This window comes from Bufo bufo, chromosome 3 (genome assembly GCF_905171765.1).
Source record: "Bufo bufo chromosome 3, aBufBuf1.1, whole genome shotgun sequence".
Lineage (NCBI taxonomy): Eukaryota > Metazoa > Chordata > Amphibia > Anura > Bufonidae > Bufo > Bufo bufo.
In genome coordinates, this window is record NC_053391.1 from 128220705 (window position 1) to 128509062 (window position 288358).

The 288358-nt window shown below is 42.7% G+C and overlaps 1 protein-coding gene across 1 annotated transcript; it reads right to left on the reverse strand.

The window, feature by feature from the left end:
• Positions 1-42406: 42406 nt before the first annotated feature.
• RTN4RL1 (reticulon 4 receptor like 1) lies at positions 42407-211765 on the reverse strand. Its single transcript, XM_040423563.1, has 2 exons — positions 211129-211765; positions 42407-45640 (listed from the first exon to the last, which is right to left on the reverse strand). Exons 1-2 carry the CDS (start codon positions 211157-211159, stop codon positions 44301-44303), a joined length of 1371 nt encoding a protein of 456 aa, XP_040279497.1. The 5' UTR covers positions 211160-211765; the 3' UTR covers positions 42407-44300.
• Between the last annotated feature and the right edge of the window lie 76593 nt (positions 211766-288358).

Here is a 288358-nt window from a genome sequence, read left to right on the forward strand (position 1 = left end):
GTATTGTCTGAACGTGTGTTTAGCATGACTGGAGGGGGTTATCACAGGTTATATTTCCCAATGTTTTGGGGTGTACCCTAATTTTAAAAATAAAATTTAAAACCAAAAAGCAGCGTAGGCTACCTCCTCCTCCACCGCCGCTTCCACCTACAACGCCACATCCACCGCCTCCTCAACCTCCTACTCCATATGGACCTCATCCTCCAAGATCAAGATTATTATTTTTTATTTTTACCTATTTTATGTTATTTAAAGTCATTTCCCTATCCACATTTGTTTGCAGAGCACTTGCAATGCTCTTAACCACATTTTGATGCCATTTGCAGCCCTCTAGCCCTTTCCATGACATGTTTACAGCCATTTTAGTGCTCAAAAGTTCGGGTCCCCATTGACTTCAATGGGGTTCGGGGTCAAATTCAGGTCAAGTTCGGGTCCCAAACTCGAACTTTTTTCTGAAGTTCGGCCGAACCCGTCGAACCCGAACAGCCAGGTGTCCGCTCAACTCTAATCTCATCAGTATAAAAATCTTGGAAAACCCTTTTAAAGATTTAGGTGTAACGGTCGCGTACACACACACACAGGGGAGAAGGGAAGTGACCGCTGCGCTCCACCCTTACCCCTGGCCCTGCCTACTTGCCTCGCGAGTCCTAATGACAGGGGACAACTGGACGGCAATCCCTAACTTGGAATAAGTGCAGGGATGACAGACAGACAAACAACAGGACGTGAACGGACCGAGTCAATACCAGGAAAGCTACAAAGTACAAAGGATTAAGCAAAGAATGGTCAGGAGAAGCCGGGGTCAAATACCAGGAGAGCAGAGAAGTACAAGAGGAGTCCTAAGAGAGTAGTCAGGTGGGAGCCGAGGTCACAATACCAGGACGGATGCGCAGTACAGGAGGATCAGGCAAATGGATGGTCAAGGAACAGGATCAGGTAAGTATTCAGCAGTCCAACAAATAGCCAGGAACCTAGAAATTAACAGGCAACCTGTAGCCAGCAGGCTGCCTGTATTTATAGTGGGGAGTGAGGGTCATGTGACGTGGCCAGCGTCACATGACCGACAGACCAACCAGTCGAGCACCGAGTGATCAGCTCGGCGCTCAAGGCAGACTTAGGAGCAGGGAGCCACCCAGCTAGTAAAGCCGCCCTGGGAATGAGGTCAAACACAGATCCTCATTCCCAAAGCTAAGCAACAGGTCTGCGGGCGATGGGGGACCGAGTGCACCTTCGGAACCCCATGACAGTACCCCCCCTTTTACGAGGGGCCACCGGACCCAAGACTTCAGGCGATGGCTTTTCAGGGTGTTCTAAATGAAATTTACGAACAAGTCTAGGAGCATGAACCTCCCTGGCAGGTACCCAAGATCTCTCTTCAGGTCCATACCCCTTCCAGTGAATCAGGTACTGCAAGGAATTACGCACCTTCCGGACATCCACTATTTTAGACACCACATACTCGACAGCATCATTAACAAGAACCGGCGGAGGCGAGGCTTTTGATGGTACTACCGGTTCAAAATATTTTTTAAGCAGAGATTTATGGAACACATTATGAATGTGGAATGACTCGGGCAGCTCCAACCTAAAAGATACCGGGTTAATCACTTCCGTGATCTTATATGGTCCAATAAAACGAGGAGCAAATTTTTTAGAAGTTACCTTGAGAGATAGATTCTTGGAAGACAACCATACTTTATCCCCAACCTGAAAGTTTACCCCCCTTGAACGTCTCCTATCGGCCTCGAGTTTCTGAGAACATTGAGCCTTTTCTAGGTTCGATTGAACCCGGGCCCAAACTGTGCACAGTTCGGAGGAGAGTTTATCCGCTTCAGGGTTAGAGGAGGAGACGGACGACCCAGAATGAAAACGGGGATGAAAACCATGGTTACAAAAGAAAGGGGAGACCCCAGCGGAAGAATTGACACGGTTATTCAAAGCAAATTCAGCCAATGGAAGAAATTTCACCCATAATTGCTGGTCATCAGCAACATACGACCTCAAGAATTGTTCGACAGACTGATTAAGGCGTTCAGTCTGCCCATTACTCTCAGGGTGGTAGGCAGAGGAAAAAGACAATGAAATTTTACATTTTTGACAGAAGGCCCTCCAGAATTTGGACACAAACTGCACACCCCTGTCAGAAACAATATTTTACGGGATACCATGCAATCGAACAATTTCTTTCACAAAAATAGACGCCAGGGTTTTGGCATTCGGGAGTTTAGACAGGGGAATGAAATGGACCATCTTGCTAAACCTATCCACCACTACCCACACTACAGTCTTACCCTCCGCCGGCGGTAGGTCAGTTATAAAGTCCATCGAGATATGGGACCAGGGTCTACTGGGAATGGGTAGGGGTTGTAGGTTACCAGCAGGGCGAGTCCTAGGTGTCTTGGACCTGGCACAAACCTCACAGGCTGACACATAGGACTTGACATCCCTAGTTAGAGTGGGCGACCAATAAGATCTAGAAACCAGATCCTTAGTGCCCTCAACACCCGGATGTCCACAAAAGGCAGAATCGTGACACTCACCCATCAGCTGGAGACGAAATTGTACGGGAACAAACAACTTATCTGTTGGGGTGGATACCGGTGCCAGATGTTGTTCCGACCTAATGCGAGCCGAGATATCCTGGGTAAGAGCTGCTAAGAAGATTTTTGCTGGTAGGATGGATTCAGGTGGTACCTCAGTAGGTTGAAAAGCCTGGAAGCTCCGAGATAATGCGTCCGCCTTCACATTTTTACTTCCCGGCCTGAACGTGATGGAAAAATCAAAACGAGTAAAAAACAGAGCCCATCTGGCTTGACGGGGATTCAACCTCTTAGCAGACTCGAGAAACATAAGGTTTTTATGGTCAGTGACAACAGTTACACAATGCCTTGCCCCCTCCAGAAAATGCCTCCACTCCTCAAATGCCCATTTAATGGCCAGCAGCTCCCTATTCCCTATGTCGTAGTTTCTCTCCGTGGGAGAGAATTTCCTGGAGAAGAAGGCACATGGTCTCAGATTAGTGAGGCTAGCAGGACCTTGTGAAAGGACTGCTCCTGCGCCGTCCTCGGACGCATCCACCTCCACAATAAAAGGTTTCTCCTGATCAGGCTGGATCAGAATGGGAGCGCTACTGAATGCCTTTTTTAATTTTTCAAATGAAGAAATGGCCTCAGTAGACCAATTCTCCAAATCCGCCCCTTTCTTAGTAAGGTCGGTCAACGGTTTAGCAATTACGGAAAAATTCATAATAAATTTACAATAGTAATTGGCGAAACCTAAGAACCGTTGTAAGGCCTTTAAGGATGAAGGCCTTACCCATTCCTTAATTGCTAGTACCTTACCAGGATCCATCTTGAAGGCGTGAGGAGTCAGAACATGCCCTAGAAACAGAATCTCCTGCACACCAAAGACACATTTCTCTTGTTTAGCGGATAGCTGATTCTCCCTCAACACCTCTAATACTTGTCTAACATGAGACACATGGGATTCGAAGTCAGGAGAGAATATCAAAATGTCGTCAAGATAGACAATAACAAATTTACCTAAGAACGCCCTAAGAATGTCATTCATGAAGTTTTGGAACACAGCTGGGGCATTGCTGAGTCCAAAAGGCATCACCTGATATTCAAAGTGTCCTACCGGAGTATTGAACGCTGTCTTCCATTCGTCTCCCTCCTTGATTCGGATTAGATTGTATGCCCCTTTCAGGTCAATTTTGGAAAACCAGGTTGCCCCTAGGACCTGGTTAAATAAATCCGGAATCAATGGGAGGGAGTATCTATTCTGGACAGTGATTTTATTTAATCTCCGGTAATCGATACATGGCCTAAGACCACCATCTTTTTTCTTAACGAAGAAAAACCCCGCCCCCATAGGAGAGACAGAAGGTCTAATATGCCCTTTACCAAGGCTCTCCTTAATATAATCTTCCATGGCCTTGCGTTCGGGCATAGAAAGATTGTAAATTCGTCTTTTAGGAAACTTGGCCCCCTCTACTTGCTCTATGGTACAATCATAAGGTCTATGGGGGGGTCGAACCTCCGGGGTTGGTGATGAGAATACATCAGAATTCTCTAACAACAGAGGGTAAAGTATCAGACTTTACTGAGACCCCAGCCTGTACCACGGACAGGCACGAGTCACACTTAGGCCCCTATCTCACCAACTCCCCATTGGACCAATCTATAGTGGGGTTATGTAGTCGGAGCCAAGGCAACCCTAGTACCACCTCCGCAGGTAGGTTCTCCAGGGCTAGAAGCGAACATCTCTCTGAGTGGCACACACCCACGGTTAGAGAAATCTCCGAGGTACATAAGCTCACCGTACCACCAATAAGAGGAGTAGCATCAATAGCCATGACATGGATAGGAGTTGGTAAGGCAAACATAGGAATACCCAATCTTACAGCATACTCAGAGTCAATAAAGCTAGCCGCTGAGCCAGAATCAATAAAGGCCTTACCCAGCCATTTATCTACTCCCAGAGAAATCGTAATGGGTACCGAAAGCTTACATTTAGAAAATTCAGGGTGTACCTGGTCTTTAGGTTGCCTTGCCTTAGGAGACTTGACAGAGAGGACCTTCTTAGGACACTGGTTGATCCAATGGTCAGAATCTCCACAGTAAAAGCATTCTCCACGTCTGCGGCGAAGATTCCCTCGGGTCATGCCAACCTGCATGGGTTCCTCGGTGGAGACCTCAGCATTGTCTCTGGGATAGGCCTCTGGCTGGACCACCATCTGGGAAGAGAACTGTTGTTCCTGTCGTCTCTCTTTAACCCGTCGGTCAAGTCGGACAACAAGGGTCATCATCTCCTCTAAGGTCTCTGGAAGTTGATAACTGACCAGAAGATCCTTTAATTTATCAGACAGACCTTACCTGAACTGACTCTTCAGGGCTGGTTCGTTCCATCCTGAGGGGACACACCACCTTCTGAATTGGGTGCAATAATCCTCCGCTGGTAAATTGCCCTGAACCAGTGCCTTTAGAGCCGTCTCGGCTACTAGAGCCCTGTCTGGTTCATCATAGAGGGTACCTAGGGCCTGAAAGAACCCCTCCACAGAATATAAACAACTGGCGCCAGCAGGTAAAGAGAACGCCCAGTCCTGGGGATCACCCTGTAATCGGGAAATGATAATGCCCACACGTTGACTCTCGGGCCCAGAGGACACGGGGCGCAAACGGAAGTAAAGTTTGCAACTCTCCTTAAAAGAGAGAAACTTCTTCCGGTCTCCAGAAAAGGTTTCTGGGAGCTTAATCTGGGGCTCAAAATGCGGACTGGAGGCCTGAGGAGTGGAAGAGCCTTGCCCTAACTCAACAGAGCTGAGTTTTTCCCCTAACTCCTGCACCATCTGCGTCAGATTAGAGACATAGTCAGTCAGGGTCACCAGAGGATTCATAATACAGTGGTTATTGGGCCTGTTAATCTGTAACGGTCGCGTACACACACACACAGGGGAGAAGGGAAGTGACCACTGCGCTCCACCCTTACCCCTGGCCCTGCCTACTTGCCTCGCGAGTCCTAATGACAGGGGACAACTGGATGGCAATCCCTAACTTGGAATAATTGCAGGGATGACAGACAGACAAACAACAGGACGTGAACGGACCGAGTCAATACCAGGAAAGCTACAAAGTACAAAGGATTAAGCAAAGAATGGTCAGGAGAAGCCGGGGTCAAATACCAGGAGAGCAGAGAAGTACAAGAGGAGTCCTAAGAGAGTAGTCAGGTGGGAGCTGAGGTCACAATACCAGGACGGATGCGCAGTACAGGAGGATCAGGCAAAAGGATGGTCAAGGAACAGGATCAGGTAAGTATTCAGCAGTCCAACAAATAGCCAGGAACCTAGAAATTAACAGGCAACCTGTAGCCAGCAGGCTGCCTGTATTTATAGTGGGGAGTGAGGGTCATGTGACGTGGCCAGCGTCACATGACCGACAGACCAACCAGTCGAGCACCGAGTGATCAGCTCGGCGCTCAAGGCAGACTTAGGAGCAGGGAGCCACCCAGCTAGTAAAGCCGCCCTGGGAATGAGGTCAAACACAGATCCTCATTCCCAAAGCTAAGCAACAGGTCTGCGGGCGATGGGGGACCGAGTGCACCTTCGGAACCCCATGACATTAGGTAGCTGTAAAAATAAGATAATTATCAGGTCTCAAGAATAAATTCAAAAGATTTCATGTGTCTTCCATAGGTTGTATGAAATTGTAACCTTCCATTAACATGAATAAATGTGTAGAATACTGTGACGGACTGAACTGTCACTGGGGCTGCTGGAGAAGCCTGAGGGCCAGCCTCCTTCCTGCAGACTATGGACCGAGAACTGTGGAGACCCCCTGAGACCTTTTGGGGTTACAAGGAACTATGAACCCTGATTTATGTGTGTAATTTATATGCCACATATTTCCTATGGCCCATTGGAGGGGCGTGGTGTGGATTCAGCGACACAAAAAGGGTTAACTCTGCACTGAGACTCCCACTGATTGTGTTGGTGATGGAATTAAGATGGTTGATTATAATGGCAGACAACTCGTAGATGAGTAGATCACCATATTCTAGAGGTGAAACATATTTTTTGAGTAACGACTTATGAAAAACATTATGAATTTTAAAAGTCTGAGGTAACTCCAGGCGAAAAGCCACGGGGTTGATGATGGCTACAATTTTGTAAGGGCCAATAAACCTAGGACCCAGTTTCCAAGAGGGAACCTTCAATTTAATATTCCTAGTAGACAACCACACATAGTCATTCACTCCTAGGTCCGGACCTGGCGACCGTCTCTTATCAGCCATGCATTTGTATTTACCTCCCATATTTTTCAAGTTAGCTTGCACCTTCTGCCATACCGATGAAAGAGATGATGAAAACCGTTCCTCTTCGGGAACCTCAGAAGCCCCCTCCTCTTTGAAAGTACAGAATTGGGGAGGAAAACCATATGCACCAAGAAATGGTGACTTGCCAGTGGATTCCTGACGACGATTATTTATGGCAAACTCAGCTAACGGTAAATATGATGACCACAACTCTTGGTTTTCAGACACAAAACATCTTAGATATGTCTCAAGGTTTTGTTTGGTACGCTCAGTCTGTCCATTCGACTGAGGATGGAAAGCTGAGGAAAAAGGACAAGTGTACCCCCAAACGGGAACAAAAAGCTTTCCAAAATTTAGAAATAAACTGGGTACCCCGATCCGAAACAACATCGGAGGGGACCCCATGAAGCTTCACGATTTCACTGACGAATACCTGAGCAAGAGTCTTAGCATTAGGTAGTGCGGGTAACGCAATGAAGTGTACCATTTTGCTAAACCTGTCCACTACTACCAAAATAACTGTTTTACCCGCAGACAAAGGTAAGTCAGTGATAAAATCCATTGACAGATGTGTCCACGGTCTATTGGGAATGACGAGTGGTAATAGAGACCCTGCAGGACGTGTATGTGAAACGCACAGGTAGAACAAGAAGACACAAAATCCAATACATCCTGACGCAACCTTGGCCACCAAAAACGACGAGACAATAGCTCCAAGGTTGCTTTACTACCCGGGTGCCCAGCAAGTGCCGAATTATGATGTTCCTTTAATAATTCGAAACGCAGGTTCAACGGTAAAAACAATTTCTCTGAGGGGCAAGAGACCGGGGCGTCCCCCTGGGCCTCTAACACCTTCCCCTCCAGAACAGAGTGTACCGCAGAAACAACCACTCCTCTTTGAAGAATGGGCACCGGATCACTCACATTACCTCACATTACCCCCTCCAGGGAAACAACGAGATAGTGCATCAGCCTTGGTATTCTTTGCCCCAGGACGATAGGTAATCACAAAGTTAAACCTGGTAAAAAAATAGCAACCACCTAGCCTGTCTAGGGGTGAGACGCTTAGCTGATTCGAGGTACAGAAGATTTTTGTGGTCCGTAATCACAGTGACGGGGTGGACTGCCCCCTCTAAAAAGTGACGCCACTCCTCAAACGCAAGTTTAATAGCTAATAGTTCCCTATTGCCAATATCGTAGTTCTTTTCTGCTGCAGATAGTTTTTTAGAAAAGAAAGCACAAGGACGCCATTTGCCAGGAGACGGACCCTGAGACAGCACCGCCCCCACTCCCACCTCTGACGCATCGACTTCAACAATAAAAGGCTGAGAGACATCAGGTTGGACTAGTACAGGTGCTGAGGTAAACCTCTCTTTTAGAGAGGAAAAAGCAACTTTAGCGGCGTCAGACCATTTAGAAAAATCAGTCCCCTTCCTAGTCATGTCAGTAAGGGGTTTTACAATAAGTGAATAATTTTTAATGAATTTCCTATAAAAATTCGCGAAGCCCAAGAACCGTTGTAGTGCTTTGAGGTTCTCAGGAAGATCCCAATCTAAAATTGCCTGGACCTTCCTAGGATCCATACGGAAACCTGACGCAGATAAAAAATAACCTAGGAATTGTATCTCCTGAACGGCGAAGACACATTTTTCAATTTTAGCATATCATTTATTCGTCCGTAGGACCTGCAGTACTTGTCTGACATGCACCTCATGTGTTCTCAGATCAGACGAATAAATTAAAATATCATCTAGGTATATTACCACAAACCTGCCGATTAGATGACTAAAAATGTCATTAACGAAATGTTGAAAGACGGCAGGAGCATTGGTCAGACCGAAAGGCATAACTAGATTTTCATAATGCCCCTCAGGGGTGTTAAAAGCTGTCTTCCACTCATCCCCCTCCTTAATATGAATCAGATTGTAGGCCTCCTAAGATCAAGTTTGGAGAACCACCTAGCACCCGCAATCTGGTTAAACAGGTCAGGAATGAGAGGAAGAGGGTATGGGTCTCGGATGGTTATCCGATTTAATTCGCGAAAATCTAGGCAAGGACGCAGGCCCCCATCTTTCTTTTTAACGAAGAAAAACCCTGCAGCCACGGGTGAAGAAGAGTGTCTGATGTGTCCTTTAGCCAAGCTCTCGGAGATATAATCTTTCATGGCTTGTCTCTCTGGACCCGAAAGATTATATAACCTGGTCTTGGGTAATTTTGCCCCAGGAATAAGGTTAACCGGGCAATCATAAGGACGATGAGGTGGTAACTTCTGACAACCCTTTTCAGAAAAAACATCCTCAAAATCCGAAATAAATGTAGGTAGGGTAGTTATGGAGGCGACTAAGCAATTGCTATTTAAGCAATTTTCTCTGCACTGCTCACTCCACTCCAATATCTCCCTGGCCTGCCAATCCACCACTGGATTGTGCGCTACCAACCAGGGAAGACCCAGCACTACCGGAGTGGGAAGCCCCTCCAGAACATAACATGAAAGCATCTCGTTATGGTGGTCCCCTACCCGAAGGTGTAAATTATGAACAATGTGGGTGAGGTTTCTCTGAGACAGAGGAGCAGAATCAATAGCGAATATGGGAATAGGTTTCTGTAGCGTACAGAGAGACAAACCCATAGTGCGGGCAAAATGGGCATCTATCAAATTTACCCCTGCTCCACTGTCTAGAAAGAAAGAAATAGTCTCCGTCTTATCACCAAAAACAATAACCGCTGGCAACACAAATTGCGATGTAGGTATGGAGGAAACGTATACCCCCCGGCTGACATCCTCCACACAGCCTGGGGTTAGTAGTTTTCCGACGGTCTTTTGTTTCTGAGGAAAGAAGGACAGACATTAATGAAATGACCCCTCTCCCCACAAAAAAAACAAACCCCACGCCTACGGCGAGCCTCAGGAGGACGGACCTGACAAGTAGTTCCTCCTAGCTGCATAGGCTCGTCTAAGTCCGTACAGACTAACTGCTGCTTGGGAGGGGTTACCAATTGCTCCGGTTTTTTCAACCTGTCCCTAAGGCGTCTATCTATAGACATAGAAAGGGACATAACCGCATCAAGGGAAAAGGGGGTCTCATAAAATGCAAGCGCATCCTTAACCCTTTCGGATAACCCAGAGCAGAACTGACTCCTGAGAGCCTGGTCGTTCCATTGGGTATCCGTAGCCCACCTACGGAATTTAGAGCAATACTCCTCTACCGGCCGCTCTCCTTGTAAGAGTCTCCGTAATCTTGATTCAGCCAGTGCGACTCGGTCAGGGTCGTCATATATGAGACCCAAGGCCCCGAAAAACTCATCCACTGACCGAAGAGCCTGGGAATCAGTAGGTAAAGAGAACGCCCAGGACTGCAGGTCCCCCTGCAGCAGGGAAATAACAACCCCCACCCACTGTTCTTCATTACCAGAGGAGTAAGGGCGCAGTTTAAAATATAATTTTTTTATTTTTTTTTTAACCTACACAAAATAAGGGCCAGATATAATGTAATGACCGGCGTCACGCACAGGGAGGAAAAAGGGAAAGCCCTGTCCAAGGGAGAGGGAAAGGTGGTGACCCCTAACTCACCTTGCAGCTGGCACCTGACTGCCCTGACGTCCCTAGACGGGTTCCTCACCCGTGCGGCGATCACGTGCTTAAACCCTGGCTTTCCCTAAAATGAGCCCTAGATAGTGAACGGGCCGGTGGGATCGCTAGTCCGCACCACTGTCACTAAGAGGGAAACACCAGGGAGAGGACAGATAAAACAGACAAACACATACACCCAGGTGGGCGACCACAATAGACCACAAAGGTCCAACAGGGATCCGGAGGGTAGCGTTCTGGACCAACTACCAGAGAACGCAGCAACACAGCTCCAGAAGGTCAGAATAGATGTCCAGGCAGGAAGCTCTATATCTGGCAACCAGAGAAGTGTGAGAGGGGAATATAAGGAGGTTTGGGAGTGCTGGACAAGGAACAGCTGAGGAGAAGGAGCTACGGATCCCTGAGTGAGCCAAAAGGGTTTGCAAAGCAAACCCAGAAAGCTACCATAAGGAAACAGCCCTATCTTACATAGAGCGTGCAGCCAACCGCTGCGACTTCCTGACCCCGGGTATAACGGAGTCAGGCGTGGTTCTTGACACCCTCGTGACACTTATATAACATTGGTACACATCACTACCACCCACAGGGTTTTGTAAAAACAACCAATAACCACGTACAATACAGTAAAACACTCTCACACAAAATCCTCCCCTCTGCCTGTGATATAATTATTATGCCTTGGTGGGTTGCTGAGTGGGCAGAGACCAGCGGTACTCTGCCCTGGTGCCAGCGCTACCACTGAAGTAGCCTGGTTGGAGCTTGGTTGTTGGAGGGGGAGACCGACTGTCTCCCCTTTAGATACACCGCTCTGCTGTTGTAGGGAGAGACCGACTGTCTCCCCTTTAGATAGAACACCATGCTGCTGTGGGGGAAGACCGACTGTCTCTCCTTTGGCTAAATAGCTCTGTTGCTGGGGGACAGGACTGACTGTCCCTACCCCCTGTGCTGTGAGTGCAGAGACCACGGTCCCATCTGCACGGTGTGGGGCTTACTGTCTCCCCCTGGTGCGTTAAACTGCCGCTGGGGGATTGAGACTGGGCTCCCAATTCCCTGTACATCACAGGGCCGCTGGGGAATGGAGACTGGGCTCCCAATTCCCTGCATATCACACTGCCGCTGGGGAATGGAGACTGGGCTCCGAATTCCCTGCATATCACATTGCTGCTGGGGAATGGAGACTGGGCTCCCAATTCCCTGTACATCACACGGCCGCTGGGGAATAGAGACTGGGCTCCCAATTCCCTGTAGATTACACTGCCGCTGGGGAATGGAGACTGGGCTCCCAATTCCCTGCATATCACACTGCCGCTGGGGAATGGAGACTGGGCTCCCAATTCCCTGTACATCACACGGGCGCTAGGGAATGGTGACTGGGCTCCCAATTCCCTGCATATCACACTGCCGCTGGGGAATGGAGACTGGGCTCCAAATTCCCTGTACATCACACGGCCGCTGGGGAATGGAGACTGGGCTCCCAATTCCCTGCATATCACATTGCCGCTGGTTGGACAGGACCAACTGTCTCTGCCCCCTGTAACTCAGCCTGCCACTGGGGAATGGAGACTGGGCTCCCAATTCCCTGCAGGACTGGTGGAGAGACCTCGGTCCCATCTCCACCAGCCACCTGGGGTTCTTCCCAGTAAGCCTCCACAATACCCTCCCAGCTGAAGGGCTCTGGACCTGGGTCTGTCATCTTGCTGTCCTGCTGAGCCTTCCCAATGGAGTGAAAGAGATCTCGGTAGTCCTGCTCCAGTTCCCACTCCAGGGTTGCTAGGTGAGCCAAGTCTTTCTCTACCTCATGGGGGTCATTCCAATCCTGCCTAGCCTCCCTCTCATAGAAAATGTCCTGAAGTCTGGACTGTGCAGGGCTCCCGAAGTCAGGCTCTGCAAAGGACTCCCATAACAAGCCAGGACCATCAAACTCCTCTCCCTCTGGCTTGTCATGCTCAGCTGTCCAGGGTATATACTGTGCCATATACTACCAGAGCGCCTGGTAGGCATCCTCCAGTCATAGCTCCTGCCATACCCGATGCTCTAGTTCCTTCACCCATTCCTCCAGGGACTGCTCTCCCAGGAAGGGCATCCGCAGGGCCACTTGCTTCTGCAATCGCTGCTCTTCACTAGGGAGACTCTCGCCTCGCTGGTATTGTACATTATCCAGGGCCTGGTACCAGATGCCTTTCCTTAATGCATCCCAGCCATCCAGGTCTTCCTCATCGTATGCCACTGCTGGTTCCATCCTGCTTCTGTCAGGGACGCTGTACTGGGATATGTGTTGCCCTCAAATTGTAATTCCAGGGAATGATGTTTCTTTGTAGCTGTCCTTCTGGGCTGTGAGAACGATCCCGCCGCTTGCCACCAATTGTAACGGCATACAAGGGAATGCTCCAAACTCCCGAACGGAACCTCACGAATAGCTGCTAGCAGACTAATAGGAAACGCACCCAAGCGGCTTACACTCCTAGCAATCAGTCTCTAACAGAATACAGTGAATCCCCCCAAGAACGAGACGAGACTCCGTGTTGAGGGTCAAGCAGTGGTCACCCAGAGCTGTGCGTTTTATTGATCTTATATAACATTGGTACACATCAGTACCACCCACAGGGTTTTGTAAAAACATCCAATAATCACGTACAATACAGTAAAACACTCACACACACAAAATCCTCCCCTCTGCCTGTGATATAATTATGGTACAATGGGTTGATGTAATTATCACAGGCAGGAGAATACACAATGTCCTCTGTCCTGGAGACAACCGAGGAGTAAGTCAATTATCTCTCAGGACAAAGGGAAATCGCCAATACACATGTGGAGACAATAGGACAGACATCACCACTCAAACATACAATGTCCCACCCTTTACAGTACACATAGACATTTAACATATCCCAAAATGGCACGAATTAGACAAGGGGTTCAAAAGTTAGTAAAAGTCCTTTGTGAACAAAGGAAGCATGGCTGATGAGAGGGCCCATAATCCTGGGGCAAGAGGCTGGCAACCAGGCCCCTCCAAAACCCAGTGGCGAGGTTAGTTTTGCCACAATTACCAATACTTCCTCAGCTCAATTCGGCCCCAATATACACTGCCAGAGGGCTGGGTGGCAGACCCAGGTCCAGGGCCTTTCAGCTGGGATGATATTGTGGAGGTTTACTGGGAAGAACCCCAGGTGGCCGGTGGAGGTGGGACCGAGGTCTCTCCACCAGTCCTGCAGGGAATTGGGAGCCCAGTCTCCATCCCCCCAGTGGCAGGCTGAGTTACAGGGGGCAGAGACAGTCGGTCCTGTCCCCCAACGGCAGAGTGTCCTACAGGGAATAGCGAGCCCAGTCTCCTTTCCCCAGAAACAGGACACTGTATTGGGAGCAGAGACAGTCGGTCTCCCTTCCCAGAGGCTGGAAGTATGTATGGGAGAGGAGCTTGCTACCCCCTCTACCCAGCGGCAATGTGATTTATTGGGAATTGGGAGCCCAGTCTCCATTCCCCAGCGGCAGGCTGAGTTACAGGGGGAAGAGACAGTCGTTCCTGTCCCCCAGCAGCAGAGGGTTTTATTGGGAGAGGAGAGCTTTGTCCTCCCACCCCAGCGGCAGAGTGTCCAGCAGGGAATAGAGAGCCCAGTCTCCTTTCCCCAGCAGCAGGACACTGTATTGGGAGCAGAGACAGTCGGTCGCCATCCCCAGCGGCTGGAAGTAGGTATGGGAGAGGAGCTTGTTACCCCCTCTCTCCAGCGGCAGCTTAACGTACCAGGGGGAGACAGTAAGCTCCACAACAGTGGAGATGGGACCGAGGTCTCTCCACCGGCCCTACAGGGATGCTGGGCAGTCGGCCCAGATCCCCAACGGCAGACGGATTTTCAGGGAGTAGGTCCACAGCGGCAGTATGTTTTGCAGGGAGAGAAGAGCATCGTCTTCATTCCCCAGCGGCAGTGTACCTTGAAGGGAGAGGAGACAACCGGTTTCTCTCCCCAACCACAGGGGGACAGCACCCCTAACTACGATGGTGCATGTGGGACCGCAGTCTCTGCACCAGGCCTACCGGGATGCTGGACGGCCGGTACAGATCCCCCACCAACCCCGCAGGAATGCCAGGAGGAGGAGGTAAGCGCTCCATCCTCTCCACAGCTGATCAGCAACAAGGTCCTGGGGGTAGCATTCCATGACCCCATCCCAGCGGAAGAGCTGACATCTGGGCAGAGCGCAGTTGGCCTCTGCCCTCCCCTATCCTCTTGTCCAGACGCTGACTCCCCACAGGCTACCCCAACGGAAGAGTTGGCATCTGGGCAGAGGGCAGTTGGCCTCTGCCCTCCCCTTTCCTCTTGTCCAGAGCCTGACTCCCCACTGGCTACCCTAGCGGAAGAGCTGGCATCTGGGCAGACCGCAGTCGGCCTCTGCCCACCAAGTACCCACAGCTCCAACAACAATGAAGCAAGGAGTAGCAGATGCCCACTCAACAGCTGGGGACATACAGGACAGAGACAGGCCCCAGAGTTCAACAGGACCAGTGTTTGTTTATGGGTGGGCTACTCGACTAACTCAGGCACCGACCGACAGGAGGTCAGGTACCTGGTTAGTCTACTGTTGGGAGGGGAGAAATGTGATGGACTGAACTATCACTGGGGCTGCTGGAGAAGCCCGAGGGCCAGCCTCCTTCCTGCCGACTATGGACCGAGAACTGTGGAGACCCCCTGAGACCTTTTAGGGTTACAAGGAACTATGAACCATGATTTATGTATGTAATTTATATGCCACATATTTCCTATGGCCCATTGGGGGGGCGTGGTGTGGTTTCAGCGACACAAAATGGGTTAACTCTGCACTGAGACTCCCACTGATTGTGTTGGTGATGGGATTAAGATGGTTGATTATAATGGCAGCCGACTCGTAGATGAGTAGATCACCATTTGATGCACTCAGGAGATAATCCCATCACATGTGTCTCCTCTTCCCATTCATTCATTATGGAGGGGGTAAAGATATCAGTTTGCATGCTGATTGTTGATTGCGTCAAAGACAATGCCAGTGTGTTTGTTAATTTCGTCACAGACAATGCCATTGTGTTTGCTGAATAGTGTTAGCTTTTGTGTTTAAACTGTACAGGATTGGCTGCTATGTCATGTCCTCAGTTCCCAACCAGGTCCACAGGGGTGGTACCCTTGTTGTAAAATGTGTATATAAGTCAATGCTGTGTGTTCAATAAAGAGTTCCTGTTTTACCCTTCATCATGTTGAGGCTGGTGTTTGGGTAACTGATCGACACTGGGGATTGCTATACGCTGAAGATTTGCCATACTCCCCTGGCTATAACTACTAGCTCTTGTAAGAGCTGTTCCTGCTCTCTTGATTTAGGAGAGGTGCACCCACTGGAGTCTGGAGCCTTGTCTTAGGTCCAGGGTGGGTAGGAAACAGCGAGACCTCAACCAAGCTTCGGCGGTTCGTGGGGTCTGTGGCGGTTATGGTGTCAAGTGGAGTGCTTGGAGTCCTCGGGAAGCGCTAGGAGCATCCATCGACGGAGGTACCCGGTTGGGGTGCCAGGAGATCCATTACAAATACATTAATAAAGTTTGCCATATTGTCAGTCAGCATAAGAATTTCCATATACAGTCAGGTCCATAAATATTTGGACATTAACACAATTCTAACAGTTTTGGCTCTATACACCACCACAATGGATTTGAAATGAAACAAACAAGATGTGCTTTAACTGCAGACTGTCAGCTTTAATTTGAAGGTATTTACATCCAAATCAGGTGAACGGTGTAGGAATTACAACAGTTTGCATATGTGCCTCCCACTTGTTAAGGGACCAAAAGTAATGGGACAATTGGCTTCTTAGCTGTTCCATGGCCAGGTGTGTGTTATTCCATCATTATCCCAATTACAATGAGCAGATAAAAGGTCCTGAGTTAATTTCAACTGTGCTATTTGCATTTGGAATCTGTTGCTATCAACTCTCAAGATGAGATCCAAAGAACTGTCACTATCAGTGAAGCAAGCCATTATTAGGCTGAAAAAACAAAACAAACCCATCAGAGTGATAGCAAAAACATTAGGCGTGTCCAAAACAACAGTTTGGAACATTATTAAAAAGAAGGAACGCACCGGTGAGCTCAGCAACACCAAAAGACCCGGAAGACCACGGAAAACAACTGTGGTTGATGACCGAATAATTATTTCCCTGGTGAATAAAGCACCCTTCACAACAGTTGGCCAGATCAAGAACACTCTCCAGGAGGTAGGTGTATGTGTGTCAAAGTCAACAATCAAGAGAAGACTTCACCAGAGTGAACACAGACGGTTCACCACAAGATGTAAACCATTGGTGAGCTTCAAAATCATGAAGGCCAGATTAGAGTTTGCCATCTAAAAAAGCCTTCACAGTTCTGGAACAACATCCTATGGACAGATGAGTCCAAGATCAACTTGTACCAGAGTGATGGGAAGAGAAGAGTATGGAGAAGGAAAGGAACTGCTCATAATCCTAAGCATACCACCTCATCAGTGAAGCATGGGTGGTAGTAGTGTCATGGCGTGGGCATGTATGGCTGCCAATGGAACTGGTTCTCTGTTCTCTTGTATTTATTGATGATGTGACTGCTGACAAAAGCAGCAAGATGAATTCTGAAGTGTTTTCGGGCAATATTATCTGCTCATATTCAGCCAAATGCTTCAGAACTCATTGGACGGCGCTTCACAGTGCAGATGGACAATGACCCAAAGCATACTGCAAAAGCAACCAAACAGTTTTTTAAGGGAAAGAAGTGGAATGTTATGCAATGGCCAAGTCAATCATCTGACCTGAATTCGATTGAGCATGCATTTTACTTGCTGAAGACAAAACTGAAGGGAAAATGCCCCAAGAACAAGCAGGAACTGAAGACAGTTGCAGTTGAGGCCTGGCAGAGCATCACCAGGGATGAAACCCAGCGTCTGGTGATGTCTATGCGTTCCAGACTTCAGGCTGTATTTGACTGCAAAGGATTTGCAACCAAGTATTTAAAAGTGAAAGTTTGATTTATGATTATTATTCTGTCCCATTACTTTTAGTCCCTTAACAAGTGGGAGGCAGATATGCAAACTGTTGCAATTCCTGCACCATTCACCTGATTTGGATGTAAATACCCTCAAATTAAAGCTGACAGTCTGCAGTTAAAGCACATCTTGTTCATTTCATTTCAAATCCATTGTGGTGGTGTATAGAGTCAAAAATTTTAGAATTGTGTCAATGTCCCAATATTTATGGACCTGACTGTATATAAAAATGTGACACTACCACTATATAATAATACTTCAAAAATCCTTTGCTCCCATGATTTGGCATTCTGGTAAGTATATGTGATGCAAAGCATTTAAGATATAGAACAACATGAGGAGAAAGCTCCTGGGACCATTCCACATATGTTGGAATCTGACGCTGGTCCTTATCATAAACAGGGCTAGATCCCTTCAGAGACCAGTAGCTCCAGGATATGTCTCACTGGGAAATGGCTGGCAACCTGAAAACAGCTACAAGCATTTTTATTTCTTTCACAGCCTGAGCCCTCCTTTCTCTGACAGGTAGAGGCCCTTCGCATCCCCTCCCTCCTGCCATTGGGGGTCTCTCTTCATGCAGTCACATTCTTTCTTGACGCCTCTGGCTGTTTTCAAGTTTTATTAAATTTGCAAGTGAAATGATGAAGATGGGAAGACTTTATCCTTCAGAAGTGACACCTCAACCCGTGAAATCAAACCTCGGCTGTGATTTATTTGGCTGGAATAAAACATGTAAGAAACAGAAAATAAACACAAGGAGGAAGGAGATGTAAATTGGCCTTAATTCAAAACCAACGTCAGCGTTCTTCCCCCACACATACACTAAGTCTTGTACGGAGAACAGCGATGCGTGTCAATTATTTATCTGCACAACCACTTAGCTTTTGCTTTGAATCATGGGAAAGGACAAGATTTTAAGAAATAAGCAAACGGATTGCCCTCGCAGAGAGTAGTATCAAGCCAATTCATACTCGTCTGAACCTTACTGACCCATACTTACAATTTCACTGCAAAGTATATAATTTGTATCTAGCTTATGGAAGATGACTAGACTTGTCTATAAACCGAAATACACATTTATTATACAGACTTGTCCACAGTTACTCTTCCCAAGAAATTGAATACTGATTATAATAGAAAGCTAATGTAGCATTGTGAGGTGTACCGATGAGATATGAGAAGTGCTGAGCGTACAAAAGGCTTTCCATGTTTCATTATAGATGTCAATTAATGTTAAATATGTGCAAGAACATGATCAATTTGTCTTAGGTCTATAGTACTCTATGTGCAACCTATGGAAAGATACTATATACCACTGTTTTGTTTTCATTTATTCTCCAATATGAAAATAGGCCTTATACACTTAAGAGTATAATGGCCATCAACCAAAACCTTTAAAGGGGTTGTCCCACAAAAAATATTCTACAGTTTTTAAACCAGCACCTGGATCTGAATACTTTTGTAATTGCATGTAATTAAAATTTTTGCATAGCCACTGAGTTATTCATAGTAACATAGTAACATAGTACATAAGGCCTGTTAACCTGCAAGTTGATCCAGAGGAAGGCAAAAAAAAAAAAAACTGTGAGGTAGAAGCCAATTTTCCCCACTTTAGGAGAATAAAAAATTCCTTCCCGACTGCAATCAGGCAATCAGAATAACTCCCTGGATCAATGACCCCCCTCTAGTAGCTATAGCCTGTAATATTATTACACTCCAGAAATACATCCAGGCCCCTCTTGAATTCCTTTATTGTACTCACCATCACCACCTCCTCAGGCAGAGAGTTCCATAGTCTCACTGCTCTTACCGTAAAGAATCCTTTTTTTATGTTTGTGTACAAAACCTTCTTTCCTCCAGACGCAGAGGATGTCCTCTCGTCACAGTCACAGTCCTGGGGATAAATAGATGATGGGATAGATCTCTGTACTGACCCCTGATATATTTATATATATTAATTAGATCTCCCCTCAGTCGTCTTTTTTCTAAAGTGAATAACCCTAATTTTGAAAATCTTTCAGGGTACTGTAGTTGCCCCATTCCAGTTATTACTTTAGTTGCCCTCCTCTGGACCTTCTCCAGCTCTGCTATGTCTGCCTTGTTTACAGGAGCCCAGAACTGTACACAGTACTCCATGTGTGGTCTGACCAGTGATTTGTAAAGTGGTAGGACTATGTTCATATCACGGGAATCTATGCCCCTTCTGATGCAACCCATTATCTTATTGGCCTTGGCAGCAGCTGCCTGACACTGGTTTTTGCAGCTTAGTTTGCTGTTTATTAAAATTCCTAGACCCTTTTCCATGTCAGTGTTACCGAGTGTTTTATTATTTAGTATGTACGGGTGACTTGCATTATTCCTTCCCATGTGCATAACTTTACATTTGTCAGTGTTAAACCTCATCTGCCACTTATCTGCCAAAGTCTCCAATCTATCCAGATCCCTCTGTAGTTAGTATACTGTCCTCTTCAGTGTAAATTACTTTACACAGTTTAGTGTCATCTGCGAAAAATTATACTTTACTATGCAAGCTTTCTACAAGATCATTAATAAATATATTGAAGATAATAGCGCCCAATACTGACCCCTGAGGTACCCCACTAGTGACAGTGACCCAATCTGAGTGTGTACCGTTAATAACCACCCTCTGTTTTCTATCATTGAGCCAGTTACTTACCCACATACAGACGTTTTCTCCCAGTCAGAGCATTCTCATTTTATATACTAACCTTTTATGTGGTACAGTGTCAAATGCTTTGGAGAAGTCCAGATATACGACATCCATTGATTCGCCGCTGTCAAGTCTAGAACTTACCTCCTCATAGAAACTGATTAAATTAGTTTGGCATTACTGATCCCTCACGAAGCCATGCTGATATGGTGTTATTTTCTTATTTCCGTTGAGATGCTCTAAGATAGAATCTCTCAGATAACCTTCAAACAGTTTACCCACAACAGATGTTAAACTTACCGGCCTATAGTTTCCAGACTCTGTTTTTGGACCCTTTTTGAATATTGGCACCACATTTGCCATGCGCCAATCCTGTGGGACATTCCCTGTCAGTATAGAGTCCGCAAATATCAGAAATAAGGGTCTGGCAATGACATTACTTCATTCCCTTAGGATACGGGGGTGTATGCCATCCGGTCCTGGCGATTTGTCTATTTTAATCGCTGATGTACTTCTTCCTGGGTCAGACAGGACACTTAATGGGGAATTTATTTTTACATTCTGCATGTCATCTGACAGTTTATTTTCCTCAGTGGATACATTGGAGAAAAAAATATTTAACAGCTTTGCTTTCTCCTCGTCGCTCTCTGCGACTCCCCCCTCATTACTCTTTAAAGGGCCGACACCTTCAGATTTATACTTTTTAACATTTATATAATTGAAGAACATTTTAGGGTTAGTTTTACTCTCTTTGGCAATTAATCTCTCGGTCTCTAGTTTGGCCGCTTTTATTTGTTTTTTACATGTTCTATTTTTTTCCTTAAAGTTTTTCAGTGCTTCCGTGCTACCCTCCTGTTTTAGTGATTTATATGCTTTCTTTTTGTCATTTATTGCTTTCTTTACAGTTCTATTTATCCACATTGGTTTCTTTTTGTTCCTTAACCGTTTATTCCCATACGGTATGTACCTCTCACTATGAGATTTTAGGATGTTTTTAAATATATCCCATTTTGTGGCTGTATTTTTATTTTTAAGGACTTTGTCCCAGTTAGTTAGGCCTATGGCCTCTCTTAGTTGGCTAAATTTAGCTTTTTTGAAGTTTGGTATTTTTGTTCCTCCCTGTAGAAACGCTCTTTTGAATGATAATTGGAAGGTTATTACTTTATGGTCACTATTTCCCAGGTGTCCACCAACCTGCAAGTCTGTTGTTCTGTCAGGCCTATTGGTTAATACTAAGTCCAGTATGGCCGTCCCTCTAGTCGGGTCCTGAACCAGTTGGGAGAGGTAATTGTCTTTGGTTATTGCCAAGAACCTGTTTCCCTTATGAGATATACAAGTTTCAGTTTCCCAGTCTATATCTGGGTAGTTGAAGTCCCCCATAATAACCACCTCATTATGATTTGCCGCCTCGTCTATCTCGTTTAGTAGTAGATTTTCTGTGGACTCTGGTATATTAGGTGGTTTATAGTAAACTCCTATTAGTAATTTATTATTGTTTTCAGCTCCATGTATCTCTACCCACAGTGACTCCACATGTTCATGGCCCTCACTTATATCTTCACGGAGTGTTGGATTTAGACAGGACTTTACATAAAGGCAAACCCCTCCCCCTCTCCGATTTTGACGATCCTTTCTAAACAGACTGTAACCTTGTACATTAACTGCCCAGTCATAGCTCTCATCCTGCCATGTCTCAGTTATTCCCACTATGTCATAGTTCTCCTCACACATCACTAATTCTAGCTCCCCAGTTTTATTAGCCAGGCTTCTGGCATTAGTATACATACATTTGAGAAGTTTATGTATATTTTTTACCCTACACCTTTCCTTCTGAACTGTTCTAGTCCCTCCTTCCATGCCTCCCCCAGTCCCACTACCTTGCCCCCGGTCTCTATCTGCACTATCTTACCCTCCTATAGTGTAATTTCCCTCCCCCCCAGTCCCTAGTTTAAACACTCCTCCAACCTTCTAGCCATCTTTTTCCCCAGCACAGCATTGACATCCCCCTCATCTGCTAAACGTGCAAACTTGTTGGGGTGTGTCAGATCAGGGCTAGCCTCCCTGGCACTCTTCCGTCTATCCCGCTTTCTAACTGTCACCTAGCTAGCTACCTCACTTTGCTCAGCCTCCTCTCTGTCACCCTCCACCTCATCTACCCCAAAGAGTGCTTGCTCGGTGAGAAGCAAACTCTTTTTCAAATTTTCAATGCCTCTCAGTGTCTCAACTTGCCCGTTTAGAGACTCGATTTGCAATTCCAAACGCTCACACCTGGAACAAAGATATACACCCTCGAACGGCTATTCCAGGACTGCATACATCATGCAAGATGTGCACTGGACTGCGTTGTCAATTATGCAACACATACTAAATGGGCATTACAACAGTAAAAAAGTAAAACAGTAAATATGATTTAGAATTAGACCCTGTCTGCTGTAGTTGAAGGACTACCTAGAATTAAGCCAACAACACACAAGGAAATTATATCCAACCTTAGTTTCCAACTCCTTTTCTTAAACTCCTTTTTTTTTTTTAACTCCACTTAATAATAAGCCCACTTAGTAGAGCAAGCCTCAGGAAGAGCAAGCTCTAGAGAGTCTAGTGGTTCAATTTATAGCACCTGGTTGCCCAGGCCACTCCCCTTAATCAAGCAGAGAAAAAAAATATGGCAACACCCAGCAGAGAAAAAAAAAAGTTTTAAATGGCAGTACTAAAATGCAAAAACTTAACTGAATACCGCAACCTGATGCTTTTTTTTTTCTTATTTCTTTGTCCTGCTCACTGAGAAGGCCGCACATGCTCAGTTTTACACCTCAACTGCTTCCTGGGTTGTGATAGGGAGAGCTGAGACACGCCCCCATAGCTGCAACAGAAAAGACACTCCCCTTGAGCTTTCAGCTTGATATAAATCTAGGAGAGCAATGAATGGGGAGATCTCTGGATCTATGTGAGGTACAGGACTGGTTCTGGCTTTGTTAGAAAGAGGTTATCGTGTACTATATGATGTCTGATTTTCATTTTTTACATTAGTCATGTGATAACCTCTTTATGTTTTTTACAGCTATAGCCCTACTGTACATCAGAGGCGTTTTCTGGCAGATTCTATATAAATTCAATACAAATAATATTGTGACACGCTTCAGCGGATGCCATACTACAGAGCAAATCTCCCCAAGAAGCATTGCTGTTCCGTAACAGGGCGCTGTACAGAGCATCATTTGGCACAAAGATTGTCTACAGCACCTTCAGTATAGAGCTGTAGTATTCCTATTGAGAAGCATTGCAGAAGTGTTTTGATGGGGAAATTGTGCATTACACTGGGCAAATAATTTAGGATAATGTTAGGGTGGTGTTACAATGTCCGATCTTTGGCAATGCAAGCACCAATGGATGATAACACATCCAGCGGCGCTCGTTTGCACCGGCCTGATAACACAGACCGAAGCAAGCTGCATGAAGGAGGAAAGATTCATTCCTCCCTCGTTCTGTTCTATTCATTATCAGCAGCACATCTCTATTACATAGAAGGATGTGCTGCAAATAATTGGGCATATTTCAACCTGATGAAAGATGCCCATCAGCCGATGAACGAGTGTTTGGTCCTCATCGGCTGATCAACTGCTCAATTATACGAGCCAATTATTAGGAATGAGCCTTCCAATGAACGCGTGTTTCCAATAATTTGCCCGATTATCATGTGGTCTAATAGGGCTTAACTCTATAGCATAACACTGACTGCTTACATTATGGCTGACATACAGTACAGACCAAAAGTTTGGACACACCTTCTCATTCAAAGAGTTTTCTTTATTTTCATGACTATGAAAATTGTAGATTCACACTGAAGGCATCAAAACTATGAATTAACACATGTGGAATTATATACATAACAAACAAGTGTGAAACAACAGAAAATATGTCATATTCTAGGTTCTTCAAAGTAGCCACCTTTTGCTTTGATTACTGCTTTGCACACTCTTGGCATTCTCTTGATGAACTTCAAGAGGTAGTCCCCTGAAATGGTTTTCACTTCACAGGTGTGCCCTGTCAGGTTTAATAAGTGGGATTTCTTGCCTTATAAATGGGGTTGGGATCATCAGTTGCGTTGAGGAGAAGTCAGGTGGATACACAGCTGATAGTGTGGAATTATATACATCAAGAGAATGCCAAGAGTGTGCAAAGCAGTAATCAAAGCAAAAGGTGGCTACTTTGAAGAACCTAGAATATGACATATTTTCAGTTGTTTCACACTTGTTTGTTATATAATTCCACATGTGTTAATTCATAGTTTTGATGCCTTCATAGTCATGAAAATAAAGAAAACTCTTTGAATGAGAAGGTGTGTCCAAACTTTTGGTCTGTACTGTACATTATGTTGTTCCTTTGTGTGATGGCATTATTTGGGCACAGCATGGCATGTAGGCTAAGCACACATTGGTGCAGGGAACCACTGGACAACCTCTCAGAAAACATAGCTAGGGAGGTCTGTGCTGTACATGTAGTCAACGAGAGGCAAATAAACTCTTACATTTTGTATAAACAGTACACATTAGATAGTTTAAGGGAATCAACAGGAACCTGTACAGACGCTGCTTCATATTTATGAATTCAGCAGAAAGTGAAGTAAAATTTAGGGCATGTTGGTGCTTTTTGGCATTATTCTAGTGAGTTGTTTCAGGTATAATGTCCAGATATTAAAAACAAACAAATTCCAAGCTTGGTATTGATCCATTTTCTGAGCATCATTTTTGAGAGAGCGTTATTTCATTATATAGATATATATATATATATATATATATATATATATATATATATATATAGTGGCTTGCAAAAGTTAGGGCACCCCTAGTCAAAATTACTGTTACTGTGAACAGTTAAGCAAGGTGAAGATGAAATGATCTCTGAAAAGGCATTAAGTTGACACATTCTCTTTGTATTTTAAGCAAAAATGTATTTCTATTTTTTATTTTTTCAAAATAACAAAAAAAGAAAAATGGCCTGAAGCAAACGTTTGGGCACCCTGCATGGTTTCTACCTAGCAGCAAGTATCATGGCTTGTAAACGCTTTTTGTAGCCAGACAAAAGTCTTTCAATTCTTGTTTGAGGGATTGTCATCCATTCTTCCTTGTAAAAGTCTTCCAGTTCTGTCAGATTCCTGGGCCATCTTTCATGCACTGCTCTTTTGAGGTTTATCCACAGATTTTCAATGAAGTTCAGATAAGTGTAATGTGAGGGCAATGGTAAAACCTTTAGGTAAAAGTGGGTGTTACTAGGTTCTGTAACGGAGTGCCGAAGGCGCACTCGGTCTCCTATCAGCCGCAGACCTGCTGCTTAGCATCGGGAGCGAGGATCTGTGTTTGACCTTGTTCCCAGGGCAGCTTTGCTAGCTGGGAGGCTCCCTGCTCCTAGGTCTGCCTTGAGCGCCAAGCTGATCACTTGGTGCTCGACTGGTCGGTCTGTCGGTCATGTGATGCTGGCCACGTCACATAACCCTCACTCCCCACTATAAATACAGGCAGCCTGCTGGCCACAGGTTGCCTGCTAATTTTAGGTATCTGGTGATTGTTTTGTTCCTGCATACTTACCTGATCCTGTGTTCCCTGACGATTCTCTGCCTGCTCCTCCTGTACTGCGCATCTCTCCTGGTATCCTGACCCCGGCTTCCACCTGACGATTCTTTGCGGACTCCTGCTGTACTTCGTTTCTCTCCTGGTATTTGACCTCGGCTTTTCCTGACTATTCTCTGCTCATTCCTTAGTACTGTGTAGCTCTCTAGGTATTGACCCGGTCCGTTCACGTTCCGTTATTTGTCTTGTCTGTCTTCCCAGCACGTATCCTAAGTTAGGGACTGCCGTCTAGTTGTCCCCTGTCATTAGGACTTGCGAGGCAAGTAGGCAGGGCCAGGGGTGAGGGTGGAGCCTAGTGGTCACTATCCTTTCCCCTGTGTGTAGTGTATGTTACCGTCACAGATTAACAGGCCGTAACCTAACCACTGTATCATGAATCCTCTGGTGACCCTGACTGACCATGTCTCTAACCTGACGCAGATGGTGCAGGAGCTAGGGGAGAAACTCTGTTCTTTTGAGCTAGGACAAGGTACTTCCATCCCTCAGGCCTCCAGTCCACATTTAGAGCCCCAGATTAAGCTTCCTGAGCCCTTTTCTGGAGATTGGAAGAAGTTTCTTTCCTTTAAAGAAAATTGTAAACTTTTTTTCCGTTTGCGCCCCGTATCCTCTGGCCCCGAGAGTCAACGCGTGGGCATTGTAATTTCCCGGTTACAGGGTGATCCCCATTTTCTTTACCTGCTGACGCCAGTTGTTTAACATCAGTGGAGGGGTTTTTTCAGGCCCTGGGTACCCTGTATGATGAACCAGACAGGACACTGGTAGCCGAGACTGCTCTAAAAGTTCTGGTTCAGGGCGATCTACCTGCGGAGGAGTATTGCACTCAATTCAGAAGGTGGTGTGTTCCCTCAGGATGGAATGAACCAGCACTTAAGAGTCAGTTCAGGTCAGGTCTGTCTGATAACTTAAAGGATCTTCTAGTGAGTTATCAGCTTCCAGAGACTCTAGAGGAGATGATGACCCTTGTAGTCCGACTTGACCGACGGGTTAGAGAGAGACGACAGGAACGACAGTTCTCGTCTCAGATGGTGGTCCAGCCTGAGGTCTATCCCAGAAACAACGCTGAGGTCTCTACCGAAGAACCCATGCAGGTCGGCATGACTCAAGGGAATCTGCGCCGCAGACGTGGAGTGTGTTTTTACAGCGGAGATCCTGACCATTGGATCAACCAGTGTCCAAAGAAGGCCTTCTCCGTTAAGTCTCCCAAGGCAAGGCAACCTAAAGACCAGGTACACCCTGATAATACAAAATGTAAGCTTTTGGTACCTATAACAATATCTCTGGGGGTTAATAAATGGCCGGGTAAGGCCTTTATTGACTCTGGTTCAGCGGCCAGCTTTATTGACTCTGAGTACGTCATTAGACTGGGTATTCAAATTTTTTCTCTTCCTACACCTATCCATTTCATGGCTATTGACGCCACTCCCCTGGTAGGTGGTATGGTGAGGTCATGTACCTCAGAGATTTCTTTAACCGTGGGGGTGTGCCACTCTGAGAAATGTTCCCTCTTAGTCCTGGAGAACTTACCGGTCGAGGTGGTACTAAGGTTGCCTTGGCTCCTATTACACAACCCCACTATTGATTGGTCCAGGGGGGAGTTGGTGAAATGGGGACCTAAGTATGACTTGTGCTTGTCTGTGGTACAAGCTGGGGTCTCAGTAGAATCTGATATATTACCCATGGTCATTAGGGAATATTCTGATGTGTTCTCATCACCTACCCCAGAGGTTCTACCACCCCATAGACCTTATGATTGCGCCATAGAGTTAGTAGAAGGTGCCAGGTTTCCTAAGGGGCGTATTTATAATCTCTCTCAGCCCGAACGCAAGGCCATGGAGGATTATATTAAGGAAAGCCTCGGTAAGGGGCATATTAGACCTTCTGTCTCTCCTATGGGAGCAGGGTTTTTCTTCGTTAAGAAGAAGGATGGTGGTCTTAGGCCTTGTATCGATTACCGGAAATTGAATAAGATCATTATCCAGAATAGATACTCTCTCCCATTGATTCCGGATTTATTTAACCAGGTTCTGGGGGCAACTTGGTTTTCTAAGATTGACCTGAAAGGGGCATACAATCTAATCCGAATCAAGGAGGGAGACGAATGGAAGACGGCATTCAATACTCCGGCAGGGCACTTTGAATATCAGGTTATGCCTTTTGGACTCAGCAATGCCCCAGCTGTGTTCCAAAACTTTATGAATGATATTCTTAGAGAGTTTTTAGGTAAATTTGTCATTGTTTATCTTGACGACATTTTGATATTTTCTCCTGATTTCAAATCTCATGTGTCTCATGTTAGACAAGTATTAGAGGTGTTGAGGGAGAATCAGTTGTCCACTAAACAAGAGAAATGTGTCTTTGGTGTACAGGAGATACTGTTTCTAGGGCATGTCCAGACCCCTCACGCCTTCAAGATGGATCCTGGTAAGGTACTAGCTATTAAGGAATGGGTAAGGCCTTCATCCTTAAAGGTCTTACAACGGTTCTTAGGTTTTGCCAATTACTACCGTAAATTTATTAAGAATTTTTCAGTAATTGCTAAACCGTTGACCGACCTTACTAAGAAAGGGGCGGATTTGGAGAACTGGTCTACTGAGGCCATTACTTCGTTTGAAACACTAAAAAAGGCATTCAGTAGCGCTCCCATTCTGATCCAGCCAGATCAGGAGAGACCTTTTATTGTGGAGGTGGATGCGTCTGAGAACGGCGCAGGAGCAGTCCTTTCACAAGGTCCTGCTAGTCTAACTAACCTAAGACCGTGTGCATTCTTTTCCAGAAAATTTTCTTCAACCGAGAGAAACTACGACATAGGAAAATCGGGAGTTGCTGGCCATTAAGTGGGCATTTGAGGAGTGGAGGCATTTTCTGGAGGGGGCAAGGCATTGTGTAACTGTTGTCACTGACCATAAGAACCTTATGTTTCTCGAATCTGCTAAGAGGTTGAATCCCCGTCAGGCTAGATGCGCACTGTTTTTTACTCGTTTTGAATTCTCCATTACTTTCAAGCCTGGAAGTAAAAACGTGAAGGCTGATGCATTATCTCGGAGCTTCCATGCTTTTCAGCCTACAGAGGCACCGCCTGAATCCATCCTACCAGCAAATATCTTCGTAGCAGCCTTAACCCAAGATATCTCGGCTCTCATTAAGGCTGAACAACATCTGGCACCGGCAACCACCCCAACAGATAAGTTGTTTGTTCCCATACAATTTCGTCTCCAGCTGTTGGGTGAGTGTCATGATTCTGCCTTTTGTGGACATCCTGGTTTTGAGGGCACTAGAGAGCTAGTTTCTAGATCCTATTGGTGGCCCACTCTATTTAGGAATGTCAAGTCCTACGTGTCAGCCTGTGAGGTTTGTGCTAGGTCTAAGACACCTAGGACTCGCCCTGCTGGTAACCTACGACCCCTACCCATTCCCAGTAGACCCTGGTCCCATATCTCGATGGACTTTATTACTGACCTGCCGCCGGCGGAGGGTAAGACTCTGGTTTGGGTAGTGGTCGATAGGTTTAGCAAGATGGTTCATTTCATTCCTCTGTCTAAACTCCCGAATGCCAAGACCCTGGCATCTATTTTTGGGAAAGAGATTGTACGGTCACATGGTATCCCGGAAAATATTGTATCTGACAGGGGTGTGCAGTTTGTGTCCAAATTTTGGAGGGCTTTTTGCCAAAGATGTCAGATTTCGTTGTCTTTTTTCTCCGCCTACCACCCTGAGATTGATGGGCAGACTGAACGCCTTAATCAGTCTGTGGAACAATTCCTGAGGTCGTATGTTGCTGATGACCAGCAATTATGGGTTAAATACCTTCCGTTGGCTGAATTTGCTTTGAATAACCGTGTCAATTCTTCTGCTGGGGTCTCCCCTTTCTTTTGTAACCATGGTTTTCATCCCCGTTTTCATTCTGGGTCATCCGTGTCCTCCTCTAACCCTGAGGCGGATAGGCTCTTTTCTGAACTGTGCACAGTTTGGGCCCGGGTTAAAATGAACCTAGAAAAGGCTCAAAGTTCTCAAAGACTCAAAGCCAATAGGAAACGTTCAAGGGGCGCAAATTTTCTGGTTGGGGATAAGGTGTGGTTATCCTCCAAGAATCTCTCTCTCAAGGTAGATTCTAAAAAATTTGCTCCTCCTTTTATTGGACCATATAAGATCATGGAGCTGATTAACCCGGTATCGTTTAGGTTGGAGCTGCCCGAGTCATTCCACATTCATAATGTGTTCCATAAATCTCTACTTAAAAGATATGTTAAACCAGTAGTACCATCAAAAGCCTCGCCTCTGCCGGTTCTTGTTAATGATGCTGTTGAGTATGTGGTGTCTAAAATAGTGGATGTCAGGAAGGTGCGTAATTCCTTGCAGTACCTGATTCACTGGAAGGGGTATGGACCTGAAGCGAGATCTTGGGTCCCTGCCAGGGAGGTTCATGCTCCTAGACTTGTTTGAAAATTTCATTTAGAACACCCTGAAAGGCCATCGCCTGAAGTCTTGGGTCCGGTGGCCCCTCGTAAAAGGGGGGGCACTGTAACGGGGTGCCGAAGGCGCACTCGGTCTCCCATCTGTGTTTGACCTTGTTCCCAGGGCAGCTTTGCTAGCTGGGAGGCTCCCTGCTCCTAGGTCTGCCTTGAGCGCCGAGCTGATCACTCGGTGCTCGACTGGTCGGTCATGTGATGCTGGCCACGTCACATTACCCTCACTCCCCACTATAAATACAGGCAGCCTGCTGGCCACAGGTTGCCTGTTAATTTTAGGTATCTGGTGATTGTTTTGTTCCTGCATACTTACCTGATCCTGTGTTCCCTGACGATTCTCTGCCTGCTCCTCCTGTACTGCGCATCTCTCCTGGTATCCTGACCCCGGCTTCCACCTGACGATTCTTTGCGGACTCCTGTTGCACTTCGTTTCTCTCCTGGTATTTGACCTCGGCTTTTCCTGACTATTCTCTGCTCATTCCTTAGTACTGCGTAGCTCTCTAGGTATTGACCCGGTCCGTTCACGTTCCGTTATTTGTCTTGTCTGTCTTCCCAGCACGTATCCTAAGTTAGGGACTGCCGTCTAGTTGTCCCCTGTCATTAGGACTTGCGAGGCAAGTAGGCAGGGCCAGGGGTGAGGGTGTGTAGTGTACGTTACTGTCACAGGTACTAACCATGCTGGGTGCCCAAACTTTTGCTTTAGACCATTATCCTTTTTTGTTATTTTGAAAATGTAAATGATGAAATAAAAAAACATATTTGTGCTTAAAATACAAAGGGAATGTGTCATCTTTAACAATATGCCTTTTGAAGATCATTTAATCTTCAACTTGCTTAACGATTCATAGTAACAGTAGTTTTCACCAGGGGTGCCCAAACTTTTGCATGCCACTGTATACTTATAGTATACAGATTTGGGCATTTATAATGTGAGGTGCATTAACTGGTTTAATCTATTAGGAACCCTATAGATACCTACATAATACCTAGATTATCACCTTAACACCACAGAGCTCCATATTCCCTGAGTTGGCTGTCTATGAACAAACCCCTTAAAAAAACTTCAAAAAAGAATTTGAATAAAGATATCCTGCTTTTTATTTTAAGCCAGTGTATGGTAATAGAGGGGGCATAATCCTAATGCTGTATTGACTGTTGTGCTACTGTAGGTAACCTTGAGAATTATCAACAGTATTACTCACCATTTAGTAGATGTGGAACTAGACTCCAAGCTAATAGGATGCACTTAAGCTAGGCGACTTTGCCAAAGGGCCTGATTCCCATTAAAATGTGCTTTGCATACCTTACCTTAAGGTTAATGGGAGGTTGGTTTCCATATTTTTAGAAGAGGGTAGAGACTAAAGAGCTTGTCATCCTAAGCTATCTATACAGTTATTAGGCATTGTCAAATAACTCCTCATGGTGTGTGTCTATAAAAAAGTACAGTCAGAGGTTTGGAGATTGCACCACCCGTACATCTGGTAGACCCTTAGTTATCTCTCTGTAGCAGACAACCAGGCAGATTTTCAAAAGTAGTGTAGCATTTCCAATTCACCAGTCTGGATCTTAGTCTAAAATCCTGATTGTAAAATAAGTAATCTGTGTATGTCAAGGTCCATCATTCAGGTCAGTGTACTGCTCTTACGCCCCAGCTGTTCTGTCATATGTCCCTGCTTTTTCTCCCTTTCTTCTCTCATGCCTGAAGCAGATGCTGCTCTGCTGGGACCTTTGGTGTTTCCTCTAGAGTGTATCAGCGCTGACCTGAGCTTTTTTAAGAGATAAAGCACACCAATAGTGTCCTGCTTCAACCTATGCTTTGCTATCCTTGGCTATTTTGAGACACCTCTTTTCACTCTGGGCCTGAGTAATAGGTTAATTTGTGTTTCAGTTCCATGATAGCTTGTTCACTCTCTGTTTGCTTCTGTTGTTTCTGACCCAGCTAGTACTACCTACTTTTCTTGCTTGAATGGATCTTCTGCCTGTCTACTGTATTGCCTGAACTTCTCCAACCCTAAACTCTGTCTGCCTTACTAAAATTTTACCTTCTAGTTTTGAACCACATCCTGGTATCACTAGCTAGTGGATCAACTTGCAGGATAACAGGCTGAACTGGATGGACAGATGTCTTTTTTTAGCCTTATAAACTATGTTACTATAAGCTGCTGCAGATGGAGACTACTCCTGTGGTAATGACTTTGGGGTTCCATGCAGCAAAGACCAGTTCCCTGTACAGGACTTAAAGGGCAAATTTAGAGGAATCCTTTAGACATTTCTCTGATATCTAGCACTAAGTCAAATTCATTGCAAATCAGTGAGTTTACATCCACTTGATACATATGACACAGCTTTTAGGTTTAAGACACAAGAAGTTAAAGACAATTCTTCTTTAGAATATACACCATTGTTTCTTTTAGGAAGTCAACACTTTTTTTTAAAGCCCACATTTTTTATTAATGAGTACCACTAAATGGATTTCTTTCCTCACTCAAAATGTGTGTATTCAGTTTTACCAAGTCTGATTTGAAACATTGGCTATTTTAGACTGTATATATTGACACTGGCAGTACAAGCTGGGGGTAATTTCACAGGATTTACAAGGTCCTTAATGTTCTGCCAGTTGAAGCAGGACTCTCTGTTCCAAGGATAACTCCTGCACTTCTTTCCAAACTATGGTTCAGATAACATTTAGCAATTGTACTTCTGGAAAACCTTATGGCATAATCCAAGTCAGCCTCTTTTCGCAGTACTTTATTTGTAAATGTATTTTCCAGTTTTCTCCATATTTTCTTCAGAAACAGAAATGTGCTATAAATATCTATTGGATTCTGTAAAGTTCTTATTGCATGCTCTGCTAAAAGAATCTGTCTGAGTAGATATGTACATGTTTAATCTTTTGATACAGAACAATATAGAGTCTGTAAGTGTCTTTCATAAGTTTAGTAGTTATTTTGGTAGCTGTGGTACAAAGATAAAGTGGCTTTTACAAGGACATAAAGTGTCATCAAAACAAAGTCTGCACTTCTATAAGCTAGCCTTCAAGCTTCTTTGACAGTTCAGTCTAGGCTCTGTATATACAAAAGTAAAATCATTATACTGGCATCACAAAGGCAGTTCCTATTGCAAAATGGACTATGGAAAGTTGGGGTCTTGTTTTCATATGGTCCAACCCCCTTATCCCATGTCTAGAATGGGGGGAGCTAATAATTACCAATAGGGCCATCGTGTACTGAAACATAAGCTGTTTAACCATCTTAGAAATAAATTTTTGCTATAAATCTTGCTACTCCTCCATACACAAAGGCTCAGATTTACAGAGGTCCTTGTGCCAGAATTGTGGGATGAGCTGCAACTTATTTTTAGACAAATTTATTATTGATTGCACCAATAAGAATAAATGGTTGCACCTTGCAGGCACTTTACAAAGGTGCCGAGAAAAGCAGACATAGCTTTGTAGAGCCGTTTGTTAATGACTTGTACCATTTGCAGGCTCAAAATAATGGTCTAAAATAAACAAAGCAAGACTTGGCGACTGAGATAAAACTGACACATCTTGTGCCTGTCTAATCTAACTTTGCAATATTAGATAGAATAAGTAAATGTGGACCAAGGGTCTTATAATAGAATAGACATATTTACAGGAGCAATCCATTGATGGGATACTGTCCCTACATAACCTTTGCTTTTTAAAAGATATGTTTCACATCCTATAGGGAATTTTGTAACACATATGAACCATCCTTTAATATCCATTTGGCTCCACATCAACTCTTGAACAAGGGCTACTGAACCATGATCCTCTTCATCAGCAAGTGACTTCAGCATATGTACGGTTAGGATTATTGTTGTCTTCTTTTTTTCCTTTACAACCATCTTTATTGCATTTTGTTATTGTCGCTTCCATTCTCTTATTCTATTATTAAAGCCGAGTGGAGGCAGCATAGCGAATATCAGATCGGTAGATTTGGTACTGTCAGTGGCCCAGGCAATATAATTCAAAGAAGGTTGGCTGTCACATAATGAGCAGTTAAGTGCACCAAGGGAGGGCCCAAGTTACTTTGAGCACTCTTGCTCTTCCTGATTCCTCAGCTAGTCGTTTCTTTTCCTTTTTGATTGACAGGACCAGGTTTCCGCATAGTCATCTCCCTTGGCCCTGTCGATGAAGAAGGAAATGAAGAGGCTGGCCGAGGAAGCAGGAGGAATAAGGGTGTAGAGGATGGAGTGGGCGAGCCCTCAGTGCACTTAACTGCTCATTTGCATATAGCTTAAAAGTACTTTTAATCCAGAATGAAACAACACATTGCTAAGTGAAAGCTATCATTGCATTCTGCTGAGCTAGCCCTACAAGACTCATTTATCCCCTTCTCCAGAGACTCTCCAAGTTCATGGAATGGTCCTGAAAAGGTACATAATGGTGTACAGGAGATGTGGGGAAGAGTTCAGTGGACCCTCACCACAAGACAATATGACCCAGACCCCTGAACTGTGAGTACACCAAACACTACACCTTAGCCCCAGATCACCCCCCTGCACCCCAATTAACCCTTTGATCACCCCTTTGATCGCCCCTGTCAATCACTAGTGAAAGGAAAAAAAGTGATCAGTGTAAACTGTCACTTTTTTTTTTCCACTAGTATTGGCTGTTAGGTTTTAGGGATAGTTTAGGCCCCTTGGTTAGGTAGTTAGCGTCAGTTAGCGCCCAGCCCACTGCACCGCAGTCACTTTTATTCGCTGATTAGCGTATCGCTAATCAGCATTTGTACTTTTATAGTATCTGTAAGTGATCAAAACTGATCACTGTCAGATCTATACTTGTATTAGTGTCACCTTAGCTCGCCCTCCACCCAAAACGCAGTGTTTGCCCGATCAGGCCTGATCGGTCGCCCACACGTGCGTTCACCCACGCCCGCCCCGCCGCAGTGACAAAAAATTTTTTGTTTTTTGATCACTGCACATTCACTGTACACGCACTGCGGCGATAAAAAAATCAGTTTTGATATTTTTTATCAACCGCAGCGGCCTCCGGTACTTCGCTAGCCTCCCCTTTGTAAGACAGGTTTGCTTTTTTTCTTGGGTAGTCTCAGGGAATACCCCTAAATTTAGTAGTCCAAAATGTCAAACAGGGGGTATTCTTCTGAAGAGGCCTACAGGATTCTGACCCAGTCGGATGAGGAGTGGGAACCCTCATCTGACGAATCTAGCGGGTCAGAATATGAACCTGTGGAAAGCAGTGGCTCTCTGACCCAAAGTTCGGACGAGGAGGCTGAGGTCCCTGATAGCACCAGGCGTACCCGGCCCCGTGTCGCTAGACCACAGGTTACGCAGGATCCGCTTCAAGAGCAGCAGAGTGGGGCTGTCGCTGCCGGATCACGTGGTGAGGCATACACCAGCAGCGCAGCCCTTCCTGGACCTAGTACCAGCACTGCCGTACAACATGGTGAAGTAGCGAGCACCAGAAGGGCAGTTGAAGCTGGTACGGTGGCACGTGCAGTAGTTACCCCGTCGCAGCCACCGCACAGACAGGCCCGTAGAGCCCCTAGAGTCCCTGAGGTGCTGGCAAACCCTGATTGGCAGTCACCAACTTCAGCCGCACCTGTAGTTCCCCCTTTCACCGCCCAGTCTGGAGTTCGGGTTGAGACGGCTCAAATCGGTTCGGCCCTGGGATTTTTTGAGCTGTTCTTGACTGCGGAGCTCTTGGACTTAGTCGTGGCAGAGACAAACCGGTATGCCACACAATTTATAACCGCAAACCCGGGAAGCTTTTATGCCCAGCCTTTCCGGTGGAAACCAGTCCAAGTTTCCGAAATTAAAATTTTTCTGGGCCTTCTCCTCAACATGGGTCTAACTAAAAAGCATGAATTGCGGTCATATTGGTCCACGAACCCAATTCATCACATGCCCATGTTCTCTGCTGCTATGTCCAGGACACGATTTGAGACCATCCTCCGTTTTCTGCATTTTAGCGACAACACCACCTCCCGTCCCAGAGGCCACCCAGCTTTTGACCGGCTCCACAAAATTCGGCCCCTCATAGACCATTTCAACCAGAAATTTGCAGATTTGTATACCCCCGAGCAAAACATCTGCATAGACGAGTCCCTAATACATTTTACCGGGCGCCTTGGCTTCAAACAATACATCCCAAGCAAGCGTGCCCGGTATGGGGTCAAATTGTATAAGCTCTGTGAAAGGGCCACAGGCTATACCCACAAATTTCGTGTCTATGAGGGAAAAGATCAGACCCTGGAGCCGGTCGGTTGCCCTGACTACCTGGGGAGCAGTGGGAAGACAGTCTGGGACTTGGTGTCACCCTTATTCGGCAAGGGGTACCATCTTTATGTGGACAATTTCTACACAAGTGTGGCCCTCTTTAGGCATTTGTTTCTAGAACGGATTTGCGCCTGTGGCACCGTGCGACCTAGTCGCCGGGGCTTCCCCCAACGGCTTGTTACCACCCGTCTTGCAAGGGGGGAGAGGGCTGCCTTGTGTAATGAAGAACTGCTCGCGGTGAAATGGAGAGACAAGCGTGACGTTTACATGCTCTCCTCCATTCACGCAGACACGACAATCCAAATTGAGCGAGCAACCCGTGTCATTGAAAAGCCCCTCTCAGTCCACGACTATAATTTGCTCATGGGAGGGGTGGACTTCAATGACCAGATGTTGTCTCCGTATTTAGTTTCCCGCAGAACCAGACGCTGGTATAAGAAGGTGTCTGTATATTTGATTCAATTGGCGCTGTATAATAGTTTTGTTCTCTACAGTAAGGCTGGGAGAACACGATCCTTCCTCAAATTCCAGGAAGAGATCATCGAGAACCTCCTGTATCCAGAAGGTTCCGTGGCCCCATCCACCAGTGTAGTTAGCCGTCTACACGAGCGACATTTCCCCAATGTCGTTGCTGGTACCTCAATCCAACCGTCACCCCGAAAAAGATGTCGTGTCTGTAGCAGGAGTGGAATAAGGCGTGACACCCGCTATTTCTGTCCTGACTGCCCTGACCACCCTGCCCTATGCTTAGGAGAGTGTTTCCGGAAGTACCACACACAGGTACACCTAGCATAGGGATCACATCTCACCAGGACAGGCACACAGGGCTATTAGGGCCCATTCACTCACAGCTGCTGCAAACGTCTCCTTTCACATGGGACAAAGTGCATAACGTACTTCGCCACATCTTTGGGCGATTTGCGCTTTGCACATTGACCCATGGGGAAGGAGAGGTTTGTTCTATAAAGGTAAAAAAAAAACAAAAAAAAAAAAAACACCAGTAAGCAAAAAGGTTAATGTTCAGTTCAAAAAGTTAAAGTTTCTATGTTCTCTTCCAAAGTTAATAAAATTATTGTGTTGCGGCCTGGTTTTTTCTCTTTTTTTTTTTTTTTTTTACCTTCCAGGTGGACCAACCGATCGACTAGCTGCAGCACTGATGTGCATTCGGACAGAAGCATTGCGCTGCTGTCAGATTACACGCAAGTCGGTGTATGCGGCGCTGCAAGACGAGATTTCTCCTCTGCAGTAAAAGATACGTTTGCCGAGGCATATGAGCTGAGGAGGTGGCGGTGTTCATATACTTTGGCAAACACTTTGTATATATAAAAAAAAAAATCCCGGCAATGATTTATTCATCCACATCGATTGATGTGAATGGAGAAATCGGGTTTGCCAGGGCATACGAGCTAAGTGGGCATGGATGTTGGGCGGAGCTCCTATGTCCTGGCAGACGCCTTTCCCCTCCTTTTTCTTTTTTTGGCAGAGATTTTTTCATCCACATTGATCGATGCGAATGAAGAAATCTGTGCTGTTCATTTTTTTCTTTCAGCCCAGCGGCTGAACGGAAAAAAAAAATCTCATTACCTGTATGCTCAATATAAGGAGAATAGCAGAAACTCCTAATGCTGGGCATACATGTAATGATTGCGGAGACCCTCAAATGCCAGGGCAGTACAAACACCCCACAAATAACACCATTTTGGAAAGAAGACACCCCAAGGTATTCGCTGAGGGGCATATTGAGTCCATGAAAGATTGAAATTTTTGTCCCAAGTTAGCGGAAAGGGAGACTTTGTGAGAACAAAATCCAAAAAATCAATTTCCGCTAACTTGTGCCAAAATTTTTTTTTTTCAATGAACTCGCCATGCCCCTCATTGAATACCTTGGGGTGTCTTCTTTCCAAAATGGGGTCACATGTGGGGTATTTATACTGCCCTGGCATTTTAGGGGCCCCAAAGCGTGAGAAGAAGTCTGGTATCCAAATGTCTAAAAATGCCCTCCTAAAAGGAATTTGGGCCCCTTTGCCCACCTAGGCTGCAAAAAAGTGTCACACATATGGTATCTCCGTATTCAGCAGAAGTTGGGGAATATGTTTTGGGGTGTCATTTTACATATACACATGCTGGGTGAGATAAATATCTTGGTCAAATGCCAACTTTGTATAAAAAAAATGGGAAAAGTTGTCTTTTGCCAAGATATTTCTCTCACCCAGCATGGGTATATGTAAAATGACACCCCAAAACACATTCCCCACCTTCTCCTGAGTACGGAGATACCAGATGTGTGACACTTTTTTGCAGCCTAGGTGGGCAAAGGGGCCCACATTCCAAAGAGCACCTTTCAGATTTCACAGGTCATTTACCTACTTACCAGACATTAGGGCCCCTGGAAAATGCCAGGGCAGTATAACTACCCCACAAGTGACCCCATTTTGGAAAGAAGACACCCCAAGGTATTCCGTGAGGGGCATGGCAAGTTCCTAGAATTTTTTATTTTTTGTCACAAGTTAGTGGAAAATGATGATTTTTTTTTTTTTTTTTTTTTTCATACAAAGTCTCCTATTCCACTAACTTGTGACAAAAAAAAAAAAATTCCATGAACTCACTATGCCCATCAGCGAATACCTTGGGGTCTCTTCTTTCCAAAATGGGGTCACTTGTGGGGTAGTTATACTGCCCTGGCATTCTAGGGGCCCAAATGTGTGGTAAGGAGTTTGAAATCAAATTCTGTAAAAAATGACGAGTGAAATCCGAAAGGTGCTCTTTGGAATATGGGCCCCTTTGCCCACCTAGGCTGCAAAAAAGTGTCACACATCTGGTATCTCCGTACTCAGGAGAAGGTGGGGAATGTGTTTTGGGGTGTCATTTTATATATACCCATGCTGGGTGAGAGAAATATCTTGGCAAAAGACAACTTTTCCCATTTTTTTATACAAAGTTGTCATTTGACCAAGATATTTATCTCACCCAGCATGGGTATATGTAAAATGACACCCCAAAACACATTCCTCAACTTCTCCTGAGTACGGGGATACCAGATGTGTGACACTTTTTTGCAGCCTAGGTGGGCAAAGGGGCCCATATTCCAAAGAGCACCTTTCGGATTTCACAGGTCATTTTTCACTGAATTTGATTTCAAACTCCTTACCACACATTTGGGCCCCTAGAATGCCAGGGCAGTATAACTACCCCACAAGTGACCCCATTTTGGAAAGAAGAGACCCCAAGGTATTCGCTGATGGGCATAGTGAGTTCATGGAAGTTTTTATTTTTTGTCACAAGTTAGTGGAATATGAGACTTTGTATGAAAAAAAAAAAAAAAAAAAAAATCATCATTTTCCACTAACTTGTGACAAAAAATAAAAAATTCTAGGAACTCGCCATGCCCCTCACGGAATACCTTGGGGTGTCTTCTTTCCAAAATGGGGTCACTTGTGGGGTAGTTATACTGCCCTGGCATTCTAGGGGCCCAAATGTGTGGTAAGGAGTTTGAAATCAAATTCAGTAAAAAATGACGAGTGAAATCCGAAAGGTGCTCTTTGGAATATGGGCCCCTTTGCCCACCTAGGCTGCAAAAAAGTGTCACACATCTGGTATCTCCGTACTCAGGAGAAGGTGGGGAATGTGTTTTGGGGTGTCATTTTATATATACCCATGCTGGGTGAGAGAAATATCTTGGCAAAAGACAACTTTTCCCATTTTTTTATACAAAGTTGTCATTTGACCAAGATATTTATCTCACCCAGCATGGGTATATGTAAAATGACACCCCAAAACACATTCCTCAACTTCTCCTGAGTACGGGGATACCAGATGTGTGACACTTTTTTGCAGCCTAGGTGGGCAAAGGGGCCCATATTCCAAAGAGCACCTTTCGGATTTCACAGGTCATTTTTCACTGAATTTGATTTCAAACTCCTTACCACACATTTGGGCCCCTAGAATGCCAGGGCAGTATAACTACCCCACAAGTGACCCCATTTTGGAAAGAAGAGACCCCAAGGTATTCGCTGATGGGCATAGTGAGTTCATGGAAGTTTTTATTTTTTGTCACAAGTTAGTGGAATATGAGACTTTGTATGAAAAAAAAAAAAAAAAAAAAAAAAATCATCATTTTCCACTAACTTGTGACAAAAAATAAAAAATTCTAGGAACTCGCCATGCCCCTCACGGAATACCTTGGGGTGTCTTCTTTCCAAAATGGGGTCACTTGTGGGGTAGTTATACTGCCCTGGCATTCTAGGGGCCCAAATGTGTGGTAAGGAGTTTGAAATCAAATTCAGTAAAAAATGACGAGTGAAATCCGAAAGGTGCTCTTTGGAATATGGGCCCCTTTGCCCACCTAGGCTGCAAAAAAGTGTCACACATCTGGTATCTCCGTACTCAGGAGAAGGTGGGGAATGTGTTTTGGGGTGTCATTTTATATATACCCATGCTGGGTGAGAGAAATATCTTGGCAAAAGACAACTTTTCCCATTTTTTTATACAAAGTTGTCATTTGACCAAGATATTTATCTCACCCAGCATGGGTATATGTAAAATGACACCCCAAAACACATTCCTCAACTTCTCCTGAGTACGGGGATACCAGATGTGTGACACTTTTTTGCAGCCTAGGTGGGCAAAGGGGCCCATATTCCAAAGAGCACCTTTCGGATTTCACAGGTCATTTTTCACTGAATTTGATTTCAAACTCCTTACCACACATTTGGGCCCCTAGAATGCCAGGGCAGTATAACTACCCCACAAGTGACCCCATTTTGGAAAGAAGAGACCCCAAGGTATTCGCTGATGGGCATAGTGAGTTCATAGAACTTTTTATTTTTTGTCACAAGTTAGTGGAATATGAGACTTTGTAAGAAAAAAAAAAAAAAAAAAAAAATCATCATTTTCCGCTAACTTGTGACAAAAAATAAAAAGTTCTATGAACTCACTATGCCCATCAGCGAATACCTTAGGGTGTGTACTTTCCGAAATGGGGTCATTTGTGGGGTGTTTGTACTGTCTGGCCATTGTAGAACCTCAGGAAACATGACAGGTGCTCAGAAAGTCAGAGCTGCTTCAAAAAGCGGAAATTCACATTTTTGTACCATAGTTTGTAAACGCTATAACTTTTACCCAAACCATTTTTTTTCTACCCAAACATTTTTTTTTTATCAAAGACATGTAGAACTATAAATTTAGAGCAAAATTTCTATATGGATGTCGTTTTTTTTGCAAAATTTTACAACTGAAAGTGAAAAATGTCATTTTTTTGCAAAAAAATCGTTAAATTTCGATTAATAACAAAAAAAGTAAAAATGTCAGCAGCAATGAAATACCACCAAATGAAAGCTCTATTAGTGAGAAGAAAAGGAGGTAAAATTCATTTGGGTGGTAAGTTGCATGACCGAGCAATAAACGGTGAAAGTAGTGTAGGTCAGAAGTGTAAAAAGTGGCCTGGTCTTTCAGGGTGTTTAAGCACTGGGGGCTGAGGTGGTTAAAGCTAATTCCTTGTGGTACCAATTTATAAAGGTAAAAGAAGTTATCAGACATCTTTTGGAGTGAATGCAATAGAATGTGCTGCACATTCTGCGAATTCCTGAACTCTACCATCTAAATACATTGCTAAGAGGGAACAAAAATCCAATTTGCTTGTCACTTGCCTCCTTGATTAGATAATAGACATTGACGTTCTATGCATGTAGTATACCACATCACAAATACAATGTTAGGGGCCATTACTACTGTAATAACCAGTGGTCAACACATTAAAATATGGTAATAAGACAGCATAACCAGCACATACAAATATGCTTTGCATTTGAAAACAATGACGCAAGGGAATGACTGGAAACAGCCTGAAAGCACTGTATTCTCAGCACATCAAACTCGGAAAGAAAAAAGCAAAAAAAGCAAGCAAAGAATTTTTTATTATAGTTTTATTTCCGTGTTCTCTTCTGGTCACACAAGTTCTCTTACAAGGAAATAACATTTTATTGTGTGTGCAATACTCACTAGATCTGTTATCTATATCTGGTTAACACTGCTACTTTTTACTGGCAGTGGGGTCATCTATCATGATGTGAACTCTTTGAGCTTTCCAGGGCAAAAAAAAAACACCTTTTTTTAGGAATAGGACTTTTTGAAGGTTAGGTATATATTTATTTTAAAATAGTGTGTATATATATATATATATATATATATATATTATACATATATATATATATATATATTTTTTTTTTTTTGCTCTTGGTAAAACTTGAGTGTAATCTTTTGATAGTCCCCAGAGTTCTGCACATACTGTAGAGCTTATCCCAAAACATGATTTGACTTTCAGTAAAGATTTTGAGGATATAGAGTTACGACACAGCACACTCTGCAAGTAGCCATAGGCACATGTTGACCTCCCCATAAGTATACCAATAATCTTCTTACAAATTGCAACCCCGTTGACTTCTGCTTCTACCTGTCTCTGAAGTTTGCTTATGGATCGCTTGCGGAGTCCCTGTGCCATAGGGACCCACAAGTTAATAGATGGCCCATGTCTGATGAAGATTTTTGATAAGGTTGTTTTCTTCATACACATTACACTGTACTCTTATCCCTATGTCTGACATTTTCCTGACAAAGTTGTCTTCACACAGATTACGTTGGACAATTATCCCTAGCCTGTGAATACCTCTAGACCAGCTATAAGGCTCATATCAACTAACACTGATGGGAGCGCCCTTTTCTTTCCAACTACATTTTCACCACCTTCTCCCAAATAAGACACTGACTTCTATGGCTGAATAGTTATGGTGAACCCGACCTGTATATATTTTTTGACACCTGTTTATTCTTCAGGTTAACTTTTGATACCCTTGCCTATGTTATTGTATTTGGGTTAAAATTTCACTCCATGGGCCATTGTTTCCAGTGAATTAATCTGCAGTTCTCCTCGTATGGCTCTTTGCCACCATTCACTACTTCTGGCAGCTGTGAATTATGAGGTATACTCCCCTCCCCAAAATAACTAATGCCAAAGCTGAAAGCCAATAATGCCTATTTGCTATAAAACAAACAGCACAGTTCTCCTTTTCTGATGTTCCTTTTTTTTTTTTTTTTTTCAGATATAGCCATAGAAACATTTATAGACACATTTATGGATATTTGGACAGAAGAGGGGTAGGTAAAGGGCTGTGTCATTAAATAACTATGTGGATACAGATACAAAATAAACAGGCTGCCTGCAGGAATCTCTTTTCTAGTTTTATTTTTTAACAAGTCTATTGTACGCTTGCAAACTTCCTTTGGTAGCATGGCAGCTAAGCCCTGCTAGAATAAGATAATATGCCTGAGTTTTTTTCAGGATTTGTAGATTGTCTTCTGAGCAGCATTGGCCCAAAGACCAATAACAAATGTATAGGCCAACAAAACCAGTTGGAGACATTACTCACACAGTGTCTTTTGCATGTGTAGGAGGCCTGGCTTGTAATGTTTGTGGGATTTTAACAATTATGTTCCCACTTTAAAGATCAAACAATATAGAAAAAAACAAACAGGAAGGATTAGTAAGAATTCCTCGTTTTGCATGTCAAGAATGAGTAATGATTTTTTTTCTGCAATGTCCATAAACGACGTTGCCCTTTGTACATGCAAAGTTGGGGCAGCATGTTGTAGGCTTGTGATAAAGCTTTGCCCCCAAACTGCTTTGCATCCAGTTAACATTTATAATCCATCAACACAAGCCAATTGATCATGAGAAGCCACTTTCATTCATCCTCCTTGTCAAATCCTCCATACACAAATAAAGAAGAATAACAGAAAGAAATGCGTCCATTAGAAAGTGGTGGCAGTGGCTAGAGTTCCTTCCAAAGTTGGTCAGCGTACAATGACAGCCAACACCAGGAGGAAGAGCAGCAGGGACACCCTGACCCCATCACACCTGTTGTTTTCTGTTGCCTGCTTCACTCCACTTGGCATTCTCATGGACGTCCTCCGTGTACATTTAGTCTTCCTCTTTGTTGAAGGAGTGGGCATACTGTCGAAATTGAATTTGTAATCCGGTACATAATCCTGTAAGTCATGTGAGCTCTTCCCAGATAGGGGTTTTGAGATTCGATTTCGATTTTTGTGACTGGTGCAGTTCTTACCATGTTTCCTTGTTCCTGGACGTGGGTCTGGATGGGCAGCTGGCTCATTTTGGTGCGAATCTTTCCCTTTTTCCTTGGAGGAATGGTGTGAGTGGTGGCCTTTATGTGATATTTGATGAGTGGTGCTGTAGGTATGAGTCTTAATTTGGTGAAGGGACTCTGAGCCAGAACAATGCGCATAATCTTCGACTTTTAGAGTTTTAAGGTCTCTGCCCTGTATTTTATCAGGTGACTCACAAATAACATTTGAACTAGTCCCTCTAAACTTTCGTAACCATTCCCACAGGGATCTGGCTTTACAGTCACAGTCCCATGGGTTATCATTAAGCCTCAAAAACTCCAGTGCAGAAAGATGTGCCAAACACTCCCCTTGCAGTTCTGATATACTGTTGTTAAACAGAAATAGTGTAGTCAGCCTCTTAAGATCATGAAACGCATTTCTGTGAATGAACTGAAGTTGGTTCTGGTGGAGGAGGAGACGATCCAGGTTAACTAAACCTCTAAAGGTATTTTCATGAAGGCTCCAAAGCTTGTTTCCATGCAAAAAAAGATGACTCAGGTTGACTAAATCTATAAAGATGTCATCTTGTAGAAACTCAATGTGGTTGTTTTGAAGGTAAAGAAATTGCAAACTGTGAAGTCCATTAAATATACCATTAGGCAGGGAACTGAGGCCACATTTGTACAGATTCAAGGTATGAAGTCTAGACAAACCTTGAAATGTCTCTCCTGCCAAAGCCCTCAAATACCGATTGTCCCCAAGATCCAGTTCTTCAAGGTTTTCAAACCCTTCAAATGTCTCTGGATCAATGAAGGTAATATTGTTGCTGTAAAGCCACAGAGTGACTAATGAAGGGCTAAAATGGCCTCTTAGGAGCATGGTTATCTGATTGTTCTGAAGAAATATCCTCTCGCTGATTTCTGGAATCCCTTCTGGTACACCTCCAAAGTTGTGAGCCTGGCAGCTGACAGTCATTGGTGAAGGGTAGCATATACAGTTTATAGGGCATAGTGATATAAAAGGCAACTGCAGTCCAAAAAGAACCAAAAATAGATCCAAGTGACATCCTGTAACAAGAGAAAAAAGAACAAGCATTCATTATTTTTAAAATGTATTTCTGAATATACATATACTTAATGCAAATACAGATGCTGCAGATATAATGTATTGAAAAAGAAAAAAACAGAAGGAGAGCGAATAGGAAACAAAGACTCAAGGGCACTGACTATAGCCTTATTCACACGTCCGTTGTTTCTTTCCTGAACTGTTCCGTTTTTTGCTGAACAGATCTGGACCAGATCTGGACCCATTCATTTTCAATGGGTCCTGAAAAAAAAAAGGACAGCTCAATGTCAGATTTTTTTTCAGGACCCATTGAAAATGAATGAGTCCAGATCTGGTCCAGATCTGTTCAGCAAAAAACGGAACAGATCAGGAAAGAAACAACGGACGTGTGAATGGACCCTTATTAATTGTTAAAGAGGACCTGTCACCTCTTCTGACGTGTCTGTACTTGTATTCCCCATGCAATAACAATTCTGGAACATGTGATCTAATGACTCTGATGTGCCATTCCTTTATTAATCCTTCTAGAAGTTATGAATTTCTGCCAGTTTGTAATAAAAGTCCAGATGGGTGTTACCAGTTGGAGGTGTCCCTGCACAGTCTAACACTTGCACAGTGATTGGATAATGTCAGATTGTGCAGGGACACGCCCTTCCCCAACAAGGAAGAAAAGACACTCCGGAATTCTTTGATTGGAAAAGTAGATATCCTCTTTAGGGTCCATTCACACGTCCGTTTTTTCTTTCCTGATCTGTTCCGTTTTTTGCCGAACAGATCTGGACCAGATCTGGACCCATTCATTTTCAATGGAAAAAAACGGACAGCACAATGTCTGATTTTTTTCAGGACCCATTGAAAATGAATGGGTCCAGATCTGGTCCAGATCTGTTCAGCAAAAAACGGAACAGATCAGGAAAGAAACAACGGACGTGTGAATGGACCCTTAAAGGGAATCTGCCAGCAGGGAAGAGCAGTATAAACATTCCTTTTATGGAGTTTTTCACAGTAAGGCCTCATGCACATGGACGTTTTTTCTGCGGTCCGCAAAAACGGTTTCCGTTGTTCCGTGATCCGTGTCCGTTTTTACATCCGTGGGTCTTCCTTGATTTTTGGAGGATCCACGGACATGAAAAGTGAAAAAAAAAACTAAGTCAAGTTTGCATTGAAAATGATAGGAAAAACAGACACAGATCACGGACACGAATCACGGACGCGGATGACTATCTTGTGTGCATCCGTGATTTTTCACGGACCCATTGACTTGAATGGGTCCGTGAACTGTTGTCCGTGAAAAAAATATGACAGGTCATATTTTTTTCACGGACTGGAAAAACGGATAACGGACGCGGAAGCCAAACGGTGCATTTTCCGATTTTTCCACGGACCCATTGAAAGTAAATGGGTCCGCGAAAAAAAACGGAAAACGGAACAACGGCCGCGGATGCACACAACGGTCGTGTGCATGAGGCCTAACGAGAATGGAAAGTGTTTTCTACCAGGTTCTGTGTTCCAGGTCTTCACTGTAAAGTGAAATCTGCTCTGTGCATTGATCTGCTTCATAGCTCCCCCCCCCCCTGCTGTAAGTGAAAGATGGACTGATCTCCTGGTTGGATGCTACAGCTGTCACTCAATGTGGGAGGGGCTGTGAATCAGCTCAATGCAGAGAATACTTCACCAGGCACTTGCAAGCACAGAACATGCAGAATAAATTGACATAGTCACACAACTTCTAATAAGAAAAGCTCTACAAAAGGTATGTTGGTTGTGCTCTCCCAAACCCTCTAACTAGTGCAGTCAGCAGTTTAGCCTGATCAAAACTGCCAACAGATTCCATTTAATTACATGCTCACAAGTACTGTTAGCAAGTTATTGTTCTTCCTAGACTTCTTGATGCATAAGCAAAACCTAAACTCTGTGGTGAAACATACAGTCTATCACTTTAAAAATATGCCAACTCCGTGTATATTTTGCTCTTGCAACATAGAGGTAAGGACATCTTAAATAATGAAGCTTCCATTAAAAATAGATTGTTTAAAATATCATGGACTTATATTCAAAGGTCATTTTCCCAAACGCTATCCTCTTACTCATTATCCTTCTGTAAAAAAAAAAAAATGTTAAATGTGAATCTGTCGTGAATACAACAGAGAATTCAAGAAAAGTGGGTGATCAGAAGCTGCAAAACTCATCAGTGTAATCTGATGAAGGTAACATTTGCCCTCATATATTTTCTTTTCCTAGGTCAGAAGACTTAATAAGGGAGATTACGCTAAATTAGAAAAAGCATGTTTTAAATGTTATTTGAATGCAAAGAGATTCATTGCCTTCAATATAATTAGCTACACATAGCTATGATGTCATTTATTAAGAAAAATACAATTTCACAATCAACTAGTCAAAGGGCTCACAGATACAGTCATATTGTGGTTCAGTTTTCTAAGGAGCCAAAATAGGGTTCCTGCTATTGTACATGAACCCTACAATGTACCTCCATATGCCTCTGATATTGTACAAAGGCATATAGAGCAGCAACACGTGTGGTGCGCTCCATTTAGCCTCTATGGAACTGCCGAAACATAGCCAAGCGCTGGACTTGGCTATCTGCAGCAGTTCCACCTCAGACTTCAACATTATTATCTATAGTACAGTATGAGCAATGTTTCTCTGTAACTTTTAAATGCACTCTGAAGAGGCATATTGTGGATCACTATAGTCTAGGACAAGTGTTTTGTCAACAATATTATGTCAATCAACCTCTTAATATATCTTTATAGTGGCCTGAGCCCTGTATTTTATAACGCAGAGTTCTATATCCACTTCAAAGCCATAAAATAACTGATTGAATTCTGAGTGACTTCAGCCACCACTAGAGGGAGCATAGGAGCTGTACTGTTTATACTTTATATGACTAATAAAACAGTGTGCAGTAGGGGCTCATGCTCTTCCTAGTGGTGACTGTAGACAGAATGAATTTCATATTTTCAGTCTTCTCTAGGCAGGCGGTTTGGAGTGCTATATCAGAAAAACAAAGCTCCAACTGATATGAAGATATATTACCAACATAAAATGATGGGACAAAAATGATTTGTTAAGAATGCACATACACTATATCTACACTTATCTGTTGGTGATGGGATTGAGCATTTTCTAAAATGCCTACACAAACCACTGCTTTGGCGATGGCATCTAGTTACAGAGCTAGGCCAGCAAACATAAAAGGTGTTTTGTTGTAGCCTCTAATCTATTGTTGATGTGACAGAAGTTTTGATTGATGGGGGTTCAGTACTAAGAACCCACCTATCACAGAAATGAATCCTTTGGGGCCATCTTTGAGTCTGGCTTCAGCTAATTGACTGAAAGCTTCCCCCCTTTTGTTTTTGCGATTGGTGGGGGTCTGAACACCTGGACCCGACTGATTAAGATTTCTGACATGTCTCTTTGATGTGCCAAATGTTTTGTGAAATAGCAGTCATACTTTTAAGGGGTTGGTGATTTTGTAAAAATGTTTTGCACTAGCCTCTAATCTATCGCTAATGTGACATACAGTACATCATAACTTACTTCTGCCATGCAGCAAAAGAACCCATGGTTTCCATCTGCGATTCTCCAGCACTGCGTCCATAGGACACAAGAGGGTGATGTGATTTACATATGTCAACTTTTTCTGTGCTGTCCCGGGATGGATCCTCTTCTCTGCTTGTGTTGTGCATGCTCACTTACTGTTCAGCACATGCACAGAGGAGTATTTGTCCAGGTACAGCAAAGAAAGCATAGGAGAATCATGTCACAGTCATCATCTTGCACCTTTTCGATGTAGTGCCAGAGGATTGCAGATATTTACACAGGCCACAGATGGAACCAGGAGGCTTTCTGCTATATGCCGGAGTAAATAATGATGTGACTTACAGATGTATGTCCCATCAACAATAGATTAGGGGCTAATCCAAAACAGTTTTCTTTACAAACTGGCCAACTCCTTTAAAATGTAACTGCCGTTTCACAAAATGTTTGACACATCAAAGACACATGTGAGAAGTTCTAATATGTAAGGCTACTTTCACACTAGCGGCAAGGACCGCCGGCAGGCTGTTCCGTCGGGTGAACAGCCTGTCGGATCCGTTCTGCCGCTAGTGAACGTGTGCCCTGCCCCCGGACTGCTGCTCCGTCCCCATTGACTATAATGGGGGCGGAGTTCCGGTGGAGGCACGGCAGTGCACGGCGAGAGGCTACCGGAATAAAACTACGACATGTCCGACATTTATTCCGGCAGCCTCTCGCCGTGTGCTGCCGTGCCTCCGCCAGGACTCCGCCCCGTTCCCATTATAGTCAATGGTGTCGGAGCCATAGTCTGGGGGCACACGTTCACTAGCGGCAGGACAGGCTATTCCGTCGGGTGAACAGCCTGTCGGATCCGTCCTGCCGCTAGTGTGAAAGTAGCCTAAGGGTGCAGGTACTGAAACCCAGACTAACTGCAAAAACAAAAGGGCAGAAGATTTCAGCCAATTAGCTGAAGCTGGACTCAAAGGATTCATTTTTGCGAATAGTAGGGGTCTTAGTACCTAAACTTCATCAATCAAAACTTCTTAAATGTCTCGGTCAGATGTGAAGTTTGTGAAGGTGCATTTACCCTTTACAGTTTGCCCTGGGTGAAGGAGAACCTACAGTAGCTATCAATCTGAAGCTGCTGCCTCTCTACTTCAGCACCTTCTTCTGGTTTACAGAAGGACTGTGGTATGGTGATGATCACTAAGTGCCTTGCATCTGAGGCTCCTTGAGGTACTAGGAGAGCTACTCAAATAGTTATTATAAATGACAACATACAGTAAGGTCTATAATCTGAAATTTTCCATAATAGGATTTTTACGTTTTCTAATTTTAGATACATTTAGATACATTTTAGATACAATTACTTACTGCATTATTTGGTTTTGGATGCTAAAAGATTTTCAGCCCTACAAATTCTCACTCCTGTGATAGATAAAACTTCCATCAAAAGTTGGAATATTTAGTGAAAATGATTCCTTTATAAGGATGTGTGCTAAATTTAGCTCTCTTATGCCTTTAATTTCCCTTCAATCCATTTCTTATTATAAGGTGGAAACATATTTTAGATATGAAATAGCGAATATCTGCAGAGGATAATGTGTGACTGTTACTCGGCTAAGCTCATTGATATTACAGCCATTTCATTAAGTGCTAGGGAGGCATACTAACAGAAATGTGACACAATTTAAACACGGATTGCTTCAGTATAATTTCTGTTTCCAATAGGGGAATATTTTCATCTAATGAATTTCTAGCTAGTCCAGGTGATGGCATCAGTAGGGTTCCTGTATTAGCAGAACTTGAGAACAGCTCGAGAATATATAATGAAGTGCATCTCTATGGTGCATGAATAAACAAGTGATGTAAATCTAAGATGGGTGGTCAGTTTATTCCTGTTTACTTTTCTGAAACTTAAGGGTTCCCATAAGAGTTTTATATCTTTCATCCGTTCTCAACAGGCTAAGGTTTCTAAAATGTCCACAGATGCTGAAGGCAGAGTTTAGAAAGGCAAGGAATTGTAATGAAATTTGGAAGGATGGATATGGAGATATGTAGATAGATAGATAGGCAGTCGTACAGATGGATAGAAAGAAAGATACTATGTAGACAGATATATATATATAGATGGATAGAAATAAAAATACTATGTAGACAGATAGAAATATAGATACTAGATTGATAAATATGGCGATAGATATATAGAGATATGTAGATACTATAGATAGACAGATACTATATAGACAGATATATAGATAATAGATATATAGATAGATAGATAGATAGATAGATAGATAGATAGATAGATACTATGTAGACAGATATATAGATACTGGATAGACAGACAGAAAGACAGTAGATAGATAGATAGATAGATAGATAGATAGATAGATAGATAGATAGATAGATAGATAGATAGATCAACTAACAATTACAATTTTAAGAAGTTGTCCACTATGGTCTTTGCTTTTTTGCTAGAAAGGATCCCCAATGATAAGGTGATCATGGTCTCAAAGCTGGGACCTCTTGTGATCAGATAGGTCATGAAGTGGGACCAGTCTATATTAGCTAAGAATAGTTAAAGGGCTTTTCCCATAATCAATACTTATAACCTATGCACAGGATAGGGGATAACTGATTGCTGGGGGTCTGAATTCTGGGACGTCAAGAACAGGCATTTTCAAGTACCCCGGGTTAATGGAGTAGTCGTGACCACCACTCTATTCACTGTCTACAGAGATAGCCGGGCATTGCACCCAGTTTTCTCCATCAGTCCTATAAAGATTGAACAAATAGGTAGTGTGCACGAGTGACCACTGCTCCATTCAAATGAGGGACAAGGGACCCCATACTCAACATTTGGACCCCTAGCGATCAAATAATTGTTCATTATAGGAAAGCACAATGCACTGCACTCTGGTAACTTGATCGAGCATTATTTTGAGTGCAGCTGTGGATGCTAGTGGTGCCTAAGCCAAGGTATAACACACAACTAGTACAATATAAAATGAAAAATTTAAATGATTATAATAAAAAAAGAAAGTTGTAGAAAAGTGGGTTCTTCTTTTACGGTTGCATCTCGGCAAATTGCTATTCTAAGGAAGAAAATAATGGATTAAAGTTACTTCTAAACTTCCAGGTCATTTCAAGAAATACTCTTCACAAGCTACAACCCATTTTTGCCCTCACAAGAACTGTCCTGTTTTAAGTGCCCTACATCTAGATCATGACACCATTGCCCTAGAGGAAAAGATAAATTGGCAGATATGTTTTATTCTCTAAAGCAATTTCATGTAATCCTTATAACTGAAGGAGAATCACTCTAGCAACGATCTGACTCTCAAAAATCCTCATCCGGATGTTCTTTAGTTGTAATTGTGCCGTATGAGTGCATTAGCTAATCTATTCTGTGCCATACGGAGCAATGTGTGGATCCAAAATGCCACTCGCCTGTCTTTGAAGAGCCGTATGTGTCTTCCAAGCAACAGGTTGAATATCATTTCTTAAAAGTATTTGATTGTGTCATATAAGCATGCTTCATTTTCCTCTCGGCTGGTTCTCTCTACAGAGTGGAATCTGAACTCGAGTAGTAAAACACCATCAACGAAACGCAGGCACTTATATCTCTCTATATGCCATCCAGGTTTCTCTGCACATTCATTTGGATGAAGTCCTACAAAGCGAGGGCATATGACTGCTTTCTGGCAGGGTGTTGAGTCTTTAAATCCACATGAGGTACCATGATTACTCTAATTTAGCATAAGATACATATCCTCTATGCCACACAGTCATAACCTGATTTAAATTTGGCAGAGCACTAGATATTCCAATCACAGGAGCAGAGAGGATGTTGAATAAAATGACACACTGGAGTCAGGCAGCAATCAGTAAAAGCAGCCCATTACAACATAACACACATCTATTTCTGGCTCTTTCTTATATGACGATATTTACGATGAAATAAAAGGTGATAAGTGTACATAGGTTTCTACTTTAGCGACACTGATAAAGAATGCACTCTACATATATAATTGTAAAAATTAAGATACTTTATTATGATGCATGATATGCACGATTAAAAAACAAATATAAGGTATTGACACACACCACAGATGAGGCGCCAAGTACGTGGTCAAATATGACACAAAAAGAGCAAAAAAACATAATCAAGTAAAGAAGGACATACATCCAAATTGATATACAAAACTGCACAGACAAGTAATATAGACACAGTATGCATGGGTGCACCACCAATGAAGCGAGGTGAGGCGATTGCCTCAGGCAGCACCAGGTAGGGGCAAGAGGAGGGCAGCAGAAGGGGGATTATCTGTTTCTGAAGTATAGTATTGGGAAGCACAGTGGGCACAGTATGTGGCGCTGTATTACCCTATATGTTTTGTAGCTCTGTGTGTAATGTTTTCCAAGTATGTCTTTAACAGTAGGGCTGGAGGGAAAGGGTTAGGTTATGAAATTGGCATTGGGCGATTGGGGCGCCATTTCAGTTTTTGCCTCAGGCAGCAGAAAGGCTAGATGCACCCCTGCCAGTATGGTGCCTCAAAACAACCCCAACATGTGTTTCGCATTGTGGTTCCTCAGGGGGTAGAGTTTCTCTACCCCCTGAGGAAGCACAATGCAAAACAAGTGTTGGGGTTGTTTTAAGCCGCCATACGTGATTTAAAACGTGATTTAAACTATAGGTCATTTTCTGATGACACATTCACTTTAAATGATATAACTAGTGACCCAGATAAAACATAACTATAGTTCAGCTATCATCACATTTAGGGGCCTAAAGTACAACATGCTGTCAATATACTGTTCACATTGACAGCAAAAAAATATTAGTTGGGATAAAATATATGTCAGTTAATTTCAGTGTAACTTTATCTTTTGTTAAAAGGGATTGTCTCGCCACAGACAACTCTATTAATGTGAGGGTCTCTGCGGTGACAAGCTGATTTCTTATCAACAGTAGAATAAAGTAATTAAAGTGGATTTATCACCAGATTTCCCAATAAAAATTGCTTATATTATTAAATAGATCTCTTAGACCTAAAGCCTGTATTACACTACCGGATTTTTCAGCAGATAATTGCTAATAAGCGTTGACATGAAAGCATGGCGGCAGATTGTAGTGTCTAATAATGATCTGCCACCGGCAAACCACTATGGATGGCATAGCAATCGCTCCTCCCCATGCTGCAGAAGAGATCGCTGCATGTAATAGCAGAGGTCTCCTCCGCTTCCCTCCTGACAACCGCATCGGGCTGTGTAATACAACCTTAAGGAGGTTATTGCACACACTTTGATATCCATGTCAGAATGGCGGTATAATCTTTTGGAAAGCTTTCCTGGTCGATATTAAAATAAGCATTTTGTGAATCCAGCTAAACAGTGAGAAAGCAAAACTGACAAGCTCCTTCCAGTGTACCTCCTCCGCTGCTGCTGTAATCTCACATTGTTCAGTATAAGCTGCAGAGTTTGAGTTTAGCTCATGAGCTCTGGCATTCTCTAGCTACACTCATTTGAATACCAGGAGGGAAAGCTTTCAAAAAGTATTATACAGTCATTCTAACATCGATTTTCAAAGAAAGTCCACCAGCCTCATCAGGTCTAAGAGATCTATTTAATAATAATTGCCGTATCTATTGTGAAATATTGCATCAGACCCTTCACCGATCCTGACATTGTGAACTAAGTATCATGACATATACAGCGGCGCCCAGGGATCTCACTGCACTTACTATTATCCCTGGGTGCCGCTCCGTTCTCCCGTTATGTCCTCCGGTATGTTCGGGGACTTGGTTATAGTAGGCGGAGTCTGCCCTTGTTCTGCGGGCGTCTCCTTCTCTTAGGCTCCTAGGTTTTTTTCTCCCAGGCTGTGAGCTCTGCGCTGCGATTGGCCAGCCTAGGAGAAGGAGACGCCAACAGAACAAGGGCAGACCCAGCCTACTACAACAAAGTCCCCGAACATACCGGTGGCGCCGCTGTATATGTCATGATACTTAGTTCACAATGTCAGGATCGGTGAAAGGTCCTCTTTAAAGCCTCATTTAAAGAGTCTGTACAATGGCTGCTGTTTGCTACAGATCATCCTACAAGACAGAATCATAGGTATTTCATATGCTGGGAATTGGTCCCATTAAATCACAGAGGTATATTCGTACTGACACATTCTCTACCTACGAAAAAGTGTGGGAACCATGGTTGTCTTCGTCCCATGCCTCAGACATACGTTACAGTATATCTTTATAAGCTCTGTATTATTATTGTGATATAATATGCCTCTGTTTGCTCAATGTAATTACTCCACATATTTGGAAGACTATCACTGTTATTTTGGGTGCAAGGAAAATTGCGAACAAATATATGTATACCTCTAAGAAATATATCTGTTCTATGTAACAAAATCTGTTAACTAATATTGTACGTTTTTATGCTTACCTAGGCTAAAAATCCCAATAAATGATATTTGAAACATAAATCACAGAGGTATTCTCCCCTAAAAAAAATACTTCAAGGACAAAATATTTATGTAATATTGTATCTAGTGGAATGTGGCAAAATCAAATATCATTACACAGCCATGTGCATGAGATTGTATGGTGGCACAGAACGTTGCGACCTGTACGTTGGAAGATATCCTCCCCATAAGGAATGCTTCCCAGAGGGAATACATTGTCCTATGGAATATGGTACAATTTTATTTCTGTTAGATTTTTACAGAATCTAAAAGTAGAAAAAATAATCAGGATATGAAATCCATGGCATAAGAAAGTACAGCAGAGGTCTCAAGGGGTGTCTTATTATGGTACTGTACAGAGCCTTAATAAGGTTGTGCGCATGAAGCAAAATTGATGTAAAATGTTATTTTGTTTTCATCTGTCTGCACAGGTAAGCTGTAGTGAATCAGGCTGCATATCTTCAAAGCTACCCTGCTTTTTTTTTTTTTTGCTAGACATGAATTGATGAATTGTCTAGGCTTTTATAATGGTAACCGGCTCGTTAAGACAGTGAATATACACTGCCTGTCCAAAAAAAAGTCGCCACCTGGATTTAACTAAGCAAATAGTTATGAGCCTCCTAATGGATAATTGAAGCATGGGCGATTATCTTTCAGCTGGCTATAAGTTATTTAACCCCAACTGGTGCAATGAGTTGCTTCTCATTTCTTAAACAACTATGTCGAAAGACACATCTCGTGGTCGTGGAAAAGATGTTAGTCTGTTTGAGAAGGGTCAAATCATTGGCATGCATCAAGCAGAGAAAACATCTAAGGAGATTGCAGAAACTACTAAAATTGGGTTAAGAACTGTCCAATGCATTATTAAAAACTGAAAGGATAGTGGGGACCCATCGTATTCGAGGAAGAGATGTGGCGGGGGAAAAATCCTGAATGATCGTAATTGGCGATCACTTAAACGTTTGGTGAAATCAAATTGAAGAAAAACAGTAGAACTCAGGGCTATGTTTAATAGTGAAAGTAAGAGCATTGCCATATTCACAATGCGAAGGGAACTCAAGGGATTGGGACTGGACAGCTGTGTAGCTGTAAGAAAACAACTAATCAGTGAGGCAAACCAGAAAAAAAGGCTTCAATTTGCTAGGGAGCATAAAGATTGAACGAAGGTCATGTGGTCTGATGAGTCCAGATTTACCCTGTTCCAAAGTGATGGGCGCATCAGGGTAAGAAGAGAGGCAGATGAAGTGATGCACCCATCATGCCTAGTGCCTACTGTACAAGCCTGTGGGGGCAGTGCTATGATCTGAGGTTGCTGCAGTTGGTCAGGTCTAGGTTCAGCAACAGTATGTGTACCAAGAATGAGGTCAGCTGACTACCTGAACATGGATTTTTTCTTCCCTGATGGCACAGGCATATTCCAAGATGACAATGCCAGGATTCATCGGGCTCAAATTGTGAAAGAGTGGTACAGGGAGCATGAGACATCATTTTCACATATGGATTGGCCATCATAGAGTCTAGACATTAACCCCATTGAGAATCTTTGTGATGTGCTGGAGAAGGCTTTGAGCAGCAGTCAGACTCTACCATCATCAATGCAAGATCTTGGTGAAAAATATATGCAACACTGGATGGAAATAAATCGTGTGACATTGCAGAAGCTTATTGAAACAATGCCACAGCGAATGCGTGCCGTAATCAAAGCTACAGGCGGTCCAACTAAATATTACAGTGTGTGACCTTTTTTTTTTTTTTTTTTTGGTGGCGACTTTTTGGGGGGACAGGCAGTGTATGAGTAGTGACCTAGATGTGCATTCTTCTTTAAAAATATTGGTTGAGTCATTCCATTATTAGGTTAGACTAAGGCTACTTTTACACTCACGTTTTGTGCGGATCCGTCATGGACGGATCCGTTCAGATAATACAGCCGTCTGCATCCGTTCAGAACGGATCTGTTTATATTATCTTTAACATAGAAAGACGTCTTGAACACCATTGAAGGTCAATGAAGGACGGATCAGTTTTCTATTGTCCCAGATTGTGTCAGTGAAAACGGATCCATCCCCATTGACTTACATTGTGTGCCAGGACGGATCCGTTTGGCTCAGTTTCATCAGGCGAACAGCAAAACGCTGCAAGCAGCGGATCTCACAAACGGAAAGCCAAAACGCGAGTGTGAAAGTAGACTAAGACGTACTTTCAGAAGCCAAATCATGTTATAAATAGTATTTCATATCTTTTCAATAAACCGAGAGACCTTAATGTGAACGGTTAGAAACAAACACTATGATGAATCAAAAAGGATTTAAAACAGTAACAGTCTGAAACAAACATTGTATTACATTCATAGGTATCTATTTTTCAGCTCCTTGTTAGCCTTCCGTGTGCCTATAATGTATCAAATTGAAGAACCAAAGCTTTAGAGCATTTATTAGATTTGATCTGCACAGTAAAAGAGACATTATTGAATAATTGTCAGGCCTCGTGGCGTTAGTACAACGTGGAATCAATAACCATAGTACACAGATCACCATAGAATAATCAAAACATTCATGGACACAGCAGGTCAAAAATTTTCATGTTGATCCAATAAAAGATATGATGCTAATCTGCCAGTCTGCTAAACTGCTCGCTCTCAAGCTACAACATGGCTTTCTCTGCTTGAATCCAATTGCGCTAATGAAGCTTCATATCAAACATGGAATGACTGGTGGGAAAGAGACTTCATCAAGTGATGAATAGTGAGGATGCATGCAAAGCAGATATGGCTGTGCTGACAATAAGCGTTCCAGGTGACTATGTTGAAAAGGGCAATCCAATGACTTTACTTAAATTTACACTAAAAATATTTGGAAATATTTGGTAATATTTGTCTGCAGCACATATAGAGATTATTAAATCAGTTGTCTGGGCACTATAAAAATCTATTGCTATGGTTTGTGCTGTGGTCTTCTGGTAGCATACTGAGCATATTGCTGTACCTCTCTCCATAAATAGAATTTCCTAGAATTTCCCACTGTTGACAATCCGAACTTCCGGTTGGTGGGCGTTTCAGAGCTGCAGCAACACTTCCCATAGTGCTGTGTGCTGACAGCTAATCCCAAATTTTAAATGCCCCCTATACCTCTTCCTTGGCAGCAAACTGCCCACCACATCTTTCATCCTCCACTGCCTCCTTCATACGCCACTCCTCCAACCTCCAGGAAGTGACCTTACATGCGCTGGCTGGCCGATTACACATCAAGTCAGTTCCCCATCCCACATCACAGTCATATAGGACAGATGTCACGACCATTTGGCCAGGGATTCTGTCGAAGTGCAGGAAGGAAGGCCTGGACATGCAGCTTGCAGGGAAAGGGCGATCACATGAGGATTTCTGGAATAAGATAATGATTTCTGGAATAAGTATTAGCATGGCAAGTGTATTAAAAGGTTAGAGGGTCTGGCAGTGGAGGCACAGTGATAGGGAGAAGTTTAATCCCCAACAACCCCTTTAAGATTGATTGTAAAATCTGTAAGATGGCCTTCTGATTTCTGTGATGCTTTTTTGTAATGTGATGATTTTTTTTGCAATGAGCATATTTACATGATCATAATTAACTTCATACTAATCAAGATTGATCCAGAATTTCATAATATCATATGGAGGCAAAGATGTTTTTCCCAGACTCTTTTAATAGAAAATATGCTATCTTTAATTAGATGCCCTAGAACAAAGAATATATCTGTACTGTAGTTGATGCAATGCCTATGTACGGGACCACAGGGACTTCATGTGGCATCCTAAAGGTGTTCTCTGGGATTTTCACATTAATAGCCTATCTGCAGGATCATCAATATCATATCAAAGTGGGTCTAACTTCTGGCACCACGACCGATCAGCTGTTTGAGGAAGCCACAGTGCTCAATGGAGCTTCCGTGAGTGCAGTGTTACCAAGCACATAGCCATCGATTAGATGTATTGCAGCTCACCCCCATTCTCTTGAACAGGCCGTGGTGAAACTATGACTCCCAGCATGGTGAAACTATGACTCCCAGCATGAGTTCAGCCAAGCAAGTGTGCCGGAGGTTAGCCATCACAGATCTAGGCCATGTGATCAATGAACATGACATCACTAGCCTAGGAAGAGGCCTAAGCACTTATGCATCTCCATGGCCTTTTTATACAGCTGATTGGCAGGGGTGCAAGGGAGTTGAACGGCCATCGATCTGCTATTGAGAACCCCTGTAAAGTCTCCATGCAGAACTTGACCACAATGGCAGTGAAGTTTGATGGAATGTATGTCCAATCGGCGCATTTGCAGTACACCACTGTCACCTTTCCTTGGTGCTGAGATCTGACCTGCGCATGTAGAAATTGAACATTCCACAGTGCATGCATAGGATTACAGGGCCAGGCAGGAAGACAGTGAGGATGCCCGGCCCTGTCACTTATGGAGAAGGAGAGAGTAGCCAAGGGCAGAAGGCGGAGGTGAAGTGGTGTTGGAAAAAAAAATGGGTCATGGATTTAAACAAGAAAGGAGTCACTTCCCTCAGCAGGATCAACTGTACCAGGTAGTATGCCTGGTTTAATAAGACTGATCCTGCTAATAGATGCTCTTTAACTGTGGCTGTAGGCGGTAGATACTCTGGGGATGCCAGTGTTATGTAGCACTACTACTATAATATAATCCAGGAATACGATGGAACAATGAAGTTTGAAGGAAAATCTTATTCTTATGTGTGGCTACTAAATACCCTTGTTTGCAAGTCAGGGTCCATAATAAGTGAACCCAACCTTACTCACTCCTTAGAAACAGTAAGAAGTGGCCAAAGGAGGAAAAAGGCGCTCATAGGGTGAGTAGGTTCAGAACAAGCTTCCAAATACAGGAAGAGTGGTACTGCTCACCTGTTATTGTTGCACCTAATGTTTGGTGCAACTATACTGGAGGCGAGTAGGAGTGGTTTAGGTGTTGCTGGTTGGTGCTGCCGGTTACGTCCGTGTTCACCTTTGGCGGGGGCCAAGCCGCCGTCCGGGTCAGTGTATGAAGTATGTATCCACTGGACTCTGGGGTCGAGTGGAGGGTGGACCATAGGCGCAAAACACAACCAGAGTTTGTTTCAAACCAATAGGTTTTTTTAATTGTTTTTGTTATCGTGACAACGCGTTTCGGGGTACTGTGGACCCCTTTTTCAAGTCTGTGAAAATGCTGCTGATGGAAATTGCGCTGCTCCCAGCTTCTGGCACGTGCTCACAGCATCTGGACGCCGCACGGGCCAGAAGCTGGGAGCAGCGCAATTTCCATCAGCAGCATTTTCACAGACTTGAAAAAGGGGTCCACAGTACCCCGAAACGCGTTGTCACGATAACAAAAACAATTAAAAAAACCTATTGGTTTGAAACAAACTCTGGTTGTGTTTTGCGCCTATGGTCCACCCTCCACTCGACCCCAGAGTGCAGTGGATACATACTCCTTAGAAACAGCTGAGGGAGCTCCTGGTTTCTTGAAAGTTATGCTTCCAGACAATCATGTTGTATAACCCCTCAAATTTCATCTACATGACTGAGAAGGCTAACAGAGTGCCTGACATATATGGCTGATATTGATTTTTGAGAATCCTTGTATTGGGATTTAGTCACCTGTTTAGCAGTCAAAATGGAACAAAGTAGTTCAGTTTTTTTTAGAGTATCTGTAATTTGTTGTCCACATGTCTTCCCAGGTGTCAGTGCAACAGGGTTAGTTATTTGACATGATGTGTCTCATTATCAAATGTATTGATGACATGTGGTTTTCTAGCACTTTAGATAAACCTACTGAGCTATTTAAAGCTGGGTATATACTCTAGATCAGGGGTGCACAACCTTTTCTGGTTGGGGGCCACATTGTCAGACTGAAAGAATCCCAAGGGCCAAAAAAAAAAGTTAAATGAGTATTACCAACTGAAATACTGTATTTATGGCATATTGTACATATAGTACATACTATAAATGTCTGGTTAGACCTTCAGGATTCCCATCTAATGGAAGAATACATGAACAATGCATGGTAAGCAGCCACAAGACATATACATACATGTCTGTTTCCAGATGGTTGGGGGCCGCACACAATGGTATCGAGGGCTGCATCTGTCCCTCGGGCCACAGATTGTGCACCCCTGCTCTAGATACTGTACCTGAAAGCTACCCCTCAACTATCTCCATAACCATGCACGCTTGGCACAGCTTATCTCCCCTGAGAAAAAAAGGATGGGGCATGTTGATTTCAATAGCCTGATCCTTGATTCTCGCAACATTTGCTTTCAGAGGGAAGTCAGGACAACCCCACAGACAAGACAGGATTGGCGAGTCCCACTTAAATTTGCGAGCTTGACCACCTTTAATCTAACACTTATACCCAGCTTTAGAGTACAAAAGAAGAAATAGTGAAATAACTAATTTATATGTAATCCAATCTGTGTATAGTAGCCCTGTGGTGAGTAGATTATGCAATAATAATAGGGAGTTTAGACTGGCTGTAGTGTGAACTGCAGCCAGCAATACCAAAGTGTCGGGCAAGTATGATGATAATGGGAAAACCATGTTATATACAGTAGAAGAGGTAACATCCCATGTAGAGGTACAGAACTGAGGCCAGTAATATGAAGCTGAATACTGCTACTACTAATGCTATCAGTGATGCTAATCAGGGAAAAATTCCCACTTTAATTTAGGCAAAGAACTCACTTGTGTAAAAGTCTCAGTATCATATTATGCATTGCCACTTTATGCACTCCAATGACGCACTCTGCAAAGGAAATAATTACTCTACCATCTGGTTGAGTGTGCCGTTGCCTATAGGACAGATTCAAGGCCCCTCAACAAATATATATTTTAAGACCAACCAAATTGGTTTTGTGACTATGACTGCAAGAGCTGCTCTTAATAGGGCTCAAGAGTCTATTCATTCAACATATAAAATTATCCAAAACATGCCAATAGTAATGTGTCAGGGAATACCGTAATATGAATGTGTACTAGATATCAGAACAATGCATGCAATAACTGATTCTACATTTAAAAAGTAATGCATATGTTTACACTGCTAAACAAATATTTCTATAACAGTCAAAAAGTCAATTTCCTGTCTTCCTGCCTGACCTTGTAATCCTGTGCATGAGCAGATGTCCAATCGGCGCATGTGCAGTACACCACTGTCAGCTTTCCTTGGTGCTGAGATCTGACCTGCGCATGCAGAGATTGAACATTCAACAGTGCATGCATAGGATTACAGGGCCAGGCAGGAAGACAGCGAGGATGCCTGGCCCTGTCACTTATGGGTAAGGAGAGAGTAGCCAAGTGGAGAAGGTGGAGGTGAAGTGGTGCTTCAAGGTGCTAGGCCCACCCCTGAGTGCACTGAAGACCTCATTAGCATATGCAATAAAAGACAGTTTTAAAAAAAAAATAGGTCATGGATTTCAAGAAGAAAGGAGTCACTTCCCTCAGCAGGATCAACTGTACCAGGTAGTATGTCTGTTTTAATAAGTTTGATCCTGCTAATAGATGCTCTTTAACTGTGGCGGTAGATACTCTGGGGATACCAGTGAGTGTTATATAGCACTACTACTATAATATAATCCAATACCAATTATAGTATGGAACCATCATTTGGATATTATGGTAGTCATAGCTATATTTGCCAGTACCTAGTATAAGTCACGGTAAAATGATATAATAAAGATTACACTGATGATAAAACAACCATACCAAAATGAATGCGTGACCATTGTCACCGTGCTTTTAGGAGGCTTTTCCATTTCTGCTAAGGAGTAAATGTTTGCCAGTTCTAAATGTATTGTATTAAAGTACAACTAGAATAGAGGATTCTCTGAGTCAATAACCATTCATTTAACCAAGCCCTGCTAAACATGTAATAGTAACGAACAATAAATTCAATTTATAACACAGATGGGAAATGTTACGGAAAAACACCAAAAAAAACAATCTCACCTAAAATTTGTTTTCATGCTGTTTGTGAAATACCGTACATGGAAGCGCTAATGTGATCATTTGTAAACCGATTACTCCCATGAGAGTAGGTAAATAAATCAAGTACAGAATTATTTGCTAATACTCTAAGACAATGTAACCGTCTTAGCATAATCCTTCTAATCATCCATGGAAGGTGACAAATTTTAGAGCCCCCTGAAAAGTGTTAACACGTATGTACACACAAATACCACTTGCGTCCAAGCTGTAATTATATGGCAGGGACGTCAGAAAAAGTTAATGCAGGATTTTAATCCCCACTTACTCATTACTGTCATAATCCTTATTATTAAAGGGGTTTGTGCATTCATATAACTATGGTATGGATTTATAACAGCATTCCTGGAATTTTCACTAAATGAATTGGTTTAACTTTTTCTCTAGTGCTTTTCAGCCATTTGCTTAATATCAGTCATGTTTGTTTCAGACAAATACTGCCGTAATGAAAGGAAGTGCCTAATTGGTGCCTGATATCACTCTGTAACTTTATGAATTTACAAACTGCAGACCAATAGGAATTTAGTTGAGTGACTGCTGAAACCCTAGGATCCATGCAGACTTAAGAGTAAAATTTTAATAAGATTGCCCTAATAATAGTTTTTCTAATATACTTTATTAAGGCATTTTGTATTTTTATTACAGTTTCCACCCCCGAAAGCGCACCATTCCCGGTGCTCTTAAAATTGACATTTCTGTACAACGCAGACTGTTCAGCGGTGTACGGAGTACGGGCCGTAAACACTTTATGAATGGGGCCTCGGCAGCAGTGCAACATGTCAGTGGAACATGTCTCTACTTTTGTGCCTAGGGGCGTCCTCCCTTACCTTTCCTTTGGGCTTGAGATTTCTCCAGATGAGTTGCGCGAGATGACCGACTTTGAAGAAACCACTTTTGCATTGATGGGCATTGTGAGCAATATCAAAGTCTTTTTTCCAAGCTGGTCGTCTTGCGCCAATCCTTTCAGTATATCTTGAGCCAAAAGGAAAGCTAAGGAAAAACATATATTTTTGGATGTATTGTATGTATAGTACCTATAAGATCCAAAATTTGGCATACTGCAGAGTCTCCTTGGGCTTTTGCTCACAGCCATAATAGGTATTCGAACAAGCTCCAAGTTGTCCACATTTGTATGTTTCCATGAAATGATCAAAGTATGCTGGATTATGGTAGATTTCTCCCCTGGAAGCACTGCCTATGAGACAAAAAAACCTAATAATATGGTGTTTCTCTATATGGTTGCACATGGAGAGCCTATGTGTTGATGTGAGGCTCCATTCCTGTTCAATTTTTACTATTAAGTTCAACATTTTGTAAATGTTTTTCCAGGGTTTTAGTAATCTCAGTTTAGGGAATGATGACATGCGAAGTACAATGTCAACTCTGAACAACAACAACACAGATAACAACGAATCTGTATGGGGACAGGTAATGGCATTAGTAATCGCTCCTCTCCATACTGGGGAGGAGATCACTGCATGTAAATGCACCGGTCTCCTCCACTGATGAGCAGCCAATTGCCTTGTCCTTCCTGACAATCACCTGCAAAATTGGCCCGTGTAAAGGGGCCTTTACTCATCACCTCACAATCTAATTTCCCTTGTGCTAATTTTATAGAAGATATATTTTTGGATAGATTAACATGTAGAACTCCAGTGCAAGATGGCAGTGCTGATTCTTGAACTTGCTCTACACCTCACTGCTATTAAAATATAAGGAAATTCGAGCAGACTGCCTACTTTTTCTGAATGAACAGGACCACTAAAATCGGCAGTTCTTGTGGTATGAATTCCATTTTTAAGTGGAAATATACTTCGAGAATGAATCACAAAATCTAAATGATAAGCTTGTAGACATCATGCCATTAGTGAAGGAAGCACAGGAACCCATATCTAGACCCAATAGCAAACCATTTAGGAATAGTTTGGAAGATGGGATTTACATGTATACAATTTTCTTTATCAAAACTTTGGCTACACATAATGCATATCTGGAATCTCTTGAGGATAGGCAAAGGTATGAGAGAACAGGAAGAAAACCTACCAAATTACCCTTTTCTATTTTTATAACACCTGGTAAAATTCTTTTTATCCTCAAATTGCTGTACTTCTGCTACAATGACAAGAAAATCATGGGCGAAAATTCCACTTTTCACATAAATGCAATAGCAATGTCATTTGTGGATGAAACACACCTCAATAGATGATACACAGAAAAGGATCCTATTGATTTCTGCATGGTGTAATTCTAGGTCCAGAATTCTTAGCCACGGTTATCAAAGAAATGTGTCAAAGCAAATCAATAGAATTTTTAGCCTTGGCATATTTTTTGTTTTGTTTGCTATTTTGTACCCAGTAGCACTCTACCGTATACACAGCAGAACTTACAGCTAATCTCAGCTACATCCCATTGGACCTTTTCTGGACAGATGTATTATAAATGATGATGCCACCATCACTAGCTTCAGTCCTTTATAAATTCATTGGTCTCATAAAGAAATTACATTAGTTATTAGCTCAAACCAGTGGATATTTCCTTTTCAGAGCATACATACTGGAGATAGACCTGAAGATAAGCAATATATACTCTACTTACAATTATTGCTTTAGATGCTACAACTGAATAGGGGAAATTTTTATAGGGGAATTTTTGAAGTCAGAACTTCCAAAATTGGTGCATGTTTAGTAAAATGTTTCATGTTTAGAGATGTTGCTATAGTTTTTCTATTCTACCCCCCTAGCTGAACAATTTTTTTTAACTTTTGAAATAGTCACAGTTGATAAATTTGGAGTTAAACAAATTAATGTAATCAACCATACCTAGAGTCAAACTGATCCACTCTGATCCACCAGAGTCCTCTGGTTGGTCCAGGCTCTCATGCATTAGTGGGCCCCAAAAGTCCAGGAGAAAAAAACCATTTGGAGCTGCCTCTGAAGGTAATCACTTGTTCTTAGGGTCAATTTCTTTAATTTAAAAGCTGTTAGACATTAATAATGATATTGGGTTCCAAGGATAATTTCCTTTAGTGGGCCCAAGGAATCACAGCCCAACACTGACCACAACTGATTTCCTACCTACTTTACCAAACTGGAGTGGATTGTGTCTCTTTCACTGACGAGCGGGTGATTGTCGGGAATGAACTGTTCCTTCCTTACTCCTTATTGAGCAATGTAAAGGGGCTTGTATTAACAGTCATCATGACATCCTTAGGCTTTTGTTCCCATGGGAGATAAGATTCTGCAAGAGGGGTCTGGTGGTGATTTATTCCCCTCTACTTACTGAAATAAACATGGAAGTCCAGCTGAGCTGGAGCTTGCATATTTATGGAGGAGTCTGGAGTCATCTGGCCGATTTTTTATGTATTTCCCCCTATCCACCAGTTGTTGCCTTCACTGAATACCATATTCGCTGAATACTCCAGGAAAGTTAGATGTTGTCTAAAAAGGGCAAGTTTGTGTAAAGTATTGGTTTAATTACACCCATTGTATTGATACAACTGTTCTTTTAGGTCATTCAAAGCTTCTGAAAACCCTAGCCCTCAAGACAGATGACCTTTCGTTCGCAGTACCTCGAGTTGACAGCACAGAAAACATTTTGAATTCCAAAGTCTTAAAGTTGGAGATACTCATCCCACACGGTTATGGTTTCTACCTATGCGGCGCAATGTACGGTAATCTTTGCAGAGATTTTCTAGAAAATACAAAAGGTGTCTCACGAGGTTTGTGTTTGTACAATGAAACAACATATCCCTCCCCTTCGTGTAGGGATCCTGAAAGAAATCAATACATCCCTAACCCTCTCAGCCCTTCTTGCACATCCTAATTAGCAATGGAGTTCCTGGGAAGGGAAAGTGCGGCTTTGGCTTGTCTCTTTACAATTCAGTGATCTGATTAAACTGATACTGAAGTGCCTTATTGCCATGACGGTCACGTGCCACTTCTACATTTATGATACGTCTGAAGCCAGAGATCTGGTATAAACACTCCAGCACATTTGGATCAATAAAGGAATGCATTTTGAATGTATGTATGAGGTTTCGAATAATCAGACATACTGCAGTTCGATAAAACACAGCACTTCCTAAAAAATGTAATGATATTTTTCTCTTTTCTTTCCATGAAGTGTTTATTATCAGATTGATCACCGTGATGAGCAGTATACTGCAGCCTATTAGTCTATGGGCACAAGGGGTTTATATGTTTCCGAAATGTAATGGATATTACCGTATTTTTTGCCCTATAAGACGCACTTTTCCCTCCCCAAAAGTGTGGGGAAAATAGCAGTGCGTCTTATGGGGCGAATGCTGCATTTTGCCGAACTGTCAATGATATGCCGTGCCGCGATGCCGCGCCGCGGGTGTATCAGCTGAGAGGGAGGAGGGGCTGGGGGCTGGCATCTGGTTTTATAATGACAGCGGGGCCCATGCAGTGACTGTATTCTACTACACGGGCCCCGCTCACTGTATATACTGTAATCTTATCTATAATTGTAGGCATTGTTAATATATACAAATTCAGGGTAATCAGCGCCTGTATTACTTACAACAAGCGCTCGGTAGCAGAGAGGAGGGAGGAGGCAGGCCGGGAGGATGGGCGCTGGCAGAGTGAGTCACTACGTCATGTGCCTGCGCCACCCACTTTATGAATGAAGCAGGCGGCGTGGGCGCATGACGTAGTGACTCACGCTGCCAGCGCCCGTCCTGCCTCCTCCCTCCTCTCTGCTACCGAGCGCTTGTTGTAAGAAATACAGGCGCTGATTACCCTGAATTTGTATATATTAATAATGCCTACAATTATAGATAAGATTACGGTATATACAGTGAGCGGGGCCCGTGTAGTATAATACAGTCACTGCACGGGCCACGCTGTCATTATAAAACCAGATGCGACCCCCACCCCCTGTATTGGGGGTCATTCACACTACAGGGACACTGTTATCGAGGGGATCTGTGGTTGACACATATGTGTCATCCACAGATCCCCCCATAACAATGTCATCCACAGATCCCCATAACAGTGCCATCCAGAGACCCCAATAAGAGCCATCCAGAGATCCCCATAACAGTGTCACCCACAGATCCTCATAACAGTGTCACCCACAGATCCCCCATAACAGTGTCACCCACAGATCCCCCATAACAGTTTCACCCACAGATCCCCCATAACAGTGTCCTCAACAGATCCCCCATAATAGTGTCATCCACAGACCACCATTAGTTCAAAACCCACCAAAAGCACACCTTTTTGTTCAAAATATATTTTTTCTTATTTTCCTCCTCAAAAACCTAGGTGCGTCTTATAGGGCGAAAAATACGGTATACAATATATGGTTCAGTGCTATGGTTCAAACAGAATCGTCATGCTAATTACATTGGTCAACTCAACCAAAAACATGAATGTTCCAAAATACGTAGATGTGTAGAAAGTTAGGTGTTCTCCAAGCCGGTTGACTCCTTAATCTTATTAGTCCAAAAGAAATTAGAGCAATAATTTTTCATATTGTTCTAGCAAATATCACAGCAAATAGACTCTGTCAGCTCTCCTGTATTCCAGATAATATAAAAAAACATCAGGAACATCTTTTAGCATTCCTCTGTTTTTCCTCCTAGATATGTATGATAGCGACTGCTACCTCTGTTCCCCTATAGCTACACCCCTGGATATGGGCAACTAAGCCAGTTTTCCTTTACACCAGTTTTGATAAATCTCCCTTCATGTGTCTGCTACAGGGCCCTTGAAGAGAAGAGCCAGCATTTGTTGATCCCCTCCCTTATGGCACAGGGAATGACCCTAGGGCAGTGATGACGAACCTTTTATAGACCGAGTGCCCAAACTGCAACCCTACAACCCATTTATTTATTGTGAAGTGCCAACACGGCAATTTCACCTGAATACTACAGTCCAATATAGTATATCTTTCATGTACTTTATAATTTAGCTATAATAGCCTGTCCGTGTTCATTCCGCTGCGTGTGCTGTTCATAGTTCATTCTGTGCTGATGAATGGTAGGAAGTCTAAGGCAGATTGGTACACCATAGACTTTTTCCAAGGTGCTGGCTGCCCACAGAGGGTTCGCCACCACTGCCCTAGGGTTATGCTAAGGATAAGAACAAGGAAACAAACATCAGGCCCATCTCTGGGCCTGGGTGACAAAAACAAGTAACATAATGGTGAGCTCATTATTCACACACACACATATATATATATATATATCAACATTATGTTACTAGGTTTTATATATATATCCCACTGCTCAAAGCCATATGGAAATGGATTACCCTGCTTGCTATTGGCTTTTATAATGGCCAAAAGGGCCATTTCCAGTTCTCATGGGCTTTTCTTGCCTGCCTCCTCTTTGTGATTTTTGCTTTAACATAACCCTATGACGCGCATTATAAGTCATTGGGGGAAACAAGTATCAGGCTGGTGAATTTCAACATGCCCAATCCTTTCATTTTCCGCTCCCCATTCAGAACACATGCAGGCTCAGCAGAGTTGATCATGCCTGTGTATCGGGGGTCAAGAGAGATAATTGTCGGCCAACACAAGCATTCGGCCAAACAGCTATCGAGAGTGTATTGCCATACTTCATCACATACACACTGCAGAGGAGGCCACTTTACAGGCTAAATTACCGCTCATGACATTAATTCTTTCAGGCCTCGTTTTTTTGTGCAGTCAATGACTTTACCCTTACAACATTTTCACACAGGAGCTAAAGCAGTAATTCTCAGATACTGAAGGTAAAGTGTAGCTCATATCCTCTTGAATGGGACAGGAAAGTGTGTAATTACATCCATGGAAGCGTTAGATTTGGAGGTTGAGGTCACAAATGATGGCTTCATTACTGCTTGATCTGACTGGATTCTAATCAGAATCATAACAAGAAATGACAAAGGCAGCCAGGAAGAAAAAACCCCATCGAGCCGTGCTGTGTACCCAACAAAACATTAGAAATTACAATTTTAATTTCAAATGAGTTTTCCAACAGCATAAAAAATGCATTTTAAATTATTCGCACACAGACGAATGTACGTTTATCAAAATGAATGGTTGTGGGCTCTGCATTTCTCGCTCTCCGATTATGTTAGAAATCACATCACAGTATCTAGAAGTATTACCTTCTCAAAGGATAAAAAATTATAGATTTTGTAATTGTAGAAAACTGGGAAAGATTCATCTAACCTAGTGGAATGGAGAAGTAGGGTAGTTAGCAACCAATGAGGTTATTGCTTTCATTTTTTAAAACCCCTCAGACAAATGGAAGCTGAAGTCTCATTGGTTTATACAGGCCATTGCCCCACTTTCTCCTTGGCTCCAGCTTTGATAAATCTACATTAAAGTCAGGCTCGCATGTAAGTCAGTGGGTGTGGCCTCACTGTACCAACCAACCAGTTTGAGTGTGAGCCAACTCTAAGGGTGTCATCCTGGCAGTTCCCCCAGTATTCACCCTTTAACTCCTGTACAAGGATCTGGACTTTGCTGTGGGAAGCCACCAGGAAGCTACTTTCTCAGATAGTCCAAGTGTGGTTAGTGGCTGACCCACGGGAGTCAGAGACACCACAGCATCGAGGAGTCACGCAGTAAGCGTAGTCACCTCAGCATCGAGGAGTCAAGCAGTAAGCGTAGTCTGAGTATGGACAAGGTCAGGGCAGGCCGGTACTAGCGTAACCTAGCGTAAGAAAGATCTGAGTTTAGGGCTAGAGGAGCAATATGAGGAACAAGTAAAAGCAAAGTTAGAGTGGCTAGTTAGGCAGGAGTTCGGTACACAGGTATTCAGACAGGATATAGCACTTTCAATGGTAAATTAGATGCTAGAAAACCTAAAGTTCAGGCATTCTCCCATCAAAGACATCCAGCCATTGGCTGGGGAAGCATTTGGCTGCATGTTGGCTCTTTAAAAGGCTGAGAGCTACAGAAAAAAAAAAAGGGATGCCTCCAACAGATGTCATCCAGTAGTCATCACCTCTGGGACCCGTACATCTCTAGAACGGGGCCCGCAACGTGAAGGAGAGTGGACTGCTCGGCTATTTCCATCAGCCCCACAGTAGTGAATGGAGCGGCGGCTGCGCTTGCTCAGTGTGCTTCCCATTCATTTCTATGGTCTTCTGAAAATAGCGGAGTATTCTACTTCACTGTGCGGGCTCCATTCATGGACACTAGAGACCTCTGGGACCTGTACTTATCAGACATTGGGAGCATATCCTAGCAATATGCCGCCAATCTATAAGATAGACCAACCCTTTTAACATCTTTTTAAAAAAAAAATTATGTCAATATCTATATTTAAACAAAAAACTTAAAATCCTATAGTTTTCACACTGGCCACTAAGCCTAATACAGAGTCTGTACAGATCACTTTACCACAGTTACCTGCTTAATTGTCATTCTAGTGCTGCCTGTAATGATATCACCTCTGTGTATAGATAAGACAGGATCCACCATTCACAATAGGCGATTGTCAGAGCATATCTATTCTTTCCTTGTACAATGACCTCTGCACAGGTCACAGCGTATGCCTATAAAACTAACCCATAGAAGTCAATAATGTCAGCTCATGTCCATTGAGTGTATAGCCCATGTGGGTGCCATAAACAAATTCTTTAAATGTTTTCTAAATTCTGTTAAAAACAGCTTGGGAAGGATGGCCACCCCCATAATCATGTTCAGAAAAAAGAATAAAACTAAAACTAAAAACCGATTAGAAAAAAAGATATGTTGCTATCTGGTTTCCTTTAAAGAGGACCTTTTATGCGATTTTATTAAGGGAGATATATACCTGTACTTGCGGGATACCCCCCGCTGATGCTGCCACCATGCTTGATTTTTTAAAATATGCCTCTTATGCCCTGCTGGATTTTTCCCACTCAGTATGCTAATACTGAGCATTGGAGCAATGAGGAGGAGACTGAGTCTTTCTCCGTGGGCGTATCCTTCTCCCTGGCTGTAGCGCTGTCCAATACCCCACAAGTACAGGTATATATCTCACTTAATAAAATCGCATGAAAGGTGGATCCTGTATTATCTAAATATAGGTGTTAGTGTTCATTGTAATCCAGCGTGTGATGACAATGAGATGGCTGCTGAAAAGTTATCTCTACAGAAAAGGAAGAATAAGACTATTATGAAGTTGAGCGGTCAGAGTGAAAACTGAAAAACTTTGGGATTATTTAAAGTACAAATTGTATCATGGAAATTCTTAAAAAACATGCTTAAAGGGAACCTGTCACCGGGATTTGATGTATAGAGCTGAGGACATGGGTTGCTAGATGGTCGCTAGCACATCCACAATACCCAGATTCCCATATCTAGCAACCCATGTCCTCAGCTCTATACATCAGATTCCGGTGACAAGTTCCCTTTAAGATAAAAACTTTATTTAAACAATCTTTCTTTTAAACAAGTCTTTCTTTTATATATATAAAAAAAATTCTGCTGTCCATAATCTTCTATATTTTATCTTCTTCAAACTTATTCTAATCTTCTACAATTTAATTTAAATAGTGATTTTTCAACAACAAAAAAAACACCTCCTTAACAAGGCCACCCACTTATGTAGAGCAGATTTATTGTGACTATAATGGCCATCGTCTTCGAGAAGACCACTCTCCCTAGACAACTTTTCAATTCAATTTTTGGCGGTCGTCTCAAAGTCTCAGGTTTCACTGTGTTTATTTTCTATAGACACTGAATTATGTGATATCATTTAAATTTTTCTTTGTTTTGTGCTGTTGCTATGATTCTTCAACAGAATGTGCTATTACTGTTCCTGTCACTCCAAAAAATCACACTCAGAAACAAAATACCCAAAAGCCATAAATACAATCAACCAAGATAATAGCTGAAAACCTCATTCGCCATCTAGTAGACTGCCCCCTGTCTTTGAAGCAAATAGCCACACTCAATGTGTACTGTTCAATCCAACTAGATGTTCACTAGTTCCTGTTACCATGCTGTTTTTTTAGTGGAATGGGCCGCTAAGAGCAATATACACAAAGAATACTCACATGCATATCAACCATCACAGAATAAAAACCTTTGTAAACTGTAATATTTACAAAGCTTGTAAAAAATCAAGCAGTTTAATCATGCTCATGGGTTCAGCACCATGCCGTATAGCCATAATGTAGGGACTGATTTATTCATACTCTTCTCCTTATGTCTTTGTGTTCTATAAGTCAATAGAAAATGTCAAACAGAAGTGCAAGTCTTTTTAGAATGTTTAATCACGTAAAATGCCATGACAAATGGTAGAAAAGTAATTCTGGATATTAAGCCTTGGATATATTTTTAATTAAGAGGTATTATTAAACTAAAATAATAATAAAAATAAAATAATATTTTTATTATGATCATCTATGCTATGTTTGCACAGCTAAAATGACATAGATTATAGGTAACCTGTTATCAAGTGAGGTTCATTTTGAGTTAGGAAATCGAAATGATGGCTTATCACACCGTAATAGTGGAACACTTAGTAGTACTAAGGGTGCCTATACACATAGAAATTGTGCCGCAGTTTAAATGTGCTTCTCCTATACAAGCTATGTGACCAAAAAATGCATTACTGCAGCACAACCGTAACATATACAGCCACTATTTATATGCCCACAAAGTGATTATCATACAGCCAGGAGACTAGTTTACACCAAGCCATCAGAACTCTTCTTGTTCTTGTTCCTAAGAAGCAGTGAAAGCTGTAGTTAAATCACGTATCCCTTTTTAGTACTGCTAAGTGCTTAAAAGGGCTCTCTGAGGGGGATATTTTTTAGCCCTTTTGATAAACAATTTGAGGATCTTAAGAGGTGGACTCATTGGTAAGACGCCCACCAGTTGCTGGTGGGGCACAGATGGGGAGACAGTTCTGATAGGGGGGATCATATGTTGCACAGGCCTTTGTTTGTCTGTTGTACTAATATCTGATTAAGCAGTGACTTCTTTTTTTCTTAAAATAAGCTTCAACCAACAGTGAGAATCGGGCATTACCTTGTTCTGGCTGGTGAAGTGCCAATAAAAAATGGTCTGAGAATCTTCATTTTAGTGGACTCAATTGCATCGACTAGATGGGGCATTAGGGAGAAACCATAAGCTATCTGTCTTGTCAACTACAGTTGCCCATGATCTTGAGATTTTTATTCCATATCCTGTAGATGTCAAGGGATCTGACTTATTGCGCAATGAAACAGGGATCAGACCGGTTGGGTCTCTGTCTATTTAATCTTTTGTTTCTCACTAGAAAACGTCTCTTTCTTACCAGAAACATAATATTCCTAATAATGGCGAAGTTTCCAAATATTCTGTTTGGGCTTTACAAGTTATAATTTATGCCTGTGGTCTTTTGACAACATACTGGGCGCACTGATAAATCTAGAAGAAAAACACACTTTAGGACTAAAGTTATACTTTCGGATATGGAACACAAATTATAAAGTTATAATACTATTGAATGATACATTAGTCAGAATATTATCAAATACAATTTCAGCAAGCCCCTGAGGAGCCAGAGCAGAGGATGGGAGTGGAAGTGGCCCTTATGATGATGTGTTACGGTGTACTCCTTCAGGCTGTCGCTCCTTCTCGAGACTCCCAGGTGCCCTTGATGTTAAATGTCTGTGTGGGTGCAAAGTAAGGCTTAAAACAATGGCCATGGTCAGCGTGTAATGTTAGGAGAGTCAGTAATCAGGCCAGATCGGACTTAACAAAAGTCTCTCTTTACTGTGCACTGAATATTTTATCCATGTTTCTCATGTTGCTGTATGTATTGGATGCACTTTTGACACTTGAAAACGTTGGGTTGCTTCCATATGAGAGTGCACCTACGTATAGTACTGTATTCATTATTGACATGCCTTTTCTATGCATGTGCCGCATATGACATCTGACTGGTTATTATCCAAGCATCTCTTCGAGTACCCGGCTTCCAGGCCCCGCTTTAATATGTGTTGCGCAGCCATACTTGTAATTCACAGACGCCATCGCCATGGTGCCCTTCTGGTATTTATGTCCCTTATGATCTCTTGTATCTTTACCCCTGACAAAGCCGTAGGAGCGACAATACATGTGGGGATTTGGTACTTCCACTACAACCAATATGTGAAACTTGTAAGGGGGGAGGTAGGAGTGCACCTAGCCTTTTTGCTACCTGAGGCAAAAACTGAAATGGTGCCCCTCCCCCTCCAATGCCAGTTTATTAACCTAACACTTTCCCTTCAGCCCATTGCCCTTCGGCTGCCCCTCTTTTGCCTCTACCTGGTGTTGCCTGAGGCGATCGCCTCACTTGGCCTCATTGGTGGTACACCCCTGGGAGGAGGTGTAGATATATTTACATTACTTTACACCTCCCATTTAACATTGTTTTTAATGCTTTTTGTGATCATGTTTTCGATATTAATAAAATTTGGGATTTAATCATGTGATTTTTTTGGTGTGCGCCATTTTGTCTTTTTCCCATGTGCTCTTTGTTTCCATTGATTGTAGTGTTTATGTACATGGGCAGTACCTTGTTTTAAATTGCTTTTGTGCTGCCCGCTTTCTGTAATCTATTATACTGAATAGTAGTTGTAGTACATCCAGCATTTATCTGTAAATACTGCAAATTCTACCCAGATTTCCATGCATAAGCTAAGCAAGTAGTTGGAAACAATGGCCCTCAAATTACTTTTGATCTTGCTACAGTCTCTAGTACTGGGATCTCTGGCTAGCAAATGTAATCTATCACAATGTCCGCACTTCGCATGGCGTCATGTGGTTACAATAATACGACTGCCCCTGTCTTTATCCCTCCACTGCAGCAGGGCCTGAGAATGCTGTATGCTGATCACCTTGGTGACTAAAATGTTGTAGCCCTTGAATCCACTAATCTGGGGTGCACGGGTTTCTTAATTGTTTCCCCGATGTAGTAGCAAAGTCTTTAATGTTCCACGCTGGTTACCTTGCTGACTCTCAAGCTGTAACTATGTCAGTTCTCCAGTTCTTCTCTCTCTCTCATGGTAGTGGAGGACACATAGGGATCAGTCTCCGAAATCATTGAAGCTGAATGCCTGAGAAGAGGATAACATACTGTTTTCTCCCTGCCTTCTCCAGGCCTGTCCTCACACTGCCTACTCCTAGCACACCTGGAATCTTCTCCTGGAACTAAGGAGAGGGGCCAGCCCACACCCAAAGCTCCAGAGAGGGCTTGGCCAGGATTGTTAACTCTGGCCATTCTCATGTTTAAGCATACTGGGTGTGTCACATTAAATAGCAGTGTATAACATAACATTATAGTACAGTATATTAACAAACTATTCCAGATACGGTAACTCTTTCCACTTGGGTACTGCACAATAAAGACATGCCTGTTTATTACAGACATGCTACAGCAGTCCGTTTAGGACAAGACCCAATGTACCAATCACTGTGTTAAACCGGATCTATCTATATTACCCATTGCACCACCGGAATGTTATATGATTCTCTTCATAATTACCCTACAAGTACAACTCCTAAATAAAATAGCCTTCAGCATCATTCCCTGCCATAGATTGTTGTGCACAGTAAGAAGTTAATGGACAGAAACTAGTATTACTGTAAAATATATACTTACTTTAGTAGCTACATTATTTGCCAGCGTTCATTTTGATGAGCAATATGATAACACAGGTAATGGTGCATCACCTTCTATTCCAGAGAAATGCTCCTGGCGCTTAATTACCGCATCACTCACCCTTCTACCATATTGACTAAAAATAGGATTTACTGCAACAAGAAATTGTCTCAGGATGCAAGAAAAGGGTTCTTCTTTGCAATTTCTTCCTATTCTGCCCTTCTAACTCTTTATTTTGAGCCGGGTTCTTCTGCATTTGTCTTTCTGGAAATTATTATATAAGAGATAAGTCTGGTAAACGTGACTTCAGTAAAATAAGTGAAATATGAGTACCCCCTTTCAGCTTTGTAGTATTCTATAGACTCATATATTTGAACTTCCAAGAAAAGTGTTCTATGACATTTTTTTAATATATTTTGGGCCGGGGACTGATCTGGGTTATGAAATCACAAAGATCAATTGTCATGATGAAGGACCTATATTGACAATGGTCGGAAATCCCTTAACAAGCCTTGTGTGTACCGCTAAGTTTTTAAAGCCGTTGGAATAAAGGTTATACTTTGAACATTTGAACTGGACCTAAGAGCTTTTTTCTGAGGTTTACCCATAGTGCAAACCAGGCACTACGTCCGTGCTCGTGGCAAGAAGAAATAGGTGAGAGCTGCCTTTTTCATCTTTATTACAAAGATCACCTAGGTTTAAAGAGGTTTTCTGGTAATAATTCCATATTGCCAGCAGCCTGCCCCACTAAAGATTAATACTTACTTGCTCTCTGCCGCTCCGATCCTCCATGCTGCCTCTGATGTCTCCATCTTACAGTCCCCGTACTGTTTTCTTCAACCATGCATGCTCCAGTGCAGCCACCTATCGGCTGGAATTTCCACCATTACCCGTAGCTGCTAGACCAGTGGTAGAAGGAGTTTGGATGGTATGCTATTACATTCAAAATCGACAGCACTGTAAAAATTAGCCAGCACCATGATAGAAGGTGCACCTAGGCCCAGTTACCTAAAGGCTCATTGGTTACATAAAAAGACACCTGTGTTACGTGATGCATGATAGGGAGTAGTCCCATTACAGATCTTGCACTAGGGATTCAAAGTATGCCTCTGTCCAATAATAGGTAAAAAAAGCTGTGGCCCAAGTCATATTTGCATCGTTGTTATGAGTGAGTAGTACAGTTGAGAACACTGTTGTCCAGGAGATATATTTAGGCTTTGTTCACACTGCATTATTCACTTCAGATTTGTTGACATATGCTTGAGAACATACTTGTATCCACTTTAGTACAGTTAAAAATACTGTGATCACTGAGACAATGAGATGTATTTTTCTGAAGTCAAAATGGTGCATTATTATAATGGTGCATTAAGCACAGATCATTAAGCAATGCGCCGCACAGACCTGTCACTTACCAGTAGGAGGAGCTCCCGGCCGGTCACAGACAGCGCAGCAGGTAAGTATGATGCTTCTAATATTGTAATATTGCTAAGTAAAGATGGCAACCAGGCCTGCAGTAGCGTCCTGGTTGCCATGGTTACCGATCGGAGCCCAGAGCGATTAAACTGGGACTCCGATCGGAATCTCCGCTGCCACCAATGATCGGGAGGGGGGAAAGGGGAGGCCGCACACTGGCCACCAATGATATTAATACAATAGAGGGGGGGCCGGGGGGGGGCGCACACTGGCCACCAATGATAATACAATAGAGGGAGGGAGGGTGGCCGGGGGGGCCGCACACTGGCCACCAATGATATTACAATCGAGGGAGGGGGGGCCGGGGGGGGCCGCACTGGCCACCAATGAAATTAAACTGGGGAGGGAGGGGGGTCTTCCCCCTGCTCCCTGGCAGCCCCTGATCTCTTATAGGGGGCTATGATAGGCACAATTAACCCCTCAGGTGCAGCACCTGAGGGGTTAATTGTGCGGATCACAGCCCCCTGTAAGAGATCGGGTGCTGCCAGGCAGCAGGGGGCAGTCATGTACACAGTTCGTAGTATATTCTAACTAAAAGCGTCCCCATCACTATGGGAACGCCTCTGTGTTAGAATATACTGTAAAAGCTTTTATGCAGACGGATCTTCGGATCCGTCTGTATGAAAGTAACCTACGGCCACGGATCACGGACGCAGATGCCAATCTTGTGTGCATCCGTGTTCTTTCACGGACCCATTGACTTGAATGGGTCCGTGAACCGTTGTCCGTCAAAAAAATAGGACAGGTCATATTTTTTTGACGGACAGGAAACACGGTTCATGGATGCGGCTGCAAAACGGTGCATTTTCCGAAAGTCAATGGGTCCGCAAAAAAAAAACGGAAAATGGCACAACGGCCACGGATGCACACAACGGTCGTGTGCATGAGGCCAAAGAGTAATCCTCAAATGACTTCAGCTTTACCCAAACTAAAAACCATGCCTTCTCAGATCGGTCCCACTCCACACCAATCCCTCTATTTCAAGTTGTCAAAACCAAAGCTCCGAATGACTCACACAAATTAAATGAGATGAAAAAATAAATAAAAAGCTGCAAAGAGCTGCTGTGCGTCCTCTAGGGAACACATTTCAAATTTTTTCTACCAAATCAGCACCTTAGATTTAAACATCAAGATCAAAACCTTTCCTTTTGCTTGCTTGCCAGGAGAAGTGGGTGCGAGAACGGAGAGATTGAAAGAGAAGACACAAAAGCCCTTTTCAATAAAATGTCTGTGCAACACGAGATTGCATCCGCTGATAGCAGTGTGCTCATCCTGATCGGCATGTTATTGAAATGAGGAAAATGAATTAGTAATGATTGGACACTTTATTGCTAAATCTTCCCATTGCAATGTCTGCTAGCCACGTGAGAGCCTTCTCATTTAAAGCCACAGTATGATTCTTCTTGATGCTCACATGTTTCCGATGCTCAAGTACACCTTTCCCTCTAAGGCTACGTTCACACTCGCGTTTGGTGCGGATCCGTCTTGTATCTGGACAGACGGATCCGCACCGATAATGCAAACCCTTGTATCCATTCATAACGGATCCGTTTGCATTATTCATTAAAAAAAAAGTCTAAATCAAAAATCCGTCTTGATTTACATTGAAAGTCAATGGGGGACGAATCCGTTTTCAATTGCATCATATTGCGTCAGTGAAAACAGATCCGTCCCCATTGACTTACATTGTAAGTCTAGATGGATCCGTTTGGCTCTGCGTCGTCAGGCGGACACCAAAACGCTGCAAGCTGTGTTTTAGTGACCGCCTCAAAAGCGCAACGGAGACCAAACACAGCCAAATTGATGCATTCTGAACGGATCCTTATCCATTCAGGATGCATTGGGGCTGAACTGATTCGTTTTGGGCCGCTTGTGAGAGCCCCGAAAAGGATGTCACAAGCGGACCCAGAAACGCCAGTGTAAAAGTAGCCTAAGTTTACATCAGCGTTCAGCCTTTCCATTCTCCTACTCCGTTATAGGGCCAGGAAAAACGGAAAGGACAGATTCGGCACATAACTGAGCCGAACGGAGCCTACGGACCCCGTAGACCCCCCATAGACTATAATGGGGTCCGTTAGGTTTCTGCCCAGAGGAAGATTTTTGAAGCAGAGATAAAAATCCTGCATGCACTACTTTTGTCTCCGCTCCAAAATCATCTTCTGAGCGTAAACCTAACGGACCCCATTATAGTTTAGTCCGTAGGCTCCGTTCGGCTCAGTTATGTGCCGAATCCGTCCTTTCCGTTTTTTCCTGCCCCTATAACGGAGTAGGAGAACGGAAAGGAAAGGCTGAACGCTGATGTGAACGAAGCCTAAGATATACAGTATGTGGGTGCACTATATAGCAAATATGTGTATTAAAACTTTACCAGTCTGCAGTTTAAAGATTCACTCAGTATAAACTTGATTGCAGTTAGGATTCATGAACACATCCATATTACACAGATGTAACACGCATCAACTTTAACCTGGCTTTTTCAATGGCATTTATTGTGTTGTGTTAATGTAAAATTTGCTGCTGTGTATGTAATGTGTTAAGGGTCAAATTAACATTTGAGCTTAGTTTTGTACACAACCATAATAGGGCTTCTAGGAGGCCTCTACTGTTTTTGTGTGTGCCTTCTTTGTCTTTTTTCCGATTCCATACAAATCTAACAGCAAATAAACTGTGGCATGCTCCATCACATGCCATAAGAAGTTTGCCAAGAAATTCAATTTGCTCTGAATTAATTTGTCACGAATCACTATAAATCAGGGACCGTATACATGGGCCACTCTGCCTCTCGGCCATGCTGCGGTAAAGAACCGCGCAGCCAATGAGCTCGCAGCTACATTTGTTTAGTCGGTCTTCATTGTTAATAGCCATGCAGCACCTTTAATGTATCTTTAAATAGGGGCCGTTACTTGTATGAAGATTGGCTGGTTAGGTTGGGACACAATATGCAAATTACTGCTCTTTTGGCCTCCAATCTCCTGCAGGTTATTTAACAGTAAACGCAGAATATTAATCAGCTCTGGCATAACCCCAGAGCTCTCCTGCCCTACAGGTGGGAGCCCGTCTTCTGCCATCTGCTTTTCCTCCTTTTCCACATCTACTATCAATGAGAATATGTCATCCGGAACATACAGCTCCACCTTTCTCTGCATCTTGCTGACTTTTCTAGGACATGGAGACTTTGAAAGATGATTTGGAAGAACTAAAGCCAGCAAAAGATGAGGATGGTCAACATTAAGACCTGCCCCCCCCCCCCCCAAGGGGTGCAGACTGGTATGGTATTGGTTGGCACGCTGGCAGTGGAATAATAAAGGTGTCCATCTTATTGCTATTAAATATCTTAGTTTATGGCTGATGTAGGAATAAGTAAATGCAAAAAAAAAAAAAATTCATTTACTGCAGCACTCACCTCCAGTTTTTTAAAGGAGTCACAGACTGTACTGGTCTAGACGCAGCCAGGTGAGCAATCCAGGAATAGCAAAAAAAAAAGTCCAGCTCCTTATCCTTAAAAACCAATGCTTTATTCTTTCACATATTTAATTAAAATCCATGTGTACAAACGGAGAAACTGTAGCACAATGTGACGCGTTTCGGGCCACTTGCGTATGGGCCCTTCATCCAGACCGTCTGGATGAAGGGCCCATACGCAAGTGGCCCGAAACACGTCACATTGTGCTACAGTTTCTACGTTTGTACACATGGAATTTAATTGAATATGTGAAAGAATAAAGCATTGGTTTTTAAGGATAAGGAGCTGGAAGTTTTTTGCTATTCCAGGAATAAGTAAATGTAGGAATAAATAAATAAAACTGACGCAGAATAAATCTCCCTGCAGTCTCCCTCTCCAATATTCTCCTATTGATCGTTCTCAGCGACACTGTCACTAGCGCATGAGCGCTTGCCACGTCTCTTATCATGCTTAGCTAACAGGACACTGGCAGAGAGCGTGCGGGATGAGAGTTTTATAGGGAGGGGATGGCTATCTGCGGATTAGCTGGCTGCACAGCATTATGGGTGATCTTGCATTCCCGGGCTTGTCTCCTCTACACTTCGTTTCAGTTTGTAACACGTGCAGCCGCCATTTTAGGAACACCTGATTCGTTATCCACAAAGCGCGAGGAAATTCGATTTATTTAGAATTGAAGTTTTCCACTTCGAATGCTTTCCTTAACTCAACACTAGCCATAAGTAAGGTCCAATGAAGAGTACATGCAAGTGCATAGAGGCTGTACAGCTCCATATTAAAGAAGGATTATATCATAGTGCAATTAGCATAAGTGAATCTACTATTGCTTTTTTATCCTACCAATAATAGCAGTGCTCTCCTTTCATGTGTCAGAAGGCCCTATGTGTCTTTCATGTGTCAGAAGGCACCCTCTAGGGAGCAAAAGTATTTATAGTCTACCTTTCAGGTTTTTTATCACAATATTTAAGTAATTAAAATTTTAATGTTTTATGACATTTTTTACAAAAAAAAACACATCTTTCAACAGTGCTCCAAGTCCATCGCTGCACTCCATTCTCCTCCTTTTCTGAATCCCAGCTTGAATGGGAAGTGTGACATGCCATCTACATGCACGTCACTGCTGCTGGCCAATCAATAATCTCAGTGATTATGTGTGCAGGCACGGCATGTGACCGATGCCACCGATGAGGCCACTGATTTGCCAGTAGCAGTGTCATACGTGTAGATGCTACGTCACACCTCCAGTCCAGCAGGGGCAGTTCCAAAAAGAAGGGAGCTTGCTTCTGGAACTGAAGCACGAGTGACAAATGGCCCTGTCTGGCCATATGAAAAGTGATTTCCGATCTTGGAGAACCCCTTTGAGTTGACACAGTACAACACTTCTACAAACAAGTACCATGACCGATAATCTGTCTTTTTTTTTATATCTACAGAAGATAGACAACCAACATTTTTAAATAACTGACCCCATAACTTGAGTGTTTGAACAACTGCAAAATGGCCTCTTTTACATAAAAAGTGGGATGCATGCACTCCCAAGCCAATGACAGACTTCTGGCACTTATTGTCCAATAGGATTTGTTTCTGTATTTACTTTTGAAGAAGAACAATAAAATTAGAGGACAAGTGCACAAGATGTATGTGTTGGGATTCCAAAATTCATAGCAACAGATGTTCCAGATTTATGACCAGTGATGGTCAGTTCGCAGTGTTCGCCAGGGAACACATGCGGGCTGCCATCTTGACTTACCCTTCCGGCGAGGCACAGGTAAGCCCTTACCTGTGCCTGTGCCGAGAGCCGGTCTGAAACAAATGCGGTCACCGGGAGCAGGCAGTTCCGAGAGCAGCCGCCGGGGGCCTTCCTCGGGCTGTTCTCGGAACTGCCTGCTCCCGGTGACCGCATTTGATCTCAGACCGGCTCCCGGCACAGGCACAGGCACAGGTAAGGGCTTACCTGTGCCTCGCCGGACGGGTGAGTCAAGATGGCAGCCCGCATGTGTTCCCTGGCGAACACTGCGAACTGACCATCACTGTTTATGACTACTGCAATTGTCTCTTTGGGGTTCCACAATGATATAAGGTGGGGCATTTCATCGCATGAGCATCAATACTATAATATCAAATAATGTAAAAAGAAAACTAGGTTAAGAGAGTTTTGAGAAAATGACTGCGTATATACTGTGTTGTCTAAAGTTGTGCTTAGCCCTATGACAGGATCAGAGTATCAACCATCTATACTCTTACATTAAATTTAGTCTAACTTTTCCTCGGGCAGCAGAAAATAAATTAACACTGCAGCTCCGGTAGGCACTTATCTCCTGTTGCCAGCTTTGCCGTTGACGCTATTTGCTATAGTCCGGTTTCCGCAAGTCACAGAAAATTAGTCAAACTCCAGCTTTAATCTCATTACAATATTTATTACACAATATATTCCATTTCTGTGTTGTAGGCTTTCAGGTTCCTTTACACTGTACCAGAGAACATGCTGTTTTTTTTTTTTTTAAAACAAATAATAAAGGTGATAATTGCAGTCATTTATACAATCAGCATGCTCTGAAATTATGTTACAGGCAGGATATGAAAAACTGGGATATAGTTCTATATCTGTGAAAGGGCTTCATACTACTTCATACTACTAATTATTAGCATTTCAGCTTTTCTCCCTAGAAAGCTATAATATCTCTATAGGTCTTTATTGTACAAGATAGCAGCTGAAGGCATCTGTGATGGTCCCATGTTCATATGTGTCCGCATTGCTGAGAAAAGTGATGTTTTAATATATGCAAATGAGCCTCTTGGAGCAATAGGGGCGTTGCTGTTACACCTAGAGGCTCTGCTCTCTCTGCACCTGCCGCACCCTCTGGACTTTAATGGACAGGACCAGGTGAGATGATGTTTTAACTGCCTGATCCTGTCAATCAAAGTGCAGAGTGCACCGCAGTTGCAGAGAAAGAATGGGACCAACACAGATGCCTTCAGCTGCCAAGTGCACATGTAACAGGTCAACCAGTTTCATAGGTACAAATCTGCTGACAGATGCCGTTTAGCAGTTATGACATAAACGTGGAAGTCAAACTGCTAAGAAGAACCCCAAGTGATCACGGGAATAGGGTTTCCCATTTTCAGTCAAGAAGAGGCCACAGATGTAAGTGATAGTGGTCTTTTGCTTACAAATGCAAATTAGCTCTTATTGTAGGTCAATGTCCGACCCAATAAAGAACCCATACCACCCAATCTTTGACTCTCTATGTGCAGGAAGTACAAGTATTCATTTTTCTTCAGAGCCCGTTAGGAGTAATTAGTCAGACACATTCAGAAACAAATGTTCAAGTTATTCCAAGTTTGTTAAAAAAAATTTGAAGAGCAGAGCTTCAATATGACATATCGATGTAAGTAGTGTTGAAAACATAGTGGGAACAGAAAGCAAATTGTAATGTGCAAATGGGAGTTTGAAATGCACACTACATCTAGACTGATGATCTACCAGTCACCAATCTAGAGAGAACATCCCGAATGACTCTTTTGCCATCATTAAAGAGGCTGTCTACTTCGGACATATAGTATTAGGGTATATTAAGGTAATAGAGAAAGATAATTCATCTCTATTAGCCAGAGACAGTCCTGGACAGCGGATTAAAGGTGTCCATATGCTTGTTCGGTCAATAGCTATCTCTCCTGACTCCCCATATGCATACATACTCAGATTACATATGTTTTCAACAGGGAGAGAGGAGAAAGCTGCTACCAAACAATTCTGGTGGTAGCTTGCCTCCCAGGGGAACAAAAGGGGTGGGCATTAAATTTCAATGCCCCTGTTCCTTCTCTCCCCCATCATCTGTTGGGAGAAAGTTGTAGGCTGGTCCCACTAAAAGTGGCAGGTTTGGTTGACAATAGTCTAATGTGATTGGGGACCTTTAATCAGCTCAGCGCGCAAACAATATACCCAATTATAAGAATTTGGAGAAAAGCAGCGGCTGTACAGGTAACTCAAAGTGGATAAGGAAGCAGTATAGATTTGGAAAGTAGAATTCGGAATCATAAATGCTTAAATCTTTCCAAAATCACAGATGTACGCCCGTCAATACTGCTTACCAATGAAGCCCCCATGTGCATCCAAACTACGAAGGGCAAACCTACTTTGTCAATTTTGCACAGATTCACATCATTTTTGTTGATTGGCTATGTATGTTTCTGCAGTTCACGCTAATGTTTGTAGCTTGTGCATTAGGTTGGCTGGTGAGCGGCCAGGAATATCTGTCACAAGCAATTTTACAATTACTGAGGAGATATGCCATTAATTTTTCAGTGAACTATTTCTTGGCAAAGATTATCTGTGCAGCTTTCCATTTTATAACCATTCCCGTGTATATTTAAGGAAAATGTATGCGGTGTATAAGTAGGTCATATTTTCCTTTTAAATAGCTATAGGAGACAACATTGAAGGAAGAAGGCAGTTCCTTTCCATGTTCTAGTGCTATTTTTACTTCTTCTAGTACTTGGACGTATACTGCTATATTTAGGCATTGCCACGTAACGCACTGAGGTCAGCAGCCTCTGAGTGTTGTGGCTGCCCAAGGTTTCTGGACCGTCGACTGTTATTCCCTTGCAGTTAATTTTTAATTGCGTATTAATCAGGCATTAGTTAATGGATGCTTAAAATAAGATGTTATTACACGCCTTGCTATGTTCTCACAGTAGGAATTATCACGTTATTGATGTTGTTCTCTTTTCTATTTTCTGCTTCTTGTTCTCATGAACAGTGGAATATTTCCTTGTAAATTATTAATACCCTCTGCCTTTTTATAGGCTGCTCTGTATTAATCCAAGAGAAATATTGCCAGCCAGACCTTGCAGCAATGGCTTATGTGACCCCCAAGTTAATATGTTGGAGTATCACTCCTAGTGATGGTCTCTCGGGAAAGTCTTCTGCTCCTCAAGACACACTTAAATCCAATGAGGAGCTCTAGATATTCATGCCTGACTTTTATCCCAGCATTTCCCTTTGCTCACATCCTGTGTATGATGATGCCTTAGCATTTAAAGGATCATGAAAAATCATAATGCAGAAAATGCCAAAGCCATTACCTCTGTTTCGAAAGACTTGTCCCAACTGTATATCTCAATATTTCAGAAAATTATATTTGTTATTGTCCTTTACACTGCAGGATCCAAGACAATTTCCCATATTCATAAGACTGTAAGATCAGGCAGGAAATATTTAATGCTGACATATATACGTCTGAAGATATATAGTACTACATTTACGAGAAGATTTAAGCAGGGTTTCTCAAAACTTTTTGTTCTCATGGGCCTTAGATACTCATTAGTTTTATATCCATTTCCTTATCATTGAAATATAGTTTTATTGACCGCAAAGTATGTACAAATATTTTAGCATATTTTTCTCTTTATAGCTGGCAGAATCAGAAAAAGGACACTGGACAACATTCAAGAACAATAAGGAACTCTTTGCTTCCCAAAAGTTAGGAGGTGTTGCAACCATGTGGCTGAATAAGGCTAGGTCTACATGGTAACTCGTGGCAGTGCACCATTAATACAACAAATGTTCCACTGCACCAAATGATGGCAAACATGGTGAGATAGAAATCTAACAGGTTTGAATTTCTGCCAATCGTTGCGTTGTGATTGCAGCAATTTTTAAGCCCCACTGACTGCTTTTAGGAGCAAAATAGTAGTGGAACATTGCAACATTATGTTGCGTGGTTACAAGTCATTCTCAGTCTAAATCCTCCTAATTTTATGGTATCCTACTTTTCGGATGGCAGAAATGCTGCATTGTGGAGACTATCCAAAGTGCCTCATCATAAATTAGGGGCATATTATGGCAGCCTGTGCATCAGAATGAACTCTATGGCAGCTTTCTGTATTCATTTGCGCCAGAAAATGCTCTGCCGCTCCTCCCATCACCATGACCCCTTAGTTCTAGTAAAGTAACCCAAAGCTGTGACCATAAACCTATTAAAGCAAACCATGGGGACAATGCAAGAACCCCTAGAGGCATACCATATAGCCCCTGGGTAAATGTAAAACAGGTTGAGAACCTCGGTCCTCATAATGCTATATAAACAATACATACTGTATGAATAAATGCACAAGAAATTAATGTGGTATCGTATTTTTCTACCTCATTTCCAGTCTGCCTTGGATGAGGTCTTGCATTGAACTGAGCATGAGGTAGAGACTAAGAATTCTATGAAGCCTGGGTGACCAGACGACTAATAGCTCCATAGCTGCTAATAATGTAAGTATTTGTCTCCTAGGTCCAGAGAATAAGTATGTTACTAATGGAGCTCATATTAAAAAAAAAATAACTATAATTTATTGATCAAATCTTTTCAGTTTTATAGGTTTGGGGTAGAAAGTCATTACCATCTTGATTATACGAACTTAAGATTGAAATATCTCTACCGGTTATTTTCATCTATCCATCTTCAGCAGAACATGTTGGAAAGGTCTTATTGGGAATGTGAAATGTTCTCCAACAAAGAACATTGTTTTGTGAATATTCAATGAGGAACTCACCAAGTAATCATATAAACAGGGTGTTAGGGAAAACATTCCCTATATTACACTTAATTAAGTCCATTAATTAAGTAACATTAATGCACAAGTTATGTGCAGGAGGCTTAGTAATGTTCACATATTCTACGCACCATGTAGAGCAGCTATAATTAGATCAGATTTCATAAAGTACATGGTCCCAGTTATTTCTTTTAAACGACTTTAATTAATGTGATTTTGCTGGTCAGTCTTTTGCATTATGTAGTGACCAATGAAAACTGTGTTCTACCGTAAGTTCATTTACTAAAATAAGAGATTTATTTTTCTTCATGAAGAATGGTGGGTCTGGTAACTACTAATTCATGAGACTGAGTTAACATTAGCAGTGCCAGATATATTATTTTCAGGCCAGGATTGTGTGTCTAGCACTATTCCCCATGCCATACAACATAGATATGGTTAGGTTTTAGTGCAGTATTTTGTGACCTGTGAACTCAATGTATAGATTAGGACAAACTAAGAATTCAACAGACCAATCCTGAGGAATGTGGTTAGCACTTTTATTATGGCCTGACTGAAAACTAACTGGAGTGTTTTTCTTGTGTTCATTTTAGTTCTAAATTTCTTCTCCAGACTTGCTTATTAAAATAGATGTCTTATAATTACATGGTACCAATATGGCTCATGTGGAAACCCCCCAAATCAGGTACCAAAAAAGTACCAGGTACTATTTTCAACTTTGGCCTAGTGGATAAACAAAAAAATAGGGTACAGTCGGGTAAAGTCAAGCCGATTCCATGGAGTGGAAAACAGGCTTACATATAGGAATTCATTTATAGTTGGACATGTGATACATCCCGTTGGAACATTTTGGCCACGGTTGACCAAAAAAGCAAACATATGGCACACATTTGGCCAATTATTTGCCATTTTGCACAAATTAAATTTGGATTCTGTTTTTCTAAACTGGCTCCCTGATTGGCCAGTTTTGTCTGCTGGTGGACCATCGATCACTGCTTTCTTCTCTCATATGTATGGGTGGCTTTAGCCTGTTTACAGGGGCTGTCATCACCCACCACTGAAGGATAGCTCTCTCCTCTCAATACACTAGATTAAATTACAACTGGCACATTATTTCTTATAAGGAGCATTAGATGGTAAAACTCACTGGGAAAGGGACAATGTAAATTTATTCTTTGTATATCAAAGTGAAATATATATCAGTTCCAGTGTCAGATTGAGGGCCTTGGGCCCACCAGAGGAAGTTATTTTTGATGCCCCAACCCTATATCATCAATAAAGTTTAACTGGTTTTGAAACAAAGAAATAGACCCTATTGGGAAGTGATTGGCTTTAAAGGCAGCTAAATGTTTTATTTTTCCTCGATATTTGTGGCGTACTATTAGAGCCTTGGCTCACCAGAGGAACCTCTGGTAGTCTGGTGGGCCAGTCCAACCCTGGTCTGTACTATACAAGTATAGTAATTAATAAATAAGTAGCATTGGTCATTGGTGCCATACAGAAAGTAATAGGCAAAGTGTGGTAGGCACTCTCTAGTATTGCAGTGCTCATGAAAGACTGAATGTCATGAACACCCAACCAAAGAACTTACAATAGCTTGGGAAGGCATGCAATGCATCCTCCGTAACTTGCTATAGATCAATAAAAGTGGAGCATTTTAATTCTTTGGTTATGCCTACTTCAGTTACCTTGCTAACCAATTAGTCATGATATGGAGCTTAGTTTTCTTCTGAATATCTGCACTTGATGGAATCATTGAAGAATCTACTGAACCATGCATTGTCTGTACAGGGCCACTGATCAAATTCCTGTTCTCAGGTGCTGTTTCTATGACAAACCATATTGTAAAATGTCCGCAGCGCAGAGAAGCCTAATGCACACTTGAAGCCAAAAGATGTCACTTATCTCCAGGTTTCCAAGGCACTAGTATGCGAGTATAACCTTGGTTAGTCAGGGCATGCAGTTTGAACAAAATAATAAATGACTACTCTGTTTGCTATCACCTTCCATGTCCTCAGTTAGTATTGTTAATTATATAAGCCGCCCTCATGCTAACATCCTCTCCTGTCGCTGCTTCTTCACTGTCCTTGCTTTACATTCTGTCACACCTGGATTACTAGACGGTGTTTTTGTCTCATGTCGGCAGCTCTCATATATTCCATCTTCTCCTCTGCCGCCCCCTCCCTCCTGTATTACATAAGCTGTCACATACAGGTGTTTCATGTGACTCCTCCCTGCAGCAGCCTCTCCACTTAAGTAAACATCAGCGCTCGAATCACCCCCCCAGGAGAGTGTCGGTGCCCTGGGAGATTCCTTTGCTCAGTATCTGGAGCAAAGAGACAGCGTGATCATAAATAGTTTTGCTGTTACCCATGCCATCAGTGCTCTCTTTATAACACATGATGACACTCACCATTGGGAAGGATCTCAATATAAAGATAGGGACAATTGCTGCTTGACGTCTTCTATTCAATCATAGGACGAAATTCCTCAGGGATCGCGAGCCAAGTACATAGTATGCTCTTTATAATTTAATGCATTTTATTCCTAAATCCTTTCCCATCCTGTACACTGAACAATAGGACCTATACACACCAATAAATCTCTGCCCAGTCAATGTAAACATTGTGGTGCCTATGTCTATCAAATCATTTCTGGCAATATGATATATTATGTCTGTTAAAATAAGGCTCTGTTCACACTTGTGCCCTTTCCTCCTCAATTCTCCCGAATCGAATGGCAGAAAATTTGAGTTAGTTAGAATCTAGGAAGCTAGAAAACATCTAGCTATGCAACAAAGACCTCAGCTTTGAAGACATCATCAGGGTAAGATGTGTCTTGCTATCCCTACCTCTCTTTGTATCATATGGGTGTCAGCCAGTAGCCATGATGGGAACTGGTCGATAGACAGCTGGCTAATTTCTTTAGTGACTGATACTTACTTTACTATCTTTTGTGCATATATACACTGCTCAAAAAAATAAAGGGAACACAAAAATAACACATCCTAGATCTGAATTAATTAAATATTCTTCTGAAATACTTTGTTCTTTACATAGTTGAATGTGCTGACAACAAAATCACACAAAAATAAAAAATGGAAATCAAATTTTTCAACCCATGGAGGTCTGGATTTGGAGTCACACTCAAAATTAAAGTGGAAAAACACACTACAGGTTGATCCAACTTTGATGTAATGTCCTTAAAACAAGTCAAAATGAGGCTCAGTAGTGTGTGTGGCCTCCACGTGCCTGTATGACCTCCTTACAACGCCTGCGCATGCTTCTGATGAGGTGGCGGACGGTCTCCTGAGGGATCTCCTCCCAGACCTGGACTAAAGCATCTGCCAACTCCTGGACAGTCTGTGGTGCAACGTGACGTTGGTGGATAGAGCGAGACATGATGTCCCAGATGTGCTCAATTGGATTCAGGTCTGGGGAACGGGCGGGCCAGTCCATAGCATCAATGCCTTTGTCTTGCAGGAACTGCTGACACACTCCAGCCACATGAGGTCTAGCATTGTCTTGCATTAGGAGGAACCCAGGGCCAACCGCACCAGCATATGGTCTCACAAGGGGTCTGAGGATCTCATCTCGGTACCTAATGGCAGTCAGGCTACCTCTGGCGAGCACATGGAGGGCTGTGTGGCCCTCCAAAGAAATGCCACCCCACACCATTACCGACCCAATGCCAAACCGGTCATGCTGGAGGATGTTGCAGGCAGCAGAACGTTCTCCATGGGGTCTCCACACTCTGTCACGTCTGTCACATGTGCTCATTGTGAACCTGCTTTCATCTGTGAAGAGCACAGGGCGCCAGTGGCAAATTTGCCAATCTTGGTGTTCTCTGGCAAATGCCAAACGTCCTGCACGGTGTTGGGCTGTAAGCACAACCCCCACCTGTGGACGTCGGGCCCTCATATCACCCTCATGGAGTCTGTTTCTGACCGTTTGAGCAGACACATGCACATTTGTGGCCTGCTGGAGGTCATTTTGCAGGGCTCTGGCAGTGCTCCTCCTGTTCCTCCTTGCACAAAGGCGGAGGTAGCGGTCTTGCTGCTGGGTTGTTGCCCTCCTACGGCCTCCTCCACGTCTCCTGATGTACTGGCCTGTCTCCTGGTAGTGCCTCCATGCTCTGGACACTACGCTGACAGACACAGCAAACCTTCTTACCACAGCTCGGATTGATGTGCCATCCTGGATAAGCTGCACTACCTGAGCCACTTGTGTGGGTTGTAGACTCCGTAACATGCTACCACTAGAGTGAAAGCACCGCCAGCATTCAAAAGTGACCAAAACATCAGCCAGGAAGCATAGGAACTGCGAAGTGGTCTGTGTCACCACCTGCAGAACCACTCATTTATTAGGGGTGTCTTGCTAATTGACTATAATTTCCACCTGTTGTCTATCCCATTTGCACAACAGCATGTGAAATTGATTGTCACTCAGTGTTGCTTCCTAAGTGGACAGTTTGATTTCACAGAAGTGTGATTGACTTGGAGTTACATTGTGTTGTTTAAGTGTTCCCTTTATTTTTTTGAGCAGTGTATATATATATATATATATATATGCATCTAAGTCATGTTAAGCCTATTTATTCCTGAATCTCAGAATTCACGGTAATACAGTAAGCAACAAGCAATATGAAGTCCCTGTGTAGCTCAGAACATCAACACATAATTCATTTGTAAAAACTGGTGTTCTATCACATCATTCCGTCAAGATGGAGAATGGTACCGAAATGTACAGACCCACAGCCATGTTAGTGAAATAGATCAGTGATCCAGGTATAGGGTTTTTTATTTTTAGCCTGTAAGTGACATGACACCTCACACCCTACAAAGGAAATCTATTCTGTAAATGGAAAGCTGCCAATGATCCACCTCTGGCTGACAGCAGTGTCACAGATACAGTTAGGTAACTGGCGCTACGTAATACATATCAGATAGGTTGATGTTTTGAATTTTAGAATTTTTAAGTGTTTCAATGGCAACGCTATGCCTTTGAGGGATTTAACAAACATTATCTTCACTCTTTTGCCCTGAACCTGCTGCGTGGAACCACTTGTCTGACAATTAAAAATATCACATACAATGAAGCCTAAAGGAACTGTATATAGAGGTGTACTGTACACTATAGGTGAAAGCTGAAAAAGTGTCTTCAGTCAGGTGGCTTATACAATGATTCTTAAAAACTGCTGCTTGCATTGTGTTACATGACCATGGGCAGTGGTAGACACAAAAAAAAAAGTGTCCTGTTTTCCCTTAAGGATTATAATGCAATTATATAGAGGAAATTTGCATTCACAAATTAAAAAATCCAGCATTAATATTAATGTACATCCACTTTGGGAAAAATGTCAAATAATAAAGCACAAGGTTTCATCCAATCTCGAGTCTTCCCTACTGGGAGGAGGTGTTAGCATCTAATTCCTAGTCTGTCTGCATACATAGGGAAATCTAGAGAGAAGGGAGCTCAGGGATCTTAAGTGCTGAATGGTCACATCCAATGTAGCAGCGAAAAGTTTCATTTTAATAGGAAAAATAATTACAAGGTAGGGAAACTGCTCCATCTAATTTAAGGCCTTCTCGGTTCACCATTTTAAGAAAATGATGATATGAGGCCTGAATAAGATATATTTTTCTCATTAGGCTGCATTCACATGGCTGTGAGCAGTCCATGAAACGTGACCACGGGTTAACTGTCCCATACTCAGCATCATTTGAGTACGGGACAGTAGACCCATGGTCGGGCTGGAACTCACAGGATCATAGATCACTATGATGCAGTGAGTTTAGCTCACATGAGCCGCAGTCACTACAAGAAATGTGGCCGTCACATGGACCATGTTTTAAGGAACACACACAGCTATGTAGAATGCAGCCTTAAGGGGATAAAAGAACCTTTCTTGTGAGAATACTGTTGGCTAATCCTGGTAAATATTTATTGCATCTGCAAAAGAGCTGTTAGGTGCCCCATGGGTGATGCCAAGCTGTACCGTGCCACATTGCTCCATCAGTAATGCTTCCCGTCTTATTTGATTGTCAGTCCCTGGCTTTCCCTTCATTATCACTCCAAGCTCTGAAACTGATGATACAGGACAGCTAGGGATTGTCAATCACACAAGAAATTGTAGCATTATTGGCGGAGAGATGATACACCAAAGGATGCAGTCCCCCCAATTTTGCACCTAAAACTTATTTTTCAGACAAATTAAAAGAATGGTCATAGGTGAGAGATCTGCTGCAATATGGGGTGGATTAATTGGATTGGGGGGTGGCTGTGGGCTGTGTTGCGTTTTTTTTTTTTCTTAATTGCTGTTCATAATGTCAATCAGAATTCTTACCTGGAATGTTAGAGGTTTGGGGGATAGAAGAAAGAGACAAGCGATTTTTGATCTGATGCGTGTACACCTCCCAGCTATTGTATGTTTGATAGAAACACATCTTACCGGGGAGACCTCCAGGACGCATCACAGGGTGGGGGGGGAATGGTGTTAGGGGGAAAATGGTATTAATTATATTGAGTTTGAACTTACTTTGTGTATTTGTTTTGCATACCAATAAAGATGTTAAATATAAAAATAAAAAACATTATAATGTTTTCTGAGTATTTTCATAATGATCTTGTATCCGGCACCTATCATACATGGTGATAGTCTTACTTAAAGAAGTGATTTCGGAGCTGACAGACACTCTTTACTTAAAGGGTTTCTGTCACCCCGCAAAACTCATTTTTTTTTTTTTGGATAGTTAGATTCCTCATAGTGCGATATAGGAGAATATAATGCTCTTACTTACTTTCATGCGGCCGATTCTTTATAAAACGAACTTTTATAATATGTAAATGAGGGCTCTACCAGCAAGTAGGGCGTCTACTTGCTGGTAGCTGCTGCAGAAATCCGCCCCCTCGCCGTGTTGATTGACAGGGCCAGCCGTGATCTCCTCCTCCGGCCGGCCCTGTCAGTAATTCAAAAATCGCGCGCCTCGCGTCATTCGGCGCAGGCGCTCTGAGATGAGGAGGCTCGTATCCTCAGCACTCCCTCAGTGCGCCTGCGCCGATGACATCACCGAAAGAGAAGACGTCATCGGCGCAGGCGCACTGAGGGAGTGCTGAGGAGACGAGCCTCCTCATCTCAGAGCGCCTGCGCCGAATGACGCGAGGCGCGCGATTTTTGAATTACTGAAAGGGCCGGCCGGAGGAGGAGATCACGCCCTACTTGCTGGTAGAGCCCTCATTTACATATTATAAAAGTTCGTTTTATAAAGAATCGGCCGCATGAAAGTAAGTAAGAGCATTATATTCTGCTATATCGCACTATGAGCAATCTAACTATCCCCAAAAAAAAAAATGAGTTTTGCGGGGTGACAGAAACCCTTTAAAGGGTTTTTCTGGGATTTTATGACCTCAGGATGGGTCATCAATATCAGATCAGGGGGAAGTCTGACAGCCGGAACCCCTGCTGATCAGCTGCTTGAAGAGAAGGCCATGCTCCATGTGAGCGCTGCCTTCCCTTAATTGTTTACCTTCTCGCTGTCGACATCACATCAGCGAGCAGATGTAATTACAGCGAGCAGGCTCATTCCGGGTGTTAGACCCCCACAGATCTGATATTGGTGACGTATCCTGATGATAGGTCATCAATATTAAAATCTCGGAAAGATCCTATACAAATGTACCATTTAGTGTTTACACCTCCTATGCAGACCTATGTAGGCATGGTTACAAACTACAGGCAAACCTTGTGTAGTCTTATCCAGCTGTCATACTCTGTTCCATCCTCCCCCTCTCCTACTGGGGTTGTATCATTGTATATAGTCTTTAATACAATACAAATCTTCAAAGCAAATGCCAGTAGCGTTTCTAGAGACATTTATGGGTATCTGAAATGTGAAACCTACTTTTGAATGCTAAATAATACAAACACATAAAAAGCATGTTCTTCTTGCTAATATGCTATTATTAGTAATTAAATGATGCTCTAGACCAGGAAGAGGCGACCTTGGTGAGGTAGAGCCGTAAGGTGGTAATACTGAAGTTAGTTAAGATCTAACCTGTTTTCTTGCAGAAGAGAAGCAGCCATGTTTATGTCACTTACTGGGCCTATACAAGGTGTTCACCAAAAAACAGAAAACTATGGGGCAGAATTACTATTAAAAATGTTCAAAATGTTGGCAATATGTGCACAAAAAGGTGTACATGCCTTGCACCACACTTATGAACAGTTTAAGACACTCTTTTCACCTCATCCAACAAGAGGCATGGTTTAGTCGAAAAGGGGTGTGGATTTAAAGGAAAGGGCCATAAGCCCCCAAATAAAACAAAAGATGTAAATGACCTTTTGTTACTATCATCATTATTATCTAGTTACCATTCATCGTCTTATCATTATTATTATTATCATCTAGTTGTTATTATTAATATTTAGTTACAATAATTATAATTAATAGTATTATTATATAGTTACTATTATTTGCTTGTTACTATTATTATTATCTAGTTACTGCTGTATTGTTATTATAATCGAGTTGCTATTATTATCTTGCTACTATTATTATTTAACTAGTATTATTATCATGATCATCAATATTATTATCTAGTTATTACTATTATTATCTAGTTACTATTATCGTTATTATTAACTAGTTACAATTATTATTATTATTAGTATTTACTGTAGTTACTTTTGAGGGCTTTTTATTGCTAATATATCATATAATACAAATCTATCACATGAATTTGATTACCTGCGTTTGATTGGCAGCTATCATGTATAACCCTACTTTCTATCCTATTCTTTCCCAGGAAAGTTATTTTTCAAGATTCTAGCGGCTAGTTGCCTCTTAGTAAACTCACTACAATAATTGCAACTAGCATGTCAAGTGATTCCCGCACAATTCTTAAGGGAGTCACCAACTTTAGTCATCTTAAACTGCTCATGCTGCATACACAAATAACAAATGGCACCTTTTCTTGGCTTTTCTGCGGCTGGAATCCATCAAAAACAAACTGAAGGCATATACAAATAAGTATCACAAGTACCCAGGGGCAGTGTCTATGGCTGCAATGGACCAAGCACCTCAGCATTACTCGTTGATAGCTCCTACTGTTTAGCTGTTAGCCAGCTTAGTGTCCTCCTAATGTCACTCTTCAAATCCCACGCCTCAACACATCACTGCTGGGCCCGCATGTGTTGCTGTTCATCGATGCCGCTGCCCACAGTGGGTATTGTACGATGCGTGCCTGGGGGTGTTATGCAGGGGGGCCTGGTCACTTGCAATGAGAAACACCGTCCCTGAGCATTTGCAATCCAAATTTGCATATGCCTTCAAAGTTCATGTTTTTTTAGCATTACAGCTAAAAAGTGAAAGTGTGTGTGACCCACAGTGCTGTGTGAGCAGTTTGAGATAACTAAGGTTGGCGATAGACTCCCTTTAACAACGTCAATGCTTTTACAATCATGCCTTCTGAGAGACCTCATCTAAAAGAGACTTGTGTCCAGCATCTCTAGTTCTGCTGCCCCTTTGTTGTATGGAAAAGGGTAATCACCATTTCTATTCTATTCTATAGTATACCAAGTGCACATGTATAAGATACAGAGTGTTGTGTATGTCCTTTGGCAAACCCACAATATGTTATCTATTGTATGTGGGACCGCAGGAAAACCTAATGAATTATGTTAAAGTATTGCCCAATTTTAGAAAAAACGGGTATACTTTTTTGTAGAAATAATGCCAATCTTGTCCATGGGTTGAGTCCCATTTAAAATCTCATTTCCTTTGAATTGAATAAGGTACAGGTGCAATACTAGCAGGGGTGGACTGGAAACTTAAAGTGGCCCTAAAAAAACAACTAACTAAAAGCGGCCACATATTGTAGGCGGGTCCAAACTGAAAGAAGGTGGGGCAAGAGATGTAGGCAGGGCCAGCAATACCTTAGTGCAGCACAAAATACCGCCCCAGAAGAACCAAATACCACAGTGCAGCACAAAATACTGCTACCCCTCTGCAGTATTCAACTGTATCACAGTCCTGAGGATGCTTCCACCTGATGCTTCCAGCATTAATTAATGCTGAGAGCATCAGTTCGTTATGTACCTGGATGGGTACAGTGAGGAGTGCTCAGGCGGCCCCCTGGGCATCGGCCCACTAAGAGATTTCCATGTAGAGTCTATGACCAGTACGCCCCTGAAGACTAGGCACAGTCCATGGATGAAAGTATTGCAGTCTCTAGAAAAAAAAACAGGGCAATCCCTTTAAATACAGCCCAAAGGAGTTAGATGGCACCTCTCCTACATCAGCACATTCTCTCATAATGGATGTTTGACCAATTTTTTTCTGTAAGTGGAATAAAAGGTTACTTTACTGATTTTACTTTAATAGTTACCAGAGAATGCAATCTCTTTAATGACAAGAGCTTAATACACCCCTAAATGCTGTAAAATTGGCAAATTATTTAAAAAGATACAGCAACAGGTTTTTGCTCTCCACCGCGCAAAATGGTGTAAAACATGAGGTTGATACAAAAGGTCTCACTGATCCTTATATTTCATTTTGGTCTCTTTGTACTCCTACCAGGTAAAGATGGTCCGGGACCTGACTCCTAACACTAGCTATATCTACAAAACAATAGAAAGTACTGTCTGATAGACTAATTTTGTACCACAATCAAGTCTCTCCAACAGCCTGTATCAAACTTCATCTCTGAAAGCTCTTTCCCTGTGTGAGGTCTGTGGCAGTACAAGCATGACAAGCCTCATTTATGTTTTACAATACCCCCACTCATATAAAACACAATGAAATTCTTTTACAGTATAACCAGCGAGAGTCTGGAAATGTCAGAATATAATGAAACATAATTGCAAAGAGTATGCCCCGTGGTGTCCAGTCCAAGAGGCAATTTTCTCTGCAGGTTAACCCTTTTTGCAAGGAAGCAAACTGACAACCCATAGCGTTAGACTATGGGGGTGAGTGGACGCAAGGTATTCTGAGTGCCTATATGCATACCTGTACAAATGCTGCATTAGCAAAGAGGACCTAAGTGCTTGCTTGTCACACCTCCTGCTTTCAAGTCTAAAACTAGAGTTAGTGAAAAATGGACTGAAATTTACCTACAAAGTTAGCGGAAACTTTTCTTCTTTTTTCCTTTTCTTTTACTTGAAACTGATTATACGTACCTTGGTCTACTCAAAGGACCAAACATGACAATTGAAGTCTGCATATGTGAAGACAAAAGCAGGATCCTGTCCTGTGTACTTAGAAAAGTTTTCACAAAAAAAGGCTTAGGAAAGAATTGTCTGATTATACACAGCAGGATGCAGTCCCAGACATTTTATAGATAACGGGTAGAATAGCGTAAAAATAAAAGAAGCATTATTCACCTCACTGATCCCTGGCTTCTGTTTTCACTATTACCGGTTGCCCCTGGTCCCTGCTTCCTAATCTGGGTTCAATACACTGAAAATAGAAGGAAATACCCACTCATCCAATGGCTGGCTGGTAGTAGACATCTCCTGCCATTTTGGGTGTGTCAGGCTGCACAGAGATGAGAAATGATTCTTTGATTTGTTTTTATACCATTCTACCCCTTATCTAAGCAAATTTATCCTGCTCGGACCTACCTTTAAAGGATATCTTTGTTGTTGTTTTTTTTATTATCATTATAATTCATTTTGTTTTTTTCATTGTATTCTAATCATTTTGGTCTAACATTATTTTGCCAAAATTTGAAGTAGTTTGCCATTTACAGCTTCCATTTTCACAGCCCCTGTGGACAGTCCTTTCTGCTTTTCACTGACGTTTGTCAGAGTGCTGATCTAACAGCTCGATCTGTAGCTCATATCTGTATCGGTATAATATAGTTCCCTGACTGGTTAGGAATGCTCATTTAAAGAGGACCTCTCACCACTTCTGACATGCCTGTTTTAATAGCTACATGCGTTCCCCATGTAATAACAATTCTAGAGCATCTATTCTTATGACTCTATGTTGTGCCATTCCTTTATTATTTCTACTAAAAGTTATGAATTAATTGCTAGCAGTCTGCAGTAAGGGTACAGAGGGGTGGTAACAAGTTCAGGGGGTGTCCCTGCACAGTCTGAAAATGGCAGCACTGATTGGATAGAGTGAGTCTGTGCAGGGACACACCCACAACTTGTTACCTCCCCTCTGTACCCTTACTGCAGACTACTAGCAATCCATTCATAACTTCTAGTAGAAATAATAAAGGAATGGTACAACATAGAGCCATACGAATAGATTATTACATGGAGAATGCATGTAGCTATTAAAACAGGCATGTCAGGAGTGGTGAAAGGTCCTCTTTAAATTAAATTATGAACCGACTCAATGTAGATTAAATATGTGTTTATGAGCTGCCTATGACTCCAGAGATAAGGATTACAGATCGAGCCATCAGAACCGCTCTCTGAAGGATTTCAGTTGAAAGCAGAAAGAATTGTCTGTAGTGTCAATGAAAATTTTAAGCTCTAAAAGACTAAATTTCAACATTTTGTAATGACCAATTGGAAAAAAAATTATATTTAGACAAGTACAATGTGATAGGGAAAAAAATGCCCCCAAAGATATCCATAAGAAGGATTGGAAAATCTCTTTAAGTATCACCTTTGACTATTTACTCTTTATCAGTCATTCTTTTAATGAAGATATAGCCATATGTGGCTAAGTACAGCCCCAGGACACAGAATACAGTGTCACATAAGGTATTCAGTAAATCAAAAGGAACGTCCATTCACAAGAATTTGTGATAAAACTGCAGTGTCATCTGTGATGGATGTTCCCTCTGACTACAATATTACTAATAGAAGTAATAAGGAGAACACTCTTGGTTTTCATCAGATGATACTGTGTGATTGCAAGGTCAAGAGATTGATGAGTGCAATTACCTAAACAGACACTGACTGAAATATTCCTATTTGTATTCAATGTATATTAAATTTATTGCAGGTCCTTAAGCAGTGCATTATCCCCCATGTCTAATTTACTATTTGATGTCAGCACTGAATGACTTGAATAATGTTCAGAACCGAAAGGAAGTGCTCAAAACTACATCAGATCTCAGCATCTCCCGGTTGTTTAGATGATGCTGACGGTCTCATTCCACTTCTAGTTTGGCTCTTTCTTAGAAGATCTGTTTCAGGTTGAAGATCTGCAGTATTCTCTTAAAGGGGTTGTCTGATATCGCTAACTTAGAAATAGCACAGCTTCCTGCAATGCAAGCTACTGAAACAGTAGGTGACAGCTCACTCTGCTGTTTCTTGGCCACCTGGTGGTTGGGAGTTAGTCCCATCTCACCTTAGCAATGGCAAGATGAGACAACCCCTTTAAATGTGCTCAAAGATATGTTTTCTTTGTCAATGATGAAAACACCAATAAAAATTACTTTGATCTAAATGTGCTCAAATTAATTCCATTGGATTGTACTGGACATTGTTGTAACCTATGGATATGAAGCCCACCATGAACATAGTCAAGAAGAGCTCCTGTAATTACAATATCTGCTGCCAGGGGATGGTTGCATGTGCACGATGGCCACCAACAGATGCCCTCAACAACGACTAGTGGCCCTCAGATGCAATTACAGATCAGCAGCCTGAACCAATGATGATATGGGGGGGGTGTTTCGAAATACCTCAGATTCCCTGTAGGCACTGTAGCTAAATTGTAGTCACAGATCACATCTCTTCCCATCTTGACAGCTAGAAAATAAGCAAAAGAGCAACATCTGAGGAAAATAAGCAGGTAATAACCATTGTCTGTAGGTACTTCAATGGGTCCGCAAAAACAACGAAAGGTACTCCGCGTGCATTCTATTTCCGTATTTCCGTTCCGCAAAAAAGTAGTGTATGTCCTATTATTGTCCGCAAATCACGGCCCGAGGCCCCATTCAAGTCAATGGGTCCGCAAAAAATACAGAACACATCCGTATTACATCCATATACGGATCCATACTGTAGAAATGCTATGCCCAGCCCATATTGATCATGTGTTTGGTGATTAATAAGTTACTGTTTCCGTTTCCAATCCGCAAAAAACGGATCGCACACGGAAACCATACGGATATGTTTTGTGGAATAACGCAACGGAAGAGGATTTAAATTAGAGAAAAAAAAAACCTCAGATACGGAACAATGGATCCGTGAAAACGGACAGCAAAACAACAACGGTCATGTGCATGAGCCCTAAGAGTAGGGGTGCTATACCTAGGCCACCGTCATCCAAGGTATAGTTTATTTTACAATTTATTCTCATGCTATCTTCTCACTGACCAATCAGAACATGTTTTACTAGTTGATGATACCAGATGAATGAAAACAGCTGATTGGTTCTTCTTTTTTTAAATCTCTAGAAGTGATTTTGATTGAATTTCATTCATCGGCATAACATCTGGAGACATTATACAGTTCATGACAGTGTAATATGCTGTGTAGAGGCACAGTAAAAAAACAGATGTTCAGGTTTTAAAATCTGGTTTGCTAAAATGACTTATTAAGGTGTGAATAAAGAAAAAATATGAAGTGAAATGCATTTTCCCCCCATAAGCAGAATTGTTGAATCTGTCCTTTCAGTTCTACTCCACATACTCACTATATATTTATATAGTACCAATGACGATCAAGCGTGGGTGTGAATGAGAAATCGGTTCTGTAAATAGCAATGAAACTGCTAATTTTAATGTCACCCAAAGACGATGTGCATGATTTGTGTAATATATTTACTAACACGTAGTAAAAATGTCGCAGCTATAGGCGCTGATGCTTTCACAGCCTATGATTTCTCAACAACTCCCCAGTAATTCATGTGGAGAGTAGAGATGCGTGAATCGATTCGAATCGAATTTCTTTTTAAATTTTGATTCGTCAAAATCTGAATTTCTTGGGATTTGATTTAGGAGAATTTTTCTAGAAAGAAGCATTTAAAGTACTTTTGATTTGGATATAATCGATTCATACCTGAATCAAGTTTCTCAGCCTATTTGGACGTATCAAATTGAAAAAATTTTTGGGAAATTAGTTTGTTTCTGGTGTAGAGTAGAGACCTTTTGTGTAGAGGCATGACATGGTCAGTGAAGGTCAGCCATCTTGCCTGAGCTGTTCTTAACAGCATTTAGAAAGCATTAAGAAAATAGCTTTATGGCAGCCCCATGAGCCATAGACACAATGGTCAGGAGGGGACCTCATTGACTTCTATGGGAGAATTTTCTAGGCATGTTCGTTTGTGAATGGTGGATCTTGTCTTATCTATACACATAAGTGATATAATTACAGGCAGGATTAGAATGACAGATAAGCAGGTAACTGCAGTAAAGTGATCTGTACAGAGCAAGCAGTGGAGCCTATTACTAGGTTTAGTGGCCAGTGCGAAAACTGCAGGATTTTATAGTTTTTATTTAAATATAGATATTGACATGGAAAATTAAAAATAACATAATCCAAAATTCTTTACAAATATGTTAAGTAAAAAACGTGATTTAAACAATAGCTCGTTTAATCTGATGACACATTACCTTCAAGCTGGCCCTTTGAAAAAATACACCTTTTCATTCTTGTCTGGGATTGTGATCCATCTTTAATTAACATAATAGATGAATATAGATACTTGTAGGAATATTTCGGGAACAAAACAAGTGGGAGGCACATATGCAAACTGTTGTAATTCCTACACCGTTCACCTGATTTGGATGTAAATACCCTCACATTAAAGCTGACAGTCTGCAGTTAAAGCACATCTTGTTTGTTTCATTTTAAATCCATTGTGGTGGTGTATAGAGCCAAAAATGTCAGAATTGTGTTATGTCCCAATATTTATGGCCCTGACTGTATATCTATAGAAGAGATCTTCAGCACACCTAGATTCTGATGTATAACTTTGATCCTGAAAACTATGTCAGTGTGTCAAACCATGTTCTTATGCAAGTGTCACTGTGCCATTCCATTGAAACACACAAGGGTTCCAAATACGGTGCTCTATATGTAAGTATTAGAAGTCTTTTTGGTCTCCCAATAATGTCAACTTGCATAATACTGCAAAGTTCATTCATGAGCAGAGATAAGCAAACTTTTTGCCCATGCCATGGGTTTATTGGGGAAAATGATTTGCCAAGCTTTTGCAAATTTAAAATGATAAGAAGCTTCCCCATTGTTCCTATCCTATTTGATCCTTGAATTCACAGATGCTTTCTTGCAATTTTGTGAAAAAGCATTGACTTCCCGCTCTTCTTCTTCCACACAAGGTGTGAATGGCTAAAAGGCTATGGGTACCTTTGGGGGCATTTTTTATGTACTTATTTTAGGCTAAACATACTTTTTCTATTGGTCTTTATTAAAATGCTTAACAGTTTTTTTCTCTACAGGTTTCCGGTTCACTTCATCTGCAGACTGTTGCTTCCTTTCTCATTGAATCCATTAGACAACTGCTCTGACTGCTCGATCTGTAGCCCCTATTTCTAGTTCTCTGACAGCTCATAAACACTCATGTACCTAAAATGAGTGTTTATGAACTGCTAGGAATGTAAAGATCAAAGCTACAGATTAAACAGTCAGAGCAGCTCTCTGAAAGATTCACTGAGAAGGAACAGTCTGTTGCTGCAGCGAAACTAAAGGATGTAAAACAAAAACTTGACAAATTTTGAAAAAAGACAAATTGAAAAATGATTTTGCCCAAAATAAGTATAATGCAAAAATAAAAGATTTCAAAGGTGACCAGACTCCATAGTTGAGATGAGGGGCTGTCCCCAAAGGTGAAGAAGCACCCAACTGCTGCTAGATTAATAGGGCTGGACGTTTAGCCTGGACTTAACCATTTCCTGCCTGCCACTTGGATTAGCAGAGTAACGGTAGAGGCTCTGCTTTGGCTTGGGAAGCTGCGACTGCGCAGGCAGGAAATTATCAAGGCCGGGCTAAATGTCTGACCCTATCAATCTAGCAGCAGGTGAGTGCTTCTTCACCTGTGGGGACAGTCCTCCATTTGTTCATCTCTAGTGCAATTATTTTAGAGGGTGTCCAAGGCATTATTTTGCACAATGAGTACCTGTAGACTGCAGCAAGTTATAACTGAGCTTTGATCTGTGTAGAAGGTGTTCATCTGTATTTATAAGAAGCATTTGCCAGTTGAAAGGTGTCTTTATGTGGTATGATTTATTTTTTATTATAAGCCAATGTTAGTGTTCATGCGTGATGTATCAGCAGCATCCTTTGTAATTGAGATCAAAGGATTCAATAATGGATCTACATAAAGTCCTGGACATATTTGAGCCAGTGAGACTCACGTTATGTTAGACTGAGCAGGCAATTTGTGCATTTTCTTTATTTGTTAACACACTAGGCTGCTTTTTTCTTTTTTTTAAGAAATGTATATCTGTGAACCTTTTAAGAGGAAACCTTCAGAAGATTGCTGCTTTGACTAACACACGTGGCCCTGGGCTCTGTTAAGAGATCTAGCACTACATTTTAATGGTACTTTAACAAATGGCTGCATGACTTACTGGAATGTCTATGACTTTCTGCCACTTACTGAATTTATATTTGTAGGTAATTCAGCCTGCGGATTGTTCCAGGTACTTATAAAGGGCTTATGCAGAGCAGCATCAGAAATGACAGAACAATCCAAGTTTTCTAAAGACTTATATTACCCATACAGTCTATTCATCAATGCCAAGTCAAGAAGCAACAGGCGAAGGCGTTTAGCTTTCTCAAATCTATATTGAACGCTCTGCTCTTATGCAGAGTTATATCATGCAGTTAACGTCTCAGGGGGCACACACTGCGCTCATTGGGTTTAGCGAATGGTACAACCTGTTCAATGAAGACGCACTTTAGGAATATCAAAGCTTGTAAATTTCAATTCCTTTTGTCAAAGATCAAAATAAGTCAAGGTAATACATACAGAGGATGTATGGAAGCTTACCCAGCCTGCCAATGAAATACAGAGGTGATTGTGAACCATGGGAAGACTATCCTGAACCCCTAAAATTCACACAGAGTCAAATGTTACATTGTAACATAGTTGATATTGTGTTGATCCAGAAGAAGGCAAAAAACCCCATGAGGCGGTTACTTATTGCCCCATATTAAGGTAGGCTCACACATTTCGGATTAGATTTGGTTGAAATCTGCAACCAATTTGCACCAAATCTGCAACACAGTTGTCAGTTGTGGACTTAATCGCAGATTTAAATTTTATTGAGGTTAATGGAAAAGATTGGCAAGTAATCTGCAAGATAAGGGGCATGCTGTGGAGTCTGATCCGCATGCAGAAATTCTCAGCATGTAGATTGGGACTAAAAATCCCATGGGGGGGGTGATTTATCATGAGGGTGATATTTAAAGTCAATTTGTGTTGGTGTACTTTGTGCCAAATTTATCAAATGTCACACGTTGTTTGTTAAACTTGGAGCATCTTTAATTCTAAAGCTTTTGTCTAGAAATGCTACTTCAGTTTTTTTCAAAGAGTCTTTGGCTTTTTTATAAAAAAATCACAGTGATAAATCTGCAGAGGAACTAATTAACATAACTAATAACACCCACTTTCCCACCTACTTTTCCGAACTGGAGTGAGTAGTGTAAAAATGTAAAATGTCACACAGTTTTGTGCATACGAGCACAAAAAGTAACAAAAGCCCTAGTTTTTTTTTTACTTTTAAAGCCAGAATTCTAGAAGGCAGGACTTTATAAATTCCACCCCTACAGACATGCAGTGTACTGTACTTCGCTTTGGATTTGCAATCTGCATCGCAAATCCACAAGAAATATGCAACATGTGAAAAAAATCCTTCCTAACACCAGATATGGCAATCAGAAAATTAATCCTTGGATCACAGTCCCTTGTCCAGAATATAGTAACAATAACTTGTGATATTATTACTTTCAACCAGGTGAAGGTGAACTGTAACATTGGTGGAGTCACCTGAGGAAAATATTAAATGGGGGATGCTACTTTATTTTAGTGAGAACTCTCATGAAGAAAAATGAGCAAAACAGGTTTAATGAAATAACAACTATAATGCTTCATTCTAGAGATGGCATTAAAATCTAAAGTGTATTTCCACAACAGAAACCCAAGGTGGATGTTTGGATTTATGGTACATATTTGCTGTGGGTGTGCAGCAGATTTGTATGAGGATTTGTCCAGTGGTCATTTAATGGGACTAAGTTTTGGCTTTTCTGCCAAAAATAAGTAGGTGGTTTGGCGGCACTGAAAATCTGGCCAGAAAATTTCCACTGCATGTAAACGAGGTTGCAGAAATCCCGAACACATGGATGAGATGTCATCAATATTGTTATATACTCCAGCTGTGGTAAAACTACGACACCCAAGATTTACACTTGCTTGGCTGTTTTCAAAACTCCATAGAAATGAATGGAGCATGCTGAGAGTCATAGTTTTACCATAGTTGGAGTGCCAGAGGTTAGCCATCACTGCCCTAGACACTATACGAGAACGTATGTGTCACGCACGTACCGAGACATACGGATGTCCTGGCGACAGTGAGTGGCAGGAGATCTGTGAGACTGGCAAGACGTGGTTTGATCTGACAGGTTTTCCTAGTGGATCAATAGCTGTCTGTGTTGTTTCTGGTAATGGCCACACTCCTTGCCTCCAGATGTTGCTTATGTAGTCATTTAACCTTCCTTATTTATAGTTGCTTCTCCCACTATGCTGTGCGGTTTATAGCTTCTGTGCCTGTGGATTGTTTGTGGTTGGATCTTGTAAATATGAGATCCCAAGAGGGAATGGCGGAAGGGAGCTAAAACGTAACCTATACTTATAATTAGTAAAATATGTTAGGAGCACCAAAACATACAAACAATACTCATAGACACAGACTTTTAAGTGGAGTCTGTCTCTATGAGTATTGTTTGTATGTTTTGGTGCTCCTATCATATTTTACTTATTATAAGTAAAGGTTACGTTTTAGCTCCCTTCCACCATTCCCTCTTGGGATCTTATATTTATAGTCTTGACTCCGGCAGTATAATTGCTATTGATTTTCGGTATAGTTTGATTGTGGTTGGATCTTGGTTGAGTTCCTGTTGCTTCCATAGCCTCTTTGAAGTTAAGTCTTTCCTTCCCCTTTTTGTATTTTGTTTGGGTTCTGTGTGTTGCATTTCCCTATTGTTTGCATTAGGCCTGAAGTAGACTCCTGTTCGTCCTTCTTTTTGGAGGAGCAGGTAGTCTCGTCCCTGCCATTAGTACCAGGGTCCTATAGGGCTAGATAGGACTCTAGGGATTCCTGCGTATAAACTCACCTACCTTTTGGGTCTGTTCATACTGGTAGTCAGTCAGGATTTTGGTTAGGGTTTTCACTAGGAGGTGTCCATCTTCCTTCCCTAGTTCTCAGGCCTGATTCCCTGTTCCCCTCTTCCCTCCTATGCTCGGTGTGGTGTTTCCCTCCCACACCGAAGTGTGACATTATGTGAGTGAAGGCAAAATTATTGCTTCCCTAAAAAAAGAGGCCAGGTAATTTGTTATTATCTTTTGCTATTACCTGATGTACAATCTTTTTATGTATGTGAGTACAGAAATACCCTGCAGAGAGTTAGAACATCTATGTGATCAAGGGAGTAACGCGTGTTCATGTCATGGGAAGCAGATACCTGATCACATGTAAGGTTACGATGCATCATGGATAGAGTTATATGAGATGATGGCAGGATAAAAAAAAGACAGTAATAGGGAGCCAAACATGGCATCATAGCTGAGTATTGGACATGGACAGTAACTCGACAGACTATGATTATGAAAATCTGAATACTCAACCCAAGTGGCTTTCTATTAAACTGGCCCTAGGGTGGGTGTATGTGTATTTATGATATGAAGACATCTGACCCAAATCCATCTTTACTCCTGAAATGTCCATATATTTGGAACTAGTCAAAAGAACTGAGAGTTGGCCTGGTTCCTGACTGCATATTTGCACTAGCCTTTCAAGTGATGCCATGATATTTTGCTGGTTAACAGGTTTGAATTTAGTTGTTTTTGTAAATGAAAGCTAACAAGGACCTGGATGCAAAGGTAAATCTACTACAGTATGAAATATAATTGTGCCTTCATACACGGCAGATTTTGCTACCGAAATTTCTGCAAACTAAAAATCAGTTCCGTCTATCTGAATGGGATTGTTTTAGCGGCAATGGGAGTGTTTTTGTAGCCTTAGTGTCCCTCAATCATATAGAGTGTAGGCACAGTAAGTATAGGTAAATTGCAGCAAAGACCAGTGTCTTGTGGATTTTTGTGTGCCTAATGCATGAATATAGAAGGCCAGGACAACATATGATTAATTCGTTTTTTAAAACCCATAATGCATATGAATAGGATTTCTACATACCCATTCACAAGCTGCCAGAAAGTCTTGAATTTTGGGGATCACCTATATAATGATCATATCCACTTATTACATTTCTTCAAAAGGATTGGCTCATCTGAGACAATGGGGGCATATGACTAGGATATGCCCCCCATTGTCGCATAGGTGGACCTGCACCTATCTCCTAAACGGAGCCCCGCAAAATGGTGGCTGGAGGACTCTGTTCCGGCCACCACCTAGAGCTCTCCCCATAGAAGTGAATGGGATCGCACTGTGCATGACCAGCCACCGGTCCAATTAACTTCTATGGGCCCAACGGAAATAGCAGAGCCATTGCTCGGCTATTTTTGGAGTCCCATAGAAATTAATGGAGGGCAACTGCGCATGTGAAGGGCGCCCTTTACCACTTTCAGGCTCTGCTCTTGATATAGGTGCTAGGTAGGACCTGTGGTAGGACCCGCACCTATGAGACAATGGTGGCATATCCTAGCGATATGCCACTATTGTTGGATATGAGACAAACCCTTTAAGACACTGATTATTTACTTATTTTCTAAATTATTATTTTTCCATAAAGAAATCTTGAATGAACGGGTTTAGCCTATAGGTTAGGATAAGACACTGATTATTGATCACCGTATTAAATATCACAAATATCACAAATACCACACATCTGTTAAAAACATAACTTATATGCATTGCTTTTCACATTAGCGATAATATAAAAAAACACATTTATGAGTAAAATTATTCTTTTTCCATTTACAGATTTTTTTCTCCAAAAGAATTTGCTTTTAGTACCTGATGGGCATTGTTGTACGGGTCTGAATAGCCATGAAAACCATCAATTTCGTACATTACTAGGCCAACAAAGCAATTACTTCACCTGGCAATTTTACCTCCCTCTTCTGCTATCTTTTGGAGATTGTGTGTGTGTCTGTTTCTGGGGACATGACAATTCTTTGAAAACAGACGTAATTTTAAACATTTTAGTGCCATAATGAAAAAATATAAAAGTCAATACTCTTATGAAATCTGGGCTGTTTCAGGATTTCCCAATGCTTTCTTGAATCTCTCCTATGAGCAGATCTCTAGATGACAGTCACATCTCCACAAGTTCTCGTGATGTTAATTTGGTAGCTTGCTGCTCACAAAGTAGGTGTTACAATGTTAACATCCACTTAAGCCTTAGACTTATTCATAGTATTCAGTATATTGGGCAGACTAGATGAGCCAAATGGTTCTTATCTGCCGTCACATTCTATGTTTCTATGTTTCTATGTAGCCTGGTACAAGGGTGAGAACATCTGGCTCATCTTTTTTTTGTATTATTATTAATGATGAGCATTTGTTTTAAATGTTTTTCATTTAAAAAGTTAGCTGCCCTTTATATTGCTGGAGCCTAAAATCCAGGTATGAATCAACCAAATAAGTACCCTAGACTATCAGGATGCTAACATTAGATTCTTCACTACCATACAGCACAGGGATTTACACACTATTAGCCAACCCATTGAGAGATTCTGACAGTAAACCTTTTACTACTCTAAACCACTAAGGATGCAGGCAATAATCTCTTCACAACCCTAGACTACCAAGGATGCTAGCATTAACTGTCTGATTACCCTAGACCGCCATGGATTCTAGGATTCTAGAATTTTGTTTGTGTCATTCTTGGGTCAGAAATTCTTCAGGCAATCATGCTTGATGGAACAATTATGTTACAATTATAATCTGTCCAAGCTTTTTCAGAATTTACCCCCTTGGTCAATGATAAAGAAATACTTCGTAAGCCTACAATTTAGCCAAAGCAGTAGGATGACCGGAAAAATGTCAATGCCATCTAGTTATTTCAGCTGGCATAAGAAAATAAGTTAAATAGGTCAAAGTAAAAATGTATTTATTTAAAACAAATATTTGCAAGGTTGGAAGTTTCTAGCTGAGATTTAAAATTCACAAGGAAACATGTCCATGTGTCTTTCGCTAAAAATCTGGTATGACCCATCAAAAATCTATATTTGACAGCTTTGGTTTCTTGGCTCAGTATTTCCATGCATGGGCCCAATAATGAGCACCAATTCAAGTGTATTTGGGCAGTATGCATTTTTCATAAGCATCCATCCAGAATTAAAGTTGATGTCTCCCTGCCATGCAGACTGGGCCGTTTGGAAAAGAGTGATTCAGGTCAGCTGTCAATTACTGCCCAGCCACATGTCTAATATCTAAATAATGTGGGCTGTAGAGCATACTTAACTAACAATGTGATAGAATGTGCATTGGTTTGTTAAAATAAAGATGGACTTACATCCCTACAAAGGAAATGATGATATTTTGGGATATGCATAAACAAAAGAAAAGAGCAAGATGAAAGGGAGGTTAAGAATAGAAACTAGAGACAGTCCTAGGGGGCATTTCCAGAATTAGAGAAACATGGGTGTTTTCTACTAGAAACAGTATCACATTTGTCTACTGGTTATGGTGTTCAGGGCCATGGTGTTGATAGTGGTCAGGTCGCCTGCGGTTGATGAACAGTCTATATTAGTATGGATACGTAATTCCCACTTGGATTATTAATAGGTCTGGAAAATGTGTTTGAAGAATGAGATGAAATGAGATGAAGAATATTAGCGACTTAACAAGACCTATAAGATATACATATTTACTTGCAATTTCCTCTGGTATTCCCCATATGCTATAATCTTGATACAAAGTATAGTTAAGACTGAGCACTTTTTTTATGCTTTAAATATTTTTTTTATATTATTAAAAAAATTATGCACTTTTAATACATTCGCAGCACTGCTGCAGTTGGTTTTTGATAGCAGTGCTGATAAACAAAAGAGGCTGTGTTATATAGTTGAACCTTTAAAAGCACTAATTATTGGTGAAAACTGCCGCTCTACTGTGTCTTGGTAATGATAACAAACTTTGCAAGGACTTCAAGACTTATAATTGCATGTAGATGTTTGTTTTTTTTGTTCATTAAAGGGAAACTGTGGAGAAAACACAGTTTTCCCATATGAATTTCCATCAGAATCTTACCAGTATGTCTAATGCCACTGTGGTCTCCTGTAGGTTTGTAAATAATTTGGTGACAACTGAAAACCTGCATAGTCCTACGTGTTCTGTTATTGTCACTGAATCGTGTTACTTTCTGTAGATGAATTAAGACAATGCTGAAAAAATAATCTTTGACCCTCCTGCAGTGGGCTGGGGTTTGAACACTGCCTGTGACATACATGCTGCTACACAGGACACAGTCAACCTGCATCTGTGGCTCTCCAGCATCCTGAAATGATCTACATAGCTACAGCTTTTCATAGATGTGATCTGTTCACACGTACAATCATGATGCCTGTACAAGGCATTATGGGACATACAGTTGTCAAGCTACATGTTATAGTCAGTGGTTGTCACAGTAAAGGTGCAGGAACTGGATTATTCTCTTTTCAAAGGTAACTTAGATAATTCTGGCTGGTGTGCATTTTTTGTGTCTGCTGAAGTTTCTCTTTAAGCTATTTGTATCCTTTTAGGATCTATAATACTAGGTTTCTTTTCTCTCCTTAAAATAAAAGGTGGACCTACAATAGGTTACATATGATATGTTTTAAGATAACTGGTATGTAAAAGAATTACTACACACTTTACTGACATCATCTCTATTAACACACAAGGTGGATGGAAGTTCTCTGGTTATGTCAAGGCCTATATATGAAGTTTTCCATACATAAAGAGGCAGAAGCACCTATGTGCATGTGTAAGGCACGCCTATATCTATCAGGGACTGATATGAGGTGGTTAGGGGTCTGTTGAGGTTTGCTGCTGGAAGAAGATTGAGAAGATAACAAGGCAGTCACTCAGAGGCCCGAGAATGGGCCTCTGACCTGCAACATGATACCTTCAAGATGGACACACTGACATGGAAAGTATACTGATGAACTTAACTATAATATTCCTGTAATCAATCAACTTTTATGAAGACTGACAATAAATCTCATTATTTTTTTATTTTTTTATCATGGTGAGTTAGTTCCACATGTCACATAAACTACATTTGGAGAGGATATGTGATTTTATATATTTTCCAATATTTTACACAAGGACAGACATCTCTTGGTCGTTTCAGATCAGTCCTAGTCTGCCTCCTTCCTATGAGAACTTGAAAATATGGATTTGTTGAAAGAATATCCCGCAACCTTTGGGAAAAAAACTGATAAGAAACACTTTTGATTGACATTAGTACTGGTATCATGCCATACAACCTTATTCTCAGTCCTGTTTAATGATAAGGAAATAACTGGATCAACAGAATTTTCTATACACAACTGGATAATTCAGATGCCCCTTCCTAAATGTACCAAAACAAAAATAACTAGCATATTCTAGAACTAACATAACCCAATAAGGGAACATCAGACACAGAAATGCATTTCTTTTTATTGCATCCTGTCCACTCTCCTGACATAATACTTGATTAAACTACTTGTTTCAGAACAAGTACAATACTACCAATAACTTCTATTTCCTTCCGTACAATCTTCCTACTCCTGCACCAGAACTAGAGCATTATTATCAAAAAGCTTCATGTCAGTTTGTCATCAACCTCCACAGCTACATAAACTACTTTGCTAGTAATCATCTTTCAATTCTAGGTTTAATCCAATCTCCCATCAAAAAACACATTCACATCTAACAGTAAGAGAACTCCTGACATCTCAGAAACAGCCATTGGTTCTACATGACATGCTGAACCTTCTTCACATGTCACTCTCTCTAATCTTACAGCTTAACAAGACTTGTACTTGTACCAAACCACAGTTGTACATCAATTACTCTCTTTTTCTAGGAAGCAAAACTGATGTCTAGAAGAGGTTGTACATGGAGAATACGGACTTATTAAGCACAAAGCTCAGACAAGGCAAAGTCACTTATAATAAAGTGCGGGCTGTAACACAATTAACATCCACAGCAGGATCTTTGTGCGCCTTCTAAACACAGAGGTCAGATATTATATCAGCTGAATGTCTTTTTCAAAATCCAGTTCCCATAGTACTGCCTATTGTTGAGCTTTTTTGGGAATGCTACATTATTTTCAACACACAGCATGTCATGTCCATGACGGTTGTGCAACATATTCCCAATTTACTTATATGAACAAAATGGGTAAACCACAAGTAAAAAATAATTTTAGATGTAAAAGCCATACCACTTCCTCCAAGATAAGGTTTGGACATGTGTCAAACTTCTCACTAAATATCTCTACCCACAGGTGAAAATGGCTTGTTGAGGATAGTCCTACAACAGCTGGAGAACTAAAGTTTGGAGACCACTGTTTTTGGTCATAAATTTCCACAAAAAAATTGATATGCACATACAGTATTGTATAAAAAATACCAAATACCAGGATATCCCCAACTTATCCCACCCTGAATCCCCATAACTGGAGAGGAGGAGAAGCTCTCTCATGACTATACTCAAAAGATGAAAAATTCACATTTCAATAGATGTTTTCTTCCTAGTTATTCCTAACCTTAATATAGTTTAACAGGCAGTATAAATAAAGTAGATCTTACAAATTTGAGTCTTCTATAATACTGTGACTCGTGCATTCAGGATTCACATATTCTAAACTTCAAGTTGGAGGACTGAGCTTCAAATAAGTTGAATAATTTAATTTTTTAATAACACCAGACTAATACAATCTTAAAGGGTCACTGATTTTTCAAAAACTTTTGATATGTCATACTGACGTATCAAAAGTTTTGGTTGGTGGGGGTCTGAAAGCTGAGTTCCCCACTGACCACTAGATGAAGCCAAGAGAAGCACTCTCAAATCAAGCTCTCTCTCTTCGCTGCAGGGGGGCTGAAGAGAAGGGCTCATAGACCTGCTTGGCTCATCTCCTGCAACGAGGAGAGAGAGCACGATATGTGAGTGCTTCATTAGTCTTGTTCTAGCAATTAGATCCCCACCGATCAAAACTTTTGATATGTGTCTGTCATGTGGTTCATTCGCTTCTTGTGCAATCAACAGAGCAAGTAATGCAGGGAGTGAGCCAACGTTTACTGCGGCTATAACAATCACCCAACCAGAATTGCACCACACAGGGAAGAGACTGATCCGTGGAATTCAGTATAGTCAAGTGGTGCAGGAGATACTATCCACAGAATTCCGCTAATAGTCACAAGAGGCATTTGCACTACAGATGCTCCTCATGATCAGTGCCCCTTCGAGGTGTTGGCCTCAGCTTCAAATCCTCTCTTGCAGGTCACCTCAAGCAATATGCATTCTTCCACTGTCCTCTTAGAGTGCTGGCCTCAGCATCAGCTCCCCAGATCTGCCTTCCAGATTTAAGGCAAGAACCTCTGACATCTGGGCAGTTTCTTCTTGCCCCTCACCATTGAAGGCTGCATTCCTCAATCAAGGCTCTGCAGGGAGGGTGTACAGGAACTGGAGTCATGGATTCCAAATGTCTTCCTTCTCCGGTCTAAGTGGGAGGTTGTTAGGTGGAAGCCAACATCATTTAGCTAGGATGTAGATGGACATATTCAATTATCTCACTCCTGTGGTGTTGCCTTCCATGCTGGAGCAGGCTGGTTGGGCATTACACACACTGTTACAAAGCTCACATAAAATCAGCCAAAATATAGAGACTTCAAAAACAAAAGTTTTTTGAAACATCAGTGACCCTTTCATTTTGGACAATTCCACATTAGATACATATGAAAACATTAATTTATTAGATATTTAGGAGAGTAAGGCTACTTTCACATGTGCGGCACAGCTCTTTGGCAGGCTGTTCAAGCAGAGAATGCCAGGAACTGACCCGAAAAAAAAAATGCGTGCAGCGGTCAGATCTCCGCCCAATCCCATTATAGTCAATGGGGTCCGGAGGGCTGATAGCATTATCCAGCAATGCCAGATCGGGAGAACAATGGCAGGCTGTTCTTTGCCAGAACAGCCTGCCGGAGAGCTTTGCTACAGATGTGAATTTAGCCTTAGGAGAATCTCTGGCCTAATGTTATATCACAGAGTGAGAATATAAAACTCCCTGTAGATCAAAAATCATTGACACATTTGGCATAATATTCATAGGGACACGTCTATCCCTTATTTTGCTATTCTTACCCTGATCTGTTATCAATCTTAAGTCATCAGTCAATTTACTTTATCCCTTACTTTCAGGAAACCTGTCATCCCCATGACATTGCCCTCTCCATCTGTTATTTTTTATTTCTCTGACTGCAGCATAACGGCAGTAACATGTTCCCTTTAATCTCTGTGTAACGGGGACTATATCACCTCTCCTGGGAAGATTATCATCCTGCAAATGCTTCTGCATTTTGTATTTTAATGTTTCATGAAAAAATTTAACAAATGAGCAACACGTTTGTTTTTTAGAGTCCTTTGTAGAGTGGGCATAGAGGGGTCAGAGTGGTGACAAAGAGGGGACAGCGATGGCATACAGGGGGCAAAGTGGTGACACAGATGAAATAGTGATGACATACAGAGTAGTGGCATACCCAGGGAAAAGTTATGGCATACAGATGACAGTGAAGGCATAACCTGGGGACAGAGTGGTGGCATTCAGGGGCCAGGATGATGGCATATTAGGGGACAGAGTTTTTTTTCCCTCAGGATAGGTCATCAATATCAGATCTGTGTGGGTACGACTAACCGCAGATCAGCTGGTTGAACAGAAGGAGCGCACTGTGCCAGCACAGCCTTCCCTTCATTGTTTACCTGCTCGCCATCTCAAGCGCATCGGTGACCTCGTGTAATTACGCCACTGAAGTGAATGGGACAGCTGAGGTGTAATTACACCTGCTCACCATTGCGGTTGCGACGGTGAGCAGGTAAACTCACCGGACGTGCGGATGCACCTATTGAAGTGAATGGGTTTGCATTCGATCCACAAGAAATGTGGCTCGGAGTGGACCAAACATTCAGTCTTGTGCATGAGCACTAACATTAGTCCTGCCAATAGACTGGCCACAGACAGACAGATATAAGCAAATACCACAGCAGATCCTCTTTGTGCATTGAAAATTTTTAAGGGATGTATCAGAAAATATTTATTTGCATTGCATATAACAATAATTGAAAGGTAGTTTCAAACTGAAGATGTGTATGTCACATTGTAGCCATTCTTTTCTGTGAAGATAATTTTTTATTTCTGTTTTTATGACCTGTTGAAGTTTTATTGCATTTAAAATTATGGGAAGGTTATTATCAGGTCATTTTTGGATCATTTTAGAGCTAGTTTTATAATTAGACTTGCTTTAGGGCATGGGAAAGTCCATAGGACATCATCTAATGTTAAGTAGGGAATAACATTTAAGATTTTATTGCTTTTTTTTATAATGTTCTTATTGCACCATGATTACTTGCAGAATAAAATGCCATGAAATGCACAGGTACTATGGAGTCACATGCACTTTGTGTGCCACTGTCCATACCCTCCTAATAGGATCATATTATGAAAATATTCTCCTCTAGAAGCAATGTTTCAAGGGGAGAATACCTCCTCATACGTCATACAATGAAGTATCGGAAGTCTCAATGAGCTCTCCCTAATCCCAAAACTACATGAGTCATAAATACAGTATATGTGTCTGCGACAGAAATAAGGACCCATAATCAAACTTCATATTAACAGGGTTGTTCACTTTTAGTGACACTTCCTAGAGACCCTCCCAGAATGGCCAGACTCATTGTGGTAATCATACTTACCTGATCCCCACAGCTGGGTTCTGATTCCACTGTGGCCCTGCCAGCTCTGCAGGTCCCAGCTATTCCTGCATCAACATCCAGTTTGACACTGGATCACATGACCACTGTAGCCAAAGACTGTCTGCAGTGTTGACATGTCTCTCATGCATCTTGTGACCCAGTGATGTGCCGCATGGTTGACATGTGACCTCTGCGACCAGTCATTGGCTGAAGCATTCACAGGACCTGGATGAGGTGGGGAGATCTGCGACCTGAAGAGCCGGTGGGGCAGAGATGATTACTATAAATACTGTGGCAGGCTCAGCCAAGCTCTGGGGTCTGTAGAAAGTGTTAGGAAAAGTGAACAACCTCTTTAAGTAGAATTACACTGCTTAAAATAAACTAGCCTTTTGGCATTTTTGTACAATTTGGCCCTAAGCTATAGCTTAACCCTTTGAGGCCCGGAAGTTTATCTTTTTTTGCGTTTTTTGTTTTGCACTCCCTGCCTTCCCAGAGCCATATCCTTTTTTATTTGACTGTTCACGTAGCCACACGAGGGCTTGTTTTTTGCGGGACAAGTTGTACTTTCCAACGCCACCATTTAATATTGCATATGATGTAGTGGGAAACTGGAATTTTTTTTTAAATGGGGTGAAATTGCAAAAAATAAAAAGCGATTCCACCACAGTTTTAAGGGTTTTTTATTTACGACATTCGATGTATGATAAAACTGACTGGTTAATTTTATTCTACAGGTCAGAATGAATCCGGCTATACCTTAAATGTATAGTTTTTGTTGCGTTTTGATAGTGGTAAAAAAATCAAAAAGTGGGGAAAAATCTGTTTTATTTTTTCGTTGCCATATTTTGACCCCAATTTTATTTTAGAATTATGTGTATGGAGCTGTATGGGGGAATCATTTTTTGCGGCGCGATCTGAACTTTTCATTGATACCATTCTGGGGTATGTATGACTTTTGAATCACTTTTTATTAAAAAAAAATTTAGAAAATGAAGCGACCAAAACGAATCGGAAGTATGAGGAATATATTTTTATATTTTTATACTATGGCCATTTTCACACATAGTGTGACATCCTGTCACAACGCCGTGTCGGCGATCGCCGCAAACCGCAGGTCAATTCAGACCTGCGGTTTGCGGCTTTTACCTGGTGCGGCAGCGGCAGGCGGTGGTGCCATCAGGTCCCCATGCGGCTGTAGGGGGGACCCGATGGCATGGAAGACAGTGCGATGTCTAAGGAAGGCATCGCGCTGCCTTCCGGTGACGAGCCTGAGAGATCCAGCCCCCTGGATCTCACAGGCCGGAAGCTGTATGAGTAATACACACAGTATTACTCATACAGCCAATGCATTCCAATACAGAAGTATTAAAATGTATTGTAAAGGGGATTAGACCCCCAAAAGTTCAAGGGCCATAAAGGGCCATAAATTTTGAGTTTAGTTTGGCTGTTAACCCTTGCTTTGTAACTGGAAAAAAATTATTAAAATGGAAAATCTGCCCAAAAAGTTAAATTTTGAAATTGTATCTCTATTTTCCATTAATTCTTGTGGAACACCTAAAGGGTTAACGACGTTTGTAAAATCAGTTTTGAATACCTTGAGGGGTGTGGTTTCTTAGATGGGATCACTTTTATGGAGTTTCTACTCTAGGGGTGCATCAGGGGGGCTTCAAATGGGACATGGTGTCAAAAAAAACAGTCCAGCAAAACCTGCCTTCCAAAAACCGTATGGCATTCTTTTCCTTCTGCGCCCTGCCGTGTGACCGTACAGCGGTTTACGACCACATATGGGGTGTTTCTGTAAACTACAGAATCAGGGCCATACATATTGAGTTTGGTTTGGCTGTTAACCCTTGCTTTGTCAAAGTAAAAAAAATATAAAATTGAAAATCTGCCAAAAAGTTACATTTTGAAATTGTATCTCTATTTTCCATTAATTCTTGTGGAACACCTAAAGCGTTAACAAAGTTTGTAAAATCAGTTTTGAATACCTTGAGGGGTGTAGTTTATAGAATGGGGTCATTTTTGGGTGGTTTCTATTATGCAAGCCTCGCAAAGTGACTTCAGACCTGAACTGGTCCCTAAAAATTGCTGAAACGTCTCAATTGGCTGTCCTGTCCCACCTGATGGATGTGTCATGGGTCAAAGTTCAGCACAATGCAAAAAAATATGGCGCTGGCAGACATCGCCATATGTTCGCATGTTTGGCAAACCGTGAACGAGCAAAGTTCGCCGCAAAAACGACCGCCAGGTGAACCGCAGGGCCATCTCTAGTCATGATACAACAAAGAAAAACACTATAAAATCCACCAAGCTACGGATGTGGTTGAAAGGTGCCCATAGCTATCACTCAGACACAATGCAATAAAAACATATAAAGAAATAAAGCCATAGACATTACATCGTATTGTGGAGTCAAGGGAGATTGTAATAAGCAATAGCTGCCTTCTTTAGCTCAGGTCCCAGCTCCACCATGTCTCTGCGCTTTCGATGACCTCACACTAGTCTAATGCTGTTCTCGCAGACAATCAATGGTAATAGAATTGTTGGCTATGAAACATGACACTGCAATCAGATAAATGCAGAGCACAGAGCCGGGCTGCCCACAGAGAGCTTTGACTTGACAAACACCAGCCCCTGATAACGTGACAAATCAGACATCTTCCTTATAAACTCCGAGGGGATTCACCTGGGGACACCGACCTGTTCCTGGCTTCTGGCCGTTTCTACACACTACCTGCCTATTAACAAATGATATTTTATACCCTAAGGTTGTCATTTTCACATCTCTCATATTTCTTTAAAATTGTCTGCACGTAAGCTAATCTTTTTGTTTTTATCATTTTGTTGTTTAGTCCCAGACATAGTATATTTCAGTCTGGATTGCGCCAGCTCAGGACCGCTGTGTTTTCATGACTGTGTAACTAAATTAGATACTCTCCCGTACTGATGGAAAAGGAGCACATTCCACGAATTACATCAAGGATACAAAAACAGCAAGGCCTTATCTTAAGATGGTTATAAGAATAAAAATCCCAAATAATTTGTAACAGCGACTGCTGTACGCCGCTGTTCCCCCGCCTATCGCCGCGGTTTCGGGTGCAGGGCCCAGCGGTGACCTGTGGCCGGTGGTTCTTATTTCACCGCTGCGGTCCTGGGCTCTGTTTCTGCTATTGCTTTTGAGGATTCCGCTCCACAGCTTCCACTCAGCCCTGGTCACAGCCTGTGTTCAGCTGGTTTCATGTTACACTGCTCTAAGGGCGGAGCGCATCACTCCCTGGGCTGTGTGGGTTAGGTCAGGTGACCTCGCTGACCAACCCTGGCTTTCCTGCAGGTACTAAAGTGGCTCAGCTCTCTTCCAAGATGCCTCAGTGTCAAGGTCCTTGCGTTTGTTAGTTCCTGATACTCATGTTTGCTTCTGACCTATACTTCGTTCCTGGATACTGCTTATCGTCTGATCCCTGCCTGGTTGCTTTGACTCTCCTGTTGCCGAACCGGATGGTCTGACCTGTACCTGTGCCGCCTGCCCTGACCTATTGCCTGTCTGACCACGGTACTGCACCGTATTGTCTCTGCTCTTCTGTCTATGCTTATACTCAGGTACCTCCTGGTCCGCCCAGATCAGCTGCAACTGACTCAGGGATTTCTCTGGAGTAGCCTCTGATAACTACCCTAACGGCTCAAGTCTATCCTCACCATCAGAGGCTCTAGTAAAAACCAGATAGTTGCTTAGACACGCTACTCCAGAGTATAGCCAGTCAGTGGCACAGTGGGTTCACACTCACTGATCCGTGACATAATTTAAAATGAAAAATTATGTTAAACAATTAAAATATGTGATTTCCTAAGGATGATGCACTTTGTGCTGAATAAGGGGATACATTCAATGGAGCAGCTGCTGAATTCTCCTGATATTGCTGCTTACCCTGGGGAAGAATTTGAATCGGACAGGAAAAACTAAACTGTCCAATTATTTTTACCTATGGCAGGACATACGAGGGAGATTTTGGGCAGAAAACCCAATTTTACACAATTTTTTGTGGCTGTTGACACCTTTTTGTGACACAAATGAGCATGATAGATGGCAAGTAAAGGCAGGTATCACTGGAGAAGATGACCTACCGAGTTTTATTTTTTTCAGGCCTTGTTGGAGCTGCAGTTTGTGTGGAACCACAGATCAGCATCACATGAAAGGAAGCCCAGACCAGTCATCAAGGCAGAAATCAATCAAGGCTTTGTCGTTTTAGCCCCTTAAGAAAAAAGCGATTTTAGTTTTTTTGCATTTTCTGTGCTTTCCATGAGCCATAAAGTTTTTTTTTTATTTTGTCATTTGTGTGTTTACAGGATAAGTTGTACTTTATAATGGCACCACATTATATTGCAAGCAATGCAATAGGGAGCTAGAAAACAAATCCAAATGCGGTGAAACTGGAAAAAAATATGCAATTCCTTCATAGTTTTATGGGTTTCGTTTTTAAGGCATTCCCTGTTACCTTCATTCTCTGGGTCAGTACAATTACAGTGATACCGTATTTATATACTTTTTCTTGTGTTTTAATGCTTACAAATAAAAAAATTAATTGGCAGCCTTAGGCCTCCTACACGCGACCGTTTTTTTTCCCCGTTTACTGGCCGTTTTTTGCGTTCCGTAAACGGTCCGTATACGGAACCATTCATTTCAATGGTTCCGCGAAAAAAATGGAATGTACTCCGTATGCATTCCGTTTCCGTATTTCCGTTTTTCCTTTCCGTTTAGGCTCCATTCACACGTCTGTGGTGTGTTGCGGACCCGCAGATTGCGGATCCGCAACACACCCGCCCGGCACCCCTAAAGAAATGCCTATTCTTGTCCGCATGCTGCGGACAAGAATAGGACATGTTCTATCTTTTGCGGACCTGAAGATCGGGGCCGTGCTTCGCAAATGCGGATGCTGACAGTACACTGTGTGCTGTCCGCATCCATTCCGTCCCCATAGAAAATGAATGGGTCCGCACCCGTTCCGCAAAATTGCGGAACGGATGCGGACCCATTTGCGGAACATGTGAATGGAGCCTTAAAGATAGAACATGTCCTATTATTGCCCGCAAATCACCTTCCGTGGCTCCATTCAAATCAATGGGTCCGCAAAAAAACGGAACACATACGGAAATGCATGTTTTTTGCGGAACCATCTATTGAAAATGTTATGCCCAGCCCAATTTTATCTATGTAATTACTGTATACTGTATATGCCATACGGAAAAACGGAACAGAAACGGAAACACTACGGAAACAAAAAACGGAACAACGGATCAGTGAAAAACGGACCACAAAACACTGAAAAAGCCATACGGTCGTGTGCAGGAGGCCTTACGCTGTGAGGTACGCAAAACGCAGCTTGATAAAGGGTCACCCAAATATAGACCCGAAACATTGCCTATGTTTTAAATAGATGCCTATGTTTTGAACACACTGCTCCTCATATGGCTGAACAATATTGGAATAAAGACAAGCAGATAAAATGCAAAAGTTGGAGTGCTGTCCGGAATTGTTCCTTGATATTATTGTGTCCCAAGGGTGGAGAGGGACTCTTAAAGGGACGAGCACCCAACAAAAGCCTGTGGCTAGGAATCAATTGAATATCTAGACAGCTAGACATAAGTCTGAAACCTTTTTCTCTTTTTTGAAACATATTCGGAAGAGGGACTCAATATTTCTTTCTGCCTCAGGCGACAGAAAAGCTAGGTGATAAAGGCTGAACGCGATGGACAAATGTTGAACTTGAAGGACATATGTCTTTTTTAACTTGTGTAATTATATAGTAAAATAAGAATAAAAGATACACTTCAATAAGCATATATGTCTATTTAAAGCATATTTAGAGACACATAATATGAAATGTACATAAACATGTAATGCTAACCCAAAATGTTTTAAGATCTATGCAATGGCAGGGATTACTGATCCCAGTCGTAGGCACATCCTCTACATTTCCAAGAGGATTTCCTCCCAAAATGAAAACATTGCCATATCCTGTAGTAGTAATTTGTTAATTTTCTGGGATGACAGCGACAACAGGAAGAGCTGCCATGTTAATTCTCAATTTTAGATAATTAGATCTTATGGTAAAACTGTCTACTTTCTGCTGCTCTACCTACTAATTCACAAATATTTGGTTGGGAGAGGACATGACTGTTTCCAGTAGAAGCCTAGGAAGCAGAATGAATGATGTTGGCTATGGTTCCCTTTTTTCCAATTAACCTCTTCTCGATTTAATGCTATGCATTCTTTCTTTGCTGGTAGCAACATTACGCAGTTCATTAGCTATGCAGAGATATTCCTTTCATGCAGGGTACACAGTACATATTAAGGACAGGCCGTTGTTAATGAGCTATGCATGGATTGTGCATCCATATCTGCTAGCGCATAGCTATGGTACGTAAAGAAATTTCCTCATGAGTTGTTGTTGTTGACAGATCGATGAGTTAATGGTAGGATATAGGTCATTCTCAGCCTTGTATAATATGAAGACTACTGTAGTGCATACAATAATGTTGGTGCTAACCTTGTATCCATTGTGCTGGAGGAAATGGTTAGATTGCTAGGATAACAGTCATGTTATTCTTTGTACTAACTTTCATACATTTCCCCAGTGCTCGCTCATTGAATTATGATGCTGTGAAAAACATTTATAATTATAGGCTCATCATGATGAGTGAAGAATGCTGCTTCTATCAGGATGAAAATGCTGAGCACTGGACAAGGTGTAGAGAACGATGTGGTTTATGGGATTCCGATAAACTCTAAAGGGTATATTATACTTTATTGTACAATTAAGGGGCTCTCCTGTTTTCCGGAGTCCCCTTTTTGTCAAGGCCCCTTTACATGGGCCAAAGATCGGGACAATTATCAAGAAGGACCGTTCCTAGGAATAATTGCCCTGTGAAAGGTGCCCTGTGCAAAAAAAGTGATGCTGATCATCCGAAGAACAAGCAAACACGCGAAAGCTTTGCTGAAGCAGACTCCAAAATCATTGTTTCTGGGCACTAGATTGCCCTGTCTAAACAAGGATCTACTGCCCTGAAGCAATGAATCTGTAAAGGGACAAATGATCACTGTAGTGATCGCTCATCCCCATACAGTGAAGGTGATTGTTGCATGTAAATGCATATCCCACCTTCGCTCACGATTAAGCAATAATTGCCTGCACAGTTGAGGGACACCCATCTGTAAAAAGGACTTTCCCATCTTATAAAATCATAGTGTATTGCTACCATTTGATCCGGGTTTAACTTCTGGGACCTGGCTCAGAATGAAAAGTACATTGCACTGACTTTTAAAACTTTTTTTTCGATTCCCATCTTAGAAAGTTATGGCATTTTGCTAGGATATGCCATATGATCATATGATTGGTGGAACTCTGAATATTAAAGGGACACAGCACTGGTATAGCACTGCGCCCAGTTTACTATTCTTCTGCACAGCGCTGCACCAGCTACCTGCCGTGTAGGGATATGCAACTTGGTCCAATTCAAGCAAGTGAGACCACCTGCAGGTCCCTGAACAAGCAGGAGGCTAGGAGCTGATCATAGAGTGATTGTATGTCCTAGTAATATCCCATCCCATCCCATCCGGGTCCCCATGCGGCTGTAGGGGGGACCCGATGGCATGGAAGGCAGCGCGATGCCTAAGGAAGGCATCACGCTGCCTTCCGGTGAAGAGCCTGTGAGATCCAGCCCCCTGGATCTCACAGGCCGGAAACTGTATAAGTAATACTCACTGTATTACTCATATAGCCAATGCATTCCAATACAGAAGTATTGGAATGCATGGTAAAGGGATTAGACCCCCAAAAGTTCAAGTCCCAAAGTGGGACAAAAAAGAAAGGGAAAAAAAAGTTGAAAAAATAAAGTTTTCCCCCCAAAAAATTAAAAGTTTCTAGTAAAAATAAACAAAAACGTCATTTTCCCCAAATAAAGTTAAAAAAAATTGGTGAAAAATAGGGGGGAAAAAAGTATACATATTAGGTATCGCCGCGTCCGTATCGACCGGCTCTATAAACATATCACATGACCTAACCCCTCAGATGAACACCGTAAAAAATAAAAAATAAAAACTGTGCTAAATAAACCATTTTTTGGTCACCTTACATCACAAAAAGTACAACAGAAAGCGATCAAAAAAGCGTTTACCCACCAAAATAGTACCAATCTAACCGTAACCCCATCTCGCAAAAAATGAGCCCATACCTGAGACAATCGCCCAAAAAATAAAAAAAACTATGGCTCAGAATATGGAGACACTAAAACATAATTTTTTTTGTTTTAAAAAAGATGTTATTGTGTAAAACTTACATAAGTAAATAAAAAGTATACATATTAGGTATCGCCGCGTCCGTATCGACCGGCTCTATAAAAATATCACATGACCTAACCCCTCAGATGAACACCGTAAAAAATAAAAACTGTGCTAAATAAACCATTTTTTGTCACCTTACATCACAAAAAGTGTAATAGCAAGCTATCAAAAAGTCACACGCACCCCAAAATAGTGCCAATAAAACCGTCAATTCATCCCGCAATCATACCCTACCCAAGGTAATCGCCCAAAAACTGAAAAAATTATGTCTCTCAGACTATGGAAACACTAAAACATGATTTTTTTTGCTTCAAAAATGAAATCATTTTGTAAAACTTACCATACATAAATAAATAAAAATATACATATTAGGTATCGCAGCGTCCGTAATAACTTGCTCTATAAAAATATCACATGACCTAACCCCTCAGGCGAATACCGTAAAAAATAAAAATAAAAACGGTGTAAAAAAAGCCATTTCTTGTCACCTTACATCACAAAAAGTGTAATAGCAAGCGATCAAAAAGTCACACGCACCCCAAAATAGTGCCAATAAAACCGTCATCTCATCCCGCAAAAATCATACCCTACCCAAAGTAATCGCCCAAAAACTTAAAAAATTATGGCTCTCAGACTATGGAAACACTAAAACATGATTTTTTTGGTTTAAAAAAATAAATCATTGTGTAAAACTTAATAAACAAAAAAAAGTATACATATTAGGTATCGCCGCGTGCGTGACAACCTGCTCTATAAAAATACCACATGATCTGACCTGTCAGATAAATGTTGTAAATAACAAAAAAAAAAAAACGGTGCCAAAACAGCTATTTCTTGTTACCTTGCCTCACAAAAAGTGTAATATAGAGCAACCAAAAATCATATGTACCCTAAACTAGTACCAGCAAAACTTCCACCCTAACCCATAGTTTCTAAAATGGGGTCACTTTTTTGGAGTTTCTACTCTAGGGGTGCATCAGGGGGGCTTCAAATGGGACATGGTGTCAAAAAAACCAGTCCAGCAAAATCTGCCTTCCAAAAACCATATGGCATTCCTTTCCTTCTGCGCCCTACCGTGTGCCCGTACAGCAGTTTATGACCACATATGAGGTGTTTTTGTAAACTACAGAATCCGGGCAATAAATATTGAGTTTTGTTTGGCTGTTAACCCTTCCTTTGTTTCTGGAAAAAATGGATTAAAATGGAAAATGTGCCCAAAAAATTTAATTCTGAAATTTCATCTCCATTTGCCAATAACTCTTGTGGAACACCTAAAGGGTTAACGATGTTTGTAAAATCAGTTTTGAATACCTTGAGGGGTGTAGTTTCTTAGATGGGGTCACTTTTATGGAGTTTCTACTCTAGGGTTGCATCAGACGGGCTTCAAATGGGACATGGTGTCAAAAAAAACAGTCCAGCAAAATCTGCCTTCCAAAAACCGTATGGCATTCCTTTCCTTCTGCGCCCTGCCGTGTGCCCGTACAGTAGTTTACGACCACATATGGGGTGTTTCTGTAAACTACAGAATCAGGGCCATAAATATTGAGTTTTATTTGGCTGTTAACCCTTGCTTTGTCAAAGTAAAAAAAATATTAAAATGGAAAATCTGCCAAAAAGTGAAATTTTTAAATTGTATCTCTATTTTCCATTAATTCTTGTGGAACACCTAAAGGGTTAACAAAGTTTGTAAAATCAGTTTTGAATACCTTGAGGGGTGTAGTTTCTTAGATGGGGTCACTTTTATGGAGTTTCTACTCTAGGGGTGCATCAGGGGGGCTTCAAATGGGACATGGTGTAAAAAAAAACTGTCCAGCAAAACCTGCCTTCCAAAAACCGTATGGCATTCCTTTCCTTCTGCGCCCTGCCGTGTGCCCGTACAGCGGTTTACGACCACATATGGGGTGTTTCTGTAAATGACAGAATCAGAGCCATAAATATTGAGTTTGGTTTGGCTGTTAACCCTTGCTTTGTAACTGGAAAAAAATTATTAAAATGGAAAATCTGCCAAAAAAGTTAAATTTTGAAATTGTATCTCTATTTTCCATTAATTCTTGTGGAACACCTAAAGGGTTAACGACATTTGTAAAATCAGTTTTGAATACCTTGAGGGGTGTAGTTTATAGAATGGGGAAATTTTGGGGTGTTTTCTATTATTTATGTAAACCTCGCAAAGTGACTTCAGACCTGAACTGGTCCCTAAAAATTGGGTTTTTGAAAATTTCAGAAAAATTTCAAGATTTGCTTCTAAACTTCTAAGCCTTGTAACATCCCCAAAAAATAAAATATAATTCCCAAAATTATCCAAACATGAAGTAGACATATGGGGAATGTAAAGTAATAACTATTTTTGGAGGTATTACTATGTATTATAGAAGTAGAGAAATTGAAACTTGTAAATTTGCAATTTTTTACAAATTTTTGGTAAATTTGGTATTTTTTTATAAATAAAAATTATTATTTTTTAATTCATTTTACCAGTGTCATGAAGAACAATATGTGCCGAAAAAACAATCTCAGAATGGCCTGGATAAGTCAAAGCGTTTAAAAGTTATCACCACTTAAAGTGACACCGGTCAGATTTGCAAAAAATGGCCTGGTCCTTAAGGTGAAATAAGGCTGTGTCCTTAAGGGATTAAGATGGGAAAAAATTTTACCTCAGAACGTCCTAATATTTGAAAAAGGGTGTCAGGACTTGAACTCAGGGATTCCTGTGTCTTAAGCTACAGCTCTTCCAACTGAGCTATTGAGCTTTCTGGACAGTGCCTGTGCTGAACTGAAGCCTAGTTCCCTGTGCCTCTAGTTTCAGTTCCCACCTCCCTGGTTTGCTCCACCCTGTTCCCTGATTGAACATCCTATTTAAACCCAGCCTTGCACTTCCTGCCTTGCGAGATTATTGTACTTTCAGCCTGTAATCAAGCTAGTCTCTCCTGCTCTGCTGCTAATACGGAAGCTCCATCTTGTGCATCGACCAATGGCTTCCTTCTAACTATGGTATTTGCCTACTTCTCTACTACTGATGCTCAATCTTGTGCATCGACCACTGGCTTCCTCCTGACTATGATCTGGCCTTGCAATTACCCCAAGTAGTTGCAATGAAAGACTCTGAACCAGACCCGGACCGTTACAAAGGGCTTTAAAAAACTGACAACCCCTTTAAGAAAGAATTAAATGGTCACAACATTTTCACACACCTTTGCATTAATCAATAGTACAAGCAACCATAATACACTTTGTAATACGTTTAATCTGTGAAAATGTCTAATTATCCTCTAATCAACTGATTACCAGCCCCCCTCCACTGCTAATTGCTATTCACTTTGAAAAATGCCTTTTTTGCATCCAGGACAGATCATCTCTGCAGGAAGATCATATTACACATGTCAATGCAAGTCTGTGGAAAGGGGAGGGGGGGAGTGAGCTGGAGCTAAAGAGACAAAGAGAGACTGCACAGCTACGTAGGAAGGTTATAGCATACAGCACAAGTGCTTTATTCACAAAAATACAGGTCAGGACTTCTCCTGGGGCTGCTTCTGAGTGAGTAAGAGAAGGTTAGGAAGGAGATTCTCCTCTGCTTTCTGTGTGTGCAGTGGATGGCAGCTAGTCTCCCTCTACTATGCCTGAGAGAACAGCAAACCAGATATTCAGCATAATGGCCAGAAATTGTGTTATTCCTCACGTACACACATTAATGCAAAGTTTGTTCAAAACTCAGTGACGCTTTAAATGAATTGCCCAACCCCCTTCCAAATGTATCTTCCTGCCCCTGGGATTGCGATCGCTTTGAAAAAACTGTACTTCAGCCATTGAATTAATTATGCTTTTCCCACTGTAATCAAAAGGCTATCAAGTGATACGTGGTAGTACTGTGTCATCCAGAATGAGCAACACTCTATCTAATAGAAAAAAGTCACAAATCGGGAACCCCGCTCTAAGACGACCATAGTATATGTGGACAGGGGAGGTCCTGAATGGACAACCCCTTTAAGGCATTTTTCATTCAACATGGCATACACAATTGTTTCCCCTGTTATACAATTTGTTTCAATGGGCAAAGTGAATTAATACATTGTGAAAGGAATATGATGAATTAGATTGCAGTGAATATGTTGTCAGTAGTGAGGAGACCAGATGCATCTGGAAGAGAATTTGGTGGTTAATGCAACCAATTAAAAAAGTAGCACATTTTTGTTGATTTGAAGATTCACAGTATCTCTGTGACATATGTATCACCACTCAAATGGTACAATATTTGTACTTTCCTTTAGAAATAAATAAATGAGAATAACCTTTAAAGTTGAACGCTTGGACATCACAGCAGCGAGGCACAAACTAGGTTTTAATAGTTCTAGGTCATCACTTTTGAAGGTCCACAAATATCAACAATATTAGATTATTTCAATCTAAATAGGTTATATTTGAAGAAGAAAGTCACTTTATTACAACCTGTGTCCTTTTATGACTCTTCACCGCTGCAAAGATAACCAGAGAAAAAGATGATATTTTGATTCTATCAACGCAGTCAATCAATTTTCAACTATATTTACAAAAAAATGAGTAATGAAAGATGCTGATATAATCTGTTGTGAAAAATTCAGTCTGTATTTGGCTTTACTAACTGTCTTCTTGATGCCTTAGGTGCCATGTAAATGTATAAAAAATCACTTTCCAGCTCAGTTCCGCAGATGTTAAAACGGTACTTTATTTAAGCAGTTAAAAATACATCCAGTATAACCAGTCTTAGTCTACACGTTTCGGGCTACCAGAAATGTAAGCCCTTACTCATGACATGGTAAGACACAACTGAGTGCAGCAGATATAGTGGGTCCACACCTGTGCCCCTAATTTGGCTATCACGTGACTCCAAATAAATGCTGCCATCCACATGTATGAAATCTTCAAATAAAAATCCATATACTTCATTTACTAAAAACATGTCTATATTGTATGTTGTATGTACCTGCCAACATGCTTTTGCGAATATGCCCTCTGTACCAATCTATTCATGATATCACCTGCTTCCACCAAAAAGGAATTTACATCTGTACAGTTCTATCTAGCACGGATCATCTCACCCTTAGGTATATTATATACAGTGTGTGGTGGATGACAAGAGAATCAGTGTAATATGGGGTTTACCTGCTAGGGGTTTTCTGAAAGTGGATGTGCATATAGCAGCCGTGGCAGAGTCCCCCCTCAGGCGCAAGTCCAAAAATGATATCTCATGTGGTTCAGGATGAACACTGAAAGAGATAGTATTTAAACAGGAGTTGAAGTATTGGGTAAAAGGCGGTATGGCCGCCACATCACCAGACGAGATAAATTTCAGGTCATCGATGTAGCGACCATACCACCTTATGTGCTCCCAAAATTAGACTGGAAAAACAGAAGTAATAATAGAACCCCTTCAAATAAAGCACTGCAGGACCAGAATGAGATAGGTCAAGTCTCAAATCAAAGTCATAAAAGTAAAAGATCCGCGCTACTTATGTCTTCATAAACCAACCAATCTGGACAGAGATACAACCCTCTTGCAGTAATTTCAGGGAAAATTAGATTTGCCGCAAAGCCAAGTTTCTTTGTGCTTTGTGGTAACTAATAAATTTTGCCTGAAATGGCGGTAAAAAAAATAGATAAAACATACTCACCTCATCAACTTGAGCTCAAAGATGCCGCCAGACGTCATCACTCACTGTGCAAGATTTTCAATCATGAAGGTCACGGTGGCCTATCCTCGCTCATAAGGATAAGGTGAGTATTATTTATTTATTTTTAACCGATTAGCCCCTGACAACCCGAATTTTTTATTTCAGAAGCTGCGATCAGCGATGAACGCGGCATCTGAGGGGTTCAATGACGTGAGGAGGTGCCAGGCTCGGACTGGCCCACAGGGTAACAGGTCAATCCCCCAGTGGACCCCTGAGCAGGATGGTTCCCTAGTCTCCTACCCCCTGTTCAAGTGGCACATAGCACAGTAGACTGAGATAAAGATAGGCTGCCTAAGATGCTATACAGTACATTGCCTATGTCCATATAAAAAAACTGGTTAGTGTGGGCAGGTAGTATATGCATGCATCCTTACAGTAGGCCCCCAGAATTGATTTTAATGGTGGGCACTATGAATCCCAGTCTGACACTGGGCGGTGCTATCACCTTTCCCTGTCATTGCTCCCGCTGTTTACAAAGAAATGCACTTTGCAACAAAGTAATTCGTCACAAAGCAAATTTCCTTGTGAAATTCGGCGTAGCAGCCAAATCGAAGTTTTGTAAACTTCGCTCATCATTAGTGATCTTGCTGGTCATCGGGTCTTGGCTGTAGCTAGTAGCTTTATACCATGGTTGCAAATAAAGACACATTATATACTGCACTAATGTCTTGGAAAGGTATACTATAAAACAAAAACATCATCATAATAGCCATATAAAGCCGCTTCTTGCTCCTGATATACCTTGCTATTTTAAACCCTTGCTGCCCTGTCTGCTGCATCGAGCAGCAGTTTTCTTCTCTAGCACAAAAAAAGGCATGGTAGGCAGGAATCGTTGGCAGAGACTGACAAGCTAGACAATAGCAGCAACTGTACATGACTCCATAAAGCAGATGTGGATCATGGATTTGTTTCTTCTGTCTATGGTTATGTTTATCTGCCTGACTCAGACGGTAAAAGAGGGACCTCCAACATGCAGTCATCCCCGTGTCTACAAGGTAGGCTGCTGTAACGTTTTTGTATACATGAGTGTCCTTGTATAGAAGACATAACCTTCTTCTGGAGGAGCCCCTTTGTAAGCTGGAGATCCTGCGGGGAAGACAGAGTGCCCTTGTGTTATATATAGATAATGAAAGAGGGAGAAAAGACTAAGTGAAAGACAGGAGCTCTAAGAAAGGCGAGAGATACCTGAAAGGGTGGCTTTTTGTAATAGACTGCAGGATAGCAAGGGAGAATCTTGACGAGCGAAACTGGTTCTATAGATAGATGAGTTTCTGGTATGTTTCTGACCTTGGGAGAAACAATTTATGAATGTCCTGGTTCACACCCTTCAGACCTTGCATAGTTTGCGGCTGCTTGTAAAGATTAGCATCTACAGAGATGGACAGCTATATAAACGTTATCATAAGACACTGTTCAGACCACCTCTGGGAATTTTCTGACAATGGATTTAGCAGTAATGATGTCAAGTTAAACAGTCAGTGCGTCCACGGGGACAAAGACATGGTTCCTTTAATGGCATTACTGCCCCGAGAGCCATTAATCTGCCACGAGCTGGCAATCAAGACATATGCCCACCCCAGAAATTGTCCCAGGTGGACACTCAATGAAAATACGAAGACCTGGAAATAGTGTGTAATAAAATTTTGCTACTGCGGACAGCGACGGCCATTGCGCAATGAAAATAAAAGAGATGATGAGCTTTAAGACCCGGAAATCCAAGTCTTAAATATAGCAGGGAGCAGGCATATTGGTGAACAAATTTCTCCATCACTTATGCTATAAAAAGCAGACATTCCTTTATAGACATATCCTCAGGTCTCTAATAGAAAACAATATCTCACGTCGCTCTGGGAGTCTGTGACTTTCTGTAAGAAATTACTTTTGTGTTGTTACTTCTCAAGAAGTTTTTATATCAATCTAATATTTAGGAATATTTCAGAAATAAGTAGGCCGGATTCACTAGTTATCTGGATGACTAGGAACACGGTCTAAGTCTGATTGAGTCCAACAGAGAGAGATCTCATTATCTCTGTAGAATTCAAAGGCAATGGTCAGGCCATAAGTGGCATAGAGGTTGCATCTGTTTACAGGTCATGGTTCCTTTTGGGCAAAAAGGCTACTTTACAAGAAAAGAAGAATGAATGTTTATATGAACGCTCGTTCCTGATAATTGCCCTGTGCAAAGGTGCCACAGATCACCCGATGAGCAAGCAAATGCTCGTTCATTGTATGAAAGCATTATTGATGCGGCATCCAAAATCCTAGTTTCTGAGTACCTGATGCCCAGGAATATGTATGGGGACAAGAAACCCTACACAGAGGAGATGACTGCTGCATGTAAATGCAGCTCTCATCTCTACTCACGATCAGGCAGTTATCGGGAATGATTTGAACTGTTTGTTTCTGATAACTACCTGCACAGTTGGCCTGTGTAATGGGGACTTAAATGTCACGTTATAGTTGAGGGGTCCTGGTTCAGAGTTTTTTTTTATCTTTGTCCAAGAACTTTGCTTCTGCACAAATTTTTTCTCATTCTCTCACATGCACAGATAGAGGCAACAGGTCATACAGTATGTCATGTATCTGCGCATTTGCTAAACACTTTTAGGGCTTGCAAGGAAGAGGAAACAGCTGATGAAATTCTCATGTGGGGATTTGGAGTTTTCTACCCCACTACACATTAGTTTATGGCACTTTAGAAGGCAGCCAACCCCTCTAAGTCCGCCAATGACATTAGATGACTGTTGGTATCTACCCCATAAAAAAAAAGCATAGCTCAGTTCTGGTAAGAGAGGAATAAGCCACAGCTAGACTGTGAGATCTGTCTCCCAATTACGACTTAAAATGTCTAAGGACACCGTATTTTAATATTTATGGACAACTTTAGGCCTAGAAACAGATAATTTCACATTTCTGAACTTTTTTTTTCCTACAACAGGCTATAGCATATCATTTTTAGAGAGGTGGAGGGGAAACAAAATTCCATGCGAATTCGCATGTTATCATAGATGTTCTGTGGCTAAAAGAGAACATTTTTGAATCTTGTCTCAAGGTTAGTAAATTTGGAAACTCAGGTGAGTATGGTGCTTGTGCTTGCATCCCCTGACCCATGACATATTCTGACCATACTGACATCCTACGTGACCTAATAAACTGGAGAAGGATCCTGATATTTGTTTCTTGTTTTCATTGGAGAAGCCAGTATGTGACTTGCATTATATCCAGTTATTTGAAGAGGACCTGTCACCCCTCCTGACTTGCCTGTTTTTAATAGCTTCATGCATTCTCCATGTAATAACAATTCTGGAGCATCTATTCTTATGACTCTATGGTGAACCAATTATTTATTATTTCTGCTAGAGGTTACGAACAAATTGCTAGCAGTTTGCAATGGAGGTCCAGATGGGTGTTACCAATTGGGGGAGTGCCCCTGCACAGTCTGACATTATCCAATCAGTGCTGTGCAAGGACATGCCTCCAACTGGTAACACCCATCTGGACTTTCATTGCAAACTGTTAGTAAGTCATTTACAACCTCTTGTAGGAATAATAGGGGAACAACACAACATAGAGTCATAAGAATAGATGCTCCAGAACTGTTATTACATGGGGAATGCAAGTAGTTACTACAGCAGACAAGTCAGTATTAGTGTTGATCACGAATATTCGAATTTCGCATTTTTATCACGAATATAGGTACTTCGAAAATTCGCGAATATTTCGAATATAGTGATATATATTCGTAATTTCGAATATTCGATTTTTTTTAAATCAGTACACATGATCCCTCCCTGCTTCTAGCTTGTGGGCCAATGAGAGGGCTGGAGTATATTTGACTTTAGGAGTAGCGTTTGCGAATTTTCGTAATGCAAATTTTTATTGCAAATTTTTCAACTTACAACTATTAGACAAAGAAGATTATAGCATTATATTAGCTAAATTGCTCTATATTGTTTTTTTTATCGAATATTCGCATTTATTGCTATAACTTTGTTTTTTCGAATATTCGTAATATTCTAAAACAAGAATATATAGCAATATAGCGAATATTCGTAAAAAAAAACTAATATAGAGCAATTTAGCTAATATAGTGCTATAATCTTCTTTGTCTAATAGTTGTAATTTTTTTCTCATCTGAAGTTCAGATTGGAAAAAAATTACAACTATAAAAAAAAAAGATTATAGCACTATATTAGCTAAATTGCTCTATATTCGTTTTTCCCCCCGAATATTTGCTATATTGCTATAACTTAGTTTTTTCGAATATTCGTAATATTCTAAAACAAGAATATATAGCAATATAGCGAATATTCTAAAAAAACGAATATAGAACAATTTAGCTAATAGAGTGCTATAATCTGCTTTGTCTAATAGTTGTAAGTTGAAAAATTCGCAATAAAAATTCGCATTACGAAAATTCGCATATTACACGATCATTACCTTGCCGATTTTTCGAGTAAAAAAATCGTAGAATATAACGAATATTTGAATTTGCGAATATTCGACGAATATTCTACAAAATATTAGCGAAATATCGCGAATTCGAATATGACCCCTGCCGCTCATCACTAGTCAGTATAGGTTACAGGTCCCTTTTAAAGTTTCCAGAATAAAAAAATAAAATAAAAATTACATTATAAAACTGACCTTTACCTCATTAAAACAATAGGATGCTACATCTACACTACTATAAGGGCAAAAGTAAAAAATGCATTCTAGATGAAAAGCTTGTCAAATCACTTCTCACCATAAAACATAAGTAGAAGTAAGACTTGTCAGCTCAATACTTCACATACATATACCCATGTGTTCTGTATTTTATGAGACTATAAACCGATTGTCCAGCCAACACATCAATGGTGCAGTAGAATAAATTAAATCGACAAATGGCCAGTACCAAAGAGGGTTCACTACTGAGTAATGGACCCAGAATGACTGGTCTCTATATCGACCAGTCATTCTGGGGCCATTACTCAGTAGTGAACCCTCTTTGGTACTGGCCATCTATCGATTTCATTTGGTCTACACGCTAACTGTTTTACAGCGTTGATACCCCAATAGCAGCCTCATCCCTCCAAACACCCCTCGGTGATCTGCCTTTCTCATTTCATACTCATCACAATATACTCCTTCTCCACTGGCGCCTCTAGTTTCTCCTATCTTTTGGATAATCGATTCCCTAAGACCTGATTAACCCTTGCTTTCTACCCCTTTTTCTCTTCACATATGCAGTAGAATAAATGCATTTACATGGCTGCTTGTCCCGGTCAGGCTTTTGGGGTATAAGGTGACCCACAATAGCAAGGGGAGAACATATGTAGATGTTGCCTTAGTCAGATTTGAACACAGGAGCCTTGTGCTGCAGGTCAGCAGCCTTAAAGGATTTTTAGGAGACCTGTACCCCTTTTCATAGGTGAAGACAGGGTATGGGGGACTCATTTGTCACTGGCGCTCTGGTTCCTGCACCAAGCTCCCTTCTCCTCCACTTCTGATGTCTACTGGTCTGGAACTGTCACGCACCATCTACTTGCACTGCGGCCAATCAATAGCCTCAGTGGAGATGTATGCCGTCATGGCACATGACCTCTGCCACCACTGATTGGCTATCTGCGATGACGTCCCTGTAGACAGCATGTCACACGTCTGGTCCAGCGGGGACTGGATGCAGAGGACTAGTGAGTTTGGCACTGGAACTGAAGCGCTGGTGACAAGTGAGGTTTTTTTTTAACCCCTGCACCCTGCCTGCACATACAGTTTGAAAAGGGATCTCCAGTCTCGGAGAACCATTTAAATAGCTTATGCCATGACTGAACTAAAATATGAAAATCAGACATCATATCGAACATGACAATCTCTTTCTAACAAAGCTAGGTACCAGCCCTGTACCTCACATGGGTCCAGAGATCTCTCCATTCATTTCTCTGCTAGATTTATTTCAGGCTGGCAGCTCAGAGGATGTGTCATTTCACAGGGGTTGTGTCCTTTCACAGGGGGGGGGGGGGTCTGCTGGGGCTCTTTCTCTGTAACTGCCACAGCTTAAAACAGAACATATGGTTGGTGGCAGTTGGAGATATAAAGTGAGCACGTACGACCACCTCAGTGAAGTGGACAAGAGATAAGGAAAAGAACAAACAGCAGGTGGCGCTCTACAAATACGTTTTATTGAATAGCTCACTGGCTATACTAAATGTTTAATTACATGCAATTACAAAAGTATTCAGATCCAGGTGCTGGTTTAAAAAATGCAGTCTATGTTCCGTAGCACAACCACTTTAACCACTATACCACTGTTGGTCCCTTTAAAATCCTGGAAACATCATTTATATTCTAAATTTAGTTTTAAAAGAAGATTTATTTTCTTTGGTATGGTAATGGGTACAGTCTTTATCAAATCTACTGTTTCTCTCTGTAAAGTCATTATGATGGTATCATTAATCAAAGAGATAAACATAAGTCGCTGATATGCATGGATTCAACTTGCGGGCAAAAAAACAAATTTTCGAGCATATAAATAAGCAGCGTTGTTCATCTGGATTGATTGAAATGACTGTGATTACCCAGAAACATAATTGTCTTTGATAATCAAAGGCTCGTTGACCTGATCCATGAACTACACTTAAAGGAAACATATACTTAAAAGAGATGTTTGGTTGTATCCACTTAATAGGAAAACACCCAAACCAATAAATTAAGGTCTAATTGTCTTTAAATAATGTGATTTTGCCTGGCTCCATTCTTTTTATGTGTGCAGCTGCAATTCTGGCTTATTTAATAGCGAATTTATTGAAATGAAACTGCAGGAAATAGTCATTCTGCTTAACCCGTGACCTCAATCATATCTTCTATTGTGTAGAGTTTAAACAAGGAAATGCACAATGCACGGAAACTATTCACCGGTCAGCATGACAAACAAGGCTGCCCTGGGTAAAATGCTTCACTCACTACAGAATTAGAAAGGTGCAGTAAAGCACAAGTTAACACAAAGTAAGGTATTGTTCAGACACCCGTACAACTGGGCTTTTTTTGCAGGACCCAACATCTCTTTTAAGTATACTGGGAGGGGCTGGAGAAGATCCAGCGGTCATGGTCCATATCGAAACCAATGACAAAGTTAGGGGTAGGTGGAGAGTCCTTAAAAATGATTTCAGGGATTTAGGTTAAAAGCTTAGGGCAAGGACCTCAAAGGTAGTATTTTCCGAAATACTACCTGTACCACGGGCCACACAAGAAAGGTAGCGGGAGATTAGGGAGATTAACAAGTGGCTAAAGAACTGGTGTAGGAAGGAGGGGTTTGGGTTCCTGGAGAACTGGGCCGACTTCTCTATCGGCTACAGGCTCTATCGTAGGGACGGGCTGCACCTCAATGGGGAAGGGGCAGCTGTGTTGGGGAAGAAGATGGGTAGAAGGTTGGAGGAGTGTTTAAACTAGGGACTGGGGGGGAGGGAAATTACATTATAGGAGGGGAAGATAGTGCAGATAGAGACCGGGGGCAAGGTAGTGGGACTGGGGGAGAAATGGAAGGAGGGACTAGAACAATTCAGAAGGAAAGGTGTAGGGTAAAAAATATACATAAACCTCTTAAATGTATGTATACTAATGCCCGAAGCCTGACAAATAAAACTGGTGAACTGGAATTAGCTAGGTGTGAGGAGGACTATGACATAGTGGGAATAACTGAGACATGGCTGGATGATAGCTATGACTGGGCAGTTAATGTACAAGGTTACAGTCTGTTTAGAAAGGATCGTCAAAACCGGAGAGGGGGAGGGGTTTGCCTTTATGTAAAGTCCTGTCTAAAGCCCACACTCCGGGAAGATACAAGTGAGGGACATAAACATGTGAAGTCACTGTGGGTAAAAATACATGGAGCTAAAAACAATAATACATTACTTAAGGAGTTTACTATAAACCACCTAATATACCAGAGTCCACAGAAAATCTACTACTAAACGAGATAGACAAGGCGGCAAATCATAATGAGGTGGTTATTATGGGGGACTTCAACTACCCAGATATAGACTGGGAAACTGAAACTTGTACATCTCATAAAGGAAACAGGTTCTTGGCAATAACCAAAGACAATTACCTCTCCCAACTGGTTCAGGACCCGACTAGAGGGACGGCCATACTGGACTTAGTATTATTAACCAATAGACCTGACAGAATAACAGACATGCAGGTTGGGGGACACCTGGGAAATAGTGACCATAAAGTAATAACCTTCCAATTATCATTTAAAAGAGCGTTTCTACACGGAGGAACAAAAATACCAAACTTCAAAAAAGCTAAATTTAGCCAACTAAGAGAGGCCATAGGCCTAACAAAGTCCTCAAAAATAAAAATACAGCCACAAAATGGGATATCTTTAAAAGCATCCTAAAATCTCATTGTGAGAGGTACATACCGTATGGGAATAAAAGGTTAAGGAACAAAAAGAAACCAATGTGGATAAACAGAACTGTAAAGAAAGCAATAAATGACAAAAATAAAGCATATAAATCACTAAAACAGGAGGGTAGCACGGAGGCACTGAAAAACTATAAGGAAAAAAATAGAACATGTAAAAAACAAATAAAAGAGGCCAAACTAGAGACCAAGAGATTAATTGCCAAAGAGAGTAAAACTAACCCTAAAATGTTCTTCAATTATATAAATGTTAAAAAGTATAAATCTGAAGGTGTCGGCCCTTTAAAGAGTAATGAGGGGGGAGTCGCAGAGAGCGACGATGAGAAAGCAAAGCTGTTAAATATTTTTTTCTCCAATGTATTCACTGAGGAAAATAAACTGTCAGATGAAATGCTGAATGTAAAAATAAATTCCCCATTAAAAGTGTCCTGTCTGACCCAGGAAGAAGTACAACAGCGACTTAAAAAGATTAAAATAGACAAATCGCCAGGACCGGATGGCATACACCCCGTATCCTAAGGGAATTAAGTAATGTCATAGCCAGACCCTTATTTCTGATATTTGCAGACTCTATACTTTTTTTTTGCCTTCCTCTGGATCAACTTGCAGGATGACAGGCCGAACAGGATGGACAAATGTCTTTTTTCGGCCTTATGTACTATGTTACTATGTTACCTTCGTGAGTTCATTGTGTTAGAGAGCCATAGTGCACCAAGAGCATGACCGTCCATTTATCCACATTCAACTTCATACACCATTTCTCAACCCAAGCCTCCAACTTCCTCTGATCCCTTTGTAATGTGTCCTCCTCTATGTTACTTTACAGAAGTTAGTATCATCTACAAATGTTGATATTCTACTACGTTATTTGTCTACAAGTTCATTAAAAACTTATTACAGGGCATCTTTCAGTAGATCTGTACCTATGAAACTGGCTGACCTGTTGCATGTGCACTTGGCAGCTGAAGGCGTCTGTGTTGGTCCCATGTTCATATGTGTCCATATATGCAAATGAGCCATTAAGAGCAACAGAGGCATTGCCATTACACCTAGAGGCTCAGCTCTCTCTGCAACTGCTGCACCCTCTGCACTGTGACAGGGCCAGGCAACGAAAACATGATCACACCTGGCCCTGTCAATCAAAGTGGAGAGAGTGCAGCAGTTGCAGAAAGAGCTGAGCTTCTAGGAGTAACAGCAACGCCCCCGTTGCTCCTAGAGGCTCATTTACATATATTAAAGCATCAATCAATGCAGGCACATATGAACATGGGACAAACACAGATGCTTTCAGCTGCCAAGTGCATATGTAACAGGTCAGCCAGTTTCATAGGTACAAATCTGCTGACAGATGCCCTTTAAAAAGAAGAGGATCCAATTCTGACCCCTGTGGCACCCAACTGGTGACTGTGACCTAATCTCATGCTGTACTATTAATAACCAGAGAATAGGTCATCAGTAATAAATACTTGGTAAACCCCCTTTAAATATTATAAATAAGGGTCTGTCTTGAACAGTAACTAACAGGGTTGGCCATCATCTATTATTATTCTACATACATGCAACTGCAGGTCCACTTAGCTGCCTCTTAAAGTAGGAAGCCAGAGAATCTCCCAAGATTGGAGCCAGTCCTGTCTCCATTCACTTATACTGGGCACAGACAGCGGAAGTGGGGCAGACGCAGTCCACCCCCAATGCAGGTGACTGGGGGACCCTCAATAGCCAAACTGGATGAAAACGCATGAACTCCAAATAGGCTGCTTGGGAGCTAACACATGATTATTGGTGGGTATCTGTTCAGATCTCAGTTATTCTTGTTTTCCTTATGGTTATGCACTTCATGACGTGTATGTGGTGAAGAAATGAAAAGATTAGTAAAACTTTGGTACGAATTTCTTAGACTGGTTGTGCCATTTTTTCAGACGCCTTTTACAGAACAGCAAGAAAAGCTACATTTCTAGGATAAATCAGGCACATTGTAAAGCACTTCAGGAAGTCATCAGTAAATGGTTTGTTAATTATTTCAATTCCAGAAAGCTCCACCTGCTTTGCAATATTAACCAGTCACTTTAATTATTGGTCATGGCAAACGTCAGGCGCCAGAGACATAAACTGCACTGGTTTATTAAAAGACCACTAGATATAAAACACGAGATGATTTGTCTTAATTAGCTACAGTACCGACTGAGTGAATACATAGCGTATAGTACAAGTTACAGAAGGTGTCTGCTGATAGAGGACGCAAGGCCACAAATTAGAATACACAGCACGTTTACTGCCTGCTGACTTCATAGAAACGCAGAATAGACACCACTTTTACAAATATCTATGGACGCATTTGGAGGCGTTTTTTTATTATTGCATTCTACACATTTTGGTCTACAAATGATTTTTTTCAATTGGTCTTTATTAAAAATGTTCAGCCCTTTTCTCTCTGTGTACTCTGTGTACAGAGAATCCCATCAAATAGAAACCTTGACAGCTCATGTGTAGCCCTTACCTCTGAACTTCTGACAGTTCATAAACACTCACTATACCTCAATTCCTATCAAACTGATAAGGGTTTAGCTATAATGAGTGTGTATGAGCAGTCAGGGGTTCAGAGATCAGGGCTACACATGAGCCGTCAGGGCTTGTATGTGGTGGGACCCACCATCAACAGAAACCCTACTGCTCTGAAAATACACAGACATCTGTACAAAGAAGAGGGCTGAACAATAAAGACCAATTGAAAAAAGGATTTGTAGCCCAAAATAAAATCCAATAATAAAAAAAAAATCTTCAAAGGTGTCCATAGCATTTTAAGGGGATTTTTGGTCTAAAAAATTCATTTTTCACTAACATAAAGGGGAGTTACTAGAGGAGTGTTCCCTGTTCAGGACAAATTTAAAAACATCTTTCATTTTTGAGCAGGGGCACATCTATAGGGGGTGCAGTGGTAGCATACCCAAAGGCTTTAGAAAACACCAGTACTATAAGGCTATCTGCAGGTGGGTGCAGATTTATAAACAGAATTTCCACTTGGATTTCCATGTGGAATTATCTGCAATTCCGTACCATATTCGCGCCAAAATCCGGTGTTACTTACAAATTTTGTTGCGGACTTGGTACAGTTTTTCTCCCGATCTTACTATCTGCATTGCAAAGGGTGAAATCTGCACTAAAAATCAGCGGAAACATCTTGCTTATTTCAAAATCTGCATGGCAGGTCAATTTACGAATGGAAAAAATACACAGTGTAAATGAGATTTGTCAAATCTCATTCACTTTGCTGGTGCTGTATTGTACTGCATTTTTCCACATGAAAACTCACTCATAAAAAACGCAAGTAATCCACATGGGGTGATGACAGCCTAAATGGCACAATGGTAGGTTGGTTACAGATTTTGCATTTGGGCACAGGGGCTTCAAATTATGCCACTGCTCTGAAAAATGGAACATATTCATGCATCACAAAGGCAACCCACTGATTTCAAGGGGAACTTTGTACTTGTCAATTTTCCCGGCAGAGTTGACTGAACAGTAAGACACCCCATTATCAGCTTATATTAGGCAGTACATTCCTAGCAACCCTTACTGAAAAACCTTAGTTAAGCTAAAAAATGTATTGGCAGTGACAGCAGAGAACATGGCAGATTTATAAAAAACTGTCCCTGTGGCAACCACTCACAGCAAAGCTTTCATTTTTCAAGTACACTACAAGAAATGAAAACTGTGCTGTGATTGGTTGTTATTCTTTTATGTAGTTTCAAAAATCTCCCCCATATACAATGATAGAGCTATCTTTACAGATCTTCATTATCCGGCTGGATTAATGGATGGAAAATAATATGGGCATATAATGTCAGTGCACAATAAGTAAAGGGGTTGTTTGGGTTTAGAGCTGAACCCGGATATATCACCTTTTTCCCCCACTGAATCGCACAGGGCAAGGGATTTTTCTGGAGATCCAGTGACGTACCGGGCTATCTGCCTAGCAGTTAGCCCAGTGACGTCACCGCACTAATGCGCGGGCTTTAGCGCTTCCCTAGGCTGCAAAACGGCTAGGGCAGCATTAAAGCCAGCCCATCAGTGCCGGTGACGTCACCAGGAACACTGCTAGGCGGAAGCCTCCACCTAGCAGTGTAAAAATATAAACAAAAAAGCCCTTGCCCTGCGCGATACAGCACAGTGCAAGGGAGAGCACTGGAGCACTCAGAGGGGCTGAGTGGGGGAAGAAGGGAATATGTCCGGGCTCAGCTCTGAACATGGACAACCCCTTTAAAGGTATTTTCTGGGAGTAAGATAATGATGAACTATCCTCAGGATAGTGTAAATAACAGTTGTAGAGCAGCACTCACAGGACATCGTGACCACACTGGAATGCAACAGCCGGGCCACGACCGCAGATCCTCAGCGGTCCAACGAGTAGTGTACAAAAGGAGGCAACGGCAGCATCTTAAGTAAATTCTTTATTGGATGAGCTTCATAGAATGTGTGCCATAAAACCAGACAGCAACGTTTCGGCTACATGGCTTGATAAAGGCTACCATGTAGGCGAACCGTTGCTGTCTGGTTTTATGGCACACATTCTATGAAGCTCGTCCAATGAAGAATTCACTGAAGATGCTGCCGTTGCCTCCTTTTGTACACTATCCTCAGGATAGGTCAGTATCTAATTGGTGGGGTTTTGACCCCCGTTTCTGCCATTGATCAGCAGTTTAAAGAGGCTGCTACATTCCAGGGAGCGCTATGGCCTCCTCACAGCATTTCAAGCACAGTGTCATACATTGTATAGCGTCTGTGCTTGGTATTGCAGCCCAGACCTATTCACTTGAATGGGACTGAGCTGCGCCTAGGCCATGTGACCGATGAACGTGACATGACTGGAAGAGGCCGCGGCCCTCACCACCTCTTCAAATAGCTGATCGTCGAGAGTGCTGGGAGTTGGACCCCCACCAATCGGATATTGATGACCTACCCTGAAGATATGTCCTCAACATTATACTCCCAGAAAACCCCTTAAATTCAGCTCTAATATAAACTAGAAGCAAAGAGTCATTTGTGGATATAATCACTATCCTTTATTCCGGGTGCATCCCTCACTATAAAATTATTATTTTTCCTCACGACCCCCATTTTGAAATAGCTTGCTGCATAAAATACCAAATATCATGAGTTCTGAAGAGGCTGGCGTGACTTATAGTAGACAAAATCTAGAACACTATATTAAATATACATAGCACCTCATCTTCTGTTGAAATAAACATTTTAGAGCGGTGCTGCGGGGGGGGGGGGGACACACAAGGTAAACAGTCAGAAAGAATCATCTGTAGTATACAACGTAAATTAAAGGGTATAAACATGAATACTTTATTATTGTAACCTTAGGCCCAGAGTGGTGACTTATCACTGTAAGTAGACTGTATATACAATGCAGCACCGTTGTGCTTTGCAAATCATCTCCACCGCTCTACAATAGATGTTGTGTTCTCCAAGATGCTTCTGTAGCATTGTGATGCCTGTTTACATACAAAGTAGAAATTTCCCAAGAGACCTGAAAAGCAAGAGAGCTCAAAATATAAACCTAGCGTAACCCTGGCAGCGGAACACACAAATTATGGCGAGGAAAGGTGCAATAAAGAGGAAAGAGCACCTATAAGTGAAAACGAGTGCTGTCAATGAAGCATGCAGTTCAGAAGGGCCGTATATAAGGCTCTGAGTAAGCAGGATCACGCGTAGCCGTCCACAACCCATCTGGGTTTTCAGAAGTGGGCTTTGATTTAGGCAACGTATTCTCTGATTCTCTAGGGTTCTGACAGAAAACAAAACTGTGATATTGCTTGTTGCCCCTGGAGTAAAGCCTGGTTTCTGCAATTCTGCTGATACTGCGAGAGGAATGTAAAGTAAATGCCTATATCGCCTATAGGAATGCTGCAGGGAAAAGGTATCATTATCATATTGCCTTATGGTGGCCATACCAATTAGTTAAATGTCAGACAAACCTAGCCCACCGATTTCCACGAGACTGGCCAACCATCTAATATGTATATGGGCGACGCAACTGTCCCCTCAAGAGTCAAATATGTTGGATTACTTTTGAACATAGAAGATAGGCCACCAGCAGAGGCAATGGCTTAAATGGGTCTTCAAGCTTATAGATATTGATTGGTAGGGGGCCAATGCCCAGCACCCCTATGAACAGCTGTTTGCAGAAGTCGCCAGCGCCAGAACAGTGGACAGAGCGGGAGGCAGAAGGCTTAGTCCAGTATGTAGTGTCCAGGCCGGTGTACCACAGCTCAGCTCCCATTCAAGTGAATGTGGAAGTAAAGTGGAAAACCCTTTTAAAGTAATTTATGAAAAATAATTCCTAGTTTTTCACACATAGTTATATTACACCTCCTTTTTGTATGTAACCATAATAGGAGCCCTATTCTAGTTAATGTGGCCATTACTCGACCTCCTTATGTCTTCTAATCCATATGGTGAAATACAGAGTTTCTGCCATATTGCTTATAGCAGAGAAAAAGAAATCCAAAAGAGCCTTATGGTAGCACACAGAGGCAACACAGCTCCAAAGCAGGGGGCACAAAATATGAAACCACAATAGGGCTCCTATTTTAGTGGATGGAGCCATTTCTGTACATCTAAATACCTCCTAATCCATATGGTGAAATACAGAGTTTCTGTCATATTGCTTATAGCAGAAAAAACGATATACAAAAGAGCTTTACGGTAACACACAGAGGTCATACAGCTCCATTCTGGGAAACCACAAATCTTCCATGTACTGCATTAATGGCTGTTATGTGCCTGAGGCATAACTCACATCTCCAGCTTCTTAAGGCAATATTATGGGTAATAGCTATATTGTATGCTAAAGAACTTTCTTAAAACCCACTCTTAATAATTACCTATAATACTGAAAAAAATTAAGGTCACGTCAATATACACTTGTGCACCACTAAAACTGTCATGGCAATAATGAGCACAATATACAAATGGTATAGACACTTCTTACAAAACCTAAAGGCTATGAACACCTTTGGGGACAGTATTTTTATGATTGCATTTTACTCTTTTTGGGCTAAAACTAATTTTTTTCAATGGGATTTATTAAAAATTTTCAGCAGTTTTTGTTCTACAGGGTTAAGTTTTAGTCTATCTGCAGAATGTCACTTTCTGTTTTACAGAGTCCCGACATGTTGCTGTTCTGACAGTTGGATGTATAGCCCTTATCTCTGAATTCCTGATAACTCATAAACACTCATGATAAGAATATGGCTTAAATGAAATGAGCCGTGAGAACAGAAACATGACAGTAAAACAGAAAGTAAAAACAGTCTGCAGATAGACTGAAACCCTGTAGAACAAAAACTGCAGATAAGTGTCACGAGTTGGAGGTCCCAGGAGAGACCACCGCGTCGTCAAGCAATAAACGGAAATCAGGTACAGACACATAAGAGTTTATTGCACAAACAGAAACATGGAAAGCAGCACAGATAAAACATGAGCTCTATGTACCGTCAGCACAGTGGGAGGAAACCCCCACTGCGCCACTGTCTAGTAATACTCCAGAGGGGCGTGACTAAGCAACTCCTGGTGTTCACTAGAGCCCTAGATGGTAGGGTCAGACTTTGCCACAGGAAGTTGCCAGGGTCCACTCTGGAGCGTGAACTAGACAGTGACAGCAGGGACGAATGGACGACAGGTACCAGAAGGTACCGACGGCACATAGGCAAACATAACAGACAGGTAAATACAAAACAGGGCAAATAATAACACAAGCAGGAGTTCATGCAAGGGAGCAGGAGTGGCAATGAGCAGAGAAGGACTTGCTCCACCAGTAGTAAACTGCATGGCCTTGTCATGCCACTCTGCTGCAAAGGCTTGCTGAACACAGACATATGAATACAAAACAGGGCAACTAATAATACAAGCAGGAGTTCACGCAAGGGAGCAGGAGTGGCAATGAGCAGAGAAGGACTTGCTCCACCAGTAGTAAACTGCATGGCCTTGTCATGCCACTCTGCTGCAAACACTTGCTGAACACTGATATAAGAATACACACAAAGTAACTAAAACATAACTGGCAGAAACAGAAAGACAGGAAAGAGGACATCAGAGAACATAAATGAACAAGTAGGGAAACTCACAGAGCACAGACAGACACAGATCCCATGGGTCAGCAGCATGGGAGAAAGAGTACAAACCAGGACAGACAACACACCAGGAGAGCTGACACAGAACTGAGGAAACCTCAGCCTTATATACAGGTTCCATGGGTGCAGCAGAGAAGCCACACCCATGGAGCAGACAGAGGATTAACTCCTAATAGGCACACAGGGGAGTTAACCCATACAGAACCACAAATAACACAAAGGAACAGAACTTCAGCGAGGAGCGCCAAACGAGCAAGAACGGAAGGTCACAGCCAGAGATAGTGGCTGTGACAATAAGTTTAATAAAGAACAATTGAAAACAAAATAATTTTTATTTCAGTGTAGCAGGTTTTCGGTTCACAGTAAACCCCATCAGATAGAAGCCCTGATGGTTCATGTCTAGCCCTTATTTCTGAACTCATGACAGCTCATAAACACTCATTACAGCACAATTCTTATCAAACAGATAAGAGTCTAGCTATAATTTGTGTCAGGGCTTCTATCTCACTGTGGACAGAAATCCTGCTACTAGAAATACACAGAGACTGACATCTGTACAGCGAAAAGGGATTAATTATTTTTTTTATAGAGACCAATTGAAAAAATTATTTTAGCCCAAAATGAGTAAAATGCAATCATAAAAAAAAAATTCCCCCGAAGGTGTTCATGGCCTTTAAATGCCTCCATAGTATAAAATACAACTATTTAGGAGCATATATAATTGTATTGAACTATATGCTTTCATGGGGCTAAAAAGATTGGGTTAAAAAGAGAAAAAATGGACTGGCTTTAGCAGAGAATTGGCACGGCAGTTAAGGGTGCCTCAAGGTACATGATTTTGCAAATTAACAGGTCTGTGCTTTGGACATTTTCCAGGGTATTTTATGTTTAATTTTGCCTTGGAGGCATGTGCCGATTATTTTCACAGAGAATACGCATCAATGTCAAACTTTTATCAGTCTAACCTCTTATTAACAAACATATGTCTCTGATTTTGTTAATCTCACCTGTTTTGTCAGTTTTGGATCATGATCATAAAAAAGGCAGACACGGGAGTGCACACTTGTCTACTTTACTTGCTGTGTACAGAAATTCGGCAAAACCCTGAGCAGGAAGCCCCTCTGGCAGTGATGAGATTAATATGCTGAATCACAAGCCAGACTGGAGCTGTGGTTGGTTGTGTCATAAGATGCTACATATGCTGCTGTCTATGGTCTGGTTCCTCTCCCTCAGGTTACTCAGGAGGTAGTAATAGTACAGTCATGCGGACCATAGAGGACCATTAAGCAGGACAGTTTATATACAGCAACTACAGTGTGAAAAGAAGACGGTTATTGCCAGAAACCATATTGATGAGGACCAGAGAAAACTTCGGAACCTTGACGTTATTCATAATGCAATTTAACCCCTACAAGTTACTTTCATTACTGTTACTTCTTTCGGACCTGGACAAAATGTTATATGACAAAATTTAGGTAAGTTGTCAAAATTTGTCAAAATTTCCAGTTATGAAGGAAGTTATGCCAACATGGATACCTACTGTAGCACATTCACTTTGTCCATGAGATGTCATGTCAACAAATATGATGTCACAACATGTTGTGATCCACTGTCTTTTGTTACACTCATTTGTAAATGGTTGTTACAGCATCACATGTCTACAATACATACAGTATGAGATCATTGACGGCCCATAGGTCACAACTCACGTGCACCTGTAGTCATCATGACTGGGACATTTTGCTTGTAAGACATGAAATAATAAAATGAAGAGTTTTGACATGTGCATTTGACTTTAGTTTGTCCCATGAAAAATATTCATTTTTTAAAACCAGTGCCTGAGTCTGAATATTTTTATAATTGCAATTAATTAAAGATTTATTATAGCCACTGAGTTATTGAATAAAATCGATCTTTATAGCGTCACCTGCTGCTTATTGTTTTCCTTAATTCTCTGTCCACCTTGCTGAGAGGGTCGAACATGCTCACTTCCTGCCTTCAACTGCCACATGCTGTTAGAAGCTGTGACAGCTTCAGGAGAAAGGACATGCCCCCTGAGCTGTGCTAGGAAGGAAGAAGCAGCACAAAGGACATGTTCCCTGAGCTGTGATAGGGATAGGGCTGCAGCAGAAAGGACATGCCCCCTGAGCTGTGCTAGGAAGGAAGATGCAGCACAAAGGACATGTTCCCTGAGCTGTGATAGGGAGAGGGCTGCAGCAGAAAGGACACTCCCGTGATAAAGGATACAAGCCCTGAAGTGCCAGCTTGAAATATAACTAGGAGCACAATTGGAGCAATGAATGGTGAGATCTCTGGATCCATCTGAGGTACAGGGCTGGTTCTAGTTTTGTTACAAAGAGGTTGCGTGCACTTTGTGATGTCTGATTTTATTTTTTTTATTTTTAAACTCGTTTTGTTGAAGAAATGCAATAAAAACCACCAGTTGCTCATCTCTTGTGAGTTATTAAGTTGGTATACAAAATATGACATATATCCCGAACAATGCAGAATACACAATTGAGTGTTAAAGAATACAAAATGGTACAAAAATGTATAGGAACTGTTGTAGAAATATTAATAGTTGAAATCCGCTCTCATCAAAGTTTGTGCAAGGAAAGGCAAATCCCTCAACCGCAGTCAGACAAAGGTGTTACCATCTTGAGTTCTTCTGAGCAACTGCCCCTCCCCCACAGTCTGCTCACCTTTTATTTAGTCACAGTAACAATAGAAAAGGGGCTGGCCAGTCACCCGACCACTTACTTCATGTAACAAGGATACAGGAAGTGATGACACAGGAAGATGAGAAAGTTCAGGTACATGTCAAAGGACAGGGGAGGGCATCAACATGGCCGAACGGTGCAATGCACACACCCCATCCCTGTATAAGGTAGGATGAGTCATGTCCATTGTCTGATCAGCCAGGTGGCCGCCCATCCCTGTCAGCATGGATCCCATTCAATACTGCTCAAAGTGACCAGTATCTAGTGAATATCATTCTACTGGTTCTTATAGGTTTGAGATTATCTGCGAGACATTGCTACGGCTATTGTCAGTATACGATACGAGTATACCGACAAGGCAGATATGCATGTCTTAAAAGCAGATATGTATCCAGAAAGGGATAGCGAAGACGCAGCAGAGGTATAATATGTATCTCTTGTTATGCAGACTTCACTTCTCTAATGTGTATAGACATTTGAAGGGAAGAAGCCCAGTGCATTGCACTTAGTGCTCACAAACCGGCAAACGCCCCCCTACACACTGAGAACACGTCTCCAAGCCCATGAGAAGGTTTTCATACTGACGGTTTTACCACTGGTCCCGATTCAACCCAAGTACCCTCTGCTAGAGCGTTCTTCAGTTAAATCTGACACAGGGAGACAGATGACAATCTATAAAACACACACACATACTAAGATAAAATGTCTGCATAATAAAATTTTCACAACAGAACAAAAAAGGAAGCATTAAGTCACAGAGGCTAGTGCGGGAGCAAGTGAGTGAGCTGCAGGGAAGAACACCATGATCCCCAGGTCTTAGAAAACTTGGGAGCACATCCTCTATGTCTATATAAAATGTTTTCATATGGGATAATGGTATTTACCAGTGTAAAAGAAGGGCATCTGTCTCTCATCCGCCGGAGCGCTATAGCCTCCCGAAGAATGGGGATGATCCCTCATCTAAAATACTAAATAAACATATGGCGAATGAACAGATAGAGGGAGATTCAACCCCCTGGACCCAAAACTGGACCTATTTCACTAAGGAACATAAGAGGAGTGTAAGCCATCAGACTACCACCCACTCTCTATAAAATGAATATGCCTATGAATAATGCAGACATGTGCAGATTCAAACCACACAAGAGATGGGGCCACAGTGTAATGGGTATCCTGTCCACCACATCAGCTCCATGGATGGACTGTGTGGTGGCTCTCGCTCCTTTGTTTGCAGGATCACACAGTAAATCCAAGCCGTTTCAAACCAGCCTATTCGCTCACTGATCACAGTGATCTTGAGGCTTATTTCTCATGCATATAAACACCGGCCATGGATGAATATGCACTTTCATGCCTGTGCACACATGTCTTTATAGACAAATATACTTCTGTCATTCACTTATGCATGCAGGCATCAAAATATGCATACACTATCAGAAGCAAAACAACCAGACTGCAACCAAGTCACGCACATTCTGCCTGGGGAGATTCAGCTTATGCTGTAGTGTCGCTCCGTCTTCCCTTGGTCCACCAATTACAAGTCATGCTGTAAATCTTGAGCATCGCATCTCAGATTTTTATATTTTTTCGTATTGAACATAAAATAAAGTTACAGTTTTATTATTACTATTATTATTGTTGGTGTTTGCACACAATTTCAGTAATATTTGTGATCACATTTGTTTACTGGAAAGATAGAGTCAAATATATCTGACATCAATCAAATGCTTACCATTAGGACAATGGTCTAAATTCTATATTTGTGAATTTGTGAATATTCCCTATAATAATAATAATAATAATAATAATAGTTATTTATATAGCTCCAACATATTCCACAGAGTTTTACAATCAGATCCTGTGGATAGGGGATAAACATTGGGTCCCTACCACTGGGACCCACACTGATTACGAGAATGGGTACCCTGTACCTGTTGGGGCCGCCCAAAATGAATGGGCAACAGGACAGGCGTGCACACTTCCACTTCATTCTCTATGGGAGTCCTGGAAATGGCCAAGTGCTGTACTCATCTGTCTCTGGGACTTCTGCAGAGATGAATGGAGGAGCACAAATGCCTGACCTGTCGTTCCGTTCATTTTGGGGGGCCTTGAGGGGTATGAGGTACCCGTTCTGGTGATTAGTAGGGGTCCCAGAGGTAGGACCCCACCAATCTAATAGTTATCTCCTGTGGATAGGAGATAACTTGTTACAACTCAAATACCCCTTTAAGATACTTAGGCCTCATGCACACGATCGTATTTTGTTTCTCAGTCCGTTCCGCTTTTTTTGCGGATATGATGCAGACCCATTCATTTCAATGGGTGCGCAAAAAATGCGGACAGCACATCGTGTGCTGTCCGCATCAGTATGTCTGTTCCGTGGCTCCGCAAAGAAAATAGTGCATGTCCTATTTTTTTCTAGTTTGCGAACAAGGATAGGATTATTACAAAGGATCCGCAAAAAAAACGGATCCGCAAAAAGAAAAAACGGATGCCATACGGAACGTCATCCGTTTTTTTTGGCGGATCCGCAATTTGCGGACCGCAAAACACATACGGTCGTGTGCACGTAGCCTTAGGCAGAGTGTTTGAAAACAGTAATGTGGCTACAATTCCAGAACAACATGTGGCCACAAGTAGCACCGGAACTGGAACATAGACAGGTGGGGGGCAGAGCATCGGGGGAACTTTCAAAAAAATCATTATACCCAGAGAACCTCTTTAAAGGAACCTTGTCAGCAGAATTCTACCTATGACACCGGCTGACCTGTTACATGTGCACTTGGCAGCTGAAGACATCTGTGTTGGTTCCATGTTCATATGTGTCCGCATTGCTGAGAATAATGATGTTTTAATATATGCAAATAAGCCTCTAGGAGCAATGGGGGTGTTACCATTACACCTAGAGTCTCTGCTCTCTCTGCAACTGCTGCACCTTTTCCACTTTTATTAACAAGACCAGGCGTTGTGATGTTTTCGCTGCCTTGTCATGTCAAAAAATAAAAATGCAGAGGGCGCGGCAGTTGCAGAGACAACAGAGCCTCTAGGTGTAACGGCAACTCCCCCATTGCTCCTAGAGGCTCATTTGCATATATTAAAACATCATTATTCTCAGCAATTTTTCCTCTGCGATGCGGGCACATATGAACATGGGGCCAACACAGATGCCTTAAGCTGCCAAGTGCAGATGTAACAGGTCAGCCAGTTTCACACAGACATCACAATTATCATACCATTTTTTTTATGATCATTCATTGCGATCTCCGTTTAGTCTTATTTCCTTCCCTCACAGTGCTATTGAGGAGCGGCAGCACAACGCGGCACAGTTTACTTCCCAGAGACGTGTGAGGGTGCTGCGATTTTCTGCATAAGTTGCCGTGCAGGGTTTCACAGTGGATATCTCACAGTTAGAGATGTGTCTGCCTTCCCGGACCTGCCCCTCTGCTTCCAGCCCCTGCAGACCTTTGTAATTATTTATCTCACTCCAGTAAAAGTTGCTGTCTGTGACATAACTGGGTTATTTAAAGGCTCTTACATTCTCTGCTTCATTAAAAGCTGCATCTGAGCACAACACAGGCATACAAACACAGCCTGATTCACTCATACAAACTGGCAGCTCTGTACCAGCCCCAACTCCCTGGGTGCTTCCTCCCTCCGAGCTGCTCGGCATCTCCTGAGTGATCTCAGCTTTCTCCCTCTGTTTGCAGACATCTATCTTCTGCTGCCACTCTCTTTTAACCAGCTGGAGGGGCTGTCACTATGTTGTTTTTGGTCTTTCATGGCTGGTGTGGAGTTATTTTATATTATGTATATAAAAGGGTTGTGCGGCGCAGATACTGTAGTATTTTTTTTTTTTAGATATATGTATTACAAAAACCTCTTGCTAGCTCCTATGGCCAGGGTGGACCAGAAGAGGTCAGCAAAACAAGCTCTAGGTGGAAGCCAGAGGAAAAGCGGGTGCAATTGTTGGCTGATTGACCTAAGCACATAGCCTTTGCCATTGTACAGATGGGACTGTAAATCCAAATACTATGCTCCTATTTAGGTGCTGTTTTTGGAATAAAATTAAAAGGGCTGTCCACATTCTGAGGCCATTTAGCTGACCCCCTCCCTACCCCCATGTCATGGGATCTGCAGAGGAAAGCATACATACTTGATCCTCACCGCCGGTTCCTTTGGTCCCCTGCTGCCATTGATGTACTGCGGTCCTGTGTGTCAAACTCCAGTTTGATAAGGGCCACAGATCCCAGCTCGTCAGTGGCAGCGGAGGACCCAATGACGAGGAGCAGGTAAGTATGCTTCCCTCCAAATATCCAGCAACATGGGGAGGGTCAGGCTGAAAGGTCCCCAAATGTGGACAACTCCTTTAAAGGATAACTGTCGTATATTATATTTTTTTTTGAGTATTGGATTGTGGTGATTAATATCACCTTGGTGGCTCTATTTCAACTTTTCGCTGTGTATTCAATTACCCCTTAATTCTACATTTTTGTTCCCTGTACTGCCTACTTTTACCTGTGCTTAAAATAGGGTTGCTAGGCATGGTCTGTCTATCTGTTGAAGGACGGAGGACGCAGCGTGCAGGGTCACATTACTGACAGCCAGGGACTGTAAGTAAATGATTAAAGCCAGGTCCTCCCCAGCAGCTGATAACAGTGCCTGGGCTGTGTGCACTTCTCCCTGTCCCTGCGCTTGGCAGACGCTCCCTCACTCAGCAGAGCTGGAGAATGCAGAGTGGAAGCAGCGCAGACCAGGGAAGGGAGATCTGCCGTCTGCTCAGTGTATAAATGAAAGCAACATGTGGTAAGAGGACCCCTTTGTGCTGCAGGAGATTGACCCTTTAGGGGGGAGGGCTCTGGTTACTGACACTTTTGGGGGGCTATTGTTACTGGCTAGTGAGGGAAGGCGGGATTAGCCTCAGGGTGAGGGCAGTGGCGGCCATCTTAACTGAATAGTGAAATTGCAGTTTTATGCAGACTGGTTGCTAAGGGCTGAGTCTTATTAAATATGGGGTAAGTCAGTCTAATAGTAACTGATTCTGGAATATCATGTTATTAGTAACTACATATATGAAAATTTAAATTAGGGTCTAAATGTGACAGTTACCCTTTAAGTAAGGGCCTATTCACATGACCTCACATTTTTCTGTCCGCATCCGTTCTGCAATTTTGCGGATCGCATGAGGACTCATTAATTTCAATGGGGTTGCAAAAGTAGTCTGTCTGCAACTGCACTTCCGTTCCACGGCCCCACAGAAAAGATAAAGCATGTACTATTCTTGTCCATTTTTGCTGTATCCGTGTTATGGATACAATCGTGTGAATGGGCCCATTATCTGTTATAAAAAGAAAGGCACGGTGCTTCAAAGGGCAACCATGTCAGTATAGGTGCAATGGGCCGGGGTGGTATTCGCAGAATGAGCCCCCATCAGGTGTACAATACATTGCAAGCTGGATATATAGTATACCACTGCCGTCATCTGCCCTCGCCAGTCTGTGACCGTGTAAGCCCGGAGGATGTAAAGGAAAGCAGTAAGGAACCTTCTACGGATCGAATGAATCCTGCAGTACTGCAGAATCCCTGCTTTCTCTTGGCATTCTCCTGCCCTAGGAATATGTACTGTTTTCAAATAAATAATCAATAAACCCCTGCATATTGCAGACATCATCTCTCTGCATTTTTTGGGGGGGAAAAGCCAAAAATACATATCACAGGAGGAAAAGAAAAGAATCAACATTAATATTTATTCTCCCCTTAGTACAATGCTCCGGGGAATGATGGGAGTTGTAGTTTTTCAACAAGTTGGGAAGCCGCAGGTTGGAGATTAGACTATGCTGCCTCTGGTGTGTGACTAGTCGGCCTATGAATTTAGCTAAATATTCACATACAGGAGGGTTCCTTAAAGGCATACGCATATCGCGTGTTGGCAAAGTAAGCCACCATATCTTGCCTGCATATGTTCTGTTCGGTCATATCTACAAAGAAGTAATGTAACCTATGTGTTGATTATTTATTCTCTCTTTCGCCAAGAGAGGAAAGGTGGTTAACTTTGGCCATAACAGAAAGCTGTTTTAATCTAATAGGGTATGTACTTATTCTAAGTGCCAATGGCCACTGGATCAAAGAAGTAGATGAGGACCCTAAGTAAAAAGCTATACTGTAATTCCATGAATCCCAACACAATTAAAATCATCTGGTGTAAAGAAAAACTGGCGTAGTTGCCCATAACAACCAATCAGATTCCACCTTTCATTTTTCAGAGCTCCTTTGGAAAATGAAAGGATCATTCAGAATGGTTGCTATGGGCAACTTAGCCAGTTTTCCATTACACCAGTTTTGATTAATCTCCCCAATTAAAGGAGTTGTCCTGGCTTTTACTATTGAAGACCTATTCCCAGGATAGGTCAACAATATCAGATCGGCAGAGATCCGACACCCGGCACCCCAGCCGATCAGCTGTATGAGGAGACGGCGTGCGCAGTGTGCATATGCCATCTCCTGTCTCTCTTGCTGTTCACTGCTGCTTTGCCATAGACATTAGCGTTGAGTGCGCCATCTCCTCATACAGCTGATCGGCAGGGGTGCCGGGGGACCCCTGTCGATCTGATTTTAATGACCTATCCCGAGGATAGGTCAATAATAGAAAAAGCCCAGACAACCCCTTTAAGTCTTTTTAGGCATATTGAGTACCTGTCTGACCATCAAGCAGAACGTTGTATACTGTATAGCGGTTGTGCTTGGTATTGCAGCCCAGGCCCGTTCACTTGAATGGGACTGAGTTTCAACTAGGGCATGTGACCGATGAAAGTGACGTCATTGGCCTAGGAAGAGACTGCGGCGCTCACCATCTTTAAACAGGTGATCATCATGGGCGCTGGGGGTTGGAGGCCCACTGATCAGATACTGATGACCTAACCTAAGGACAGGTCATGAATAATATTCTCGTGGAAAATAGCGTTAAATGAGATTTAAAATGTAGAAATGTGCAGGCATGAGGCTAAAGGAGCCACTGTAAGTATCTCACTATAACCAAATACGTTGAAGCCACGGCCATGTGTCTACTCCGCTTTGAACATAGATGTTTTGTATTTTAGCATTTTGTAGCATATGCACGTTTCCATTGTGAACATCTTCGGATCATAAGCGGTTCTATAACCTTCGCTTTACACAATGTGACACAGTGAAGGGTATGGTCTGGGAGGACAGGTATTTTCCTCCCAGTGTGTGCTGCTGGGCTGATTTGCAGACAGGTGGGGTCAAACACCGGACTGGATTTTAAGTGCTGGTCCGGGTTTTGATTGTTTTGTTCTTTGGACTTTCCTTTGTGTAAACTAACACTAAGACTGAAAAATGTCGCTTTTGTTTTTGCCTTATGTGTGAATAAACACTGAAGTTTTGTTTTACAAACTGTTTCTTTTGCCTCTGTTCTGCGTCCGCTTACCCTGCCTACCAGAGCGAATCGCCACAACAAGGAAAAAAGTTCTAAATGGTACCCTGTGGTCTGACGACTCCGAGAACGTGTTCCAGGAACGAAGCCAACATTTGCTGCACTTTACATGGCACTTGTGTCAGCAGGTCTATGTATCCGACTGCAGGACTTGTCATTGTAAAGGGTGTTGTGCTTAGCATAATGTCAGCGCCACAAAGAAATTACATTTTACAAGATGCTATCTCTATTGTGTCTGCAAGCATTGCGGGGAGTGGTTATGTGAAGCAGGAGATGTAGATACTATCAGCTGTCACATCTGTTGCTGTCATTTTACCCGCGCCTGTTTTGCATCAATTAAACCTTTTGATCTCGGTTGACGTCAGTCTTCACCGTACTTAACCCAAAATGGCAAATTTCTATTTCGATTTGACTTGTGCGCAGGAAGAGGTGATCGTTAACTTGCATGCTGCATGGATTTAATGCAGTCTACGTGATAAACAGGCACAACTACCACATTGTCCTTTTTGGTCCTCTGTTTGCTGCACTTTTTAAAGGGAGCCTGCAGAGGCATAGTTACAGGGGTTGTAGAGGTGGCAGTTGCTACTGGGCCTAGGAGCCTTAGGCTAAATGCACACAATCAGGATTGTGCGTGGATTTGCGCGCAGAAAATCCGCACCGTAGGTCATGCACATTGTATTCTATGAGAATTCTCATGTACACGATGTGGACATTATTACCATGCGGATTTTAAAATCTGCTGAATGTCAATTTATTAAATTTTTTCCTGACCGGATTTTCTCCATTCACTTCAATGGGGAGAGTAAAATCCGCAGCGGAAAATCTGCATGCAAATCCACATGATCCACATGATGCGGATTTCCCTGCGAACACTTGCGGGTTCTCCACACATAAATGATGAACTTGTGCATTTACCCTTAGGAGGCCCAAAAATTATTCTGCCGCATAAGAAGTTACCAGTATTCTAGAAAGCACATGGTAAATTGAAGATCCTGTTACAGAGTTTGCATTGGGGCCCGAGATCTAGTTACGTCTCTGGAAGGCATGTGCAATCTATGGGCAAAATGCTACAGAGCAGGAGGAGCTGAGCAGATTGATATATAGTTTTGTGGGAAAAGATTCTGTAAGACTTGCATTTCACGGACTGTAAGCCCGCTCATTCTATGCGTAGGAGTCCAGTGGGCGGTCCTACTGAGTGATGGACAGCTTTCCTTGTCTTAGTGTGCATACAGGTGTCAATCACTGGGCAGGACCGCCCACTGGACTCCTAAGCCCAAAATTAGCAGGATTTCAATCAATGAAATTCAAGTTATGCTGAATCGTTTCCCACAAAGCTATATATCAATCTGCGCGGTTTCTCCTCTTTTATAACTTACTGCTGACAGATAAAACTGCTTGTTCAATGTGACAGATTCCCTTGAATCATTTTTGGTTTTGCTCTCTCATTTCTTGGCCATAAACACATTTTTATACATTTTTTCTGTGACTTCATTCTTTACATCTTACTTAAAGTTTTTGTGCTGAAAGGTGAATAAAATATCTGGCAGCTCATGATCTTATGGCCACAAGGGATGCATTTACTGTAGAGACCAATCTGTCTAATGTCAAGCACTGTGGCCAGATTTACTGCACCACACTGTGCCCATTCATAGCTGGGTTTTCTTTCCCCAGAGGTAAAGAACCCATATAGATATACAGTGAGGAACAGAAGTATTTGAACAACCTGCGATTTTGCAAGTTCTCGCACTTAGAAATCATGGAGGGGTCTGAAATTCACATTGTAGGTGCATTCCCACTCTGAGAGACAGAATTAAAATAAATAAATCAGGAAATCACATTGTATGATTTTTTAAGAATTTATTTGTCTTGCACTGCTGAAGATAAGGATTTGAACACCTGAGAAAATCAGTGTTAATATTTGGTACAGAAGATTTGGTTGCAATTACAAAGGTTAAACGTTTCCTGTAGTTCTTGACCAGGGTTGCACACACTGCAACAGGGATTTTGGCCTACTCCTCCACACAGATCTCCTCTAGATCTGTCAGGTTTCGGGACAGTCGCTGAGCAACATAGAGTTTCAGCTCCCTCCAAAGATGTTCTATTGGATTTAGGTCTGGAGACTGGCTAGGCCACTCCCGAACCTTGATATGCTTCTTACGAAGCCAATCCTTGGTTATCCTGGCTGTATGCTTCGGGTCGTTGTCATGTTGGAAGACCCAGCCACGACCCATCTTCAATGCTCTGACTGAGGTTGTTGCTCTAAATCTCACAATAAATGGCCCCATTCATCCTCTCCTTAATACAGTGCAGTTGTCCTGTCCCCTTCGCAGAAAAGCACCCCAAAAGCATGATGTTACCACCCCCATGCTTCACAGTAGGGATGGTGTTCTTGGGATGCAACTCATCCTTCTTTTTCCTCCAAACACGACGAGTGAAATTTAGACCAAAAAGTTCTACTTTGGTCTCATCTGACCACATGACTTTCTCCCATGCCTCCTCTGTATCATCCAGATGGTCATTGGCAAATTTCAGACAGGCCTGGACATGTGATGACTTGAGCAGGGGAACCTTCCGTGCAATGAATGATTTGAAACCATGACGGCGTAGTGTTCTACCGACAGTGACCTTTGAAACTGTGGTCCCAGCTCTCTTCATGTCATTGACCAGCAACTCCCTTGTAGTTCTGGGCTGATTCCTCACCTTTCTTATCATCAGTGATACCCCACGAGGTGAGATCTTGCATGGAGCCCCAGTCCAAGGGAGACTGACAGTTGTCTTTAGCCTCTTCCATTTTCTAACAATTGCTCCAACAGTTGATCTATTTTCACCAAGCTGCTTGGCAATTGCCCCGTAGCCCTTTTCAGCCTTGTGGAGGTCCACAATTTTGTCTCTGGTGTCTTTTGACAGCTCTTTGGTCTTGCCCATGGTAGTAGTTGGCTTCTGACTGACTGTGGGGTGGACAGGTGTATTTAAAGAGCTCATACAGGTGCTATTAAGTTAGATTATGAGTGGAGTAGAGGTGGACTTTTTAAAGGCACAGTAACAGGTCTTTGAAAGGCAGAATTCTTGCTGTTTCTCAGGTGTTCAAATACTTATGTTCAGCAGTGCAAGACAAATAAATTCTTTAAAAATCATACAATGTGATTTCCTTTTTTTTTATTTTCTTATTTATTCTGTCTCTCACCTACAATGTGAATTTCAGACCCCTCCATGATTTCTAAGTGGGAGAACTTGCAAAATCGCAGGGTATTCTGTTCCTCACTGTATAGGGTGCACCTTTAGACTGTCTGGGCTCTGTTCACATTGTCTAAATAACAAAATTACAAAATATGGCCCAGTGTGCATATTACACACAATCAGATGCTGCACGTTTATCCTACATACAGCTCACAGGGTATGTCCTTTCTCAGGGGCATGTCCTTTCTGCTGCAGCTGGTGGCAGTTTAATGATGGAGCTGAGCATGTGCTTATTGTGATGCCAGTACTAGTAGCATGTCAGAGAAAAAAAATAAAAATCCTCAAGTGGTCATGAATTAGTGTCTTAAACTATATTTTTTGTATTCTCACCGTTTTTAAAAGGGTTTTCTGAGACTTTTTAACTGATCAGTATTTGATTAATAGGGGTCTGACACCAGGAACCCTCACCGATCAACTGTTTCATAAGGCACAAGTGCTCCTGTAAGAGCCACAGTCTACTTGAGGCTTACCAAGCACAGCGCCGTACATTGTATAGTGGCTCTGCATGGTATCGCAGCTCAGCCCTATTCACATGAATGGGGGTTGAGTTGTGCGTGCACCACGTGACCAATAAACGTGATGTCCACTGATCAGATATTGATGACCTATCCAGAGGATAGATCATCAGATAAAGTCTCGGTAAATCCCTTTAAAACATTTCGTAGAACTTACCTATGTATGTAAGTATGAGAATAAAGAGGTAACTTTAAGGAGTTGTCCAACGTAAATGAAAAATGGAAAGGAAAAGGAAACAAAAAACACAACTCGTCCCACCTTCCCAACACCATGACTCCTTTCCTTGTCATTTACAGCCCCCATCATAATAGTGAGGACATTTTGTTTTTGCACACATGACTGTTGTAGCCTGTGACTGGAAAGAGATGTCATCACTTCTGGTCCAGCAGGAAATGGCAGGGATGGGGGCCGCAATGCTGGAATGGCAGTATGTTAAAAAGGTAATTGGTGGGAGGTTTGTACACCTGTTCCTCCATGTCTTTCATTTTTCAGTTATGTCATACAACCACATTAAAGCTTCAGGGTACTTATGCAAAATGGTTAACAAGGTCCCTTACCTATTATGTGCCATTTATAATAGTGGTGTACTGTATGTGTCATAGAGGCTTTCAGGATGCTCTCGGGCACCAAGCACCACAAATGCCATTTATTGACTAGACCTGCATACAGCACACCTCCACTGACAACTGTTGTTTCAGCAGTTATTTACACTCTAAGAAAAGCTGATAATTTCTAGCATCATCTTACTAATATATATATGTTGATTTTAAATAAAATATATGCATGTTTAAAAACAAAATTCTACCATCCATTAAATGCACTTACACAATGACCTTTCAGTAACCTCAAAGCCCTGAAGTAAGAACCAACCAGCCATGAATTCTAGACATCGCAAACATTAATATTAATGTCCAAAAGAGATTCATTTATATCAGTTTTCAGACAAAGCTCTCAAAATGCAACCCAATTAAGTAATTAAAACAAATAATCTTCCTGAAGAAAGCCCTGCCTCAATCCTCTTCACGTCAACCTGATTGGAAGTGATGAAACCCTTTAGAAATATCAATCTAAATCTGGCTGACAATATAATAAATTAGGGAGTTACAGTAGTTGCCTTTAGTTGTTATCTTGCCCATCTAAAAGAGATCGGGTCTTCATTATATGGAAACCATCTTCTACAACATGTGCCATGGGTGGGCATTTTACTAGGTTGATCATTTTCAGAAGCCGGAACTTTCATATTATAGTACCAGACTTCCACACAAAAATTCAGCACTGTGATTCCAGGTTGAAAATTTGGTAAGGTATTCTGTATTTCCCCAGGCTAGTTACTTCTTAGAATGAATTATCACTTTTCATTATTCTCATTGAGATTTCTGTTTGTTCCTGTGACTAAGAAAAGTTTCTCTCCTCCCTAACTCCTCCTCTACCATCAACAAAGCTCTCCGGACCTGGTCAACATTTCATCTAGTGTAAACTACATTAAAGGGAAGGGTAGATTTTGTTACAGACACTTTGATGTACTACCATAACCCTTCTTCTCCATTAAGAATCTAAAATATATGTTATGTGCTGAAGGTCAAGTACATAGCGATCTACAGGAGAGGTACACAGAATTTATACCAACCAGCTGACATTAAAGGGAGTCCGTTACCAGGACAATGCCTTGTAGGGCTAGCTTGGTTGAATGTAATGATACCTTTCACTTAGCGATCCATTGCTTCATTCCAGAGACAAATATGCAAATGGACACTTAAGTGCACACAGGGCGGATCAATGTCACTCTGTGCACCCTTGTTCCTCTTCCTTCTTCTGCAAGACCCTCACTCTTTTTTTGATTGACGGGACCAGGTTCCTGCATGGTCATCTCGCCCAGCCCTGTCTATAATAAAGCAATGGATCACTATGTGAAAGGTATCATTACATTCAGCTGTGCTAGTCCCACAAGGTGGCTGGTTTAACAGTGAAATTCCTGGTGGCAGACTCTCTTTAAACCACCTACGTAATATTGTGTAGGTTCCCCTCAAGCAGCCAAAAAAAGCTCTGACCCAGTAAGGAATGGAGTCTACAAGACCATTATCTTCCATTGCGCCATTATCCATCCTGATGCTCACATGTCCATTGTTGGCGCTTTAAGCATCAATAAGTCTTGGGTGCCTATTACCCTGTCGTTGGTTCAGTTTTAGTAGGCACTAACAACTGCTTCGGTTAACACCACACAAGACCTGCTGTTTTAGAGAAACTCACACAACCATCACAATTTGGCCCTTGTCAAAGTCGTTCAGATTTTTTGCTTGCTAATTTCTTTCTGTTTTCAACACGTCAACTTCAAGAACTGACTGCCTAACATATCCTACCCTTTGATAGGTGCCATTGCCACAAGATAATCAATGTCACTGGTTTTAATGGTATGGGTGATCATTGTATCTTCCTGATGATGGAGCGCTCTAGGGTTTTGTGAATTTTTATATATTCAGCATTTAATCATTTTAAAAGGGTTTTCCAGGATTTTCATATTGGTGGCTTATCCTCAGGATTGGTCCAGGGTACAGTAGGTTCTTAGGGGTCCCACTTCAGGCAACCCCACTGATCAGCTCTATGAATAAGCTGAGGCGCTCTTCCTAGGCCAGTGACGTCATGTTCATCGGTCATATGGCACAGTGGTTACCAAATATATACGGCATATTCCTAGTCTTTATTGGGCAAGGGGATGAAAAAATTGTTTCCATTTTTTCTGTTACATTAATAGGCACGGGTCATTTTATCCCATGTTTTATAGCTTAGTCATTTATTTGTGTCTTTTGTATCAGACACAGTGGTGATGGCCGAAAACCACAGGGATACTAGCCCGGCTTGCATTTATAAACTTCTTGCATAGTCAGCAATTTTCAGCTGGACAGGGGTTTACAGAGATAAATTGCAATTCCCCAGGAATCATATTCACTAGGGGATTCCTAAAAATAGCTCTGCAAACGTGAGTCCCCATAGTCATTTAAAGCCCCACCGCCCATCAGCTCATTACATACAATGCCATGAGAAGAAGCTTACAAAGCTGCGTATAGAATGGAGGTCTTTGAAGTCTGCAAAGGCAGATTTATTCAAATAAAAAGGAAAGCAAACTGAGCAGTCATCAAGAAATGTGAGCCATATATTTCATTTTTTTGTTTTCATCTCTGTACGTGAAGCCCTCTCCCACCTGTCAGAAACTGAGGGTCACATCCTGTCTTGCCAAAGGCAGCATCTCAAAGAGTCTGAGTGCCATGCTGTAGGCCATAATAGCTGTGACTGAGCGGAGGAGAGAAGAGCCAAAATAGGGGTCAGCATGGAGGAAAGAAAGGGACAGGACTCCGGAAACATGAAGGACATGGGCAAAAGAATATTAAAGGAACAGAACAGTATTTAGGCAAAAAGACTGCAATATATTTTAATAGAATTTGAGCACATCTAATAACAATGGCCGATGACTATGATGATGACAGTAGTAGCTTTCTACTTACATTGCAGAATGGTTGGTTAGTTCATATAACTCATCCGACGACAAGCTGTCATATCTGCTGGCAAGTTGGACCAATGTATTGCGACACAGAGGGTGGCCAATTTAGCTGAGACATCCTGAGTGACAGTCTTTATAGCTGCATTTGCAGTTCTGCTGGTTGTCGATGGAAACAAGCTTGTTGTCGGAAAAATTAGTTGAGCTTCTATAATGCCGTTTTCTAATATAAACTTACTAGAAAATGCCTGGTGAAAAAAGGACACCTTCCAGAATGCAAATCTCCAGATCAAGCTCTGTACAGACTCTAAAAAGGACCCCCCATTGGTGTATTCTACATTGGTGTATTCTACATTAAAAAACAATTCTAGAGCATCTTTTCTTAGAACTCCGGCCCAGATTTACTAATGTGTCTAGAATCTGGTGCAGATTGGCGCAACAAAGGTTTCTACAATATTTTTAACTCGCTTGACAAGGGGTGAGGCTTAGGCTGAGTTCACATCACCATTTAGCTTTCCGTTCTTCAGTTGTCATCCGTTTGAGCCATTTTTCATCTGAGATCAGGTTTTTTTAGACGGGAAAAAAAGTATTGCATGCAGGACTTTTCTTATCCCGTCTAAAAAATGTATCTCAGACGGAAATGGCCCAAACAGATGACAACTGATGCAAAAGGATCCGTTTTTTTTTTTTTTTACAGGAACCTGTTTTTTCGCTCTCTTTCTTCGGGCTCATGCACACGACCGTATGTATTTTACGGTCCTCAAAAAACGGATCTGCAAAAAATACGGATGATGTCCGTCTGTATTCCGTATTTTGCGCAACGGAACAGCCGGCCCCTAATAGAACAGTACTATCCTTGTCCGTGATGCGGACAATAATAGGACATGTTCTATTTTTTTGTGGAACGGACATACGGAAACGGAATGCACACGGAGTAACTTCGGGTTTTTTTGCGGACCCTTTGAAATAAATGGTTCCACACGGTCAGCAAAAAAACGGAACGGACACGGAAAGAAGATATGTTCGTGTGCATATTATATTATTGGCAAAGGGTGTGGCCTTTCACTGAAGGGGTGTGGCGTAAAATATACAATTTTGAGCCATAATTGTGCCACAATTCTGGCTTAAAATGATGTCTCAAAGTAAGCTAACTAATAATAAAGTCACTGCTTGAGAAAAATCCCATTGAGAGGATTGAAACGTCGCATGCTTGGTGAATAAAGCTTCTTTTTACTTTTTGATCAATTGGATGTGCTGCGGATTTCTTCTTTTTTTCTAATAATAAAGTTAGATAAAACTATCTTGTGCAATACAGTGATTGGCCGACCGGAACGCGTCATCGGGTGCTATATAGCACCCGATGACACTCGGTTCGGCTCAGTCTTAGTCAGGGAGAGCTGCAGCAGAAGGAACAGATAGTGTAGGGACAGGAATTGGTTTGTTTGTTAGGCAGGCTTTACTGGTGAAAGGTGTTAGACACCTAAAAGTCCTTTTAAGGACTATTGTTTTATCTGGCTGCCATATATATTATTAGCGCAACCTGCGCTAAATTGCGTGCAATTGTTTGGCCGCTGCTGACAGTGACACAACCTCTGCTACATCTATTGTGTTACATCTGCGCTGTGAATTTCAGCGCAATTGTTTGTCTGCTGGTGATAGCAACATTACCTGCGCTACATCTCCAGTATACGTTAGCGCATCCAAAATATCAGTGACATTCAGTGTCATTTTTTCGACGCTGGTGGCAGCCACATTACCTGTGCTACATCTCCTGTATAACGTGTGCCCATCCTAAATATCAGTGACATTCAGTCAAATTTTTCCACTGCTGGTGGCAGCGACATTACCTGTGCTACATCTCCTGTATAACGTTTACCCATCCTACATATCAGTGACTGCGCTACTGTACGTGTGACATACTTGCAAGCATATATACCATTTAATATGCTGAAGGCGAGCAGTAAGGGATGGGGAAGTGGCCGTGCTGCTGATGGTGCACGCAGAGGCCGTGGCCCTGTGCTGCCAGAGCACAAGGAACACACTCATCCACGAGACGTCACACCAATGCAACCAGGTGGTCGGTTGGATTGCAGCAGATAATGCTTCCAGTCGGTTAAGCACCACCCTGTCTTCCACAAAGTCCAGTTTCAGTAGCCAAGAGTCTGGTCAACAGAATCCTCACCCTGATCCTCCTTCCTCCCACCATGGAGAGTCTTAGCAAACAAGTGATCCCACACTCGGATATTCCGAGGAGCTTTTTTCATCGCCATTCCTTGATTTGGCCCTCTCGCCAAGCCCGCTTGAAGAGGGACATGAGGAGATCTTGTGAACTGATTCCCAAACTCTTGAGCATCCACAGTCAGAAAAAGATGACAGTGGGGAATGGCAATTAGTGTTTCACGAGGTGGATTATGATGATGAGACACAGTTGCCAATAAGTCAACCGCAATTAGTGTCTCAAAAGGTTCATAATGAGGATGAGACACAGTTGTCAATAGGTGAGGTTCTTATTAGGTCAACAAGTCAGGAGGATGACCAGAGTGAGGAAGTGGAAGAGGAGGTGGTGGACGATGAAATCACTGACCCAACCTGGGAAGGTGGCAAGCCAAACGAGGATAGCAGTACAGAGGGGGAGGAATCCGCAGCACCGCAACAGGCTGAAAAAGGCAGTTGGGTGGCAAAAGAGACAAGGCGAGCCACACCAAACAGACACGCAACTGTTCCACGGAGCACCCCCTTGTGGCAATCTCCCTTTCCAAGGGGTAGGTGTTACGCAGTCTGGCGCTTTTTTGAGGAAAGTGCGGACGATAAAAGAATTGTCATTTGTAACCTGTGCCATACCAAAATGAGCAGGGGCGTGAACACTAGCAATCTCACCACCACCAGCATGATACGCCACATGGCATCAAAGCACCCTAATAGGTGGGCTGAACGCCTGGGTCCCCAAACAGTGTCTGCGGGTCACTCCACTGTCTCCTCTCCCTCTGTGTTATGTGCTGGCCAATCCCCTATCCAAGACGCAGGCCCGGATGCCTCCCACCCTGCACCTGGACTTTCGAAAGCACCATCATCTACTACATCCACTTCCATGTCCCAGCGCAGCGTACAGATGTCCATACCCCAGACCTTTGAACGAAAGTGCAAATACCCAGCCACCCACTCTTAGGCCATAGCACTAAATGCGCACCTTTCCAAATTGCAAATGTTGCAATTTAGGCTTGTGGATACCGAGGCTTTCCGCAGCCTGATGGCCGCCACTATTTTTCCAGGTGTGCCGTCCCCGCCTTACATCATCATGTGTCCCGTAACATCACCCATGCTCTGACCAACGCAGTTATTGGGAAGGTCCACTTAACGACTGACACATGGACAAGTGCTTGTGGCCAGGGACACTGCATTTCCCTGACGGCACACTGGGTGAACTTTGTGGAGGCCGAGTGTGAGTCATACCCTGGGATGGCACAGGTGCTACCGACACCAAGGATTGCAGGCCCTACTTCCATCAGGATTTTTGCCACCACCTACCTTAGTGGCTGCAACCCCACCTTCTCCTCCTCCATCTCCTCCTCCACTTCCACCTCTGAATTCTCATCTTGCAGCACCAATCAGCCATCAGTCAGCACCTGGAAGCAGTGTAGCACTGCAGTGGTGAAGCGGCAACAGGCCGTGCTGAAACTTATTTGCTTAGGTGACAAACAGCACACCGCCGCAGAGCTGTGGCAGGGTATAAGGGACCAGACTTAGCTGTGGCTCTCACCACTCAATCTACAACCAGACATGGTTGTGTCTGATAATGACCGTAACTTGGTGGCGGCTTTGGAGCTCGGCAAACTCACACACATACCAAGCCTAGGGCAGTAGTGGAATACCTGCTGCAACACGGTCGTCGCCTTTCCAATCAGCTTCCGCTCTGTGAGGTTTTATGCAACTTTGAGGAATCAACACAGATGGTGCTCTGCCGAGCACCCGAGCATCCCAAAGTGTTCTACTGGATTACCTGAGCACTTTGGTAACACCCATTTGTCAATTTATTAATACATTTTAAGGAGGAAATGCATAAAAAAATGTAATGAGTTATTATTTCGATTTATTCTATATGTAAAACAATGTCTGGGAATGAACATGTTGTTGAGCAATCCTATGAAAATACATTGGCCCTTGTCTACAATTTTGGCGCATTTTGGCATTGTGTTTTTTTGGCATGCTAGTTAAGTGGGTGTTGCTTACCGGAACAGGTATGTGACTTAGAGAGAAAGGTGTGTGGCTTAAGATGTAATTTTCTGCACCAAAAATCGGAATGAAAGTAAGTCAACTTAAAGTTGACTTAATTTTTCAGACAAGCGGTCTATACATGCGCCAGAGGTATCATACAAACTGAACCACTGTGATAACTGTGGCACATTTAAAGTGTCACAAACTTGACATATCAAAAGTTTTAATCCGTAGTGGTCTTAGTGCTCAGACCTCCACCAATCGCTAGAACGAGGGGAGAGAAAAACTCACATACCTCCCACTCTTGATAGAAGTCTATGGACCCCTGTCAATTTCGAGGAGAGAGAGGGCACTGATCAAAACATTTTATATGTCTATGACATACCAAAAGTTTCTTGAAATGTTAGTGACGCTTTTAAGATTCGCTGTCTAGATATCTACTCTATCTCATAGTAAATCTGGTTCATTCTATATTCCTATTTACCAGAAACTCTCATAAATGGAAAGAAGCAGTATTGGCATAAACAATCTCCTTACCCTTCAAAGGTACAGACAGTAATGTCTTAATGAAGAACTATGGTCAGGAAAAGTAAAGATGCCTCAGACTTTTTATGCAACATGCATAATAAAAATGTCTCTTATGGCGTCGGTTTTAAATATGTAAGGAATAGGATTGTTACTATTAAAATAGCACTGCAATATTAATGTACCATTACTGTCAAGTGCACCTCAGGGGTGGGATCTGATGTAACAGCCTGGGCATATGTACAACTTCTGGGAAAAATATTGGCTTTCGTACTATAATAATGCCGCAAGAACAAAAGAATATTGCATTGAATAAACTTCCCTACAACACAAGAAAGTGAGGGAGCTATAAAGGAGAACTATACAAAACTATACTGCTATACGTAGTAAATACAAAATCTGAGACTTAATATCCAAGTCACATGTCTAGTCAACTTATAATATACAGTAAAGTTCTAAAGCTATTGAAGGGGGTTTGTGAGATAGGTTATCAGTATCAGATTGGTGGGGGTCTGACAACGGATCGAGAAGTAGCGTAGCACCACAGCCTTCTCGCAGCTTTCCATAGCCCATGTGACGTCACGTTCATTGGCCTAGGCGCAGCTCAGCCCCATTGAAATGAATAGGGCTGAGCTGCAATACCAAGCACAGCTACTATACAGAGTTATGCATGGTGAGCACAGAGAAGGCCGTGGACGCTATTGCCAGCCTTCTATACAGCTGATCAGTGGGGGTCTCAGGTGTCGAACCCCTACCGATCAGATACTGATGACCTATCCAGAGGATAATCTCAGAATACCCTTTTAAGGTTGACGGTAATCCAGCGCATAAGATAAATTGTTGGATGTGTTCTAATCAAAAAAATATGCAAATAGTCAATATGATTTATGAAGTGCAAAGTATTCATGTCAGATCTAAGGATGACTATATTCAATACCTTTCATAAACATAGGTAAATGTGGTTTTAATTGAAAAAAAAAAAGATTTGTGAAGAAAAATCTTTTCAATAGTAAATATTCATAATCAGCGTCATGAGAATATGATGACTGAAGCCGCTGACAGTACAATCATAGCGGACTGAGTAGGTATACACACACAACTGGTAACACCCATTTGTCAATTTATTGATACATTTTTAGGAGGAAATGCATTCAACAGTAAATATTCATAATCAGCGTCATGAGAATATGATGACTGAAGCCGCTGACAGTACAATGATAGCAGGCCGGTATGGACAGAAGGTTGCTGTGGATTTGTCAAAGGCTGTCTGACCTTTAACTTTAAGGCCAGTAATTAATTTTCAGCTTGCAACTTCTAAACAGCAGTTATATTGTTGTAGAAACACCTTCACTGTCACCATCAGTCTGCTCTAGCTATAAAAGACCAGGGACTGGTCAGTCCTACTGTTGGGTCATTACGACTACTGAAAACCTATTCAAAAACACCACACATATAATAAGAAAGACATCTTTATTCTGTGTCTACAAAAAGACATACAAATATAAAAGACAATTGTAAAATACAGCAAGTAGGTGCAATGATGGTGATGAAACCCCATCCAGCTCCAATTAAACACATATAATCTTGTGACACAATACCATGCTAGTAATTAATGCCCAACATTAGTATATACTCCCTCCATTGCTTTGTATAATTATAGAAGCAATGCCATGGTGTCCGCTAAAAACTGCTGATACAATACCCCAGCAGAGTAGTGGACAATTAATAAGGCCCAAATAATATCAAACAAAACAATGTAGACGTAAGCATAAGGAAACAATAAACCAATAAACAATAAATGCCTAGGCAAAAAAGGAAGAAATGGGCAAGGCATAGCAAACATCAGAACATATCGTTTACAGAGCTGGAGGGGGCACAGAATGAACCCCGGCGTACGTACTCTGGGAAGTGCGGCGTAACGTACGTCGGGTTCTGTGCCCCCTCCAGCTCTGTAAACGGTATGTTCTGATGTTTACTATGCCTTGCCTATTTCTTCCTTTTTTTGCCTAGGCATTTAGGTTTAGCTTTGTGGCCAGGGGCAGTGGCCCTCATGCTGCCTGGAGCAAAAAATTTACAATGGGTCCCCCCAAGCCAAATTCTTGATCTAACTCCTTCCCTCCAGCACTTTCCATAATACTGGTGTCTTTTTCTGCGGCACAAGGGTCTTTGGGCCCCCTGAGGCTCCTGGGCCCGGTAGAAACTGCTACCTCTGTACTCCCTATAGCTACGTCCCTGTTCCATGGGGTTTGTAAGGTTTCCATTGGGATTCCAGTGTTTTTGATGGAAACTTTAACTCTGCAGCCTACAGTATGTTGTTCTTGCTGTCCAAACCATCACAACCCAGATGGAACAGAACATGGAGACAGAGCAAAAAGATTCTAAGTTTACCTCTGGTTATTAGTGCATACAGCTGAAGAGGGTGACTGAAAGGTTGCAGTACTTTACCAGTGGCATCATGCAGCTTTATAATGATATCAGTTAACATGGCTATCATTATAACTCTCCAGGACTCAATCTGAAGATGCTATAAGCTTATATGCTCCGGTACACAATGACCTCATTGAAATTGAAGAGCATTTACACCTTTTGAACTGGCTGATCAACCTGCATGCTCTATTTTCTACCCAAGTTACTGGCCTTATCGCCATATAGTTTGCTTTGTGCAATGTTTCGATAGGGAATATGGATTTTTATATGGCATTATTGTATTTTATAACCAGGACAATTGAATAAAATATGGATTCAGATTTTTGTGAAGCCTCCTGAAAATATTATTGTACCCCATGCCCATTATAGTGACACCCAGGAGGAAGAATGGCAGCCCCTTTCCATTACCCTTTAGGCCTCCCCCCTTCCCTACAGCTTTTTGCTAATGATGCAGTTCCCTCTTGAGCTCTAGAGGGAGATATTCTGGTTAGATCCTCACCACCGAAAATCAAAAGACATGTGATCATCATGGCTTCAAAATACAAACTACAACATGGCGTGGTATTAAAAAGCAGGAAGTGCTCAACCCCATATGCAGTGTTGCATCTATACCGGGGGGCAGATCCTGCACTTGTGGTCCGCTGCTAATGGCAATCCCCAGCTAAAATGCATACAATGGAGGATGCCTGCAGCGGACCACAAGTACTACAATGGACATCCAACACAGGATAGCAAATCTGTGGATGTGATAAACAGTAAACATAATATAACAAAAACAAATACAGGTGCACTCTGTGGTCTTACTAGCGCTCGTACTGGTGTAAAATTGAGAATTAGCCAACATATCCTGCTTGGAGGACATGTCTGAGCCCGAGCACCACGGCAAGGTTTCTCAAGTAGCTCGGGACCTAAAGCTAAACCTACCTGGGCCGTATGGGCAATACCAGGAGCCAGTGGGCGAATTACAGGAGCGCAAGGTCCGACTCAAAGCAATCTCCCAGTAACCTCCAGCATGAGACCATGCATACAATGGGAGGAGGCAGAGAGCTCTGAGCCCCACCCAAGACTGGCTGATATAGCCCGGGCCTCACATGTGCACCAGAATGCTGCCTGTGGATGGAAATGAAGGCACATTCCGAATAGGACTTTCTACGCCTCCAAAAAATTCTAAATACAAACTACAAATTGGCGTGGTATTAAAAAGCAGGAAGTGCTCAACCCCAAATGCAGTGGTGCATCTATACCGGGGGGGCAGATCCTGCACTTGTGGTCCGCTGCTAATGGCAATCCCCAGCAAAAATGCATACAATGGAGGATGCCTGCAGCGGACCACAAGTTCCACAATGGACATCCTACACAGGATAGCAAATGTGTGGATGTTAGGTCCCGGGCTCAGACATGTCCTCCAAGCAGGATATGTTGGCTAATTCTCAATTTTTCACCAGTACGAGGGTTAGTAAGACTGTAGAGTGCACCTGTCTTTGTTTTTGTTATATCAATGCTTGCCTCTATGGCCCACCATTCTCCTTTATATACAGCTGTGGAATTACTTGTAAGTCATTTATTCTCTTCTTCATCACAGTTAATAACACTATCGGCCCTGTAACTTTTTTGCTCTTTCATGTTTGCACTTTGGGCGGAAAACACATTTTCGGCATCAATATTACTAAAATGTGCAATCAAGTTATATTCTCAACTGCTGCAGTTTTTTTCAGGTCTGTTTACCTTGCAGCTTTCTACTCTTTTAATCTACTGTAACCTGCTGTGAGAGAAATTATTATCCTTTAACAAGTTGGGTTAATTAAATGTGACATGTAAGAAAAAAACGGCATTTGCCAGGCATGGAATAAAAGGTTAGTATAGATGTACAGTGTGAAAACACTTACAGTATATTTAGGTCAATTGCTTTACTATGTCCACTCCAGAGGGTTCGATTATCTATGTTAGAAGCAGCTCTGTTTTATTGTTATACATCAATTGTAATAATGGGGGAGATTTATCAACCCCTATGCTAGAAAAGTGATGTAAAAAAGCCATTCGTGCAAAAATTGCCGCCACTTTCCAGAAAGGGGGCATGGCATTACTTTCCAGTGCTGTCGTCGCCACATTCCAGAAAGGGGGCATGGCATGGGTGTTTTCTGGCATAAATGGCTGAAATGTATGCCAAGGTAGGGATGGCAGTACCAAACAGAAACAAATGCGTAATGAAAATAAATGAGGTTGCAAGCCCAAGGGCACTAGAAATGTCGTGTCCACATGGGTAAATAAACTTTATTTTTTTACTTTATCCTGCTGAGAGTGCAGGCCTTTTTGCAAACTGGCCTAAATTTTATTTTAGGTGCATAAATAAGAGTGTCATCCAGTGGCACAGGGGAGATCAAGACTAGCGTAGAAAACACCGGTCTTAATAAATCTCCCTCATACTGTCTAAAGTTTCAGATTTTTACTACATTTCAGGCTTCAGCAGAACCATAATAGTGCACCCATCCTATAAAAGATATGACACATACGTCTTCAGACTTGCCCTTACTATGGGGCACTTTTATTAAGACCAGCATTTTAGACGCCGGTCTAAATAAATCCCCATAGCTGGCGAAGGATCCACTGAAGTTATGAATAGGTGCTGCCGGCCTCTCCATAACTTCGGTGTATCCAGCGCGAGTTCTAAATGTAAGACAGCTTCCGAGCTGTCTTACATTTAGACCATTTTCTATGCCTAACCCAGGCGTAGAAAATGATGAATGAGACAGGCCGTCCCCTCCCTGCCCATGCCACACCCACAATTTTAGACCTGACTTATTTTAGATTAATAAATGTCCCCCTATGTATTATTTTATTAATAAATGCCACAGGAAAAATTAGATGCAGTCCATTGTTTTGACCATGATAAATATCAGATCGGTGGGGGTCGGACAATCCCGAAAATCAGCTGTTTCAGTGTAGCTTCAGCGCTGGAAGTCGGCGCCAGAACTACATGGCTTCATCCATTGTGTAGTGGACGGAGCTGGTAATTGCAGAGCTGCTCCTATTGAAGTGAATGGGAGTAGTGCTGCAGTTACAAGTTCTGCCTACTGGACAATGGAGTTCTGTAGTTTTGGCACTGACTTCTGGAACATCTGATAAATATCAGATCGGTGGGGTCGGACAATCCCGAAAATCAGCTGTTTCAGTGTAGCTTCAGCGCTGGAAGTCGGCGCCAGAACTACATGGCTTCATCCATTGTGTAGTGGACGGAGCTGGTAACTGCAGAGCTGCTCCTATTGAAGTGAATGGGAGTAGTGCTGCAGTTACAAGTTCTGCCTACTGGACAATGGAGTTCTGTAGTTTTGGCACTGACTTCTGAAACATCTGATCGCCGGGTTGCTGGGTGTCCTATCCTGAGAACAGGCCGTTAATATTTAAATCCTGGGCATCCCCTTTAAGAGCATGTGTTCAAATACAATAAATAGATTGTAATTTTATTGACATAGTTGTGCCAAAAAAAAGGTTAGTTGGTAATAAAATCAATGCTTAAATACCACTCCCCTGTTCATTACAACATTATTACCTTTATCTAATAATAAAAGTAATATGTTTCCTTCTTAATTTCCCAGTAGAGATTCATCCTTGCTAACCAAAATTAACTTCTGGTACATAATTAATTGCTACAAACACATTTAATCCCTACAATCATTATATCTTCCTCATTTCCCTCCATTATAGATATGCTGGCTTTTAAAGTTTTCCGGAAAGGGCAATAGCTAGGAGAAATGATGTAGTCTTCACCCCAGTGTCCATGCCTTTAACCATAGTCAAAAAATGTGAGAGGACACAGTAACATCTACTAGAGCTTAGGCAGTTTTGACAATGGGTTGTTAAGTTGATGTTCTGACTAGGGCAAGTTGACCTTACTTACCTTGAAGGATGATGTGATGAATTCTAAGATGTTTCACTGTTACTAACTGTTTTGCTCCCCGATCCATGAATGGTAACACCGAATTAGACATGGGAAGGATTAAATTTACAGCACAAAGCTTTTCCAACATATTGCCATACTTAACCTTTTAGTTGAAGTTCTCTTTCTCTCCCTCTTATCCATGGTTTCTTTGGGATTCAATTTAGTCTGGCAATTACACATTACCACATATGACGAGCCTAAAAGCATACAGGTGTGTCCACCCTTATCTTTACGCATATTTCAGGATTCCAAATTCTCACCATACAAAAATAATACATTATTGTGAGATGTCAATGAAACCTTAAACAGGCCATAAATCACATTACAACCGCTGGATGGTCACATATAGACACATATAGCATAAACAACTCCCAACAAGGTAGGGTGAAATAATGTCTTGTTTTTTTGTTTTTATGTGGGTCGTCTCACACTTTCAAGAGGAAAAGAAGGTAAGGCATGTCTACACTTTCAAGGTCACAAGGGTGTGATGGGTCTAATCATATATTTACAAGCCCTAATTTTGGGTAGTGGTTCCCTCAGAATTAGCTTCATATGGTGAAATCGTTGCCTGTCTATGATGTACAAATTATTTTGCCAATTCTAAATGCCTGCTAGACCTGTGTTCTGCATTTTACAGTATCACAAGCTATTCAAACAGCAAGGAATAATATCCTTAATTTTATTTTATGCTTTGTTTCTTCCTGTGCTTGCAGACTGATAGCTTCCCCATGCTCCAGAGCTTGGATTGTCTAATGATCTATACCACATATAATTAAACTTGCTGTAACACATCCATTTTGTCCTGAACTGCATAGTTTATAAAATGATACCCTCACCTGGCAATGAGGTCTGTATGCCTCTAAAGAATGCTTCTTTTATTGCACTTATAGTATAAGACTAAGAATTGAACTTTGTAAAAGAGGTTAGACTCTAGGTGACCAGGCAGGGCTTGGTTAGCAATGAGTTCTGACTGGAAATGAGGACATGTATTATCCACGTGTATTAGCTACTTTCATGACCAAGATGCTCCTGTAGCTATTTATGAATTGAAGATGGCTGACCTTATGATCAAACCAGTTTGCTTTTATCAAGCAATTTACTGAGACTGCTCACTAACTAGATCAACGAGTGCAGAGACATTTGTTGTCTAAGGAGTGATACAAACGAGGCTTTCTGTGATTTCTACTTTTTAAGAAAAAGTTAACGCATAAGATGTATAGTATACAGTACAATACTTTGGTTAGCAAAGGTACAACAGGAAAAAATAGCAAGTCAAATTCTGTTAAAACTATATATAAAACTGTAGCTTAAAGAGGATCTGTCTGGTGGCCAGTATCTAGTGCTCAATGTCAATGACTGAGGTGTAGTTCCATTGACAGAGTACAGTGGGGACTTCCCACCCACTTCAGGTGACAAAACTAATGGTATCAAATTGGAAAGGCAACAAGACAATCAGAAACACCTCCAAAGTCACTGAAGATATGGCTGTAAAACTATACAGCCGGTTGTTGTCCCATGAGGAAATGACAGGTCCTCTTTAAAGCCTAATTCCCCCACAAAAACATCTCTTTATCAGTCTTACAAAGCACAGTTCTGTGTGCATTACCACCATTTTTTCTGCATATCTTCATTGCATCCAATAATAGAACCAAGTGTTGTAACAACTGCTCCATAGCTGCTCGTGGTTTCATTGCTAGAACCTCTTTGCCCCTATTCTCTCCCAAACCGCCATGTGAGCTATTTTTGTGACCACAACAGTCCGCTCTGTTAGGAGAATAGACTTTTTGATTATGTCACATGATTGACCGCTGGCAGACAGGAGGTCACCATTTTGAGCATATGGAAAGGAAAATAACAGCAATACAAGGGTTTAGCTTTGGGGAATACAGAGGTAACAGTCATACCCTGTCCTTGGTGTCTGAGGAGACCTAAAGTTCTATTGATTCAGCAGTAAACGTCTATAACAATAAAAAATAAAAAAATGAAATAAATAAATTAATATAAAAACAAAAGGAAATTAAATTAATTTATACGGTTCACCACTGTGTTAATAAATCTTCTTTAATGCCTGTTGATTTTATACCTTTGTGAGTATAATAAAACCTATTGTTATACAAAAAATTGGTGGACCTTCACTATGTGCTCCAAACTCTACTATCTACAGAAGGGTCGTTTTTTGCCAAGGACTGTCATATCCCCACCAACACTCAGAAGTTACAGCCTATATGTGGCAGCGCGACCTCCTTCATTGAGTAAACTATTGATTCAGCAGACTGCAACAAATGTTACACACTTGCAAACATCCAGTTTGCTGATATTCACATTTTTCAAAGGGGAAAAATAATACTAAAAATGGAAGACGAACTGAAAGAGAGAAAGAAGAAAGAAAAAGTTTGAGGAAATAAGATATAAGAAACCAATGTTTCCCAACAGATCACAGTGCAGATGTACAGTAGCTGTCACGGGCCAGCATGGCACTTTTCAATATACTGGTTCCAAAAGTACTCATGAGCTGTGAGAACAATGGTCCTTCAGCCTGGATTGAGTGTACTTGACTCCAAAGATTTGCTTAGTAACATATCTAGTTCTGTCAAAGGTATAACTCTATTAACTTGTTCCCAATGAGGAAAGATTGATGCATAGATAGATAGACAGACAGACATATGATACTACCGGATTTTGCTCTAAATAATAAAGGTTTGGACCATAATTTCAAACTGTAATGTGATACATCTCTCATAGTAAAGATACTGATTAAAGTCACACCTGCATATATATCAGAAGTGCCTACTCAATTACATATTGGTTTACAGAAGAGCCTGTACTCTTGATGTTACCCATATTAGCCGGACATTTTCTAAGTTTGATTAATCTAATGCAGTTTAGAAAATTAATTATGCTTGTTTCATGCATCTCAAATCAATAGCACAAGCTCGGAAAAAGGCGAAGAACATTTCTGAGCACAAACAGCTTAAACTAAGGCTAAAACTGTATATGTGTTTTCTTGCTGGTCAGGTCTAATTTGCAACAAGGAAGCCCAGAAAGTAAGATATAAAATAGTAAGGTATAAAAATCGGATCAGGCAACGGTAGAGAAAAGGTTAAAAATCATCGTCCATTGGTTTTACACTCGTTCTAAATCACTGTACTGCTTTCTTGTTAAGCTTCTTCCTTTCTGTCTGTTTCCTGCCATATACAGGATTAAAATAGGAAGGTTGGCAGTTTTGCCACCAATTGTGTACCGGTTTTGAAACTGTGATTACTGTTTAGCCTTGAGCGGTGAATATTCATACTTTTCCGTATTTGCAGAAGGCATGCGAGTGCCAGGATTCTCAGTAGTCTCTGCGAAATTCAGGGAGAGTTGGCAATGCTCCTCTAATTACATACCGTTCAGTGTGTCCTATCTACAGGCACAATGCCATTAGACAAATAGTCACACATACACACACATGCACACGGACACGACACCCTGCCATTCAAACACCATTAACACTTTTCATCCCCCCAGCAGTGCACAGATTAACAATTTAACATATCCATCCTCTGCCAACTCATAAATACACTATTTCTGCTTTGGGAGAACCTTGGCCGTGTGTCTCAGTTCAGGAAATACATTTATCTTGCCTTCTGCAGGGTAAAATTAGATTGTAAGCTTCCAAATAAATAAGGGATCAAGCCGCAGCATCATTGTTGCAGATTGGGATAATGCAGATTGGATAATGCAGATTTACAAATTGCACATGTATCACATTCATGATAATGGCAGCATCCTGACAAATCCTCTGCCTTTAAATGGTAAAATTTGGCTCCTTTCGCCCCTTTGTAATAGACCTACTTTTCGAGCAGTCACAGTCCTAGCTAAGGTTTTAGGATGCATGTATTTAGAAGATGCGATGCAGTATGATCAGAGGGTAGACACTAGAGGCTGACAAGCAGCAGAGGCCAAAAAAAAAATAAGAGCTAGAAACACATATATATTATCCTCAATTATTAAAAGGAGATGTGAGGCATCTGCACGGCTGCTGTCCCAGCTCTGCTTTCGCAGGGCCCTTTGAAATTCTAATGTGCTGGCTGCTCAGCTAGAAAAGAAAAAACACTGGTGTAGGAAACAAATGAGGGAGAACAGACTGGTTATGCTACAAGCCCTGATGATGGCAGCTCAGGGGTCACAGAGCATGGGATAACTAGAACGTTCAATATTCCATGGATAATGTTCCAATAACTGGAGCTGTTTACTCACATTATTAACTTGTTTCAATATGAGTTGACTTTGCTGGGGCGTCTATGATCATTTTGCAATGTAACATATTTTGTTAGTGTGCACCCTGGAGATTGTATTACTTTTTGCTTCCTACCTGTATGATACCATTTAATAAAAATTTCTAGAGGTTTTGACGGTAACAGAATCAGTTTGAAATTGTCAAAGTGTTATGGTTTTAAAGCTGACCACACACATTAGACAGAAGTTGGTTGATGGCTGAACAAACATCTGGTGAATGTTCAGTTTGCAGACACAACCAGACACATTTCAGTTCATATTGATCTTTCCAGTTCTTTAAAGTGGCCATACATTTTCAATGAAACCGAGCGATGGACGAAATATCTTTCTGGGAGCGTTCTTTCAAAGAAAGAGCTTTCGTCCATGATTGATCTTTCTTTAAACAAAAGATGTTTTGTACAATTATTGGATGCAAAATATTAAACACGGTGATGGTGGTCTGTCATCAGGATGCCAAAACGTTCCTTCATTGTTAAACTTTAACCGACAAATGTTTGTTTTTGTTGAAGTCATCCGTTTTGATCAACTTTAGTCTAGGGAGTATGGTCACCTTGAAGGTCTAAACCTCTTGATAGGACATTCAATTTTTGGTTGCCATAGAGCAGTGCTCTCTTATATGTGGCTGCTGCAGAATTAAAACTCCAAGCATGCCCCAAAATAAAGCTACCTACATGCCCTGAGAGTTGGTAGCTGTCAGGACATGCTAGGGGTTGTAGCTTTGCAACAGCTGAAGAGCTTCAGGTGGGAGATCCCTGTGACAGAGCATGGCCTCTAGGGCAGAGCTCCACAGTCTTTATCTACTGGGGACCGACGAGTTACCACATGGTGACATGGCACAAAAGGAGTCTATTATCTTGCTTAACCCAGATATTGCTGCAGTCAGAGAAAGACTTGTACAGCAGGAAATATCACCTGTAGCTTATCAACGCATGGGGTGCACCTAAGGAGGTATACCTAACCAAAGAAGCCTGATACAGAAGGATTGAGAGGAACTACCCTACCAGAGAGCAGTTTCCAACATTTTCAACAACTGGAGAACCACCAATTCCACCAATTCTCTAGTATGACCTCACATCCCCTAGAGTCCTCAAGTAACCCCAATGAGTCATATTTTCAGCACTGCACCATTGATATAACTATTGTCAATAACTATTGTCAGTGCAGCAAGGATTGACAAAGTCAAGTTTCCTATCTATGGGATAATTGCGAGTAATGGAGTTGAAAACACTACTCGAGAGACACATCATCTGTGGGTACCATAAATGGAAGAAATCCACAAATAAAGTATGCATCATCATATTTCAACTTCAACAGTTACATTTTATGATCTTGTGGCCTATGCAAAGTAATAAACTACAACTAGCTATGTTTTCATGCAACAAATATTGAGGGATATTTAGTGCAGATTATGAAATATGCACTGGAATCTTAGCAACTAATAACCATAGTTACCAGTCAGTCAAACATTTAATTTTACCGTCAAGCTTCTTCTCCACAGAAAAACTAATCAAAGCTATTTGCAGATTGGTTACTGAAGTTTAATACATATGAAAATTAGTGATGAGCGGCATAGGCAATATTCGAATTTGCGATATTTAGCAAATTTTTGGCCGAATATTTGCCATAAATTCGAAAATTCGAGAATTCGGGATCTCCAGTCATTATGTACTTGATTCAAAAAATCGGCAATGTAATATATTCGCGATAAAATTTTGCGATTATAATATTTGCAATCAACACTAAGGGGTAGGCAACTTTCCTATTAGGTGCTAGGGATGTTGCTAAGTGCCAATATTCATGATAAATTTGCGATAAATTTGCGATTACAATATTCGCGATCAACACTATTCGCGAATATGAATATATAGCACTATATTCTAAATTTTCATGAATTCTCAAAGTGGCGATATTTGCGATTAAAATTCGCGATTAGAATATTCGCGCTTAAAGGGGTTATCCAAGTTATATTTATTGATGACCTATCCTCAGGATAGGTCATCAATATCAGATCGGCGGGGGTCCGACACCCGGCACCCCCTCCGATCAGCTGTTTGAAGAGAAGGCATGTGGTGTCAGCGCTGCCTCCTCTTCACTGTTTACCTTCTAGCCGTTGCATCTGCAGTGGTGAGCAGGTGTAATTACACCCAAGCCGTCCCATTCATTTCAATAGGAAGGCTTGGGTGTAATTACACCTGCTCACCACTGCAGATGCAACGGCTAGAAGGTAAACAGTGAAGAGGAGGCAGCGCTGACACCACATGCCTTCTCTTCAAACAGCTGACCGGAGGGGGTGCCGGGTGTCGGACCCCGGCCGATCTGATATTGATGACCTATCCTGAGGATAGGTCATCAATAAATATAACTTGGATAACCCCTTTAACACTAACAAAAATCTCTGGATATTCTTTTCATATAGACCAAACTTTAAAAAGTACACTGGAATCTGGTTTCATCCAATTCTCCAAAATGATCAATAGCTCACCCACTCCATATTTCTGGAATGATTTACAAGCATAAATAATTGCTGACACTTTTAAAGAAACAAAATCACCATACCTCAAATTTATATGTCTCACCTCTCAACAACACTACATGACCTCAACTCTCCTGAATCATGCAAACAATTTCTGAAAAAGTTCCATAATCTTAAAGAACTTTACTGGGTGGAAACATTCCTGCTACAACCCATTCTCCCTCATTATTATTTCCATCCCAGATTATTTCTAAAATCTATCCTTGGTTTCTCCTAAAATCTACTTCTATTTTAGCCTAGGAAAGGAACCTTGACTTGACTTTCACAAGAAAGGAGACATCTTCCATTCTGAGGCATGTGTTAAAATTTGGGAGAACTCTTTTAAAACCAGATGGTAACAGACATTACATTTCCTATACAATCTGAATGTTGGTGCTGTGAATCCCATACAGATACAATGACACACATCTAGGTGAGATGCACCAGGCTTATGACTTCCTGGACTTCCTGGAAGGGATCTTAGTAGACAGCTAACTGGTCAACAAATTCTTCTCTGGCAACTTCAGACTTTTTTCTGACCGAATCACGAATTGGGGTCAATCTAACTACCTAGATGATTACAGCTGCAAAGACAGTAATCCCACTATACTGGAGAGCCTAATCATGGATTAGTAAAATGGACTCCATATGCAGAATGGAGGAACCGGGCTTCAACAGCACCAATTCATAATAATCCTCCAGTATTAACTCCTCCAGTATTTTCTACTGAACCTGCAAAACCTGAACGATCATTCAGACATTATCGCTCAAACCTCTACCACTTTCTTTCCTGGCCTGTTGCTTCTGCCACCGAGAAATCCCCATTACTTATTTGTTGACCCATCTACTTTACCAAACTACTTTACCTACATTATCTATGTGCTTATGTTGCTGTTATAGAGACATATGATTGTGTGGTAAGAACCATATTGAATTAAAGGTAATGTGTCATCAGGAAATTCAGCTACGATGCCTGGTAGTCTAGCTCACCTGAATGTAATGATACCTTTCACTTCAGTTAAGTGGGCGTAAGCCCCTTTGAGCCTCCTTCCTTCTCTTGCTTCCTCTGTTAGCCCCTTCCTCTTCTTCTTGATTGACAGGACCATGTTCCTGCATATTTATCTCACCTGACCCTGCCAATCAAGAAGAAGAGGTAGGGGCTAGCAGAGGAAGCTTGAAAGAGCAAGGGTGCCCAGTGGCTTGGCCCCACTTTCAGTGCACTAAACTGCTCATTTGCATATGGATTAAAAGTATATTTTCTTAAGTGAAAGATATCATTACATTCAGCTGAGCTAGCCCTACATTGTGCCTAGTTTAACAGTGAATTTCCTGGAGAAAGATTCCCTTTAAAAAATCCTGTACTCTATCGCTGTGTAATATACTCACATTCTTCCAGACCTTCTGATCACAGCTGGAACCTCCTTCTTCCCATGCTAGATACTGTTCCCATGATTCCTAGATATCCATCACTATATAGCCGTAAGAAAAGATGCAGCCCACAAAAAGTTAAGAAGAGCCAGTCTCTGTCCTTGTCCACAATTTACACCATACTTATTCCCCAGAAAAACCAGCACTATAGTTCTCCAACTAATGCCCTGTTACAGCCCTCATTTACACTGTGAGATTGGTATTGGGAAATCACTTTATCTCCCCGTATGTCATGTACTCTGTGTGTAATTGGTTTCTAATAAGGTCATGACTCTTTCCTTAGTCCTTTACAAACTGTTACATTCACCGAACGCTGCTGAGACAAGCTATACCCCAATGCGGCTACATTAATACTTATTTCAAGGGGACCTAAACTTTTACTGAAAGCACAGCAGGTGTAGCAGCACTTCTCAGTGCATTGTTCCCCTTCGGCTTTCATGGGTCCACACTTCGCATGTTGGATAAGCAGAGCCAATGTGAGCCGAATGGTTAGAGCGCTCTAAGAAGTGCTGCTGCACCTTCAGTGCTTTCAGCACGGGATTAGGTCCCCCCTTTAAAAGGAACCTGTCTTCACGATGCTGGACTATTATCTGCAGCAATACATGAGTAGTCCTGTAGGTAGGGAATCCACATTGTAATTCTTTATTTTCCTACTGCCCCTGTTCCCCCACTGTCAGTGTTCAAAGCTGTACTGAAGTACACAGTCCGGACTGCTGTGTTCTGCTAACATAATGGAGAGGACTCCTGTGCGCATGCATAGCAGTCCCAACCATGTATTTCATCACAGGTTTAAACGCTCACAGCAGGGGGAATGTGCGGCAGTAGAAAAATAAAAATTAGCCATCTGGATTCCTTAAATGCTGAACTACTCGTACATTACAGCCCAAGATCATGGTGAAAAATTCCCTTCAAGACAATAAAGATAAAATACACACATAAGTAGAATTCATCATTAGGAGCCAAACCTTCTAATTATTAATTTGCTGGGAACTCATTTGCAAATCAAATGTGTTTTCATTGCAGGTCATTCAAAGTCCAAGAAGTAAAACGTCAAAAGAAGAAAAACATTCCGTCTCAAGTGGTGGTCATATGATAGAGCTGGCTTAATAATCTGTCACATGATGTTAGGTGATGCATGATCTTGGGTGAACATGATGAAGAGACACTTTGATCATGCTTGCTGACCATGTAGTGTCTATAATACGTATTAAGGCACTCGAATGATGCACATAAAAGGTTTAGTCAGCGTAGAAGTGAACAATCTAAAAGTACCAAATACCAATAACCTGCAAAAGGAGAGACAATCACAATATTTGAGCTTTGTATTTCAATCAGCCATGACGTGGTCCCCTACTGCTCAATGATTAATGTTTCGCTATGGCCATGTAATTGGCTACAGTCTAGCTTGGAAGCTCGAATAAGCAATGTACCCAACAGCATAAATTACTCTTACTTTGTGGCCAGTCATCAGGAACAAAACAGTATAGACTTATAGGATGTATAGTCATATTCAAATTTAGATCAATATGTAAAATGATTTTGCAAACTGGACAATCCATGTCAGTATGCCCTAATTGAGCATATAGGTATCAGAAAGGAAGGTTTCTAATGCCAGAGAGGAAACTTCGAGCTGATTTTGCGCCAGTAGATTTGTAGTGACCTTGTATTACATGCTCAGTCACTCTAATTGTGGCACTACATTTCTCCTGAAGAAGCTGCTCATAGCTACTCCTGGAGACATCAGCTGATCACCAAAGGTTTCCACCACCAAACCTGTAGTGATCCGATGATAACTAGGGTTGTTTGCTTTTAAAAAGTGAATATACACTTTGGATAACCTCTTTCAGAATAAACAGATATGACTTCAAGGAATTCATCTAGAATACTAAGGTCTCTCTGATCAATACAATATAACTCACTATGGTATCACCACATTTGGCCAATAATTTATTTATTTTTTTTAACCTGCAGTCCTTGAGAGTTTTATATATAGCATATGGAAAAATTTAGACCCACCCATTATTATTACAGCACAGACCTATACAAAGTCTGAAAAAGATATCCATGTACTGAGCAGCCATGTCATCATATGTCAAACACATATTAAATGGGTTGAGATTATAAAAAAGCTGTCTTATTATTAGGCAATGGTATAATAAATTACCGTTAAATATCCAATAAGTCTCCAGTGGTCCCGGCCGGTCCTGTAACAATGATGTCACATACACCATTCACATGACCACTGCTGTCAATCACTGGTCTCAGCTGTGATCCTTGCATGTGCAGCAAATGACCACTGCGGCCAGTGATTGACTGCAATAATCATGTGACTGATGTATGTGATGTATGTCCTGGGGAGTGCAATTCAAACATACCTTTTGCAGAGCTTTTCTCTTCAGCAGTAGTGGGAATATGGAATTTTATTCTGCCAGATTTTGCTCTCTAAATCTCTCAGGCTTGGGTCTGACTGTGAATTGCTCTCTGCATTGAACTGCTCCACAGCCCCTTTTCTCTTCTCTGAGTGGAGACAGTAGCGTCATTTTGGTTGTATCTGTCACTCAGAGCAGAGGGGAGAGGCTATGAAGCAGCTCAATGCAGAGAACACTTTACAACGGAGCCTCACTCTGGGCACTTGAGAGAGAACAGAATCTAGCAGAATAAAACTTCATATTCTCATTACTCCTGATAAGAAAAGCCACACAATAGGTATGTTTGCACTGCTGTCCCCAGCCCCCCTGTCAACAGTTTAGCAAGTGCTGACAGACTCCCTTTAATCGTTTAATGTTTTTATTTTATTTTATACCATTTCCCATTGTTAGTAAACTTTCTTAAAATCTCAGACAACCCCTTTCAACGTGTTATTACTGTATGGTAATGTGGGTATTTCTATCACCATGAAAATTTGATAGGAACTCAGTTTATGGCTTTTGGTTCTCCTATAACTAAAGCATGAAGGGTCGATTATTTTGCTATTCTATGTCACTTTCTCTTACTGTTTTTTCATATATGTAAAATCATCTTCTCTTCCAGAGTTTTGCTTATCTAGGATTCCATTGCAGAGACATGAAGTGTTATTACAGCCAAGAATGGTCCTTTGGGTTCTAGTCCAGAATCGTTACAGTGATATGTGCATAGGACTGGCATGAATATTTACTGATCCGGAAAACTATATTTTTCTGTATATGCATGCTACCACATTATTACATTGTACTGAATACCTGGTATTTTATTTTAAATCTTATGGAACAAAAACATATTTTCTTTGATTTCACCCTATTCTCAATGCCCTGGATTCAGAATTCAGAACATCCTTCATATTTCTTTGCATTTGTTCTGCCTGTCACAGGTCATCTACAAATATTAGAGAGCTCCAAGAAGATCCAAGCATTCCATATTTTACTGGTTCCTGGGATATATTTATAACTAGGTTTAGTGGAAGAAACATAAACTGTCAGCATTGTGATCATCAGGTATTTATTGCAAGTGGCAGATTGATCTTTTCTGTTACAAGACACAGATCAGGCATGTTAAAATCATCAACATGGGCTTCATATGAAGCCTTGCAAAGAACATTAAGGACATGCAAGCCTTTAAATGGATTTACTATTTACTAAGCATTTTTTTCTGAGCTCAAAATGTTTCAAATAGACATAAAGATAAAGAATCAAACACTGCCTACCTACACCGGCCTCTAGAGTAAGCTCATGAGCTTAATGCATACTGTATATACATTGAACTTAATAATAAAATAAGGCATCCAAGTACAGTAAAGCCTCCTCAGATGACTACTCCTTTGAGAAGACTCCCCATCCTGACCGTTTTTTTTCTACATTTTTCCCCACCATTGCAGTCTAAAAAATCTGCCCCTCTACAAGCAAAACCCTATTTTGACCAAAGGATATTTTTAACAGAATCAATGAGGAACACATGGCATGTGCTACTTAATCATCTGAATGCAGATAAGTGCATCACTAAGTTGAAGAAAATAGGAAAAGGAGACTTGAGTATTACATCAAGTGAGAGAAGCTGCCAGCATCATGTTGCATCACTGGCACATAAAAAGCAGGAGAAGAAATATTTTCAGCACCATGGAGGATCATAGGAGGTGAGGGAGAGAGACTATGAGAGCTAACCTGCACAACTCTTGAGCACTGCCACTGTATGAGAAGTTAAGGTTAGCAGTGTTAGGGATTACAGAGTGAAGTCTATGTGGGGTCTATGATGGAGAGGGTCTTGGTAAGATGAAAGGTGAGCAATGCTGGTGTACTAGAAAAAGAGGGGAGGTAGACTGGTGATTGCGCTTTAAAGGGGGGGTCATGCTTTGTTTGTTTGCTATATACATTTTTAGACTAGACTTTGACAAAAACTCTGTATACTTTGAGAGGGCCATCACCATGATTTATCATTTTCTGCAGTTTTTCGGGAGTGTGATCAAATAAGTTTCACTGTAGTATGTTTAAAGAGTAACTCCACTTTTTTTAAAACTTTTGATATGTCATAGTGACACATTAAAGGTTTTGATCGGTGAGGGTCTTAGTGTTGAGCCCCCCTAACGATGAGTTAGAAATGCTCAGATGAGCGCTACTTTTCCTTGCTGCTGAGAAGGGAAGACGGGCTTTACAGAATGTCTATGAGGCCGTGTTCACTTCCGTGCTCAGCAGCAAGGAGAAGCAGTGCCCCATTGAGCACTTCTAAGTCCTCGTTCAAGCGATTGGCACCTACCAATCGAGCAGTGGGGCCTAACTCCTTGTTCTAGTGGTATGTGGCTATGACATATCAAAAGTTTCAGTTGTGTCAGTAAAGTAGAGCTCTGACCACTAAAAAAATGTCAATGGTGGATATTCCCTTTAATCCATTCCTTCCATTTTTATAACAACTAGTTTTCATTTCTTCCTAAGGGCTCTCTTATGTGTTACACAAGAAAACAGAAAGGCAGAAGGTTTTCACCTTGCAGAAAGCCCTGCAAATACTTCACCATTCAAAGACGTTCTTTGTAAATGATTATTCCCTACAGAACCACTATATATAATTGTAGTTCTAGCCATGTAATGGCAATTTGTTAGATGTAACCATGTTGTTCCAGCTTAATGCCCATGCTCCAAAACTAATCGACATTTTATCCATGTCAAATGTTCAAAATAACAAGTTCTCCTGTGTGACTCACAATGGAGACATATTTTTGATCTAATGCTTCAGAGCCCTGCTTTACCAGGAAGCTAGTGTCAACCTGACACGTTTCAAACAGGCTTTTGATGACCATGGGCTCCACTATAGATCCTCTTCAGTGGATGTATGTTCTGCCTCCCCCAAGCCTCCTCACATTCAATGTCAACTGTACAAAAATAATTCCGGTGTATGTCTTAGTGCTCGTCTTGACGGGTTTCACACAGGAAAAGCAATATGGGTGCTTCTCCTGTAAATGTTTTTCCTATCATTAGTCTTCTGACATGGCTGACATGAAATCATTATAAGTTTATAATAGAAGCACCACTGATGCATTTATGCAGCCACCAAGACCCATTTGTGTTTAGCAGTCAACAGCTTGTATAGAAATATGGATCATTTTATCATTTTAAATTAAAGATGGTCAACTGAATTGGTTTGCATTTCTCAGTAGGAAGAATGAGAAAAGTCATCGATTTAGGAGCTCACAATACATTATACACCATCCTACCTTCTCCATGCACCTTTCCTGGCAGTATATGTATGCATTCAATAGATGGGAAAATCATCAACACCTTTAATCTGGCATCTAGCATAAATGGTCTTAATAAAAGAAAAGTATGAAGTATTCATGCTTTTCTTTGTCTTTATGGCTGAATAAAATAGCCTGTGAATTTAGCATAATGTGGCTGAGCAGCAAAACCTGACAGAGCCTATGGGTAAGAGTGGTGGAGAAAAAGTGGACCCTTTTCTCTAATCCTGGACGAAAAGGATACAGGAATGCTGTATACAAACGGATTGAACATCTATTACATACTAAGAGGTTAGAAAATAAAGGTGGATTTAGATGCACCAATAATCTTCCAGATTATCGGGAACGACCCGTTCCTGTGAACAGTCATTCCCGATCATCTGGCCATCTAAATGTGCTACCGATTACCCAATGAACGAGCAAAACATTCCTGTCATTCATGCAGGCACCACCGATCATGGCTTCTGAGCAGCAGATTATGTGGTCTAAACAGCAATCTGCTGTTCAGAAACCATGAGTATGAGGATGACAGATCGCTATTTATATATATATATATGCGCGGTCTCCTTCACTGAACGAGCAGCCGACTGTCGGGAAGGAATGCCTCCTTCCTAACAATCGGCTGCTCAGTCGGCCCGTCTCAATCCACCTTAAGGCTTGTTCAGCTTGAAAAAGAGATGACTTAGGGGTGATCTCATTTACATGTATAAATATAAGTGTTGTCAGTATAAAGACGCAAGAGACTTATTCTTTCCAAGGACTGCAAAAAGGACCAAGGGACATTCATTAACTGAGGAGATGAGCAGATCAGAAAAGCATGGCTAGATGCTTATCTACTAGCAAATAGCTTTGAGGGTTATCATTAATCTAACAATTAATGTTGTACAGTTGATGGAGAAAGGTTGAAATTGATGAACCTGTGTCTACTCTTTTTTCAACCAATAAAACTACATTCCTCAACACTGAAATTGCACCACCAAAAACGACAAGCCGTAAGGTTATGCAAATCAAGGAAGTAGCAGGTGTCACTAAGATCTGCAGATGGTGCCATTTTTTAGCTCCTAGATCCAATCTGTGACATTTTGTGGTGACGAGACGGATATTATAGGCTATGTTTACAATGTCATGGCTTCTATTCCCAATGGATCCAAAAGGAACAGAATGGAAAACTGAATGACCCATTATAAGTCAAAGGGGAAAAACAGATTATGAGAAATCATACCTTAGCTGCATGTTATGGACCGTATAAGAATGGAAACAAGAGCCCAATTTATTGTAATTACGGTTCCTCTATAGTTGGTTTTCTGTTGTTCTGCCTGGTTTCTACCACATTTGTTGTACTTGTGGGATGCACTCTGTGTGGGTGTCCAGGCGAACAACAAGGATTTGGTTGAACAACAAGATCACTTTTTTAATGAGAACTGAAATGTTTCCATAAAAGCTTCAGCCTTCTGTAGTCTGCCGAAATTCCTGACTCAGTCCATTGCCTCAATTTGTGACTCTTTCGTTTCACATCAGAAAAATGGTTTATACATTCTAGCAAAGCACTACAAGCAAGTAACTAACCCAGAAGCTCCAGATAAAACTTAACTCAGCTCTGTGATTCACTATCCCTGCAGAGGTGAGCCAAGCTTTCAGGAAGGTGACCTAATCTTATCAGGAGGGGCCAGCTTTGTATATATGTCCAGCCATTGCTGGGTAGTGACTGATTATCCACACCCGCATCGAAAACAGACATTCATTTATTGGAAGAGAACCTAGGGGGTCATTTATTAAGAATATTTCAAGCAAAGACTGCGGCGCAACGTTAAGTTCTCCCTGTCTTAAATTTAGGATTGGCCGAAGATGATCCACCACCAGCTTAGGGGTTTATTAAGACTGGCATCTAAAACACCCCTAGTGTTTAAATCAAGTTTTTATGTTAGGCTAGTTTCACATCTGCAGCACTGCGATCCTGTCGCAGTGTCGGCAATGAATGCCTAGAATCGTCCAGACACAAACCACAGCATGCATCGGTTTCTGTCCGGCCGATTCTCTGCATTTTTGTTGGATACCAGACGGATCTCCGCCAGACCCCATCACAGATAAGTTCTCTGCCGGAACAGCATGCTGGGATTGCTGCTGGAGATGTGAAACTGGCCTTAAACATATTTTTTTTTTAAAATCCTAAAATTCAGCAGTTTTTTTCATACTGGCGACTGGACCTAAAATATGCAGAGACTTCCTGTTCTTTGAAAGCAGCCACAAGGGCCATAGACACAATGGACAAGAGCTGATTCATTGACTTCTATGGGAGATTTTTCTAGGCATGCTGTGTGAACTGTGCAGAGGTCAGGAGGGAGAAGATAAGTTATGATCCCACCTATTGTGAATGGTAGATCCAGTTTTATCTATATTGAGGTGATATCTGTCATTGTCATTTTGCCTGTGATGAGAATGAGATAGCTACTAAAAAGTTACCTGTACAGCACAGGAAGTCTCAACATATTATTAGTCCTAGTGGCTAGTGCAAAAACTGCATGATTTTTTTAAATATAGAGAGTGATATGGAAAATAAAAGTTAACAAAAATGTATTTCCTTTAAGATATCAGATAGGGTCACTGCTCATGAGTATAAATGAGTCGGAACAGGAAGGTCTTCCGCCCCCTGCATTCCAGAATACATAATACCTTGCTTTAAACTTTACATTGTCAGTAAATCAGTGCTTACAAGACCACGATGAACACCCAAAACGGCAAAGAATCTGATTAAATTGTATTCTAACAACCTATCAATTTTTATGACTAAATAGCCACTGCTATTTCCTATATTAATCTAGTTCTGCATATAATCAGCACAAAACATGGAATTATCTAGTCTAGAAAAGCCATTTTGATGTATCATATTAGTAAATTCCGAGGTCAAAGTGGTGGGGAGCACTCTGTTCAGGATCACAATCTATTACCCAGAATGTAGAGCAGCTACAATGAGTGTCTCTGTATATAGAGGACTATATTATAATGAGAACTGTGTAATGCTTTTTTCCCCTGTGGTAGCACTGCAGAGAATTTGAACACTTGCTTCTATGTTCCCCCACAGATTACAGCTGATTGTTGGTAAACCCAGCAGCACAACAACTTTTAGCCAGCGTATTGTAGGGCATCATTTCTAACAAAAAAGCATGTACAGAGTGGATAGCACCTTTAAATTTCATACAGACACAAAGATTTTGTTATAGAGAGCGAACATAAGGCCCCACCCACAAGGAGCTGCTTAGTTGTGTAAACAATGGTAGCCACACAGCATTTAAAGGGAGTCCGTCACCAGGAAATTCACTGTTAGACCAATTGCCTTGTAGGACTAGGTCAGCTGAATGTAACGATACCGTTCACTTAGCGATCCATTGCTTTATTCTAGATTAAAATACTTTTAATCCATATGCAAATGGACAGTTCTTGGCCACTCTGCAGAGCCTTGCTCCTCCTGCTTCCTCAGCAAGCCCCTTTCTCTCTTCCTGATTGACAGGGTCAGGTTCCTGCATTTACATCTTGCCTAACCCTGTCAATCCAGAAGAGAGGGAGTGGTTGGAGGAGGAAGCATTATGGAACAAGGGTGCAAAGAGTGGATTGGGCCTACCCTCGGTGCACTTAACTTCTCATTTGCATATGATTAAAAGTACATTTTCTCCATGATGAAGCAACCAATTACTAAGTGAAATGACATTTAGCTGAGCTAGTCCTACAAGGAATAGAGTCTGCTTGACGGTAAATGTCCTGCTGGCAGACTGACGCGCCCCTCCTGACTGTTGAATTCAACTGTATTGCCATCCTGAGGCAGCTGGAGTAAAAGGACAGAACATGGCAGGTGGCGCTGGCCACCACACAGGGGCAATTACTAAAGTGGTAATTCTGTGCTGCTGGGGCAGTATATTGTGCTGCACTGTGATATTGGCTCTGCTGGGGTGGTGTTATGTGCCGCAATATGGTAATGCTTACCCTGCCTACGACTTGTGTTACCCCACTTTCTGTCAATTTGTACCTGCCAACAACATGGGGCCACTTTTACTTTTTCCCAGGGCCATTTTAAGTTCCTAGTCTGCCCTTGGTCCTCGATAATCCGCCTGACAATCTGGCTGTGTAAAAACGCCATAAGCTGTTGCCAGACACCTCTGGCCATGGCTAAGGCTACTTTCACACCTGCGTTCGGGTGTCTGCTCGTGAGCTCCGTTTGAAGGGGCTCACAAGCGGCCCCGAACGGATCCGTCCAGCCCTAATGCATTCTGAGTGGACGCGGATCCGCTCAGAATGCATCAGTCTGCCAGCGTTCAGCCTCCGCTCCGCTCAGCAGGCGGACACCTGAACGCTGCTTGCAGCGTTCGGGTGTCCGCCTGGCCGTGCGGAGGCAAGCGGATCCGTCCAGACTTACAATGGAAGTCAATGGGGACGGATCCGCTTGAAGATGACACCATATGGCTCAAACTTCAAACGGATCCGTCCCCCATTGACTTTCAATGTAAAGTCTGGACGGATCCGTTCAGGCTACTTTCAGACTTAGAATTTTTTTTAAACTATAATGCAGACGGATCCGTTCTGAACGGATCCAAACGTCTGCATTATAGGAGCGGATCCGTCTGAGCAGACATCAGACGGACCCGCTCTGAACGGTAGTGTGAAAGTAGCCTAATCTCTTCTGAGAACAAAAGGATGGTACATGCTGAAATCCATCAGTTAGACTAGGGAAAACTCAGAGCAACACTGCATATATTAAATGGTCAATCAGTTCCGGGTTGGGAAGACATTAAAATAATGTGAGTGGCCATCTTTAGAAAAATGCCATTAAGGGTCCATTCACACGTCCACAAAATGGGTACGCATCCGTTCCGCAATTTTGTGGAACAGGTGCGGACCCATTCGTTTTCAATGGGGCCTAAAAGTGCTGTCCGCATCCGCATTTGCGGATCCACATCCGGATCCGCACTTCCGTTCCGCCAAAACAATAGAACATGTCCTATTCTTGTCCGCAATTGCGGACAAGAAAAGGCATTTTCTGTGAGAGTGACGGCGATGTGCGGTCCGCAAAATGCGGAACGCACATTGCCGGTGTCCGTGTTTTGTGGATCTGCAATTTGCGGATCCGCAAAACACATACGGACGTGTGAATGGACCCTAACTCTGCTGATACTTGCTGTTATAAATTTGACCCACATCCGCTTCCAAGTAACGAGGTCACATGACCCAAAGTAAAAATGCAGAAAACCAGTTGTGTCAGTCTAAATCATTTATCCGGCATTATCCAGCTCAGCCCCATTCATTCCAATACCAGATACGAAGTCATATGTCACCACGCACGGGATTTCAGCCGAGATCTTCAATAAAGATGGAGGCTGGCGGCCAGTCGCGAGCAAATGGAGGAGGTAAGTATGATTATTTTTTATTTTTTTACACTATTTCAGGTTAAATCGATTCGCTAACACGCAGCACAAGGAAATTCAGCTTTGAGGGGAATCGAATTTATCCTGAAATTCGGATCGAATTCCACTTCGTGGGATTCTATTCGCTCATCTCTAATAGGAATCAGTCTTTATTGTTTGTGTTTCCTGGCCGAATCCTAGGGAGTTGATAAGCAGAATGCTCACGGTTCAAACCACAAAACATCAGCCCCCACTTTGTGTAGGTGTAGCAAATCTTTACTAAATTACAAAATGCTGTTTGATATGATTCTAAGAAGCAGGGGCCTAGTGACCCAGTTAACACAATAATAGCAGTCTTTGAATAATTAAGGTGAGTAGATACTGCCAGATCCATTGTGAAATGCACACAAAACATAACGATTCATATAAACATAAATGTACTAAAGCAGGCTATGTGAATGATCACAGAACAGATCAGAAAAAATAACAAGGATGTCTTCAGAGGTATTGTTCATTCCAAGGTTACTGTGGAACAGAAGAATCCATGAAAAGTTACATACTGTATCTAAAAACAATAGAAAATAGCTGTAATACTGACCAGCAAAACACAGCTACGTCCAGAGGAATCAGCAAAATATTTCATCAGGGCAATCTGATAAGTATGGGGTGTGGGTAAATCAATAATGTCAGCAAACAAAACCAAATTGAAGGGGTGATGCCATCAGCTACAGTATTGAACCATTTTAGGTCCAGCTTTCAAAACTGAATTATATAATAGCATACTGTAGCTTTATGTGGGATAGAGCTATTTTCTTCCTTTTCTTCTCTTCACACAGCCGTACAGTTAAAGGATGAAATTCTGCTTTTCCGGAAGCCACCACTAGTGGGAGTTTAGAAGCATGCTGCACATTGTTCTATCATCGCCAATATCGGTGAGGATACCGGCATATAAGGTAGGTGCCCTGAAACATAACCATACCTTCTTACTCCAATTCTCAGAAACTCTTCTTTTTAGTTTTATGCTAATAAGGTTTAGGGTGCACCATGGATGGAGTCTGTTCCATTTGGTGCACCATCCCTTAGCCATAAGGTCACCCAGCAGCCCCTCACCATCTCTTGTTTGACTGACAGTGCCAGAAATTTGAGAGGCGGAAGAGATAAAGGAACTGGATTTTAACAAGAAGACTAAGATTATGTTTTGAGGAACTTACTCCACATAATCATCAACAGTAAGCTCTTTGGCTGCCCCTAGTGGTGACTACTGGCAATTAGAATTGTATTCTTTAACTCTATAGCTATTTGGGGGATTTAGAGATCTGTATCCAGAAAAAATGGAGCGTTGACCTCTATAAAGATATATTCCGCACATCAGGATGCACTTATTTAGACTGAAAAAAGGGGTTGTTTACCCTGGTGACTTTTTCTTCAGAACACCCCCCCCCCCCTCCATTGTCACCCAGTCTTTGGCTTAAATGGATACGTGAGCTGCGTCAAACCGGTTGTTGGAGCTGAAGAGTCAGCGAGGCAGTGATGGAACCGAAACCCAACGACAGGGATCAGAAAAGTATGATTACCAGTGCAGTTCCAGGCAAATTGGGGGGATAATGTCTAAAGAAAAAGTCACCTTTAAGCGTGGGCATACACTTTAAGCTGGTGATAGATTTTAGAGTTTACTGTTACAACCAATGATTGTCTTTTCATCTGTGGTGCCAAATCGCTGTCGGAATGAGATAAACAACAATGGGATGGTTCTGGATACAACGTATTTTATGGAGGTAGTCGGTTGGATTGTTAGGTTGAATTATTAGATTGATTTTTGTGAAACTATCCTTTTTTTGATCAAACGTATTGGATTGCTTGTCATTTTGTAGCAAAATGTTGAGTTTACGGTCAGATTTACAGAATCAATTTGAACCAGTCACAAATTGATTCTCAAAGCCAATATAAGACATGAAGGATCTAAGTGGTATTTTTCTGTACTCTAAAAGTCCTCTTGACAACATGTAGACTACAAACAGAATTGGAAGTAACGCCGGTAAGCACCTTCTTCTCCTAATTGAAAAGGACAGTTTAATTCAAGATATCATCAGATGAGCGGCAATTCAGACAAGATAAAGTGATCTTTTATTAAATCACTGGAACTAGGAACCATTCTTTCAATGTTAACTTCTAAACCACTTACTCCTGACCCTCTCCCCAAAATTTTTGTCTTTAGGTCTCTTGCCACATCATGTCAACACCACTCCATCGTCATTACACCCCATTTAATCTATAATCACAGGTTTCTTGCTTTCTACGCTGACCAAATCGTGAAGACATTTAGCAAGCGATGCAGAACCCATAAGAAGTCTGCTAAGTTTGTAAATCGCAAGAAATGTTCAAATTGGATTTTCTTAAGTGGCCATTTAGTTCTTGTTCAGTCTTATTTCCTAACACTTTCTTTTTTACTGCATTTATCTTTATTCTATTTTCTCAGCATTGTTACTGTTTGCCTTTTATGCATCCTATTCTCATTCCATTCAGCTAGGTTATTCGGTTTTCTGTCTTATCTCCCCTTGTTTTCTACATTTCTCTCTCCCACCTATCTCTGGGTGGGATGCTCACAAATGAACCATAGAAGCTAATGGATTTTATGGGTCAGCACGGAACCAAGATAACAGAGTTTTCCAGATAAGAATAGATTTCAGAAACATGAAAACGTTAGTAAAGGTATTCCTCTGGTGTAATAATAATAGTCAAAAATAAGACAAGTATTTGTAACATAAGAATAAATACTACCTCATATACTGTATATTAATTGCTAGTGCATATAGGAACTGCCAATACCATCAGAGCAGCGACTATATTATGTTACCTGATTTCTGGACTTTGCTTGCTATGGTATTTTGCCACATTTTGTATATTGTAGTCACAAATTTATATATTCTATCTATCTCTGATTTGTAAGAACCTCTATAATTAAAAAGGTTGTCCAGGATTTTACTGTTGATGGCTTATCTTCAGGGTAGGGCATCAATATCTCATAGGTGGGTGTCTCATACCTTGTACCTTTGCAATCATCTGTTCTGTAATAGATCTGGTTCCGGAAGTAGGCGCCAGAACTAAACTCGCAAATGTTAGTGCAAAAACAAGACTTGCGCCAACATTTGTGACTTTTCTGTGCCAGAAATTAGACACAGAACTTTGATACATTTCCTCTCTGTATACACTTAAACCAAAGTATCTAGCCACGCATCAAATTTATCATCCAGCCTGAGCTCCTGTGATAAATCTGGTGCGGGTCTAGACAGCCGGTCTAAGCTTACACCATCTATACAGCTGTATGCAGCTGGAAGCTTTAGGGCTCCTCTGTATGAGATTTACCTGGGATCATCCCATAACTAATGCTGACTTTTTCACTCCACTCTGTGCGATGACATCATGCTGTATAGGATCTGTATACATTAAAACATATGAAATATTAATTTGTATAGAGAGACAGCTCAGATATACCATACATATCTCTCCACTATTCTCTATGTGCCAAGAGTATAAACTCGGTAACAACTGCAACTCTCTAAAACTACAAAGCTCTTAATAAACACTTATATGATGACATCAGCACTAGACTATTACAATAGATGACATCACAAGATACTCATAGAATTGTACCTAGCTATTCTCTGTACACTATTAATACCCTCTACTTGTGTCTCTCATTTTTCAGAATTGGTCTGCGTCACAGTCTGCTTCTCAACACATTTCTTGTAAGTAGACCTTTGGTCAGACAATATAGGGACTCCTTGCTGCTCCTCAAGAAAAATATTCTCTAGCCCTCCCTTCCGCCCACACCATTTACTGGGAACCATTAAACCCAGAGGAGAGACAGTGTGGCGAGAGAGTGCAGCCCAGCCCTGATCTAACTCTCACTAAATAATTCAGGGCTTGCATTAACTTATAAATGAGTGTGTTTGACTGATTTTGTGGTTGATGCACAGATAAATTCTAATGAAAGACAGCTACAAGATTTTAAATAATTAATTACAGTGCCACTTAACAAAGCTCAGGCTGGCACTCGCTGCTTAACAAGATACAACTTTATAGTCCCCCATACACATTAATGGATTGTCGGCCGAACCCACCAAGAACGGCAGGTTCGGCGACAGTTTAATGTGTAGAAGGCTCCTAACTCTCCCCCAATACACAATACGGGGGAGAGAAGGATCATGCAAAATGAATATTTTTGCCTCATCCTTTTGTTCTCCCAGGAAAACGCTTCCGCCAGAAGTGTCTAGCAACATCTTTCTTCTCTTTCCCTATTAAATACACATACGCGTTCTGCTGAGCCGAATGTGCATGTGTATAGGGGAGTTGTGAGAGAGTCAGGAGAGACAGCTATTGAATGTGTATAGCTGCCTTAAAGGGGCTGTCCAGATGTTTAAAACTGATTACTTATCCTCATGATCGGTCATCTGTATCTGATTAGTGGGAGTCCGCCTCCTGTGACCCCAGCCAATCAGATGTTTGAAAAGCCGGCGACGCTCCAGTGAGCACATAGTTCTTTTTAGTTCAGTGACGTCATGTTCATTGGTCACATGACCTAGGCACAGCTCCGTCTCATTCAAATGAATGGGGCTGAGCTGCAGTACCAAGCACAGTCTCTATCCAATGGACGGCGCTGTGCTTAGTAAGCTGCAAGGAGGCCGCGGCGCTCAGCAGACCCTGTCGATCACATACTTATGAACTGTCCTGTGGATAGGTCATCAGCATTAAACACTTTAAGACTCTTTTACCAATCAGCTAGTCCACATAACATTTTGCACCCCCCTCCTTTAAAATGAATCATGATGTGATAATTTTATTAGCCCATGTAAGAGACGGAAGGACAAGCAGATGAATGCATTATATGGCTCGTGCTGTTTTCGGTCTTGGGAGAGATACTGTAATAAGACCTGAATACTCCATACAGGCAGAGCATTAAGCAGCAGGACTTTGTAACGGCACCGCTCTAAAGACTGTGCTCATATGCTAGGAAAAACAGACATGTAACTAAGGAAATCTATGGATAGCCGGTGCTTTGCCTGTAACCACTAACGTCATGCAAATTAACTTTTAATATTCCAGTGCTGTCAATCTGCATAGATTTCCAAACTGAAATCTATAGTAAAGTGCTAACCTGTTTATCCTGCCCTGCTCCTAGCAACACTCAACACGACATTTAATTACTCAAGGCACATGGGATTTGAGGGAAAAAAATGTGCAAGTAAACGGCATTAGGCAATCAGTCAATTTGGCCTTTAATAACAACCATTTTAGCCTTTGATGATTTTCTCTAAAACGGAATAAGATGCACAAAGATATAATACACTGTATGGTTGAAAAAAAAGTCTATCAAGTTCAACCAAGGGATCGGTGAGTATATGAATTAGGGAAGGGGAGTGAGAACCAGACTGCTACACATTTGCATAATCATTAATGTAATTGACTTCTAGTAATTCATCTAAGCCTTTTTTTTTTTTAAAACTGCCCACTGTAGCTGCTGTGACCATGTCCATGACCATGAGGTGACTATTCCACAGATTCACATTTCTTATGGTGGAAAAGCCTTGTCACCTCTGAAGACTAAACTTTTTCTTCTCCAGACGTAGACAGTGCCCCCTTGTCTTTTGAAGGGATTTTACATGGAACAGCTTTTCATCATATTTTTTGTATGGCTGATTTATATATTTGTATAGGTTAACTATGTCGCCCCCCCTGCCCCTCCCCTCCTTAGACATCTCTTCTTAAGACTAAATAAATGTCATTCTTTTCATCTTTCCTGATTACTAAGACCCTCCATGTCCCTTATCAGTTAAGTTGCTTTCCTTTTTATATTTTCCATCTCCAGGCATTCTTTCTATGGACTGGTGCCCAGAACTGAACTGCATATTCCAGATGAGGCTGCACCAAAGCTTTCTCAAGTGGTAATATTACATCCCTGTCCTGTGAGTCCATGACAAATGAATAACCTGCTAGCCTTAGAAGCAGCTGATTGACATTGTACGCTGTTATTTTGTCTATGAATAACAAAAAACAACCCAAATCTTTCTCTACAAGTCACTCTCCCAGTGTTTCCCCACCAAGGGCATAATGCACGTAGAATATTACTACCCATAATGTTACATTAATCCAAATTGAACCTCATTTGCCAAGTGAGTGCCCAAACACTCAGAGAGTCCCAGCTTGTAGTTTATGGTCATCTTCCATAGACTGCACAGTACTACACAGCTTAGTGTCATCTTCAAAAATAGAAATGGTGCTATTAATCCCGTCCTCGATATCATTAATAAATAAATTAAATACTAGAGGACCCAGCACTGAACCGTGGAGCACACCATTTATAACCCGGGAATGGGAATGATTGACCACAACTCTCTGGACACGGTCCTTCTGCTAGTTTTCAATCCAATTACAAACTATACTTTCCAAGCCTATAGACCTTACTTTACCTATTAAACGTTTATGAGGGACAGTATCAAATACGTTGCAAAATCCAGAAAAACTACATCCACAGACGCCCCTCTGTCCATGCTTCTACTCACCTCCTCATAAAAACAAATCTGGTTAGTCTGACTTCTGTCCTTGGCTGGTTATCACTTATGATATTGAGTGTATAACCACGTGTACTAACAGCCGTGGCGCCACCTACATTAGCTCATTTCTCTTCCTTTGTATATACAGAGCTAAAAAACACATTTAGTAGCTCTGTCTTTTCCTGATCCTCAGTGACCAACCACCTGTTACCATTATTTAGGGCCCCTACCTGCTATGACCTTGGTTTTTAAGCATTTATATATTTAAAGAATTATTTTCATTTGTTTTTATCTCTTTCACACCTGCCATTCATTTTATTAAGCCCTTTTTAATTTCAAAGGCTACAGCTGACCTCTCAGATTTGTATTTTTTTTATTTATTTTTTTAAGTTTTTTAAGTAGGCACATAAAAACCACCATATTATAGATGAATTAGTTGGATGATTGATAGATAGATAGATATTGGATGAGTAGGTGGATAGATAGATAGATAGATAGATATACAGATATACAGCAAGAAAAAGTATGTGAACCCTTTGGAATGATATGGATTTCTGCACAAATTGGTCATAAAATGTGATCTGATCTTCATCTAAGTCACAACAATAGACAATCACAGTCTGCTTAAACTAATAACACTCAAAGAATTAAATGTTACCATGTTTTTATTGAACACACCATGTAAACATTCACAGTGCAGGTGGAAAAAGTATGTGAACCCCTAGACTAATGACATCTCCAAGAGCTAATTGGAGTGAGGTGTCAGCCAACTGGAGTCCAATCAATGAGATGAGATTGGAGGTGTTGGTTACAGCTGCCCTATAAAAAACACTCACCAGTTCTGGGTTTGCTTTTCACAAGAAGCATTGCCTGATGTGAATGATGCCTCGCACAAAAGAGCTCTCAGAAGACCTACGATTAAGAATTGTTGACTTGCATAAAGCTGGAAAGGGTTTTAAAACTATCTCCAAAAGCCTTGCTGTTCATCAGTCCACGGTAAGACAAATTGTCTATAAATAGAGAAAGTTCAGCACTACAGCTACTCTCCCTAGGAGTGGCCGTCCTGTAAAGATGACTGCAAGAGCACAGCGCAGACTGCTCAATGAGGTGAAGAAGAATCCTAGAGTGTCAGCTAAAGACTTACAAAAGTCTCTGGCAAATGCTAACATCCCTGTTAGCGAATCTACGATACGTAAAACACTAAACAAGAATGGATTTCATGGGAGGATACCACAGAGGAAGCCACTGCTGTCCAAAAAAAACATTGCTGCACGTTTACAGTTTGCACAAAAGCACCTGAATGTTCCACAGCAGTACTGGCAAAATAGTCTGTGGACAGATGAAACCAAAGTTGTGTTGTTTGGAAGAAACACACAACACTATGTGTGGAGAAAAAGAGGCACAGCACACCAACATCAAAACCTCATCCCAACTGTGAAGTATGGTGGTGGGGGCATCATGGTTTGGGGCTGCTTTGCTGCGTGAGGGCCTGGATGGATTGCTATCATCGAAGGAAAAATGAATTCCCAAGTTTATCAATACATTTTGCAGGAGAACTTAAGGCCAACAGCTGAAGCTCAACAGAAGATGGGTGTTGCAAAAGGACAACGACCCAAAGCATAGAAGTAAATCAACAACAGAATGGCTTAAACAGAAGAAAATACACCTTCTGGAGTGGCCCAGTCCTGACCTCAACCCGATTGAGATGCTCTGGCATGACCTCAAGAAAGCGATTCACACCAGACATCCCAAGAATATTGCTAAACTGAAACAGTTCTGTAAAGAGGAATGGTCAAGAATTACTCCTGACCGTTGTGCACGTCTGATCTGCAACTACAGGAAACGTTTGGTTGAAGTTATTGCTGCCAAAGGAGGTTCAACCAGTTATTAAATCCAAGGGTTCACATACTTTTTCCACCTGCACTGTGAATGTTTACATGTTGTGTTCAATAAAAATATGATAACATTTAATTCTTTGTGTTATTAGTTTAGGCAGACTGTGATTGTCTATTGTTGGGACTTAGATAAAGATCAGATCACATTTTATGACCAATTTGTGCAGAAATTCATATAATTCCAAAGGGTTCACATACTTTTTCTTGCAACTGTAGATAGACAGATAGTGATAGATAGATAGATAGATAGATAGATAGACACACATAGATAGACAGATTGATGACACATACTCATAGCTTACATTATGTTGTGAAGCCATGAATATGAAGACCATAGACATTTTTACATAATACCTTGCATCATTTTATTTCCCATCTATCTCCGATACCACTAGGACTCCATAACTCATCTTGAGTGTACAGTGACATAACATGCATCAAGCATAGTGACACTCTCTTGTAATATAAAGTAGAGACTTGTATTTTAGTTTGATATACAATGTACAGTAGATCCATACCAGATGAGATTTCTAAAAATGCACGGATTAATATTAATTCATAAAAAGAGATGTGCAAAACTTTCAAAATTCCGTTTCACCCACAGGAGAATTTCCCATTACAGAGCATTATTTTTCCCATTTCAAACAATGTAAGCTGAAATGTTGAACTATGGATGAATATTTCAGCCTCCATCGTCTTCTGTGTAAGAAGTTCACCCATTGGCGAAACAATGAGGAGGTTAATTTTCAAAGTTTCACTCTATTACTTATTAAATGGGAAGTAGTTGTGGCCCTGTCTATATATATTATATAATGTACGCATGAGCTTTACATATGAATAATTAATGTAAACCCCCCCCCCCCCCCCCTACGATTTTAGAGGTCAAAATCTTGGTTGGATCACACTATGCACCTCATCATGAATTTAGTTCAGTTTTGTATTTTGGTTACATGTCAAAAAACTTGACGAATGGTTTGATCTTATGCCTAGTCCATTTTCTTTATCAATTTCACATATGAATAGACTTAGTTACTGGGGAGGGGGAGCTGCATGAGAGAAGAAATCATTGCAGTAGCATAAGCACCTTGGTGGATCCCTTAAAAAGCCGTAGTTAATGTTCTGCATAAAAATATGGCATCGTATATAAAGCATTTGTTAAGACTGAAAGGCTTTAAAGAATCAATGTTCCCATTAATGGAGGCCTCCAAGGGTTCACTTTTCTGGCTGCTTTATGCCCTTGAACACCCTTCAAGGACAAGCAGAGGGAAAGCATCAAACCAAGAGTGGAGATCTCTGTTGATTAGCACATTAGGCTTCTAGTCTTCTTGTCGTAGATGGAGTCAATACGGGCCAGGGTCAGCGTATAGGTACAAAGGCACGGGGCAACCAGGGCCATCTGGTCATGATGACAAACTGAACCTGTAGTTTGTAGGAAGTCAATGAACTACTATGGTTAAACTTCACCATATCATGGTACTCTCCTCATCTGTGAGTCAAATTATTTTTCCAGTAACCTGTCACCTTGACTGCAAGTCAAAGGGGAATGACCTGTTCAATCCTGTTGGGCGCCAGTAAATAGCAGAAATGAGAATTCCTAGGGGGTAAAAGTCCATATGAAGCCACAGCTGTAGCTTTTCTTGACAAGATGAGCGTGAGAAGTGCCTCCTGCGGGGCATTGTGGCTCTCCCTGCACAGATTCATACACTGAGATGCTTGCTTCGTCAAACTTATGGAGCATATTGTTTTTTAGGAAGCCCATACTTTAAATATAAATGCACCCTACGAAGCACAACACATGCCGTCTGAAGTCAAGCCTGTTAACGCCATCACTGCCTGGATGTACACACGTAATTCCCCTGCTGCTGGTTATCTCAGGGTTAATACAGTGCTTTTTACACAAACCAGGACTGACTGAGTTTTCCTCGGGAGATGGTTTGGAAAAATCACTTCAGACACTTGCTTCATACCCACTTCCCAGTCCTTTCCTTCACGTCTCTCACACCTTTAATAACCTGCTGATGCGACCCACGCTAATCTGTAATGTCCCTGCTCCCTGAGGGAATTACATCACCATCTGTTTTCCTCTATTAGATTTTTTTTTTTTGCAAGGATAATGTGTTTATCTACAGTCTGGTCTCACCGCCCAGTTGTGACCAACTGCCACCCCGACGTGGTCACCATCACTACAAACCGGGACCAGCTGTTAAGTGTCCTGGAGTTATGTGCGAGGCATCGCCAGACTTCCCAGGACGCTAACATAAAAGGAGCTGATTATTCAAGCAGTATAACCCTAATTCTTTATGAATTATTGATCAGTCTGCAAGACACCACAACATTTCTGCATTGCACATAGGCACAGACTTCAAAAACTGGCCTGGGATAATACGACCAACGCGTTTTATGTCTGTGTACACACCAGAACTACATTTCCTGCAGAAATGGCTGTCTATCTATCTATCTCTTTATTTATACAAGTGTTACGATAGAGCTATAGGTTTCCTGCTCCACTATCAGTGAGGTACTGGTTCTCTGAGAGCTCTTGAATGGGAAGACTTTGGTTAGTAGTAGTAACAGTTGACATCTTGAGCTTTATTTTCCAACGCACCTTAAAGGGACCCTCAATCTACTCTACCTACACATGCTGTGCAGTTGAATGCGATCTATGTTTTACTCTTTAAGCGGCCATTTCAGATTACCTAGAAGGTACTTGATGTTCTTCTATGGGATTACTGAAAAGAAGTCCAGAAAAATGTTTGATCCCCCCCCCCCTCCCCACCATCCCCACTTTATTTCCCATGTCTTCAGTCCTGAGAACCTCCAGAACCATTTACATACACATTCCTGAAGCTCTTTACATTTAAAATGAGACTTTACAATGTGAAGCTCCTGCAGGTGTCGAGCCAAATAACAACAGCACAAATGACTGTCCGTGGAGATTATACACGTACAATAGCGGATAGGACACAGCTGGAAAAGGGGCACAGGTCATTTGGTCTAGTCAAGAGCAAAGGTGACACCTTCTATTAGAAGAAGAGAATAATGAGGGCAGGAGGAAGGGACAGAGAACTGTCAAACCATCTGGACATACACCTACAATATCTGGACCGAATAAGCCCATTGTATCCAAAATATCATGTCCTTATGAATCCATAGTGTCAATGGGAACATTTTTCATGTGGATATGAACAGTGCAGTCTTCTGAACGTATCACAGCATTATGTGGTCTATACGTCTGTCTACATCTATATATCTATCTCACATCTATCTATAGCTATCATCTATACACACAGAGTTCAGCTATAACCTATCCAAATCTGTCTACACGACAGAACCCCTTCTAATGACACCCCCTGCTGTTCTGCATGGGTGATGAGAAGTCAACCAGTCAACTAGAGCTGAGCCTCTCAATGATCTGAATGATCCTGTACTTTGAAACAGCAGGAAGGTGTTAATTATCCCTGCCTGGCCTCTTCACTTTCACACGGGGCTCTGAATCCCTAAGAAATTCAGACACTTCTGGCACACAGTGGGTTAACACCGAAACACAGGAGTTAGAGTTTCTGCTGTAAAGAGCTGCTAGGGCCACAGGGGCCACACAATCCATTCCTTCCTGGTTCTAAAAATGTGAAGATATTTCTGGGCTACATGAATTATTCAGCATTAGTGCAGCTTGGTTCAGTGCATGCTATAAAGGAAGTACAACACATATGTGTGATGTCTGGAGAACATGCCAGGCTGGTGCCTACTGCACATATGTATGACAGATCGCTGCACTTCCACATATGTGTGTATAATATGATAGATGGACATGTATGCTTCTAACACATATAAGAACTACTGTATGTGTATAATATGTAAGACTGGCACCAGTGCCACATGTGTGGTAAGTGGATGAGACTGTGCTGGTAAAAACTCACAATATGTTTGCAAAACTGGCACCTAAAGCAATAATATATGCACGTAACACTGGCACCTATAGCACCTATTTACAAGTAACACTGGCACCTATAGCACTCATACCCATGTAACACTGGCACCTATAGCACTTGTATCCATGTAACCCTGGCACCTATAGCACTTCTAGAGTACCTCTGCATGTAACATGGACACCTACATCACTTATGCCCATACATCTACACCATGTAATCCTGGCACCTAGCTTAATATGTATAACCTTGGTACCAATAGCACCTGTGCAGGTATGTGTGCTGTGTGTAACATAGTAACAGTTACCTATACATATGTGTGTATAATATACAACTCTAGTACCTATAACACATATATGCAGGGATCTAAAGCACTCATATGTATGATAGGTACTTATAGCACATAAATGTGATGTGTGTATAGAATGTAGCATTGGTACCTGCAGCACTTAGATGTACGGCAGGCATCTATAGCACTTTTATGTATGACAGGTATCTATAGCACTTATATGTATGACAAGTATCTATAGCATTTATATGTATGACAGGTATCTATAGTACATATATATATATATATATATATATATGTGTGTGTGTGTGTGTGTGTGACAGGTATATATAGCATTTATATGTGACAGGTATCCATAGTCCTTATATGTATGACAAGTATCTATAGTATTTATATGTGACCGGTACCTATAGACAGGTATCTATTGGATATATATATATCAGGTATCTATAGCACTTATATGTATGACATGTACATATAGTACTTATATATGTGATGGTACCTATAGCATTTATATGTGACAGGTATCTATTGTACTTTAATGTATGACAGGTATCTATCGTACTTATATGTATGACAGATAGTTATAGCACTTAAATGTGATAGGTATATATAGCATTTATATGTATTACAAGTATGTATAGCATGTATATGTATGACAGGTATCTATAGCACTTATATGTGACAAGTGTCTATAGCACTTATATATTTGTATGACAGGTATCTATAGCACTTTTATATATGTGACAGGTATCTATAGCACTTATATGTATTATAAGTATATATAGCATGCATATGTATGACAGGTTTCTATAGTACTTATATGTATGACAGGTACTTATAGTAATTAAATGTATGACAGGTACTTATAATAATTAAATGTATGACAGGTACTTATAGCAGGTATATGTATAACAGGTACCTATAGCATGTATATGTACTACAAGTATGTACAACATCTATATGTATGACAGTTATCTATAGCATTTATATGTATGACAAGTACTTATAGCACTTATATGTATGCAGGTATCTATTGCATTTATATGTATGACCGGTACTTAAAGCACTCCTATGTATGACAGGTACTTATATGTCTGACAGGTTCTTATAGCACTAATATGTCTGACAGGTACTTATAGCACTTGTATGTCTGACAGGTACTTATAGCACTTATATGTGACAGGTACCTGTAGTACATATAGGGCAGGTGCCTATAGCATGTATACCTATGTGTGATGTAACTGGAGCCACCAGAAAACCTATAAAGTAAAGTCTGAAGCTGCCAGGCGTGCTGGGGTCCTACCTGAGCGCTGCATGATGCCACCTGTGCGCATCTCCGGGGCACTCGGGCTCCAGCGACCACTCCTGAGAGACAGCAGCTTAATCCGACAGGCAAGAGACGGAGCCTTCCCCTCCCAGGTGCTGCCTTCTGCTCAGTGTCCCGCCGAAGAGACAATCAATCCGGGGAAGCAGAGACAGCTGAGGTCCGCGCTGTGCCTCCTCCGAGCCTCCGCTGCCTCCCGGGCTGGTGCACCTCACTGTCCTGCCTTCTGCTTCTTTCTCCCAGTTTTCTCTCTCCTCTGGGTATTTAGGGGGGGAAGACGCCCCCTTTTTTGGCTGAGAACTGTTCACACCTCTCCACCCCCTTAGTGTTGGGGGAAAAGAGTCTAAGGAGAGTCATTGAGCCCCTTGTCACCAGTAACTGTGCCAGGGCTGAGAGACTGCCAGAGACAGGCAGAGATGACAAGAGACAGAGCCTCCCTTCCTGCTCTCTGGGTGTAGTGGAGCAGTCTGCGCTCAGCCTCCCTCTGCCACTCTCCTCCTCCCCCTTCTTTACCTTTCTCTCTTTATCTCCTCATACCTGGCTGTCTCACCATCATCACAGCACTCTGCTCTCCATCCTTCACCCACTCTGTCTCTTTCCACCTCTATCCCTCTATGCCTGGCTGTCTCTCTAGGACTGTTACACTCTAGCTCTTTATACCTGTCTGTCTCTATAACTCTATCTAACTGCCCGGCTGTCTATCATCACTTTATTCTGTCTCTTTTTACTTCTTACCTCTATCTCTCTATACCAGAATGTCTCTCCAAAACTATTACACTAACTCTGTATACCTGGCTGTCTCTCCAAAACTATTATATTCTCTGTATACCTGGCTGTCTCTCCAAAACTATTACACTCTAGCTATGTATACCTGGCTGTCTCTCCAAAACTATTGCACTCTAGCTCTTCTTCCCCTGCTGTCTCTTCAGGATTATTTCCCTCTAGCTCTTCTTCCCCTGTGATCTCTCCAAAACTATGCACTCTAGCTCTTCTTCCCCTGCTGTCTCTCCAGGACTGTTGCACTCTAGCTCTTCTTTCCCTGCTGTCTCTCCAGGACTGTTGCACTCTAACTCTTCTTTCCCTGCTGTCTCTCCAGGACTATTGCACTCTAGCTCTTCTTCCCCTGCTGTCTCTCCAGGACTGTTGCACTCTAGCTCTTCTTTCCCTGCTGTCTCTCCATGACTACTGAACTCTTGCTCTTCTTCCCCTGCTGTCTCTCCAGGACTATTGCACTCTAACTCTTCTTCTTCTGCTGTCTCTCCAGGATTATCGCACTCTAGCTCTTCTTTCCCTGCTGTCTCTCCAGGACTATTGCACTCTAACTCTTCTTCCTCTGCTGTTTCTCCAGGATTATTGCACTGTAGCTCTTTTTCCCCTGCTGTCTCTCCAGGACTGTTGCACTCTAGCTCTTCTTCCCCTGCTGTCTCTCCAGGACTGTTGCACTCTAGCTCTTCTTCCCCTTCTGTCTCTCCAGGACTGTTGCACTCTAACTCTTTTTCCCCTGCTGTCTCTCCAGGACTGTTGCACTCTAACTCTTTTTCCCCTGCTGTCTCTCCAGGACTGTTACACTCTAGCTCTTCTTCCCCTGCTGTCTCTCCAGGACTGTTGCACTCTGGCTCTTCTTCCTCTGCTGTCTCTCCAGGATTATTGCACTCTAGCTCTTCTTCCCCTGTGATCTCTCCAAAACTATGCACTCTAGCTCTTCTTCCCCTGCTGTCTCTCCAGGACTGTTGCACTCTAGCTCTTCTTTCCCTGCTGTCTCTCCAGGACTGTTGCACTCTAACTCTTCTTTCCCTGCTGTCTCTCCAGGACTATTGCACTCTAGCTCTTCTTCCCCTGCTGTCTCTCCAGGACTGTTGCACTCTAGCTCTTCTTTCCCTGCTGTCTCTCCATGACTACTGAACTCTTGCTCTTCTTCCCCTGCTGTCTCTCCAGGACTATTGCACTCTAACTCTTCTTCTTCTGCTGTCTCTCCAGGATTATCGCACTCTAGCTCTTCTTTCCCTGCTGTCTCTCCAGGACTATTGCACTCTAACTCTTCTTCCTCTGCTGTTTCTCCAGGATTATTGCACTGTAGCTCTTTTTCCCCTGCTGTCTCTCCAGGACTGTTGCACTCTAACTCTTTTTCCCCTGCTGTCTCTCCAGGACTGTTGCACTCTAGCTCTTCTTCCCCTGCTGTCTCTCCAGGACTGTTGCACTCTAGCTCTTCTTCCCCTTCTGTCTCTCCAGGACTGTTGCACTCTAACTCTTTTTCCCCTGCTGTCTCTCCAGGACTGTTACACTCTAGCTCTTCTTCCCCTGCTGTCTCTCCAGGACTGTTGCACTCTGGCTCTTCTTCCTCTGCTGTCTCTCCAGGATTATTGCACTCTAGCTCTTCTTCCCCTGCTGTCTCTCCAGGATTATTGCACTCTAGCTCTTTTTCCCCTGCTGTCTCTCCAGGACTATTGCACTCTGGCTCTTTTTCCCCTGCTGTCTCTCCAGGACTATTGCACTCTAACTCTTTTTCCCCTGCTGTCTCTCCAGGACTGTTGCACTCTAACTCTTTTTCCCCTGCTGTCTCTCCAGGACTGTTGCACTCTAACTCTTTTTCCCCTGCTGTCTCTCCAGGACTGTTGCACTCTAGCTTTTCTTCCCCTGCTGTCTCTCCAGGACTGTTGCACTCTGGCTCTTCTTCCCCTGCTGTCTCTCCAGGATTATTGCACTCTAGCTCTTTTTCCCCTGCTGTCTCTCCAGGTCTATTGCACTCTAGCTCTTTTTCCCCTGCTGTCTCTCCAGGACTATTGCACTCTGGCTCTTTTTCCCCTGCTGTCTCTCCAGGACTGTTGCACTCTAGCTCTTCTTCCTCTGCTGTCTCTCCAGGACTGTTGCACTCTAGCTCTTCTTCCCCTGCTGTCTCTCCAGGACTATTGCACTCTAACTCTTTTTCCCCTGCTGTCTCTCCAGGACTGTTGCACTCTAACTCTTTTTCCCCTGCTGTCTCTCCAGGACTGTTGCACTCTAGCTCTTCTTCCCCTGCTGTCTCTCCAGGACTGTTGCACTCTAGCTCTTCTTCCCCTGCTGTCTCTCCAGGACTATTGCACTCTAGCTCTTCTTCCCCTGCTGTCTCTCCAGGACTATTGCACTCTAGCACTTATTCCCCTGCTTTCTTTCCAGAACTATTGCACTCTAGCTCTTCTTCCCCTGCTGTCTCTCCTCCTCTCTCTCCCCCCTCTCTCTCGCTCCTGTCTTCCTCTCCTCTCTCTCATAAAACGCCTCCCATATAAAATTTATGAAAGCGCTTTTTGCTTGCAGAGTTCAAAAATACCATCTTATTCCCAGAGCAGGCTTTCTCCGCTGCCATGTGATGCTGCTGCTGCTGCCTCTTAAGGTGTTTTTCTCTCTCTCTTCCCCCTGCCGCTTTGTTACTGAGAGTTTCAGTCAAGCGAATCTGTGACTGCTCTGGAGAAGGGAGGATGCCAAACTGAATGCAGGTACCTGCCCTCCCATGCCATGACAGCCTGTGCCAGGCACCCATGTGCCTCCCCGCATGATGCCCCAGGCCCTCTTCTCACACAGCAGCAGCAGCAACTTCTCAAGCCCAGATCTGAGACATCAAGCCAGCAAGCAGTCTCCCTGATGCTCTCTAATAGGATAGAGCATGAGAAAAGGCCAGTGCCCCCTCCCTTCTGCCTCCTTCCTTCTGTATGTCTCAACTTATCCGCCTTGCTGTTCTGCACCCCGCACCTCCATGTGAGAAACAATGGCTATACGTTTAACCCGGTTAACCACTTGGATACCGGAGAGGCCCACAAGGCATTTCTCTACATAAAATCCAATGCTGGTGTGTATTTTTCCCCCGAGTTCTGTGTTACCTTCTCCTGCTTTGAAGACCATACTAGCTACAAGAAGACACAGAATTCTTAATCGATTCCATGTTATCACCTTCTATGTAGGTGTGAAGCCGTAAGTGAGGTACCACTCTGTACCTCCTCTGTCAATACCATTTATATTGGTTTTTGAAATAAAGTAAGCCATAATGAATAAATATCGTCTAGAAGGTGGCAGACCGGTACAATTTTTTTGGACCAGATTTGATGAAGTGTATGGCCGGTGATGCCATAGATGCAAGATGTAAGTGATTGTTCCCGGATGAGCTGCAAGATGCCAATCTCCATCCAGAGAAGTATCTAGACTTTAGCTTACATTACCGCCTTAACCCTGTACCTAAATAGCCTGGCCAAGGCAGAGAGGCGTCTTGGTGCCCACATACTGCCACCTAGAATCTAGGGCACATGCCCTGCCAACCATGTCCCAGCTGCACCCATTTTCAGTTGTACTCATTTGACCAGTGTGTCACACCTTTGACAGGTGTTAGAAGGTCTGAAAGACTACCTGCACATGAGTGATCTGACAGCCTCTTTTGGTTTCACTTTGTCTGTGTGTTGCTGGTATGTCCACACCTCCTGTTCAGGTGTGGATCATGTGACCTTTACCTCTCCCTATTTAGCCTGACTTTACCCATCACTCCTTGCTCTGGATAGCTTAATTTGGTTTTGGAAGAGCTAGAGTGTGGTTCTTGTTGAAGTCCTGTTCATCCATCATCCTCAGAAGTTGTGTTCCGCTTGTTGTGTTTTGTATTCCCCGCCCCCTTTCTTGGTTGTTTACTAGGCCTCAGTGAGACGTTGGTTCCTTCACCAGGGAAGGAGCGGGTTATCTCTACCCTGTCATTACCTTTAGGGCGTCCAAGGGTCACCAGGATTTTCTAGGTTCCTGTGTATGGGCATCTCTACCATCGAGAGGTGCCCATACGGATAAGAGTTAGGACCAGGAGCAGGGTTTTATAGGTGGTGACCCTTTTCCTTCCCTAGCGGTGAGGCCTAAAGTTTTTCCCCTTCCTTCTTGTTGTCTTTTGGTTTTTTCCCCTACTACATTCATGACTTTATAAGAGCCTATACCACCATTTTTGTTCTGATCTGCGCAGCTATGGATACTATGTCTGCACTGGTCAAACAGCTTCAGAATCTGACTTTGGAGGTAGCAGACCTCCGCGCGACGGTCTTGTAGATTCAGAGTCCACAGGCTGCTGGTTCTGGTGGTGGGTCCCAGGCCTGCCATGAACCGAAGGTGGCTCTCCCGGACAGGTTTTCTGGGGGCAGTGACAATTTCATCCAGTTCAGGGAGTCATGTAAATTATACATTAGGCTGCGTCCATAGTCTTCTAGGGATGAGTGTCAACGTGTGGGTATGATTATTTTGTTGCTTAAAGAGGACGCCCAATCTTGGGCTTTTTCTCTGCCGACCGGATCACCGTCCCTCTGGTCGGTAGACCAATTCTTTAGAGCCTTGGGTCTTATCTACGATGACCCGGATCGGATCTCTCAGGCTGAAACCAAGTTACGGGGTTTGTGGCAGGAAGAGCGTTCTGCGGAGACCTATTGCTCTGAATTTAGGAGATGGGCTACCGATACAGAGTGGAATGATCCTGCTCTCCGTAGCCAATTCTGTCACGGTCTTTCTGAGAGACTGCAGGACACATTGGCTTTTCATGAAAATCCTGAGTCATTGGAAGCGTCTATGTCCCTTACTGTACGTCTTGATAGACTCCTGAGGGAGAGATCTAAGGGTCCTCACCTTCAGGACGTACTGTCCAATAAGGGTACTGCTTCCTTTGACACTTATGGTGGTGAGACTCGGGTGGTTGTGCCTTGTGATAAGCCTATGCAGTTAGCAGGAGCTACTCCTGGAACTACTGGCAAAAGCTTGGGTCATGTGAAAGGAGTCTGCTTTTGTTGTGGCAAGAAGGGACATTTTGTGAATATTTGTCCGTACTTGCAGCATCAAGGTGTGAAAAAAAAAAGACGTTTAATCCCCAAATTACTATCGGTGGTGTGGGTGGGGAGCAAGGAAACCTAGTTTTGTCTTTTACTGTTAGTACCCATTTTCTCCTGTCTGCCGCGATGGTGCTAGTGTCCAAAACTGTGAAACATTTATCAACAGTGGGACAGGAGTTAACTTGATTGATGGATAGTTTGTTTGCATTAACGGGTTGACTACTAATGCATTAGAGAAAAGTATTTCTGTGCTTGCAAATGACTCAGCACCTCTCACCCAAAAATGCCTGTCGCAGGTAGTGAATGACATTCATTTAATAGTGGGTGATTTTCATCAGGAATCTATCTCCTGTTATGTGTTGGAGGGTCTGCCTGCTCCGTTGGTGTTGGGTCTACCATGGTTAAGCAAACATAAACCTAACATCGACTGGCAAGCGAGACAGATTCTTGATTGGAGTGATTTTTGCATGGACAACTGTCTTAATGCATCGTTCTCTATCGATACCCCTAAAACTGTACCCTCGTTCATTTCAGAATTTTCTGATGTGTTCTCTGAGAGTGGTAATCAGGAGTTGCCTCCGTACCGGGAGTATGACTGTCCTGTCAATCTTATTCCCGGAGCTAAATTGCCGAAATCTCGGTTGTATAGTCTTTCGGAACCTGAAAGAAAATCCATGCGAGAGTATATCACCGAGAGTTTGGCAAAGGGACATATTAGACCATCCAAGTCTCCAGTGGCTGCTGGGTTTTTCTTTGTAAAGAAAAACGATGGTACCCTGAGGCCATATTTGGACTTCCGTGAGCTCCATCGTATTACCGTCCGTGATTCTTACACCCTTCCTTTGATTCCGAATTAGTTTAATCAAATTGTCGGTGCCAAGGTGTTCTCTAAATTGGATCTGAGGGGGGCATATAATCTGGTAAGGATCAAGGAGGGGGATGAGTGGAAGACCCAGTGGCGTACCTACCAGGGAGCTAAGCCCCACCCATCAGCACGGACCATTAAGGAGGAGCCTGGCTGCTTAATAGTGCAGCCAGGGCTCAGTACAGTGTGCTACAGGGAGATCCTGTCCCCCCTCCCTCACCTATTAGTACAGCCCAGCTTCTGCTACAGAGACTGCTCTGTAGTCGGCAGTAACAGGAGGGAGAGGGGAGACAGGAAGTGCTGCAGAAAGAAGATGCTGTGCCTGTCACTATTGGAGCCATACATTCCAGGCTTATCCCTGCCAACCCTAGCTCTCCTGCAGCATCTCATGTAGCCCCCCCCCCCCCAGCTGCATTCATCTGCTGTCCTTTGCCCCCCCCCCCCTGCATTCATCTGCTGTCCTTTGCCCCCCTCCCCCAGCTGTATTCATCTGCTGTCCTTTCAGAAGCCCCCCCGCAGTCCTGTCCTGTGGGCCCCTTACTTATCTGATGAGCTGCCCTCTAGGCTCCCTATCCATCTGATGCCACACTCCTCTGGGCGCCCATGTGCAGCTTGGGGACAGCAGTTTGAGGCCAGAATGGGGACTGGAAGATCACGGAGCGGCGGGGAGCAGGCGAGTATGTTTTTTTTCAACAACTGTACAATGCACCGCTAGTTCACATCACATTTATGTCCCACATTTAAGTCTGGGTTCACATCACGTTTTTCCCATCCGTTTAACGTATACAAAAAAACGTATTCGGATGCCTCATACTGATGCCATGACAGTGACATCCGTTCACCATAGAGTTTCATTGTAAAAAAAAAAAAAAGTAGCCATTTTTTTTACCGGATTGTGCAGGATACAAGAACGTGGAGTACTGCATTTTTGTATCGTGTACGTCATAGTCCAGTAAAAACACATGTATGTTAAAGAATATAATGCCACTGTATGACACCTGCCTGCCCGTTTATAATGCCACTGTATGACGTCTGGGGCCCAGTCATTTCTAGCTACTCAGCTGGTTACCAGGGGCTCAGACCATGGGGACAGACTACAGTCGGTGTCAGCCCTGCAGCAATGCATAGAATGGGCGCCTATCCTACAGCAGGGGTCATACTGTGCTGTACATACAGTGTAGTGTGATGTCATGTTCACCTCTCCGGGTATATTACCCAGGAAACCACAATTCTGCAAAAATGACATGTTCTATCTTTTGGTGAATGGAAGTGCGGAATGAAACCCCACGGAAGCACTGCGTAGTGCTTACGTAGTGTTCCGTTCCGTGATTCCTTTTCGCACCCTTCCGCATCTCCGGATTTGCGGACCCATTGAAGTGAATGCGGAATGCACATGGAAGGGTGCCCATTTATTGCTGATCCGCATATGCGGTCCGCAATACGGGAATGGTTGGCCCCTTTCATACGAACGATACGGATCGGCTCCAGATGCGTTCAGGGTGCATTCAGTGAAACTCGCACCATTTTTCAAGCAAGTTCAGTCAGTTTTGTCTACGATTGCGTTCAGTTTTTTCTGCGTGGGTGCAATGCGTTTTGATGTGTTTTTTATGCACATGATAAAAAACTAAAAGTTTACAAACAATATCTCCTAGCAACCTGGTGGTGACGTAGGCGCAGGTCCTGCTGAATGAAGATAGAAGATTTCTATCTTCATTCAGCAGGACCTGCTCCGACGTCACCACGCTCACCACGTTGTGAGCGCGGTGACGTCTGTAAAGGTACTTTTCCTGCCAGGTCCTGAAAGAAGATGAGCCAGACTGCGCGATCAAGTGGATGAAGTGAATAATTAAATATTTTATTATTTTTTAACCCCTCAAGCCACATGTTACTTAGCATTCTTACCATGTTATAAGGGAAAATAATAAAGTTCGGGTCCCTATCATCTCCTAGCAACCATCTGTGAAAATCGCATTGCATCCGCAATGCTTGTGGATGCAATGCAATTTTCAAGCAGCCCCATTCACTTCTGTGGGGCCTGCGCTACGTGAAAAACGCAGAATATAGAGCATGCTGCGATTTTTACGCAACGCACAAGTGATGCGTGAAAATCACTGATCATGTACACAGCCCCATTGAAGTGAATGGGTCCAGATTTAGTGCGGGTGCAATGCGTTCACATCACGCATTGCACCCGCGCGGAAAACTCGCCCATGTCAAAGGGGCCTAAGACTTTGACACGGCCCCCACAACAGTATTATAGAATGACACTACATGACAGATAGGGTGTGTGTGTATGTATATAATATATATAATAGGAAAAGGATGGCGTGGCAGCCTGGTCTGATCTAGATCGTGACTAGCCAAAGGAGCGGGGTATACACAGGGGGATGGCATACAAAAATTTGGTGTGGGGCCCAGTCACCTCTAGTTACGCCCCTGGGAAGACCGCATTTAATACCCGTGAGGGTCATTTTAAAAACCTGGTCATGCCCTTTGGGTTAACAAATGCTCCTGCGTTTTTTCAACACTTTGTCAATGACATCTTTCATCATCTGGTGGGGAGGTTTATCGTTGTATACATTGATGACATACTAATTTATTCGCCTAATATGGAGACTTATCAGGATCATGTGAGACAGGTGTTACAGATCCTAAGAGAGAATAAGTTGTATGCTAAGATGGAAAAGTGTGTATTTTCTGTAGAGGAAGTGCATATTCTGGGTTACCTGCTCTCATCCTCAGGTTTTCGTATAGATCCCGAGAAGGTCCGTGCCGTGTTGGTCTGGGATCGACCTGAAAAATCTGAAAGCACTTATGCTGTTTTTGGGGTTTACCAACTACTACCGTAAATTTATTTTGAACTATTCATCGGTGGTTAAACCTTTAACAGACATGAATAGGAAGGGTGCTGATATTTCTATCGGGTCTAATGTGGCATTACAGGCCTTTTCTGCTATGAAAGAATGTTTTGCTTCGGCCCCTATTCTGGTGCAACCGGACGTGTCTCAGCCATTTATTATTCAGGTTGATGCATCCGAGGTAGGGGTAGGAACAATCTTGTCGCAGGGACCTTCATCCAGTAAATGGCACCCATGTGCATTTTTTTCAAAAAAACTCTAGACTGCTGAAAGGAATTATGATGTGGAGAATAGGGAATTGCTGTCATTAAGTTGGCGTTCCAGGAATGGCGGCATTGGTTGGAAGGAGCAATTCATCCTATTACGGTAATTACGGATCACAAGAATTTGGCCTACGTGGAGTTGGCTAAGCAACTGAACCCAAGGCAGGCCAGATGGTCATTGTTTTTCACCAGATTTAACTTCATTGTCACTTACCGCCCTGGGGTTAAGAACGTCAAGGCGGATTCTTTGTTGTGTATCTTTCCTGGGGGGGTGAGTCTAGTGACCCTAGTCCAATTTTATCTGAAGGGCTAATCATATCCGCTCTTTATCCTGATCTCGAGGCCAGAGTGTTGGAGGCACAGGAGGATGCTCTGGTTTCCTGTCCTCCGGGGAAATTGTTCCCTCCGAATTAGGTCACAAGGTGTTCGGGGAACATCACTGTACGGTGCTTGTTGGGTACCCTGGGAGCAGATCAACTGTCGATCTCATCTCTCTCAGATTCTGGTGGCCGGGGTTGCGTAAGTGTGCTGAGGACTATGTGTCAGCCTGTGGTACTTGTGCGCGTGCTAAGGTGAAACATACTCGGCCTTCAGGATCTCTGCTTCCATTGCCTGTCCCGTCCAGACCTTGGACCCATTTGCCCATGGGTTTTATCACAGATTTACTGAATTCTTGTTAAAAAAACGTGATTCTGGTGGTTGTCGATCGTTTTAGTAAAATGGCACACTTTATTACATTATCTTGTAAATTCTTTCTTTATTACATTATCTAATCTACCCAATGCTGTAACTCTTGCACAGGTGTTTGTCGACAACATCGTGAAACTACATGGCATTCCCTCTGATGTGGTGTCCGATAGAGGGACTAAGTTTGTTTCCAGATTCTGGAAAGCGTTCTGTACTCGTCTGGGTTTACAATTGTCCTTCTCTTCGGCTTTTCATCCTCAGTCGAACGGACAGATGGAGCGCACTAAACAGAATCTGGAGACTTACTTGAGATGTTTTGTTTCAGAGAATCAAGAGGAGTGGTCTTCAATTTTGTCGTTAGCGGAGTTTGCTATAAATAACCATAGAAAGGAATCCACTGATAAGTCACAGTTTTTTGGGGCATATGGGTCCCATCCACAGTTTGGTACATTTTCTGGTGCTCAAAATTCCGGCATTCCTGAGGAGGAACGATTTTCCTCTTCTTTGTCTTCTATTTGGCAGAAAATCCAAAATAACCTGAAAAAGATGGGCAACAGGTATAAGCATGTGGCTGACAGGATACATATGAGTGGTCCGGACCTGAGAGTGGGTGATTCTGTGTGGTTGTCAACAAGAAACATTAAACTTAAGGTACCTTCTTGGCAGTTGGGCCCAAGATTTATCGGTCCATTGTTAACCCTGTAGCCTTCCGTCTTGAACTTCCTCAGGCTTTGAAAATCCATAACGTATTTCATAAATCGTTGTTAAAGAAATGTGTTGAAGCTGTTGAGCCGTCCTCCTTACCTCCCGCTCCTGTCATGGTGGACGTCAATTTAGAATTTCAGATCAGCAGGTTTGTGGACTCCCAAGTTATCCGGAGATCCCTCCAGTATCTCGTTCATTGGCGAGGGTACGGAGCAGAGGAGAGAATGTGGGTTCCAGCGACCGATGTTAATGCTAGTCGTCTGGTGAGAGCATTTCACAGAGCTCATCCTGATAAGGTCGGTCCTGGGTGCCCGGAGGTCACCAGCAGAAGGGGGGTACTGTCACACCTGTGACAGGTGTTAGAAGGTCTGAAAGACAGAATGCACATGAGTGATCTGACAGCCTCTTTTGGTTTCACTTTGTCTGTGCGTTGCTGGTATGTCCACATCTCCTGTTCAAGTGTGGATCATGTGACCTTTACCTCTCCCTATTTAGTCTGACTTTTCCCATCACTCCTTGCTCTGGATAGCTTCATTTGGTTTTGGAAGAGCAGGAGTGTGGTTCTTGTTGAAGTCCTGTTCATCCATCATTCTCAGAACACTTGTTGTGTTTTGTATCCCCCTCCCCCCGGTTGTTTACTAGGCCTCAGCGAGACGCTGTTTCCTTCACCAGGGGAGGAACAGGTTATCTCTGCCCTGTCATTACCTTTAGGGCATCCCAGGGTCACCAGGGTTTTCTAGGTTCCTGTGTATGGGTATCTCTACCATCAAGAGGTGCCCATATGGATAGGAGTTAGGGCCAGGAGCAGGGTTTTATAGATGGTGACCCTTTTCCTTCCCTAGCGGTGAGGCCTAGTGTCTTTCCCCTTCCTTCTTGTTGTCTTTTGGTTTTCTCCCCTACTACATCCGTGACACAGTGTTCCCGTAACCAGTGGCTCAGAGCCATGTGGTTTTAGGGCTCCCTGCAAGTTGCTCTCCAGCTGGTGACAACTTTAAAGGGATATTTCCATCTCATTAAATGATTATTAAGATCAGTGGGGGTCCCAAAGGTTAGGCCCCACTCAACTTAAGAATGTAGGGGCGTCAGTGCTGATCCAGCGCATCACAGACTTTGCAACAGCCACCAATTCTGCAGCAGAATGGCAGCATAGCTCCATTTAGAGCAGTTGTACAGGTTCAGAGCTGAACCCAGGCATAACCCATTCTTCATAGCCCATATGAGTGGATCATTGGAGAAAATCATTCTGCAATGCTCCCCTTGCCCTTGTCCGCCATTATATTTTTACACTGCTAGGCAGAGGTTTCCTCCTAGCAATGATCCCAGTAATGTCACCTGCACTAATGGGTGTTCTGTAGCACTATCCTAGGCTGTTTTACAGGCTAGAGCAGCACTAAAGACTGTTAGCACTAAAGACCACCTATTAGTGCCGGTGACATCACCAGGCTCACTGCTAGGCAAAAGTCACCGCCTAGCATTCCTATTCAGAGACCCGGTACGTCACCGGATCAAAAGAAAAAGCCCTTGCAATGCGCGATACAGCTCAGGGCATGGGGAGCATTGAAGCATGAAATGCTCTGATGCTTCACTCATACGGGCTGAATGAGAGAAGAAGGGGTTATGTCTGGGTTCAGCTCTGAACCCTGACAACCTCTTTAACCCCTTCAACCCCGGGCCTGTTTTCACCTTCCTGGGCCATTTTTTTGGAAAATCTGACATGTGTGACTTTATGTGGTAATAACTTTAAAACGCTTTTACTTATACAGGCCATTCTGAGACTGTTTTCTCGTCACATATCGTACTTCATGACACTGGTGAAATGGAGTCAAAAAATTATTTTTTATTTATAAAAATTTACCAAAAATTTGGAAAAATTAGCAAATTTCCAAATTTCTATTTCTCAGCTTTTATAATAGATAGTAATACCTCCAAAAATTATAATTACTTTACATTCCTCATATGTCTACTTCATGTTTGGATCATTTTGAAAATGACATTTTATATTTTTGGGACGTTAGAAGGCTTAGAAGTTTAGAAGCAAATCTTAACATTTTTAACAATATTTCCAAAACCAAAATTTTTCAGGATCAGTTCAGTTATGAAGTCACTTTCTGGGGCTTACATATTAGAAACCACCCATAAATCACCCCATTTTAGAAACTACATCCCTCGAGGTATTCAAAACTGATTTTACAAACTTTGTTAACCCTTTAGGTGTTCCACAAGAGTGAATGGCAAATGGAGATGAAATTTCAGAATTTCACTTTTTTGGCAGATTTTTCATTTTAATCCATTTGTTCCAGTAGCAAAGCAAGGGTTAACAGCCAAACAAAACTCTAAATCTATTAACCTGAATCTGGGGTTTACATAAACACCCCATGTGTGCTCAAAAACTGATGTATGTGCGCACAGCAGGCTTCATAGTGGAAGGAGCATCAAGTGGCTTTTGGAGAGCGGATTTAGCTAGAATGGTAATTGGGAGCTATGTCGCATGTGAAGAAACTCTGAGGTGGACCTACAGTGGAAACCCCCAAAAAGTCACCCCATTCTGGAAACTACACCCCCCAAGGAATATTTCAAGGTGTGTAGTGAGCACTTAGACCCATCGAGCGTTTCACAGAATTAGGAAACGCTTGGCTGTGAAAATGAAAAATTACAATTGTTTTCCATAAAAAGATGCTTTACACCCACATTTTTCACTTTCACAAGGGGTAACAGGACAAAATGCACCCCCCATTCCCCCCCGAATACGCCAACAACCAATATGTGCTCATAAAATGATGTATGGGTGCATGGCAGGGTCCAAAAGGGAGGTAGCGCGATAGGGCTTTTGGAGGACAGATTTTGCAGGATTGACTTTTGGGAGCTATGTCGCATATAAAGACACCCTGAGTTACCCCTACAGTGGAAATCCCCAAAAAGTGACCACATTCTGGAAACTACAACCTTCAAGGATTATTTCAAGATGTGTAGTGAGAACTTTGTCCTCAAAGGTAAAACATGGAATTGGCTGTGAAAATGAAAAATTACAATTTTTTCAAGAAAAATTGATTTTAGCCCCAAATTTTCCCTTTCAAAAGGGGGAACTGGAGAAAAAGTACCCCCTAATTTATTGCCCATTTTCTCCTGATTACAGCAATACCCCATATGTGCTTGTATACTGCTATATAGGCGTACCACGGGGGTCAGAAGGAAAGGAGCACCAAATGGCTTTTGGAAGGCATTTCACTTGAATAATTCACAGGCGCCATCTTACAATTGAACACACCCTGAGGTAACCCTAGAGTGGAAACCCCCAAAAAGTGACCCCATTCTGGAAACATCACCCCTCAAGGAATATTCCAAGGTGTGTAGTGAGCACTTTGGCCCATCGAGAGTTTCACAGAATTAGGAAACGCTTGTATGTGAAAAATGAAAAATTACTATTTTTTCCTAAAAAAGTTGTTTTACACCCACATTTTTCAATTTCACAAGGGGTAACAGGACAAAATGCACCCCACATTTTGTTCCCCATTTCCCCCCCCCCGAATACGCCAACACCCAATATGTGCTCATAAAATGATGTATGGGTGCATGGCAGGGTCCAAAAGTGAAGTAGCGCCATAGGGCTTTTGGAGGAAAGATTTTGCAGGATTGGCTTTTGGGAACTATGTCGCATATAAAGACACCCTGAGGTACCCCTAGAGTGGAAATCACCAAAAAGTGACCCTATTCCATAAACTAAACCCCTCAAGGAATATTTCAAGGTGTGTAGTGAGCACTTAGACCCATAGGGCATTTCACAGAATTAGGAAACGCTTGGCTGTGAAAATAAGAAATTATATTTTTTTCCAGAAAAAGTAGCTTTACACCCACATTTTTCACTTTCACAAGGGGTAGCAGGACAAATTGCACCCCACATTTTGTTCCCCATTTCACCCCGAATACGCCAACACCCAATATGTGCTAAAAAAAATTATGTATGGTTGCATGGCAGGGTCCAAAAGGGAATTAGCGCCATAGGGCTTTTGGAGGACAGATTTTGCAGGATTGGCTTTTAGGAACTATGTTGCATATAAAAACACCCTGAGGTACCCCTAGATAGAGATGTCGCGAACATAAAATTTTCCATTCACGAACGGAGAACGCAAATTTTCGCAAATGTTCGCGAACGGGCGAACCGGGCGAACCGCCATAGACTTCAATAGGCAGGCGAATTTTAAAACCCATAGGGACTCTTTCTGGCCACAATAGTGATGGAAAAGTTGTTTCAAGGGGACTAACACCTGGACAGTGGCATGCCGGAGGGGGATCCATGGCAAAACTCCCATGGAAAATTACGTAGTTAACGCAGAGTCGGGTTTTAATCCATAAAGGGCATAAATCACCTAACATGCCTCATTCATCTTATTAAAGGTGAGGTAATCTAGACTTTTTTGAGCTAGGCGACTTCTCTTCTCAGTGACAATACCTCCTGCTGCACTGAAGGTCCTTCCTGACAGGACACTTGAAGCGGGGCAGGCTAGAAGTTCTAACTCAAATTGGGATAGCTCAGACCACAGGTCAAGCCTGCACACCCAGTAGTCAAGGGGTTCATCGCTCCTCAGAGTGTCGATATCTGCAGTTAAGGCGAGGTAGTCTGCAACCTGTCGGTCGAGTCGTTCTCTGAGGGTGGACCCCAAAGGGCTGTGGCGATGCGTAGGACTTAAAAAGGTCAACAACACGTCTGTAAAGCGTCCTGTCCTTGCTGGCGTGGTCGTGGTAGGAGGAGGATTACTTTCACCTCTTCCCCTGTTAGATTCCCTTTTGTGCTGTGACATCACCCTTATACGCTGTGTAAAACATACTTTTTTATTTATTTTGGAACTGCTGCACCCTTTCCAACTTCCGGTAATTCGGTAACATTTCAGGCACTTTATGCTTATACCGGAGGTCTAGTAGCGTGGACACCCAGTACAGGTTGTTCTCCTTCAGCCTTTTTATACGAGGGTCCCTCAACAGGCACGACAGCATGAAAGACCCCATTTGCACAAGGTTGAATGCCGAGCTACTCATGTCCCGTTCCTCGTCCTCAGTGATCTCACTGAAGGTATGTTCTTCCCCCCAGCCACGTACAACACCACGGGTACCAGATAGGTGACAACGAGCACCCTGGGATGCCTGCTGTGGTTGATCTTTCTCCTCTTCCTCAAAGCCACATTCCTCCCCTGACTCCTCTTCCTCACACTCCTCTTCCAGCGTTGCCGCAGGTCCAGCAAGCGATGCTGATAAGGCTGTTTCTGGTGGGGATGGTGACCACAACTCTTCTTCTTCCTCTTCATGCTCATCTACGGCCTTATCCAGCACTCTTCGCAGGGCACGCTCCAGGAAGAAAACAAATGGGATGATGTCGCTGATGGTGGCTTCGGTGCGACTGACTAGGTTTGTCACCTCCTCAAAAGGACGTATGAGCCTACAGGCATTGCGCATGAGCGTCCAGTAGCGTGGCAAAAAAATTCCCAGCTCCGCAGAGTCTGTCCTAGCATCCCGGTCATACAAATACTCGTTGATGGCTTTTTCTTGTTGGAGCAGGCGGTCGAACATTAGGAGTGTTGAATTCCAACGTGTCGGGCTGTCGCAAATCAAGTGCCTCACTGGCATGTTGTTTCGCCGCTGGATATCTGAAAAGTGCGCCATGGCCGTGTAGGAACACCTGAAATGGCCACACACCTTCCTGGCCTGCTTGAGGACATCCTGTAAGCCTGGGTACTGTCATGGTCTTACCTTCTTGCTGTTCTCCTTCGTTTGACATGTGCTGGCGGCCATCTTGGTTTCTGGGTTTCTTGTAGCCTCCCACCCTGCGGCTCCTCCTTCCCACTGGGAGGAGCTGGATGCCCAGCTCATATATATAGGAGGTTTGTGGCTTCAGTTCCTTGCTTGGTCCTCCTGTGTTCACATGCTTCTAGACTGCTGCTGCTTCTGGTTCCTGATCCTGGTTTCGTCCGACTACCCTGCTGGTTCCTGATCCTGGTTTCGTCCGACTACCCTGCTGGTTCCTGATCCTGGCTTCGTCTGACTACCCTTCTGGTTCCTGACCTCTGGCTTCGCAAAGACTCTGCTTCGGTTTCGCCATCCGTTTGGACTTTTGCTTTACAGCTTTATTTTCAATAAAGCCTTCTTATTTTCACTTATCCCTTGTTGTACGTCTGGTTCATGGTTCCGTGACATTAGGACCAAGCCATGAATTCTGACGGTACAGGGCTATCCTCGCTACCCACGCTGGTTGCCAGACTTGATCAGCAGGATCACCTGTTGGGTCGGTTCGCTGTGGCGTTGCAAACCCTGCTTGAACGCACGGCTCATTTCGCTCCCGTTGCCGATGGGTCGGTTGTCGCTCCTGGGCCCGCTCCTACTGCCGCTCCGGTTGTTGCGCCAGAGTCTACCCCGACACCTGTTGTTGCACCTGCGGTGTTTCGGGGTATGACCGGTTCTGCCCCTCTTCCACAGCGCTTTGGGGGAGAGCCAACTCAGTGCCGAGGTTTCCTTAACCAGGTGGGCATTTATTTCGAGTTGCTGCCACATGCCTTTCCCACTGAGAGATCAAAGGTGGGCTTCTTGATCTCGCTGCTCTCGGACAAGGCCTTGGCCTGGGCCAGCCCTTTATGGGAGAACAACAATCCGGTGGTTGCCGAGTTTTCCGGTTTTGTTGCTTCTCTTCGGAAGGTATTCGATGTGCCGGCTCGTGCTGCCTCTGCTGCGAAGCTCCTTATGTCCATCAGACAGGGTTCACGATCCGTAGCTGAATACGCCATTGAGTTTCGTACCCTGGCAGCAGAGGTGGGCTGGAATAATGAGGCTCTGGTCGCTGCTTTCTCTCATGGTCTCTCGGATGCCTTGAAGGATGAGGTTGCAGCTAAGGACCTACCAGTGGAGCTCGAGTCTCTTATTTCTTTCCTGATTTTGATTGACACCAGACTCAGGGTGAGACCTTCCTTTAAGGAGAGACTGCGGAGGTTTTCTAACAGATTGGCGCCTACGTTTGCTGTCCCACCCGTGCCTCCCTCTCCTCCCACGCCTCCTGGGGATGACTTGTCTGGGGGTGAACCCATGCAGCTGGGGTTTGCTCGCCTGTCCGAGGGGGAGAGGGTACTCCGGAGACGCGAGGGCCGATGCATGTACTGTGGTCTCGGTGGGTATTTTCGGTTGGCATGTCCGAACCGTCCGGGAAACGCTCGCACCTGAGATCCTGTCGGGGGCAGATCTTGGGTGGAGTCTCCTCGTCCCCGGTTTCCCGTGTTGACAAACCACTGATCACTGTTGTCCTCTCCTGGGTCGGGGGCTCGGTGACGACCCAGGCGTTGGTGGACTCTGGTGCTGGTGGTTTGTTCATTGATAATGTGTTCGCTGCCGCCAATTCCATTCCTCTGCAGGCTCGAGGTTCCCCACTGGCTCTTGAGGCGATAGACGGCAGACCCCTTCTGCCGCCACACGTGACTCATGAGACCCTTCCAGTGGGGATAGCCATTGGTGCCGTTCACAGAGAGTCGGTCTGCCTCCAGGTTATTTAGTCTCCACACTACTCGGTGGTCTTGGGGTACCCCTGGCTCCGGAAGCATAATCCGACTTTCGATTGGAGATCGGCCGAGATCCTCTCGTGGTCACCGCAGTGTGGGGCTAGTTGCATCCATGGGTCTGTCAAGTTGCTGTGTACTTCCTCGGACTCTCTGTTGCCTCCTGAATACGAGGAGTACCGGGATGTATTCGATAAGGTGCGCGCGGTTGCCCTACCTCCGCACCGCCCATACGATTGTGCCATAGAGTTACAATCTGGTGCCGTTCCTCCTCGTGGCAAGGTCTATCCACTGTCGGTAGGGGAGAATGAGGCCATGGAGGAGTACGTGAGGGAGGCGCTTTCACGCGGACACATTCGCAAATCCTCGTCCCCGGCAGGGGCTGGATTTTTCTTTGTGAAAAAGAAGGGCGGTGAGTTGAGGCCTTGCATCGATTACAGGGGTCTCAATCGCATCACGATCAAGAACGCTTACCCGATACCCTTGATTTCCGAGCTGTTCGATCGCCTTAAAGGGGCCACGGTCTTTACCAAACTCGACCTGAGGGCGGCATATAACCTGGTAAGGATCAAGGCGGGCGATGAGTGGAAGACCGCGTTTAACACCAGGACCGGTCATTATGAATCCTTGGTTATGCCCTTTGGGTTGTGCAATGCGCCCGCAGTCTTTCAGGAATTCATCAACGATGTTTTCCGTGACCTGTTGCAGCAGTGTGTGGTGGTCTATTTGGATGACATCTTGGTATATTCTGAATCCATGGAGGCCCACATTCTGGATGTCAGACGAGTGTTGCAACGGTTACGAGAGAACAAGCTGTTCGGTAAGCTTGAGAAATGCGAATTTCACCGATCCCAGGTAACCTTCTTAGGTTACATCATTTCCGCTGAGGGGTTCTCCATGGATCCTGAGAAGGTTTCGGCTGTCTTACAGTGGCCCCAGCCCAGTGGTCTTCGTTCCCTGCAGCGCTTTTTGGGCTTCGCCAATTATTATCGGAAGTTCATCAGGGACTTTTCCATGCTAGCCAAGCCTCTCACGGATCTGACCAGGAAGGGCAGTAATTCCCAGGTCTGGCCGCTCGAGGCCATCCGAGCTTTTGAGGCTCTAAAGTCCGCCTTTGTGTCGGCTCCGATTCTGTCGCATCCCAACCCTGGGTTGCCCTTTGTCCTCGAGGTGGACGCGTCTGAGACGGGAGTAGGCGCCCTTCTGTCTCAGCGTAGAACACCAGAGGGTCCTCTGCTTCCTTGTGGGTTTTACTCCCGGAAACTGTCTTCCGCGGAGTGCAACTATCAGATTGGTGACAGGGAGTTATTGGCCATCGTGCAGGCCCTTAAAGAATGGAGGCACTTGCTCGAGGGTTCGGTGGTTCCGGTCCTCATCCTGACGGACCACAAGAATCTGACCTACCTTTCTGAGGCCAAGAGATTGACACCACGTCAGGCCAGATGGGCTCTGTTCTTGTCACGTTTTAATTACGTGGTCTCCTACCTACCCGGTTCCAAGAACATCAGGGCGGATGCCTTATCACGGCAGTACTCCGTGCTGTCCATGTAGGAGTCGATTCCGACTTCGGTCATACCCCCGAATCAGATCTTGGCCGCCATTCGCACCAGCCTGACCTCTCCCCTGGGTGAGCAGATTTTGGCGGCTCAATCTGGTGCTCCCTCTGGGAGACCCAACGGCAGATGTTTTGTGCCTGAGGAGTTGCGCACTCGGTTGTTGCGAACCTACCATAACTCCAAGACCGCGGGGCATCCTGGAAAGAATCAGCTGTCCTGGGCTGTTTCACGTCTGTTCTGGTGGCCTTCCCTACGTTCCGACATCGCCGCATATGTAGCGGCATGCTCCGTTTGTGCCCAGAGTAAGTCCCCTCGGCACCTTCCGTTGGGCCTTCTGCAACCCATAGCCACCGGGGAGCGCCCATGGTCACACCTGGGGATGGATTTCATTGTGGACCTCCCTGCATCCCGAGGCCATACGGTCATTCTCATGATTGTGGATCGGTTTTCCAAAATGTGCCACTGTGTTCCTCTCAAGAAGTTACCCTCTGCACAAGAGTTGGCCACGATTTTTGCCAGGGAGGTCTTCCGGTTGCACGGTTTGCCCAAGGAGATTGTGTCGGATCGGGGGAGTCAGTTTGTGTCCAGGTTCTGGCGCGCCTTTTGCTCCCAGTTGGGGATTCATCTCTCCTTCTCCTCGGCCTACCACCCTCAGTCCAATGGGGCCGCAGAACGATCCAATCAGGCCTTGGAGCAATTCCTTCGTTGCTATGTCTCCGATCACCAAGACAATTGGGTTGACCTCCTGCCTTGGGCTGAGTTTGCCAGGAACACGGCGGTGAACTCTTCCTCTGGGACGTCTCCCTTCATGGCCAATTATGGGTTCCAACCTGCCGTGTTACCGGAGGTATTCTCTCCCCAGGATATTCCGGCTGTGGAGGATCACCTTTCCGTCCTACGTGCTTCTTGGGTACAGATCCAGAAGTCCCTTGAGGTCTCTGCGCAGCGCCAGAGACTCCAGGCTGATCGCAGACGAGCGCCTGCTCCTTCCTACCAGGTCGGAGACCGTGTATGGTTGTCCACCCGCAACCTCAACCTTCGAGTGCCCACTCCCAAGCTGGCGCCTCGCTTTGTTGGTCCCTTCCGAGTGCTTCGCAGGGTAAACCCGGTAGCCTATGCCCTTGCGCTTCCTCCTGGCATGCGGATCTCCAACGTGTTTCATGTCTCCCTGTTGAAGCCACTGGTGTGTAATCGTTTCACTTCCTCGGTTCCTCGGCCTCGTCCGGTCCAAGTGGGTAATCGTGAGGAGTATGAGGTGAGCAATATCCTGGACTCATGCCTGGTCCGCGGTCGGGTGCAGTTTTTGGTCCATTGGCGTGGTTATGGTCCAGAGGAGCGTTCCTGGGTTCCCTCCGCAGATGTCCATGCTCCTGCCTTGCTCCGAGCCTTCCACGCACGCTTCCCTCAGAAACCGTTCTTTACTCCGCGGAGGAGGGGCCCTTGAGGGGGAGGTACTGTCATGGTCTTACCTTCTTGCTGTTCTCCTTCGTTTGACATGTGCTGGCGGCCATCTTGGTTTCTGGGTTTCTTGTAGCCTCCCACCCTGCGGCTCCTCCTTCCCACTGGGAGGAGCTGGATGCCCAGCTCATATATATAGGAGGTTTGTGGCTTCAGTTCCTTGCTTGGTCCTCCTGTGTTCACATGCTTCTAGACTGCTGCTGCTTCTGGTTCCTGATCCTGGTTTCGTCCGACTACCCTGCTGGTTCCTGATCCTGGTTTCGTCCGACTACCCTGCTGGTTCCTGATCCTGGCTTCGTCTGACTACCCTGCTGGTTCCTGATCCTGGCTTCGTCTGACTACCCTTCTGGTTCCTGACCTCTGGCTTCGCAAAGACTCTGCTTCGGTTTCGCCATCCGTTTGGACTTTTGCTTTACAGCTTTATTTTCAATAAAGCCTTCTTATTTTCACTTATCCCTTGTTGTACGTCTGGTTCATGGTTCCGTGACAGGTACTTATGCACAAAGCGTTGTACGATCAGATTACACACATCTGCCATGCACGGCACATGTGTCAACTTGCCCAAATTCTATGCCGCCAACAAATTGCTTCCGTTGTCACACACCACTTTGCCGATCTCCAGTTGGTGCAGAGTCAGCCACTGATCCACCTGTGCATTCAGGGCGGACAGGAATGCTGGTCCGGTGTGACTCTCTGCTTTCAGGCAAGTCAACCCCAAGACGGCGTGACACTGTCGTATCCGGGATGTGGAATAGCCCCTGGGGAGCTGGGGGGGTGCCGTTGATGTGGAGCAAGACGCAGCAGCAGAAGAGGACTCAGCCGAGGAGGTTATGAAAGAGGATGGAGTAGGAGGAGTAGAGGAGGTGGCAGCAGGCCTGCCTGCAAGACGTGGCGGTGTCACCAACTCCTCTGCAGAGCCACGCATTCCATGCTTGGCAGCCGTCAGCAGGTTTACCCAATGCGCAGTGTAGGTGATATACCTGCCCTGACAGTGCTTTGCAGACCAGGTATCAGTGGTCAGATGGACCCTTGCCCCAACACTGTGTGCCAGACATGCCATTACTCCCTTTTGCACAATCTAGTACAGGTTGGAGATTGCCTTTTGTGCAACGAAATTTCGGCCGGGTACCTTCCACTGAGGTGTCCCAATAGCTATAAATTTTTGGAAGGCCTCAGACTCCACCAGCTTGTATGGTAAAAGCTGGCGGGCTAAGAGTTCCGACAAGCCAGCTGTCAGACGCCGGGCAAGGGGGCGACTTTGTGACATTGGCTTCTTACGCTCAAACATGTCCTTGACAGACACCTGACTGTGGGCAGATGAGCAGAAACTGCTCAAGGCGAGAGACGGAGTGGCGGATGGTTGAGAGGGGGCAAGGAGGACAGCAGTGGTTGACGTGGCTGAAGATGCTGGACCAGGAGGAGGATGGCGGCTTTGAGTTTGTGTGCTGCTTGTACTTATGTGTTGATCCCATAGGCGCTTGTGATGTGCGATCATGTGCCTTCGCAAAGCAGTTGTACCTAGGTGGGTGTTGGACTTCCCACGACTCAGTTTCTTTTGGCACAGGTTGCAAATGGCATCGCTGTTGTCAGAGGCAGACACACACAAAAAATGCCACTCTGCTGAGCTCTGCAATGACGGTATTCTGGTGGTGGCAACAGCATGCGTTGATTGGCGTGCTGTCTGGCTGACCCCGGGTGCCGATGCATGCTGTCTGACTGTGCCACTAGCTCCTTGCGACGACCTCCCCCTGCTTCCAACTCGTCTCCTCCTCCTCTCTGTCTCCCCATCTGAACTTTCCCCCTGTTCTTCTTCTCTTTGAGCGGGCACCCACGTGACATCCACGGACACATCGTCATCATCAACCGCTTCACTTGTATCTGACAACTCAGCAAAGGAAGCAGCAGCAGGTACATCATCATCATCACACCGTACGTCCATGTGTGTAATGCTGCCTGACTGAGACATATCCCTGTTATCTACATCCTCTGGCAATAATGGTTGCGCATCACTCATTTCTTCCAACTGATGTGTAAATAACTCCTCTGACAGATCAAGTGAAGCAGCTGTGGTGCTAGTGTTGGTGGAGGCGGCAGGCGGGCGAGTGGTAACTTGAGAGGTGCCCGAAGGTGAACTGGAGGAGGATGGTGCGTCAAGGTTCCAAGCGGAAGCTGTAGAAGATTGGGTGTCCTGTGTTAGCCAGTCAACTATGTCCTCAGAACTTTTCGAGTTCAGGGTACGTGGCCTGTGAATACTGGGCATTACTCTAGGGCCAAAGGGAATCCCAGCACCACGACCGCGATGGGATTAGTTTAGTTGTACTATGCGTGCAAGCTACTGTGACACCAGATATAAGTTGCGCTAGTGACACTATGCACTTGCAGCAGGGACTTAAACACACAAACACGTGTGTGCAACTGACTGCTATTTATTCGCAGTCAAAATTGTTGTTTTTCTTTAAATGTGATCTACTGTGACATCAGATATGAGTTGCGCTGGTGACACTATGCACTTGCAGCTGGGCCTTAAACACACAAACACGTGTGTGCAACTGACTGCTCTTTATTCACAGTCAAAACTGTTGTTTTTCTTTAAATGTAATCTACTGTGACACTACATATGAGTTGCGCTGGTGACACTATGCACTTGCAGCTAGGCCTTAAACACACAAACACGTGTGTGCAACTGACTGCTATTTATTCACAGTCAAAATTGTTGTTTTTCTTTAAATGTAATCTACTGTGACACCACATATGAGTTGCGCTGGTTACACTATGCACTTGCAGCTGGGCCTTAAACACACAAACACGTGTGTGCAACTGACTGCTATTTATTCACATTCAAAATTGTTGTTTTTCTTTAAATGTAATCTACTGTGACATCAGATATGAGTTGCGCTGGTGACACTATGCTCTTGCAGCTGGGCCTTAAACACACAAACACGTGTCTGCAACTGACTGCTATTTATTCACAGTCAAAATTGTTGTTTTTCTTTAAATGTAATCTACTGTGACACCACATATGAGTTGCGCTGGTGACACTATGCACTTGCAGCTGGGCCTTAAACACACAAACACGTGTGTGCAACTGACTGCTATTTATTCACAGTCAAAATTGTTGTTTTTCTTTAAATGTAATCTACTGTGACACCACATATGAGTTGCGCTGGTTACACTATGCACTTGCAGCTGGGCCTTAAACACACAAACAAGTGTGTGCAACTGACTGCTATTTATTCACAGTCAAAATTGTTGTTTTTCTTTAAATGTAATCTACTGTGACACCACATATGAGTTGCGCTGGTGACACTATGCACTTGCAGCTGGGCCTTAAACACACAAACACGTGTGTGCAACTGACTGCTATTTATTCACAGTCAAAATTGTTGTTTTTCTTTAAATGTAATCTACTGTGACACCACATATGAGTTGCGCTGGTTACACTATGCACTTGCAGCTGGGCCTTAAACACACAAACACGTGTGTGCAACTGACTGCTATTTATTCACAGTCAAAATTGTTGTTTTTCTTTAAATGTAATCTACTGTGACACCACATATGAGTTGCGCTGGTTACACTATGCACTTGCAGCTGGGCCTTAAACACACAAACAAGTGTGTGCAACTGACTGCTATTTATTCACAGTCAAAATTGTTGTTTTTCTTTAAATGTAATCTACTGTGACACCACATATGAGTTGCGCTGGTGACACTATGCACTTGCAGCTGGGCCTTAAACACACAAACACGTGTGTGCAACTGACTGCTATTTATTCACAGTCAAAATTGTTGTTTTTCTTTAAATGTAATCTACTGTGACACCACATATGAGTTGCGCTGGTTACACTATGCACTTGCAGCTGGGCCTTAAACACACAAACACGTGTGTGCAACTGACTGCTATTTATTCACAGTCAAAATTGTTGTTTTTCTTTAAATGTAATCTACTGTGACACCACATATGAGTTGCGCTGGTTACACTATGCACTTGCAGCTGGGCCTTAAACACACAAACACGTGTGTGCAACTGACTGCTATTTATTCACAGTCAAAATTGTTGTTTTTCTTTAAATGTAATCTACTGTGACGTCAGATATGAGTTGCGCTGGTGACACTATGCACTTGCAGCTGGGCCTTAAACACACAAACACGTGTGTGCAACTGACTGCTATTTATTCACAGTCAAAATTGTTGTTTTTCTTTAAATGTAATCTACTGTGACATCAGATATGAGTTGCGCTGGTGACACTATGCACTTTCAGCTGGGCCTTAAACACACAAACACGTGTGTGCAACTGACTGCTATTTATTCACAGTCAAAATTGTTGTTTTTCTTTAAATGTAATCTACTGTGACATCAGATATGAGTTGCGCTGGTGACACTATGCACTTGCAGCTGGGCCTTAAACACACAAACACGTGTGTGCAACTGACTGCTATTTATTCACAGTCAAAATTGTTGTTTTTCTTTAAATGTAATCTACTGTGACACCACATATGAGTTGCGCTGGTGACACTATGCACTTGCAGGGCATGAAACACACGCGCGTGTCGCCAACTGACTGCTATTATATTACAGTCAAAAAAGTTTATTATTTTTTTAAATGCAAGCTACTGTGACACCAGATATGAGTGGTGGCACTGGGCAAGTGGGCACAGTATACGCTGTGAGCCTGACACACACGCTGGCAGGAAACTGCAATTAGATTACACAGGAAAAAAAAAAAGCAGACTGATGTTCTAGCCCTAAAAAGGGCTTTTTGGGGTGCTGTCCTTACAGCAGAGATCAGATGAGTCTTTTAGGACTGTAGTGGACACTGAATACACTAGCCTAGCTATAGATTTCCCTATTAAATCAGCAGCTACACTGTCCCTCCTCTTACTAAGAATGCAGTTTCCGAATGAATATAAAATGGATGCTGTCCAGGAGGTGGAAGGGTCTGGGAAGGAAGGGTATGATGCTGATTGGCTGGAATGTGTCTGCTGACTGTGAGGTACAGGGTCAAAGTTTACACAATGATGACGAATATGGGGCGGACCGAACATCGCATATGTTCGCCCGCCGCGGCGAACAAGCTATGTTCGCCGGCGAATAGTTCGGGACATCTCTACCCCTAGAGTGGAAACCCCCCAAAAAGTGACCCCATTCCGGAAATTACACCCCTCGAGGAATATTTCAAGGTGCGTAGTGAGCACTTAGACCCATCGGGCGTTTCACAGAATTAGGAAACGCTTGGCTGTGAAAATAAATAATTTTTTCCAAAAAAAGTAGCTTTACACCCACATTTTTCACTTTCACAAGGGGTAGAAGGACAAAATGCACCCCACATTTTTTTCCCCATTTCCCCCCGAATACGCCAACACCCAATATGTGCTCATAAAATGATCTATGGGTGCATGGCAGGGTCCAAAAGGGAAGTAGCGCCATAGGGCATTTGGAGGACAGATTTTGCAGGATTGGCTTTTGGGAACTATGTCGCATAAAAAGACACCCTGAGGTACCCCTAAAGTGGAAATCCCCAAAAAGTGACCCCATTCCGTAAACTACACCCCTCAAGGAATATTTCAAGGTGTGTAGTGAGCACTTAGACCCATCGGAGGTTTCACAGAATTAGGAAACGCTTGGCTGTGAAAATAAAAAAATAATTTTCTTTCCAAAAAAAGTAGCTTTACACCCACATTTTTCACTTTCACAAGGGGTAGCAGGACAAAATGCACCCCATATTTTGTTCCCCATTTCCCCCCGAATACACCAACACCCAATATGTGCTCATAAAATGATAAATGGACGCATGGCAGGGTTCTAGAGTCTAACAGCTAAATATAGATTTTGCTGACCTGATTTGGCAGACATGGGTTTTAGCTACCATGTTGCATTAAAAAAATTTCCAGAGGTCACCAGAAATGAAAAACCCCAAGAAGTGACCCCATTTTGGAAAGAGCACCCCCGTATGGACATTTTAAGTGGTGGAAAGGGTACTTTTTACCAAACAGGTGTCTCACAGAAGGCAGAAATTCTAGAGAGAGGATTTCAAAGCACACATTTGTAAAAATTAAAAAGTTCTAGCAGACCCTAATTTTTCAATTTCACAAGGGATTAAAGGAGAAAATGCATCCCAGTATATGTTCCCCATTTTCTCTTCATTTTGCAAACACCCCATATGTGCTCATAGCCTGCTGTATTGACGCACAGCAGGCCGCTACAGGCAAAGTGCTAAATATGTTTTTTGCAGGCCTGAATTGGCAGACATGGATTTTAGCTGCCATGTCGGATTAAAAAAATTTCCAGAGGTCCCTAGAAATGGAAAAAACCCCAAGTGACCCCATTTTGGAAAGAGCACCCCCGTACAGACATTTCAAGTGGTGGAAAGGGTACTTTTTACCAAACAGGTGTCTCACAGAAGGCAGAAATTCTAGAGAGAGGATTTCAAAGCACACATTTGTAAAAATGAAAAAGTATTAGCAGCCCCCAATTTTTCACTTTCACAAGGGGTTAAAGGAGAAAATGCACCCCAGTATATGTTCCCCACTTTCTCCCATTTTGCAAACACCCCATATGTGCTCGTAGCCTGCTGTTTTGACGCACAGCAGGCCGCTACAGGCAAAGTGCAAAATATGGTTTTTGCAGGCCTGAATTGGCAGACATGGATTTTAGCTGCCATGTCGGATTTAAAAAATTTCCAGAGGTCCCTAGAAATGAAAAACCCCAAGTGACCCCATTTTGGAAAGAGCACCCCCGTATGGACATTTTAAGTGGTGGAAAGGGTACTTTTTACCAAACAGGTGTCTCACAGAAGGCAGAAATACTACAGAGAGGATTTCAAAGCACACATTTGTAAAAATGAAAAAGTACTAGCAGACCCCAATTTTTCACTTTCACAAGGGGTTAAAGGAGAAAATTCACCCAAGTATATGTTACCAATTTTCTCCTTATTTTGCAAACACCCCATATGTGCTCGTAGCCTGCTGTATTGGCGCACAGCAAGCCGCTACAGGCAAAGTACAATTCGCAGGCCTGAATTGGCAGACATGGATTTTAGCTGCCATGTCGCATTTTAAATATTTCCAGATACCCTATTCTGGAAAAAGCACTCCCGTACGGACATTTTAAGTGGTGGAAAGGGTACTTTTAACCAAACAGGTGTCTCACAGAAAAGATTATGTAGTGGTTGTTGGAAAGTGGGTATGCAAGTGAGGTGGACTAAACAGAGATCTGGAAATATTACAGGGAGCATAAAGGATAAAATAAAAAATCCATGGATGAGTGGTAGGTTCTGAAGCATTCTTTTATGCAGAGGTCAGGTTTATCAGGGCAGGTGTCACACTGATAAATGGTGTCCTTTCGTATACCCCTTTTGTAACAAACCCGACATCTTTTTGGGTTCTTTCCACTCTTTGCTGTTTGTGGGACTTCAGGGAAATGTTGTCCTGGTACAACACGGGCACCATGACCTCCTAAAGTACTCGGGCCCTCCCCTTCCTAACTTTGGAAAATTAGGGCCTTGATTACCGCCTCTTGGAACTGAATGAAAGTTCCTGTCTGGCCTGCAGTTCTATGTAAAATGTATGCATTGTACATTGCCATCTGTACAATGTATATGGCCAGCTTTTTGTACCACACCTTAGTTTTACGCATGGCACTGTAGGGCTTCAGAACTTGATCGGACAGATCAACCCCTCCCATGTGCCTGTTGTAATTAAGGATGCAGTCAGGCTTGTTGACAGAGGTAGTGGTACCTCGCACTTGGGCAGGAGAACTGGTGTTTGTGTGAATGGTGGTTAGTACAAGGACATCCCTCTTGTCCTTGTACTTAACCGCCAGCATGTTCTCATGGAGGAGAGCCTTACTGTCACCTTTTCGCAGTAGTTGCCCTACCAGGGATCTAGGGGGCCCTCTCAGATTTTTTCGCACTGTGCCGCAAGCCACAGTACCTCGGGCTTTTAGGGACATGAATAGGGGTATGCTGGTGTAATAGTTATCTACATAGAGGTGATAACCATTATCCAGCAGTGGGTGGAGTAAGTCCCACACAATCTTGCCAGTAACTCCTAGGACGGGGGGGCATTCAGGGGGTTGTATCCGGAAATCTTTTCCCTCATAAACCCGGAACCTGTAGGTGTACCCAGAGGTACCCTCGCAAAGCTTGTACATTTTTATTCTGTACCGTGCCCGTTTGCTGGGGAGGTACTGGCGAAATTTAACCCTTCCTTTAAAATGTACAAGGGACTCGTCTATGCTAATTTCTTTTGCTTGGGTGAACACCTCTGTAAATTTTGAGTTGAGGTGCTCCAGAAGGGGTCTTATTTTGAATAGACGGTCAAAATTTGGGTAATTTTGGGGGGGGGGCACTATGCATTATCATTGTAATGTAGGAATTTCAACATGGATTCAAATCTTGAGCGGGACATGGTCATATTGTAAATTGGAGTGTTGTACAAGACATCTTAACTCCAATATTGTCTCATTTTTGACAAGGCCCATATGCAGCAACAGTCCCCAAAACTTCATAATGTCTGCTGCATTTACAGGGGTCCTTTCTAGGGGTCTAGCATATGAGGATGCTGTGTTTTGAGAAATAAACTGCTGGGCGTACAAATTTGTTTGGGTCACGATCAAATTTATGAGATCGTCAGAGAAATTGATTTTGAAAAAATCTATTTCTGTGAAGCCCGTGCAGTCAATCTGGATTCCAGAGTTTCCCACAAACTCTGGAATTTGGGGCTCATAATCCTCAGGCAGTATGGACCATAGGGGATCACTGGGGGGGAGGGGCTACTTCATCTCTCCTGGGCGTCTCCTTGAGGGTCCCTCATCACCGGATGACGATGATGATGAAGGAGTTGAGGAGTAGAGGAATGTAGCATCCTCTTCTCCCTCACTTGCAGACTCCGTTTCAGAGGCTTATGCCTCTTCAGCGGAGTACATTCTCTGGGATGAATTGGACATTTTTATTTTTATTGGTGTATGTAAAGTGAAAAGTGTCAGGGTGGTGTATGTAGTGATTTAACACGTGAGGGGACTTGTAATGAATTAATTAAAATAAAATTTATGAGAAAGAAAAAAAGAGAAAGAAAGAAAAGAGAAAAAGATAAGTGAAAGAATTAGATAAAAATTTAGAAAAAAAGGCTCCAAAATAAAATATAAAAAAAAAAAGACACTAAACTAATTGACAGTACTGACCGGCGCTCAGCAGGTGCAGAACCCACGCACGCAGATGGCACATGTGTGGGTTAAAAATTTAAACTAGTACTAACTAAAATTGACATATATATATATATATATATATATATATATGTGTGTGTATATATATATATATATATATATATATATATATATAAAACTAGCTAGCACTAACTGATTTCTTTTTTTATACAAAAAAAAAGGCACTAAACCTGAGCAGACCCAGTCAGTAATTGACAGTACTGACCGACGCTCATCAGGTGCAGGACCCACGCACCTGCGGGAACAAAAATCAAAAATATTACTAACTAAAAGTGACATATATATATATATATATATATATAATATATATATATATATATATATATATATATATATATATATAGATATATAGCTAGCTAGCACCAAAAAAACACAAGTGCTGATCAGCACTTGCCAATCACAGCTCGCACAAAGTGGTGCAGAGTAGAGTTGAGCGAACCCGAACTGTAAAGTTCAGGTTCGTACCGAACTTTAGGGTTTTCGGCACCCGAACCCGAACATTTACGTAAAAGTTCGGGTTCAGTGTTCGGCGATTTTTATGGCGCTTTTTGAAAGGCTGCACAGCAGCCAATCAACAAGCGTCATACTACTTGCCCCAAAAGGCCATCACAGCCATGCCTACTATTGGCATGGCTGTGATTGGCCAACTGCAGCATGTGAACCAGCCTCTATTTAGGCTGGATCACGTAGCGCCGCCCGTCACTCTGTAGTGGCCTCACGGACTAAGCGTGGGCACTACACGAGGGTCAATTGGGGTGTGCGTGACTTCTCTTCACAAGGGACAGGAGTGTCATTTCCAACTGTGCATATGTTATGTGAATTGTAAAGTATTGTTGTTTGTATATGTAATGTTTTTCCCTGTATTATGTAGTATCAGGCCTAGTCTCTGTAGTTAGTCATCCTAGACGCTAGAGGGAGCTAGAGTTGCCTTAGTATAAGTATTCAGGTCCAGACAGGGAAAGGGAGTCAGCTCGGGGTTCGAGTTCAAGGTCAGGAGTCTGCAGAGACCAGTCAGAGCCTGCTCCTGACATGCAGCTGGACAGCCCAGGCTGTTAGCTGTAACCAGGGGGCTAGTAGAGGAATCCTAGTCTACCTGTGGATAAAGAGAGCCTAGGTTAGCTCTGAAGACACCCCAGTAGCAGGAAAACGCCTCCTGGGGAAAACCAGCAGTTATCCTCCCTTCCATTCCAGTCAACACCAGGTCAGATAAGTACCATGATGGACAGAGTTATATAGAATGCAGCAAGTGCGATCTTGGAGAAGGAACGATATACCAAGGATAAAAGCCAGCATCTAGGCATCCGGGCCTTGGGATCCAGCCAGCTAGAATAGCTGAAGGGGATAGAGCAGGGTTGCACTGTAAAGCAATCATCATTGTGTTCCTCCAAGTATCTTGCCTGTTTATTTCCTGCCACCATCTGAAGTCTACCTGTTTGTGAAAGAACTGTCTGAGGAACTGCCTTACAACCATCCATAAATTGAACTGTATGTGTAAAGTTTGCACTGTGAGTTTCCAGTAAAAAGACATTTGGTTTATCTACTGATTCCTCCATTATTCCATCTGTCACTACACGGTGTGCCACCGTTCAATTGGCACTGGCGTCACAAACCTCAAAAGGACCTTGCCCCCAGGCACATAAAACACCTGCAACATCCAGGTCACCTCACCCAACATCAGGCCTGGTCCCTAAATACAGAGTGTGCCCCAGAGGACTTTTGTGCCAGCCTCTCCTTCACTGCTGTATGCCTGCCCAGGGTTTCCATACATAACTGTGAGTAACCCTCGCCTGCCATTGACCGTGACCTCACATTCGCAATACCCTGCAGGTCTGGCGTACCGCATAAATTGGCGTCACGAACAGGATACGGAACATATCCGCGCCATTGTGGGATTACAAAACTGTGTGCTGAAAATCATCTTAAAGTGACCAAGCCCTAATGGTTTTATTCAAAAGTACTGGGCCAAAGAACTGTCCTAAGTAGCGGTGTGAAAATAGTGTTTTATGGACTGTTTGCTGCTTGTTTAAGCCACCGCTTGCTGTCAGTGAATAGACAGCGTTTTGCTAAAGATGGCCGCTGAGTTTGCTTGAGTTTGCTGCTGCGTCATCTTCATCCTGAATTGGCGGTAAAAGTTGGCGCCTTTTTGCTGAAAAGAGCGGGAAAAAGCTAAAAGTTGGCGCCACCGCCTGTCTGGACATTTGCATGTCTGCCAGAATGGACTCCGCCTTCCCCATACTGGAGTACCTGGGGGGCGGCCTCTCAGTGCAATGGGAGGATCTGTCTGAACTTATTGGCGCCACCCTGTCGCTCTCCAGAGAAGGATCGAGCATGTTGGAGAGTGAAGACTGCTCTGCTGGGATGTCCGCGCCTGATTTATTGAACATGACTGATATTGGTGTAGAGCCAGAGGAGGCTCCACCGGCCTACTCTCCGGGACCGGAGAGACCCGCCTGCCCGCCACTGGGGAAAGAACCGGAGCACTGCTACGGCTCCTGGAGAGACTTCTTTCAGCCCTCATTCAAGTGGTCAGCACTAATGGCAGAGATCCGGGAGGCCGCTATAAAGAGGAATACTAAAACTAAAATATACTATGAAGAACTGACCAAGTCCATTTACGACCGTCATCCTAATACCCAACCCCGCCTGGAAAGGAGAAAGGGGTTGGTGCTGTCCTTTGACAAGACCCGTGGCTACGGGTTCATACAAGACCACATTACTGGCAGAGACTTGTACGTCAACCGGAGGTCTGTCAAGAGAGGTTACCTCCCTGAGCATCTGCATAACCTCCGCGAGGGAGAGGAGGTAGAATTCACCCCTGCCGAGAGCCTGCGAGGCCCATATGCGACTGCCGTGACCCGTCCCAAGAAGGAACCGGAGGACTGGGAGGCAGATGAGGACTACTCTGGCTGCGAGTGCAAAACTGAGCGCTCTCCAGAACCGGCCCATCACGCATTCCAGGAGCGGGGCTCTTTCATTGGTCCTAATGTGTTTTGGCAGCCAACTGTGTTGGAAAAATGGGTGAGTCCCTATCCGTCCCCCGAGTTGCCTCGCCGGGAGAAAAACATCCAGGACATGGAGAATCTAAAAGGACTTCGCGTTACCCTGGAGAATATCCAGAAGGGTAGGAGACCCGATGCGCCACTGGAACCTGCAGCGGCTGCGTCCGATGCATCCTACACTGTACCTGCGCCGGCGGCGACAGCAGAGGACAGCGATTCTGAGACCGAAAGCATAGGTGACCAGATCGTCCGTCTGGAAGAAAAGTTGCGGGAGCTGCGCAAGATTGCCACCGCCAGGATCCAGACGCCGCCTAGGAAGGACGAGGTAAGGGTGCCTGTCACCACCCGTAGACCACCTTCTACCACCTCCGCTCCGTCGGTGCCTCCAAGACGGCCCTCTAACCCTGTGACTTGCTGCGCAGAGTCAGTAATTCCACAGCCCACCGGACCGCTTGCGGCGGCGGTGTCTAATCCAGTACAGCCTACCATAATTATGCCTGGACCGGTGCGGTCCCCAAATGTCCTTACCCCTAGACCTATGGGCCCGATACCTATTAGGGGACCCTTCATGCTGCAGCTGCCCCCTAACACTGTAATGTGGGCACATCCACCTGTAGAGGATTACTACAGGTCTTATTTGCCAGCAGAGCCGGGTAACTATGATACGCCCTTGTGAATTAGCCTGCTAGGCCTTTGATTTGTTTTGCCAAGGGATGACTTTTGAAAATGTAACCCTTTCAGGACAGGAGTCCTATGTTTCTGGTCCTTTGTTGCTGCTGCCAGTTTTCCCACGGCTCAGTGGTAGTGGGCACCCACTGAAATAATAAAGTCATCAAAGCCAAGTTTGTTTCCAGGACTTCCTGCCTGCTTCTGCTATCACACACCAAGTTGTGCCTGTTCCATTGTTGCACCTTTTACCCTTAACCCCCTTTTCAGGTTGATCAGGGGTATTACAGCACTTGGTTTATATTATGTCATTTTATTGTGCAACGGAACCCCAAGGATACGTGCCCAGTGATAGACTCAAAAGTACCTGAGCCTCTGAGATCTTTGTTTTTAAATGAATGTGCCCAGAGATGGACTCCACTGCACGCGAGCCTCTGTGATTTATAAGAAAGGAGCCTGGGTACGGACTCATAATTGTTCTTTGAGCCTCCAAGAACTTTTAAATGTTTTACTGTGTTCTGCTGTTCTCTTAAGGACAATTTGCACATATGGACTATCCTGGTCATAATGTACGCTGTGCCAGGTCAGCGCCCCTGTTCCCTCATACGATCCTGAGAGAAGAGAACGACGTCCCTTTTCACCAGTACTTGTTCCTAAGCCAGTTGGAATTGCCTGATGTGTGCATATAATATGCTTCTGCAAATGTAGATGTGTTTCCTGCTTTGCTTTTTGGTCTCTTTTTCAGGTGCAGAATCCAGCTGGGCAGGGCCCCTTCATGTTGCGCCGAGGTCGGGCAACGTTAAAGCATGGGGGTATGTAGTGGCCTCACGGACTAAGCGTGGGCACTACACGAGGTTCAATTGGGGTGTGCGTGACTTCTCTTCACAAGGGACAGGAGTGTCATTTCCAACTGTGCATATGTTATGTGAATTGTAAAGTATTGTTGTTTGTATATGTAATGTTTTTCCCTGTATTATGTAGTATCAGGCCTAGTCTCTGTAGTTAGTCATCCTAGACGCTAGAGGGAGCTAGAGTTGCCTTAGTATAAGTATTCAGGTCCAGACAGGGAAAGGGAGTCAGCTCAGGGTTCGAGTTCAAGGTCAGGAGTCTGCAGAGACCAGTCAGAGCCTGCTCCTGACATGCAGCTGGACAGCCCAGGCTGTTAGCTGTAACCAGGGGGCTAGTAGAGGAATCCTAGCCTACCTGTGGATAAAGAGAGCCTAGGTTAGCTCTGAAGACACCCCAGTAGCAGGAAAACGCCTCCTGGGGAAAACCAGCAGTTATCCTCCCTTCCATTCCAGTCAACACCAGGTCAGATAAGTACCATGATGGACAGAGTTATATAGAATGCAGCAAGTGCGATCTTGGAGAAGGAACGATATACCAAGGATAAAAGCCAGCATCTAGGCATCCGGGCCTTGGGATCCAGCCAGCTAGAATAGCTGAAGGGGATAGAGCAGGGTTGCACTGTAAAGCAATCATCATTGTGTTCCTCCAAGTATCTTGCCTGTTTATTTCCTGCCACCATCTGAAGTCTACCTGTTTGTGAAAGAACTGTCTGAGGAACTGCCTTACAACCATCCATAAATTGAACTGTATGTGTAAAGTTTGCACTGTGAGTTTCCAGTAAAAAGACATTTGGTTTATCTACTGATTCTCCATTATTCCATCTGTCACTACACGGTGTGCCACCGTTCAATTGGCACTGGCGTCACGAACCTCAAAGGGACCTTGCCCCCAGGCACATAAAACACCTGCAACATCCAGGGCACCTCACCCAACATCAGGCCTGGTCCCTAAATACAGAGTGTGCCCCAGAGGACTTTTGTGCCAGCCTCTCCTTCACTGCTGTATGCCTGCCCAGGGTTTCCATACATAACTGTGAGTAACCCTCGCCTGCCATTGACCGTGACCTCACATTCGCAATACCCTGCAGGTCTGGCGTACCGCAACTCTGCTCGGATTAGTGTAGGGAGAGGCTGCAGCTGTTGTGAGGGAGAGATCAGGGAGAAATCTTATCAAGAACGGTTTTTTGTACTCAGCGATCTACAGCAAAAGTGTTTTGTGGGTGCAGTGCACAATTTTTTTAAGCCTGCCCTGAGCCAACTACATGAGCCAACTGAGCCAATACATGATCGGCAGCCATTTTATGCAACGATAGTGAACCAGCACAGGCTATCTGAATGTCTGCAAGTCCAGAAATACTTCTTTTTGCTTACTGGGGTTAAAAAAATACATCTGTTAAATATAGTGCACATCTGGGATTACACGTGCATAGGTGACTGTCACATTTAGGCCACAAATACGGCTATTAGGTTACTGTTGTTAAAAAAAACTTTTTTTCATATACTGCACATCTGTGATTACACGTGTATAGGTGACTGTCACATTTAGGCCACAAATAAGGCTTTTAGGATACTATGGTGAAAAAAACCCTTTTTTTTATATATTGCACATCTGTGATTACACTTGCATAGGTGACTGTCACATTTAGGCCACAAATAAGGCTTTTAGGATACTGTGGTGAAAAAAAAACTTTTTTTCATATACTGCACATCTGTGATTACACTTGCATAGGTGACTGTCACATTTAGGCCACAAATAAGGCTTTTAGGATACTGTGGTGAAAAAAAACCTTTTTTTCATATACTGCTGATCTGTGATTACACTTGCATAGGTGACTGTCACATTTAGGCCACAAATACGGCTATTAGGTTACTGTTGTTAAAAAAAAACTTTTTTTCATATACTGCACATCTGTGATTACACTTGCATAGGTGACTGTCACATTTAGGCCACAAATAAGGCTTTTAGGATACTGTGGTGAAAAATCCCTCTGATATACTGCACATCTGTGAGTACACTTGCATAGGTGACTGTCACATTTAGGCCACAAATACAGCTATTAGGATACTGTGGTGAAAAAAACACTTTTTTTTATATACTGCACATCTGTAATTACACTTGCATAGGTGACTGTCACATTTAGGCCACAAATAAGGCTTTTAGGATACTGTGGTGAAAAATCCCTCTGATATACTGCACATCTGTGATTACACTTGCATAGGTGACTGTCACATTTAGGCCACAAATAAGGCTTTTAGGATACTGTGGTGAAAAAAAACCTTTTTTCATATACTGCAGATCTGTGATTACACTTGCATAGGTGACTGTCACATTTAGGCCACAAATACGGCTATTAGGATACTGTGGTGAAAAAAAAAGCTTTTTTTCATATACTGCACATCTGTGATTACACTTGCATAGGTGACTGTCACATTTAGGCCACAAGTAAGGCTTTTAGGATACTGTGGTGAAAAAAACCTCTGATATAGTGCACATCTGTGATTACACTTGCATAGGTGACTGTCACAGTTAGGCCACAAATATGGCTATTAGGTTACTGTTGTTAAAAAAAACCTTTTTTCATATACTGCACATGTGTGATTACACGTGCATAGGTGACTGTCACATTTAGGCCACAAATAAGGCTTTTAGGATACTGTGGTGAAAAATCCCTCTGATATACTGCACATCTGTGATTACACTTGCATAGGTGACTGTCACATTTAGGCCACAAATACAGCTATTAGGATACTGTGGTGAAAAAAAACCTTTTTTTCATATACTGCACATCTGTGATTACACTTGCATAAGTGACTGTCACATTTAGGCCACAAATATGGCTATTAGGATACTGTGGTGAAAAAAAAACTTTTTTTCATATACTGCAGATCTGTCATTACACTTGCATAGGTGACTGTCACATTTAGGCCACAAATACGGCTATTAGGATACTGTGGTGAAAAAAAAGCTTTTTTTCATATACTGCACATCTGTGATTACACTTGCATAGGTGACTGTCACATTTAGGCCACAAGTAAGGCTTTTAGGATACTGTGGTGAAAAAACCCTCTGATATAGTGCACATCTGTGATTACACTTGCATAGGTGACTGTCACAGTTAGGCCACAAATATGGCTATTAGGTTACTGTTGTTAAAAAAAAAACTTTTTTTCATATACTGCACATCTGTGATTACACGTGCATAGGTGACTGTCACATTTAGGTCACAAATAAGGCTTTTAGGATACTGTGGTGAAAAATCCCTCTGATATACTGCACATCTGTGATTACACTTGCATAGGTGACTGTCACATTTAGGCCACAAATAAGGCTTTTAGGATACTGTGGTGAAAAATCCCTCTGATATACTGCACATCTGTGATTACACTTGCATAGGTGACTGTCACATTTAGGCCACAAATACAGCTATTAGGATACTGTGGTGAAAAAAAACCCTTTTTTCCATATACTGCACATCTGTGATTACACTTGCATAGGTGACTGTCACATTTAGGCCACAAGAAAGGCTTTTAGGATACTGTGGTGAAAAATCCCTCTGATATACTGCACATCTGTGATTACACTTGCATAGGTGACTGTCACATTTAGGCCACAAATACGGCTATGAGGATACTGTGGTGGAAATAAAAACTTTTTTTCATATACTGCACATCTGTGATTACACTTGCATAGGTGACTGTCACATTTAGGCCACAAATACCGCTGTCATATAGATAAAAAAATATTGAGTGCAATACCCTACATCAGGGTTTTTATTGGCGGTTAATTATTTTTAACAGACTTAACCACTTTTTACTTTGCTTTGTGAACGCTAACTATGAGGCAAACATCTAATAAGGGACGCGGTCATGTTCTTGGTGTTGGTGTTGGTGGAGCCTCTGGTGCAGGGAGAGGACGTGGCCGTTCTGCCACAGCTACACGTCCTACTGAACCTACTACCTCAGGTCCCAGTAGCCGCCAGAATTTACAGCAATATTTGGTCGGGCCTAATGCCGTTCTAAGGATGGTAATGCCTGAGCAAGTACAGGCGCTAGTCAATTGGGTGGCCGACAGTGGATCCAGCACGTTCACATTATCTCCCACCCAGTCTTCTGCAGAAAGCGCACAGGTGGCGCCTGAAACCCATGCCCATCAGTCTGTCACATCACCCCCGTGCATATCGGGGAACCTGTCTGAGCCTCAAGTCATGCAGCAGTCTCTTATGCTGTTTGAAGACTCTGCTGGCAGGGTTTCACAAGGACATCCACCTAGCCCTTCCCCAGGGGTGGAAGACATAGAATGCACTGACGCACAACCACTTATGTTTCCTGATGAGGACATGGGAATACCACCTCACCACGTCTCTGATGATGACGAAACACAGGTGCCATCTGCTGCGTCTTTCTGCAGTGTGCAGACCGAAAAGGAGGTCAGGGAGGAAGACTGGGTGGAAGACGATGCAGGGGACGATTAGGTCCTTGACCCCACATGAAATGAAGGTTGTGCCACTGACTTTCAGAGTTCGGAGGAAGAGGCAGTGGTGAGACCGAGCCAACAGCGTAGAAAAAGCGGGAGCAGGGTGCAAAAGCAGAGCAGCCGTCGCCAAAACAATTCGCCTGCTACTGGCCACCGTCAACAGGGACCGAGCACACCAAAGGCAGCTTCAATGAGTTCCCTGGCGTGGCACTTCTTCACACAATGTGCTGACGACAAGACCCGAGTGGTTTGCACGCTGTGCCATCAGAGCCTGAAGCGAGGCATTAACGTTCTGAACCTTAGCACAACCTGCATGACCAGGCATCTACATGCGAGACACAGGCTGCAGTGGAGTAAGCACCTTCAAAACCAAGAAAGGGCTCAGGCCCCTCCTGCTCCCTATTCTGCTGCTGCCTCGGCCTCTTCCTCCGCCTCTGGAGGAACGTTGGCACCTGCCGCCCAGCAAACAGAGGATGTGCCGCCAACAACACCACCTCCGTCACCAAGCATCTCCACCATGTCACATGGAAGCGTTCAGGTCTCCATCTCACAAACCTTTGAGAGAAAGCGTAAATTCCCACCTAGCCACCCTCGATCCCTGGCCCTGAATGCCAGCATTTCTAAACTACTAGCCTTTGAAATGCTGTCATTTAGGCTGGTGGAGACGGACAGCTTCAAACAGCTCATGTCGCTTGCTGTCCGACAGTACGTCGTTCCCAGCCGCCACTACTTCTCCAGGAGAGCCGTGCCCTCCCCGCACAACCAAGTATCGGATAAAATCAAGTGTGCACTGTGCAACGCCATCTGTGGCAAGGTCCACCTAACCACAGATACGTGGACCAGTAAGCACGGCCAGGGACACTATATCTCCCTAACTGCACACTGGGTAAATGTATTGGCGGCTGGGCCCCAGGCGGAGAGCTGTTTGGCGCACGCCAAGGATCGCAGGGCATCATTCTTTGCCTCCTGTTGCCTCCTCTTCCTACTCGGCTTCCTCCTCCTCTTCTACCACCTCCTCATCCGGTCAGCGACAGACCTTCACCACCAACTTCAGCACAGCCAGGGGTAAACGTCAGCAGGCCATTCTGAAACGAATGTGTTTGGGGGACAGGCCCCACACCGCGCATCAGTTGTGGCGGGGTATAGAACAACAGACCGACGAGTGGTTGCTGCCAGTGAGTCTCAAGCCCGGCCTGGTGGTGTGCGATAATGGGCGAAATCTCGTTGCAGCTCTGGGACTAGCCGGTTTGACGCACATCCCTTGCCTGGCGCATGTGCTGAATTTGGTGGTGCAGAAATTCATTCACAACTACCCCGACATGTCTGAGCTGTCTGCTCTACAGCGTAACTTCGGCCTTCCCGCTCACCGCCTCATATGCGACGTGCCCACCAGGTGGAACTCCACCTTGCACATGCTGGAGAGACTGTGCGAGCAGCAGCAGGCCATAGTGGAGTTTCAGCTGCAACACCCATGGGTGAGTCATACTGCGGAATAGCACCACTTCACCACCAATGACTGGGCCTCCATGCGAGACATGTGTGCCCTGTTGCGCTATTTCGAGTACTCCACCAACATGGCCAGTGGCGATGACGCCGTTATCAGCGTTACAATACCACTTCTATGTCTCCTTGAGAAAACACTTAGGGCGATGATGGAAGAGGATGTGGCACAGGACGAGGAGGAGGAAGAAGGGTTATCTCTAACACTTTCAGGCCAGTCTTTTAGAAGTGGCTCAGAAAGAGGATGTTTGCAACAGCAGAGGCCAGGTACAAATTTGGCCAGCAAGGGCCCACTACTGGAGGAAGAGGAGGAGGAGGATGAGGGATGAAGAGGAGGAGGATGGGTATGAAGCATGTTCACAGCGGGGTGTCATCCAACGCAGTTCGGGCCCATCACTGGTGCGTGGCTGGGGGGATACGGAGGACGCAGACGATACGCCTCCCACAGAGGACAGCTTGTCCTTACCTCTGAGCAGCCTGGCACACATGAGCGACTACATGCTGCAGTGCCTGCGCAACGACTGCAGAGTTGCCCACATTTTAATGTGTGCTGACTACTGGGTGGCCACCCTGCTGGATCCCCGTTACAAAGACAATGTGCCGTCCTTAATTCCCTCACTGGAGCGTGATCGGAAGATGCCCGACTACAGGCACACGCTGTAGACGCGCTCCTGAGAGCATTCCCGACTGACGCCGGGGGACAAGTGAAAGCACAAGGCGAAGGCAGGGGAGGAGGAAGAGGTCGCCAACGCAGCTGTGTCAGCGCCAGCTCCTCAGAAGGCAGGGTTAGCATGGCAGAGATGTGGAAAAGTTTTGTCACCTCGCCTCAACTACCGGCCCCAACTGCTGATATGGAGCGTGTTAGCAGTTGGTTCTACCCCATTCAACTTCTGTGTCTCCAAATTGTCCACATGGCCAGAGCTTGCCCTGTATGCCTTGGTGGTGCTGTCCTGCCCTGCAGCCAGTGTACTCTCTGAACATATATTTAGCACGGCAGGAGGCGTCATTACAGACAGACGCAGCCGCCTGTCCACAGCCAACGTGGACAAGCTCACGTTCATTAAAATGAACCAGGCCTGGATCCCACAAGACTTGTCTGTACCTTGTGCAGAATAGACATTTATACCACCATCAAACATACATTCTTGTACTCAAGTCAAGTGCAATGATTCTTTTTTTTATTTTTTTTTATTTGTCCCAATATTTTGGGGGCTACCTACCTCCTCCTCCTCCATTGCTGCCTCTACCTACAACACCACATTCACCGCCTCCTCAACCTCCGACTCCATATCCACCTCCTTCTCTGAGTTGCAGGTTAATAATTTGTAATTTTTAGTTATTTTATTTCATTTTAAGTTATTTCCCTATCCACATTAGTTTGCAGAGCAGTTGCCATGCTCTTAAGCACATTTTACTGCCTTTTACATCCCTCTAGCCTTTTCAAGGACTATTTTAGAGCCATTTTAATAAAAAAAAAGTTCAAATTTTAGTGCCCTAAATTGAAAAAATTATTATTTTCAATTGTCAGGTGACATTTTACTATTTTTGGCGTATACAAACCCCTGCTGTGCCTGGGTGACAGAGGCCTAAATCTCTCAAAATCCTCTGTTCTATTGCTGGGTGACAAGAACCCCCTTTTGCCGTGAATGAACCCCTGCTGTGCCTGGGTGACAGGGGCCTAAATCTCTCAAAATAGTCTGTTCTATTGCTGGGTGACATGAACCCCCTTTTGCCGTGAATGAACCCCTGCTGTGCCTGGGTGACAGGGGCCTAAATCTCTCAAAATCCTCTGTTGTATTGCTGGGTGACAAGAACCCCCTTTTGCTGTGAATTAACCCCTGCTGTGCCTGGGTGGCAGGGGCTTAAATCTCTCAAAATCCTCTGTTCCATTGTTGGGTGACATGAACCCCTGCTCTGCATTGCTGACAGGGAACTAAATTTAGTCAAAACATCTGTTACTGATCGGAAGATGCGCGACTACAAGCGTACGCTGATGATAGCATTCCCACCTGACAGCAGGGGCACAGTGGAAGCACAAGGCGAAGGCAGAGGAGGAGGAAGAGGTCGCCAACGCAGCTGGGGCACCACCAGCACCTGAGAAGGCAGGGTTAGGATGGCCAAAATGTGGAAAAGCTTTGTCAGCCTTGGAGGTGCTGACCTGCCCTGCAGCCAGTGTATAGTGTGAACGTGTGTTTAGCACGGCAGAGAGCATTATCACAGGCCGCAGCCAATGTGGACAAGCTTACATTTATTAAAATGAACCAGGCATGGATCCCACAGGACTTGTCCGTACCTTGTGCAGAATAGACATTTATACCAGCCTCAACCATCCATTCTTGTACTCAAGTGCACTTATTCTTTGTTTTATTTTGTTATATGTCCCAATATTTTGGGGGATACCCCAATTTAAAAATAAAAAACAACACAAATCAGTGTTGGCTACTTATTCCTCCTTCACCGCCGCTTCCACCTACACCGCCACGTCAACCTACACCGCCACATCCACCCATCCACCGCCTCCTAAACCTCCTACTCCTAGATCCAGATTGTTATTTTTTATTTTTCTGTATTCTATGTTATTTTAAGTCATTTCCCTATTCACATTTGTTTGCAACAGTTGTCATGCTCTTAAGCACATTTTGATGCCTTTTGCAGCCCTCTAGCCCTTTCCAGGACTATTTTAGAGCCATTTTAGTGCCCAAAAGTTCGGGTCCTTATTGACTTCAATGGGGTTCGGGGTCAAGTTCCGGTCCCGAACCCGAACTTTTTTTTCAAGTTCGGCCGAATCTGCCGAACACAAAAATCCAGGTGTCCGCTGAACTCTAGTGCAGAGCCCAAAAAAAGCCAACAAAAAGCCAAAAATGCGGTGAAGGGGGAGGGGGGGAGAGGGGGGGACAGGGAATGGGGATCTGAAACAGCTGCAGATGACCCAAAGATCACTACAGCTGTTCCAGATGTTGTTCTTTTTCTTCTTCTTCTTCTTCTTCTTCAAAGCACTGAATGGAAAGCACTGATTTGTGTGGTAGTACCACAAGTCCCAGCCGACAACGAGCAGCATAGAAGGGCACAGGTCCTCTCTGCAAGCAGTCACCAAGCTAGAATGGCTGCCTGCAGAGAGGCACCAACGGTTCTTTCTGCTGCATAGCGCTGCCATTGGCTGAAGCGTTGTTCCAGCCAATCGCAGCGCTGGGAGGGGACATCAGTGTCTGATGTCCCCTCCCTGACCTCTGAGGTGACATGGGCTAATGTAATCAGCCCCAATCACCTCCGTCCCAGCCACCAGCAGCACCACAGATTGGATAATAGAAGAATAGCGCTGCCATAGGCTGGTAGCCAATCTCAGCGCTGGGAAGGGCCACCTGTGTCTGGTGTCCCCTCCCTGACCTAAGAGGAGACATGGGATGATGTCATCAGCCCCCTCCCACTTCTAGCCGAGCCCCCCTGCAGCTCCATTCATTGCCGGCGCTGCGATGGGCTGGTCTTCACTAGCCAGCCAATCGCAGCAGTCGGGGCTGCAGGGGGCAGAAAAACTCCTCCTCATCTTCAGCTAAGATGGCTGACTGCCGATTAGTGCAGTCAGCTTACTCCGGTCACCGCGCGATTCGCCGCGGTGACCGGAGTTATCCATGACGTACTATTACGTCATGATGCGGTAAGTCACCGACTTTCATGACGTACTAGTACGTCATGTGTCGGGAAGGGGTTAAAAGGGTTTTCTGATTTGCACCAACATCCAATAAAATAATCATTTATGAAGGTAGCTGTACTTTTGTATTGTGTTTCTTTAACCTTTATTGCTCCTATTGGCCTGTTTGGGTTGTGGTCACATGACCATGTCCATGTAGCTCTTACTTATTTCCTATGATATTATGCCCATGGGTGACTCAGTGATAGGGGAGTGTCTATGTAACTAGCTGGTGGGAGAAGCTATAAACTAGCTGGGTGTGGTTAGGGGCGGTGCTGGAGCTGTGACAGAGAAAGGAGAAGTGCATCATGGGCTTGGTTGGATACAGCAACAGGAAGTGCTACATGGAAACAAATCAGATGAATTTCATTACATAGGGAAAATGAGTTAGAAGAGTCCAAACTGAAAAAAGGAAAGCTTGGGGAAGATGTACAAGAAGTAAGCAACTACATCAGCATTTCTGTTAAAAATGCTTCTCAGACTAACTAATGTTTACTGTGCATTTGGTAGCCTAAGATATCCCTGCTTGTCCAGCCCTGCCCTTGGATTGGCCAGCACTGTCACCTTTTCACAGACATACCGAGACATACGGACGTCCCCCGACAGTGGGTAACAGAAGATCTGCGAGACTGGCAACACATGCTTTGATCTGACAGGTTTCCTTGTGGATCAATAGATGTCTGTGTTGTTTCTGATACTGGCCACACCTCTAACATCCAGGTTTTGCTATTGTGGTCATTTAACTTTCCTTATTTATACAGTGCCTTGCAAAATTCACTCCCCTTGACTTTTTTCGTGTTTTGGTGCCTCACAACCTGGAATTAACATGGTGTCACGGCAAGTCGGGATAAGAGGAATACCAAGTAAACAAACAGCAACAGGTAAACAGACTAGGCCCCAAAGCTAGGTAGGAGGGAATGGTAACCTCCTAACAATCCCTGAGCCTCTCCCTGACTGCTGACAGTATGAGCAAGTCTTGATGGTGAACAAAATCATACAATGGAACCTAAGCCCTGCTGACACTGAAGCAAAGCCTAACTTAGGGAGTGGAGAATGAGACAGCCAGTACCTTTCACCGTGAAGGGACCAGCGTCTCCCTGAGACCTAGAAGCAACACACACACAAAGGGGAGAACAGGAGGACTTAGCTTGAGACGAGCGGGAAGTAGAGAATTTACAAACAACCTGCATAGAACTCCAGAAGGAAAATATCAACCGCAAAGTCAGCAGTAATAGAGCCTCTTAAACAGCTAACGGGCAGAACCTGTGGACAGGGTGGGATCCTGCTCACAACAAACATAAGGGAAACACAGAAAGACCTGTCAGATAGACTCACGTTCTGAAAGTCTATCCGATCTTCTCAGATTTCTCACAGGGCAGGCAGTGAGACATGGATTGTTCGAGGATTTGCATCATTTAATTTACAGAACATGCCCACAACTTTGAAGATGTTTTTTTTTTCTATTGTGAAGCAAACAACAAATAGGTCAAAATAACTGAAAAAGTCAATGTACATAACTATTCACCCACCTGAAGTCAATACTTTGTAGAGTCACCTTATTGCGGCAATCACAGCTCCAAGTTGCTTTGGATAAGTCTCTATGAGCTTGCCACATCTTACCACTGGGATTTTTGCCCATTCCTCCTTGCAGAACTTCTCCAGCTCCTTCAAGTTGGATGGTTTGTGCTTGTGAACAGCAATCTTAAAGTCTGGCCACAGATTTTCTATTGGATTGAGATCTGGGCTTTGACTACTCCATTCCAACACATTTACAAGCTTCCCCTTAAACCACTAAAGTGTTGCTTTAGCAGTGTGTTTGGGTCATTGTCCTGCTGGAAGGTGAACCTCCGTCCTAGCCTCAAATCACGCACAGAGTGGTACAGGGTTTTCCTTAAGAATATCCCTGCATTTAGCACCATCCATCTTTCCCTCAACTCTGACCAGTTTCCCAGTCCCGGCTGCTGAAAAACATTCCCACAGCATGATGCTGCCACCACCATGTTTCACTGTAGGGATGGTGTTCTTTGGGTGATGTGATGGGTTGGGTTTGCGCCAGACATAGCGTTTTCTTTGATGGCTAAAAATTAAAATTTTAGTCTCATCAGACCAGAGCACCTTCCTCCATACATTTTGGGAGTCTCCCATATGCCTTTTTGCAAACTCACAACGTGCCTTTTTGTTTTTTGCTGAAAGTAATGGCTTTCTTCTGGCCACTCTGCCATAAAGCCCAACTCTATGGAGCGTACGGCTTATTGTCGTCCTATGTACAGATACTCCAGTCTCTGCTGTGGAACTCTGCAGCTCCTCCAAGGTTACCTTAGGTCTCTGTGCTGCCTCTTTGATTAATGCCCTCCTTACCCGGTCCGTGAGTTTTGGTTGGCGACCGTATCTTGGCAGGTTTGCTGTTGTGCCATGTTCTTTCCATTTGGTTATGATAGATTTGATGGTGCTCCTGGGGATAAACAAAGATTTGGATATTTTTTTATAACCTAACCCTGACTTGTACTTCTAAACAACATTGTCCCTTACTTGTTTAGACAGTTCCTTGGTCTTCATGGCAGTGTTTGGTTAGTAATGCCTCTTGCTTAGGTGTTGCAGCCTCAGGGGCCTTTCAAGAAGGTGTGTATATGTAATGACAGATCATGCACACAGGTGGACATCATTTCACTAATGAACGGTAGTGATAAAAAAGGGATAGAAAAATACAGCGGCACTGCTGAATCGATGAATCACCTATACCCCTTATAACATTGGGAGTCACAGACCCGCGGCTCAGTAAACGGACCCAGAAGATGCGGTACTCAGCGTAGATGTAGGTAGACATTCAATAAATGGCCAATAGATAAGAGAAACGCGGCACTCACCAGGATCCGATGGAATTTCAAAGAGCTTTATTGCTACAACATAGCAAAGATGTGCAGGCTGGAGAGCGGAATGGCCCTGTGGTGTGAGTCGGTGGTGCCTTTGCAGTATTAGTCAGTGTGCAATTTAAGCTAGAAATACAGCTATAATTTTCTGGGTTTTAAAAAACACCCTTTTTGGGCAAAATATTAAATTTTACAGCCTCTGCTGCATCTGTACATGTGAAATTCAAGCGTTATATACTGCTGTCATATTCTGTTAAAAAACAAAAATTTTGGGCAAAATACATAATATTACAGCCTTTACTACATCTGTGATTGTTAAAAACAAGCTTGAAATACTTCAATAATTTTCTGGCTTTTAAAAAACACCCATTTTTGGCAATAACCACCATCTTGGGCTTCTGCTGCATTGGTCAGTGTACAATCTAAGCTAGAAATTCTAAAGTTTTAAAAAACACCCTTTTTGGGCAAAATACTCAATTTTACAGCCCTTGCTGCATCTGTACGTGTGAAATTCAAGCGTTATTTACTGCTGTCATATTCTGTTAGTAAAAAAAAACACCCATTTTGGGCAAAGTACTTAATATTGCAGTCTTTGCTGCATCTGTAATTGTTAAAACAAGCTTGAAATAGTTCAATAATTTTCTGGCTTTGAAAAAACACCAATTTTTGGCAATACCCTCCTTCTTAGGCCTCTGCCGCATTAGTCAGTGTGCAATTTAAGCTAGAAATACAGCTTTAATTTTCTGGGTATTAAAAAACACCCTTTTTGGGCAAAATACACAATTTTACAGCCCTTGCTGCATCTGTATGTGTGAAATTCAAGCGTTATATACTGCTGTCATATTCTGTTAGTAAAAAACAACACCCATTTTGGGCAAAATACTTAATTTGCGGCCTTGTCTGCATCTGTCAGTGTGAAATTCAAGCGTTATATACTGCTGTCATATTCTGTTATTCATAAAACACCCATTTTGGGCAAAATACTTAATATTGCAGCCCCTGCTGCATCTGTGATTGTTAAAAACAAGCTTGAAATACTTAAATAATTTTCTGGCTTTGAAAAAACACCAATTTTTGCCAATACCCTCCATCTGGGGCCTCTGCCGCATTAGTAAGTGTGCAATTTAAGCTAGAAATACAGCTATAATTTTCTGGGTTTTAAAAAACACCCATTTAGGGCAAAATACTTAATTTGCGGCCTTGTCTGCATCTGTCAGTGTGAGATACACGCTTTAGATACTGCTATGCTATTCTGGTATTAAAAAAACACCCATTTTGGGCAAAATTCTTAATTTGCGGCCTTGTCTGCATCTGTACGTGTGAAATCCAAGCATTATATACTGCTGTCATATTCTGGTATTAAAAAAACACACATTTAGGGCAAAAATCTTAATTTTGCAGCCTTGTCTGCATCTGTATGTTTGAGATACACCCTTTAGATACTGTTGTTCTATTCTGCTATTAAAAAAACACCCATTTAGGGGGGGGGGGAAATTTGGAGCCTTTGCTGCATATGTCATTGTGAGATACACCCTTTAGATACTATTGTTCTATTCTGCTATTAAAAAAATACCCATTTAGGGCAAAAAAAACACAGATTTTCAGCCTTTGCTGCATCTGTCATTGTGAGATACACCCTTTACATACTGCTGTGCTATTCTGGTATTAAATACACACCCATTTTGGGCAAAAATCTTAATTTGTGGCCTTTTCTGCATCTGTACGTGTGAGATACACCCTTTAGATACTGTTGTTCTATTCTGCTATTAAAAAAAACACCCATTTAGGGCAAATAAACACAGATTTGCAGCCTTTGCTGCATCTGTCATTGTGAGATACACCCTTTACATACTGCTGTGTTATTCTGGTATAAAATACACACCCATTTTGGGCAAAAATCTTAATTTGTGGCCTTGTCTGCATCTGTATGTGTGAGATACACCCTTTAGATACTGTTGTTCTATTCTGCTTTTAAAAAAACACCCATTTAGGGCAAAAAAAATAATTTGAACAATAGACCGATGAGTGGTTGGTGCCAGTGAGCCTCAAGCCTGGCTTGGTGGTGTGCGATAATGGGCGAAATCTCGTAGCAGCTCTGGGACTAGCCAGTTTGACGCACATCCCTTGCCTGGCGCATGTGCTGAATTTGGTGGTGCAGAGATTCCTTAAAAATTAGCCCAATATGTCAGAGTTGCTGCATAAAGTGCGGGCCATCTGTGTGCGCTTTCAGCGTTCTCACCCTGCTGCTGCTAGCCTGTCAGCGCTGCAGCGTAACTTCGGCCTTCCCGATCACCGCCTCATATGCGACATGCCCACAAGGTGGAACTCCACCTTGCACATGCTGGCCAGACTGTGTGAGCAGCAGCAGGCGATAGAGGAGTTTCAGCTGCAGCATGCACGGGTGAGTCGCTCTGCGTAACAGCACCACTTCACCACCAATGACTGGGCCACCATGCGAGACCTGTGCTCCTTGTTGCACTGTTTCGAGTATTCCACCAACATGGCCAGTGCCGATAACGGTGTTCTCAGCGTTACTATCCCACTTCTATGCCTCATTGAAAAAACGCTCCTGACGATGATGGAAGAGGATGTGGCACAGGAGGAGGAGGGCATTATTGAAAAACATTTCCATTTTTGCTTTTGATTCTGCACCTTTAGCTCAGAAGTGTTTGTCTCAAGTTGTACATGATATCAGATTAAGAGTGGGTGACTTTCATCAGGAATTTATCTTGTGCTTTATTTTGGAGGGTCTCCCCACTCCGGTATTTCTGGTAGTTAAGAAAGCACAATCCAACCATTGATTGGCAGGCTAAACGAATTCTGGATTGGGGTGATTATTGCGTAGACAATTGTCGGAATACATATTTTTCTGTTTTAACTATTATGACATTGCCTTCTTTTATATCTGATTTTGCCAATGTATTTTCTAAGAGTGGATGTCAGGATTTACCTCTGCTTCGGGAATATGATTGTCCTATCAACCTTATTCCCGGGGCTAAGTTAGGCTGTATAACCTTTCTGGACCTGAAAGACTGGCCATGAGAGAATATATTGCTGAGAGTTTGACTAAGGGACACATACGACCTTCCAAGTCTCCAGTGGCAGCAGGGTTTGTTTTGTTAAAAAAAAAAGACGGAGGCCTTCGGCTATGTCTGGATTTCTGTGAACTCAATCGGATTACTGTCTGTGATCCTTACTCCCTTCCTTTGATTCCTGATTTGTTTAACCAGATTGTTGGTGCCAAGGTGTTCTCTAGTGATGAGCGGCAGAGGCTATATTCGAATTCGCGATTTTTCACAAATATTTGGGCGAATATTCGTCATACAGCGCTGCCCATAATTATTCATACCCCTGGCAAATTTTTACTTAAAGTTACTTTTATTCAACCAGCAAGTAATTTTTTGATGGGAAATGATATAAGTGTCTCCCAAAAGATAATAAGACGATGTACAAGAGGCATTATTGTGGGAAAAAAAAACATTTCTCAGCTTTTATTTACATTTGAGCAAAAAGTGTCCGGTCCAAAATTATTCATACCCTTCTCAATAATCAATAGAAAAGCCTTTATTGGCTATTACAGCAATCAAACTCTTCCGTTAATTGCAGACCAGCTTTTGCATGTCTCCACAGGTATTTTTGCCCATTCATCTTTAGCAATGAGCTCCAAATCTTTCAGGTTGGAGGGTCTTCTTATCATCACCCTGATCTTTTGCTCCCTCCACAGATTCTCAATTGGATTCAAGTCTGGACTCTGGCTGGGCCCCCTTCAAAACGCTAATGTTGTTATCTGCTAACCATTTTTTCACCACTTTTGCTGTGTGTTTTGGATCATTGTCATGCTGAAATGTCCACTGGGGCCCAAGGCCAAGTTTCTCTGCAGACTGCCTGATGTTGACGTTGAGAATCCTCATGTATTGCTCTTTTTTCATGGTGCCGTTTACTGTGATTAGGTTCCCTGGTCCATTGGCTGAAAAAAAAACCAAAGCATTAGGTTCCCACCACCATGTTTGACAGTGGGGATGGTGTTCTTTGGGTTGAAGGCTTATTCTTTTTTATGCCAAATCAAGGAAACATCATTGTGACCAAACAATTACATTTTTGTTTCATCTGACCATAACACAGAAGACCAGAAGTCTTCTTCTTTGTCCAGATGAGCTTTTGCAAAGGCCAAGCGAGCTTTTGTGTGCCTTATCTGGAGAAGTGGCGTCCTCCTTGGTCTGCATCCGTGGAACCCAGCAATGTGCAGTGTAAGTTGGATTGTCTGTCTTGAGACATTGCCACCAGCAGACCCCAGATTCACCAGGATGGCCTTGGTGGTGATCCTTGGATTCTTTTTCACCTCTCTAACTATCCTCCTGGCCAGCACAGGTATCACTTTTGGCTTCCGACCACGTCCTCTGAGATTTTCCACAGTGCGGAACATCTTGTATTTTTTAATAATACTTTGCACTGTAGCCACTGGAACTTGAAAACATTTAGAAATGGCCTTGTAGCCCTTTCCTGACTTGTGAGCAGCCACAATGTGCACCCGCAGGTCCTGACTGAGCTCCTTTGTCTTAGCCATGACTGTCCACAAACCAACTGCAGAAAGCTGCTGTTTTTCACCTGTTGAGTTGATTAAAACAGCTGTTCCCAATTAATCAGGGTAATGAGGATGCTTTAGAACAGCTTGGACTATTTGGAATGGTATAGAACTTTTGATTTTCCCACAGAATGTGACAGTTTGTGAAGGGTATAAATAATTTTGGACTGGAAACTTTTTGCTCAAATGTAAATAAAAGCTGAGAAATGTTTTTTTTCACAATAATGCCTCTTGTACATCGTCTTATTATCTTTTGGGAGACACCTATGTCATTTCCCGTCAAAAAATTACTTGCTGGTGGAATAAAAGTAACTTTAAGTCAAAATTTGCCAGGGGTATCAATAATAATAGGCAGCACTGTATATTCGCAAATTCGAGATTATTTTCTTGTTTGCGAAAAATCTGCAATGTAATATTTGTATAATGCGTGCAAAATACAGGTGTGGCTCACTTTTGCTACATTTTCCAATCTGCTATAAGTTTCCTGAGACTGGAGAAAATGGTTGGCACGGCAGAACATAAAAAATGGCTTTATATGCAGTTAGAGTGCTCCAATATATTCGCGATTGCGCTAATCGGCATTAATAATGCAAATATTTTGGCGCAATATGTGAAACCACATTTTAGCAGGTCTGCATGTATGTATGGACAGCATAACCTATCACACTACCTAACACACTGCTACGCTATACAGGATATAACCTACACTGACTATCTCCCACTAACTATATGTATTTTATATATATAAGCTATATAGCTATCTATCTAATGTAGTGTGGAAAGCACAGAGCACAGCAATGACACTGCTGTCTCTCTCAGAACTTTAAAAAACTGTAGAAAATGGCTGCTGGGGATGTTCTTATATAGTAAAGGGTAGGCAAATTTCCTATTGGCTGCTAGGGATGTTGCTAAGCTCAGACAAAGATATTGCAGCCTCCTCATTGACCACAAGCATTAAGGGAAGTTACTGATGAAAAAAAATCTAGAATATTTGAAATTGCAAATTCTCGAAGTGCCGATATTCGCGATTAATATTCATGATTTGAATATTCACGCCCTACACTATTGTTCTCCAAGCTAGACTTATATATTCTGGTCAGGATCAAGGAAGGGAATGAATGGAATACAGCTTGTAATACGCAAGCCTTTTCTGCGGTTAAGGAGTGCTTAGTTTCTGCCCCTATTTAGGTGCAGCCGGATGTTTCCCAACCTTTCATTGTGGAAGTGAACGCGTCAGAGGTGAGGGCAGAAGCAATTTTATCGCAGGGCCAGTCACCAGGTAAATGGCGTCCATGTGCCTTTTTCTCTAAAAAAACTCTCTGCCGCAGAGAGAAATTACAATGTGGGTAACAGAGAGCAGCTGGCCATTGGCTTTTGAGGAATGGCGTCATTGGTTGGAAGAGGCGATTCATCCAATCACTGTGTTCACTGATCACAAAAATCTGGCTTACCTGGAGTCAGCTAAACGACTGAACCCGAGGCATGCTAGACGGTCTTGTTTTTTACTAGATTAAATTTCACTGTCACTTATCATCCGGGGGTTAAGAACGTCAAGGCGTATGCCTTGTCACATAGTTTTCCTGGAGGTGGTGATTTTGAAAATCTGAGTCCTATATTGGAGGAAGGGGTGGTGATATTCGCTCTATACCCTGACCTAGAGGTGAAGGTATTAGAGGCTCAGGGAGACACACTGGATTGTTTGTGCTAGCAGAATTGCGGCACAAGGTGTTTGAGGAACATCACTGTACTGTTCTTACGGGACACCCTGGGATTAGATCCACTGCTGACCTCATCTCTCATAGTTTCTGGTGGCCGGGGTTCCGTAAGTGTGTTGAGGACTATGTATCGGCCTGTGGTACCTGTGCACGCACTAAGGTGATACATACTTGGCCTTCCGGATCTCTACCCATCCCGTCCAGACCATGGACCCACTTGTCTATGGATTTGATCACGGATCTGCCTAATTCATCAGGAAAGACAGTCATTCTGATGGTAGTTGATCGTTTTAGTAAAATGGTGCATTTTATTGCATTACCTGGCCTACTTAATGATACAACACTTGCACAAGTGTTTGTTGACAACATTGTGAAACTTCATGGCATTCCCTCTAACGTGGTCTCGGATCATGAGACTATGTTTGTGTCCAGATTCTGGAAAGCGTTCTGTACTCGGCTGGGGGTACAACTGTCTTTTTCTTCGGCTTCTCATCCTCAGTCGAACAGATTGACGGAGCGCACTAATCAGAGTCTGAAGACTTACTTAAGATGTTTTGTTTCAGAGAACCAGGAGGAGTGGTCCTCGTTTTTTTTTGTCCCTGGCAGAGTTTGCCATAAATAATCTTAGACAGGAGTCACAGTTTTTTGGGGCATATGGGTTTCACCCGCAGTTTGGCACATTTTCTGGTTCAGATACTTCTGGCATCCCTGAGGAAGAACGTGTCATGGAAGGTGAGGAAAGGAAAGCAAACCAAACACGACTAACAGGTAACAGAACACCAGGCTAAGCCCAACAGCTAAGGAACAGGGAAAGGTCACCACCTGACAATCCCTAAGCCTTTTCCTGACTGCTAACAACATGAACAAATCCCAATGGTAGAAATGTTCATGCACTGGAACCTAAGCCTTGCTGCAACTGACACAAACCCTCAGCTAGGGAGCAAGCGATAAGACAACCGGTTCCTTGCTCAAGATGAAGGAACCAGTGTCTTTCTAAGGCCTAGCCAGGAAATACAACAAAAGGGAAGAAAGGAGAACTTATCTCAAGACGGACTGGGAGCAGGAGATCCACCAAGCACCAGCAGAGAACTCCAGAAAAAATTATAAACCGCAAGGGCTATAGTGAGAAGCGGAGATAAATAGCATCACTAACTAACTAATGAGCAGAACCTGTGAGGAGGTGCGATCCTGCCCAACACCACAACAAAGCAATCTGTCAGATAGGCTCACGTGCCGCAAGTCTGACAGATCTTCTCAAATCACTCACAAGGCAGGGCATGACAGAACGTTTTTTGTCGTCATTATCATCCATATGGCAGAGAAATCAAAATAACTTGATGAATATGGGCAACAAGTATAAACGTGTGGCTGACAGGAAAGGTATGAATGGTCCGGACCTAAGAGTAGGTGATTTTGTGTGGTTGTCCACAAAAATATTAAGCTTACGGTACCTTCTTGGAATTTGGGTCTAAGATTTATTGGTCCATATAAGGTCAGTGCCATTATTAATCCTGTAGCTTTTCATTTAAAACTTCCTCGGGCTCTGAAAATACATAATGTTTTTCATAAATCTTTGTTGAAAAGATATGTGGAACCCTTGGAGCTGTCTTCCTAGCCACCTGCTCCTGTCATGGTGGATGGTAGTTCGAAATTCCAGATTGCCAAGATTATTGATTCTCAAGTCCTTCATAAATCTCTTCAGTATCTTATAGATAAAATGTGAAGGGGCACTCGCTAGATGGGAATATGGTCATAAAACATTTGCATAAAATATTTATTAAAATACTCTATATATAGTAGTACATATGTAACCCTCTTTTCCTTGCACCATCTGCGACACCTCCAGCTTTCACACTCACTCTGTCACCAGCTCCTCCAGGCATAAACTCTAAGTGGACTCTAAGGGACAACACTCAGGTCTTCTGTGGTTTAAAGCTTTATTGAGGTGGAGTGCACTTGGCTGGAGCCTCCTTCACAGTAAATGCCTGTAATACAACAGGGAAACACTGCCACTATTTGGTATACAGCCAGGTCACCAACCTACCTCCTTCACAGTAAATGTCTGCACTGAAGAGACCAAACCAAGTAGCAGAATACACAGGGGGCTTTCTGGAAGAGTCCACTGTAAAGACTCTGTCTGTTAAAACTTTCCTCAATATCAGCAAGTTTACGTTTTCCTCTTTCTTTCTTATTCACAAGAAGAACGTAGTCTCCAATACTGATTGGTAAACCCTTGATCCTTTGGTTATATCCTCTGGTCTGTTAAAACTTTCCTCAGTTATCTAATAGCACATTTGAAGAGGTTTATTTAGCATGTCCTGACTCTCTGTTAACAGCTTATGAATATATGGAACTATATTTAACAAGTGCTCATTGCTGCAGCTCCTGTATATTGGTATGACCCTATTGCAAACCTGCAGACTGGATATTTGGTGAAACTTCATGTGGTTCATATCGACTGTACTACACATAAACAATAACATAAATCCTAAAATGACATTAAAGACATGCAATATTACAACAATACTCAAAATGCTAAGATAATATACCGTGTTATGGTGTAGCTAAAATAAATATATAAATATATATAAATCTTGCAGACCCCCGTAAAATCTCACAGGTCCGCAATCACCACAAATGCAGTCACCACAAAACGCTGTTCGATATTGGGATAATGTGGTATATTTGTTACAAAGCTACCGTAAAATAATTGCATAGGCACTTGATGTAGTTATGTGCCCGCTATGTCCCACAAGTGATATGGTGGACAGAATCCGGATTAATGAAAACAGGTTATCAGCAGCAGGCTTTCAGCCTGGTAATCTGTGATAGTATGTTTGATAGAGGGTATACTCCTCTTCAATTCAGGTACACAGTGTTTAGTATACAGTACTACATTGGTACATTACCGCTCCTGAGATCTACGGTTGTCTGCTGTGGAAGTTTGTTACTCCTTGGTTTGGCTTCAAACGTAGCGTCCCACGTGACTCTGCAGCCGCTTCCTGAAGTTGGTCTTTAGTTTCCTGGATCCTAGATTCCCTCAGCCTCCGCTACCGTTACCTTGCTCTTCCTGGCAAACCAGTTTGCAAGATTTATACACTGCGTGCAGAATTATTAGGCAAATGAGTATTTTGACCACATCATCCTCTTTATGCATGTTGTCTTACTCCAAGCTGTATAGGCTCGAAAGCCTACTACCAATTAAGCATATTAGGTGATGTGCATCTCTGTAATGAGAAGGGGTGTGGTCTAATGACATCAACACCCTATATTAGGTGGGCATAATTATTAGGCAACTAGCTTTCCTTTGGCAAAATGGGTCAAAAGAAGGACTTGACAGGCTCAGAAAAGTCAAAAATAGTGAGATATCTTGCAGAGGGATGCAGCACTCTTAAAATTGCAAAGCTTCTGAAGTGTGATCATCGAACAATCAAGCGTTTCATTCAAAATAGTCAACAGGGTCGCAAGAAGCGTGTGGAAAAACCAAGGCGCAAAATAACTGCCCATGAACTGAGAAAAGTCAACCGTGCAGCTGCCAAGATGCCACTTGCCACCAGTTTGGCCATATTTCAGAGCTGCAACATCACTGGAGTGCCCAAAAGCACAAGGTGTGCATTACTCAGAGACATGGCCAAGGTAAGAAAGGCTGAAAGACGACCACCACTGAACAAGACACACAAGCTGAAACGTCAAGACTGGGCCAAGAAATATCTCAAGACTGATTTTTCTAAGGTTTTATGGACTGATGAAATGAGAGTGAGTCTTGATGGGCCAGATGGATGGGCCTGTGGCTGGATTGGTAAAGGGCAGAGAGCTCCAGTCCGACTCAGACGCCAGCAAGGTGGAGGTGGAGTACTGATTTGGGCTGGTATCATCAAAGATGAGCTTGTGGGGCCTTTTCGGGTTGAGGTTGGAGTCAAGCTCAACTCCGAGTCCTACTGCCAGTTTCTGGAAGACACCTTTTTCAAGCAGTGGTACAGGAAGAAGTCTGCATCCTTCAAGAAAAACATGATTTTCATGCAGGACAATGCTCCATCACACGCGTCCAAGTACTCCACAGCGTGGCTGGCAAGAAAGGGTATAAAAGAAGAAAATCTAATGACATGGCCTCCTTGTTCACCTGATCTGAACCCCATTGAGAACCTGTGGTCCATCATCAAATGTGAGATTTACAAGGAGGGAAAACAGTACACCTCTCTGAACAGTGTCTGGGAGGCTGTGGTTGCTGCTGCACGCAATGTTGATGGTGAACAGATCAAAACACTGACAGAATCCATGGATGGCAGGCTTTTGAGTGTCCTTGCAAAGAAAGGTGGCTATATTGGTCACTGATTTGTTTTTGTTTTGTTTTTGAATGTCAGAAATGTATATTTGTGAATGTTGAGATGTTATATTGGTTTCACTGGTAAAAATAAATAATTGAAATGGGTATATATTTGTTTTTTGTTAAGCTGCCTAATAATTATGCACAGTAATAGTCACCTGCACACACAGATATCCCCCTAAAATAGCTAAAACTAAAAACAAACTAAAAACTACTTCCAAAAATATTCAGCTTTGATATTAATGAGTTTTTTGGGTTCATTGAGAACATGGTTGTTGTTCAATAATAAAATTAATCCTCAAAAATATAACTTGCCTAATAATTCTTCACTCCCTGTATATATATATATATATAGCAGTAAGATAAATAAAAGCTCGGAACAGATACAACATTTTTTGGACTCTGCACTCCCTGTATATACAGTACAGACCAAAAGTTTGGACACACCTTCTCATTCAAAGAGTTTTCTTTTTTTTCATGACTATGTACTAGTTTATGTACTACTATATATAGAGTATTTTAATAAATATTTTATGCAAATGTTTTATGACCATATTCCCATCTAGCGAGTGCCCCTCCACATTTTATCTATTTTTGCTTTCTTTGGGACGGGCGAGTCCAGTGATGTGTGCACCCATTTTTATTGTGTCCATTAGGTGAGCCACCGGACCAAATTTTTTACTCCTCTTCAGTATCTTGTTCACTGGAAGGGTTATGGACCAGAGGAAAGTATGTGGGTACCGGCATCTGAAGTGAATGCCATACGTTTGATGAAAGCTTTCCATAGGTCTCACCCGTATAAGGTCGGTCCTGGGTGCCCGGAAGTCACCCATACAAGGGGTGGTACTGTCACAGAAGTACCGAGACATACGGACGTCCCCACGACAGTGGGTGACAGAAGATCTGTGAGACTGGCAACATTTGCTTTGACAGGTTTCCTTGTGGATCAATAGATATCTGTGTTGTTTCTGATACTGGCCACACCTGTAACCTCCAGGTGTTGCTATTGTGGTCATTTAACTTTCCTTATTTATAGTTGCTTCTCCCGCAATGCTGTGTGGTTTATAGCTTCAGTGTATTTGTGATCTGCTGGTTTTTGGTTCTCAGCTGAGTTCCTGTTGCTGCCATAGCTACTGGAAAGTTAAGTGTTTCCTTTCCCTTTTGTATTTTGTTTTGGTTTATCTGTGTGTTGTTTTTCCCCTGTACTTTGTTGTAGGCCTGAGGGAGACTCCTGGTCGTCCTTCCTTTCTGGAGGAACAGGTAGTCTCAGTCCTGTCACTATCGCCAGGGTTCTATAGGGTGAGTTAGGACTCTAGGTACTCCTGTGTATGAACTCACCTACCTTAGGGGTCTTTTCATACTGATACCCAGTCAGGACTGTGACTAGGGATTTGACTAAGAGGTGTCCTTCTTTCTTCCCTTGCTTTCAGGCCTTGTTCCTTGTTCCCTCTCCTTCTTTGTCCGATGTGGTGTCTGCCTCCCACACACGGGCCTGACACACGTCTTGTACTACTGATGCACAGTATGTATCAGGCAGTTTAAGACTGGTGTGGCCATATTGGATGACAGACGATGAGTAGGGAATTAGTGGATCTGCAGCTAAAAAGATGAAAAAGAGGTCAGTTTGTTTCCCCAGTAAGGGGGCATTCACACAACCGTATCCATTTTGCGGTCCGCAAATTGCACAGCCCACCCTTCGTTAGAAATGCCTATTCTTCTCGGCAATAGGACATGTTCTATTTTATTTATTTATTTTGCATCTTTTGTGGCCCCATTGAAAGGTGTTAGTCCACATTCGATCTGAAAAAAATGTGAATTGGAACGGACCGGAAATAAAGTAGTGGGAATGCCCCCTACATGTTTGGACATGTTTGGACAATGGGGTTGTCCCTGATGAGAAATATATGGCTTCTTCCAAAAACAGCACCACCCCTGTCCCTGCAGTCCATGGGTTATGTCTGGCATTGCAGCTCAGCTCCACTGAAGTTAATAAGGATGAGCTGTAATACCACACACAACCTGTGGACAGGTGTGGCAGTGTTTAGGGAGAAAATTGTCATGTTTTTATAATCTTGAACGACCCCTTTAAGCACTAGTATATTATAGTATATCTTTAAAACTCGCCTCAAGAGTGAAAATCAGCCGACTCCTGTGCACACCACAGTGTCCTTCTCTGTTCTGCATACATACATGTACATATACTTGTCACCAGACACAAGTCCAAGAAGGACAATGGCTGCCAATCTTCATAACCAGAGCTGGGATTTTTCATGATTATATTCTAGGTGAACTGTGAGGTCTTTTTTTCATCAGAAACGTACAATATTTCACTTGTTTGCAGAATTTACCGAATTAGCCCTCTCACATATCATATGATGTCATAATATAGTACCGCGACACACAGAACATAGATCATGTGCACTGTATACAGTATGTGAGTTAATTAAAATAAATTCCACAGCGCAGAAAGCACATGGTCTGGCGGTCCCTAATGCAGGTGGCTCCCCGAGCAGCTGCAGCCCCAGAATTTATGGTTAGCAGTATAATTAGCAGCTATATTGGGGATATTACTACTTCATTGCAATCCATAAGTTTATTGCATGTTACTGCACTCCTGTGGCTATACAAAGGCATGAGGCAAGAGGGAGTCCGAGCCGACTTCTAGCATCCAGTGTAATTTATAGGTCAGGAGGATGTATGACCCCTAATGGAGCCTGAAAAGAATCACCTGTTAATGGAAGTCATTGAATTGCCCTGTTCTGTCATGTAGTTAAAGGGGTTGTCCACTTATCCTATATTGATGACCTATCTTCAGGATAGTGTGAAATAAAAGTTGAAGAGCAGCACCCACGGACCTCGCCGACCACACCGGAATGCACCAGCCCAACCACGACCGCGGATCCTCAGCAGTCCACAGATCAGCAATCAAAACACAGTCACGGCAGCATCTCCGGTTCCATCTTGAAAAAGGCTACCATGTAGCCGAAACGTTGTTGCTGTTGTGTACACATTCTTTTTAAGTACAAGAAATAAAGACGGCACCCCTGAGGATCAGCTGTTTGAAGAAAATGCAGTGCTTGTACAAGCGCTGCCTTCTCTTCATTGTTTACCTGCTCGCCGTCAATATGACAGCGGTGAGCAGTGTAATTACAGCTCCTCTGTTCCCATTCACTTCAATAGGACGGCTGTGTCCTATTCAAGTGAATACTGCAGAGCCGTCCCATAGAAGTGAATGGTATGGAAGAGCTGCAATTACACTGCTCGCCACTATCATATAGACGGTGAGCAGATAAACAATGAAGAGAAGGCAGCGCTCGTACATCGCTGCGGCCTCTTTAATCCTATTCTGTTCATCTTAGTTTTCACACAGTTTTCTCAAACTCCTGCATGGAAAATCTGCTAAATTGTGCAGCATTCAGTGTTAAGCTAGAGATACTGTATATACTGTATATATTATGTATATTGCTGGTCTAAGAAAGTTAGCAGACAACTGCTGTGGGTGTTGCAGGCAGCTTTCCCAGAAACAGAAAAATTTAGGATTTTTTTTTTTTCCCTTGATTAAATAATTAAATTGACATATATTTATTTAAGTTTTTATCTCTCCCCAATAGTATGAAACAATAGACTTTGAGATGCCAACCTTCTGAATTTCTCACCATTTATGTATTTATTTTCCCTTGCTTATGTGGCGCCAACAAAGTCACTTTCACACACTCAGGGCTCATTCACACAGCCGTTGCCCCTCCGTTGCCGTATTGTGGCCTGCATACGGCGGGTCTGCAATACACGGGACACCGGCCGTGTGCATTTCGCATCACGGATGTGGACCCATTCACTTGAATGGGTCCGCAAATCCGGAGATGCGGTGCAAAACGAAATGGAAGCTTCCGTGGGGTTCCGTTTCCATGCCTCCGCACCGCAAAAAGATAGAACTTGCTCTATCTTTTTGCAGAACGGACAGATTGCAGACCCCATTCAAGTGAACGGGTCCGTGATCCGCATGCGGCTGGCCCACGGTCGGTGCCGGTGCATTGCAGACCTCAATTTGCGGTCCACAGCACGGGCACGGAGCCCTTACGTTAGTGTGAACAAGCCCTCAGTGTTTGGTCAGTGATTTCCATTAGTTTTTGTGAGCCAAAACCAGGGTTGGAGCCTCCACAGACATAAGGTATAAGGGAAAGATCTGCACCTGGTTTTGGCTCACAATCACTGATAGAAATCACTGATCAAACACTGACGTGTAAAAGCTGTCTACAGTGAATATATTTAAACAGCAGAGTGAGAAAAGATTTTTAAAAAAGGAAGCTCACTCCAGTGGTCCCTTGCTGCTCCCGTTCTAGGGATGCCAGATCCCACCAACAAAGGGACATGTGACCGCTAATGTCTAGAATCTGTCAAAAAACTGGCACAAATTGGCTCAACTAGGGTTTCTGCAACATTTTTCAGCTTGATTAAAAAGGGAGTAGGGCTCGGCAGAATATGGTATGTTTCACATGAAAGGGGTGTAGCCTGAGATGCAGCATTCAGCCCTAAAATTGGGTAAAAGATTCTAGCGTAAAATTATGTCTAAAAGTAAGCCAACCGATAGTTGGTACAGAGGTAGATAAGTGTGTGTGTATCCCTGCACCAAATGTATCCACTTCAGTTCTCACCAAACAACCCTATTCAGATGAATGAAACTGATTTTCAGTTATTTTATACAATAACATCTGCCATGTGTGAAGACACCTTAAGAGTACAGCCACATGTAATGCAAATGCTGAGAATTTTCTGAAGTGAGATTGCATGCAGAAATTCACACATAGCTTGACATGTGGTGCATATTTTAACCACCTCAGCTCCCCTAGCCTAAACACCCTTAATGACCAGACCACTTTTTACAATTCTGCACTACACTACTGTCACGGTTTATTGCTCGGTCATACAACTTACCACCCAAATGAATTTTACCTCCTTTTCTTCTCACTAATAGAGCTTTCATTTGGTGGTATTTCATTGCTGCTGACATTTTAACTTTTTTTGTTATTAATCGAAATTGACCGAAATTTTTGCAAAAAAATGACATTTTTCACTTTCAGTTGTAAAATTTTTCAATTAAAAATTTCTATATAAATTTTTCTTAAATTTATTGTTCTACATGTCTTTGATAAAAAAAATGCAATAAGTGTATATTTATTGGTTTGCGCAAAAGTTATAGCGTTTACAAACTATGGTACAAAAATGTGAATTTCCGCATTTTGAAGCAGCTCTGACTTTCTGAGCACCTGTCATGTTTCCTGAGGTTCTACAATGCCCAGACAGTAAAAACACCCCACAAATGACCAAATTTCGGAAAGTAGACACCCTAAGGTATTTGCTGATGGGCATAGTGAGTTCATAGAAGTTTTTATTTTTTGTCACAAGTTAGCGGAAAATGTGGATTTTTTCTTTTTGAGAATATTTACGATTTCACAGGGCATTTTTTACGCATTTGGATTCCAAACTACTTCTCACACTTTAGGTCCCCTAAAATGCCAGGGCAGTATAAATACTCCACAAGTGACCCCATTTTGGAAAGAAGACACCCCAAGGTATTCCGTGAGGGGCATGGCGAGTTCCTAGAATATATATTTTTTGGCACAAGTTAGCGGAAATTGATTTTTTATATATTTTTTTCTCTTAGAAAGTCTCATATTCCACTAACTTGTGACAAAAAATAAAAACTTCCATGAACTCACTATGCCCGTCATGAAATACCTTGGGGTGTCTTCTTTCCAAAATGGGGTCACTTGTGGGGTATTTATACTGCCCTGGCATTTTAGGGGACCTAAAGCGTGAGAAGAAGTCTGGAATCCAAATGCCTAAAAAATGCCCTGCGTGAAGGTGCTCTTTAGAATTTGGGCCCCTTTGGGCACCTAGGCTGCAAAAAAGTGTCACACATGTGGTATCGCCGTACTCAGAAGAAGTAGGGCAATGTGTTTTGGGGTGTATTTTTACATATACCCATGCTGGATGAGAGAAATATCTCTCTAAAAGTCAACTTTTCCCATTTTTTTATACAAAGTTGTCATTTTAGAGAGATATTTCTTTCACCCAACATGGGTATATGTAAAAAGACACCCCAAAACACATTGCCCAACTTCTCCTGAGTACGGTGATACCACATGTGTGACACTATTTTGCAGCCTAGGTGCGCAAAGGGCCACAAATTCTAAAGAGCACCTTTATGATTTCACAGGGCATTTTTTACGCATTTGGATTCCAAATTACTTCTCACACTTTAGGTCCCCTAAAATGCCAGGGCAGTATAAATGCTCCACATGTGACCCCATTTTGGAAAGAAGACACCCCAAGTTATTCCGTGAGGGGCATGGCGAGTTCCTATAAAAAAAAAATTTGGGCACAAGTTAGCGGAAAATGATGATTTATTTTTATTTTTTATTTTTTTCCCTTACAAAGTCTCGTATTCCACTAACTTGTGACAAAAAAGAAAATTTTACATGAACTCACCATACCCCTCACCTTGGGGTGTCTTCTTTCCAAAATGGGGTCACTTGTGGGGTATTTATACTGCCCTGGCATTTTAGGGGCCCTAAAGCGTGAGAAGAAGTCTGGAATCCAAATGCGTAAAAAATGCCCTGTGAAATCGTAAAGATACTCTTTGGAATTTGGGCCCCTTTGCGCACCTAGGCTGCAAAAAAGTGTCACACATGTGGTATTAGAGAAATATCTCTGTAAAAGTCAACTTTTCCCATTTTTTTGTACAAAGTTGTCATTTTAGAGAGATATTTCTCTCACCCAGCATGGGTATATGTAAAAATACACCCCAAGACATATTGCCCTACTTCTCCTGAGTACAGCGATATCACATGTGTGACACTTTTTTGCCGCCTAGGTGCGCAAAGGGGCCCAAATTCCAATGAGAATATTTACGATTTCACAGGGCATTTTTTACGCATTTGGATTCCAAACTACTTCTCACACTTTAGGTCCCCTAAAATGCCAGGGCAGTATAAATACTCCACAAGTGACCCCATTTTGGAAAGAAGACACCCTAAGGTATTCCGTGAGGGGCATGGCGAGTTCCTAGAATATATTTTTTTTGGCACAAGTTAGCGGAAATTGATTTTTTATATATTTTTTTCTCTTAGAAAGTCTCATATTCCACTAACTTGTGACAAAAAATAAAATTTTACATGAACTCGCCATGCCCCTCACGAAATACCTTGGGGTGTCTTCTTTCCAAAATGGGGTCACATGTGGGGTATTTATACTGCCCTGGCATTTTAGCGGCCCCTGAGAAGAAGTCTGGAATATAAATGTCTAAAAATTTTTACGCATTTGGATTCCGTGAGGGGTATGGTGAGTTCATGTGAGATTTTATTTTTTGTCACAAATTAGTGGAATATGAGACTTTGTAAGAAAAAAAATATATAAAAACAATTTCCGCTAACTTGTGACAAAAAAAAATCTTCTATGAACTCGCCATGCCCCTCAAAAGTGATCTTTATAGCGCCGCAGCGATTTTACTGTGTTTTTGCAGTGATCAGAAAAAATAATAATTCTTTCACTGCGGTGGGGCGGACTGAACGCAAGTGTGCGCACAAGATCAGGCCTGATCGGGCGAACACTGCGTTTTTTGTAGAGCCTATAGAACATGTCCTATTCTTGTCCGCAATTGCAGACAAGAAAAGGCATTTTCTATATAGTTCTGGCAATGTGCGGATCCGCAAAATGCGGAAAGCACATTGCCGGTGTCCGTGTTTTGCGGATCCGCGGCGTCTGTGTTTTGCGGATCCGTGGATCCGCGGATCCGCAAAACACATACGGACGTCTGAATGGAGCCTTACAGGGGGGTGATCAATGACAGGGGGGTGATCAGGGAGTCTATATGGGGTGATCACCCCCCTGTCATTGATCACCCCCCTGTAAGGCTCCATTCAGACATCCGTATGTGTTTTGCGGATCCGCGGATCCGTGTATCGGTGGATCCGCAAAACACATACGGATGTCTGAATGGAGCCTTACAGGGGGGTGATCAATGACAGGGGGGTCATCAGGGAGTCTATATGGGGTGATCACCCCCCTGTAAGGCTCCATTCAGACATCCGTATGTGTTTTGCGGATCCGCGGATCCGCAAAACACATACGGACGTCTGAATGGAGCCTTACAGGGGGTGATCAATGACAGGGGGGTGATCAGGGAGTCTATATGGGGTAATCACCCCCCTGTAAGGCTCTATTCAGACATCCGTATGTGTTTTGCGGATCAGCGGATCCGTGGATCCGCGGATCCGCAAAACACATACGGATGTCTGAATGGAGCCTTACAGGGGGGTGATCAATGACAGGGGGGTGATCAGGGAGTCTATATGGGGTGATCACCCCCCTGTAAGGCTCCATTCAGACATCCGTATGTGTTATGCGGATCCGTGGATCTGCGGATCCGCAAAACACATACGGACATCTGAATGGAGCCTTACAGGGGGGTTATCAATGACAGGGGGGTGATCAGGGAGTCTATATGGGGTGATCACCCTCCTGTAATTGATCACCCCCCTGTAAGGCTCCATTCAGACGTCCGTATGTGTTTTTTGCGGATCCGCAAAACACATACGGATGTCTGAATGGAGCCTTACAGGGGGGTGATCAATGACAGGGGGGTGATCAGGGAGTCTATATGGGTGATCAAGGGTTAATAAGGGGTTAATAAGTGACAGGGGGGGTGTAGTGTAGTGGTGTTTGGTGCTACTTTACAGAGCTGCCTGTGTCCTCTGGTGGTCGATCCAAGCAAAAGGGACCACCAGAGGACCAGGTAGCAGGTATATTAGACGCTGTTATCAAAACAGCATCTAATATACCTTTTTGGGGTTAAAAAAAATCGCATCTACAGCCTGCCAGCGAATGATCGCCGCTGGCAGGCTGTAGATGTACTCGTTTACCTCCGGTTCCTGTGTGCGCGCGTTCACAGGAAATCTCGCCTCTCGCGAGAGGACGCGCCGGCGCGTCCAGGAGGAATAACAGGGCCGCCGCCAGGACGCAATCCTGTGTACAGCAGTCCTGAGGTGGTTAAAGGGGTTATGCAGTGTCAAGCTGTTCAGAACTAGAGATGAGCGAATTTTTTTAAAATTTGATTCAGACACTTTGCTGAATTTCTCCAAGAAATTTGCTTTGTTCTGAATTAATTCGTAATGAAGCGCGTGAAATCAGCTATATCCTGGACTGCAGGAACAGTGTATCTCAGTGTACAGCACTGTGCATTGCAGCGACATGGATAGCTACTCCTTTTTGGTAGTAAAACAGTTACTGTGCATCAGTATGACAGGGAAGTCTCACACAGTATATAGACATGCGCATCGTTGTGCAGGCCACCAACAGTCCTAGCTAATCCCTAGCTAAATCAAAATAAAAGCATATAGCAGATTTTAGTAAAGGGAAAAAAAACACTGTGCGCCCCTGCAGGAGCTGTGTCCCACTGATTCTTTAGTGGAACAAAAGAAGGACATGGAGGCAGTGCCAATAAAGTAGTAGAGACCAAATAACAGTAGAATTATACAGGTTATTCACCCCAATTTGAGAATCAAGATGTAATAGAATTGTTTATCTATTAAATACGGTGGGCTTCCCAATAACAGTAGAACAAGACAGGTTATTCACCCCAATTTGAGAATCAAGGGCTAATGGAATTGCTTATCTATTAAACAAGGTGGACACTGTTCAGTTAGATAGCTCTGGGCCCTACACAGGGATTGATTCAAACTGCGCTGTCTCCTATGGACCCCGTCAGTTGAAAGCTCTCCCTACAATCTCCCTACACTGTTCCTGCACTGTCCCTGCAGTCTCCCTATCCAATATTCTACAATTAAAGGCTTTCTTGAACACTGTCCCTAGCGCTTGTCATGTCTCTCCCTATGCTCAGATCATGGTGAAATGGCAGATGGCTGTGACATCACAGGGGGCTGTCTAGCTGCGGACTGTCCTCTCGGCATTATGGGTGATCTAGTGTTCCCGGGATTCTTACTTTCACTTTGTGATACGTGTAGCTGCCATTTTAGGATAAAAAACTATTCATTACCATTAAGCACGAGGAAATTCAGATTCTTTGCGAATCAAATTTTTCCAAAACTTCAGATCAAATTCCACTTAGGATGCTTTGCTTTGCTCAACACTATTCATAATCTATCCTCAGGACAGGTCACCAATATCAGATTGGTGTGGATCCGACTCTCAGCACCCCTGGCGATTAGCTGTTTGAATGGGTTATGGAGCTTGTGTGAGTGCTGCATCCTCCTCAGTGTTTACCTGCACAGTGTCTATTATATTGCGGTGGTGCCATGTAATTACAATCAGTGTCAGACTGGGGTTCTTTGGGCCCACCAGAATAAATTATTCTCGGGCCCAACACCTATATCGTCAATAATGTTGAATAGGTTTTGAATAAAAACATAGGCCCTCATGGCAGTGATTTTCTCCAAAGTCAGCTCCAAATGGGTATTTTCTTCTGGACCTATGGGCCTTCCATTGCTTAAAAGCTTGGGCCCACCGGAGGATCCTCTGGTACTCTGGTGGGCCAATCCGACCCTGAATACAACTGCTTATTACAGTCAATTGAATGGGACGAGCAGTTGTAATTACACTCCGACGCCGCTTCAGGGGATACTTAGTGCAGGTAAACATTGAAGAGGATGCTACACTCATGCGATCCCTTCAAAGAACTGATTAGCAGGGGGGTGGCAGGAGACAGATCCCAGATGCCAATCTGATATTGAGGACCTATCCTGAGGATAAGCTAATATCATGTCACTGCACAACCCCTTTAAATTTGCAGGATTTCAATTTATGTTGCAGATATCTGCCAGAGATTTCATCCTTTGCAGTGCAGAGGATGAAATCGACAGCAAATCTACAGCATCTCCACACCAAAATTTACTCCAGATACGCTGCAGACCCGCTACAGTGAAATAGTGGAGAGATTCTTTTTCTGCATTACATTCTCAAAAGGAGATTCTACTTATATCACATGTTTACTGTATAGGATTTCAGTCTGACCCTGTGCCGTCATCATCAGAGGTGTAAATACATTTGCTTTGACAATAGAATTTCACAGCTGAAAAAATAAATAACTGTCGCTATAAACATACAAGTAGCACGGATTAAACAGCTAGTTCTACAGTTAAATGCTGTAATCCAATGTATCATCACAGGTCATAAATTAATGCACAGCACCGTTACTGCATAAGCAAAATATAACCGTAATTTCCTTCTAGTATATGTAAATAGAACGTGAATTCTAATACACATTAAAGCAATACAAGATGTTTGCCTATGTTGTTGTCTTCTCGAAGAGCTGTAATGTACATGTGCTCCTTTCACTGCCAACGTGTCCTGCTAAGTGAGGGTTAAAGGATTGCCGGAAGATGTGAAAAACAAAAGCGATATCGTGGCCATATGATTTACGTTAATCTATCGCAAGATTTGAAATTCATCCTGAGCAATCGATTTACAAGTTGGGATTACTCCAACTGCTGGTAGGCCAGCTGGATAAGTGCTCTAACAGGCTTACCACATTTAATAGCAGAGTTAATTCACTAGCTATAGCCTAAGAATCTTCAGAGACCTATGATTCATTAGTATTTGTACTGGAGATGAGCAAATTGATTCTACCAATTCAGAATCCAGCTCAACTTTCCCCAAAATTTAGTTTCTAATAAACCCAAGTTTCCTGAGTGAGAATGGCAAAATGCTTCTTTGAGTCAGACATATGTAGTACCACAGAGCAGGAGGTACGGTATCTGAAAATGGTTTGTTATTTAATGTTATGTAATGTTATAATATCTATTGTCATGTAATGTAGTATTCCCAGTGTAGTCGTGTATGGATGGCACAGCCAAGGTTAAAGGGGTTCTCCGGGAATTAAGAAAATGAAAATACTTAAATATTACTTTATTTTAAATATATTCTTGAATACTTTTCACTAGTTATAATGGATTGCTTTGTCTGGGGAGCAATCATCAGGAGAAAAAAAATGGCCGCCGTTCTATTAGTACACACAAAACCTGTCCTAATCACACAGCAGAACAAGTTACTTCACAACACTGAGCAAAAGAGCTGCCTCATCCTCCTCTCAGCTCTGATTGTCAGGGTTTATGATCCTGAATACAGATGATAAGATCTTCAGCTAAATCTCTGTAGGAAAGGAGTTCATGAGGACACATGAAGTACAGAGAGGATGGACAGGACAGATTGTGGTAATGGAGACTGCACACAAGAGCTGCTGCTCATTACCACATCCCCCACCTCCTCTCTGCACTTCATGTCTCCTCATGATCTCCATTCCCCAGAGATTCAGCTGAAGATCATATTAAACTGTATTCAGGATCATAATCCCTGACAAGCAGAGCAGAGAGGAGGATGAGGCAGCTCTTTACCTCTGTGTTGTGAAGTAACTTGTCCTCCTGTGTGATTAGGACAGGTTTTGTGTGTACTAATAGGACGGCGGCCATTTTATTTCTCCTAATGATTGCTCCCCAGACAAAACGACCCATTAGAACTAATGAAAGGTATTTGGGAATATATTTATAATAAAGTAGTATTTTCATTGTCTTCATTCTCGGAGAACCCCTTTAACAATGGCTCATCACCTTGCAGAAAGATGGTTGGGGATTCAGGATTCGCCCCCAGCTCAATTAGTCAGAGTTTAGAGTGAGTTCATGGAGGAAGGAAGCTGTTGCTTCCTGCTTCTTCTCCTTAGGCCTCAAACTTCAGAGACTAACATATCTCTGTGAAAATTACTGCTAGGACTGCAGAAAGCAAGAGGAGAATTTTAATCTGCATGGCCGAGCATGTGTGTCAGCAAAGTAATCTGCAACTACAGCCATTCAGTGTGGGAGACACTGTTAAGACACCCTTTACACGTCCTGGCCAGACATGCCTTCAAAACCCTGTACCCCGCAGTTGATATTACAGCCATTATTGCCAAGTCGCCAGCCATAGATGCTACTACTAACAGAGGCTTTTTTGTGCTGCCAGGGTGCTTTACTATGGAAGATACCGCCTCGCTGTGCTCCAAAGCCTTTTTGTGGGTGTCAGTGCTCACCCCAGCTTGCTTTCAAGGCCAGAAATAGTGCCATCAGCTGCGTGCCAGCTAAAAATAGGTAAATCAGCCATCTTGGATCAAGCGCAGAAGCTCTGTCTGACTCCGGAAGAGCAGGCAGGAAGTGCCTGTGCTCTGCTTCTCGTTCTTGGGTGTACAACACCTTCAACTGCATTCCCCCATTTCTACAAAAAGCTTCAAAAGAAGTCTTGCCTACGATGGGTACTAATGGCTTATTGCTGGAAGGTCCTCAAGACAGAGGAAACTTCAACCCAACAAGGGTGAGGACGCAGCATGCTTTAACTCCTCCGTTTTCTTGAGTTAGCAGATCCACTAACTGTACCCCACTTTGATCCGAAGCTCCCAATAACTCAGGGAGTATTTGCCTAGGGCAGGACTGCATTACTTGCTGCTACAAGTCTGACTTAGGGAACAGGAGGGGAAGAAGATGGCTTAGGTGTTTGGTACCATTAGGTAACGTCCTGTTCAAGATTTAGCTGTCAGATACAAAAGACTGTTCCTGGGACAGAAAACTGATGTCTGTTACCAGAAGCCACTGCTTCGAACATGCTAAATTGAGTGAGGGACAGCAGAAGAACAACCATATGTCTCGCCGAACTGGGCCGAGATGATATGAAAGGACAATATAAAGGTATCTGCCAATGAAGAACTTGTATTACTGAGCTACTGTGGAGGACACAGCTAGAAATTCTGCCATACTGCCCAGCCTTTAGAGGAACACCACATCATCTGCTTCCTCCTGTAGACCGAGGCCGACCTCCGACCATAATTCAGCCTGCCTGCAGTTATACCAAGTCCTCCCAGAAGAGGACACCCATGCCCTGAAGCTGCACAACATGCAGTTTCCAGTTTCACCACTGGAGGGCACAAGAGCTCCACCTTCACCATTGCTGGAGCTACAGCCGCAAAGATCAGCCCTGAGGATTCTACACCTGAGAATCCATTTGCTGCAAAGGAGTCCATAGGTTCTGATCTGACCTGAAGTTCCGGATGCCAAGAAAGAAAGCATCCCTGACAAGAAGAGCAGAGAGGACGATGAAGCAGCTCTTTACCCCAGCGTACTGAAGCAACTTGTCCTACTGTGTGATTAGGACAGGTTTTGTATGTACTAGTAAGACAGTGGCCATTTTATTTCACTTGATGATTGCTCCCTAGGGCGGTGTGCCTTACCCCAGAGCAGGGCGTATCTACAATTGGTTTGTTATTTAATGTTACATAATGTTATACTGTCTATTGTCATGGTATGTACCAGTATAGCCATGTATGGATGGCACAGCCCACAATCCTGGCTTAGCCCATTTCAGGAAGTTACGTGGGGATTCAGCGCTTAGAGAGAGTTCATGGAGGAAGGAAGCTGTTGCCTCATGCTCCTTCCCTTTAAGCCTCAAGCTTCAGAGACTAACAGATCCCTGTGTGAATTGCTGCAAGATCTACAGAAAGCAAGAGGAGAACTTAGAATCTGTATTTGCATATCCCACAGTGGAAAATTTTTTTTTTTTCCAATTGGTCTTTATTAAAAATATTCAACCATTCTTTCACAATGTATTAACTGTTTATCTAGCTGTGTGAATTGTACTTTCAAGAGGTTATTCCAGGTGGACCTTCAATCGAAAGTTGAAAAATTCAGCAGAATCAACATGATTTGCAGTGATGGTAAATACAAAGCATAGAATGATACACAATTGACTTTCACCATCAAATAGTGTGAACAATTCAAGGAAATAAAAAACATTTTTTTTATAATTGCTTGTGTATACTTAGACAAATAGAGGGCAGATTATAACTAAGAAGGTCCCAACATGGGACAGATGGTTTCACCTAGTTTGTTTACATTTAAAAAAAACTGAACACGCTTGGCTGTGAATGTTTTCAATAAGTGCGGACATAATATCTGCAAAACATGCAGGTTTTTGGAAGTGGCAGAATTAGCGAATATGACGAATGTATTCGTCATATTCCACAAAACGAATATAACGAATGTATTCGTCATATTCCACAAAACGAAGATAACAAAGTATTCTGCATCTTCGTTTTAGCTACCTATTCGTCATCTTCGCTAATTCTAGCAATCATATAGGAAAGTTTACTATAAAGACAGCTAAGTTTAATTCGCTATGCGATTATATGACTGCTTTTTTAAAAAAAAAAATAGAATAATTATAATACCTGATAATTATTATAATTATTCTATTTATAAAAAAAAGCAAAGTAATATAATCGCCTAGCGAATTAAACTTAGCTGTCTCTATAGTAAACTTTCCTATATGATTGCTAGAATTAGCGAAGTTGATGAATAGGTAGCTAAAACGAAGATGCAGAATACTTCGTTATCTTCGTTTTGTGGAATATGACGAATACATTCGTCATATTCGCTAATTCTACCAAGCCAACCATAGTAAACCAGGTCCAAGTTGAAATCGCAATTCGATTAATTCAAGTTATAATAATCGAATTTCGATTTTAACTTAGCACTGCTATATTCCATATTAGGCTAGAATTAAATATAGCAGTGCTAAGTTAAAATCGAAATTCGATTATTATAACTTGAAATAATCGAATTGCGATTTTTCACGTAATTCTCAAATCCGACAGTACATTCTAGTATATGGAGACGTTCCCATGGTGATGGGGACGCTCCATGAGCACGGAAGTCGGCAGAAGCGGCAACGGGCACTGACTGGAGCAGCCAGGAAGCCAGGAATCCAAAGGAAAGGTAAGAACAACTTTAGGGAAGTGGGAAAGAAAAAAATATAACAATAAAAAAAAAAAAAAAAAACAATATTCTAAATATCGAATTTATATCACTATATTCGAAATATTCGCGAATTAGCGAAGTGCCGATATTCGCGAAAAAAATTTGATATTCGAATATTCGCGCTCAACACTAAAGAGAGCATGCAGCTAGCCTATACGGTAACAAGTGTCACAGTGAACCGCACTGTGATACAGACACAAGGATCAGATAATTCACAGGACACAGTTCACACACTAAGAAAGCCACAGCCAGCACAGACCACACAAGCAACCAGCATACACAGGAACATCAACCGCACTGTGACACAATAGCGCATGCAGTCAACCTACAAAGCAATGAGTGTCACAGTGAACCGCACTATGACACTGCCCTTTGAAAGAGAGGACGTGGATACATTTGTCTGATTCACCAGCAAAAATACACTGAACCCTTTCTCTGCCTTCAAACATTTTATGCAACATCACAAAAACAACACAGATCGTTTTAGATGTATGGGTATTGAAAAAGTAAGTCTAAATCATAGGGGTGATGACAGAAAAAGAAGATTACTAGAACTAGAGGCGTTCTGGAATTTTGTTTTTAAAACTAGATAACCAGAAGGATTAAATTATAGACATGATTTAACATACCACTATTGCTTATCTTAAATTATACAGATAAATACAAATTCTTTAGGTGTATAATCATCCAAACATGCTTAGGTTTTTAATTATGTCCGTCTGTTTTAACTAAGGTTTGGTAACCACAAGTGCAGGCACTCACCTATTAGTGAGTAGTGCATGCTGGGAGTCTTAAACTGAAGATTATTTAAAGATGGAATCCAATAGTGCTATGACTAAGATCTAAAAATGTGTAAGCAAAGTTTATTAAAAATGCATCCATGTTAATGTTCTGAAATAAAGTATAGAAGATTTTATACCGCTCACAGGACTGCTGAATATTCCTTTTTTTCACCTTAACTTTGTGCTGGTCATCTGATAAATCTTATCTGTAAATTACTAAAAGGTCATAACCCTTATTTAGGCCACATTATTATCAGTAAGATAAGAATTAGGCTATAATGAGTGTTTATAAGGTCAGAGATCAGAGATAAGGAGCCATCAGCTGAGCTGCCTGATGGGAAACAGTAAAAATACAGAGCATGCCACTAGAGACTCTCAAGGCTGTACAGAGAAAGGGGGATACAAATTTTTTATAAAAACAATTGAAAAATGTAGCTCAAAATGAATATAATGCTCACGCACACTTAGTGAAATAGAGATTAGTATATTGAGTAAGGGTCTCTCAATTGTGCCGACCACTGCATTTAATTGCTTTACATGGATGAAAGATTTGAACCTTTTCTGTAGAAAGCATAAATGGAAAAAGTTTTTTTAATAATGCCAACAGACAATCATATGAGAAGTTAGGGATTAAGGAGAGTGAAGTTGCAGACCTGGAAATTTTTATGGAGCTTTTGGAAGAGGGCTCTTGTAGTCCTGGGGAGGGTCCCTACACGGAACTATGCCCCAGGAGTACCAAGATTCCCCCATTGTTTAATTATGACTATATCAATATTTTTCTACATCTCAGGTTGAGACATCCACATTCACAAAGTCTATTATCATCAAGCCGTCAGATAAAGGCGGCAATTTGGTGATATTGGATCATGAGAAGTATCATAAGATGTGTTTGGATATGTTAAAGGTCAAAGAAGGTTATCTGATACTACAATGTGATCCAACTGACGCCTTTTCTAGGGAACTTAAAATGATCCTCATGTGTGGATCAGAAGCGAGAGTTATCAGTGAAATTGAATATAATTTCATGCTTCCGACCTCTCCGCAAATTGCCACATTCTATAGGCTTCCAAAAATCCATAAAGGGACAAATCCACTTAAAGAGGACCTTTCATGGGTCCAAAGAATATGAACTTAGTAGCAGGCTGCATAGAGCAGCGCCCAGGGATCTAAGTGAACTTACTATTATTCCTGGGCGCCGCTCCGTTCGCCCGCTGTGGCCCCCAGTAATTTCTCAGCATTCGGTCCAAGTAGGAGGAGACGCCAGTGTCTCTCCTTCTCCCTGACAGCAGCGCTGTCCAATCACAGCGCAGAGCTCAGAGCCAGGGAGAAAAAAAAACTCCCTGGCTCTGAGCTCTGCGCTTTGATTGGACAGCGCTGCTGTCAGGGAGAAGGAGAGACACTGGCGTCTCCTCCTACTTGAACCGAATGCTGAGAAATTACCGGGGGCCACAGCGGGCGAACGGAGCGGCGCCCAGGAATAATAGTAGTGCGCTTAGATCCCTGGGCGCCACTCTATGCAGCCTGCTACTAAGTTCATATTATTTGGACCCATGAAAGGTCCTCTTTAAAGGCCGCCTGATAGTTTCGGGCGTGAATTCATTGTCACACAATTGTGGTCTCTACACTGCGTGCAGAATTATTAGGCAAATGAGTATTTTGACCATATCATCCTCTTTATGCATGTTGTCTTACTCCAAGCTGTATAGGCTCGAAAGCCTACTACCAATTAAGCATATTAGGTGATGTGCATCTCTGTAATGAGAAGGGGTGTGGTCTAATGACATCAACACCCTATATTAGGTGGGCATAATTATTAGGCAACTAGCTTTCCTTTGGCAAAATGGGTCAAAAGAAGGACTTGACAGGCTCAGAAAAGTAAAAAATAGTGAGATATCTTGCAGAGGGATGCAGCACTCTTAAAATTGCAAAGCTTCTGAAGCGTGATCATCGAACAATCAAGCGTTTCATTCAA

Coding starts and splice junctions, on each gene's coding strand:
- RTN4RL1 (XM_040423563.1), bottom strand. CDS start 211,159: ATGCGCACAGGTGGCATCATGCAGCGCTCAG. Junction 45,641..211,128: donor TGGCATCATGCAGCGCTCAG/GTAGGACCCCAG, acceptor CTCTTGTTACAG/GATGTCACTTGGATCTATTT.